Source organism: Tauraco erythrolophus, chromosome 1, assembly GCF_009769465.1.
Source record: "Tauraco erythrolophus isolate bTauEry1 chromosome 1, bTauEry1.pri, whole genome shotgun sequence".
NCBI classification, from domain to species: Eukaryota; Metazoa; Chordata; class Aves; order Musophagiformes; family Musophagidae; genus Tauraco; species Tauraco erythrolophus.
In genome coordinates, this window is record NC_141465.1 from 76,467,669 (window position 1) to 76,738,760 (window position 271,092).

The 271,092-nt window shown below is 41.3% G+C and overlaps 2 protein-coding genes across 4 annotated transcripts; one reads left to right on the top strand and one right to left on the bottom strand.

Moving 5' to 3' along the window:
• The first annotated feature begins 7,050 nt into the window (after positions 1–7,050).
• STK24 (serine/threonine kinase 24) lies at positions 7,051–26,833 on the top strand. The gene is given in 10 exon segments (XM_086611129.1): positions 7,051–7,101; positions 10,041–10,149; positions 10,265–10,422; positions 15,827–16,012; positions 16,265–16,360; positions 16,362–16,411; positions 19,076–19,199; positions 20,111–20,179; positions 24,347–24,483; positions 26,797–26,833. Coding segments are annotated over 10 exon segments (1,002 nt in total). The 5' UTR covers positions 7,051–7,065.
• Positions 26,834–34,869: 8,036 nt separating this feature from the next.
• FARP1 (FERM, ARH/RhoGEF and pleckstrin domain protein 1) lies at positions 34,870–218,119 on the bottom strand. Of its 3 annotated transcripts, XM_086611142.1 has the most exons (28): positions 217,941–218,119; positions 159,249–159,271; positions 151,522–151,541; positions 115,190–115,294; positions 102,399–102,441; positions 101,198–101,276; positions 98,654–98,751; positions 93,844–93,958; positions 90,435–90,582; positions 87,649–87,744; positions 86,984–87,147; positions 85,255–85,323; positions 84,446–84,521; positions 82,036–82,276; positions 67,778–67,968; positions 65,834–65,923; positions 63,475–63,608; positions 53,659–53,740; positions 50,896–51,133; positions 47,135–47,265; positions 44,345–44,413; positions 42,268–42,357; positions 41,058–41,140; positions 40,601–40,713; positions 39,953–40,116; positions 37,363–37,470; positions 36,122–36,273; positions 34,870–34,951 (listed from the first exon to the last, which is right to left on the bottom strand). In XM_086611142.1, the coding sequence occupies exons 1-28, from the start codon at positions 218,117–218,119 to the stop codon at positions 34,870–34,872; spliced, it is 3,183 nt and encodes a 1,060-aa protein (XP_086467268.1). The 3 variants fall into 3 exon arrangements, with proteins under 3 accessions (XP_086467268.1, XP_086467286.1, XP_086467277.1); XM_086611160.1 differs by lacking the exons at positions 151,522–151,541; positions 159,249–159,271 and having other exon boundaries at positions 217,949–218,119; XM_086611151.1 differs by lacking the exons at positions 151,522–151,541; positions 159,249–159,271 and having other exon boundaries at positions 67,778–67,965; positions 84,437–84,521; positions 217,949–218,119.
• Positions 218,120–271,092: the final 52,973 nt, after the last annotated feature.

Genomic DNA, 271,092 nt, shown 5'->3' on the forward strand with positions numbered 1-271,092 from the left:
AGTAAGATTCAATCAATTTAAGAAGCAAAATCAATTTTAGCTCTTCTCTTTAATAGTATGCCAGATGATCTACTTCAGCATGGCTAGATTTTACTTATACATTCTTGAGGCACAGATTATCTTAATCTGTATTTCATAACATCTGCTTTTGCTCCTCTTGCACTCCAAAACCCCCAAGCAGGATATTAATTTCCTACGTTAGGTGGCTAATTCACTGTAGCTGTTGGTGTTTCAGTTCTTTTTCACTTAAGAACACTGGACAGTACTTGAAGACTCTGCTCTAAAACGTGGACCATTAGTTGTGACTGGGTAGGGGAGGAAGAAGGGGGAGGGAGAGGACGATATATCCAGAGGATATCTTCGGTGGCCAACACATCCTGGGTGTCTGTTCTCTCATAAATTGGTTTCTTTTGTTCTTCAAAGCCAACAGTTGTCTTTCCATGCCATCTAACTTCCAGGGCTCTGAAACAAGCGTATTTAGGAAATACTACAGTTTGTTTTTATTTAATGAAATCTATAATGACATAAACAAATAGCATCCCCCTTTATAAAATGATATACCAATCCATACAAGTTTGTGTTGTAGTAGTAGGTGGAAATAGATGGAAGAACATTAGTGGATGAATAGACTGTCAAAAAAAAAGCTCAAGGGAAGGATTTAGCTGCATGACGGAACTCAGTATGCTTCCTAGGAAGTGTTGGAATGACAGTGGCATTTATTCCTTGTAATGAGGTTGGAAAACTTTTTGTTAATCAAATACAGAAGAAAAATAGTAGTACTTACTGACATTTCCTTTAAGAACAAACTATACTGTCTTAGAAAACTGGTGTGACTTGGCATTGAAATATTTTTTTTCTGACTTTGTCTTCTGTGAAGACAGTTCCAAAAGCCTTTGAAAACATTACAGGCTTTCTTGACAGCTGTTAAAAAACATTTGCAATGAAAAAGGCTTGATTATTGACTACTTACGCTAACAGAACTGGGTACCTATGGTGTTCAAATTTTGGAGGAACTGCAGTGTAAATAACTCTCTTTTGTGATCAGTAATTCTATCCTGTCACATCCCTTCTGTCTGTCAAAAGAGTTATTATATGATATTAAGCAATCCAACTGGCATCTGGATAGGCTGTTTGAAGTTCAAGGGTGCGTTGCTTACCTTCTCTGTCCAAGGATTGCGTACAGGAAAGAATGGAACGAAAGCAGATAGTGGTATGCTATTCATTTTGCAGTGTTGACATATGACAGCACTGGATCCAGTTCTGATTAGGTTTAAATTGAACCAATAATATGTAGAGGTAATGAGAAGAAATGACAAGAATTGAGGCTGTGACGTATGTATTCCTTGTCAAAACCATGGATTGACTGAATAACAGTAATAGCCACCTTGTACTGTTACAGAACTCACTTTTGGCAAATGGTATCTCTTCTAATACTAATCTGTGGGTCTAGAAATTGAACAGTGAAATAGCAACTAGAAAGCTTGCAAATCCTGATGAGTTTCAGGGATCTAATGACAATACATAACTCATAGGTGCCTTCTCTCTAAAGCCTAGAATAATAATTTTCTTGTGTGTGTGTTTTTCTCTGTGAAAGGATAAGCTCCAGGGAAAGGACATTTAAAATATTTTGGAGGTCTTGATTCTTCTTGATACCTGTTTTCAGATTTGAGATAGTTGGCAACATGTAGTGGTGTTGTGGGAAGGTTTGAGCTTGTCTAAGAGAAGCAGAAACCACAAATACATAAATGCCATTTCCTGTCATTGCCTCAGTGCATTGTTTATAGCATTGTACAAAACTTAAGATACAGATCAATCAGAAAAAATTATCCATGTGTATAAGCTCACAGATGTCCATGTGAATCAATAAATAATGAGAACTCAAAGCCAGGATGTGCCTATTCTTCATCCTATATAATGAGACAGTGACTACTGTTGTGACTACTGTGTTGAAAGGAGATGGTGAATGAATATAAATGGTGCCTGAAGCTGAACTTGATGATTGTGAGGAAAGGAAAGCATTTTGAAGAATTCAGATAGATGAGCGATCATATTCCTTAAGTAGCGTTTCATTTTGGTTAATCATTTCTTCCTCTTTTTATGAAGGATGTCGGAGTGATAAATGTTTTCAGATTCCTTTTAAACAGGTGGTTTTGTGCGTCTGTCTTCGGTGGGTGGCACAGCTTACTTGGGGGTCGGACCCTCTTGGCATCTTTGGCGTTATGTGATTCTGCCACCTGGTGGCTTGGGCTTCAAAGGCATAGTTAAAAGCACAAGTGTGAAGAAATCCTGAAAAAAAACATAAATCCTTCTTTCCTTCTGAAACAGGGAATTGGTGGGCGAGGTTGCTTAAAGTAATTATAGAAGACAAATTCCATGATCTCTACACATCATGTTTTTGAAGTCAGGCTTCTAAGAATTGGCCTGCAAGTTTTTGATAAGCTTCCTGTTGCTACAGCTGTCAAACTTTCCTGGGTGTTTTTATATATGAAGTGAACAGTAGACAAATCTTCACAGGGAGTGGTAACAACCTGTAGCAGGAATGCATCTTAGAGAGGTTATCCTGCTGCATACACCGTGTATCTCAAGGTTCCTTTAATCTGGTTTCTTATGCTGGAGAACCCATATGAATATTAATACTAAATTTATACCAATATTGAAATAAAAGTCTCTTTTTGTGGCCCATATTACATATATACCAGTTAAACTGAAATTTTTATTAAAAAGTCACACATCGTGTTTTGCAACACATAGGAGTTTTGGAACTAGTTTGTTCTTTTCAGACTGGTTGAGGAGAATTCAGTGCAAGGAACTCTGTTTCTGTCTTTGTTTTTCAGTACTGTAAATTTTTCTACTATTCCAGTGATGGTAAAACTTTTAGTATACAGATCAATTTAAGCTAGTTCTGATTTTGATTAGCAAATCTGTTGTGTTATTTCAATCAAGTATGTAATTTCTAGCTTGTGATAGTTGATTTAAGTTAGAGTGCTTGTAAATATAGATTCTAAGTGGAATTTGGAGGTGGCTTGTCTGCAGAACTAAACAAACCTTTTATACATATTTATAAATACCCTCTATTCTGCTGCTAATTGTGTACCATAAATTTAAGGTGGGAAATTGTCTTCTCGCAGTAGGTGGGGGGATTTTACTTCACTTGGAAACGAATATGTGCTCACTGTACTACTGTTTTCAAATTGCATTAGTTGGCTTCCTTGATTTAAGACTCTTAGTTAAATTCTAAATTACTGTACAGGTCACTTGCTCTTAATTCCGAATCCTTCTGGTCCTTCTCTTTTGTGGCTCTGTTATGTTTTGGTCTGCAACCTCTCCTTCCCTCAAACATTTTCATCAATGCATATTGTGGCTTGATTGCTTTAGGTCAGTCTCTCCTGTATAATATCACAGTGCTAAGAAATGTGTGAGTATCTTCTTAATTAAAAAAAAAAAAATACAATCCCTCTCTAAAGATAGGCCTCTCTATGTTTATTCAGATGTTTTATTAACTTAGTAAGGACTTACAAAGATTTTAATCTTGATTAGTTACTTCTGTATATGTGTCTATACTACTCTGATTTCAGTTAAAATATACTTCTGAGACTCTAGAGGAGTTTTTTGGTGGATGGCCTTTTTTTTTTCAGTGTATAGTCCTTGATTTTACATATTAGGAGAAGTTATTTACCTGCTATAACTGCATTTATCTTGCAAATACTTCCATGGTATAACAATGACATAATTGAGGATAATTCATTAGAGGTACAGCTGCTATTGTAAGGTTTTTGTGTGGTTCCAGACTTAAAATCAGAAGTCAGACTTCAAGAGGAGCAAACTAGTTTGGAAAGGATTTACAGAAACTCTGCCTTTATGTAGAATAGCTTCTTTTAGATTCCAAAGCTGTTCCTTTCCTCAGTTTTATGGCATCAGAGGAAAACCTCTTGTTCCTACTGTGGAAAGGAAATGTTCCATGTGCTCTCATGAATGTGCTCATCTATGTTTATAGGGAAATAATAATCCTAAATTTATAGGGAAATAAATTCAAATAAATGACTCATCGTGGCTTCACTGTATTTGGAAGAAAATTCAATGCTGTGTTGTGACTGATGCTTAAAAGAAGAAAGCTGATCTCACTTCAGATCTTAAAATGGAGCACGGAATGTTGCTAGTCTCGGTACATGTGTAGTATCTTCTTGAAGATTGCATGTGATATGTAACTACTAATCTAGGCTATGGAAGAAAATTTAGTGCTTTCAGTGTTCTTTTTGAGAGGAAAAGTGGGGAATGCATACGGAAGAATGCGAGAAGTACAAGCAAAAAAGAATTTGAGTAGCTTTAAAAAGGAAAGTGACAGTAGGTGTTAAAGAATGTGAAGCATGCCAGAGATACTTGGAAAGGCAGGAAAGGAGGAGGCATGTTACTCTGGTGATGCCAAAGTCAATTGATAGTGCTCTACTTGCCTGTGCTGTTGCTACAAGCATAAAGTAAGTATATATAAGTTACTGTCTCTAAGGTAGAATATGTATTAAGCAATTCATTAAAACTGTCTCGCCAAAAGCATTTCCTTGCCTTTTCTTTTTAAGCCATGTGTGCAGATTTTAAATAAGAAAGCTAAAAAAAAAAAAATTCCAGCAAGAATTAGTTAAAGGTGATAGTAAGATTCACTACAACAGTAATTACATCTGTTCAGATTCTTCATATGAATATGCCAAAGACCCAAAACTTAAAAAGCCCTAGATACCCCATGTAGTTGAGTAATATTTCGGTGGCACGGGGGAGGGGGAACCATAGGGAATTAAAAATCACTTTGAATCTAGGGCTACAGATATAAAGATGCCATAATTGTAATAGATTGCTGTTGCTTAGCTTTGCACTGGGATACGAGACACAGCTATATGTGTTCCCTAACTGCATTTCCATACTTTAATTGTTTTAAAAATGTATTACTACTGAGTTTACTGTGTCCATGGCTTTTATATTGTAAATTCAGAATTGACTCCGAGTGTTGATGATGAAAGTTTCAGGGAGCAAACCAAGAGAAGAATTGAAAGAATAAATGATGATTTAAAAATACCATAATTGCATAATTGTAGTTGTGTAACTATGTTATGTGGTTGTGTCACTACGTAATTAAAATGATATTCTTAATTTTTTAGAAATTTATTTTCTGCTACCTCTAATTTCAACTGGAGAGTTCAGTAGCTAACTTTATGGAGAATTTATCTTTTGACAAATTGAATCTCGTGTAAGCTGTTAGCTCTTTAGATCTACGAGGTAATGGAGATGATAGAAAAGGGAAGATGCATCTCTTACTGACTTCTTGGTGAGGTTGCTTGTTGGCTTTGTTGTTTTTTGTTGTGTGGTTTGTTTTTTTTTTTTTCTATTTTTGTGAGTATCAAGGGATTCGTTTATCCTACCTTATTCTTTCCCACCCCCAGGCATTTCCATTGAAATAAAAACTAGTGATATAGTTGATATGCTTGTGTTTAAATTACTATTAAAATTAAATGTAAATTTTGAAGGCATTCTCCCCCCCACCCCCCCTTCCTGGGAGAGATAGGCTGGAGCACCTCTCCTATGAAGACAGGCTGAGAGAGTTGGGATTTTCAGCCTGGAGAAGAGAAGGCTCTGGGGAGATCTTCTAACAGCCTTCAGTACCTAAAGGAGCCTACAAGAAAGCTGGAGAAGGACTTTTTACAAAGGCATGTAGTGATAGTACAAGAGGTAATAGGTTTAAACTCAAAGAGGGGAGATTTCGATTAGATCTAAGGAGAAAATTCTTCCTTCTGAGGGTGGTGAAGCACTGGAACAGGTTGCCCAGAGAAGTTGTGGATGCCCCATCCCTGGAGGTGTTCAAGGCCAGGTTGGATGAGGCTTTGAGCAACTTGACCTAGGGGAAGGTGTCCCTGCCCATAGCAGGGGAGTTGGAACTAGGTGATCTTTAAGGTCCCTTTCAGCCCAACCATTCTGTGATTCCTATACTATGTATCAAGCTTTCCCTTGAGAATATAGTAGCTTGATTTTTTTTTTATTGCTCTAGTAATCTTAAATAATCTTTATTACTAGTTTGTTTCGTCTTTCTTGAACACAGTTGTCCAAAAATTCTGTACCATATATCAGATACGTAAGCATTAATGGAGAAGACTTACTGGTATTCTTCCTTAAGTCAGAGACAGATGACTGTTGAAGAAATGAAACATGCAGGGAAGCGAAGAATAAATTCAATCTAGACAGGAGTCAGACTTGCTAAAGAAACTACTTTGGAGTATCTGTACAAATAAATATATCAATAAAATCAAGACTGTTTTTCTAAGGAAAGGAAATACATTTTATGTAGTGTATTCTGAATGCTTATAATCAGAGTTTAAAGTTGTACGTTTATTCTGCTCCATTTTCATTGAGTGGCCCTTGTCTGTGTCTGTCTTGTCTCAGAAGATGCTTTTGCAAAATGTACTAAGGAGTTGGATAAGAACAACTAGGTGGGTGGCTTTTGAGAGTTAATATGCTGGTGAACTCAGGCTCACAACACTTGTCCGTTCTAGTCAGCATGAAGCCAAGAAGTTCCTTCTGCTACTTGACTCTTTGGTAGAGATTAAGGAGAATTTTCTTCTTCCCTGGATGCTGTCTATGTTCTAGTAGTATTAGTTAGTATCAGTATTAAAAATAGGTACCATGAAATGAACTTGTGTGTGACATTAAGACTATCCATCATTTGTTTGGAAGTAATGAATTTTTAATTTCTGTGCTCTTACCCACTGGTAAATGTGAAATAGCTTTCCTCTTGTTAATTTAGAGGAACAGAATTAAACTTTCTTGAATACACACAATTGTCTAAATAACTTCTAACAGATTCATTCCTTATCAGATGGGACTAAAATCGTATGTCTTGAAGAATAATCCAAAGATATTTTTGAGAAGTAGCTAACATTAGTGGGGTTTCAAAACTGTAGATTCTTTCTTCAGCAGAAAAGAATGGAACAAGTCCCATTAACTTAATAACTGATTTTTTAAAAAAAAAAAAAAACGCTATACATTTTCTGTTGGTTTTGTTTTACAGGATACAAATTATGGATCATAATGGAATATCTGGGTGGAGGCTCTGCCCTTGATCTAGTAAGTAAATTATATATGATTTTTGTTATTTTACCTCACATAATTATTTTTCTGGAATAAATCTGGAAACTATAATATGTCATTTGGCTATGACAATGTTTACTTCCAGTAAAGGAGAAAAGTATTTGTCAATGCCAGGAAAATGTTATTTTTCCATGAGGCAGGACTGATTATTTGTGTAGATGGAAGGGAACTAAGCAACATAATATTGGAAGCAGGGTATAAACATCTTCGAATTCTAATCTTCAGTCAGCCAGAGTGTGCTAGTGGCTGAAAACAGTTTTTTCTGCCTCTTAATTGTGCCACCACATTTTCATGTATCTTCCCAACCACCACCACCCTCAAGCAAACAAATGAAGGCTTCCCTGTTTGAAGTCTCACTGAAGTCTAAATAGTCAGAAACACAATTTAGGCCGGTATTAAAAAATACATTTCAAAGAAATAGGAGGAGCTGTGGACTCCCACAAGGGTAGAGAGGCCTTACAGAGAGATCTGGATAGACTAGAGAGCTGGGCGATCACCAACTGTATGAAATTTAACAAGTGCTACATTCAGCACGTGGGTTGGAGTGTGGGATGGAGTATCCAGTTTGGAATCGTAATTCAAAAGTCCAGTGCAGATTCTGTTTTCTGTGACTGGATGCTATCCATTTGCTTTAGCTACTAAAAAAACCCCAGACAAAATCACACACCATTGTATATTTATTGTGGATTTTAAAAATACTATTTAGAAATAAAATGGATACTTTAAGTATGTGAAATTGTTGTACCAATTGAAACTGAATGACTGTAGCATAGTTTGCTGTTCTTAACTGGAGCAACTAATAAATGCTTGAGGAAAGAGCGAAAGGAAAAAGGCCAGCGTAGAGGGATTCTTCTGGTGACATCCAGAAGACAGGAGAGAGCAGTAAATGCAGGCTTGCTGCAGTTGTGCTGTGTTTTAGTTGTAATTACCTTTTGGAACCCATTTATACCTTTAGCTTCCACATCTTGTTAGAAGGAGTTCCGTGGCTGTGTAGAAATTGATAATGTTCCCCATAAAGATATGCCGAAAAAAGTTATTTATTGTTGTGAGAGCTTTTTCTCCCTGACAGAAGAGCAGTTAGAAACTGGATTTGCTTTCATAAATTACTTTCTTTGTGCTTCAAACAGGTATAAAAAAGCAGAAAGAAAACAGATATTGTATTTTCTTGTCTTTTTTTTTTTCAATTACACACATTTTTTCTGTATGAAAACCACTTGTTTATTCCCTAAGTCTGTTGCCTAGAAATAGTACAAAGTCTTTGGTCACATCCTGAAATGTTACTGAAGCAGTTGTGCCACAGAACTGAAATAATCATAGAAGTGTATATTAAGCATCTTGTATGTACCTTCGTTCATTCTCAGTTTATGTTTTGCTGCACGTTTTCCTAGTTCTGAAATGCACATTTTGATTCTCAACTGGAATCTGGTAGGACAGCTGGCGCACTTGATAACGTTTTTGTACTCGAGGCAAAGTTGAATGGGAACCTTGAATTCCACGTCCAAACTGCATACATGTCATATTGGCCTGGTGTTTTCTGTACTTGAATGTGCACTGGCTGTTTTGAAAATCAGACCTCACTAGAGAAAGTACATTTAATGCAATTACATACACTCAGAGTTGAAAAACAAGATACAATTTAGATTTGTGGATGAGGTACAAGCACTGATACTCTAAGCCATAATCTGTTTTCACTTAAGTTCCTCCTCACTCATGAGTTAACATCTGACAAAAAGGGTTTCCCCCACTTAGATGTGCTGTATCATGTTGCCAAGTCTTGAACTGGTGCTCGCTGCCTCGCCAGAGCAAAGCCCTGAGAAAGTCTTAATGGGTTTCGGGGAGTGGCAGTATCATGTATATGCCTATTTGTTGATCTCAGAAGAACAGAACGTTCCTTTATAAATGTCAGTTTGTCTAAGATAAATTATTCATCTCTTAGCATTGATATTATCAGGACAAAGTTAGCAAAGCTAAAGAAAAGAAAAAAAGATGGTAAGCAAAGCTACAAAGGTAGAACAAATATGTTGTGTGCATTACCTGAAACCTTACCTCTGTTCCTACCTATTAGCTGAGGATTTCTGGGGGATATAGTATTTTAATTTTTGTCTGAAATGCTTTTTCCTCACAGAGTAATCTTCAGCAATCCAGCTTTGCGATTGTATTTCAGTGGCTGCTATTGTGGACTAAACTAGAATACTGAAATCTTTCCATATTAATTGTTTTCCACAAAGTTTCCGTGTTTCTCCTCAAAATGCCCTTATTGGCTAAGAAGCCTCTCTGGCTAGTGACCTTTATTCTGTCTCTTTAGAGTTAGAGGCGTGCTCACTTTCAGAGTTTACATCAAATGTAGAGAGCTCTGAGATCTTCTACCTCTGCTGTTTCTTCTCATAAGAATTAATTACTCAGAACCTTTAATTCTAATAATTTAGAGAGCTTCACAAAATCCCGTGCAGTATATAGTAATAGGATTTGTGATTGATGTGGTACCTTACATGCCTTAGTTTTTCTCAGACTTTGTGGAGTTGCACGTCTAAGTTCAGTGTAATGTTAATAATAAGATTACAGTGTAGATGCTTTTCAAAGGCAGTGTGCATATCTATGACCTGACCCACAAAGCAAGAACTTGAAACTGTGTCTTTACGGAGCCTTTAACAAATTTGAAAAAGTGTTTTAGATAAATGTAGTATTTCTTGCTTGTTGTTCATAAGAGCACTTAGTTTAGAATGATGTACTTTTTTTTTTAAAAGAATATTCTGGGTTGTATCTCATGTTACAGAGTTAACAGATTGGAAGGTTTGAGGTGTGACAGGAGAAGTAATTTGTTTTTACAGTCACAGTGCTATTTTTGTTCTCTCTGTTTCTCTTTTTGTATATAAATATACACACATATATGCATAAATATTTCTTGTGTCTCCTAGTTAGAACCTGGCTCACTTGATGAAACCCAGATTGCCACAATATTGAGGGAGATACTCAAAGGACTTGATTACTTGCATTCAGAAAAGAAAATCCACAGAGATATTAAAGGTAAATTGTTTTTTATTTGTATTATAATAATATTAGAAGAGATAATGCAATATAAATGAAGACATTTATACTGTCAAATGTCTTAATTTCTGTTTTTTCTGCTTTTTTACTCCAGCTGCTAATGTATTGCTATCTGAACAAGGAGAAGTGAAACTAGCAGATTTTGGAGTAGCAGGACAACTAACCGATACACAAATAAAGAGGAATACTTTTGTGGGAACACCATTTTGGATGGCACCTGAAGTAATAAAGCAATCGGCATATGATTCAAAGGTAAGGTATTTCAAGGCAGTAAGCAAAGTCCCTTTTTTAACTTGAATTACATAGCTACGTTTTGAAGATCAACGTAATAACTTTGGTTGTGTCTAGACAGGTATATGTTTAGATGATACATAGCAGCTAAAAGCTATTGGCAAGGAAAGAAACTTTCCTAATTTGTATCCAAACGTGAAGTTTCCTCGTGTATTAAGCCCATCCAGATGGCAAGAAGCATTACAGTTTTGGCAAGTATATTCTGTCACGTCTTATCCCACTCTATTGATGGGTGCTTTCGATGGTTGTTTAAAAGTAGAATTTTAATATGCTTCCACTTATTTTTAGAAAAAAATAGTCAGCAACACTATCAAAGAGTATGGATTTGATGGATGTGGAAGAGTTGTTACTCATCTGTGGAAGAATGTGCTGCATAGGTCTATGCTACTCTCTTGCTATGCTGTGTTCTTTTTAGATATGCTGTACAGAGAGGTTTTAATGTTTAATATTAGATTTACTATCTATAGATAATTACATTACACAGGGTTTTGATTTAGCAGAGTGATACAGCAGTGTACCAAAATCACAACACAAGCACAATATATCAATTGTAATATACAGTTAGATCACAACAGGAACGTGGTTCCCGTTACTGGTCTCCGTATGCTCACCAGCATGGCACTGGGTGTCTCCAGTTGCCGGGAGGGAATACGTGCACTGAAGCCAGCTCACTGCTCTTTTCAAAGTTATTTTGTCAGTTGCTTGGTTTTTAGACTTCTGTTAGACTGAGCTACGTATATGCCTCCTTGCTGCCCCTCCCTTCACCCTGCCCCGTGCCAGCCTGGCTCAGTAGGACACTGCTCTACTCATTATATCAGGGAGGGCTGTTTGCACAACCCAGTGGCCCACTGGTGGAACTGTGTATCTGAAACAGTTCCCCCCAGTCCTGCTTGTGTTGAGATAATATTGGCTTACTTTATGATAATTAGCAGTCATTCCTTATGTTCTTCCCTGAGCTCGTCTTTCTTGTCCTTCTTCTCACATCCTCTTGTAGGGATTTGTTGATTGGTCACATCTCCATGCAATAAGACAAGTTGGGCATGTTTCTTTCCACCCTCATCTGTGTAAGGAACTCACCAATACTGACTCTGGCCTGGATTGTTCATAGTATTACTGCCTTCCCTATTTGATACCTTTCTGTAGAGAGGCTATTTAAAAATAACTAGCAGAGCTCTGTTGAGCCTCCAGAAGCTTAAATGATCCCCAATTCCCAATTTGAAGGTTGAGTAAGCCAATTTTTGTGGATGTTGATTTTTTTTTTTTTTTTTTTTTTTTTTGGGGTGGCGGTGGTTGGAGTCTTTCTGAGGTTTGGCCTCTGGGAATGATTTTCACCTGGACAAAGCATGATTCAGGTTTTGAATTCCGGCTCTCAGTCTGCAGTGTCATGTGGACATAAAAAGGTCTTGGATATTTGCTTAGTTCCCTAGAAGGCCAGAGATCAGGTTTTGAATGAACTAGAGATACTTATTTGTGTCTGTGAGCATTTTCACACTTAGAGACCAGACTGAATTGTACAGACAATAGTTTTGCTGTTGTGCAACAACAACCACTTGAGAAGTCCTGTTTATTTTAGGATAGTCTTATGCATATGTGAGAACACTGACATTCAAAGTGAACCTCATTTTCCTTCCATAAGCGAGCCGTGCTTGAGAGGTGTTAGGCAGGACTGTCCTCTTCATAGCACACTCCCAGTGAGGTGCAAGCAATTTCCATCACCTAGTCATGCTAGTTTTATTCTTCGCCCTGTCCAGTCCTCTTACATCCCATGTGCTGATGGGTTCCAAATAAGAGCTTGAAAGTGCTCTGTAACACTACCTTGGGCACAGTTCACCACCTTCTTTCACACAGCTCATCTGCTGCTTTCCTCGTTTACTGTATGCCTCACACCAGCTGTTAAATTGTTTATTGCTCCTTTTCTGATGAGATTGATGCTTTGCTCATGCTGACTGCTGAAATAGCACAACTCTGCAAGACAAAGCAAACCTAAGTTATGACATAAAACTACTAACGAGGCTGAAAGAAGGCAGATGGATGCTGAGGTTGGACGTTGCTACTTATTGCTGTAAAGCTTAAGGTCTCCTGTTGATTCAGCACTATCACTTACCTTAATATTGTGGGCAGTTGGTGGATTTCCTGACCATGACTTACACTCTACTACAGTATGTGATTTTTGACATAGAAGCTGTTGAACTTTTAGTATCTATCAGACTTTTGTAAATAATAATTGAGACTGATATATTTGAGAACATAAGATTTTCCAGATGGCTTGTGTGAGCGAGTAAGTTAGTGATAACATTTGCATTTTAATGTGGTCAGTAGCTAATCTGGGAGGTGTACTCGATAGCAAAATTTCAACTTTATTTTTCATTTTCCCTTGTAGTTTATTTTTAAAATTCAAGTAGTCCACAGGGGTGACAAAATCTAGCTGCTAAAGATTTTTATCAACCACAGGGAAAAACAGTGAAATATCAAAACATGACTATAATAGTTACATTAAAGCTACCACCTGTTTTTTGAATTTCTTTTCTTATTTATCTTTTCCCATACCATTTGTTTCCTTCTCTCCAAACAATTTGTTCTTTGATATAATGTCCTTATGGGAACTTTCCTTTCTTTCTGATTTCTGTAAATTTGGCAATAGTTCTTGCTTCTGGTTTTTTGTTTCCTTCCTTCATCTGAAAGTCAGCATCTTTTCTTATCTGCTTCAGTTTTCCTATATCTAGTTCTCTGCCTTTTTTACTATGTAATTTCTAATAGAAAAATAAATATTTAATTTAAAAATGTTTTTCTCTTGAACATAGCCTGTTTTCCTTGACTTACAAGAACTTCAAAATCAGACTAAATTTCACTCAATAGAATGGAAGAGGAAAGGCTCATGGTAGTACTGCAATAAATAGTTGTTACCACTGATTTGCTAATTCTCATCTGAACTTGGAAGACTAATTTTTCAAGATTTGAAACTCTAAAAATTGTAACATATGGTAAAACTCAGTGCTGATATAGTGTCATTGCTTCTTAAGGTCATGCTCCTCCCCATTTGGAGGACTGATTTGTGCCTCTTCTGGAGTTCCGTTGTCACAGACAAGTGCATCCTAGAAATGCCTGGTTGGATACACAGGCAATTGGTACTCGTACCCCTGTTTTGAGATCCTTTCTTATCTGTTTAAGGAGAGGTTACAATTCCAGAGGAGTTTGGGGGTTTTATTCTTGATGTTTCCAACAAGGATGGGCTTCCAAAACCCACCTTGGACTTGAAAGAGTTGAGTGTGCAGCAGTGTTTTTTTGGACTTAATGTTCATTTTTTGTGGAAGAAGGTCACTAGCAGTAGAAAGTTATAAGTATATGAGGGGGGAAAAAAAGGAAGTGTTTTTTATATATGTGTGTGTATGTGGATATCCATGCACACGTACACATAAAAATTTGATTTTTATACTTACATATACACATATTCCATTTGCGACTGGAAGTCTGGCAGAAGAAGATCTATCCATTTACATGGCTTTAACACATTCCTCTTGAGAAACTGAAATTCAGAATAAATCGGAAATAATAATAATGCTCAGTTGTTAACACAAAGACTCCTCTTTGCAGACGACGTTTTTCTTTCATAACCAAGAAAAGCTTTCCTGCTAGAGGGAAGTTTCTCAGAAATATACTCAGACTTGAGGAGAGCTTAGCTAGCAATGCTGTTAGTAAAATAAATAAAACTCAGCTCATGTGCCTATGTAAACCTCTGTGCTCAGTGTGAGATGGCAGTTCTGTAACATGAGTTAACAAAACCATCGTTTCATAAACTCAATGGTATGCTAATTGATTTATTTTCCCCATACTTACTTGCAAAATTAAGTAACTAAGCTCTGAACAATAGAATACTGCCTGAACAAGGAAGAAGGGGCTTGTTTTCAGTTGTGCAGTGTAGCTACGATAGTGGAACGGAGGCATATGTTGCAGCTATCAGCCTGTAGTCCTGTATGAGTTAGTCAAAAATAACCTAGCATGTCAGTTGAGCAGAGACAGATGGATTAGAGGGATGCTAAGGATGGCAATGAGAAACGAAATCTTTACTCTATTCAGTACCTGGAAATACATCCGTTTGCAGCATAGCGAAGTTCCAGGTGCTCGGTTTGGGAGTAAGACCAGACAGCTCACTTCAGATCTTTCCTGCTTTCCTGAGAATGAGTCTTTGTTCTGCTTTCACTTCAAAAGAAACAGAAAAAAACAAAACATAGATATTTTTAATTGATACCTGGTCCTTTGGAGCTGATGTTTCTCTAAATTTTTTTCTTTGACCTTCTGTTTATTCATCTGTTCTTTTGAGTTTTAGGTCTATTATTTCAGCAGAACATAGAGAATTATGATACATTGCTTCCTATTTACTTCACGCAGATTTGGCAATAGGATTTGGATCTAGGGAGACAGTGTTCCCTAGAAAGAGTAGCATGTTTTGATGATGAAACAAATATATTTAAATAATCTTAAATGTAAATAATTAGATTTAAATAATGTTCCCCCCCCACCAATATGTGTATTGTGGCATTCAGTATCAGTGTGAATCCAGCTTGACAATGAAATTAAATGGTAGCTGATCTAGCACTGGTCTCTGCTGCATTACTTGATTTGTCCTTCTAACTTGGCAGTGAGCCTTGGGGTCTGCATTTTGCACGGGCATGACTTAGAGAAGTTTGATTTAGATTAAGCCTTCTTGGCCTATAAGACATAGGCTCACAGGACGTCTGCAAAGCAGATCCGGTAGAAAAATGCTGTCAGTGTTTCAGGAGTTACTTGGACCAAATACTTGACTCGTTGAAATCTTGGATTAAAAAGTTGAATAATACTGTTCTAGACTGCATTCTCCAGTTTGTGAATGAGAACAATATATAAGACAGTGTGAAACCCCAGGAAAATTATATTCTAATATATTAAATTTCTGATGGTTGTACTAGCTGATGCTTGTTGAGGAAAAATCTTGTGCATGTTATAAACATTTTTGTTTATGCCAGTATTTGCGTCTTACCCCATATTTACGTAGTGTACCTGAAACGGTGGAATAAAATGCTAGTTTATAACAAATCTACCATTCCTGTTTGAAAATATTTGTGTTTTCAAGATGACTTACAACTGCTGGTGTAGTAGTATTGATTTAAAAAAGTTTTAAAACTCTAATAAGAACAACAGCTTTATACTGTAGAGTAAAAACAACCAAGGAAGTCTATGTATTTTATGTGGTTAACTGCATAAACCAAACCATGTTAACAAGAACAATTACATATGAATGATTGACAGCAAAGGTTTAAAATCTACCTTTGCAAGTGATGCTGTTTCTTCTCTTTCTTCAACCTAATCTTAAAAGCATTGTTTCTTACAGGCAGATATCTGGTCATTAGGCATAACAGCCATAGAACTTGCAAAAGGAGAGCCACCTCATTCAGAGTTACATCCAATGAAGGTTTTGTTCCTCATTCCCAAGAACAATCCACCAACGCTGGAAGGAAACTTCAGTAAATCCCTCAAAGAATTTGTTGAGGCCTGCTTAAACAAGGACCCAAGCTTTGTGAGTTTCATCTGTTTGTCAGCGTTTAGGAGAGAACTTGGCTGGTTTACATGAATTGCATGCCTAAGTGTAGTTCAGCCTTTCTAGTATGGGGCAACATATTCACCAGCATCTTTCTTTTTATTTTTTGATAGAATATATATTTAAAATCTCATTTGTATCAAGACTGAGATCTAGATTTCTGAGTCTTTTTATAGTGAGTTGCTTAACACTCTCAAATGCAGTAAATTTTTTTTTGTTGTTATTTTTAAGAGACCTACTGCAAAAGAGCTCTTAAAGCACAAATTTATTTTACGAAACTCAAAGAAAACTTCCTACTTGACTGACCTTATTGACAGGCACAAGAGAATGGAAATCTGAACAAAGTCATGACGACTCCAGTTCTGATGACTCTGATACGTAAGTTTGATGAGTTTGTAAAATATCCTTTCTAAGTATAGGAGCCAAGTAGTTAGTTTTAGCACATACATTCCTGTGGTTGTTATTTACAGCTTTTCAGCTTAGCAGCCTTGGTAAACTAATGAAATCCTGATTTCAGTGTTGCAGGGGATTTCATGCAAATAACAGGTACTGAGAACAATTCTTCTGGCCCATTCTATACTACTCTCTCTTTTATGTGGGATCTAGGGTCCTTCCTAGACATAAGGCCAGCTGTTACTCTTGTCCTGCAAGCAGAAGGTAGGCTTCACCCTGCATGGTCAGGTAGCAGTGTGCACATGCACTGTGCTGTGTGTGCGCTTGACCACCTAAGGAGGGGAGCTGTCTCCTGGGTGGCAGGTTGTCCATTGTTTTGGCTACCTGAGTAAACAGGCAGGAAGCATATCCTTGCATGTAAGAGAGGACAATGCTTCTGTGATAATGGAGTTTTGGGATACAAACCATATTATCTAGTTTGTTTTTTGAGATGTGAGTGGGGTTTTCTTTTGCTTTTGTTTTTTTTTTTCTATCCTTACAGGAAGGCTGGGCCATTACAGTGTGATAGTCATGAAATGTCAAATATTTATTGAAAAAGGAGAAGTGTTGTAAATATTTCCAGATTTCTTTCCTTTCCGATTTTACTACTTTTCCATCAAAGTTTGATGGAGCTGTTCAATAGGTTAATGAGTTGATTCCTTAGGAGACCAAGTTACACATAGTTATGGCTCAGTTAAAAAGTTAACTTGTTAGTCTGAAAGTAATTTTGAAAATAGAGGGTATCACCAGATTACTCACTTTTGAAAATCAAGTGACAGGATTACCACAGTTTATTCACAAATGGATTAAAATCCTCGTAATTAAGAAAACAAGAAATTGTTCTCTGCAATTCCAGTCTCTGTGCTAATAGCAAGCATCAGACTGGTTATGATTTCTTGGCTGCCATTACAGCTGTGTCTTTGTCCTGTATATTAACGCTTGATGCCTTCCAGTGATCACAGTTCCAGTACAAACCCGATCTGATTTGGAAGGTAAATTACTAGTCCTAAAACTGATTTCAGATCAGTTACTAACTGATAGTTTGGCATAGGATACTAGTGCAACTAGAGTGGTTATTCAGTGCTTGTGAGACAATTTAATGTTATGTCTAAGCCTGCTTTCACCTCTTCTGCTTCCACAGCAGCCCCTATATTAGCTGAAAAAAGGGTAAGTTTTATTTGGCCTGCTGGAATATTAACTTTCCAGATCAGTAAGTATTTTCGTAGGATCAACTGGCTAGAGCTAATGTATACAAGGAAGGTAGACCTGCCTTTCTCAGTGACAACCAGAAATTCTGTGTGACTTTAAGCAGAATCTTGGAGAATTTCAGTTCTGGGGCCTCCAACGTAAGGAGGACATAGACTTGTTGGAGTGGGTCCAGAGGAGGGCCGCGGAGATGATCTGAGGGCTTGCAGCACCTCTTCTGTGAAGAGAGGCTGAGAGAGCTGGGATTGTTCAGCCTGGAGAAGAGAAGGCTCTTGGGAGACCCTTCTAGCAGCCTTCCAGTACTTAAAGGAGGCCTGCAAGAAAGCTGGAGAGGGACTTTTTACAAAGGCATGTAGTGATAGGATAAGGGGCAATGGATTTAAATTGAAGAGGGCAGATTTAGATTAGATGTAAGGAAGAAATTTTTCCCTCTGAGGGTGATGAGGCACTGGAACAGGTTGCCCAGAGAAGTTGTGGATGCCCCATCATTTGGAAGTGTTCAAGACCAGGTTGGATGAGGCTTTGAGCAATTTGACCTAGGGGAAGGTGTCCCTGCCAAAGGCAGTGGGAGTTGGAACTAGATGATCTTTAAGGTCCCTTCCAACCCAAACCATTCTATGATTTTTACGCTGATCACATGCTTTTGACTTGGTAGGTTGTGCTTCATACTTTTTGAATGATGCCTTTAAATTGATGGTTTTCTTGCAAAACATTCTTAATTCACGGATCAGAAAGAATGAACTTAGAGATAGATATTATGGTAGTGAGAGGAGAAATGTAATGCAGTGACTGATGAGGGTCAGCATAAATATTTTATTCATTTAACTTTACAAGAGTTTTAGAAAGAAGTACTATGCCATCCACAAAAAATGAGGCAAAAGATTGATTTATGGTGATGTAGCTTGTTAAAGCCATACTATAACTGTACTTTTAGCCCATTGTTTTAAGTGGGAAATTTACCTTGCTAGCAGGCTGAGGATGAACGTCTTCCTCAAAGGTATTCTAAGCTAGTGTCTTAGATCTCTTCTAGGCAGAAAAGTGAATTAAGTCTTCAAATTCTTCTCCTTTCCTAATGATTTGAGTTACTCTGTTAAAGCCAGTTTTCAGATAGCAATAAACCACTTCATTTTACTTGTTTATGTAACTTGGGAAAATGTTTTCAATGTATATTTCTTCTCTCTCTTTTTGAAGTTAATTTAATGTTTAGTGAAGCATCTTGGTTTCATTCTTTTAATCTCCCCAAAAGATAAATCATTTTACTTTTGATACTTCCATTTTCATTTCTTGACTTGCACAATAAAATCCTGATTTTGGTCTTGAATGGAGTTTGTGTTTAGCATGCATATTGAATGAATGTGGACAATAAGATGTGGGTAACAAAACTTTTTCTTCCCCTTCTTGAAGTGAACCAGATGGCCAGGCTTCAGGTGGGAGTGATTCAGGAGAGTGGATCTTTACAATAAGAGAAAAAGACCCCAAGAATCTAGAGAATGGAGCAGCCCAACCTTTGATGTTGCAAAGAAATAAGGTGCTCAAAATATTGACTGTATTATACAAAGTGATAATTCTTGCTTTAATAATTTAGTGAGGTGATTCCGTATTTTTCACGAGTCTACTTATTATATACCTTTAAAAGCATAAACTTTCAGAACTTCTGCTAAAATGTATATTTTGCAGTTGCTTTTCAGAAAATGTTTTGAGCGGGTCTTGAAGTTTGGGTATTCTGTAAATGTGTCGTCTTTTCTGTAGTTTATGAAATATGTACCAAAATATTTCTATAGTTAGTGAAATATTACCACTGGGGAAAGACCAGGCAATACTTTACTTTACACAAGGAAGATTTTAAAAATCAACTTAACCAGTACAGTGCAAAGCGAGACTGGGTTTTTTGGGAAGGCATTCTGGTCTTTTAGGAAAAAGTCTACAATGTAGCAAAGAATAGAATGTGTACCTGTCAAGAAAAAAAATCCAGAATAAGGAATGTTTAGGGGCTGCTCCCTTGTATTTTCTGCAGCCTGTGTAGCTGGGGCAAGCGGTTGCTACCCTGGCTCTGAAAATTCTTGGTGTGTGCTCTTATCAGAACTGGAGAAATATAAGAAAAATATTGTATCATATGGGAGGAACCTGGTAATATCAGCACGTCTATGATTTAGTACATGCTCAGTAGGATTGTTTGGTGGTGGGCTTGGGTTTTTTTCCTTAAATTTGAGCTTGCATGTATTTGAGGTGCCACAGCCTCAAATTTTAATTCACCCTCCATTTTCCACAGTGCTTTAGAATAGTCTGTTGTAGAACATTTTACATCACTTGTATATACACAGAAACAGATTTTTCATAAAGTGTAGCATGTTGAACTACTTTTTTCTTTAATTAAAAACAGAATACAATGAGGATGCTTTTTTCAGAAATAAAATTGATCAGAATTTTGTTTCTTTAAAGGAAAAGGATATCCCAAAGAGGCCTCTGTCCCAATGTCTGTCTACAGTTATATCCCCTTTATTTGCAGAGGTAAGTTACTGCTTTAAAACTTAGCAATTCCAGGATTTATGTCTCTGAAAAATAGAAAAATATGATGAATGACACCTAAGGCTTCTACAACTCATTTGGAACTTTGGTACAGTTTTAGCTGTACCCTTTGCTTTCATGCATGTCTGCTTTTGAGATCTTTATTTTACTTCAAAAAGGCCTTTATTTATAAGGGAAGAGCAACCCCAGTTCCTTCAGCCACTTCTCATAAGATTTGTTTTCTAGACCCTTCACCAGCTTTGTTGCTCTTCTCTGGACACACTCCAGCACCTCAATGTCTTTCTTGTAGTGAGGGGCCCAAAACTGAACACAGCATTCCAGGTGTGGCCTCACCAGTGCCGAGTACAGGAGGATGATCACTACCCTTGTCCTGCTGGTCACCCTATTAATGATACAAGCCAGGATGCTGTTGGCCTTCTCAGCCACCTGGGCACACTGCTGGGTCACATTCAGCCAGCTGCAGGCCAATACTCCCATCCCCTTCTCTGCCGGGCAGCTTTCCAGCTGCTCTTCCCCAAGCCTGTATTGTTGCATGGCGTGTTGTGACCCAAGTGCAGGACCAGACACTCAGCCTTTTGAACTCCATACAGTTGGCCTTGGCCCATTGATCCAGCCTGTCCAGATCCAAATCCCTCTGTAGAGCACTATTGTCTACTTCTATCATCTTGTCCTCAAGCTGTGATTTCCTAGTTAGATTAGAAAGAGTCAGTTATTACTGGGAAAAGGCATTTGTGTCGTCCTGTTACCTACACTTTGTATGCAAGATCTCACTCTTTGAGCATCGTAAATGTAATGAAAAGAGAATGCGAGCTGCAGCCAAAGAAGAGTGTAGAAGTCTTCCTGCTGCTGTGATAGTACCTCAGCTGTTGTATGCACACACAGTCATCTTGATTTCCTGCTGTGCCAGCCATGTGCTTCAGATCCTCCAGACCCAAGTTACTCCTTGGAGGGTGCCCTAACATACCTAGAAGCCATTGCTAAACATAGAATTAGAATAATGATTATTTCATCAGAGGAATCTGATGAGACTCAGATTTCTCTTTAAAGAAGAACCTTTCCTCAGTGCTGATGGCAACTCTTGAGCTGTATTTCCTGACACCCATGGAAAGTCTACTTCAGAAAGTCCTGAAAGGCTGCTTCAGTGCTTGGACATCTCAGAAGAACATCACTGCCACTTTGCTCCCTCTGGAACATCTTGCACTACTCAAAATAGTCTTGATTTATTAGTTCTACTTTCTGAGGATGATGCTTATTCTTTGTGACAAAACCCTGTGCTATACTTAACTAGAGTCAAAAGGGTATGCATGCCGTGTTGTATCCCAGAAGGTGGCAGAAAGTTCCCGTTTGTTTAAGCTGAGCTTTCCTCATTGCTGGCAGTAATGGTGTAATGGCAGACTGGTTATAGGTCTGGCGTTCAGAGAGGTCTCTTAAGCTAATTGGATAATTTGTAGAGAAATATATAGAAAAATATTTCACTGTTCATCAGTTCTGTGTAAACAAATCTGAAACTCTTTGGTCCAAAGCACTCATAAGTGCAATCAGCTTCCAACTGGAGTATTTTTTTCATCTTTTTTTTTTTTTTCCTGAGCGATGACTTCAATTCCATCTTTCTTAAGAGGATGCTGCAAAGCAGCTCTTGACAACAGCTGTAGTGATAAATGTGGGGAGACACTTGTAAATGTAGATATCTGACCTGCTGGGGAAAGTCTGGACTCTGAAAGAAGGTCATGTCTTCATTCAGCCTTAGTAGTAACATGACACTTTCTTCCAAGGAAACTCAGACCCTGCTAAGATTTTTGCATGTCCTTTAGTGAGTTCTGAGAAGGAAGGCATTTTACCCAGCCATACTCAGCATTTTATACCAGCTCCTAGTAAGCGAAGCACTGAGACCTTCCCTCTCGGACCTCAGTTCCAGCCTAATCGTGGAATCCTTTCCTTCAGGGAGGAGATGAGAGTGCTCAGGGTACTCTGTTAATAGATTTGACAGGTTGAAAACATTTTCTAACAGCGCTTGCACAAGTGCACCTGCAGTGTATACATATAAGCTATAGGTGTACAAATATCTATACTAAAGTGAGTATGTATAAGCAGCACATCTTGAAACCGAACACCTACAAGTAAATAGTGCATCTTTCTTGGAATACTGCCGTGATTTTTGACTGTTAGCACACTGGTAAGGATATGTGAATGATAGAAGACTTGTGAAAATGAATGACATCTTGATAACTACTGCAAAGACTAACTTCAGGGTGAAAAGTCTTCAGGATGTGAGGGTGTATAATGCAAGTCAAATCCTGACATTGTGAACACTGGTCACTTCTTAAGGAACTTCTTAAGGACTCAGGGGGTACGTTAGTCACTAGGGATGAGGACAAGGCTGAGGTCCTTAATGCCTTCTTTGCCTCAGTCTTTAATAATAAGGTCAGCAGTTCCCAGGTGAGCTGGCCTTCGGTGTCTGAGTGTGGGGAGGGAGAGCAAATCGAAGCTCCTGTGATCCAAGAGGAACGGGTCAAGGATCTGCTCCTTCGGCTGGATGCCCACAAGTCTATGGGGCCTGATGGTATCCACCCGAGAGTCCTGAGAGAGCTGGCGGATGTCATTGCCAAACCCCTGTCCATTATCTTTGGGCAGTCTTGGCTCACTGGGGAAGTTCCGCTGGACTGGAGGCTGGCGGATGTTACCCCCATTTACAAAAAAGGGCGGAAGGAGGATCCGGGGAACTACAGGCCTGTCAGTCTGACCTCGGTGACGGGCAAAGTCATGGAACAGGTTATCTTGAGTGCTATTAATGAGCACATACAGGTTAACCGGGTGATCAGGCCCAGTCAACATGGGTTTATGAAAGGCAGGTCTTGCCAATCAAACCTGATCACCTTCTATGACAGGGTGACCCGCCTGGTTGACGAGGGAAGGGCTGTGGATGTAGTTTTCCTAGACCTCAGTAAAGCCTTTGATACAGTTTCTCATAGTGTTCTGGTTGAGAAACTGGTAACTGCTGGCCTGGATAGGCACACCCTCCTTTGGGTTAAAAACTGGCTGGATGGCCGGGCCCAAAGAGTGGTGGTAAATGGGGCTAAATCCGGCTGGAGGCCGGTCACCAGTGGGGTTCCCCAGGGCTCAGTGCTGGGTCCAGTTCTGTTTAACATCTTTATCAATGACCTGGATGAGGGGATTGAATGTACCCTCAGTAAATTTGCGGACGACACCAAGCTGGGAGGCTGTGTCGATCTGCTCGAGGGTAGGGAGGCCCTTCAGAGGGATTTGAACAGACTGGATCGTTGGGCTGAGGCCAATGGCATGAGCTTTAATAAGGCCAAGTGCAGAGTCCTTCACTTGGGATATAAAAACCCCAAGCATCGCTATAGGCTCGGGGAGGAGTGGCTGGAGAGCTGCCTGGCGGAGAAGGACCTGGGGGTGTTGGTTGACTACCGGCTTGATATGAGCCAGCAGTGTGCCCAGGTGGCCAAAAAGGCCAATGGGATACTGGCGTGTATCAAGAATAGTGTGACCAGCAGGAGCAGGGAAGTGATCCTGCCCCTGTACTCGGCACTGGTGAGGCCGCACCTGGAATATTGTGTCCAGTTTTGGGCCCCTCGCTTTAAGAGAGATATTGAGCTCCTGGAGCGAGTCCAAAGAAGGGCGACTAAACTGGTCAAGGGGCTGGAAAATAAAACTTATGAGGAGCGGCTGAGGGAGTTGGGGCTGTTTAGCCTGGAGAAGAGGAGGCTGAGGGGAGACCTGATTACGGCCTATAAATACTTGAGAAAAGATGGTGGGGAGGTAGGGGAAGGGCTCTTTACATTAGTGACGGGTGATAGAACAAGAGGAAATGGGCATAAGCTTAGTCAGGGGAGATTCAGGTTGGATGTTAGGAAGTATTTCTTCTCTGAAAGGGTTGTCAGCCACTGGAATAGGCTGCCCAGGGAGGTGGTTGAGTCCCCATCCCTGGATGTGTTTAAGAATAGGGTGGATGAGCTACTTGAGGATATGGTTTAATGGGGATTAGGGATGGTTGGACTCGATGATCTCTAAGGTCTTTTCCAACCTAGAAATCTATGAATCTATGAATCTATGACTTTTGCATTATATTGTTTGTAGAAATATTTCATGAATATCTTACTAATCTATCTCGTCCTGTTTTTCTTTCAGTTGAAAGACAAGAGTGAAGTGTGTGGTGGTAATACAGATTCCATAGAAGAACTGAGAAAGGCTATTTATTTAGCTGAAGAGGCTTGTCCAGGCATTGCAGATAACATGGTGTCACACCTTGTGCAGAGGCTTCAGAGGTGATTAAGCCATTTCAATAAGGGTTGCAGAAAATTGCAGATATGATTCTACAAATATTTGACCAGTGTTAAATTGAAAAAAATAATTTCTGTTTGTAATAGAGGAAAAAAACACTTGTGCTTGTGGTTTGTACAATTGTTTGCTACAAACAAAATAGAAAAAACCCCAATTGTATCAGCAGTTCTAACTTCTAGCTTCAGGGGATGGCCCATATGTACATTCATCCTTTTGGTGTGCATAATGCATATCAAATGAGACTGCACAGTCTTTTCCCTTGCAGTTCCTATAAGAAGGATTCATGGTTTTTTTAGTGTCTGGGTGTATGTTGCAGAGGATGTCCTGTGTCACTCTTAATTTCCTTGTTCATTCATTAAAGATAGTCTGCATGGCCTTTTGGTGGTATCTCCAAAGCCAACTTTTTGTATTACTTTAAAAAGGCCAAATTTCACATGAGATTTTTGAACTGCCTCAGTTAGGAATAAATCCTTAACAAACATAACTTACCGTGCTTTTAAATGCTACACAAGAAAAGACCAGGGATATAAATTTTAGAATTACTGCTTGAAGAGGCTTTAAATGCAACCTTGAATCCAGGAGCCCAACAGCTGTTGTAAATTGCTCGATACTAGAGAAAACGTATGGCAGTAGTTAATCATGGACTACTGCCTTGGAAAAGATCACCCTGAGCAGGTGTCTCCCTTATACTGCCTCTAACCACAGCTTGGTAAAGTTTAAGGATTCACCCCTCTAAAGTTAAAGGAGAGGATTGCCAGGCTGACACTTTGTCTTTCTGTAAAAGCCAATGCCTAGAAGTATGCAACAATCATGTTTCTTGCTTTCTGGGCCGTTAAGCATGAAGCCCAGTCAGCAACTCTGGTGCCAAAAGGTCACTCCTTGATGCCAGATGCCCGGATTCTCCTTTTAGTTGATCCTGGCAGGCTTCAAAGAGTTTCTGGAGCTTCCATCTCAGTTTGTTTCCATTAGGAAAACTGACCTCAGTCTTTCATTGGCCCAATATTTCAATGTCAAGTTTCCATCAGCCTGCTACAGGGCCTTCCTGGAACTGGGAACCTCAAAGACTTTTGATGCTGCAGTTGAAGCTGAAAATGACCATGTGGAGACAGGCTTTCCACTGGGCCCTTCTTTTGTGGATGCTGGAGATGATCTTACTTGTTCCTGTCACGACAGCAACAGTCATAATTTTTGTCCTAGGATATAGATTTCAGAACCCTTTATGTACCTATTTAGCACTTTGTTTTCCTTCTGTTCTACTTCCTTGGACTATTGCTGTTTTTCTAGGTCATAATGTCTTATTGTAACAGTGGAGGCAGGCACTTTGCTTTCTTTGAAGGAGAAAAAGAAATATTCATGGAGAATGTTTGTTGATGGGTCATGTTTGAGTGAGCTTTCTTTTATTCCAGGAATGATATTCAGCTAGTATGTGATTGTGACTAGCACTCCTTACAGAAAGCGAGTGAAAGAAATGAATGGCAGGTTCCTCCCCCTAAAAAGGAGTTTGAACCATTCCATAGCTTAGTAGGTATCCCTCATGGATAAAGCTGGTTTTAGAGCTAGCCAGCTTCTGAAAAGATAAGTTTCTTCTTGTTTGACTACTACAAGAAGTATGGCTATGTTACATCGTTAAGTCATTTATTGTATCCACTTGCAATATCCTCTCAATTTGATAGCTAACTACTGAAGATGGCTCTGCAACAACATGTTTCTAAGGAGATGTTCATTCCCCTTATGATTAGTTAAAACTGGATTTCCCAAGTTTGTCTGAATGAATTAGTTGGGACCCTCAGAAGAGCTGCCCAGTAACTTGAGTGAATCCATTTGCCTTCCCTCTCCAGTTTTGATCTCTGATGTTCTATAAAGTTTATGGAAAGCTTAACATGATTAAAATGTCTGCTTCTTTCTTTGGATGATTTAAGAATCTGCTTAGACCAAGAAGTGCAGATTTCCTGCCTCAGTAATATTTTGGAGAGATTACGATGTAAACTTGCCAAGTAGGAAGTTGGAATCACAAAATGTTGCCCCTGGTATACAGAACTTTTCCATCATCATCTGCTTCTCAGTAACACACTTGAGGGTTGTTGCTATTCATTAGGAGAGCAGCAGAATTCTAATGTTATACATGTTTTTCAGCCCGTTGGCTCTTGTCTTTAAAGTGTGACGGCAGTGGTGGGTGTCATTCTGCAAGGAAAAAGGCTGGAACTTCGGTAGCATAAAATGGAGTAACTTTTAGTTGCAGCTTGTTGTAAGACGCTGTTCCAAAGGTCACAACCATGACTGTTTCTTCTCCTCTTCAGATATTCACTAGCTGGAGGAAGTACTTCATCCTACTGACGTACTGTTCCTGACTTAGTTCTAAGACAACGGAGATCCCGTGGTGTCTGCATCGAAGGCGTGGACCCTGATGTTGTTTTGCCCCTCAGTCACTGGAATGTCCTTCGGTGGAAGGACGTTCCTAAATGCGCAAGAGTGAAAATGAAGTCTCTCAGCTGGAGGCAGTCTTTTTCAGCTCCTTAAAGCTATACTTTTTTTAATGATAATGCACATATTCCAGGGAGGTGTCTTTTTGTAAAATCTGAAGTGTATATTTAGGTTTGTGATAGAGAACTTGAAGATATGGAGAAACCTCAGGTATCTTGCTTTAAGAATCCACTGGGAGATGGCGTATGTTTGTTGGAATTGTGTACAGATATGTATATAATGTCTTTTTTAACTGAAAGCCTTTCAACGTGCATAAAGAATCACTGTGTACAAAATGGTAAAGTGCTTCTGTAGATACTGTAGTGGGGTCAATATTTGACAGGCCATAACTGAGTATTGCCTTGCCTTTATTACGTGTAAATTTTGAATTACGTGGTAAGTGAATATTGGTTTGATTTTTGTATGTGAAGGGTTTGCCTTTGAAAGAGTTAATCCTGTACTATGGAACCTTCTATTCGTACCTCAGCAAAGACACAATTTTATTCTGTTTCTTTCTTTTTATCTATGTTCTGAGCGTGACTTTCTGAATATGGTACTGCTTCTGGTTGTTTTAAATTTAGTACACATTGTCTCTCAAGCTTTAGATTTAAATTATTGGTTTTCCTAAAGGATGAGGTCTTTCATCTTTTCAGTTTGAAGTTGTGCCAATGCAAATTTGGAACAATATGTATTGTTCAATTTTAGTAATAGATATTTGTGAAGCTTGTAGTGAAATTCAGATACAGTCTTTTTTTTCCCCACCTAAACACGTTTGAATGCTCACACAAATAAATCTTCATTATCTACATTTACTCTGAAATATCTCATTAAGATGTTGGCTCTGGGGCAGTGACAAATATTTCTTCATCATGTCTTTTTATCATTAAATGAATGTCTTGCAGCATAAAGGAAAAATTATCCATATATTTGATATTTGGCCTTGCTGCCTGAATCTGTGGATCTCTTTACTGAAGGCGATAGAGGTTAGACAGACAGACTGCACACCTGAGCCCGAGTGCTGCATGCTGCGCCCTATTACTTGTCCCCCCAGAAAAAAGTTACTTCTCGAAAACTCTGAATTTTGACATTTCCACTGTTCCTGTAAGTGCTCCTAAATAGCTGACTTCAGGTTTTATAGTTCTTGGAGACAGTAATGTGAGTTACACACAGAGTTGATCGGGTGGCTTTCTCCTCCACCACCCCCACCCCCCGCAGCGCTGCTCTGAGGTTTACCTGGGTTTGTTTCACCAAGGCAGTAGTCAGGTGCTTCTTACTCTGGTAGATAATAGAGCATTTTTTCCTTGTTTTTAATGAAGAAATTGATGATTTTATGATGTTTTGCATGACAGCGAGGTAACTATAAGTATAGTTAGTATAAGAGTTTTGGAACAGAAAGGATTAAAATTTTAAAACCCAGGTTCTCAAACGGTTCTGGAAGCTGGTGAGGTCTCCTTGCAGGACTTCACATTACCATGGTAGCCCTTATTCTATGCATATTAATAGGCTTAATCATTAATTTAATAATTTAACAGTTAGAGGACACTGTCATGCTGACGTAGAGCTACGAAGCTTCTGACCAGGTTGAAACAAGAGTTGAAAGAAGTGAGCGCACTTGTTCTCGTAGCCGTGTTCTTAGACACAAGGTGTTTTCCAGCGTCATGAGGTGCTGGTTTTCCTCTCTAGCTAGGTGAGTTTAAGGCAAATTGAACAAGGCGTAGGTTTGAGCAGTGGTTTATAGCTCCTCTGCGGTCAGTATCCTTAAATGCGCTGTTGCGTGTGCCCTTGAAAGGACAGGCTTATCCTCGGGGAAACAAATTCGGCTCCGTTGTCGCTGAAGGTGCATCTGAATGCAGCGCAAGGGGAAATACACCTCTTGGCATCTCAGTACTAGAACGCTGAGCCGTTCAGTAAGTATGGGCTCTTCCAGCCTACGGAAATAAACAGATGTGTTTGCTTTAAAACAGGAATAGATCAATGGGAGCTTTTCCCCAGTCACCTGTTAATGCAGAGACCTGAAATTAAAGTGAGCTTACTTGGAGATGCACAGCACTCGGAGATCTAGCGGGGAGGCTAAATTCACAGTGCTGGCTGGAATCTCGAGAATTTCTCAATCAGAAAATGAAGTGAAATTCTAAGGTACGCTATTTGTGAACAATCATTTTAAAAGTTATATGTACAATTTTTTTGAGTTGCATTTAAGTTGCCTTCCGTGACTGTGTGTTGAGGAAGTACTTCTCGGAGTAGATTGTGGCAGAATTTCCATTGGTTTAGGAGCTTAAGATGAGTAAGACCTACAGCAAGGGCAATCAGCCAAAAGGCCAGGACATTTAGAAAAAGACAGGACCTCATTTATGGTAGAGATGTGTATTTTTATACGTAGTATATAGATTATTTAAATAGAGACTATCTTAAACTGAGATTCACTGAAAAAAAAATGTGCTGTATCTTGAATGTAAAACTACAATCATTTGCTACTGAAAAGAAGTATCAATGCTTTAAAAATCCGAACTATCTCGGTAACAGGAGAAGAGCTTCATCTGAAAGAAGCACGGCCTCATTTTCTGAAAGACACAGAAGTGTATTGATATTTTTGAGAGGTTGTTTCACGCTAAAAAACATTTCTGTGTTACAATGTTGCACTGATGGTTTTTCTGTGCAGGTAGTACTTCTTCACTCAGCCTTGAGTATACGAAGTGATAAGCTACCCCTATTTATGCAAACATGTAAATTAGCTGAACTGCTTATGTGTCAGGGATTTCAAGACAAGGCAGTGAATGAACTCACTGTTTGAAAAAAAGTAAAATAAAACCAGTCGTTTGAACTGAAGGCTTTGCTTTTTGTAAGTATCAGATGCGTAATCTATTTTTTTAACTTAATTTTCCTTGCAGTCGCACTTTGTAGTTGCTCACCGAAGGGTGGCGGTGCGATGGCTGCAGTACAGGACACTTTGGGCATTGTAACTGAGCAGCTTTTCCTCGGAGACGCCGCCGTTCCATTGCAGCTCTGACCGTTTTGCATGTGTCCACGTGGGTGCGGACTGATGAGCCGGTTACTTACCGCGGAGCGGTTTCACCGCGGTGCTCCGCTGGCACCGGGCAGCACGGCAGGGGGAAGGTCAGAGGGCGCGCTGGGAGCTGCCGTCCTACTTTATCCGCCGTAACTCCTCCATCAGCCTGCGCTTTTAATGTACTTGTGCAAGGTCTCCTTTGGCTCCTGCTGCTTTCTGTGGCGTTCCCCGATATTTTTCAAACAACGTGGCACCCGCCTGTAACAGTTTTATGGAAACGTGGATTTTGCCTTTGAAAACGTCGCCGTTGTTGGAAGACGAGAAGTGCTGAGGAGCACAGGTGTAAGGCAAGGATCAGGACAATCGCCAGTTATTTTTGTAGAAGTTGCTGGGGAGGAGCTCAAGGTGTAGCCCAGCTCTGCCAGCTCGCTCTTTCTAACCGTGTTTTGCAGGCGTGCTGGTGATGGCACGGAGCATGTGCAGTAGGCAAATTGTATGTCAGGGTTTTCTGCCTTCTTCCGAAGCGTGATTACAGAGGACAACTCCAGTGTATCTCTTGTTTTCTGTAATGTTGCTGCCTGTTCATAACCCTGTATTTAAATTTCACTTTTGTCACTCTACACTGACACAATACAACTTGTAAACTACGTGACCTAGAAATAAAGAAGGAAAAGTTTAATGAAACTTTGCCATCGGAGTGGTCAGTAAGATGAGCTCTGGGGGGGCGTCTCCTCCCGGGAAGAGATGCACTTGTGGGTTTCTGTAGCTCAGGTGTTGCCCGCGTGTCAGTAATGGTACGCAGAAAGTTTATAAACTGGTGTTCAGGATTTGGGCAAGAGAAAACTTGTTTAAACTCAAACACCACTTTCTGAGCAAGAACTCTGAGAATATTTTTTTCTGTTGAGGATTTTATTAAGCTTATATCTCACAGATGGCCCAACCATGTGGGAAGTTTAGTTCTTTTCCTGATTGTTTTTTTATCTACCCATACAAGTGATGGATAGTGGCCTGTTTTGGTTAAATAACGTGCAGTTCTGTATTGCAGTTTGTCCTATAGTAAGACAATGTGCCTGTTTACAGATGGCAACGATTTAAAACCTGCTTTGTGTGCCCACCCTGCCAGCCCAGTGAAACTGATGAATTTCTCGCATCGCATGGCATTAGCTTAACCCCAAACATCACGTCCTTAATTACCCATATAACTGAGTGACAAACTGGGTGACAGCTGCACTCCCGCAATTGTAATTTGTTGCTATTTTCTCCCAATTTAAAAAATTCCGTATGTGATGTGCCACACACTGCTGATTATTTTTTTTCTCTGCCAACTCTTCTGTGCTCTTGGGCGAGAGGAGGGGGATGTTTGTGTGCCATAGCAACTGGAGTTGCCCATCTGCACATCCATAATTATGTCTTCTTTTGAGGCAGAAGACCACGTAATTAGTAAAAAGGAAAAATGGTCAAAATCAGACTTTTCAGGTCCTGCTTGTTTCTCTGCTTTGTTCTTGGCTGAGGGAACGGTGGGATGTTTTGCCTCCGAGTTTTCCTTGTGAGCTCGCTTTGGTCAGAGACCTTTATGAGAATTTCTGCAATCACAGTGTGGATTTCCCTACCTGCTAACTTGTCTTTCAGTATGTAATTTTTGGCTGGTTTCAGCCAAATTTACAAAGGAATTGTGTCCAATTAAAGTGTTGTTGTGAAAATAGGTAGGCCTGAGGTATATTAATAAGTATCCATGTCTGTTTTAATGGAAGTTAAGTTAGGCAGCAGAGGAATGCTGACGATGCTCAGTCTCATGGAACAAAAGCTGCAGGAGCCCAGGCTTTGCTGTCCCATTGTGCGTGGCTCACTGTCCTGTGGCAGTGAAGTTCCTGGTTTGCTTCCATTTGCTCATTATTTGAAGCCGGCAGCTGATTATTCATGGCAAGTGACAACAAGAAGAGTAAATCTCTTGGAGTGACCAGTTTGAGCGGTTTTTATCCCCGTGGTGTGTTTAGTCACAGCTGCCAGCCCGGCATGCAGTGACCCTGCCTGTCCCCACACCTCGCTTGATTAGATGGACAGCAGCAAAGAGACGACTGTCAAGACAGTCACTTTTACTCTCTGACCAGATTTGGGTCAATCTGATCAGGTTTTGGTTAACCTTAGGAATAAAGAACTAGAAAAATGCTGACACATGACAGCAGTTTGCCTGGTTCCATGAAAAAGAAAAAAAAAAATTACACTGGTAAAGAAAGAAGAAAAATCTTATTTTAAACCTTTTTTCTGTAGGAAAAATGGATAAGATAATACAAAAAGGTGAAAAAGCTGAATGATGAATTAGGTGGATACTCTGCATCCAAGCCTCGCTGGGTCTCTTTTGTCATGGTAAATAGAACTGTATCTTGATCTTTGCCTTAGATGAAAAATTATTTTTCAAACTTACTTTGTATGAAAATGACACCTAGAAAAGGGGTGATCTGATTTCAGGAATGTAAATAAAAGCCCTTCTTTTGCGAGCGCAGAATAACCTACTGCAGCAGAGAGCTAGAATGGTGATTGTACCCAACAACCCCCAGTGATCTAAAATAAAATTCAATTTCAGCCAAATGACGGGCGTGGCCCTCAATATAACTGCCATTAAAAAAAAATAATATCTTTTCACTGTTACAGATAACAATCGTAAAGGACAATGTAGAGACCTACCTGGTAAGGCTTTGCAGGTATTATTTTACAGCTCAGTGGTAATTTTTTGTGGGGATGCGGTCTGCTGCCCCTCACTGTGCTTCAGAGCAACACCACGTGCTGTTGCTTCTCCAGGCTTGTAGGCTGCTGTGGAGCTGCTGTTAATCTACGCTGCGTTATTTCTGCTTTTCATCACTACAAAAAGATCATCATTCACAGTCCTGGTCAGTCTCCAAGCACTACAGCTCCTGTATGTTGCTGGTTCACGGAGGGTGTTGAAGTCACTTGCTTTGGCCCTACGGAGGAAGGGTCACGGGCTTGGAATGGACAATCCTGTGGGACCTGCACCTGGCAAAAGTTCTACAGATTTTCCTACCGACCTTGTAAGTCTGTCCTTCACCATGTCATACGCGGACAGAGGCGACACCATAGGGTAGGTGTGATTATTATATCCGTACTAACATTCAGGGGCAATAGCCAAGGAAAAGAGCAACTGCAGCAAGTTACCTGGCAGGGCTGTGAAGGTTTCCAGTTGGCTGAAGGAAGTGTGCTGAAATACTTCATTTCCCTTTGTTGGGGTGGCTCGGATTTGGCCATGGGGACTGCTGCTTGTCATGAGGGAGTAGGAGCTCATCCTGTTCTTGCATGGAGAGACGTGTATCATTGTTTGGGGTGGCGGGGGGGAACAGAAGGAAGGCTTTACTGCCTTGAAACAGGAATAGGTACGATACTATTGTGAGGTATTTTATTCCCTTTTGTTGTGAGCAAAGCCATAAGCCATTTCATACATCACACACAGGTAAGCCATTAACAAAGTGAGTAGCTAGACGAAGAAAAAGTAAAGGTAGAAGTGTTCCAGCTTCATTTCCCGAATCCCCCTCTGCCTAGCACTGTTTCCTTAAAGGCCCGTAACAGTGACAGACGTGGTTCCAGCATGTTGAACTTCTGTTAATGGCAGTTTTACATCACCCTTGTGATGAAGTGTTTCTCAAAACATAAGGAAAAGCATCTAAGCACAGTAGGCTTAGTGCTGCCAACCTTCTGAGCGGGCCACCAGCTCATCCAAAATACGTTGTTAGCGAACGTTAAACCCGAGTACATGCAATGGGTATTTCCACTGCTGGCTGTATCTGTCGCTCTCTGAATACTGAGCACTGCGGGGGAGAAGGAGACGCTGGAATTCCAACAAGAACCTGAAAGTCACGCTAGGACGTGTAGCAGGCAGGATGAAAACTTGGGGCTTCAGTAGAACCCCCGGCTTATCTATCGCAAGTTAGTTACCAAACCACTCTACAAATCAATCACAAACAGCTGCGGATCTCGTAGCGTACAGGTTTTCTTTCAAGTTGGTAAAACAAACAGCGGAGCGTCACCACAGCCTTTAATTTCTTCTTGCACATACCATTCACAGTACATTAACAGCCCAAATAATATTGCACTGGATTATTTTAAAAGTTTTTCATCTTGCAAGTAGTATTCACTTTTCAAAGCCAACAGATGAACAATTTGGTCAACTTGCACCAAGAAAATGGTTAGATAAGAATCTTATACTTTATTTATACCACATGGATTTGTAACCCCAAAGGGAAACGAGAATGAGCTGTAAACTGTTTCCTTGTTAAAGATAGAAAATTAGTAATTCCTTGCTGATTAAATGTAGAAAGACTGGGAAAAGAAAAAAAGGAAATCTGAAAGTTATTCCTGTTAGACTGCTTGCTGTATATATAATTATATTCTATACTGTGAAAGTCCATCTACATTTAAAAATCCAGCAGTCTACAGGTTAACACGGTAAAAAAAAATAATATATTTTTATGAAAAGAGAAGAAATAGGGTTTGCCTCAGAGGAGAGAGTTTTCAGATTGTGAAGTCGTCTTTTTTCTTTTTTTTTTTCTTTTTTAGGTGCAATCTTTGAGGCAACAAAATGTCTTTTGGCATTTGGCACTCTAATAAGGACAATATTTTAATACTGGCACAAGCTAAAAACAGCACAGAATGACAAAGTACAAGACATGAAACGAACTGCAGCCACTGGGACGATGGTAAGCTACTTTGAACATATGGAGAACGTAAGCAGTTTTGCTGAGGAATTGTGAAAGTTTCTGCAAAACCATACTTATTATTTTTCTTTTCTTTTACCAAATTTTTAAGTTTTACTAAACTTGGAGGGAGAAAAGAGTTTCAAATGTCCTCTAGAAAATCGGCAGCTGCTGGACAATCAACACGGTGGCTCGTTCAGCCGTCAGTAGGCGTGAGGCTCTTTGTGACTCAGAGCTCGAGTGCGTGAGGCAGAGCTGGTGGCACTTCGGATCACTTCCATCCATCTGTGAGGAGGGACGAGCAGAGGCACAAACAAAAGAATGGTCAGTTCCTAAGGAAAGATCTCCTGAAAGATACAGTCTGCGCCATTAGTTGCGCACAGTTTTATTTTCAGTGCCGACGGGAACGTCTTGCTCAGTATTTTACTCCTAAGCGTATCCTAAGTCAAGAGGCTCTAAATCCAAACGACTGCCAAACACGTGTATGAAAGGAGGTTTTGAGAGGATAAACGGGGGATGGGACTCAAAATTAATGAACTTAGTAGTGGTTTTACTTGTTCTGCAGACATCAAATCTCTCTTTTTGTTTGGATACTCCAAGTGATGAGCAGTTGAGACTCACCACTTTTAATTCTGGAGTGGAAAAACTTAAGTTAGCTGCAGCTCCTACTTCTTTTTCCTGGAACTGAGAAAGGGCTTTTGTGTTTTTTTCCTATGCTACTAATTTATTTAATCACCTCTTGGCCACAATTTGCCTTATTTATAGTTTTAGACTGTCATGGCTAAAACTTAATAATAGCTTTCTTCAATGAAGAGAGCACATGAAGATTTTTGACATGTTAATGCTTCATATAAAAGAGCTAACTTAGTTCCCAGTATGAACAACCTCAAACCACAATTTAGGAGGAATAGTGCCTGTTTCCTGGCTCTCCATCTATCTGAAATTCAGTGGGTGCTATAAAAATTACATGCTGAAGTGGCACAAATATATAGTAAGAACAGCCGCCTCTGTGAAAATTTGAGAATTTTATTTCAGGTGTGGATTTTCCATCCAGTTGTACTAGAGGGAGTGAAGTTATTCTGAAATGCTACTGAAAAGTCCTGTGATCTCTTTACATGCTTCCTGAAGCCTTAGACACAGAGCTCCCGGTGCAGCCAGCCGGATCAATTTTGACTGGATAATTCCTGTACATAACACAGGTTTTTAGTGATTACTAGTACAGCTACCACGTCATCAAAAACCAACTACTTGGTTCTAGCATTACCAGCTTTAAAATTTCTTATAAAATTTCTTAAATTTAATTTTTCCTTTAAAATTTTAAAGGGTTCTTTCTCTAGTTGCGCTGAACCACTTGCCTGTATTAACTGAATCAATTTACTAAACTTTGCATCTGCCTTGTTTGGAAAAAACCTCCTGGAATTCCAGAAACTTCCCTCTCACAGAAGACCAACTTACCTTTCAAACGTGTATTCGCTTTCAGCCCTGAAGTAGTACACGTGGGATTTGAAATGTAGCTTGAACACGTAATCTTTGTGAATGTTTTCAGATTCCGAAGGAATGGTAAGTGAATATCCCAATAAAGGAAGGCTGGCTAAAGGATGATTGTCCTGAAAAGGAACGATGGAAAATGCTGTGAGATCAAGTACCCTGAAGTAAAGAGAGCACATAAGTAAAATGGAGGATGGATACACACTCATTTAAAGGCTATCATCGTGTTCCTGCACGTGCATGGAAAAACACCAGCTTTATACAATGGCCATGAACTTGACCCTCTGGGAGTTTCAGCTTGCCCATCTTTGTACACCCTTCTCCTGTGAATCTGCTGCAGGCTGATCCCATCAGTATTTCCTCATAAGAAAGCTGCCTGAAATCTTGGGCATTCACTGCTTTCAAACTGACCGACACAAAGCTCCACCGTTTGGCATCAGCGGAGCACCATGCGTGTCCACCCTTGGCTTGCGAACACCTACTCCTTTACAAACGTACCGGCCGCCTTGCAGCACTCTTGGCTTTAGTCCTTTCACTTCATGGCATGGTACGTGTGAACAAATAATTTCTTATTCCTGCTAATGTGTAGAATATCCTGCAGTTTATTCTTTTTTTTTATTAGTGCAGAAACTCTCTGGTTAAGGATTTCTATAGCAATGAAAGCACGATGTAGCAATTGGCATTATTTTGTGCTCACGCCCTGCTCAAACACAGAGATTCAAAAGTCCAGCAGGTTCTAGACAGAAAACCCCCTACTTCTGCAGTGGGATGTTTGCTCAGGTGGATTAATCATTGGCCGCTGCGCTCTCGTTTGACTTCAGCGTCAGTGGTGGTGAACAAAGTTTCTAAGTCAGTATTAAGTTTTAAATTGTCATAATCTCAGAATCTGTGCAACGAAAAATATCGTTTCAACTCGCGCCACGACTTCTGAGCAGCAGTGATACCAGTTGTACTTTTAGGGATGACATGTGCTGTGACTGTTGGAAGTTTCAGGAAACAAGCACACGTTCTTCAACCGACAAGCGAGCAGACTGAGAACAGGCTCTGTTCCGCATTGTGGCAGTGTTAAAAAGCTGCGTAGCCGTAAGCAGTGCACTTGCTCCTCTTGCCTACAGCGTTCCCTGACTGATGTCCCCGTGTCTCTCTGCTGTCACTTCAAAAAACCCAAAAGGTCTTCTCCAGCCACACACGCTTGCGCAGTCTGTTACCTGGTGCGATTTATAGAAGAACATGCAGAAGTTGGTGAACACCACCCAAAGCTTCTGCCACCCGTTGCTGTTTTTGAATTTTCGTAGGAGATTTCCAGACAGCTGGTTCTGAAACAGATCAAAAGTAGCCAAATAAAACAGTGAAAGGTACCTGCAAGTTTAATTATCATAAGAAAAATTATCTGGTTTTATGTGACCTTGTTGTATGTGAAAACGTTTTGGTTGAACACATGTATTGTTCTTCTGCCTTCTTCTACTACTTAGTACTACTACTTAGTACTACTACTACTACTAAGTACATGTTACTTCATGTAACATTTTTTTTGCTTGTAGCTGGGTACTTCCAAAAACTTCAAGCTACTACACTTACTGGGTTTTTGTTTTGGTTTTTTCTTTTTAAATTAAGGTGACTTTCAGTAATACATTACTAAACATCAGTCTTGTTAACCTAGTCTGTTCTTTTCAAGTGATACTTAAACAGAATAATGGAAACAGAAAGTCTGACATGAATTTGTGATGCAAAGGAAAATCATGACATACTTTAGAATTGCAGATAGAGATTGAACTCTCGGTACCCAGTGAGTTCTCATGGTAACTTTTCAAAGATTTCAAAAGCAAGGACTGTTAACCTTATTCTTAGCTGGATTTTGGATATTTTAACAAAAAAGGAGGAGGAAGCTGTAACCAAGTACAAGTGTTTAACATCTGGCTGAAGAAACTACTTTTCACAGAGTGAAGACATAAAGTCCAGCATCATTGTGCCTTGCAAAGGAAGGGGAGTTCTCAGTAAATTACCAGTTACTTCCCATCCCTTGCTGACTGTAAGGGCTCTCTCCTGGATCAAAACAGCTGTTTACATCATTCTTGTTATATAATGCAGAAGCTAATCCTCAATCTGTAAAGCTTAATAGTCAAAGTCTGGTGGTCCTGATATATCTTACTACCAATGAAATATTCTTGAAAAATGTTCCATTTTCACCAGTCTTGGATATACATGAAAGCCTTTGCTTTAAATCATCCCCTTCTCTGATATCTGGGCTGCTGCCTCCTTGCCCTAAGTTACAGGCGTACTCCTTAATTTTCTGTTACCTCATTACTCTGGAGGATATCATAAAAGGACAGGCTTTGCATTCGGTACCAGCAGACATATGAAATGGAAACAGGCCGCTGATCACTGATCAGTCCAGCAGGTAGGGAAGTACAGTCACTGACAGAGAGAGGATCTTCTACCACGAGAGAGACAGAAAGGAGGGAGAGACACAAAGAAAATAAACGATAATGCTGAAGTGAGAGCCAACAACAGAACGATGTGAGCATGAGCGTAACCTGCCACGCATGGAACAGCAGTGGAGCTGAAGATGTTTTCACAGAACAACGTATGTCTTCAGGGTGTGTTTGGTCTTCGCTGCAATGAGCTCTCATCTCAGAACAAAAGATTTGCCTAACTAAATGTTTTAATTGTTAGAATTAATCACTGGTTTAAGTTTTGTATCTGTTTTATAATAAGCCCTCTGCTTTAGGGAAGAATATGAGAGCTTGTCCCATGCTGAACTATTCGTCCTTTGCAGGACATAAGGGTATAAAGAGCAGAAAATCCACCTGCACGGGATTGAAATGAAGCTCTACAGTCAGCATTTTCTAGTACAGAATAATTTTCTTTGCCATATTTCCCCAACCAACTCGCCTTCTGTTTAAAAACGAGGCGGTTACACAAAACTATCAATACTGTCTGTCCTTGCACCTCTGCGTTCTGCATCAGCACGTCTTCTCTAGAGCAACGGTGGCCTGATGTCTGAGGGCTGCCTCGTGACTGCAGGTTGACTCAGCTTTCAGATTCCCTTTACCGTTTTCATTGAGCATAAATTTCCATTTGATGAGGACTGTGATAACGTACTCGGAGCTCCCTGGAGCCTCTCTTGGGTGATGGAAGAACACCTAAGCAGGCTTACCACCTCATCCTAAAACCTACACTGAACTAGGAGTCTTTCATTTTAATCTTTGAAAAGCCAGTGTCTGCATCTCGTCTGCTGAGTACAGAATTAACGAACGTGTATCGAATTGACTTAGCTGTGATCGGGGGGTTGGGAAAAGGATTTTATTTTGAGGTGGAAAATGCAAATAAAGAAAAAGCAGATGAGACTGAGCAATGAGACAAGGTTCCAGAAAAGATGGCTAGGTAAAGAAAGTACGTTAGTAATACACGTAATTAAAACTCTGGCTGCAGCAGCTAAAGACAATATCCTTTCAGCTCGAGCAATGACTTAATGCCTCCGTAACCGAAAGCATTAAGACAGTTTGACCTGCTTCGAATTTTAAAGGGCATCGGCATTTTTTTCGGACAGTTAATTCTGTGAAAATTACTGCTCTAACTGATTTTATTTACAAAGATGCACTAAGGGAGCGGATACGTGTGTCTTGACTGATGGTTTATGCCATCATCTGAGGATACAGGAGTCAGTTTAATATGTGTGCCTGAAACTTCCCCAGAAGGAGACAACGGAATAGTGCACTTATTAAGGAGGAGCAAAAAGGAAATTGTCATTCAAGAGCGAGTCTGGAGCTGCAGTTCAGATTGTTCTGAGGCAGATACCTCCACAGCAATACTAAAGTCGATCATTGAAACACTGGTATTTCTGTGCCAGCAGACGTGCACCGTAGTGTTGCCACGGTGTGGTGACTGACGTTCGAGTGAGGTGCGGGATGCACTGAGGTCGTCCTCAGATTCCTGGTCTACAGTAGTTTCATCAGGAGACTCTATGAAATGCAGGGAAAAAGCATCTTTCTTCCTCTATGCAACAACATATATAATTGGAAAAATTAAACAAATCAATTCTGTCCACAATATTGTGAACTAATTTTAAAACACACTTTTTTGAAACAATTTTGTGCAGATGTTAAGTAGATTTATTTTTTTTTTTTTAAATGTGTTTCTGCAAGTGTTAGAATCAAAGACTAACTACCATGCTTTGTTGGTGCTTTTAATACCTTCCAAGGATAGGCACTGCTCAAATCTTGTTAAATACTTCCTGGAATCATTACGCTTAAGTCACTTCTCTATTCAGTGAAACTTTCTGCTAACATCAACAAGAACATTAAAATGGTACACATATAAATATATATATATAAATCAAATGTATCAGTTTGACCTGTGGTCAGCATTTTTCACCACTTTGCTTAGAAGCAATCACCAGTCATACTGACTACAGTGAATAAAACCTACTCTCTAGCAGTTACTTACTATTGTCAGGTGGGCTGCTCGCCAGTAACTCTGGGGCAGGGCCACTGCTTTTCTCTGCCAGGTCTATCGCCATCTGAATGTCCTCAGTCCATTTGTCCATTTCAGCGCGGGTACTAACAATGAAAATTCAGGGTTTATTCACTTTCATACAGGCTGAAAGCAAACTCTAAGAAACAGTCACAAGCTGAGCTTACTTTTAATTTAAATAAATAAATAGAAGATGCTAGGGTTTTTTTCTAACTACTTAGTTTTGGTTCTGACTTGTACAATTGCCACTCTATTTTGTCCCATTCACCTCCCCCCCACCCCCAACTGGCTTTCATAAAAGAATACACCTTTGAAATTGTTGTAGGAGCAAATCCAAACAAAATGATGCCTCTCTGCTTCTCTGTCTGTCCCACTGTGAAAGCTGCAGAGAAATACAGTTTCCATGTGTATATTGTCTCCATCAAATTACCTTGCAGCAACAACGATGGACTGGTGTTGACCTCGTAGTGTTAGACAATGAGGAACCCCCCATTCCTCTTCACTTTCTTCTATCTGAGAGAGAAAAGCCCAAATGCAGTCAGATTGCAGAAAATACACATTTCTTAAGATGAAACAGTGAACTGAACAAGCCCTTACCACTGGGGAAAAGAAAACTAGAGAAATGTTCACAAATAACAATTTCAAGCTAGGTATTGGAAAAAAAATGGTGGCTTACAAGTTGGAAAAACACTAAGTTTGTTCAATAACTGCTAAAACCAAAAGCATGGCTTTGCCTGCTTTGTGACCAAAAAAAAAAAAAAAAAAAAAGGAAAACTGGTATTTTTATTAGAAGAGCGATTCATCACACCAAAGGATCTGTTAAAGGCTGGGAGTGCTCTGGACATTGCAGTGCAACACAGTTCTGTTGTGAACAAGTCCACGCCAAATTGACATCAATAATTGAGAAGGTTCCTAGAAACACTAGATAAAACTTGAAGCTTCACAGGTGTTTAGAGAAATTCAGATATTGTGACAGTGATTATCTAACTCAATACAGAATAGATACAAACCCACAAGAAGTTCCAATGAAAATAATGGGCGGAATGAAAGTGTTTTGAAATTCGCAAAAATATTTTCAAAACCATCTAAGAAGAGGAGGTAACTAGGTGCTATCGGTTCGAATTGGCTGTTTTCCAGAAGAACTGCAACAAGAGCTCCAAATGACATGTTGCTGCCAGTTTCCCACTACTTTGGCTTTCAGGTACAGTGTTGAAAACTTTAGGAAATTTTTTTTACAGAAATTAGATTGTCGCTACTGTTTACTTGCCTTGCACAGTGTGTCTATAAGCAACTGGTGATGAATTACTTGTAAGAATCGTGGTTAAATTTATGGTTGAAAAAAAATAAAGAACCTATCTCACAAGAAGTTTGCATTATGAGGAAGCTGCCCCCCCCAATGCCTTTTTGACCCCCTCACTTTTGCTGTATAATCACCTTTTTGTAGAAGGCTGCACGAACACATGCCGAACCCAACACAGCCTCACCAGGCACTGCAGAACGTAACCACGGCTTCTCTGAACCAAAGAAGAGCCCTCTGCTGCTGCTGCTGCTTTCAATCCAGCAGAAATTAATCCAGCAATTAAGATGGGACCACAAATGGCCCTTTAAGCATGAATCCCTTAAGTTCTCACAATACTTACTGTCATGCCGTACAGCGGAAGATGCCCATGAACTTTAAACTGATTTGATGCTGTCAGGCCTCTACTTGTGTACAACAAAATATCGTTAAACTAAAAAACAAGAATAAGCATTATTAGGATGATGTCAGCATGTATGCATGTAGAAAAAAAAAATCAGAATGGTAAATACGGGAAAGCTAGCCAGTACTGGCTGACTACTTATACGGCAGTCCTAATACATGAATCCAAAATAACGGCTTCCACAATATTCCAGTACCTAGTATTAGCAATTGTTATTTTCCCTGCCTTGCTTCCCAGCTAGATGCAGACATGTTCCCACAATTTTCCACTGGATATTTTCCAATGACTTCTAATATTCCTTTTATGATCTCTGGGTCAGAACTAACAAGCCACAACAGCAGTGAAACCAAGTAGTATGTTTCACACTCTGCCACACTTTGAAGCTCTGGAAGGTAAGTGTGTTTCACCAATACGTTCTTCTGATTGGCGTGGGGAGATGAGGAAGCACGCCCGAGAGAGGCGTGTCCAACTCCACTCTTCCGAAGTAAGTGGCTATCTATTACTCTCCATATTCATAAGGAAGCTGGGAGACCTGGTTTAAGGTAGGTGACTTTAGGTTAGAAACATCAAGGTGAAGAGACTGAGTATCTCAATGTTTGAGGCTTCCTGCATGTAACAGCAGTTGTCAAAAGCAGGTCCAACGACTCCCTGCATTTTGTTGAGTGCATTAATACAAATGGCATGTTTTCCCTGTGCCACCTGGGTCAAAGGATGTTTTTCCTCAAACCGGACAGTTGCATCAAGAAAATCATACTCTGTGGTGTGTAGAGAGAGAGCTCTCCCAAAGACATCTACAGCCTAACAGCAATAATTGACGAAGCTCTGTGGATCGGCCACTAGAGGGGGATTTAATTTTGCCAATGATTACACGTGTATTCGGAGTCCCAGAATAGCAACTTGGGATTTCACCTCCAAAAAGGTTCTGTTGCTCGCGACAGACCAAAGACTCCTTTGACAGTGCAAGCAACTGACTTGAGAGTCTAGTCTCAATTTATCAATGTTTTATAAAGGTATAATACCGAGGTATCATCTTGGAACAAGAACTGTGGTATGCAAAAAATTCATTAGTCTTCCTCTTTAGTGCCTTTAAAGGCAGAGGATAATCCTAGCCAGGTAGATTTAGAGGATTTATTTCTGGCTCATTTGAAAGATTAAATGTCAAACATCTTGTAAAATCTAGTACACTCGCAAGCTTTTCTACACACCCACTGTCTTCACCTTTTGCATACAAGAAGCCAAGGAAGTATTTTCCTGCCACGCTGCACTGACTCTTTAAATGTTCTGCCCCATAAGACCAGACTAGGAAATCTATGCACTCTGTTGGGCACTCCAGTGCCCCGGCACCGAGGGCTGAGCAGCAGCAGGATGGGGGCCCGGGAGCAAGTCAGCTGGCCAGGAAGAGAAGAGAGGAGAAACCATCTGGTCAGCTCTTGTGGATCAGAGACTGAGTGAGATGGCTGCAACCTGAAAATGCTGTGAGTGATGGGAGGAGGGGATAACCTTTCCTCATGCAAGAGCTACAAAACGTATCTCCAGGTGGAGGCAAATCCAACAACATGCTGGGCACTCATGGGCTGAAACTGGATGGTTTGTGGAGAAACTTGGTTCTGTAACTTGTCCTGAGAGCATTATGTGGATTATCGTTCGTATCGCCAAGAGTTACTCTATCTTTCTTTTCTGGACATGATCACTAACCCTGGTGCACATTTTCATTTTATAATGACTCTGCTTTTATTTAACACAATGTTGATGGGAGATATTATTTTATCATGATATTCACAGTGTAATATAAAAATAAGGAAGTTCTATCTTTGTAAGAAGCAGTTAGAAAGAGAATATTGGGTTTGGACAGAAACGTAGGTTCTAAACAACCAGCTATATAGGTGATGTGTTATATTAACTTAAATAAGACTGCTCAAAAATACCTACTGTAATTCACAATTCATGTCTAACAGTTTGCCTAATAGTTGCTTATAGTTACATTTACTAGATAAAGAAAAACTGTCTTCTTGCTTACCAGGAAGAACATCCGTTGCTGTAAACCTTTTCCAGACAACTTACTAAGACTGCCCAGTCTAATGAACTCCTGTGGGAAACAAATACAAAACAAGTATGTATCTTCTGCAAAAATGACGATTTTTTATTATGCAAAAATAAATATGACTACTTGGTCACAGGACTGACCTGACTATCAGTCACCAAGACTTTTATTATTTTATTAAATATGTTAAAATTATTACTTATAATTTCTTACCATTCATAACTGTCTTTAGGATAAACTCTTTTATAGCCTTTCATTCCTTTTAAGAAAATTCAGCTAAGGAAAATTTTCTCTACTTAACATTGATTTCTTCAGACAACTCCCTCACTCATTGGTTTTGAATGCGTATTTTTCACGTTACAAATGATGTAAAAACTAACAGTGAGTTGGCCTGCATGTTATTGGTTAACCACTGGTAAGCTCCTGCTGTGCCTATGGTGGCATACATAGCTCTTTGTGGAGATGCAGAATCAGTTACACGAATCAAAGTCACCATCAGCAGCAGAAAGAGGGACATTTGTCTGTCAGTGTGAGTCCGTCCTAGTCATGTAAAGAGTCTAGTACCTTCTATTCGTATAACACAGTACATTAATTCAGATCAAACTGTTGAAGAAGGTTTAGGGATGCAATTCTAGGAAAAGCAGCACATCTGAAGCTCTCAAAATGCTGGATTTCCTGGGCTTACTGTGAACTATACCATAACTCACCCTTCCACTTATCTGAAACCCATGAAAATATCCGTTTTCAGTCACTCCCTCCAGCTTCTGCCAAGAGGTTTATGTTTACTTATTGCAGTCTTTCAAAGGTGATTCTACTCATAATTGTGCATGTAAGAGGCACATAAAGCATCAGAATCACCTGCAGCTTAGCAATAAACTGTCTGCTGAAGATTAATCTGTTTGGAGAGACATTCTGGTCTCCTCAGGGTTGCTGTGGTGTGTCCAGTCCCCCTACCTGCACTGCACAGGGACTAAGGGGTGGAAAAAGTGGCTAGACGTGGTAAGCTCATGTTACCAGAGGGGCCACTGGAAACTGTTGTTGGCCACCAAGGAATACTAGTCATAATTACTATTTCTATGGTACCACCTGATGGTCACCAGCAGGCTTAGCGCAACCACGGCAAGTGCTGTGCGAACACACGAATCAAAAGCTGCAGGTCATTGCAATCTGCAAGCACAGCTGATGATGACATGTTTTAATACCCAATACAGGGACCAGCTCGGTGGCAGCAGAGACCCCAGTCTGGGACAACATAAAGAGGACGGTGACCTACAGCCTCCTTTAGGACAGCTGAATCACTGGCCTAATGTGAGACTTCTCCTCTGAGACTGGAGTTCAACCACCTTTGTGACAGCACTGTGCTGGGGCAGGGACATCTGCCTTTTTCTTGAACTTCCTAGGAGAGGAAGACTGCTCTGTCTTTAAACAGAACAGGGTAGCAGAAACAACCAATGACAGCATTTAATTTCATGTGATAGAGAGATGCATGGGCTGTGAAATGTCCTGAGGGGCTTGCCAAGGAAGTGAATGGTCTGTGGATCACTGGAAGGAGGCATGAGTGGTGACAGCTGCTTGGGAGACAGGGAACAGGCAAAGTGAGGAAGCCGTGAACCGCCACAAACCAAGAAATACCCATGCTCAGTGCTGCCTTCCCAATGGCACATCGACTTCAAACCCCTTTTTGTTGATGTTTGAATCTTTGAAAGAACTAGACCCTAGGGAGCCCGGCAAGCTGCCTCTCTGCCACGACCCCGCTGTGGCAGTAGAACAGACAGGGTCCGGCAAGTGGACCCCAAGCTGCGGCTCTTGCGGAGCGGTGGTCTGGCCAGCCTGCAGGAGCACGTCAGGGCTGGACAGCTGGGCTGCAAGGCAAGTTCAAGCACTGCTGTATTTGTAGTTCAATGCAAAAATTATCTTTTTTTTTTTTTTCCAAGCTGATTCCCTGAAATGCATAAGGGGCGAGAACAGTCTAGCAATGCATTTTCCCCAACATTTTGGTTGCCGCAAGTACTGTTTTTGTGTATTACATGCAAAAGTCAGGGGAGTGGGGAGGAAATTACCTCAACAACAGACTACTCTCAAGTTTGCATGCACAGATACGCGCACACAGAAGAGTAAAAAAGGCTACAAATACTACACTGAGGCTCATTTATTCTGAAATAAGCCTCTGTTTTGACAAGTAAGAAAGAGATGTTGGTATTTTATAACACAATTAAAAGTGTTTACTTAAGGTAACACTGTCTCAAAAATTATTGCCTGACATTACATGTAGACTAAAGGGACTGCTCATCCCCAGGGGCATGAGTTTCAAAGCTAGGCATCGTGAAAGGGCTGAAGGTCCTCCAGCACGAATGTCTTATTTTCCTTTAATCTGCTATGCTCTAGCATTGAGGGTTGAAAAAAAAAAAAAAGCAACAAGAAATGAGGAAATGTGCAATTGCTTGAGCTCTGAACACTGTGATAAATATTACATTTTTACCACCTCTGTTGTAATAGATGTTTGGAATTGCCTACAACCGTCCGAATCTATACATAAAATAAACCTAATAAAAGCAGTAAAAAGATAATGAAGATGATTGCTTCTTTGTTCTTTAAAGGCTGCTGTTTTCTATGGTATTATTATGTTTACATTTGATAGTTTTTTGTGAGAGAAAAAGGGTCATATGAGGAAAGGCAATTTCACAGTTGCTCGTAAGAAATAGGTTTCTAAAACATACCTCATGGTTTGGAATTGTATCGGACCTTGATCGCGACTCTGCCACTTACCCTTCCTGGGATCACCAGATTGTCTATGCCTATCAAATCTTTCTTGAGTTCATGCAGCTTCTGGAAGTTCTCCATCTTTATCATGTTGCCATGGACCTGGGCCACCATTTCAGAAATCTCAGCCAAAGCAGCTAGATGGACAAAATCATAAAAAGCTTATTAAAAACTTAAAAGAATGTTCAAAATGAAAGATAGACTTTGTTTGCAGCTCCCAGCTCAAGAACATCACCTTCCTTATGTTACCCTTTTCCCTCATGGTACAAACCCACAGGAGCAGACTAAAAACCACACCAGCTCTGGCCATCATCTTACTGAGGATGGAGCATTGTAATAAAGCGACAGTCTATTTCCTCAAGCAAAAGTTTACTCTATTTTAGCCACAGAACCTTTGTAGGAATACTTCAGTCAATTCAGATCACCAATGAATGGGTTCTCCTGAAGGATTTAATTTCTTACATCTCCAATTAACCTAAGGATCTTCTATACGCTTGAAAAAAATGCAATATTTCTACAGTCTGCAACACACTGGGTCAGCTCCATATTTGAAAACACGAAGAAACAGCATTGTCATTTTCTCTGTCTTCTCGTATGATAAATCCAGTAACCCTGGGGTTTGTTTTCAGTCCCAGCAATGAGAACAGCTGGAAGGGCTGCCTGTCACTGAGTCACATCACGGCTCTACTTCATTCTCTCCAAAGACACTACCAACAAAGAGTGACCTAACACCTAAGAGTCATTTTCCTAAGGAAAATCTCCATTGTCCAAGGGGACGTCTGCAGTGTGAAGAAGGATCAGGTGGGCTGCAGGAAGAAGCAGGCACTAAGAAGACCCACTCTGCAGCAGCAGAAGCCAAACCAAGTGCAGGTTCACTGCAGATTTGCTTCCCATGTTTTGTCCTCTTGCTGTGCCGACAATGCAGTAAGTCAACTCAGAATAGACCAGCTCATGGACTGGCTCCCTGTGCCATCATGTATGTGAGCACCAACCTTGATACAGGATAGGCAATCTCTCAATGGGCCAAACACACTGATTGGCTGTCTTTAGTGCTAGAAAAGCAGTTACAGTCATTTGTGTTAAAAAAATATAGTCAAAGAACCGTAATAGTGGTTCTTCCTTCTTACATCATTGCTCAGTGCTAGCTCATCCACCTGTTAGTGGGAAACCTGTACTCTCTGCTGGGATTCACATCCGCATCTCTCTTTTTTTTTTTTTTGCTTCCTTTACACTCTGACCTTTAATGAAAATCTGCAAACACCTTAGTAAGAGACCGATCCCAGAGTGATGGTGTCCATGAGTCACACTGTCCTTCTCATGCTCTCTTATTTTCACCCCTGAATCCTGTGTTTGTATCCATTTCAGTGGAGCAGGAATCAAACCTTGATGGCTGCTGCACTCTCTGGAGACGTGGGAATGGACACATCATCCTCATCATCTAGCACTGGCTAAAAGAAATGAAGGCACTACTCACTGCATTCCTTGAGGTCATTCAGGCAGTAGCTACGTTTAGACAAACATCGGTGTCACACAGCACTTCAGTGTCACAGACCTCTGTGGCATTTCCTATCACTACAGATCAAGTTCCCTCTGCATTTTGTGCGTTGCCTGCTGTGGGTCTCATTGCACGGCATCGGAACTGGAACATAGCCAGCTAACACCTTACAGCTGGGAGCAGTCATGCCAAGCATGGCTCTCTACTCAAGTCATTCTGTGGTTCTGCACTGAGTGCTAACTGTATGGATAACATAGTTATCTTTAAATGTAGATAGCTTGCAACAGGGGTGGGGGATGGGGGTAAGGAAAGAGGAAAAAGAAAAATCATCAAAAAGAAATAGCAGGTGGTGAGGTCGGACTACAGGAGGAAAATTTCTTCACATTTGGAAAAAAAACGTTGGCAGCTTTGAGTTCCTGAAACAAACCATGGAAATGATAATAGAACAAACTGTATGTCTGGAAAAAAAACATATAAAGATAAATAACGCCTAAAGACATAACAACAGCAGCCATCGTAGGTCAGATCAAGGCCTCACCTGAGCCAATATTCTGTGTTCCTAGTGGATCTCTAGGGAAAGCTAGGAACAAGACCAGCACATAGGGTATGCTCCCTGTGCTCTGTCTCAACCTCCCAACTGTTTTCAGTTCAAGAGACTTCCTGAACTGCATGTCATTTCTGTGTGTTTAATTAAACTCCCAGCAGATTTCTCTTCCAAGTACTCGTTTAGACTGGCATAATGCCTATACGGAGCAGATCATCTTGAGTGCCATCATGCGGCATGTACAGGACAACCATGTGATCAGGCCCAGTCAGCCTACGCTTATGAAAGGCAGGTCCTGCTTGACTAACGCGATCTCCTTCTGTGGCAAGGTGACCTGCTCAGCACATGAGGGAAAGGCTGTGGATGTTGTTTACCTAGACTTTAGTGAAGCCTTTGACACTGTTTCCCACAGCACTCTCCTGGAATAAACGGTCTGCTCGTGGCTTGGATAGGCATACCCTTCGCTAGGTAAAAAACAGGCTTGATGGCCAGGCCCGAGGAGTTGTGGTGAATGGAGTTAAATCCAGTTGGCAGCCAGTCACAAGTGGTGTTCACCAGGGCTCAGTACTGGGGCCAGTTCTGTTCAATATCTTTATCAATGATCTGGATGAGGGGATCAAGTGCACCCTCAGTAAGTTTGCAGATGACACCAAGTTAGGCAGGATCTGCTTGAGAGCAGGAGCACTGATCTGCTTGAGGGCAGGAAGGCTCTACAGCAGGATCTGGACAGGCTGGATCAATGAGGCCAATTATTTGAGGTTCAGCAAGGCCAAGTGTTGGGTCCTGCACTTTGGTCACCACAACCCCATGCAACGCTACAGGCTTGGGAAAGAGTGGCTGGAAAGCTTCCCGGCAGAAAAGGACCTGAAGGTGTTGGTCTGCAGCTGGCTGAATATGAGCCAGCAGTGTGCCCAGGTGGCCAAAAGGCCAACAGCATCCTGGCTTGTATCAGAGATAGTGTGGCCAGCAGGGCTGGGGGGAGTGATCGTCCCCCTGTACTCAGCACTGCTGAGGCCGCGCCTTGAATATTGTGTTTGGTTTTGGGCCCCTCACTACAAGAAAGACATTGAGGCGCTGTAGCGCGTCCAAAGAACGGCAACCAAGCTGGTGAAGGGTCTAGAGCACAAGTCCTGTGAGGAGCAGCTGAGGGAAGTGGAGTTGTTTAGCCTAGAGAAAGGGAGGCTGGCGGGAGACCTTATCACTCTCTACAACGACCTGAAAGGAGGTTGTAATGAAGTGGGTGTTGGTCTTTTCTTTCAAGTAACAATCGATAGGACAAGAGGAAACCATAGGACAAGAGGGAACGCCCTGAAGTTGCACCAGGGGAGGTTTAGATTGGATATTAGGAAAAACTTCTTCACCAAAAGGGATGTCAAGCATTGGAACAAGCTGCCCAGGGAAGTGGTTGAGTCACCATCCCTGAAGGTATTTAAAAGTTGTGTAGACGTGGTGCTTAGGGATATGGTTTAGGGGTGGACTTGGCAGTGTTAGGCTAACGGTTAGACTCAATGACCTTAAGAGTGGTTCTTTCTAACCTAAATGATTCTACAATTCTACAAGAGCAATCTTAATCCTACCATTTCTGGTCTTCTGAGTGCTGGATTTTGCAAATCAACCCTCTTTCAATGTAGGCTTAAAAAAGAGAACTTTTTTGTCTAGCCATGCATCTCTAATAGATCTGGATGCCATTCCCCAGCTCCAGGAATTGGTGTCTTTTCTCTTACTTACCTCTTGAATCCCTGAAGTCGATGTGGCTTGGTGGGTAGTGTTTGCAAAGCCTCTCCATTATCTGCTTGTAGTGCATAAGCCTGTGTAAAGGTCTGAGAAGGAAGGTATTGAGAGGCAAGTAGCAGACTTTCTGTAGCTCAAAATCCCTGCAAAAGGTCTCCAGCTTGCGAGAGTTCTTGATCCCGTTCTCCAACTCCATTAAAATCTCATTGTGCTTCCACAGGTGAGTTGTCAGTTGCTTATATGCACAAAGAAAAGAGCATGTGGTAGAGCTATTAACAATCACTGTGAGACATGACTCAGCCCAAACCCATTCCAATAAAATATCCAATTAGCACAGCAGTTGAGATTTTGCAAACAAAATCACTGTGCAACACAATGGTTCTGATATTCACTTGAAAAGGAGAAACGGCATTACTCTTTTGAAGTACACACACCTGGCCACTCTGCCTTCCCTGCAAAACAAGAGTACCTGAGTAAACAAAACTAAATCTCCTATCAGCAAGAAATCCACAGGCAAGATGACATGGACATAAGTCATGCAAGTGTAGGTGTTACAGAGAGAGAGCTAAGAAACAAAATGGGATTTTTGTAGGAGGATGAAGGGATTTAGTTGCCCTAGTTCCCTTAGGTGCTTTTGGGGAACTGAGATGCAGGCAACTAGACTTGTAGCTTTTCCTCCCCTATTATTCATGAGAAGTTGCATCGCCTGGGAATCCAAGCAAATACAAAAATAGAGGAGTTGTCCAACACAAATGGGTACGTTAGAGTTCTTCATCCTTGGCTTACGTCCTCTTCTCCTTAGTGCAGTCTCTAAGATGATCCCACTGGCAGCAGGGGAGTTACGCACCAGCAAGTGAATGAGGTTTGCATGAAACACGTAACTTCATTTAGGTCTCAGTATCACGGACACCCACAAGTCCCATTTAAAACAATTCAGCAGTATTTTTTTTGAACAATTAACACAGGGACTTCATTTGTGTTTTGCAAAAGGTAAACTTGTTTTTCAAGGATGCACAGAGCTTCTCTGAGCAGCCATATAAAGTCTCCCAGTACCTTGTAGAATATTAACCAGCAACAAAAAGAAATTGAATGTGTACACTGAACAGACTTGACAAGACAGTTTGGCTTAATCTAAAGCTTGTGCATTTTGACACATTTCCAAGCAACTCCATCTCTCCTGTGATTTGTGACATCTTTACCAGAAACATATCTTCCCTACAGCCAAGTCGCTTCGTCCATACACTACAAATTCATTTTACAAGCCTGTAACTCAGGCAAAGACACAGCAGACCCTCTGGACTACTACAGAGGGTTGTCCATTAATTACTTGCTCTAACTTCTTTCCTATGTTAATTAAACAACAATGTCACTTTTCAGGTTTTTTAACAGGTCTCATGATAAAAACATAGAGTTTTAACTAACTTCATTGCTTCCTCTGCAGTTCTTTAAGTCAAGCTGGGTTTTACTTCTTTCCTCCACACATCTGTTTTTATCAGTGGCAGCAGATCGCAAAGCAAAGGAAGCAAATCCTCTAACGGGAAAGGGAGAATGGCAAAGGTGAAAGCACGCCGACGGGTCTAAGTTACAGTGAGCACTGTACACTGCCTTGGACTAGTGCCGCAGAAGGACTTGCAGACAGTGAAGAACAGGCAGTTTAATATTGCAAGGCACCAAGAAGAAGAAGCAGAGTCTGTCAGACGCTGAGATTCCCAAAACTGTTTGTGAAGAGGTGCATACTTTTTGAGAGGAGGGATGGAGGTAGAAAAGTCCCCCCGCGTTTCTTCCAATGCCTCTGAGTTATGTCTTGAGGGGAAAAAGCAGTTCCTGTTAAGTACATTGCAGAAAGGGTAAGGCTGCCTTCCTGGTGACAGAGCTGTCTGTTGGGGACTGTAAATCAAGATTTCTACATTCTCTCTTTCTGATTTGCTGTATAATCACTTGCATGTCACTTAACCTCTCTTCTTCTCTCTCTGTCCTTATGAAAGATAAGCCTAGCCCTAACTAACGTCTCAGGAGAGCTATAAAGATTAAAGTGCCCTTTCCTCCAGCCAAGGACTCAAGGCTTCTCCATTTACTAACTGCGGAATGCCAAAGTGGCAATCACCAGGGAAAGATTTATTGGATAGTTTTGAAAGTGCTTTGAGATCCACATGCCGAAGGTGCAGTGCGGTGTTTTGCCACACACTGACCTGGATGCATAGCAACATTAATAAGATGAGCTACACCTAGGTTTGCACTTCATACATGTATTTTTGGTTTTAGCTTTAAAGGGATCAAAGGCAATTATTTGCATTTGTTCCAAAACATTTCACCTAACTTGGTACCATAGTGCATAAACGTAACGCTTCCCAAATCAAGTCAATATCCAAGTTTATGGTCACTACTCCTGCAATATCTTAACACCTACATTTGCATGCACAAGTAGGCACACTCGGCGTTTGAATAGTCTATTCAGCCATACAAATTCTGATGTTTTGCCTTACTTGAAAGAAAAAAGAACTGGAAATGAAATGTTCCTGAACTTCTGTGTTTGTTTGGAGACGGGATTGAGGAAAGGGGTTGTACAATTTAAGATCAGCTACCAATTCTGAAATCTCAGGGCTCACCAAACACTTGGTACTTCATCAAAGGAAACCTTTATAGCATAAGCTGTGATTACAATTGGCAAAAAAACAGCTCAAGAGTCAACATCATATGAAAATGAAAAGCATGGTAATTCTAATCTGTGTCAAGGCTTAATAGTTATAGGATCATTCCTACCTTCATACTCTGAATGTTCTTCAGCATAACATCTCCGATTCTTTGGTAATCTCCTTTAACGTGAGCATTAGAGCGGCCTTCCCTGTCAGCAACAGAAACATCACACACTTCAGTCATGCAATAAAACGGCATAATCACTTATAAGCACAGAAAGGAACTCAAAAGCTCATTTCTTTTAAATTCCTGACCCCCGTACTCCTTCACTCAGGAGTCTGTGAGGAATCTTCCAGGTACGGCACACCCTTCACCCAGCTTGGTTTGCACTCCTAACAACAGAGAGCAGGCACTTAGCAGAAGGATTAGACCTTTAAAGAAAATTGCTAGCATTTTTAAACACACCAGAGAAGGCTGGAAATGGCCTGAGAAAAAGGAAGACATCAAAATCCCATGGCAATATGTAAGCTTAGAGCAGAAGGACAATTCTGTTCAGAAACAAGAACTGCACCCCAGCACAGGACCCACAGGTGTTCCTCCTCTGAAAAGCTTTCTGCTTGTGCAAGGGACAGTGGGACAGAAAAAAAAAATCCATCCAGTGTCTGGGTTTGACTCATAAGTGTAACATATTGGCAGGGAACTTACTTTCAATGTGTCACTATTAAAAATGCAAACTGCTCCCTCCCACCCAGCCAGCTGCGCTTGGGTGGGTGCTCCATTTGGGAGAAATCCAGCTCCTGATGAAAAAGATACTCCTGCTTCTAAACCCATGTGCGAGACAGACAGGGATACCACACTCTGACTGAATCCAAGCATATCTTTTAGAAAATGCAGCAGGAAAAATCATGACTATAAGAACCTAACTGTTACAGATCTGTTCCAACAAAGTTAGGTTTTCAAAAGCAAATCACTAGGGGGGGTGTGAGGAGAAGCAGTGTCCCCTTCTCCTTTCCAACTTGTAATACTGAATCCAAGTTTCCCGCAGCGTGGTGTTTTATGTGCTGCCCTCAATTTTTAAAATTCAGTTCAACTCCCACATCTGAATATTGGGAGACAGATCCAATCCTGGTGTAAGCAACTGCAATTCAGCCAAAGAAATGCACTACCTTGGAAGAGGACAGAAATATAACCAAGCTCTAAATGAAGCCAAGGATAACAGGACCTTTGTTTTGTGTTACCGGTAAATGGATATATTGTTCTTCACTCACTTGCAGTAGTTCATACTCCCAAGAAAACCCTGTGTGCAGTGAAGGAATAAGTGGACAACCAGGTGGTAAATCTCTGCATTCTTTAGTACCAGCAATTCAGCCAGAGAGGTCCCACACTCACCAAATCACAGAGGATGCAGCTGTTCTTAGGAATATACTTTGACTAGTAAGACGCATGGAATCTTATTTTTTTTTTTTAAATCCATATTATTACATGAATAGATGCATATTCAGACATATATTTTGTTTTGTAAAGCTAAACATGGTTATGCTCATGCTTGATAATCTCTCTGCTGCTTTTCTGACTGGGAAATGTGGAGGGCACAGCTTATAAATACTACACAGTAATATCTCCTATTTTATCCTTCAAGAAAGAGACTCAGCAGATAAACAGGGATTGCTCCATGTTCATTTGAACAATATCCAGTTTCACAGGCTGTCTTTAATTATTTCCTGTTAAGTCTCCCAGGCGCCCACATGCCTATTTAAGCAAGAAAAATACATTTCTTGACAAGATTTTTAATGTTTTTTTTGAACCCAAAGGTTACACTGGAGTAGGAAGCTGGGTTGTGTCAATGGTAACTTTAATTAGCATCGCTCATTTTGCAAAAGCACTTCATTATGTAAACACTGGCATAGTCAAAACATGCCCAAGAAATGGTCTGTATTGCCAGGAGCAGCAGAGGTATGTATGGACGTTACAAGACTACAGTCTCTACGTTACCTAAGCATAAAAATCCAACTTCTCTCTCCAGAAAGCCTCTGCCTGTCAAGTCATCTCTCCTCTATGCTGTTCCCTGTCTTTCCCTTCCCCCACGTCCTATCCATCCAGCAGCTCTCCTCACTGAGATTTCCTCCGAGAAGTTGCAAATAAAACTTTCCAGACACTAAAGCTCTGCTCAGAGTGGTGCATATGAAAGTGCCCCCGACTGAAAACCACAACCATTTGAAGCTCAAGGCAGTAGCACCGCACTGGCAGGAAGCAGGGGAAAGTCACCCTCCACCAGTGCAGCCAGCATGCAGCATCCCATCCCAAATGGTTCACGTTGCGCTGCTGCACACAATCCCAGAAACGTCAAAGCCAGATGAATTTGTGCTGCTTCCAGTAATGACGTGGTATTTGATAAATATCTCTAGAAGAATTCTTGCTTTATTTGTTATTCTCTAACTCTCTGGCATTGCCTGGATCCTTTTTTATGTCTCTACATTTGAGTTAATCTAACAAACTTCAGACATTTGGTACCTTTCTGATTTACTGCCAAGATAAATATTCAGCACATCATTACACACTGCTTTTTCTAAATAGAAATTGCTTTTCTGATCTTAGAGCTACATAAAGGTCAGCTGGAATACTTACTGAAAATTTCTTACCTACTAGCTAGCTACTTGAAAGCTGACCTCAAGCCTACCAAAGTCATAGTGAGTGCTTCCACTGGCTTTGTGAACTTCAGCTAATATTTACTGCAGTTGTTTGTTGAACAGTCAGGTCCTTATTTCCTAGAAGTTGACCCCGTGGCCTCTCTTCAGCATAGCCACCACTGACTGCTTGCACAGCATCTCATCACATCAGTCACTTGAAAGCATCAGGAACATTCCCCTCCATTGGCTTTGGCCACAAACTTTTTTTTTTTTCTTAAACAGTTTGAGGTCTTTCAAATCTTACTCTGCATCTTGGCAGAGTGACAAAGAGTGAGAGAAGGGGATTACCCAAAAGCGACAGCCTCTCTCCAGCTGGTGGCTGAACAGTGAAGAGCTGAAGCGTACCAGAGCCCTCAGCCCAGGCCAACAGAGACAACCTGCGCTGCCTGCAGATGTGTACTGCTGGAAGAAATAAAACCCCCCAAAAATCCTGAAACGTGATGGCTGGGTATTGCTCCTTGTTCCAGCCATTCTCCCTTCTTTGCTTATTTATTTCCACGCAAATGCTGCATCTTGCAACAGAGACATTTTCCCAGTGGGGATGGTGCCTATGCATGTAGGCTGTGACGTGGAGCAGAGACGCAGGGAAAGCTGAAGCCAGGCATGGGGGAACACAATGGCTTTACATCTGCCTCCTAAACCTCATCCTCCACTCCACCCCAGCTCTCTCCTGGGACTCCACAGTAACTCCTGCACTACACTGCCCTCTTCCCCACCCCCTCAACATCCAAATCCAAGTAAATAATAAGAAAAGAAACCCCAAGAAAAGAGCATCCAAATATACAGAATATTAAAATAAAAACCAAACATCCAACCCATCAGATGGTGTCTTACTGCTTCAACAGTCCAAAGCACAGCAGCAGAGAGGAGAGCTCTCCCTGCGGTGTATGTTTTGAATAACAACACTCAGCTTGCCGGGGGGGGGAGAAGCTGCTCATTTGTTGTGCATCGATGGCTAAATTGTTCTTCTTACTCCTTGTTTTCACGGGTCACTGTTTGAACATGGTATCTATCTGCCAGTGACAAGGGACAGAGCTCAAGGACTAGGTCCTTACAGATTTTCATCAGGAGCTGATTTATGACCCCCAGCTCCACAGAAGATGTAGGAGCTGACTTCCTATACACACAATGTGCTCTCGCTCCACTGACATTGTGTGGGGAGGTCTAAAGCCACTGAAAATCATGCTGAATAGTGGTGCTATTATTCTATAATAAGCTTGTTTCCCATTGTTCTTCAAACAGTTCCTTTGTTTTTACAGTAATGCAAGTGCACAACTGCAAGCAAAGACGAGACTGACTTTTATACCTGATAAGAAACTCAGACACTACCTTATGTATTACTAAAAATGGCCACCAGCTCGACTTAGGGGACTATGCAAGCAGCTAAGTTAGATTTTTGAATTACATGAACTTCTTAGTCTACATCATTGAAAAACGAATGAAAAGAAATCTGAAGTCAGCCCATACAATCCTCAATCATCCAGGAATGGCAGTAGAAAGAATAGAAATTTGATGGGGATGGCAGGAGTGCAAAGAAGGTGAGAAAGACACCTCAACAGAGATTTTTTTTTCATGCAGGTGAATAAAAAGCTTTGATTGCAGCCCTTCAATTGCAGAAAAAAAAAATTAAATTGCAGCAAATTATATTTACAGTGTATGACCTTCTGTTACACGCTCAGGATAAGCGTCTCCCTCCTGGATACTATAGCTAGTCTTTGAGCACTTAGACACTTTAGACTTTTTAAGAGTATTATTAACTAAAGTTATACTATTAAAGAAATACTTTAAACGTTCCCCATTATGACTGTCTTTTAAATAAGAGGAACATTTTGTAACTCAAAAAGAAGAGTCAATAAAAGCAAAACACCCTCTTCGTTGCTCACACCCTGCTATTACACAGTGCCTCTTATTGCCCTGCCCATTTCAGATGATGCTGCAGCCGTCCTTTCAGCAGTAAGTGGTGCATGAAACTCTGCTCAGAGCCTAAGGTATGTACTGCTGAAGCCACCAGAACTTCCCAGAGTCCCACCAAGCCTTCGGGGAGCCTGCACACATTGAAAGACTTTGGGCTGGCTATCCCTGTTGTGGGAGAAATCCATTCTACAGCAAGCATGCACCAGTAATGCTTTTAAGGGTATGAGATCAGAGCAAGTGACTGCATCACCTGGAAACATACTGAAAACACAGCGACATTTCATACCTTGTCATGGTACCTCCACGGATGCGATCCTGCTTGCATCTCGCCTGGGAGAGCTGAGATGCATGTAATGTGGCTCTGGGTATGACTAACAGATCCTGGACAAGCTATTTCTCTTCCACCATTTCAAATTCATTTGAGTGTAGCATGGCTCTAATCCCTAGAAGTACTCAAAAGTGACTTCAGCAATGCAAACTGTCCTCTCAGAAGTGAGCGCAATGCAGTGGCACCAAGCCCTGATCAATGTCTTTGTCTCAGGAATCCACACTGTGACTCTGAGGTTTATACTACAATACATCATTTCTGTACACAGGACCAAGACACTTTCAAAACTGTGCTCATCCCTCTTCACTAGGCACGCAGAACCAGCTGAATAGTCAGCACTCCTGCATTTGAGAAGGTAACAAGGATTGCTGCCTTGTTTATGTACACTGTTTGTTAGGCTGTTCTTCCTGACCACAAGCACTACTTCCCAAACGAAAAATGGTTAATAAATCAACATTTAGCTCATCTTCCTACACCTCCCTGAGAGCTTTTTATTACAGGTTTTCAAACTGGTTTCCATGAATCCTGACAGAGCCTTCTCCTTTCATATGCAAAGATCTAAGAGGGTTTTTTTTTTTTTGCAAACTACCAGCCGCACGTTTCTCAGCCACATCTGGTAGTACTGAATAGCAGCTTTCCTCAGAAATGCCTGCGAACTGGGCGTCAGATTACTGGCTTCCCTGGGAGAAGACAAGTCTGATGGCATTTCCGGAAAGTACATAGCCGTAGCCCTCTTTTCTTCCTAGCGCATGGATAAGGCCCAAAATGCGGATTCACATGACCTGATAGGGCTTCCTATGGTAGAAATGGCTACCCTGGCTTCCCTGGCATTGGTCTCTGCAGTGCTTAGCAGTTGAACAAGGGAGGAAATTTATGGTTCTCCATTTGCCACCTTCTGTCAGAATTTACAGAAACCAGTCTGGAAACTTGTAATACAAACATGTAAAGGGGTGTGGGAAGATGAGCTCAACTTTTTTGGCTGGAAAATGGTGTTTGTGGCCCAAATGAAGAGCATATTAAACAGCTTAGAGAAATGAAGGAGCAAAATCTGACTGACTTCTCAGATTCAACTGGTCAGATGTTAATGGAGCGTGTCATGCTCTGCCTGCACTACCCACACCTCTTCCTCCTTGCCATAAAAATCTCTCAGGCCCTGGGAAAAAAGAGCCAGCTTTCAGTCACTGAGATAGGCCTCCCATATGTCGTCCCAGCAGAAAGGCTTGGGAACTCCTGGCCTTGCACTCAAAGCCTTGCTGAGGAGCAACCTGAATGAGTCCTGCTAGCCAGAACCAGGATCTAGGTGCCTGACTGCCAGATGCACTTCTCCTAGCCCTTGCTAACAGGACAGCACTGCTGCCTCGCCCATCTCAGGCAGCTTCTTGCTGTTTTTCCCCTCCTCCTCCCCTGCTGCAGGAGAGGGCAGAGCCCCATGCCTGCCTGCCTGCCTCCACTAAAGGTCACCCTTCCTCTCCTCAAACCACAGGGCCTCTAGTGGAGTATTTCCACTTGGTCCCAGGAACATGGTCAGTCTCAAACATAGGGCTCAAGCACAGTCAGGGCAAACGATAGGATTCACGAGCTGCTTCACTGACCCAGCAACAGCACAGGCAGAGCAGAAACATCAACCAGAGCATGGTATGACTGATCTTAGGATGCTGTGCAACAAAACCACCAGGAACATGTTCAGTTTCACGGCCAGAAAGAACCTCTGGCTGTGAAGAATTCAGCAACTTCTGATATTCTGCAGTTGGCTATTGGTGTCAGCATCGATTCACGTCTTGTTAAAAACTTTCTCACTGTGCACTAGACACTGAGATCGGCTGCTCTTAGGAAATGCAATGCTAAAGAGAATAATGGGTGAATTGCGTAAAGAAACAAATCAGAACTGCCAGAATCTATAACTGGGTCAAAAGGATACTAGCCCTTAAAATGTTCAGCAGCAAACAGTCTGCCTCTGATGGCAGATTCAAACAGTTCAGAAGCCTTCAAGCAAGCCAGAAATGCTTTTAATAATGTGCACAATCTGAGCTTCTTTGAGCCAAATGCTAAGTCTATAGATGTTTTAACAAATTAAAAGCACAGAGCCATCTAACAATTGTTATGCGTGATCCTCCCCTAGCCTTGCTCTCCTCACAGCTCTTTCGCAAAGCATCAGCTTCAACGTGATCCAAGTCCTCAGAGACCAGGGAATGGCTTCCCGTAAGAGCTTCCAAGACGCAGCACAAAGGTTTGAAACAATCCTTAGACAAACACACTGATGTCTAGGCAGAGGGAGCAGGCACTTTAAGTTGATAAAACCCAGCACCCTACTCACAAGGGGAACCCAGATGACTGGCTGCGGGAGGCTCTTCCTCTCCGACAAGCTCCCACAACACACCTGGGTATCTCGGGGCTTCCAGTAGCTTGATGAAGTCCACAACCCTTTCATTCACAGGTCCTTTTTTCGTAAGATATGCCACCCTCTGATGAATGCAGAATATGCTCATGTCTCCGGACAAGTGTCCCACCTCCCTCCCCCTCTCCCTCCACATGGAAATTGGAAAGAGCTGGCACAGAGAAGCCAGAATTAAATGAGTTGGCTGGAACCCTGCCCGCACCTGCCTGCGGCATTGCCACCGGCTCAGCCAGGCCCTCAGGAGCTACGTGGCTGATGCAGTGGCTCTGTGCTGCGTCAGTGAACAGAACCCTGCTGGCTGCAAACCGCCCGGAGCCAAAGACATAGGTACCATCGTGACAATATGGACACTGAGCTAGGTGACCTTGACCCCACTGATGAAGAAATTCCCTACCGCATTGCCACCAGCTCTTCCTTCTACAGGCTGAGGGGCTCTTTATTTTTGTCACTCGTTGTTTAATTAAACAGTAGTCTCTATAGGATAGTTTATTGCTCGCAGCTTATCTCGGCATCTGTGGCATCATATAAAACCAGCAATACCTCCAAAATAACACCTGCCAGCACATCCACCTCCCTTCCTAAGGTACGTATTCAAATCTTCCACAACGTTAAAAACGAACACCACCTACAACAGTGGTATTACGTTAGGTAAACCCACGCTGTTGGTTGCAAACTGGATGCAGACCAGGGGCAGGAACATGACTGCACTTCTGTCAAATGAATGAGAGCAGCCAACAGAGAATTCCCGGTGGCTTTATGCTAACTGTGGAAGGACATGCAAGAGCTGAGCTGACAAAGTCAAAATGAGGTGCCCAGCTGGGACACAGTTACCTCCGCAGAGTATTTTCCAACAAATCTGGATTGCAAAGTAACTTTGTAGCAGATCAGCACTTTATATCACAGAGTAACTGCAGTTTAAATATGATATTAGGAGGCTTAAACTAAGGTTTACCACTCTCTGAAACCATAGCCTTAGGACACATGGAAAAGCTGGAAAATAAAAAGCTTACTCATCTCTAAAAGAAGCAAACTGAAAAGGAGAAAGAAAATAAAACCATGGAAAGTCTAAAAGCCTAAATATTCTTTTAATATATCTCACCCTACTTAATACAATGCCACCTTTCCACAGCAGGCTGTTATTGCAGCATCATCCAATTTTTTAAAAACATCACACCTAAAGAGGAGGTTGGCATCCATCTGTATTGCCGCCAGTAACCAGAAGGATATAGGGGGAATCTCTGTTTCAACATGTGCTCCAGGAATCAGCACCCAGCAAGCTCACTAGATTACACTGGTGTGATAGAGAGCATAACTTGGCCATTTACTAACTATAAATTTTCCTTTTCTCACCATTCACCCTTAACCCCAACCAGTTGGGGATTAATCTCAACTACTGTTAATCCTACACCATGGTTGGAGAAACAATCACTATTTTGTGACATTTGAAAGAGTCTTCTTGCAGCACATGTTCCTTACTGGAAAGTAGTAAGGACACCAGCAAAAATCCTGGCTGGATTAAAGCAGCACCGGCTCAATGAAAAAAGGGAGATACAGGCAGTTACTGTGCAGCATATTGCCTTAGGAGTAACCTTATGTCAACCATCAGCCACAGAGTCCTGGATAAGGATGTCAGCTCTAAGAGGCAGTATCACATTCCTCTCTCCCCAGAAAATACCTGCTAATTCTGGAACTGTGCAGGGTGGGTTTGGAGAGCACTAGTCTGCAATGTGTTGTGCCCTCATTCCATGACCGTGCTTATCACATCACAAGAGCTAAACTCACACACTCTAAGACTGTGTTTTGTTTTTGTTTTGATTAATTAAAGAGGCATTCAACTGATTAGCACTCATCATGTCTGCCTGATCTGCTTTCACATGATTTTCCACTGTCACTTTTCTAACCAAGAAAGAAAAGCTGGGCTCCCAGCTCAGAAGATAAACTACGAAAAAATGCCTACACAGAGCAAGACAATCTAGTCCAGACAAGTCTAATCACAGCAAGGAGAAAGCTTCTGTGTGCTGCCTCTGCTCAGATATCAGTGGTCAAATGAACTGAGTTGAGAGTCCTGCCAGGGAAGAACTGTGAAACAGCTATGAAGTGAGTAAAACTGCCATGTTTTACTGTCAGTATTATGCTAAGGATAGATAATTTTTAAGCCCAGTGTCCTCTCCTAACACTCTGTCAATTTGTAGAGTGCACTGTAGACACTGAGAGTGTCAAAGCTGCTGTGCTGCAGAATAGAAAGCTGGTCTTTGAAATCCCCTCCATCCTACACCTATTTGACAGAAAAAGGACATGGTCCTTCACCACTCCCTCTTTATTACTGATAAGACTTGCTTGCAACATGATTTTTGGAAGAGCCACCATATAGAAACACTGACATTTCGCAAGAGAAAGCTTCATCCAGAATTATGATCTTATTTGCATATGACTGTACCCGAGATATCTGAACAACAGTTTGTTGAGTAAACACACACAAACCCAGTCTCTTAATAACCAACATCTGTGACTTTCACAAATGAATCACTGCAATAGATCACAAAGAGTTAGCAAAAAGGGAATGTAAAAACGCTAAGCTACATGAAATAAGACGGCTAAATAATGAACAACAATCTTACCACAGAGCAAGTCTCTGCTCAATTTCCTTGAGAAAACCAGTGTGAAATTTGTGCAAAGGTTCGAAGTTGGAGAAAATGAGAGTTTTCAGTGTTTCAGTCATGCAATCCTCTTTACCCACAGCACTCTGAAACCACTAAAAAGAAAAAAGAAGCAAAACTATCAGGGGGGTGGAATGCAGGAGGTATGATCATTTGCTTTATTTATACACCTAACCCAAATACACCTGACACAGTAAGGATCTTATTTAGCTGGCACTAGGAATACAGCTCAGGCTACCCCTGACACTCCTACATGTTGAGCTGGTGCTCTTTCAGTTGTCTGGCCCTGCCTAGTTAAAAAAGAACCTCCCTTCCCCCTTGCCGTCACTGATCAAATCCTGAAAATTCTTCTCGAGCCCAAACTCGTTGGTCAGTACAAACTGAATTTGCAAATGCCGTAGGTGCAAGAGAAAGAGCATCGCAACACTCGCAACACTTGCAAGTGTTCCAGTAAAAACAAAAAATGCGCTCTGCGCTTCCTTTTGAGGAGTTCTGTCTGAAATCCCTTTGACAGGAGTTGGTACAGTAAGCACTCAGGCCCATGTTGTGGGCTGTGCGTGGACAGAGAACATTACGCACTCTGCAAAGTGAACAAGTAGAAGGACAGTACTTTGCACTTCCAAGACAAGCTGCTAGTAGCAGAAGATAGGAGTGTCGGTGCCAAACACTGTTAGAACTGCAATAGGCTTCTGCTCAGTTTTGCTCTGTATTCTTTTTATTTCACTCTAATAGACAAAGGGGTGATGTAAAGCCATAGGACTCGGGGGCTTACCAAGGTGGCACAGACCATTATCTTCAACATGATAACACTACTTCCTCCTCGGTGCCCTGGGGGGGTTCCAGTTATCTATGGCTGACTTCCAGCAGTGGCCTAGAAGGCTGTTGGGACCCTAGAAGGCTGTTACAGCAGTCTTGATTGACACTTCATCTGCTGGAGCTGACCCAGACCTGGGATAAAGAGATTCATCTCTCAAGCTTCCCCCTCCCCCCTTTCTCTCTGCACTGAGCAGAGCTAATGTTGAAGAACTACACACCTACCAAGCCTTGGAATTCATGCATGACACTCGTTCTTTCTACCTTTTCCAATGACGCTGGCTACTTGTTCACTCCCAGGGGCCTCCTGCGCCAGACATCTGTGGGGCACAACTGATGGGCCTGATTATCAGCTTAGAGCCTCTTGGTGACACAGCAAATTCAAATTTCCCTACCACAAGAATAAAGGCTAGGGTGGGATATGCAGTTTGGCTCTGAAGAGATAAAACTTTCTGTTTCTACAGCCACTGGGTGAAATAGAAGATGAAAAGCTGTTGAGACTGCAGCAATGACCATGGTCCCACAGAACCTGGTCTCTTCCCTCATTGACCTGGCTTCTCCAGAAAGCCAGGGTAAGCAGGCAGTTGTGCCACAGCACCTTGCTGCCTGTAACAACCATGCTGCTCCAGCCTACATTGGCTACGTCCAAGCTGGCATCAATCAACTGCGTCTGCCATGTGGGCTCCTGGATCAGACGAGAAGCTGGGGAGAAGGTGTCTCGTTCCCAGCTGGTATCAACAGGCTCTTCTCTGCAGCATGTCCTCCTTACCACAACACTCAGTGCAGGAGGTGGCAATGCACCTCACAGAGTTTCTTGCACTGGGTGATTAAAGAGCTGGGAGGTCTGGAGTGGCAGCCCTGCTGAAATACCATGACAGGTTTTGGATCCAGTGCCCTTTCACAGATGATTGTTATTTAAGGCCAAATCTTGCACACATTACTCCTGGAAGATAAACAAGGCTGTCGGTGTGTGTGCAAAGAAGGCACATACTTGCCTTGGTAATTTTAACAATCACACTCTGATCAGATGCTGTAAATTAATGACTTGTTTAACAGACAGTTTCACTTTCTGAAAAATCAGAATCATTCAAATAGGTACTCCACAATATTTCATGTTAAATGGAGGGCATTTAATCCAGGAGAAAACATTTATATGTCCCCTTAGGGACCTAGTTGAGTTTTAAGACAAGTCATTGAAAACCCACAGGCATTTTTAGTAATTACAACCACAAAGTCTGAGAGCAAGAAAAAATAACTGAACTGTGTCCCAAGTTCCTCAACCTGATACAGTTTTGTAGTGCATGTTACTAACCACAGTACAAATCTCTACTTTCTGCTTTCTGTGTTACTTCCTCCCTAGAGCTGTACTCCTGTGCACTGCAGAGAATACCTACAGTGCAGAATATAAAAGTAGCATGGAACAGCAAAGATGTTAAATGAAGCAGATGAAATACTACTGCTGACTAGAGCTTCACATGTTTCATGAGTAATGCTCAAGTAAACATACCGATGTGATGACTTCAAGGTCCTTCAGGTATGTTCGTTCTGTGGTCGCTACTTCTTTAGCAATGAAGTAAGCTTTCTCAGTTGGGAATCTCTGCAAATTGCAAACACATTAGGTTTTCATCTGCTTTTATGGAGTTGCTTTCTGTAGGAAAAAACTGCAGACAACAATCACCAAGAGAGTTACAAACTAGTGCGACCCTTGCTTGTGGTTACTGTGACTCATGCTTGAACGTTCCTAAGCCCTGAAGCCCTGCAAACAATCCTTCCTTGCAAACACAAGAGAACAAGCACTCTCTATGGGTTCTTGAGAGACTTTTTTTCTGCCAAGATGATTGCTATAGCTTTGGGGTGCTGATGTTCCTTTCAACTCGTTCCACACATCTAGAGCAGAACAGATTTTGAGGTTGACAAAGATATTCTTTGCAGGCTAGATAACCATTTAAATCAAATTTGACAAATGTCAAAATTGAAAAAATGACAAAAATTAGTGTCTGATTATTATAAGTTTCATTGTCAGGGTAAGAACTCACAGTAAAAATACTCTCAAAAAACCTCAAATCCATAAGATCTTCCCAGTGCAGCTGGGCAACCTAGCAGTTGGAGAGGGGAGGGATTTTAGGGTACACTACAAATTTAAAATTTCAGGAAAAAAACCACAAATTCTCCTGTGTTATCCAAGAGGCAAAAGTGGTTTTGACCTCTTAATTCTGAAGAGCCAAAGGATCCCAACTGATCTTGCTCTGTGTTGTTCAGGAAAAAAAAGGAAGAGCAAAACATCGATAGATCTTATGCTTCTGCATTTCCTCCCTGAAGATCAAAGAGGATGCACTAGAAAGGGATACAAGGGGAGACTGCATGGACATTTCCTGGTCAGTATACAACCCCATAGGAACCATGACAAGCTATAGCAGTTGCTGGCTGCTATAACTTGGACCGACACAGAGAATCACGAGTCTATTAAGTGATTCTTGGCTTTTCTTCTCAAATTTCTCTCACAGATCTTGCTAACTATGCAGTGTGAAAAGAGACCTTCCTTACACATGTTCCCACTTCCCAGCAAAGCCATCTGAGTTCATACCTTCTTTCTCCTGAGGCGCTCCAAGCTCAGGAGAAAAAGCAGGCAACAGAAGGACAAGAGCAACCCCTTCTCACCCTGCAGCACAGGAGGGACGAGCCAGCAGACACCCAGAAAATCCTGGCTCAGAGAGAATCACTTCTGCCTTCAAAAAGCAGTTTTGGATGTGATGCTCCCTTATGGCTTTGCTGCAACGATGGGGCTGAGCCAAACATTCCCAGCTGAATGCTGCAGGCTGTGGCTCAAAGACAGTGTTTTCTACTCCCGCAACTAAATGCTCCCAGTGGTGCTCCCAGCAGAGATAGACTGGAGAGCCTGGGTTGGACAATCCTGCACAGACTCAATGTTGTTCCTCTTCCTTTTGTCACCCGGAAATTTTCCCTCTAATAATACATTGGAGTTGACTGTTTTGTTACAACAAACTATCAAACTCCACTCCTTTATAGGAGACTGTCAAAACAAGCTCTTAAGGTTGCAACCAGCAGCACTGACCCAGAATTATCCCACACTAACCTTAGGGACAGAGCTACCCATCTTGTCTCTGCTGCTTAAAGAGGAGCTGGGTCCCCTAACTCCTGCACCTCTGTTTAGGAGGATGAATTCAAGGCACTGAGCCCCTCAACTGCTGAGCAGCAGTTCTATGGTTCTGTCCTGACCCACTCCAAGCTGTGTTTAGCCTCAGGAGCACAGGGATGCTCTTGGACACACCATGACTGAGGACAGCAGATATCCAGTGACTCAGCTCAAGTTATCTGTGTGGATCTATGATGAGGAAGTTGCAGGAGGTCTAGATATTAGTCACTTTGAAAAACAGCAGCAGCTGCAACACAACACAGAGAAGAAAGCCAAGGCCAACTCTCTCTGCCTTACCTTTCTTTTGACCTCTTCCTCGTCATCAGTCCTGATGCATGATGGGTCATTCAGCAAAGGGCTGATCAAGGGAGATGACTGCTTGGCATCAGGGCTCAAGTTTGGAGATAAAGACATATTTGCCACTGATGGTCCTCCTTGGGAATTGATGGAAAGCTCTGAAAGGTGAGGGCTGCCAGTCAGAGAACCTGCTAAAAAAAACGGTAAAAGAGAAATCAGTCAAGATAGGCTCTCTCTATAAAGTACCAAAAAGAGTTGCAACCTTAAGTTGCAGCGTGTGAAATTACACTACAAGACACAGTCATGAGGGTCCTCAAACTAGTCCAAATGGACTTGAAGTCAGAGGAACTGCATCCACCTGTGTTAACCAAGTGGGTGGAGTGTTCTTTTAGCTGATAAAACTGGCTGAAATAAGTGTCTCTGTAGGGAAGGGATCAAGGTATCCATGAATTTACTGCTAAACGTCAAATTAATGTCAAATTTTTCACCATTGTAATCCACTCTATGAAAGAGGATAAATACAACAATAAGGGAGTCACCCTAGGAGCGCCATTCTTTCTAGCAAAGAACTTCAAAGACTGAAATCAGTACTTCATAGGGAGCTACAGGAAAAATTTATCTATTGCAAGTCTAGAGAAATAGAAACGATGACTTTCTACAGCAGTGTTGCTGCTAAGACCAGTCAGATCTAACATGAAGGGAGAAAACTACTAGTTCCCCAATTTCTACATACAACACAAGTATGTATATTATACCTTGTAGGTCTTTCCATGCTCCTCTGATTGTTTGGGATGGAAATGCTAGCATTACATTTACATAAGAAAAGCAATACTTTTAACGGACAAAGCATGACAACTTCAGATTATCACAGATATAAAGTCTCATTTAATTTTGGATTAAAAATATTAAAGAATTAGACAATTAATTACACTTCCATGGATTCATATACACTGCATTAAATATCACTCAAATTAGCATTTTGTCTTCTGGGAGGCAGCCAGCCTACTGACTGCACAAAGGACAGAGTTTGCCAAAAATGCCCAGTGTTCTCCCAGTTACCCTCTCTTCCAAACCTCTGAAAATCTAAACCTGTTTTAGAAGACGGATCTGTCATGTGGAAGAACATTTACAGTCTGTACTGTTTTGGCATCATACATTAAATCCAAACAAAAAAATGTGACAAGCTCTTGATTACCACAGCTAATAGGCTATCTAGGATTAAATGTAAAACACATACATTGCCATATATAATTAAAGTCAAATACATTTTACTATCATCTGTTTATGTCCTCCCTAGATTATGATAGGTAAGTGTTCCTGTTGCTACAACACAGCTGAGATACTCCAGTAAACAGAGGCACCAATAAATATAATTAGGCCAGTAGTAAAACCTATTTATTTTCTGGAAGCACTCAAGATTTATTGCTAGAATATGAATGTTTTCCAGTTCCAACTCAGTTCATATTTATATGTCATCCCTTTGAAAAGAGAAGGAAAAAAACAATACAGTTATCAGTTTACGTAATCATGACAGTTATGTAGCCTATTATAAATCAGTCAAAGCAGTATTTGTCTGAAATAAAGGTCTGTATTATTACAGCTAGCAAGAAAGGATTTACCAACAGTTTCACACTAAATCAATGTTCAGTGAAATTTGAGAAAATGCCACAGCTTGTTACACAAATGTCAATTTTATTGACACTAGCACACAACTGTATACAGTGTTTTCAAAAGAAATGGAATTCATCATTGAGAAATAGTGAAACAGATTAATAGCAAGGTTGTAAGGTTAGAAGTACTTAACTCTACATTACAAAAGACATAAGAAAAGTGGAAACAAAGAAATTCTGGCACTATGCCTGTCATACGACAGCGAATAAATGATTTGCACCTCTGTGAGAAGTTCACAGGCATTATAGTCTAGAAGTTAAATAGCACCTATCTGTGATAGATAGATAGAGATATCTCGACATATCTACCTACCTATTTATAATCCTAGATTTAACTTCTGATGTACTGGAATTTTCACCAGTACAACTGAAGTATTTCAAACTACAAAATATCAAATGGACAATGAATTAAAAAGATGTCCTAATCTACACTTGGAAGACACGACTTAGGAAAAGCATTACAGAAAGTATCACAAAAAAATGTGCCTGGTGGCTCACAGCATTGCATGTACACCCCATTGATTAAAGACTTGCACATCAATACATCACTGACATTCTCAAAGTTATTTTGCAGCAAGTTGAAATGTCACATCCTCCTTTTTGGTATCAATGTGGACATGAGCAGTGACCAGATCCAACCACCACCACCTACAAGCAAGAGCTCAGTTAGACCCCATCCGTCCATATGCTGAACAAGTGAAAATTAAAGGTAGGTATAAGAAAGCAGCTATATTACAAAAGGGCCTCGAAGCACTGTTATGCTAACACATTCTGGGGCCTAATTACAACCAACATGGCCATAAAGATCACACATTGGATGTTGTTCTGGTAAAGGTGGGAAACAAACTCGCTCTGCTGTGAGAAAGTCAGTAAGTCATGAAGAAACGAAAACGGAAAGTCTTCTCTCCCCCATCGCCAATCAATCAGGACATGTGTCATGCTGATGGGTCATGGCAATGCTGCAACCTTCTGTTTTTCAGGAAGATGAGGAACAAATAGCCTGCATTAACCAAATAGTCTTTTCTCAGCATTTCATCTGACCTTCTGCCACAGAAGAGTATACTCACACAGGCTCTACTCACCAACTACATACTGCAGGCTGTAAACAGAAGCAGAAGAGAGACGACCAATCTTATTTACAAAGTACTGAAATTCCTCACATTTTACCCTAAAGGATTCATTGATTGACAGGCAATTATTAGCATGCCAGTTGCCAGATATCAAGTAGTACTGCACAGCACATCAGAGGCCTAAAAGGTTTCTGCCTGGTAACATGGAATTGTCTTTGCTTGTACTTCAAGTGATTTTTATTTAGATTCAGACTTGGGTGATCTTTCAAATATAATGAAGCCAACTACATACACACAAATCAACAGACAAGTACAAAAGGATGTTTACCTATGGATTGCCTGAGCACATACTAAAATGATATCCTCGGTGGAGTAGGCAGGAATTAAGCATGCGCTTCAATTCTTTTCTGAGTTTAGTGTTTTAAGAAGAGAAACGAACACTGGTTGATGACAGTGGCAAATACTGAGAATGCACTTTACCACAGTACGCCAGATTAGCCCATCAGCGCCAAAATACCTGGAGTGGGTCTTAGTGCCACTGAGCTACTTTACTCTCTAGACAGAGGAAAGGTGCTGCAGTAAGGAAGGTGACAGAAAAAGTAAACCTTGATTGAAACTTAACTTGAAAAAAAAATCTGTGAAACAACAATAGTGTTTTACATGGCCACAGGACATGAAACTATGGGTTATTCTCCCAGCTTTACACGTCTCATATCATTTCTCATCAACATACACATGCCACATGCTGAGTAAAATGAAGCCAGCAGTTAAAAGCAAATACTGAACAGCTACACCTCCATGAAAACACGTATCACAGTTGCCTGCTGCAATGGCATGGTGGGAATGCACCGGAGCAGTGGCAAGCCATGGGTGCCCAGTTGGAGAGGGGGAGGCTGTGCTCTGCGCTTGGCTGGCTGGCTGTGACCCATCCCACCAGCAGGATCTGCTTTACTCTAGGCTCTTGCCATGCACAGATGTTAACCTATAGGGATTGTTGCTGAGGTTGGTGCCTATGGAGACTTGAGTTGGCTGAGATACGCTGCTTTAAAACATGTCCAGTACCAGGGAAAAAACAGTTCAAATCAGTCGATGAAGAAAGTCCCTCCCAGAGGCCAATTCAAATCACAGGTGAACTGAACTGCCTGCTGCCTCTGTTGGCTACATAGACAGTATAACATGACCTGAAATCCCTAGTTAGAGACTTTAACCTAACATGGGAGGGCTCCCCTCTTTGTCAGGAAGATAAACGGAACTCAATGTAGCCTGAAGATACTCCTCTACACCTTTTCTCCTGGAACTGCTGAGTAACAAACTCAAGACATTTAGTGTTCTGCATCTGCTTCAAAAGAAACAGTTCCCATCCCTGTACACTGTGTTTTAACAGTAAGGAAGGGTACAGTAGTGATAAGATGCTCCTGGGCATGTTCCTCCTCTGTGGAGTACCAAGTAGTGAAAATGACTCAATTATGGAAACTGAGAGGAAACATCAACCACTACTGAAGGTGACCGAAATTCTGCTGGAAAATTTCATGTACAGCTACAGTGCTCACTCTAATTCAGTTGTTAAGGGTTATATTGTTCTCAAGGTTTATAGATTTATTATTAGAAATTAAAATGTCTTAAGAGCCAGAAAAGTGCCTTTTTCAATACTTGGAACATTGCAGGGCTTATTCTCTCTGCAGTCAGAGGAAGCTTGTGACATTCACATCCCGGTTACTCTGCTTTAAGGACAGATGAATGTTTTCTAAACTCCAGGCTGATAGATGAAACCCAAGCTGTTGCCCCTTTGTCCTTTGCATTACTGAGCGTATCACTTATGAAGGCTCTTTAATACGAGAGTATATGACAGAGCTGCTGTGACCACACAGTTAAGTCTAGCTTAATTTTCCATAGCCATAGTGGTTGCATATCTCTAACTGCCACTTAAAAGTTTTGTTCAGAGAAAAACACACAATACAAAATGACATGGGGGACAGATAGCACCAGATGAAGTGGCAGGAGTTTTCATATGCACTTCACTGATGACTGAAGTACCTTAAATTGGAGAAGAGTTTAATAAGGGTTTTCATCCCTTCTCTCCCCGGCTGTGAACCAGGCCTAGTCACGCTGCTGAGCTAAAAGAGATAGAGGATGGAGATTCTGCTCTGCTCTCCCTTAATGCAAGAACAAACCCCCACTGACTCCCATGAAAGCTCGCAGGGGACCAGTTCACCAGGCTGCACTCCTCTTCCTCCTTAAACAAAACAAGCTGGAGTGCTGGATACAGTTTGTTAGAATTAAAGATGCTGAAAAGTAGTTATACATCAACCATAACTATGTACAAACATCTCTGAATGCAGTACTAAAGAATTTGTGGAGGAACAGGAAGAAAAAACAACTCCAGAAGAGATCCGATGTCACACATAACCAATAACTGCCTGGCTTGAAGAGGAACATGACAGGTTGATGAGGGAGGTTCACTTTGACTTCAAGGCTTCAAAACGCGAGCCCATAGCAGGAGTGGCAGTAAGTGGCAGGGATGTGGGAGAATGGTGCACCTTCTCAATGAACCAATTTCCTCATATTTAGGACAAAGCATCAGCCAGCAAATGGACAGAACAATTAAACCAGTGACAGTTTTACAGCAAAATACCAGTTAGAATGAGTAAAAGCCTTCAGTACAGGTAAAACTAAAAATAATAATAAAAAAAATTAATTCCATGCATACACAGTTAAATGGCTTGACATGCTTATAGTCTCATCAAGCTTAGTGTTGGTTTAGTAGCCAGCAACCTCTCCAGTTGGTAAAGGTCCATGCTTTATTGGTATACTGCAGTATTAGACAGCGGTGAGTGTGAAATCAGACAGTAACTGCTGCTGGCCTACATCAGGGTATATTCATATCTTAAGAACAAAGAGTGAACATTACAGTCTGGGAAGAATACAAGGTCAGTGGGCATCAGTCCTTTGTCGAGCCTTGATCTTTCCAGACAGAAATAGAGCAACGTATAGAAGGATTCCCTGCTGTACCCGGTATTTGGGTGGGTCTGCTTTTGTTTGTTTGCCTTTAAACCAACACGAGACAGTGCCACAATGGAACTGAAAATGTTCAGCCCCCATGTAAGCTTATGCCACAGATACTGTCCATTTCAACAAGACATCTCCCCGAGACTGCAGTGATCCTGTTTACGAGCTACGGCAGGCGGACTTGATCATCGTTAGGTGCAGCCTTCATTAGGAAATGAAGGGCAAACCGATCTTGCTCAATGGGGCCCAAATGCCCTGGAAAACAGACCATCTTCCCCACTCCCTCTACTCTTCTGCTCTTCAACATGGTGTGGTTTCTCAACTTGAGACTCACGGGGGTTTTCTCCAATTCTGCATTGAGTGCTCTATGAGACAGGATCACTGTAATACGAGGAATTAGCTACTCCCAATACAAATAGGTATTTCTGCAGTAAAAGGACATAGAGACAGTGCTCCAAACAATGCAAGGAACAGAAGATACACCATGCTTTGAGGATAGACAGAACATTGAAAAGGCTTTTTCTCCCAGAGAGGTACATGCTGACAAAACAGTGCATACAATGAAACAAAAAATGTTTTTCTTTAAACGGTATTAAACAAATGACAAAAATGAGAATGAAGTCCCCAGCATTTTCAATTTTAAAAATTAATTTTGACTACTGAGATTTACTAAAAAAAAAATCTATGCATGTGCACACACAGAAATCAGCAAAGGGCTGGATAGGTGAAACACTGCCAAGCTTATGCACTTTTGTTAGTGGGTCCAGATGAGTTTTTAGGAAAGGGGGAAAAATAAGGATTCAGCTAACCGAAGATTTTTAAGTGCTTCATGGAAAAGTAACAGGCTCTAACATTCACTGAACTAAAGAGAGACCTACCTCTGATCTTGCTGTAAAACATCAAAGGCAAAAACCTGTTTTCTTCTCAAAACAGGATTTGCAGCATTTTAAAGAAAGCATCTAATCTAATTTTAACAAGCTTGAAAGCTCTTGAATTGGAAAGCATTGATTCTCCTTCAACCTTCCATGTTCAGTCAGTGATAGCTGTATCATTACTGGCTTTAGAGTTAATTTCTACCAGTAGGAACTGTGGATTTTTATGGTTCTCAGAGGCCAAAACCTTACAAAAAAATAATCAATAAAAATTACACCTTAAAATGCGCAAACTAAGCATCTATCATCATGTCATGCAAATTTACGATTCTAAGGTCTTTACCCCCTATCCTGTAATAACCCTACCATTATTTACACTCATACTTGTGAAAAACATGCCTGTGAATACACAACTCAGCCAGGCACACAGGCTTTCCAGATCTCGTAACATCTAAAAGAAAGCGCTCACTGCTTTTAACAACAAACAACATAAACCAACCTTAATCTACATGTTCTTTATAGACCACAGAATTAGAATAGAAGACAAAATACTCTAAAGAACTGCTACATGTCACCCAAACTAGGCTCTTTATTCATATGATGCCTTTGATTCTTAAGTAGAAGTTCTGTATTTTAAAACATCAATGGCACCACACAGCCAAACCGTAAGGAGGAATGCAGAAGATGCCTTTGTTCAGGATCCACATGTTGCACAAGAATTATTTCCCTATAAGTAAGTAGATAAGATTTGTGCCCTTGTCTAGGCATATTTCAGCAATTATAGAAATGACCGAAATAGAAGAGGAAAGATTTTGTTAATTTTTGTATTAAGTAATTGTACATAATTTGTATTATGTATTATTATAATTGTAGGTTTAAATGTCCTTCCTTTCCAGAACCTGACAGCAGGGGCAAAAATTTTTCCTAACATAGCTTGACTGAAACCAGAGCCTGCTGCTACCCACATTTGAGAAAAGCTACACATCAGTCTAATCTTTGAGACCTCCTGATGTTAACACTGTGCATCAGCCACTTACAATCAGAAAGCTCCAAATCACCAGCAAGTAGGAGACACCAACAACCAGCTGGGTTTCTGACAAACAGACTGTTTTCCTACCACTTGTGTCTGACAGCAGCTAACAAAAGAAAGGTGTATATATTAAAAATTGTTCCAGAAGATTCAATTTCCCTCGTATATTTAGGATCTCTCTTACTTGGTATGGAGAAGAGGATTGATCCCCTAAATGAAAAGGAAAGAGATGCACTCAAATGTACAGAAGCTGCCTTGAGAAACCACACCATTCAAAGAGAGAAGCATTATTGGAAGACTAAAAGGGACTTTGGCTTCCTTCACTTCATATATGCCTGAACGCAGAACCCCTTTCCTTCACATTCGCTGCCCTTTCCAGTCGGTAACAACCAAGCTACTGAATGAGGTGGATCTCCAGTGGTCCACATCCTTGTGCACAAAGGTAAGTGACACCCAACTCCCTCACACGTGTTTGGAAGTCAGGAAAAACGTGGATTGTTTATTTGCTTTTCATCATTAGAAGTTAAATTGCAGCAATTAAAATTTCATTCTAAAGTCACCTCTGACAGCAGTCTAACGCCTCATTATGACAAATGAGGCTAGTTAAACAAACATGGTATTTGACACAATTTATAGGTCAGACATCCTTTCTTCCGTTGAAGAACTGTTCCAGAAATAGTCACAATTCATGCTAATTGCACATAAATCACACTGATGAGATCTGAATCACTGATTTTCAGTATTCAAAATAAGGTCTGCTTCATCAATTCAACTGATCAACACCATCCTTGCTCTCCGAGTATCCTATGAAACTAGTGGGGTTTAAATGCTCAGGAAAGGAGTGGAAAGCATGCTACGCTAAAGGGAACTGTAAATAAATAAGGCTAGACACTTTTAGAGTGCTTAAGATATTTCCTATTCTTCCCTTTTCCTTTGTCTTCCCAACCCTAGAGGCCCCGATGTGTGCGTGTTTATCGTGGCACAGTGAAGAAAGAGAGGAGCTATAAACAGGTTTTAGATCTGCCTAACTCGCTTTCCATTTGACTTTCTCTGGTCACCACCAAGTAATTGCATGTACAGATAGACCAGAGAGGAGCTTCTGGCATGAATGCTACTGCTTCAGAATGAATACAGCTGCTTCAACTAATAAAAGCTGCTCCACAAACATCTGTGCAAACAGAAACCAGCCCTACAAATATTCAAGGGGGAAAAACCAGGTCTTAAAGCAGTCTGGTCTAATAATACTAGCCCCATTTAGTGAACTAATTCACAAACCATTATTTTTTACCCTTTGCTGAATTCTAAGGATTACGTTCAGTATTGCTGATGCTGCTCTGTAGAGAAAATTCTGTCTAATCTTGCATGCCCTTTAATCTTCAAGTAAACTAGTAGATTTAATTTTTCAAATTATTAACATGCAACTCTCACTATGCTCATCCATCTACTTTATAACTCAGCTTCATATAGCTCACATAAGGTACATGCAAATACAGCAAACTTAAAAATTTTCAGTTACACGTTGACATTTTTCAGCTACAGAAACTTCTAGTTTTTCTTTGATATAATTTGCATTTAGCGTGCACTACAATGGGAGGGTACATGTCAGGCAGGCCTGTGAGCTATGGGTGATTCAAGATAACTGCAGCACTAGGTGCAAATCATCCTCTGAGAACACCCCTCTGTCATTCATGAGGAGTATGTTTGCTAGGAGATATGGACGTAAACCGAAAACAGTGCAGTCTAGGCCATTCAGATACAAATTATTCAAAACTCCATACCTGCAATATCCTACATAGGTCCTGGCTCTTACATCAACTTGCCACTATTCGACTTTCCTTCATCTAGCTAAATTTATTCCCAAATTTTATATCCCTGGTCACTGAGGAAAACTAGATTCTAGGAAAGGCTGATACGAAAAAAAAACCCAACCTCCAGAAGAAGGTTCCAACAGGACACAGTAAGTTTGAGCTGCTGCTGAGCTGGACAAAACTTAAAATTGTCTGATATGACTATTCTCATTCACTGTAGCAGATGACTGAACGTGGTCAAGTACTTAGAATGGTAAAGGAAGAATCAGGGTGCCTTTTATCCATAGACTAACTACATCTGCACGTTATTTTGGGACAAACCCCTAAACTGCTTTTGCAACTAGTCTCCACAGTCATCCAACTACGTGGACAGAGTTGGTTCAGCACAATGATAAGCCATCTGGACAGCCCAACAAGAGGCTTCCTTCACATCCTCTGGAAGGACAGGAGATAGGTGGCTGAGGACTACTCATTTGGAGTAGACGTAGCTGCTTGGTCCTGCTGGGATTCAGCTCCATCATTTGTAGCAACTCTCTAAGGATATCTGGGCGCTTCATGGGATTTAAAAGTTAATTCTTGTGAACAAAAAGTTTAGAACGGTGAATCAAAAGTACCATCAGCCACGCTCTGAAATCTACTGGAATTGGTGGGAGAATGAATCTTTTACTTTGTCTGTAGCTACCTCTGTCAGACTTGAGACATGGGTATTCTTAGACTGCTGCCATTGACCAGGGTACACAGATTAATCAATGCTCGCAACGACTAACTTGAGCTGACAGACGTCTCTTCCCTTGTGTGCTTTGTGAACGACAACAACAAGAACTCCCCCATCTCATCTCATCTCATCTCATCCCATCCGCAGCCTTGACCAAAGGTTTCTGTTCTTTCCTCCAAGGTCTTTCTGTATTTGTCCTGCAGAAACAAACTCCCAGATGAATTCTGAGGGACCTGATCCTATGTGAAAATGTCAATTCAAAACTGCTCTCTCACTTACCATTCTTGGCAAGTGCCCAGATATGAACCACATCTCTGGAGGAGGAATTTGGCCCACAGACTGTTTTTAATTAAATGCTTGTCTACTGATATTAAACTGAACTTCAGTGGCGTAAGAATGCTGCAAAAATGATTCATCCTAAATGAAATTATTTCCTATGTAATTTTAAAACTTGATTTCTTCAAATTGGAAGAATTCTACATGTGTTACAACAACAAATACTTAAACATTTAAAATTGAAAAAATGCTAGATGAAAGAAAATAGTCCAAGAGAAATCCTCATATTTCATTTCTGAGAATAATATTCAAAAGGGAAAAGAAAAAGCTGTTGAGATACTTTATTAGCAACTAAGCTAACTCCAGCTACCAGCAGGTCTGTTCTTGTAAAATCATAAATCCATTATCTTTGTAGGCATATGAGAGAAGAAATCGGGCCTGAAAACAGTATTTGAGAGGATGCAAAATAGTACATACCACTTATAAAACTCTATATTCACTTAAATCCAAACAATATGAAATCCATTCCCTTAAGTAGCAGAAACGACTGCAAATCCTTTTGTTGAAAATCCATCACTTGAACTCTAATTTTACTGGCTAACAAAGCAATTAATTCATTTGTCCAGATTGCTGTTACTCTACCGTATAATATAACTACTGGTATTTTTGCTGCACAGGCAGCAAAAAAATCAAAATGAAACTCATGCACCCACTCCCCATGCTCACACTATCTGCTAATGCAGGCTTCAACTAGCTATATTTCATCTTAAATATTGAGAAGTTCAAGGCAATTATTTTACAGCTATTCTAAATCCAAAACACAAACCACCTCCTTTTAGAATAATATACAAGCAAGCTTTTCCCTAATTATCAATCTTGCTGTTTCTAGGTTCATGCTTTCAACTACAGGAACAAACAAGAGCATTCCTTGTCACCAAAATATCACTGTCTAAAGAGATGATTTAAATCATTCCTGTTCAAAAATAAGGTATCTAATCTTTAAGAAAGCCAACACACTAAAGAGCATGAGCAGGTTAAAACTTATGTTTACATGAAGATATATTTTACTGCAAAAAAGTAAAGTATATAACAAGACATGTCTAACTACTGTATGTATCTTTTTAAATATCCTTCACACAGATTAAACTCTTGTTAAAATGTGCATAGACCAAGGCATTAGAAAATTTAAAAACACTTCTTACTTTATTATTTTTGTAAAAACAATCTTGAAATTTTTATACTGTCTAGATTTACAAAGTTCTGTGACCTGTTCATCAGTATTTATGTGGGCGGATTCATCATTGCTGCATGCATGTACTGCATGATGCGGATCACTGCAAGTGACCTCCGGTTCAGACAATGCAGTTCATCACTTAAAAGTCTCAAATTTAGTTCCCTTCCCCCACAAGAAAAATATATAAAAGTTAAAATTAAGGCCAGTGTTAAAGAGCACATCTTGTCTCCCAGTTCTAACTGCAGGAGGCTTTCCATACAGGAGACCTTTCATCTGGATTTTCTCAATTGGAGAAACTACAATCAGATTTGATCGGTACACAGCCTTAATTCTCAATACTCGTAGCCTGTGAAAGGAAGTTTACAAAGAATTAATCTCTCTGTCCTTCTGCACACGTGCCAAAATCTCGCTACTCTATGTACAGTGCAGAAGACAATCAGCCTGGACCACAGCTAGTCCCAATCATTCTCTGTGTCAAGGGATGAAAAATTCATGAGGTGACACTATTAAAACAATAGCCAGCAACAGACTAATTGGATACAGATAAAGACTTTTCATGATCAAAGTCAAAAATAAAATCAAACAGCCACCATCTCCAACCCGCCCCCCACCAAAAATCACCCACAACAGAACTTTGATGTCTCTATGAATAATTCCACTGAAAGAATAAGAGGAAAAAAAAAATCTCTTGCAATTAATTTTTATACCACACTGATAGAGGATAGAAAGGATTGCCTTGCAAGTAATACTCATACCACTCTTCATTAGAGCTCTTTCAATGTAAGTTTTTTTTTTACTTAAATTGTATCTTTCATCTTGTTCTTTCTTGCCCAAGGAAAAGTTTGGAGTTTCAAAACCTCCATCATCAAATCAGCCTGATGAACCCACTGAAGAAAAAGCCACTACTGTCACTTTTCCTGTATACATGCCTAATTTGTATCCTCAGTTAAGATTATAAAATGGGTTATGAAGATGAGTAGACCAAACACATTCTTGCTATGAAAAGATTTTCCAGCATATTTCAAGATTTCAGCAAGTCTTGCTCTTGAATATCAAGCTGCCTGCATTTGGCCGTAAGTTTAATTTTTTTTTTTTCCCCTAACTCTGTTGAGGCACTCTTAAGTTGCTCTCCTTACATGGGAGAGAAAAAAATAATTGTAATAGACATACAAAAGAGCACAAAGTACCTACTTAATTTCATTTTCGTTTTTGTCAAAATAACTAGTCAAGTGTCAAAGAAGCTACAATATACACCTGAAATAGACTTCATACAAAGAACAGGTGAGCGTATAAAGTCTTACAAAGGTACCTAAATCAGTCATAATTTTCCTCTCCTCTTGCCTTTCAGAGGAGATGTGTTACTGTTAAGCTTCACTGAGACTTATCCTCATTATTGTATTTCTAGCATCCCTTCCCTCTGGCTGGTCAGTCCAACGACAACATTTGAAATAGTCCATGCACTGAAATGATCACCAGCCACTCTTCACAAGCCCCAGGAGATGCAATCACTCTAATGAGCAATCACAGTATCCACTGGTCTCATACGCCCTGGTCCCTAGCAACTGAAGACCTGCACACCATCTTCATCACTGAGGCCAACAGACACATCCTCCTCTACCTCCTCATCAAGCTGAAGGCTTCCAAAGGAGTACTTATTTCTAGGCATGGGAGAGGAACTCAGTACAATGGGATTTCCAAACACCAGAGGGTGAGTGAAGGGGTTAATGATTTCCGAGTCGGAATCGCTAGATTCTGTCCCACTGCTGGTGGAGCCCTCCATCATCTGGATTGCAGCCATGTGATCCATCACACCACTGGCATGCAGCGACTGCATGACAGGGCTCTGCTTTGACTGTGCCCCAGCTGGCATACCATTGGCCATCATTTTGCCTTCTGGAGAAGACATCTTAGCCACGCTGTCTCCTTTACAGTATCTCTCTGACCTATACTCCTGGCCAGGGGTTGAGGATATCTGGCTCAGGATAAATGGATCTGTAACTGATTTATTGCAGAGATTTGGGATTTTCTCTGCATGAGGCCGTTGAGAACCTGGAGAATATCTGCCATACCCATGGCAGCTACTGGCATGGCTGTCCTCCTCCCCAGTCCTCACTCTACAGTCATGCCCATTTTCTGAGACATAACCCTGAGAGCCAGTTCTACTCAGACTCATGTTAGGGCTTGACCCTTTGCTACTGGGAGGCAGTGGAGTGGCCAGTGGACTACGACTCCCTGACCCTCTAAACATTTCATCAACCAGTGAGCTGTGCCTTGGCATCCTGGGGCTTCCCCCAGTATAGAAGGAGAGATTAGCTGGGTTATCATCAAGGTACTCTTCAGAGAGATACTGGGAAGACTTTATAGAGGCCGAGGAATCCCTGTATCTAGTTCTATTGCGATTTTCATCTCTATAGTGAATATAGGCACCACTGGTCAAATCACCCTCATAATTGTCATTTGTTTGGGAATATGACCGGGTTATTTGTCCTCTGAGGAGATCATACTCGCTATCTACATCACTGCAGTCAATGAAAGGAATGGAGGTGCTGCTGCCATGAGCAGCCCTGGAAGCTGGACCTGTGCTTGGTTGCTGTGACTGAGGTCTGTTCTGCTGCATCCTGTCCTTAGCAGCCTCCTCTTCTTCCTCCACTGTTGACACCACTGCTCCATCCACCTTTCTGCCTTCCTTTGGGCTCTTCTTCACAGAAGGACTCTTGTGCTGTCCAGTGTCTTCTGTTGAAGCCTTCAATTCCTTCTCTTGCCGGCAGCTCTGCACTGCTGCAGCATCATTGTCGTCTCCATAGGCAAAGCTAGAGCTCTGGAAAGATAAAGGAGGGAAGGCAAGGGGGAGACAAAGCGGGAGGGAGGGGTGGGAGGAGAGAGGTTTGGGAGGGAAGGGAGCCAGAGGGAAAAGGCTATGTGTAATTATGCACCAGAATTTTGCACTGCATCTTGTAGTAACACAGGAGTCTGTTGAAAGCAGAAGAGGCAACCCAAGCTTCAGAATGAATTAGAAGAAGAAAAAGAGGTCTCTGATCTTAAGAGCAGAAAAATACATTAGCTAAGCAAGGAAAGAGAAGGCAGACAGAATGTGGTGATATGTAAAAAGGGGTATTTGAGGTTTTTCAATGCCCTGAGGCATCCACCAACACTAAGAAGTTAACCTGTTCGAACTACTCTGAGAAGCTGGAGGGACGAAAAAGATAAATGCCTAAGATAAATTTTGCACAGCCTACTTACATACACTAAAAAAGCCATGTGTGAGCTTTTGAACACATTAAATCCCTGGAGCATACCTGCCACTAATTCCTGGGCTGGCTTTTCTGCATAGAGAAATATGTCACATCTGCCCAGTAGTCATGTTTTATCTACCCGAGCTTGTCTTAGCAATATTAAAATGTTAAAAGATATTTGAAATGGGCTGCATTTGTAGTAGAATTCTCTGAGGTTCTTTGACTTGTAGGAATGACAGTGACTGTGAATATCACAAGCAAGCAATGCAAGAAAGGTGAAGATGTGGCTAGTGTACTTTAATACATAAATCTAGAAGCTTGCTCCTGCCATTTAAGCTCTACCTAATGTAAGGTTATGTGATTAAAGGTTTACCTCCACAAACACGGATGAGCACAAAGAAACACTGGCAGGTGGAGGAACTCCAATAACTTAGTCAAGGAAATGAAGCTCTCTGACCTGGCTCCCCTGAGGGCTGTCCCAGTAGAGCCACCAGCCCAAGGTCTGGGTGTGTCAGGGATGCCAGCAACTGGAGAGACCAGGGCACGTGCATATTGGTTGGGTGGGTAGGTCAATAATGCAATTGCTAGCAAACGTTAAACTGGACTAGTTGTCAAGTAGGGTAAGAGAGTTGGGAACCTAGTACTGGAGCAGCCACAAGTCAGGCCAGACACTGGAAAGACCATGAGGCCTGGGGGTCAATTACTGGTAATGTTGTAAGTCTGGACCAGCTTTTGGAGAGACACCTTCGCATGTGCATGTGTCTGTGCGTGAGGTAACCAGGAACCAAGGGATCCAGCTGTCAGTCACTGGGTAGACTGGGTGTTTAAGATGAATTACTGGAGGAGTCCATAGTGTGTGCGTGTAGATCTGAGTACTGGCAATCTGAGTAGGGCTGTGAGCCTTGGGGGCTTGTATGTCCAGATGCCAGCCACTGGGAGACCTGGGGACTCAGACGCCCACTACTGGATAGGCTGTCTAAGACCAGTTGCAGGAGGGATCCATATTGTATATATGTATACATATTTTCCACTAATGAACTTTCATCCTGATCAGCCGAAGAGTGGAACAGGGAGAGGCCACTGGCACTGTTCGTGCTTGTGGGAGTGCTCTTTTCTGTTTATGTTTACCTGTGTAGCTGGCTGTGTGTATATACGTATATATATTGCATATGTGTATTTATGTGGGTGCCTATAGTGAACACATGCTCAGCCTTACTAGCTGGACCTAGGAACATGCAGCTGCTGCAACCTTGCCACTATTGGGCTATTGGATTTGCAAACAGGGGAGCTGAAGATGAATACATTAGCTATCTACCAGAGATAATGGCTTAAAAGTCCAGAGATGTAATTTTTCTGAGGAAATAATTCTTCTCCTCCTTGGTTAATACAGTCAAATGCCTTGTCATGGGCAACCAAGACTCCCCAGTGAAGAAAAAGAATTAAACTTTTCCCAGATGCAATAACCAGCTATAATCTAGGACCCCAGCAGTAACACTGTGGATTGTAGTTTTTCAGATGGTCATTAGTACAGCTCAGACGAGCTCACTATTTATTTAATGCCTGGTATATCTGGAAGGAACTCTGTTCCGCAGTGGAAATGAAGCTGTTCCACTTGCAGAACCTAAAACTTATGGCACCCAGGGCTCCCAGTTAAATGGAAAGTGAGCAGAAAACAATGATCCTAGAGTTTCAAAACAGCAATCAGTGAGAAATGTTCAAAAGGCATGATCCAGGGTTTCATCAACATCACTGACTTGTTTTGGCACCTCTGTATGCTGTTCTGAAGGCTGTGTGGTCAGATTCCTGATGGAATGAATCTTGCTGTGTTTCCTGGAGATAAAAGGAATATCACAGTAAGAAGCTGTTTCAGCTTTTTCTACTAAAAGGAATCAAGAGACATGCCTCCTTTAAAACAAAACCTTTGAATAGCAGCTTTCATGAGTTTGCCCCAAAACAGATGAACATTCCTTCTTCCTGTAAAATTTAAATGTGCTATGTGTTGCAAACACACCATTGTAAGAAAAGGGAGAGGCACTGAAGCAAAAATGGTCTATCACCAGAACATGAGTCATAAGCAATAAACTGTTATCATGGGCTCTGTGACATTTTGGGCATTACTTTCAGTTCACCACAAGCAAGACGAGTTCAGACAGAACTGGCTCTAGCAAGCTGGAAGCCTTCACTGGCGACCTCTCCCTTGAGGTTGGCTATACCTATTCCTGTTCTTTTCAGTTTTATTGTGAGGTGAATATGCCTGTTCACATACATTAACCACATCCCACCAAAAAGGGTGCAAATCAATATGGGAGGAAGTTACCTGTGATGGTAAGACACTGCTGAAAAGAAGATTGAAGACTATTGATTTTGAGTAAACTATAGGTTATGTCAACTTCTGCCAAAACATTCAGGACTAAGAGGATATTATACAAATGATAAACTGTCAAACTAGCAAAGAAGGAATTTTTCACTTGGACTAATGCCAAGATTTTAGAACATAACTAACTGGAAATCATGAATTTTCTTTGCTTAAAAGTATTGGGATAGTTAATTTGTTTCCTCTCACCTTTCAAATTGCACTTTTTTGTGCCCTCCTTCTTTCACATAGTCAAGAACTTGCTTCTGAGTCCGACCGCTGGAAGAAAACCACAGTTAAAATATTAATCTGAGATACTGAATTTGCCACATTTAATATAATGTATCTCCTGGTCATCATAAACATGTATGTGGCCTGCATATGAAGTCACAGCAACCAGAAAAGTATTTGTCACCATTGGTAAAAACTCACGTAAGATCATAAGTGGACCTGGTCAGGTACACACGGATTTTGATCATTTTGCCCGTTACTTATGTCTTAGCTATGGAGCTACTTTTTAATGTCTTTTCGGAACTGCTTAAATTCAGTTGTGTGGCCTTTATAGGGTACTACATTACCAGAAGTCATCACCATAGAAAGTTGAGCAAGGGTTAAGTTTTCCTCTCATGAGCAAAGAACATTCCTGAACCCTTTTGAGAGTCAAATACCAGCCTTACCTGGTATCAGTAAACCCTAGAGCCACGATGAAAACCACTGAAATTATTCCTTGACTCAGTTGCCAATATGATACACATCAACTAAACATACACACATTTTCTGCAGAGATTTAGGCTGGAAACCTTCATTTTGCTATAGCCCATGAAAAAGTAGTGAGAAGGCCCAGCACTTCCCAGTGTGCAAAGATATAAACTCCAAAGGAAACCAAGAGCAGTAAAGGAAATCCACACCTCAAGAATGTTCAATACAGATCCAAATTCTTCCCGTTTATTACAGGCTTTAAACTAACTGAATTACCACAAGGCGTGGAAAAAGTTACTGAATGGACATAGCACAGATCACAGAGAGTGGAGGATGTAGCTAAAACCTGCTCTCCAAACCAGGAGGTAAGTTAAATGCACCTACAGTCTTCTATTTACTCACGCAGAAACTTAACAATTATAGCTTGTTTACCCTAACATAGGTCCTTCCATCTTAATTAACTTACTTTGCAGATAGGAGACAAAGTGGGAAGAGAGAATGGCCATATCTACTATGCTCTTGTGCAAGGAAACTAGAGTGTATGGTTTATTTCAGCAGAGGGTTTTTGGCTGTTCAGCTTATATCAGCTTCGCAAACAAAATAAACTGTATGAATAAAAGGATTTCCCTCCTGGCATACACAGTGTGACATCTACAACAAGGCTTCTGCCAGTGAAAGAAAACAAAAAAAAATAACCCAACTATTAAAAACCTTTTTACAGCTCTATAAATATTACAGGTAGACTTGGTCTTAGGTCATAGGTGGTCATCTCACAAACTCTTTGCAAGCATAAAGGTCTCAGCATGAAGACAAGCCATTGGTTTTAGCTGCTTAGAGATGGGCTTACCACAGGGACATGCAATGAAAATATAAATGTCCATTCTGATACATAGGAAAGATCTCATCCTAGAAGCACAGGATACAGAGAGTGCAAAAAAAAATTGCTAGCTAGTGTTGCTTAGATCACAGCTGAATTTTCTTATGTGAAACCTGGTGGAACCTAGGTCCTTTATATCTTACTTCCTGAAAGCTACTTTGCAACAGCTTCTACAAAATGAATGCAGGCTTTTTCAGTGTTCTTTGCACTGTTCTGGCTGAGAAGATGCAATGAAAAATATAAAGGAGTAAACTACAAGGTAAAAAAGGGGAGCTGAAAACAACAGGTTTAATCCTAGATCATAATGAATGTGATTTTGAAATGGAGAGGCAACAAAGGTAGAAAGAAGAATGCAGACATTACCTGAACCTAAATGATGAACCTCTAGAAAAAAGAACAGGTTTAGGCTTTGGTTTAGGTTCCTCAAAAAGCCTGAAAAAGGCATGATGTTCCACACAGATCTTCCAGAAAGACTTGCAAAAATCTCGACTGGCCATAAGGAATTCCAAGGTGTCCTGGAACGAACTCTGAAAATTGAGATGGCATTTGCAATGTAAGCAAGCAAGCAAGCAATACACACCACAGAGATGCACTGGCAAAGCAGGCATTATGCTACAAAAAAAAGTGCTTTCCCCACTCATCAGCTTTCAGGTTTAACAGGTTCCACTTTGAGACATCACTGATCTGCCTGGCAATATCAGAGCTATTACTCAAACTTCCTTTCATTGACAAATATGACAAGAGACAAAGCAGTGGTCTTAACATTAACACATGAAGAGGTGGCTTACACACTCTAACTTGTTGAGTTGAGAACCATTGATATACTACCAGAGTCACAGCCAGAAGACTCTGTGACGTTCAGTTTACATGTCCAGGTTGATGAATGCAGTAACACACCAAGTGTGAATATATGCAATTAATCAAAAAACAGTCTTCTTGAGGTGATAAAAAAACAGACGTTTGATCTGTGATTAGAAATTCACTAAATAACCTTCTGTTGACTTCATGAATTCCTGCAAAGGACTTACATTCACATCAGGCCGTAGTTTGATAAGAAATCGTTTCCTCTTGAAGCTCAGCTTTCGAACCTTAGCCCAGTTGAAGGCATTGATCTTGGTGTGACCCTACAGAGAACAAAGCCAGCAGAGTTTACGCATTCCAGATCTAAATGGAGAAATCTAAACCACTACAGAAAGCTTGTCATAAACTAAACCATCTATTCACTACACCTGAAATTATGATATTTCTTATCATTCATCCTCTGATAATGCGAACCATAATAAGCACCTGGTGCTGTGATTGAAGGCAGGTACTTATGGTTAAACTCTTGCATATTTATAGGACTGGGTATACCGAGCTGATGCGAAAGTACCCAAGCTAGTATCACTGCAGAAAACAGGGTGGCCAAAACAGCTTTTGCCCAGATGATGTTACCTTGTTCCACTACGCAGACTCTGATTTTCAGTGGATTAAGTCACCTCCCAGAGGTGCCTCTGCCTCCTTCTCTTTCTACTAGCTACAGAGAACGCAAGGAATCCAGACACCTAACACAGTCACCTCACTTAGGTGGGGTAGATTTCTTTCCTCTTCGTCTGTCTACAGGGCAAAATAAACATCCCTTTAAATATCACTTAACTGGGGGGGAAAAAAACAGTGACTGAAAGTTTTGTATGGGAAGTGCAAAATACTGGGAGTATTTTGACCTTTCATGGAAAGTAACAGAAGTAAAAGGAACCTTGAATAAATCACGTCTCTGAAGAGACAAAATGCTTTTCCCCCAAAAAAGCAACTAAAAACCAGAAGCAAACAGGAAGCCTGAGAGAAATTATCTTCAAAATACTACAGTTCCCAGCCACTGCATCATTAGCCCCTACTCCCCAGAAGTCTTGTTCTTAATCTGTTAGAATGTATCAGAGGTATTACTTTAAAATATTCGTTACAGCAGTTTGTTCATTAAAGATTTCAATACAAACCTGTGCCTACAGCACAGTAAAGAAATTTCAGAGAGCTACTACAGGACTGCTAAATGCAGAAACCCACGTTGACTTGGGCGTCATCACCAGACAGATGTAGGAGTAATGACAGTGTGATGATCTCTGCTAAGTCAACCTGCTGTCTGCGAATCACATAATTCATGTCCCTTAGTACACTCAGCAGCACTGACACTCATTTCTAAATAAATGGCAGGCTTTAAAATAAGTCTGAGTATTGCTTATGCCATTGTGAGTGAACCTTTCTTTTCCTTGAGGTCATTCTAATGAGGTCTTCGTATTTCAATTGCTCTCAGTTATATCCAAAATAAAAAGATGAGCTGAAGGCTCTTGCTCTATGAAGTGCGTGAAGGAAGCCCCAAGTCTAATGCCAGATGTCAATTGCTGGGCAGACTCCAACAGCTCAGAGCCTGACTTCCTTTTCAGCATCCAGTCTCAGAGCTTAATCCAGCAAAATTTCCAAGCTTTTCTGAAAGTTCAAAAAAATCCTGTTTTGAAAGTCCCAGACACATTAGGACAGGAAGAGATGACCGAGTTTGAGCTTTACAAATCAGGCCTTGGGCCTTCAACCAGCAGCTACATCTTCACGGAAGGATCTCAGCTGTCTGCCGGGACTTGGTGAGGTCCATACTGTTTTGTGTGGACACGTACTTTCAGCTGTAAGACAGTCTTAATTTATAAGGCTTTGCAATCCATTAATTCAGTTGATGAAAATATTGTGGGGGAGCAGGGGAAGGGCCTGAACATATAATTCTTTGACTTATATGCATTTCTAACAACAACCTGTTCTCACACTTCAACCTATGCTTCAGTTTTGGGGGTTTACTAGCAATTCGTTTAGCTGATCAGGATTTTTAAATTTTTTTAAATTGAGATGTCAGAGCATTTGGGTCAGACATATTTCTGGGTTGGTTTGTTGCTGGTTTTCTTTATAAAAGGACTCAAAGTACTTTATAAGGTTGGAAACGCTAGTATTTTAGCTATGGTCAAACAGTTAAATTGTTTTTTTTTTTGACAACTGTAAAAATAGACATTTTGAAGAACAGTTTACTTACTGTTTTTAACACAAAGTGAGGTAAGTAGCATTTTGGATGCCTGTAGACATAAGTTAATCTGAAGCGAAAGTAGTTTACACCAGCTGACTGCCTATACCTTCACAACTGTAAAAGCCTGATTTGTTATTTACCTAAGGGGAACTGCAGAAGAAGAATTTGATTAATTTACTAATGATGCTTCATGAACATTTACCAGGCTGACTGAAGTAGGAGAGCAGAGTTAAAAAAATCTAAGGAAAATACTTTGGATCTTCTAGGGAAAGAAGTAAGACTGATGGATTCAGCAAAGGTAGAATGGCCAATGCTGGTCAAGAAAATTGTAAGAACTCTGACTAACACTACGGAGAGCTTACATTCACTGCCTGCGTCTTTCTCCATGTACTGCAGTTGCCTGTTGTTTTATTCGTCCCTGCTTCACACCTATTTAGTATGCACCATGCCTGCAAAACCTACCTGCTCCTATATGTAAGGAGCTTTCAGCATGACCAACTTGCAAATTGTGAGCTGTGGATCAGTTTGCATCTTGAACAGCACATTGTGGCTGCAGATGGAGTTCTACCTTGTGCATGCAAATAAGGTAAGAGTACCTGGAAGTGAAGGACCTAATACAGCTATAAAAGGTTTAAGGTCATTGGTAGAAAAAATTTGTAAGTTCCTGAATTTTCCCAACCAAATTCTTTTAGACATGGCTGAGGTCCTAAATTCTTATCGCTGTAAGAAATCTCTCTGCTTTACAAAGTACAAAGTCATGTGCTGAGCAGCTCTAACCTGAAACACCAGAATGCCTGTGTTGGCAACAGCCAGGTTGATTTTTGTCCCTTCCCTGTCCTTGGCTGGATGCAAGCGTATTCCATACATCTCCAGCCGACGGGCAATCTCCAAAAGCTGGAAGTCAGACTCTGCTGGTGTCTGTCCCCTTGAGACAGAAAACAGAGAAGACACAAAAATTATTCACAACTTTTAATAGAGATCAACAGGTCCTTCAGGGAACAAAGAGACATTTGATCAGAGACTGAATCCTGACAGAGGTATAATATCCATAAGGTTTATCTACATCTCCGGGCTTGTATCAGCTAGAACGATAACTTTATATTATATTACATATTATATTTATATTAAACCAATACCAAAGAATCCACGGATTTTACTGTCTATTACGATTGGAAGACTGAAATTTCTAAGGCACCAGAAATAGCTAGACTTTGAACAATTAATTTTAACAGAATTCACTGCCTTGCTTTGTATTTTCCATTAGAAAAACATACTATACACCTAAAAATCATAAATAGGAGTGTATAAGGATGTTGTTCCGTTGAAAAAGTGAATGCAATACCAAAACGAAGCAAAACAGAAGACATGAAATCCTTAACATAAATGTTGTGAGCCCACAAGCAAGCACTAAATTAATCATGAATAAACTATGCAAAAGTTTTTATTATTACTGCTGTAGAACTTCCTATCACTCATATCTAATTCCATGTAGCTCAAAAAGAAACTGTTCAAGTCTTGAAGTGTTATCAGCAAAAAAATATCTTTCTGTGCCTTATTTGTAACTCTTTTCATAGAATCACAGAACGGTTAGGGTTGGAAGGGATCTCAAAGATCATCTAGTTCCAATCCCCCTGCCATGGGCAGGGACACCCTCCACTACACCAGGTTGCCCAAAGCTTCATCCAACCTGGCCTTGAACACTTCCAGGGATGGGGCATCCACAACTTCTCTGCGCAACCTGTTCCAGTGCCTCACCACCCTGAAGGAAGAATTTCTTCCTTATAGCTAATGCAAATCTGCCCTCTTTCAGTTTAAATCCATTGCCCATTGTCCTATCACCCCATACTCTTGTAAAAAGTCCCTCTCCAGCTTTCCTGTAAGCCCCCTTTAAGTACTGGAAGGCTGCTATAAGATCACCCCGGAGCCTTCTCTTCTGCAGGCTGAACAACCTCAACTGTCTCAGCCTGTCTTCATAGCAGAGGTGCTCCAGCTTTCGGATCACCTTCGTGGCCCTCCTCTGGACTCACTCCAACAGCTCTATGTCCTTCTTGTGCTGCGGGCTCCAGAGCTGAACACAATATTCCAGGGGGGGGTCTCACGACAGCAGAGTAGAGGGGCAGAATCACCTCGTTCGACCTGCTGGCCACACTTCTTTGGATACAGCCCAGGATACAGTTGGCTTTCTGGGCTGCAAGCACACATTGCTGGCTCGTGTTGAGCTTCTCATCGACCAGCACCCCCAAGTCCTTCTCCTCCAGGCTACTCTTAATCCATTTTCCACCCAGCCTGTACTTGTGTGTGGGATTGCTTGGACCAATGTGCAGGATCTTTCAGTTGGCCTTGTTGAACTTCATGAGGTTCTCATAGGCCCACTTCTCAAGCCTGCCAAGGTCCCTCTGGATGGCGTCCTTTCCCTCCAGCGTGTCCACAACACCACACAGCTTGGTGTCGTCGGCAAACTTGCTGAGGGTGCACTCGATCCCACTGTCCATGTCACCGACAAAGATGTTAAACAGCACCGGCCCGAGTACTAAACTCTAAGGAATGTCACTTATCACTGGTCTCCATTTGGACATCAAGCTGTTTACCGCAACTCTTTTGACTGTGATCGTCCATCCAATTCCTTATCCACTGAGTGGTCCATCCGTCAAAATCATGCCTCTCCAATTTAGAGACAAGGATGTTGTACGGGATAGTGTCAAATGCTTTGGACAAGTTCAGGTAGATGACATCAGTTTCTCTTCTCTTATCTACCAATACTGTAACCTCATCATAGAAGGCCACCAAATCTGTCAGGTACTATTTGCCCTCAGTGAAGCCATGCTGGCTGTCAGCAATCACCTCCTTATTTTCCTTGTGCCTTACCGTAGTTGCCAGGAGGATCTGCTCCATGATCTTGGTGGACACAGAAGTGAGACTGACTGGCTTGTAGTTCCCCAGGTCTTCCTTTTTTCCCTTTTTAAAAATGGAGGCTATATTCCCCCTTTTCCAGATGGTGGGAACTTCACTGGACTGCCACCATTTCTCAAATATGATGGATAATGGTTTAGCAACTTCATTTGTCAGTTCCCTTAAGAGCCATGGATGCATCTCATCAGGTCCCATGGACTTGTCCACCTTCAGGTTCCTTAGATGGTCTTGAATCTGATTTTCTCCTACAGTGGGCAGTTCTTCATTCTCCCAGTTCCTTCCTTTGCTTTCTGTGACTCGGGTGGTGCAGCTAGAACACTTGCCAGTGAAGACTGAGGAAGAAAAGTCGTTGAGTACTTCAGTCAGGTCTCCTGTTTCCTTCTGGAGAGGGCCCACATTTTCCTTAGTCCTACTTTTATCACCAACATTATCTATAGTCGTTTTTCTTGTTTCCCTTGATGTCCCTGGCCAGATTTAACTCTATCAGGGCTTTAGATTTCCTAACTTGATCTCTGGTTGCTTGGACAATTTCTCTGTATTTCTCCCAGGCTACCTGTCCTTGCTTCCATCCTCTGTAGGCTTCCCTTTTGTGTTTGAGTTTGTCCAGGAGCTCCTTGTTCATCCATGCAGGCCTCCTGGCATTTTTGCCTGACTTCCTCTTTTTTGGGATGAATCACTCTTGAGCTTGGATGAGGTGATCCTTGAATATTAACAGGGTGTCTTTGGTGTCTTCTTCCCTCCAGGGTGTTATTCCATCTTCTTACTACTAGTCTTTCCTTCAGGCCTTAAGATACCAATTTGCATCATCATCTTGATTCCTATTCCCCCAAATCCCTAGTGCTTTTCCTAAAACTGTCATTAAACTCCTCTTCATCCATCTCTAAATACAGCATGCAAAGGTGAAAAAGCAACACTCAATGTCCTTGAAATCAAAAAAACTGCTGTCAGAAGTGCCTGACTGATCAGTCATCATTTGCAATCATACCTGCATGCACAAAATCGGCACTGAAGCATTTTGTATGAAATAGACTGTAAAATAATGGCATGCTTGAATGAATATCAAAATCAATTGCTCTTTAAATATCTTGTTATGATGACAGGAGAAAGGCAGGAGTAACCTTCATGACATTCATAGGCTTGAACATTCTTTGAGAAGTAACCTTTGAGGAACTCAAGAGGTACATTTCTCTCTTGTACTTATGATCTAGCATGTATCTACAGTTAGAACTACAACAAAGGAAAAAAAGGCCAATAACAAGGATAAAAAAAGTCTTACATGTGATTACGGTGAAATTCCATGATTTTGTCTTCTAGTGCTTCTTGCTGAGGTATATACTTGTTCTTCGCTAAGTGTTCACGATCTATGGTTTCATCAAAATCCCCAATCTCAGCTATGGAGAATTTTAAGAAAAGTCTATTAAAACATTGTATTAAATCTGAATTATTCGGGCAATCTGAAAGGTGCAGACAGCTGGTAAGAGGGTAGAGAAGCAAACATAGTTTCTCGCAAGCTGTGTCATAGTTTTACAATTCAGATTCCCACTGCGTTATCTTTCACACACTCCTCCCTTTTCATCTGTGTTAGTATCTGATATGTGAGAAGAAGTGCAAGGATTCCTCCCTCCACCACAACCAAGTAAGTAGCTGTTGGATGTCAACTGAACAAATGAAGTCATCACAGTGCTCCCTTGACTTGTGTGTGGGATAATGGGTGGGATGTGACAGGGAGGACAGCACTAACCCAGCAGAACTCATCCGTTTCCCTCACACGCATGGTGGTGCTCAGGTGTCTTTCCCCAGAGCAGCCAAGTACAAGCTTCCTCCCCCGGCCCATGCCTCACAGCATAATCTTCGGAGGAAAAATCTGGAGAGAGATGGTTTTGTTTGCTTGTTTCAATGCAGGCATGTATTCCACCTCACGAGGTTATGAAACATTTGTCTTCCTGTTAATTTTGCAGCAGTTTGAGACACATTCTGTCTCCCTCCTCCTCAAAGTTGCTCCCATCTGCTGCAGTTATTCAATACCACGTGTGCAACAGTATGTCACACCCACCTTCCACTTCGCAGCCCATTCAGTGAGATTTCCTTTTTTTTTTTTTTTTTTTGGGGGGGGAGGGGGGAGGGGCAGGCAATCTATGTGTGGGTGCCAGATTACTATCTTGTTGCCTGCTATTCTTGGAATGCCTCTGAAAATCTTGCTATTAGCATTTTCACTGAACAGCGTAGCAAACTCTGCCTGCAAATTTGCTGGAGTAATAACAATAACACTACAACAAAGGCTGCTACCTTAATAATGTCAGTGAAATTAAGATGCAGCACTCTCAAATTAAATCCCCAAAAAATGGTGGCATTTAGACATGTTGCTGCACAGTTGACCTCGGACATCACAAACCCAAGCTCAGATCCTTGCCTCATCCTCATCTCAGTTCTGCCCAGGTAAACGATCCCTTAATCCAGTTCTGTCCAAAAGAAGCTGGTTTAGAATAAAGAAGGGTTTCAGATGATGTTTAAAACACCGCGGGTGATTTCCGAAAAAGGTTTGCCTGGGATCAGATGTACCTGCAAATGCGGAGGGGGACTGTAGGCAGGAACATGAGGACCAAAGCACCTACGAATGACAGAGCAGTAAGCTTTCAACCCAAATTGCCTGCAGCCACACGTTGACTTTTTATAATTTGGAGGTCAGAGGTAGAAAAGAGTTGATAACTGAGACTGTCTGATTTCCACGCCCTCCCTCATCCCATCTGCTCTGAATAATTCCTTGAGACAGCAGAAACACTACAGAATCTTTGAGAATTCTCCTTTGTAAAATGTCCCTTTTGTCACCATCTCAGAAACAGCTCCCTCAATCCCTCAAAGAGCATCACAAATCTTTAGGTCCATTTTTAACCCTTGCTCAAATGACAGGCAAGTTTCTCTTCTTCAGTGAAGCCATAAGCCCACCTAGGTTTGCAACGCCTCAAATAACACAGGCATGGATTCTTTAAAATGCAGTTCATTTCCTGTACGTCCTTTTACACGGATGGACCTAAACTACCTTCTGTAGGTCTCTCTTCAGAGCCGAGAGCACAGAAGACTCTTATTTCACTTCTACTTGATTTCTATAATGTTCTCTGCATTTGTCAATGGCAAATCTATGAACAAAATTGTCCTCCTGGCTTTCAAGTTACTTCTGAATTTGTTCTCTCTGACTTCATACTCAACAGCTTTTCCTTCTCTCTTTAGCCCTCCTTTTCCACCTTAAATGCCCTTCTAGTAGCACTCCCTCTAGAATGAGAGGGAGTTATATTTTGAATATCGTCAGCCTCGCGTATAACTCTTCTTCAAAATCTTCTCATGTGTTTTAGCCAGATTGATTTCCACTGATGCTCTCTTTTATCTTGCAAGTGCGTTACACCACGCTGTACTCTGTCCGCATTAGCACTTCTGATATGTCTAATGCTTTGTATTTCAGCTCTTTTCCTTTAATCAGTCCATCTTCTTACTTCACACACTCACTGCATCATTTGTGGTATCAAAGTGTCTTCTCACTTCTAACACTTTCTACAATGCTTTTCAGGTATTTTTTAAACAGAATGTTTCAAATATGAATTTCTTTCTGTAATATACATGCTAATTTAACAGAAACCTATTTTCTGTCATTATTATTTAATATAAACAGTCTATAACACTGACATAAGCTTGTATATATAAGAGTCTCCTGGAATCAGATATCCCCCATGGAAACTGCTCGTAGGCACCGCATTGATAAGACATACAATACCTAACCTCTTGCATTCTCTATCTTTCCACTTTCATATCATTACTCTTATCAGCTGTCTAGTTTTATTTTTGTTGCAGAAAAATATGCAATATATTTTAGCTACTGCATAGTAAGCCAGAGAGAAAATAAATACAAAAGACAGTCATGTGAGTAAGATGCAGCTATAAATCAGATAAGATTTTCACAGAAAAATGTTCACGAGGCACAACATCCCTCCATCCAAAATGGCAGTTCAGATTCTGTAAATACTGTCTCACTTCTGCATGATGAATCTCTCACCTCTCTCCTTCTGACACGACAGAAAAACTCGATTTTCAGTACAGAAGTATCTTACCTTACTCTCCCATAAGGAGATTACTACTTGATTCCAAAAATCCCAGTTCATAATCACTCTGCATTGTTAGCTCACAAGTGAAGGGGACAAAGAAAGATTTCAAATGCATCATGAGCATTTCCAGCAACTGAGGAAAATTATTTAATCCAATTGTATAACACATCTCAGCAGCGTAAAAGCAACAGTGAGGATTTGCCATTTTTGTACACTTTGATATGAATGCTTCTTGCCGGCCTTCCTCGGTGTGTCGGGGGAAGAGCCAGGTGTATAAAGGAGGAATTCTGAAAAAATACTGAATTGAGTAACTCAGTTGAGTTTTACTGTGGGGAGAAGGGAAAAGGACAGCTTGTAAAGATGAAAGGACATCCTGTGTTTTACCCTCTTATGCTGTTGCTTTAGGAAAACAAGCTAGCAGTTGCACTGTGAGCAGTTCAGACACCAGAGCTGTAGATGGTTCAGTGAAGAACTTAATTGAGTTATCAATAGGAGATGAGTAAGACACGAAACAGGATCTAAGTAGAAATCATAAGGGAAATAATTCGTATAAAGTATAAGAGCTCAGGAGAGGATGACCATGAAGCAATACCTCAAATGAAGAGACACACACGCATTAGACTGTCCTCTCCCTAAAATCTTTCTTTGGTGCACAGACATTTAGTAGGACAACTCATCCTCCCAGAATGCAGTGTAACAAACAATACTCAACTTCCCCCAGACGATCAAGGATTTTTTTTTCCTGAGATGAAAGGAAGTTAGAACCAGCTTAACTGACCAAAGAGCTACAGTTGGTGTGCTGGACGGCATAACAGGAGAAACTAAAAGAGACAAAAAGCTTGCTCCCCAAGGATTTATTTTTTTCAGGTCTCTGCTGCAAAAATACTCAGTTTTAAAATGACATGAGGAATACAGAATTTCACAGAGGCTCCTCTACAGCTTCTCACTGCTCCTCAGTCAACACTGGGCAATGATAACCATAGCAAATACAAGGCCATGCAATATCTGCCTTTCCAACAGCAACTGATGAGAAACTGCCCTAACACTCAAAAAGACTTTGATGAAGGATCATGAGATTTATCTGTTCATCACTAAAGAGCTTTGAACCTCTTTGTTGACTGCAGTTTCCATACAACTGCATTTCAGTGGAAATACACAAAGCTGAATTGTACAATGACCATTCAAAACAATGGTCTATCATGACCATTATACATGCTACTAAGTGTTTTTTCCGAATGTTAATCTCAAGACAAGTATTCATAAAGTCTTGAAATGGAAAACATACACTGCCTTTCAGGTGATCTGGAAGCTAAAAGAAGCTTTGATGTGATGAACAAAGTTAATGTATGATTTTACTGAACAGTCTTATGGTGCATATTTTGCAATTAAAAAAAAAAGCTTAAAATCTGTTGCTGATTTTTTCTTCCCTATCAGTTTCCTCTTAGGACTGTGACTCAGTATAGCATTCTAAGCATGTTTATTTACTACATTCTCTAGACAGCACACAGACCTCCAGGAATTCGAATGCTCGGCTGACATAGAATCATGGAATGGTTAGGGTTGGAAGGGACCTCAAAGATCACCTAGTTCCAACGCCCCTGCCATGGGCAGGGACATCTTCCACCAGACCAGGTTGCTCAAAGTCTCATCCAACCTGGCCTTGAACACCTCCAGGGATGATAAAATGTATAATGAAACAGGAATTCAGGAGAAAAATTCAACCTGTTTGCCACCGCCTGCAAAGTTTGCTTTTTAAATGATCTTAGGCAGACCATCAAATGCAATGCTTTAAAACTGCAAATCCAGTGTCCAGCAGCTCTTCTTTATTAGAAAGAGTAAATTATCTATATTTGAATGCCATTATACAGAAATACAATAAATTGTTCATATGGCTTAAACCTCTCCCTACGGCAGCTATTAACAGGTAACCTAGCAAAGCATGTCCGACCAATCATCCTGTTTATCCTCCTGGAAAGAATTAAAAAGGGAACTTACACTGTACTATGTGTGAGATTAAGAGGGCAGTGCTGGTATCATTACAGGTTAGCCTTCCCTGTGCCAGGTCCTGCTTCACTTGCAATGCAAATAGGTACCTGCAAAACAAAAACAAACAAAGAGTTACACAAAACATGAGGGAAAGAGGGGAAAGTATTTCAACACCAACTCCGCTTTTGGCTGCATGCTCCTTTCACTTTTTTGGAATCTACAGAAGTGATCTGAATTTCCTAAGTTTAGAGGCTAAATAAAACATAACAGATACTGTATTATGGTCACTAGAGTCCTACATGGTCGCTGCTTTGCAGAAGTGAGATATCTCTCTTTTTCTCTCCCCCTTCCTCTCCTTGAACCAGAGCAATGAGATCTGGAAGCGATACAACAGTGGAAGCAAATGTGACAGCTATTAAGTGCTCAGCAACCACACAGCAAGCAGCACTAGATAATGGAGCTGCTTGTAACTACGAAGAAATGCAGATAAACCAGTGATTTAGAGTTATCAGTTCTTGTAGAACACAAGGAGAACGCTAAACTTCCTCCTTAGCACTCGTGCAAACGAGGAGTAAGATCTCAATCGCACAACTCTAGCTAGTTCTGACACTTTCATGGCCCCATTACTCGCACCGCCCGTGCACCAGCCATTTTTGACATCACCTCCAAACCATCTCAGCCACATAGGGTAATTCTACATCAACAGTTTAAGTGCAGAAACAACATAGGTCCATGACATTATTTCAACATTTAAATTTCTTCTAGCTTCAATGGGAATTGAAATTGCTTAGTTCCACTCAGCATCACATTCTTCCCTGGAAAAAAATCAGGTAGCAGTGGGCATTTCTGCTACAATTGTATGAAACCTGAACTGGTTAGACACCTTAACAAGCCTTCAAAATAAAAACCTGCAGGTCCTCTGGAGAACTTATACTAGGATCTCAATTCTAGGATCTCAATAGTTTTTAATAAGACTAGATTTTAATAGGTTCAGTGAAAAACTCTCAATTGAACAGTGAGTTTCTGAATGAAGAGATGTAGGTAAATTAAATGAAAAAGGCAAGCTGATTTGAGGAGTATGGAAACATACACAGCACATGAAATAATACATTGATCTAAATAATGTCCTTTTGAAACCTGCAGGCATCTGCTTACCCATACAAAATAAACCCTAGCAGAAGAATACAGCGCAAAACTGTTGCATTCCTCGCTTCTTCAAGTGATGAAGCTGTTCCCTGTGGATATGCTTTCACATCCTACACACTGCCGTGTACATATATTCAAGTTCCCTAGCATACACATTTAAAATCTAACTAAAAGAGTCATTGGGATTCAGAGACATGTCTCCAGATGCAGAAAGAGATCACCAAAAATCAATTTACAGTTCACATACTAAGCAACTGATATGCAGAATATCTATGCGGAAACAGAAATGTTTCATTAGTAACATCATGTTGTGAGTTTTCATTTATCCCTTTATTGTTTTTATTAAGTCTTTCAATTTAATATTCGTTCTTCCTACCCCACTTTTCTACTTTTCTCTGTCCAGACTAGCAAGAGATATCAATAATTTCTTTTTTTTCGATTCCATTGCTCTATTACCAAAATAAAACAAGACAGAGGTGAACACAGAGCATCACAAAGGTGGACTTGTTCTTTATAAAGCAAGTCATAAGGACACAAGAGCTCTTTGTAAAACAGGGCTTAATCTTGTGGGAAGATTGAAAATAAAAACTAATAGTGAAAATACTGAACCAAAATGGAAAAATGTAATTTAAAAATAGTAGCATTGTAGATCAGAAAGAGTTGAAAAGTTGCAGTGAAGAAATAACGCAACAAAACAATGTTTATGACCATAAAGAAAGGACCAGTTAATGAGGTAGAACCTTAATGGTCCCTCATATACATATTTAATCACAGAGAAATATGACTCCTTATGCCAATGTAGTGTGAAATTCAGACTTAAAATAAGTTTTCGAAATGCACTAAGAAGAAACACACCTTTAAGGTACTCTTTCTCCATATCTGTGTATCTTTCTCTACCTTCCTTTTACTTTTCATTTTAATTCCTCTCTTTTTCATTTCTCCATCTCTGAAGTCACACTTCCACCTGTGCAAACCTTTGTCCTTTGCATTGGCTATACGAATAGGGTCCCCCAGCTGCTGCAACTTGGCAATTCACGCAAAACAACTCTCTCCCCCACGGCACCAACATACGCCTTAGTCAGGTCACCTCCAACACCACTGCCAAATGCTCTTGGAGAACACTGTTGCCGAACTGCCTTCTCTTGGGGTGAGCAAGGCTCTCTCAGGGCCCCAAATCCAAGCAGGCAAAGGACTCCTGCACTTTGCAGAACCTCTCAGCACAGTCTGTAACTGAATCTTAGGGCCTATTTTTCAGGTGCATTCAAGGTTGGGGCAAATAACATCAAGCTAATACTAAGAGGCAGCCACTGATCCTCATCCAATCATCTCAAATTCCATGTTCTTCCCTCTGTTCACCAGAGACCGAATTAAAACAAACAAAAAAAAGAATGTAATGCAGCTACTAACCTTGTCAATTCCTCCTGCAGCTGAGCGTGGTCAGGTGGGAAGAATTTTACGACGAATTTTACAACAATGTGCTTTGGTCCTAGGGGAAAAGTCAAAGGAAGTTAGTGAACATCAGTAACATGCTGGCCAAATTTTATTACGCAGAATGATGTACAAAGGATGATTCATGGAACCTTGCAGTGCATACATACGTACATACATGCTACCCTCCTGTCCTTGGTTAGTTTTCAGGTCATTCAGAGATTGCACAATAAAATTGACGCACAATAAAACTGACGCACAATAAAAGAGCATAAATTGGTCAAGGGATACCCTGCCAAAACTGAGTCTGTTTTCAGTAATTACATCAGTTGACCCAATAAAATGGATTATGCGTATCTCTCTCTCTTTCTTCAGAACAGGAGGGAGATAAAATATACTCTATTTTTCAAGTCCACTACCAAATTACTATTTCTATTCTAACAGCAGCACATTTTTTCTGACTCTTACAACTACGACCAGTGACAATAGGACTGATGCATCTCTTGTGAGGGAGAGAGGTGCCAGAGCATACACTCAGGCTAATATGACCAGAGTGGCACCAAGGAAAACTTAATCTCAATGGCAAAGCTCAATAAACGACAAACTTTGCTGATGTTTGACAAAGAAACAAAATCACCCAAACCTTACCTGTTCACTTCTACTCTTCCTAGAGCTGACAGCTATTTACAATTTCCTGTCCTTTCCCACCACAACTTTCCCAGACAGCCCTATCACAACCGTTTTCTCCTCTTGGTCTCAGACAGTTCCAAGGCCTGCAGCAATGTCCCACACAGTTGTAATATATTTGCTAGCTCCTTCCCAGTAATAACATCCTCCTGTTCTTTTTCTTTTATCCTGATTACTGCTACCTTTCAGCAATGTAGGCTTCCTTTAATCCTTCCTTTACCGCACTGTTTTTTCTCTATAAAATTCTTCCCTCCATTGCCACCACTGCCTCTTCTAGTGACTGACTAAATCTCAGCCTCTTACTGGGTCAGCCCCTTCATACGTTCATGTGACAATTTCACATCATGCCTTTTAATGACAGATGAGAAATAAAAAGTAATCCAAACAAAATTCAGTGAAGAAAGCTGAGAAGATAAGATCCCAACTGACAGAGTCCTGATTTATTCAAGTACTCTCAGACTGACAAAACAAATGACAACAAGGAAGTACTTACTTCTAATCTGTTTCATAACAGGCTTCAAAAGATCAAGCCACACCTGAAAACAAAAGAAGGTGGTGTTATCATCTCTGAACAAACTACTGCTCGCAGAGGAGCATTTTTCATTGCACTGCTTAGATTATCGGTTACTTATTTAACTTTTCCAGTGTGGTCATCATGCTCTCCCTAATTATGAGTAATGAGTTTTCTCCCCAAAACTCTGGAAAGATGCTCAGGAAACAGCACTGTTAACAGGTTGTCACTGTGGCACAGCTTTTGAAACGGTACAAATGAGCAGAGCTGGGAAACAGCGAGGAAATCTCCTCTCCCTTACGTGTCTCAGATACCAACAATCAGCGTGTTTAGCCAGGAACCATTTGTTTTGTGGAAATAACAATTGAAACAAAGAGTTCATAAAAAGACAATCCTATACTGTCATTATGGTCCTCAATGCAATTAATCTTAAGAAAGGCAAATTGAAGGGGCTGGTGCTTGCCTTTGAGCTGGGAACGCTGGGCAAACAGAGAAACCAAAGCAACCTCCTGGTTTTGCGGACCCAACAGGAGTCCCACTGGGAGGGCTGGGCATAAATGTGGAGCTCCCTTGCTTGGCCCCATGGAGATACAGGACTCTCACCACCACCACCACCTGGGAGAGGAATGTTCCCACAGCTCGAAGGCGTGAGGCAGACACAACGCAAAGCTTGGGCAGGAGGAAGCTTACTTTATAGCTGTGTAACATTTTCTCTTTTCTATAAACCTCGGAAGCTCAGGCCAAGGCTTTCTTAATTGGGGGCAGTGTGACTTCTGCATATAGATCACTTCCATCTGTTTTTTAACAACCCGTTTTTCGGGACGGCGTGTTGATCTCTCCTTCAGCTTTCAAAAGGGAAGCAGAGGGTGGAAACATAGTTTTCAGAGCCTAAACCCTTGTTCTTTAGTCTCAGTGAGAAAAGCCTGGGCGAAGTGTTACGGTAAGCTGAGAGGCAATCACGCAGAAGGTAAAAGTCGAATGACTTGAAGGGCCTGGAGAAGTACAACAGCTGACAGTCCTCAGCCAGTGACTACCTATGCCCAAGATTTGTATTTTGTTATCTCACTAAATTGCCCAGAGCCTCCCTTGGAGACATCTGGAATTTGTGGAGGAACATCCTACAATCGTCACAAAGGTTAAAGCCATTAAAAAACAAATTAACTGAGCCTACCTCTGGAAAAAGAATATGCGTTGAAATGAATACACCTTTGACCTTTAATAATTTTGGATTATGCAGAGACTGAGACACTCAAAATAACCATCTTAGAAAATCACCTGAGAAGCCAGACAGGAACAGGCCTGTATTGCTGCTCTAACTGCTGCAATGCTGTTTGCTATTTTCATCATTACTAATATGAGTGCTTCCAATTAGCAAAGACCTCACATTCTGCCCTTTCACATTCACTAATGTTTCTCAATTGAATTCTTTTTATGTTTCTCAGCCTATGAAACTAACTTTTTTTTGAGGGCGGAGGGGGAGATAGCTAAAGAAACTTGGCTGTCCAAGAATAGGAACACAGCGTTTATCACACATTAAACTGGTTCTACACTTTTTGGCATTTCAGTAAAACTGTTTTGTTTCAGAAAGTTGGCATGTACATAATCTGCAATGAAGGTCAGGGACTTCGCAAAGTTTAGTGGAAAAAAAAAAATCTTGAATATGAAACAGCCAGTTTACAAGAATATGGGAGGAAAGTATTTTACTTGACACACACACAAAATCTTCTCTCTCTTCCCAGAGGGAGTTTCTGATACAGCATGAGCACACTAGTGCATCATTCCTTTCTCCACTTTCCCAACCATCCTACAAGCAAGTTACAACACCCTTGACTAGACTGCTGCGTACCAGAAATGTGTGTATTGAACATGTGCAGGGAGAAAGGTGGGGCAAAACAAAGACCTCACCGCTATTATCTAACCCAAGCAATCGAAACATAGGCATCATGCAACTCCACGCTATATCTAAACACAGTCAATCTGAGACTGGTTTATAAACTGGAAATGAAAAATAATGTCAGGATTCAATTAAGATTCATGTTTCCAGCTTTCTCCAGAACTACAAAGGCTAGATTATTTATTTTTTAAACAAAGTCTGGCATTCCACAATAGCGACTGTGTTGCGGCCGAGGACGGGGAAGCAAGACGCATCAATATGATGAGTAAAAAGGCTTCAGCTTTATTCTGTGATACTGCTCTTTTTATAGCATAGCTCGGTTCTGTGCACGCTTTCATGCGCTGTACTTAGCAAGCTAATTGGTCTAACACTACTGTTCACGCGACAAGCACGAGTATGATACACACCGTGATTGGATACAGATTTCTATATTTGTTACAATATTTTAATATTTTTGCAGTTAGTATGTTTTGCTCAGAATCTTGTTTTTCATAGTTTCATCCTTCTTGTTTTTTTCCCAGGGACAGTGTGTTTTTCACAGCTTCAACCTACCTTCTTATCTCAAGGACAGTGTTCTTTTTATATTCGCTGATACACATTCCTTACTGTTAACACTTGGGCTGCAACATCTCCCCCTCTTTTTTCAAAAACGGCGTGCGCTATAGCTGACAAGCGTTGGGTCATACATTGCATTAAGCATGGTCCAAAAAGCAAGAGAAAGCCTAACAACAAAAGAGGCCCCAAGCACGTTTTGATGAGATCTCTTACCCAACCATCTATTCCCCAGGAAGTCAACCATCCATTGATGCCATCTACCTCTTTCAAGGCATGTAGTTTGTCCTTTAGTTGTTTAAGTTTTCTATGCACTGACTCTCCTGGACCTGTTAAATTCATACAACACATTCCTTCGATCTCTTCGCAACCATGCCCATGGGCTAAAAGCAAATAGTCAATCGCTGCTCTGTTTTGCAATACTGCATGATTGACACTTTCTACATCTTTCGTTAATTCATCTAGAATGCTGGATGTTAAGTTTATCTCGTCACGAGCCCAACAACCTAGTTGTTTTGCTAAGGTGAGCGCTTTTGCTGCTGCTAAACCTGGGAAAAGTGTGGAGGCAGCTACTCGTCCAAATTCACTCCAAAATGTGGGATTGCCTACACTGCTACAGTCTAGATCATGTAGGCTTCTTTTTCTCCTGGTGTGATTTTCACTCCATTTTCTTAATAGGGATATATTGGGATGGAATAAGGCTAGCTGGCCTAAATAACAAGGACCTCCTTCTGGTTGTTTTGGAATGCCATTCCATGCTCTGTCTCTACAAATTAAGAAAATTCCTTCGGGCAACCTTTGAGGTTCAGTAATGTTGCTGCCATTGCAGCTCGAGTATAGAAAGCGAATTACCGATGCGCTGTCAAGATTAGAATCTAAGGTCGCCCATAGTTTCCTGTTTTTATTCAAGTTGTTTGGGTCTAATGGCAAAAATGAAAACTATCCTCCTATTTTCCCAGCGGTAGTGTTTGCATGCATACTACCAAGCAAGTCTAGTTCTTCTGGATCAGACTGGAGGGAAGCATTAAGTGCATGAATAAGCCGGCATTGTACTGCTCCGTCATACTGTTGAGGGGTCGCTCTATAGATCGTTGTGGTATTGAAGTTGCTATATGTTAGGTTAGTGGTGTTTACTAGCCCTCTAAAGGCTGCCACTTTCCATGTTGGTACTCCTATGAGACAGGTACGGAATGGGCTTCCAATACCACCCAGGGCTAGGCAGATTGATGACTGGTTTGTTTTGTTAGCAATGGTTACCCAAATGTTGTCTCTCGGGCTGATGGAGTTGATTCCATAGGTCATTTGGCACCAAACTAAGATTCCTGTTACTATAGGTATTGTCTTACCAATAAACTCCTCCATCCTTGTCATGATGTCTACACTGCTTCTGATATCTGGTACCCATCACTTGTGTCTTTTGTGCTACTTCTACAACAGTCAGTAGTTTTTGTAACCTAAAGGCTGCGTGTGCTAATATAGCTTCTTCTGCACTTTCAAAACAACGCAGTTAACCTTTGTCGTGAAGCGTTCTCTATTCTAAGCCAAGCAGCAAGCGCCTGGTATGGGTTAATATCTAAAGCGCGTCTACAATCTGCACAGCCTTGCACTGCGTCACGTTGCGATTCATGACATATGCGACTACAACCTCCACACTCTATAGTTATAGCCTGTAAATTTCTACATCTACACCTACAGTGCGTTAGCGGGTATAATTTTGCAGCTTTGCGCGTGCGTATCAGACTACGGATAAAGGCAAAATCTATCTCGTCTGGATCAGAGTCGTCTAATACGTTCTTTGGAAGATTTAGCACTTCTTCTATTCTTCTGCAGAAAGGTCCGAGTCTTTGGGAACTCCTGGATTGCCTCCGCCTTCGCCTTTCAGTTCGCGTGTTGGGGGACATCTCCCCCTCTTTTTTCAAAATGGCAGCGAGTCGCTTTACATCTTGATGGCACCGTTCAATAATAGCCTGACCCGTACTGTTGTACGGAACACCTTTTCTATGTTCAATTCCCCAATCTGCCAAAAATGCAGCACATGCTGTTCCTGCGAATGCAGGAGCATTGTCTGTTTTGATGACTTGTGGTAAGCCAAGGGCAGCAAATGCTGAAAGCCAATGTTGTTTTACACATCGGTGACGTGGATATGGCGCAGTGGACCAAAGGTGGGAAACTCAGTTACATCAGTTTGCCACACTCCTCTTGGTTGCAATCCTCGAGGGTTGGTGCCTTGCAGCGACGATGGCACGGGCTTGTGCTCGCGACAGTGCAAACTCTTTCTGAAGAGGTCGAGCAGATTGGTGAAAAAATTTGTGTGATCGATCAGTGACAGCGTTGCCCCCTTTTTTTTTTCTTGCACGAATAAAACTCTGTGTAGGAGACTGGCAATTTCAGTTACTAGCATATTGTTTTGGTACAGCCTTGCAAAAGCAGTTTCTAGTATACTACTTCCCTTTCCGAGGGCCTTACTATTTCCACTATACCCAAGATTTCGCTGAGCAGGAGGGTGTCAATCGGCAGGGTCGTTGTGGAGAAGGGAGGCAGGCACGGCACCTTCAGGGCGTCCCCTGTTTATCTACACAGTGTGCTCTGCAGCCTCCCTCAGCTCCGCTCTGAGCCATCTCTTTTCACCCTTAGCAGAGTCTACGACAAAGGTACTGACACGGCGTTGCCGCACGCGTGGCCAGTGCGTGCAACAAGGCTGCCCAGTATGTGCTCTGCCGGCTAACAGCGGTTTTTGCGAATCGCAACATGTTGTTCAATAACAATCCTCCCAGCTTCTCTTTTCAAAGTTACGTGCTTACAACTAAGTCCAGTTAGTAATTCTTTGTCATTAATTTGGTACCAGTTAATTCTTTTCCTTCCAGTAGCTACGGGTGGAATCCATACACTTTCCGATCGGAGAAAAGACACAAAGCATATATACAAGCAACTTTCACACACATAATATACCTAACAATGAGAAACATAAGAACAGTTGATATATTAACATGAAATCTTCTATTACAAGTCTGTCCATTTGAACCATTCTCTTCATTCGGTGTTTCTGTGATCTCTGCTTGCTCTGCTAATTCCTGGATCTACCCCTCTCTATCTGTAGTTTCAAAAGTCCTGGTTGGCTTTACGTTTCTTGCTGGTAACCAGTATGGACCTGTGGGAAGAACACAAACATACCCTCTTCCCCATGTAAGCAGAGGCGCAGGGCCATCCCATGAGTTGAGTCCAGCTTCTTATAACATGCTGTTGATTTTTCTGCAAAAATGGCACTGGGTTTAAAATTGTGATCCACAGCCATAGTATGTTGCCTAGAAGCAGACAAATTAAGAAAATTTAAAACATATGTGGCTTTGTCCAAGGATTCTTGCGGGGAAATATACGGAAGACTGCCCCTTTTTGTTTATCAAACATCTGTTTTAACGTTAAATGAGTTTGTTCAATAACAGCTTGTCCCATAGGTGAATGAGGGATACTGGTAGTGTGAGTCACTCTCCAATCCTGTAAAAAGGCACCATACTGGATCACTGTCTGTCCCAATTTTCTTTGGTACTCCCATGGTTTTCTTCAGTGTGAGCAGTAGCAACAACAAGGGCAGAAAACATATCAACAGTTACATGCACATATTTAGATCGATTAGACAATTGAATATAAGTAATATCAGTTTGCCATAATTCATTGGCACATAAACCTGTCGGATTTACTCCTGCTGGAGTATTTGAAGGCACAATACATTGACGGTCAGGGTAGGCACGTACAATTTGCTAAGCTTGATTTACTGTCTGACCTGACAGAGAGCATCATCTACTACCAATTGACAAACTGTAGGATTATTCATCATTTCTTGAAGCAGTACAATCCAATGATATTGTTGCGTGGGTCGTTCATTGTTAAGCACTGGAACTGAAAAGGCAAATCTAGGACAATCGTTAGGGTGCAAATAAATAAAAAAGTAAAAAGGTGAAATAACCCAATCTTCTAAATCAATTGCCATCAAATGCTAACATTCTGGAATCATAGTAGGATTTGGTACACCCGGTTGTAATGCACCCATTGGTGAAATGATTGTATTAATAGCTCTTAAATCTTTTAACATAAATCTCCATTTTCCTGATTTCTTTGGGGTAACAAATATTGGAGGGAATTATATGTCCTAATTTGAGCTGTTCATTGACTAATTTTTGAGCTCAGTCCAGTCGCTCACCTTTTAGTGGCCACTGATCGACCCAGACCAGCTTGCCAGCTTGAGTCAGGGCTGGACATCAGTGACGTGCTAAAAATTTGAGGTTAGCCTCACATTCCACTGATTCAACAAATCCCGACCTCATAATGTACATGGGACATCAAAAACATATGGTTTCAAAACAGCTTGTTTGTTACCTGGGCCTACTACTAACAAGGTCTGTGCACTCTGCTGTGGGATCTGTGTTCCACCTACTCCGATCACAGCTGCCAGGGCTTGTATCAGGCCGAGAGGGTGGCCAGTCAGGATTTTTCATTATAGATACATCAGCCCCTGTGTCAACTAGGCCAGAAAAGCCTCCCCATTAATGATTACTGTTAAAGGAGGCTGTGCAGCTGTGACTGTCTGTGTCCAAAATTCTTTTGTGATAGCAGAGTGACCTTTATTGTTGTTGTACACGCAGCTTTTATAGATTATTACTCTGGCCACGATGTGTCCATGCGGCTCTCACCCAACTGTGATTGATTACAAACAATAGTGCACGCACCTATTTTAATTTTACTATTGGCTATGCCTAAAAAGGAGCTATTTTTTACTTGCTAAACTAAACATCATTTTCTCACACACTCTATATCAACTTCCCAAACTCCTCATGTCAACTTCTCACACTCCCTGCACCAGCTGTTCACACTCCCTTTTCTTTCTCATTCTCTTTATCGGTGTTTCCCAACTTCAGAAAAGAGCACAGGCTTAAATCATCAAGGTCAAACCTCAACTGTAGCTGTGTGTATGATGCCACAACAACTCCCCCCTTTTTTGTTTTTCTGTGATCATTACTTGATTAACCGTACTCTGTACCGTCTGCTGGGAGCGTGACAATAGGCAGGGGGTGATTATTGCTATGCATAAAAGAACTACTAGCAATATAATGTCTGCTTTATTAAAGATTTTAACCATCCTGTCAATTAAGAGCATTGATAAAGCAGAAGCTGTAGCATTAATTTGTTTTGCAAGCTAACAACCCAACTTATTCAGTGTAGTTAACACCTGTGCCACTCCAACTCCTGGTGCAAATATTGAAGCTGCAATGATTTTAGCTGGTTCCCAAAATTTTGCTTTATAGTGTTTCGAGCCCACATTGTGACACGCCTTTACTAAATCTGCAATCATTTTTGCCCGATTTTTGATAAGATCAAGAGCTTGTTGGCAGTCTGTGTTAGCATTTTCAATGGCCAACTGGAATACCAACACATCTGCAGTAGCCGGATTTTCTGTTTATCTCTGAACTGCCATTTGTAGCTGATCAAAGAAATGCTCATAAGGTTCCTGTGCTCCCTGCCGAATGGAAGCAAAGGAAGCCTCCCCTGTCCCAAAAATCAGGGACACGTCTTAATGCTCTCGTAGCCAATTCAGTCAGTTGTTGGAAAGCCACTTGCTGTAACCCTGCCTGTGCCTAATTTTGACATGAGTGACATTTTATTCATCCTAAAATATTTATAGCTCTCGATTTAAGAGATTTAACACCTATAACACTTTAGCTATTGTTTCATTGGGAGATTTCCCCATCATTCTTCTTTCTTGTTTCAAAAGCATATTCTCCAAAGTACCATGTGCGTATTCTATGATTGGTTGCCCAGTAGGATTGTAAGAAATACCAGCAACATGCTCAATACTTTATGATGACAAAAATACATATGTCTGATAAGAAGTGTATGCCAAAGTTCCTGCGAGCGTAAACCACGAAGATTAACACCATTCACTGGTGGCACGATCATATTTTGACAGGTACTACACAATTGTACAATTGAGCGGGCTTACTCTCTCGTTATACCAAATTGTCACCTAATAGCATTCTGATGGTAGCAGTCATGCAAGATGTTTGCCTGCATGAGCGAGTTTGGTACCAGAGCTGCACTCGTGAGAGGCTCAGCTCGCCTGTTCCCTTCTGCTATAGGCCCTGGAAGCGTGGTGTGCGCTCGCAGATGTACAATGGAATGTGCATGTTTACGGTTTTGCAACACTGATATTAACTGTTGAAATTGCTGGAACAAAAGAGGATTAGTTATTTCCCGCGATGCCGATCGAGACGATCCAAGTTACGATGTGCTCTCTCTTGGTACAACCTGGGCCACAGGCAGCGGCCGGGCGGGGGGGGGGGGGGGGGGGGGGTCAGCCCTCCCTCGCCTCAGCCGGGCGGGGTGGCGATGACGACCCAGCAGCCCTGTGCCGCCCCCCCCTTGTTGTTGTTGCTCTTGTTGTTGTTGCCGCAGCTCCGGCCGCTCGCGCTCCGTAACCGCCGCCGCCCCCTCCCGCCGAGGGACCATCAGCCGCGAACGAACCGGCGCAGCGGGGCCCGCAGCGCGTCTCCGTCCTTTCCAGCCGCGGTTCGTTCCCGCACACGAGCGGCAGCGCCGAGGCAAACGTTGCCCGCGGCCCCGGCCGGCAGCAGCAGCGGCGTTCCCGGGGCGCCGCCGGGCGCGGTGGGCGGCGCGGCGCGGGGGTGCCGGTGTACCGACTGCGTTGGAAGAGGGGGAAAGAAATAAGTCTGTCTTTCGTTCGGGGCCCTGGATCAAAAGATTCGATGATGACTTTTCCAGGCCGGCAGCATCCTCACAGGTGGCTGCACGCCAAAGTTTAACGTCTATAGTGTCCCAAGTCCTTGTCAGGCCTCCGGTACATGGGCTGATACCCAAACCAGGAGTACCGGGAGTTTTATCAAGTTAGAACTGTTAGTAGTGCTGGTTTCTCTAGCACTTTGTCCCAGTCGCTTACCTCCTCCTGTTGAGGCAGTTGTTGCTTTTTTTTTTTTTTTTTTTTTTTTTTTTTTTTTTTTTTTCTTTTTTTGTTTTTTTGTTTTTTTGTTTTTCAGTCGCTTACTTCTTTTGCATACCCCCCTGCAATCAGGGGCCAATATCTTTTTCCAAGTTTTAGTCCACGCTCCTCTAAGAAGCTTTTCAACAACGACAATGCAACGTCCCGTTCCATCATCTCATTCCCAGGCTGTCATTGAAGCATTCCCCATCCCGATCCAGACCTTGGTCTGCCTGACTCACCGGTCAGTCCGTAGCGCTACGATTCCGCCTCTCTCGGGTCGTCCGCCTCTCGGGCTATTCCGCCTCTCTCGGGCTATCCGCCTCTCTCGGGCTATCCGCCTCTCTTGGGCGCCGGGATGGCCGTCCTCTCTCTCGTCCGCGTTGTGGTCGTTGAAAACCCTCTTGATCACGTCGGGGTCACCAGATGTTGCGGCCGAGGACGGGGAAGCAAGACGCATCAATATGATGAGTAAAAAGGCTTCAGCTTTATTCTGTGATACTGCTCTTTTTATAGCATAGCTCGGTTCTGTGCACGCTTTCATGCGCTGTACTTAGCAAGCTAATTGGTCTAACACTACTGTTCACGCGACAAGCACGAGTATGATACACACCGTGATTGGATACAGATTTCTATATTTGTTACAATATTTTAATATTTTTGCAGTTAGTATGTTTTGCTCAGAATCTTGTTTTTCATAGTTTCATCCTTCTTGTTTTTTTCCCAGGGACAGTGTGTTTTTCACAGCTTCAACCTACCTTCTTATCTCAAGGACAGTGTTCTTTTTATATTCGCTGATACACATTCCTTACTGTTAACACTTGGGCTGCAACACGACTGGATTTCAGCAGCTGGAGAACTGGGGAAAGACATCGAGTGTGATGAAACTCCGTGAAACACCAGGCTTAGCAACAGTGCCTCGTTTCTCCTTGTCCCAGCAGGAAGCACAGCCTTCAGACCCTCCATGTTCATCTCCCATGCAGATCTTGTCTGCTACAAGCATGGCATGCTTGAATGTATACAGCTGCCAGGCATCTTGACATACAACTGTCAATATGTCAGGTATGAGGTCTGGAGCCTTGCACATTGAAACAAATACAGCTGAACTGTTAATATATGACTTCACATTTATATGATTACAAATAACACTCTAAATATTTATTTTTCCTTTTACATCGTACTCTACATTGGAAAAGCAACTCATTCTCTTCAGATGATATGAATATAAACTATGCATGTGTGTTTTATTTCGCAGACACACCATTAACTGACTTTTTTTTTATTTGCACAATGCTTAAGTTCTGCATTACAGCTGTTACGAAGCTCAGAAAGTTTTAAATCCCACAGGAACATTCGCCTCAACTGCACCATATAAACTGGTTACTATAATTTAAGTGTAACTATTACTCTCAGAGCGCTGCTCCACACTGAAACAATGATTCATAATCAAACTCCTGCTTCAGAATTTCTGTTAGTCGCTCTTAGATGGTCGAAAGTGTTACTCCTACTGAATCTCACCACTCTTGGAGCACAGCTGACCACATGTGGGCAAGATTTAGGGATCTCCCCCTTTTTCAGAAGCAAAGATTAGCACAACCAGCAGGAACACAGACTCGTGCTCTCAGATTCTGGGCTAATGTTTGTTGCAAAACCTTCCTTTTGCAAGAGTGAGTTACCATGCTCAACGCATGAAGGCATTTTCCTTCAGGTCAATCTGGCAATAGTGCTAGGGGCTTTTCTCCACCTTCCTTTTCATCAGAGCCCTGGCTCCCCCACTGTGATAGTCTGGACATATTTCCAGCCAGTCAATTCCTGCCACTGCAAGCGCCTCAGGCACTGGCAGCACCTAAATCTCTCCTGTGTTCTGCCTCAAGCAAATAAACTATTTTGTTTTCACAAGACTGAAAACTGTTAGTTTCCTTCAGGTCTCTGAGCAAAACACAGAGGGTCATCTATCTGAAACTTAATGACCTGTGAAGTAGAGCAGGTTGATCAAATGACCTTCACTATTTTCTAGAAAACTAAAAAGCAACGGTATATACACAAGATGTTAGGATTTGTTTCAGCTTTACATACACACATCCATCAGGAATGTCAGTACGTCACTATTAACTTGGCTACATGGACTCTCTGCTGTAACAGTACTGTACAGCTGCACTGTTTTGAAGACTTTACGTTAAGCTCTCAAGTTACCTAAAGCATTAGCCAAGGGTACCCGGCAGAATACAAAACTTTCTAGTAAACTGTATTTCATGTCAATCCAGCAGCTAACCGTGAAGCAGATCACTTTTAAAGATCAATGTCCATTTTTAAAAATTTCCTCTTTAATTATAGTTAGCCTAAAACATTACAACTACTAGTGTTTGGTCTTAGTGTCTATAAGCCTGCGCTAAGGCATGACGACAGATTACTGTCACAGCAAATGAAACCCCTTTTGTTTCTTTTGTTGAGAAATATTGCTCCCTACAGAACTTTCATATAGATGGAAAGATTTCTAATTTTTTTCTAATTGCCTGAAGTCATCTTCTTTAGGTCAGCCAGGCTACTGGTGCAGAATTCACCGAACAGGCAAGAAATCCAGTATACACCAGAATGTACTGGTCAAACAATCCCGATAACTAGTACACATGCCAGTAGGTCACACAGTAAGCTTAAAGTAAAACAAACTTCAGAAAAAGAGTCATTAGAGACTGAGAAGTCATTAGCCTTTGGCTTTCTCTGCCACATGATACTGTTTCTACCCTACAAGTATTAGTGTAATGCCTGAATGTTTCCGGCAGCTGTTCTCAAGAGTCCAAAGTGTCAAGACCGGGACACCTGCCTGTGCCACACAGCTCCCCAGACAGGATTTTCATCAATTTATTAGGGTTTTTTTGTTCCTGATTTCTTTTCTGTTAACCTCTTTATATTTTATCTACCCATTTGCTTGCCCCACAATGTTTTTCATGGAACTATGTCCCAATCATTGAATCTTCTTTGTCTGCTGAGAAAGATTTTACCATTCCCACACTCCAAATGAAGCAGGATGGTAAAATCAGAGTTGAGACTCTGCAACAGTCCAGCCTTTGGCTTCTCTACTGCAACCGATAAAAATAAAATGCTTTTCTAACGTGTGCGTGAATTGATTGCTACTTTCAACACAGATTAAATCTGACAGGAGTAATCAGGTTTTAAAAACATTTCTTCAACTCCAGCAGGTGAGAAAGTTTTTCAAGAGAGGTTTGTGTTTTTTTTTATTTTGGAGATTGACGATCAAACATACCTTATAAGTAAGGAGCAGAAGGAAAGAATAACGGTGTGCGTGTAGATGAAAATCAGCTGAAAATTAATCCTTTTACATACCATCATCTTTTTATGATCTGGAAACTCAAGGCCAAAATAGTCGCCTTCAACAAGGTTCAGGTGGTTGCAAACAGCGTCATGCAGAACTTTCCCCGGAGCTCTTTGCTGTAAGAAGACAAGAAAGCCTAGGGTTACTGCTTTTAATTAGTGGCAGAAAAAATTACTATGCTAAGAAATTGTCCAGGAAACAACACCATCAAAATAGTTTACAAAATCAGTGGATATTGCAACCATGTCCACAGGGCAGTTGACAATAATTACACTAGTTTTAAAGCTACAGAAAACATCCATCCATCCATCCCTGGTCAGCAGCTCAGAATCCATCTTTAGTGCTTTTTTTTTTTTTGAGGGAAAAATACCATGAAATAGAAGAAGTGGGGGACTTGGGATATGTTTTCTTATGTCTGTCAAGGCTAATTTCTACTGTGAATTTCGCAAGACAGCTATTTCATCCCATGGCCCTTCAAGCCATGTCAGGTGGTGCTATGTACATCTGTGTATAACACACTGTAAAAAAAAAAAACAAAACATTCATTGACAGACCTGTCACACAAAACACAAGGGTCCCAGGGTTTGCTGGACACGGTGTGATATGTGACAAGCTCAAGGCCCAGGTTCTGACTTCATACAGGCATATCCCAAGCCTCTTGTTGTGAGGCACTGAGGCTGGTCTATGCCACCCCAACAGAGTTGTTGAATAATTCAGAGGAGTCAAGAGGAAACGTTTCCTTCTGTTTATAAAGACCAGATGTTCTAGCCCGAGTCGTCGCTTTGCCGATTGTAACAATTCTTCTCATCAGCACATCAGTTAAATCCACACCTGCAGCAAATACTGTAAATAACAGCTTACCAGCAAGTTTTCAGCAAAAACCACTATTTCTGTATAAAAAGGCCAATCACTGAAATCAAATATTTTTGTTCCTTGGACAAATGCACCTATTTTAACTCAAGAGGCCCTAAAACACAAATCTCCACTCACTTCAGAACAAATAATAATCCATTAAACTACACAAACTCCACCGTTACAAGAGACCCATCACACTCCAGACAAGTGCCCTCGCGCTCAAGCTACGGATTGGCCCTTTCCCTGTCTGCCCAGTAAATAATTACTAGACCAAAATAAAGCAACAGTAACCAAGCGAAGAAAACAAAACCCATTAGAGGCGGGCAGTCCAGCCGATCTGGCCCAAACTTCAGCCTGAGGCCAGGTCCTGGCATCTCCAGACAGTACCCGTAACCAACGGGCCACTTGCGAGTGGGCAGCTGCTCAATCCCACCTCCTCCCAGATGCGTCACTGTGCAGTTTGGTCTGTTTCACTGGGATACCAAAAAACAAATCCTCAGGTATTTTTCCACCTAAGGCAACGCCTGGTTTCCAGCCACAACTTTAAGTACAAAGCATCTTTCCAAAGGCAACTTATCTAACATTGTCTAACACGAATTGCGAAAAGTAAATACCCAGTAGTGAGCTTTACACCAGAGAAATTAAAAGGATGACGTGGTTCTAGGGAAAGCACAGGACGTATATGTCACCACAGCAGCACTGTCACCCTGGTGATGCAGGGCACGACGACCGAACCCTTCAAGGCTGGCTGGTTTTGAAAGTCGGAAAGGAAAAGCCAAGCTCACCTTCCCAGGAACCTGCTGAGCAGGTTTTTGCCCAATGTACTTCTGGTGCTTCTAAGAGACCTAGGCCACCAGGAAGCAATGTTCACTTAGATTGTTTTATTGACTGTTTGTTAATGTTAGCTACAGTAAACATTAGCCTCATGAATACTGTCAGAAAACACACCAAGAACAATTGCAGATAGAAGGACTAATTTCTCTAAGCATGCATCTCAGCCAACCTTGCAGTAACTAAAATAATTCATACCAAAATGCCAAATAAGAGGATACAAAGAGGGCAAGGAAAAAAAGACATCTGTTTTTCTTTTTATCTGAGGTAATGCCATAAAGAGCACTTTTTATCTGAGGTAATGCCATCCGAAACAAATCTCAAGTGCAAATATATTTTAATATACTTACTTAATTTTCTCCAGCTTCATTAAGCCAAAAGCGTCCCCAGTGATCTCCGCCCAGCCTGTGCTGGCCATCACACCTCATGTGTTGGTTCTAACAGAAAGCTTCCCACATTTTCCACTCCATCTATCGCTGTATGTAGGCACATTCAAACACACATCGTCTCTTAATGAAAGGGCCTCCCAGTAAGTGCGTTTTGTTGGAGGCAATAATATTAGAAAGACTTTAGGCCTAGCGTAATACCAATATTAGTGCACTGCTCTAAAAATACACCTACAAATGATTTAGAAACTTCAGGCAAACGCTCCAGCTCCCAGACTAGTCTCAGACCTCTCAGTTTGGCTGAGGCTGCTAGAGAGCAGAGTGTTTAGCAGCCACCTGCACAGCAAAAGGCAAAGGATACTTGCTTTCATCCTCATGAGCAACCAGTAAAATGGAAACGTGCCTGTGCATATGCATGTATATGTCTTACTGAAGTACCTGATGGATTCCTGTCTAACAAAGACCAAACCTCCTCATTCCCACCACAAAAAAACAGGAGCCTTTGGGAGCGAGGAGATTTTTGACCAACAGGAAAAAAGACAGAGAGCTCACCTGCAGTACCACACCGCCCAAGGTTAGCTGAGGAGAGCAAGTCTGTCTGATCTCAGACCATGAGTAAAAGGAACTGGTTAAAACCTGCTGAGTGTTTTCATAAAGTTTTTTTTTTTAATGTGTATTTAGACGATGGAACGGCATTCTTGTAGCATTTATGTCACTTGGCATTTTCTCTGGAGTATGCCTCGGTAACATGAAATGCTTCTTACTTGAGTATTTGTAAATAAGATTATTATTCTAAACTCATCTTAGCTTTGATCAGTCTGCCTCAAAATAAAATCTGACAGTTTATTCAAGGGAAACACTGTGCCTATAAAACCTGCTGAGATTTAGAGCCTGATGACACTCGGGTCTTGCAGGACCAGAAAGAGAAGCACAACATCCACAAAAGCAGGAACTCTCTGGTCTCACCAAGATGTTGATTCAGTGCAGTTCCATGACATCCCTACTAAAAAATTTAAACACAATAAATTAAAGTCTCAGTCTGCTGGGTATGGAAGCAAACCAGCAGCCACTCAGGTCACAGCAAACATGAGCTGACAGCAGAAGCGTTCAGGAATGAGTGCACCACATGGATGACATCATCTGTAGCCAACAGTCGTGTCTGGCTTGAACGTGGTTACAAGGCCTACGGGACAACACGAGATTTCCCTAGAACTTGGAAGATGTTTTCCAACCTCAGGCGGCAGGCAGAAGGCAAGCCTCCCGAGGTCCTGTCTCATGGCCCTGCAGCTGCACCATGTCTCGTGAGCCACAGCTCAAACACCTTCCCTGCTCCATGGGTCTGACCCCTGGGGGCCCAGGAGCCCTCCAAAACAGCTACGCACGCATGTAAGGTTGCGGGGTGGGGAAAGACTGCACTACAGTCTATGCCATAGGAGGGCCTTTCCCTGCCACAGTAAGAAAGCACAGACCCATTACATGACCATCATGAAAGCCTCACACACGTGGATGAGGAAAGGTCACTGATGTGGCCAAAAGGGGAGGACATAGGAAAGGAGAGCCAGGAGACCTATCTCCTGCTCTCCCTGAGCATCACTGAATGAGAGCTCGCACCAGGGAGGGAAAAAACTCACCTGAAGGTGAAGATCAAAGGAGAAGGGTGAAGCACAAGAGTGGTACAGTGACGTGGAAGCTGCCACGATGAAGGCTGGTGGCAAGACAAGACCCTCAGATCATTTGCTACCACAGACACCACACTGTAAGGTAGTGAGGGAAAGGAAATAGGAGGGGACAGTATACTGGTGGAATACAACTGGAAGAAGGTCACATGCAAGACTCAGGAGCTGGGAAGCAGCTGGGGCAGGTGGCAGTTCCCTGCTCCTGTTTCTGTTGGTGGCCAGACTCTTGTATAATCAATGAAAAGATATTGCAGCTCCATGGGGCAATTCTTCCTACCCCAAAACAGCCCTCTGAGCACACTGGCAATGAACTTCTCCTTACTAACACAGTCGTACTATTTTTATCTTGCTGACAAGGAGCCCAGACACCTGTGTTACAGGGTTCATTTTAAATGAGATGAATCCCAGCCGCAGGGAATTACTATTATTCTCAAGGTTGTATTTAGTTACAATAAAATAACATTACAAATTTATTGCAGTGAAAAGAAGCTCACTGCTTTCCAGCTACACATCCTTATTGCTTAATGCATTTTGAACTGGCCTTTCATTAGGCTCTGTGAAATCACATTTTAAAAGTCACTTTACATTTTCAGGGAATGTCAGGCCACTAAGTTCTAAATTATGAATAATGTGCATCACCACATTTAGCTGCAAGCTATGAAGGTACCCAGTCAAAAGTAGCCTGCTTTACGCACTGTGCATTCAACATTTCCTGTTTGCTCATTACTTCAGTCCTACTCAATTCACCCTCCCTGTACTCCCATCAAAATCCAAGACAGTAAGTTGCTTATGATCTTCCAGTAGTGAATATTTTAATAGGTTCAACAATTCTTTAATGATCTAGTGACCGCCAATCATTAAGTCTCCCTCTACATACTTGTTTAGACCATTCTTTGGCACAGACTGCAATATGGATTTTTTTTTAAAAAAAAAAAGAAAAGAAAGTGCATTGCAGTATCTGGAAGACATCCAAGACTTCAAAAGAAGAGGGTTTGGAAATATTCCCTTACTCCCCAGTTAATTTAGCAATTATTTCACTAACCATCTAGCAAAAAAAAAAAAAAAAGGTGTCTATTTAGGAACAAAGAGTGATTTTACTGTTTTTTAATCTGTCTAGCCAACTAATCTCAGATCTCAGACTGAATAGGTCTTTAATTGAAAGGTTTTTGTTTGTTTGTTTGTTTTTACATTACTGAGCAGTAAAATCAGGTTTAAAAAAAAAAAAAAAACAAAATTAAAAAAGCACTTTCTCTGGAACATCTGAAAAATCTAAGTCCCATCAATGTTTTGGTCAAAGTAAGATAGCTTCATGTGGCAGCACAGACTATTCTGTTTTCCTTTTCTTCCTCAAAACTGCTACAAATGGATCAGAAAAACAGGTTGCTTTGTTGTGGTTTTTTAGTTTTTTTGTTGTTGTTGTTGTTGGTTTTTTTTTAAATTACACTTGTTTGTGCATTAGTAACAGCTGATAAGGACAGAAAATAACTCCTTTATATTCATCTAAAAGAAAAAGGTACACTCATCATTCACATCTGCCACAATATAAAGGCAGACATTTCTTCCACTACTGCCTTGCTCCTGTCATGTTTTTAGTGCTCAAAGATGAAATGTGCCAATTTGGTCAAGCTGAATATTTGACAGATACTTAAATATTATATTGCACAAAGTTTAAATACAAAGTTTAGAATTGTATTTGTTCTTTTACAGGAAATCACCCTGAAAACCTCTTGTACTTCAGATCCATCTGATTCCCAAATTATTTTCATACTCCAGTGTAACAACTGTATTGAAATGATAGTGAAAACTTCACCCAGTATTTTCATGACTATTTCTGAAGCCATATACAGTCATAATCAATACTGAAAATAAAAACCACACATTCTGAACAGCATGGATTTTCTCAGTTACTCAAAGCTGTTAAGAATTATGTATGTACCTACAGCTCTAAAAGGAGGAGGAAAAAAAAAAACAACAAAAAGTGTTCAAGATAAGCAAACAGTATAAAAATAACCTCAAAGATGAGACTGAGCAACAGGGTTCTTAAACAAATAACCCTGCTAGAAATTTTTACTTCAAAGGAGGTTTGAAAACTACTCACAAGAGAACAATGCTGTCAGCATCCGAAGACAAATTTCATATTTTAAACAGTTCTCCTTTCTGGCGTAAAATGAAATGCATAATTCATATTTAGGAAAAGTGTATTGCTTGAAGGGTGGGATTAAAAACAATAAGCCCTGGTCTGAGTGTTGTTGCTCTGGACCCAACACTGTCAAGACACTTGGAGGTCCTCTGCCCTTTTTCTCCTCTCTTGCCTTTCACAGTGTAGGTGTTAATCCTATAGGGAGGATTAGATGACTGTAAAAATAGCTTTAGACTATATAGATAGCTCTTATACCTGGGCTTACTAGTTTCTACTTTGCTGTTCAGCTTAGACTGGGTAGTTAGGAAGCATTGGAAGAAGAGTGATTCGTCACCCCTCCATACCAGGTCAAACCAAAGAAGAGAAGTGACACCTTTAAACAGAGCAGCCATACACTCCCACCACTACTTCTAAGCGTGCAGATCCCCACTCTGTACCTACAGTCACCAGGTATCCACCCCATTAGGAGGGAAGGTGTAGAAGAGGCAAATTTTCATGATAACCTAAAGGCACTTCATTCCTTTTAAGATATTTTCCATTTGAATGTAGTTGAAGGCTCCACTCCTGGCACGTAATCCACATGCTTTTGCTCAGACTGTGCACGTACCATCAAAGGCAGGATCGAGGCCAAATGCAGTAACAGAATAAGCCTCTCATACTGCCTTAAAACAGGCGATTGATCATCTGCTGTGTGCATATAATAAGACTATTTAGTGTTGCTTTCTTTCAAGATTTTAATGGATTGCTTTCCCACTTTACACTCACCACATAAGCCGTATTCCCTTTAACGCCCATGCTTGCCTTCCATAGTCTCTGATGTACAGTTTTACCCTTCAGTCAACTTTGCTGGTGCTGGCATCTTTTTTAAACAGTGTGATTGTAAGACATGGTGCTTTTTACTTCAGGCGTGTTTTACTTCAAATATCTGCCCTTAAAAAAGCACACCGGCAAAGTTAAACTTTTTCCTCCACTTATCAGCTATGACAAACAAGACAACTTCAAAATTGCTATTTTAGGTATGTGATTGCTAACCAAAAATCAACACAGCAAACAATTATTGAGGTAAAAATACAAAGAGAAGGATTTTAATAACCATCTTTCTTGCTTGCATTTCTAGCACCTCTCCAAAAGAAACTTGCAATTTTCTACATTTGAACATACACAGATTTGTTATTGTAACCATGCTCTTGGATTTCTGATCACGACAAACTGGCTTAGGTCAAAATATTTTCTAAAATAGGCAAAAGCAGAAGGATTACTCTGACTAGAGTTTAAACTCTTTTCCAATGTCCCAAATCAAATTAACTAGAAATAACCAACAGTAAAATTCAGGTGAAAATTAAATACTTATCAGGAAAAGAAATAACTAAATAATCCTCTTTCATAGTTAAGTAGTGTGGAAGGAAAAAGATTGTCTAGAAAAGATAATGTAAAGTATTATGATTAGGATATTTTCAGTAGTGCTTGGTTAAACTTCTTCTTACAGCACAGTCAGACTAATACAAAATTCAGCTTCAGCAAATCCTCAGGTAACTGTACATCTCCATAATTACAGTACGGTAAAGCTACTGGAATTGGAGGCTCTGCTTGGTCTCTTTTCACTTGTCTCATAAAATCACAGCTTTATAACTTAATGGGCAAATACCACCCACACTGTATTATATATGCCATTTCAACGTGCAAGTCAGGAAACAAAAAAAAAAGAAGAGGTGGGCTGGGCATTTTCAGAACTGAGCCTTTCATACCACAGACCAACCTGTCATCTTCAGGTGTAATGATCCAATCATTTGATTTCTTTGTAGTTCTTACAAACACAAACTGATATAAATACAGATTTTATTTCCCACCTTGAAATTGCTCTGATTTCTACTTGACAAGAAGGCTGTTATTGCAGAGTCAGCAGCAACCACCAGAAAGCTAGTGCAGCCCTTTTTAAAAATGAAGAAAGAGGCAGATTCTTGCAGCCCAGAGAATTTCCTCCTTGAGTAGCTGTAGGGACAAAATCCCACAGGAGAATTTATTTCACACATCCATCCCACTGTCATCGATGCCAAAGGAAATCTGGAACTTCTCATCAGCTAAACACCACAAACCCTACAGACCAAAAAACATTCAGCCTTTGGTTGCTGTAGTCTAAGTACACATCTGTTTATTACAAAACGTTATTCATGGTGAAAAGCATTAACAAAACACTCCATGATTAGTTTCCCAGTTCACTGGTTCCTTTAGCTGTATTTACAGCATTTTAACTAGCTGACATAAAGTACAACTGACTTTGTCTGAACTTTTCCGTACTGATTTAAAAAAAAAAACTGCATTTGACACATATGCTCCCAAAAATCACTTTATCAACTCAAAAGGGAGGCTCTGATCCCCTCTGCTAATGAATTCATCTGAAAAACTTCATTGTTGTCTGCCTAACCATCCTCTAAGAAATTGTCCCGATGGGGACAACGCTTGCCTTCACATGAAATGCGAACGCTGATTTCGGTAGCTCCCAAAACACCCTAACGCCAAAAACCACCAAACTGCAACAACAGGTCTCTGCACAAACTACTCAATCCTCCTGAAAAAAACTCAAACCTTGTTTCTTCTAGTACAACCATTACTGCTAACTTCCTTCAGATAGGCGTAAAACATTTGTGGGAAATCAGTAGTGGCAGAGCGAGTCTTTTAAGTACCTGTTGAAGGCTGCAAAATTTTACACACCAACTTCCAGTGGGAGACTCTTGCCAGAGCCACTGCTACTAAACCAAAATTACTTTCCTTGCACATCATTTCAAATGCACATTGTGGACAAGAAAAATGAGGCATTAAAAGAAAAATGAAAAAAACTTACTACTAATATGTCATCTTACTCCCTAAATTAGCTTTTGCAACTGCTGAGTCATCTCTGCCTAATTTTACTAGCAAAACTACAAAGTGGTTTGTGGCTGTTCTTTATCCCGTTAGCAAGGCAAACTTCCACTGCTGGAAGAGACTATTTTCCTTTCTGAAGAGTATCATCAGCACAACGTATTCCAGCTTCAGAGCCTTGGCACTGAATGGTGATGACTTGCAAGAACCAGAGCCAGTCCGTCATGAATTTCGGATCTGAGAGCAAGTTGCAGGGCAGATGCATAAAACAGGGCTCTCCTCATGACCTGAAACAAACTACTTTGAAAATCAGCATGTAAGAAATACGGAAGGCAACAATACTTCTGTGCTACATGGCTTTTCTAAAACCAGCTGCACGCTAAAAAAGCTTCCCTGGAAAGCTACGTTTCACTAAGAGATGCAAGAAGGGAAGGAGTCACCCCAAAGCCATCACAACTATGACACCAAAACCCTTAGTGGAGACCCAGGGACGGCAGCAGGCACCTCTCTGACAAAGATTACCTCTGAACTATCAATGTTGAATTGACAGCCAGGAGGGTCCCTTTCTGGCACAAGCTGCACCTCCACCATTGGCCTCTGCCCGCAGAGACGCGCCTGCTACAGGCACGGCATCCTGCAGTGCAGGGATGCCCACAGCACAAGCCCAGCATGCGCACCGCGGGCACGGGCTTTGGAAAACACACCACAAGACTCGTTTTCAGAAACTAGATGAGAGCTTGATGAGAAGCTGATAGAACCTCATTTTTCAGAATGTTTTCTTTATGGAAAGCTCTTTTACTGAAGCTCAACTTTAGAAGCAAATTCATACCTGTCAAATAAATGTTGATATTACTTTCCCTCACTGCAAGCAAAAAACTGAATGAGTTTAACCCCAGCCTCAGCGCTATTTAGTGGCACACTGTGCTCCTTGTTTCTTGGGAAGAGCTGCAACTGAGGCTCAGAACACTCATTAAAAATACCTCAGATTGAATTTCATAGCCCACAACTTTTGAAAAGGAATATAATGGCACCATTCAGTGCTCTCAGTGTAATTCAGCAGCATAGCAGCCAGCGTGCCATTGGGGATGGAAACCCCAATCTCTGTGACACCCTCCACCCTTTGCCTCCCACTTTACCACTCTTCTCTGTTTCAACCACCTTCTCGAGTTTTCTTTTTTTAACATTAAGTAGCGCTTGAGAAGAAAATAAAATCATTCTATTATTCAGACCACTTTCTTCTCTGTTCTGTTTTCTTTGCCTGCTCATTTTTCCTCATTTTGTTTAGCCATAAGCAAACACTTTACAAGAACGAAGGAGTAGGCAATTCTAAAGTCATCAAATGTGAAAAGAGAACCTTTATATGAAGACTGGAAACATGAGAATATGGACTGTTATGATTATATGGGAGATATTAACTACAAAATCAGATTGAGATGCAAAGTGGTTATTAACTATTTTTATTTGGATACATTTTAGTTTAGCCATCATTCTAGTAAAACCCTTGGAATAAATGCAAGAACTCTTAGGCCCAGAAAAATGAAAAACGAGAGATGTTCAGGCAAAAATATTAAATCGTAAATCTAAAGCAAAATCAGGAAAAAGCATTTGATCAGCTCTGCATTAATCTCAACATCACTATTAACCTGAGCAAGAGCTGACACCATCCAAGATTGTACGTATTTTACTTTTTACTTTACTAAGGGAAGGAAAGCACATTTTAACAATAGGATATAAAACTTTTCGTGACTGGATTGCTAACTTGAAAGAACCCGCTTAGATGAAGCCTTCAGCCTGTGGCTGCTGCTAACCTATAACGCATTCACATTACACCCTACTCTTGCCTTCAGCCAGGCCACTGCTCCAGCTAGATCTAGCGCTCCCACAGCCACAATGCGAGGCAGGGTAAGGAAGGCAACCTTGCAGGAAATCTAAAGAATTAAGAGTTTCTGTAGGATCCACTTGGTACCAACCTGTCCTGCAAAACTGACACGAACTAGTTAAGGAAAAGCTTGGCTGTAGCATTCTACAATTACTCCAGATTGAATGTGAAGTAATTCTGAATTTTATGTGTGAAACAAACAGAGATGGTCCTGAGTTCATTCCTAACGAGTAAAATTCATACCCACAAAATGTTTTTGAGTAAACAAAAATCTTTAAGCGCAAAACATAAGTTTCAAAAGCTATGTCATCTTTAGATACCTGAAAGGCAGAAGTTTTGGGTTGTTTTTGCCAGTCAGGTTCCCAATACAGAAGAGTCTCTTGTCTGGTCATGCAAGATCTATTACCAACCTGACACACTCAAACAGCTTGGTAAGCTTTGTACCATGGATGTATAGGAAACGTATTCAACATTTCTCTAAGCAGCCTCAAAAGACCTTAAGACTGAATACACTGGGAGTCTGAACTGTCTTTTAAACATGCAAAGAAAGACGCAGGAGAAAAAGTGAGAGTCGTCTATGCACTTACGGGATTTGCAAGGGAAGGTACGAGCTCCGTAATTCGCGCATCACTGTAAAGTGCTACGTTTGGTGGGACACAAACCAGAGCGGAAAGAAGAACGGGGGAATTGGTGTAGTGAGTGTTACAATAACAGCTGCTTCTACTGACAGATTTCAGAGGTACCTCATGATGATGTAGTCAAGTCACACTTTCAGAGAAAGATAAAAAATAACCATCTCTCTTTCTAACACAGCTACGCAGTTTTTCAGAATGATCCTCAGGAGTTTTTCTGCTCATTCTTTGCAGCCTGCCTGCAACTTGTAGCATCTTCTAACACAGCAGATGCTTTGAAAAATCCACCCATGAGTCATCTCAGGTCTTTGAAAGCTGAAACTGGCTCTGGGTTGTAAAAATCCGATGAACAGTTATGTTAGCAAACAACACATAACTGCAACAATCATCGGGGAGCACAAAGAAGTGGTGCCAGTGTGCACTGGAGAAACAGTGACTTGGCCTCCAGTCACTTCAAAATCCAAAGCTGCTGGGATTGACCCATATGTTGAATCTAGCATTAAACAGCAAAGCAGCACAGACAGAGCAGAGACCTGCTTATTTGTGACAAACCAGGGAAAGAAGGGATTTGTGCTTGTATCTGCAGGGCAGGGGGAGGTGGAGGGGGAAGAAAGGCCAGCAGGACTTCTAAGCTGCACGTGATTTTGCCTGTTAACGGCACGTGGTACCATCTGGGCAAAAAGTCTCTTATCTATCTTCAGAGTGCTTCCTCCTGATGATGAGCAAGGCTTTACTCTTACCTGTGTTGAACTTGGGACACTCAACTTTCACCTGATTTCCCACCCCTTTTTCTCCATGCGCGTACGCTGTGCTTGTGTGTGGGTGCATATATACGTGTGTGTGCCTTACAGAATTGCCTGTGCCTGCAGCTAACGTGCAGCACTTCAGAGGAAAATAGCTTACACCCTTCTGCTTCACTGCTCATTTGGCCATACAAAACGGTCAAGCTAAGGAGATTCCTAAGAGATCTGCTTTCTGTCACTCAGATAGAGGCCTTAAATATCAAAGGAAAGCAACACCGTGTTATCATCACAAGCACATTAACACAGTCTCTGAAACACAACTTTCATGGCTTCTATTTTGTTTTAATGTGCAATACTCTTTTATGCCCTGTCTAAAAACACATGTTGTACAGACTTAGTAATGGTGATTTGGGTTTTGGACAGAATTGTTAAAATAAATCCTTAGGCACAGCAGAATTACAAAGGAAAATGAGCCACTCAACTGTTTTTTCTTAAGGCCAGAGTACAGCAGTGCCGTATTAGATACCACTTTGATACAGATGAGCTTTATCAGCAACAACAGGCTTCGTGGGAAACAAGCATTCTTTGTTCAGAGTACGTCAAAGAGAAGTCTTTGGGGATGCGCTATCACAAGTCAAACATCAGGCTGACACAATGCGACTTTTTTGACCACAGTTTCAGTCTTGAGTTGAATTCCTCCAGAAAGAGAGTTTTAATTCATTTAACCTTCAGGTTAATGTGTGTAACTGGAAAAGGATTTGATTTTATCTAATTTTCCTGATTTTTCTTAGTGTTGAAAACCAAGTCCTTATGTACCTAAAGATGGCATGCATCTCATTTTAAATTTACATTTACAAATATTCTTTATTTAATGTTAATATTTAGGTAATTTTCAGATTCCTGGGCTATGCAAGAGCAATACTTTTATTTACAACATAACAACATAATTGGATGCTACAAGTGATTATTACCAAGATGCTATTTGAGTATATCAATAAAGACTGCCACGGAATAATGATCTGTCAGGGTTTAAGTAACTTGTCTGAAACAAACTTCTCCATCTTCTGCTTTTTATTTTAAGAGTAAATCTAAATAAATCCCACCTAACTCTAAGCACTTAACTGAGGTACCTAAGACAGAAGAACAATTTTCCTACATTCCTGTCTGATCAACAAAGGGGAAATAAGTGCTTTCAGACTACCAGTCAGTCAACCTAAAACGTAAATCATCTTAGAGATGGCCTCTACTCCTCCACTCTTTTATAAACCTAATTACAGCTGGCATAAATGTCTTATTGAAATACGGTTTTATATGGACATATATTCTCCACAATATTTAAGTTTAAAAAGGAAAAAAAATTGAACTAAGAATCCTTTAGAAAATAAAGAGGTTCATGCTTATTTAAAACAGAGTTTTGGCTCCTACAAGAAGACATTTCAGAAAATGATCAAAATTAAAGCACAGTGTTCTCACTTCTTCCTCAGATGAGCTTCAAACTCCCCAACAGAAAGCAAAGGGAGATAAAACTAAGCAAATCCACAAGTAAGAAGAGTGCACCACTTGCTGAAGGTGCCTCCAGATGGACACAGCCAGTGGAAGGATGGCTGCACCTGTTAACAGACAGAATTCAACACCATCAGCTGTTGTGTACCTGAAAGCAACTATCCTTTCCTGGCCAGGCACATAAGCAGAAAAGGCAATGGGCTTCTACAAAGCAGAAAGGGCTCACCTGCCCAGCACTGCACTGAAAAAGATGACATTGTTCTTTTCTAGGAGTTTTAACAGAATATAGAAACTTTATAATAAAGCTCAGGTATCAACAGCCCCTCTGTTAAATGTGCATTGTTTAAAAGACCATGAATATCAGGAGACAAAAGCCAGCAGAACATTGCTTAGATTTACTACTGAACATCTATTGTACTAATAAGCTCATCAAAATGTTGCTCCAGATTTGTTTTTTTCCAAATTGAAAAATACTTTTGTACCTATTGTGAGACCAATAAATGTCCTTCATCTTTGCGTATTTATAAAACGTTTAGGTTATTCACGTTCTCACCAGCCCTCAACTGAAGTTCTGGGCCAGCACATACACATACTTTAGATATCTCCACAAAAACACTGCCTTTGCTACCAGCTTCAGAAATTATCTTTCTTCATCATAATTTACTTAGATAAGTCAGACTACCCTGTCAGACTCAGAATAAATCTCTATAGGGAAAGAACTTCTGCGTACAGAAGACCACAATGGGACTGAACCACGATTACTACTTGCATACTTCTTGTACTGGTCTTTTACTCATTTTTAATCACAATGTCTCCTAACGCTCAACAAAGAACATGCGATTGAAACAGGGAGACCTGTAACCCTGATGTGGCATCAAGGAGCCAATATTATCAGCTCTTGATTTTTTAGACTGTGAATATTTCTTAAATTGTTGGTACCAAACAGCTTGAGACATCCTGTCTGCTCTCGAATACCAAACAAGGTCTTGGCCAGCAGAACGACATATCTTTCTCATCCTGCAACGCCTATGTGGTGCCATGCAGCACACAATTTGCTCCAAGAACAAAGTGAGGTTTACTCAGTGACAGCACGATATAGAGACTAGATCAACAATGGGTTTAGTGCGTGGCTCTCACCTATGGGACAATCATACCCGGACACAGTCTTTGCCTTGGAGAGGACTAGTACTTGCTGTTAAGAAAGCAGCAAATGCCAGCAGCCAATGCCTCCTGTTGCTCCCACGTGCTGGTAAGTGCCTACAGCCACAAGCTGGCCCTACTTTCTCTATGTAGCCTACAGGGAAAGGGAAAAGGGCTGAAAACAAATATGTGATCCAAAACAAGAATTCAGTCCCCTCTCAGATAATTCCTTCCACCCAATGTATCACAACCACAACCAGACTGTGAACAATTAAGGCCAGGAACAGGTGAGTTACGATCATCGCTGTCAGAAACCATTCATTCAGAGGGCACACGATTCCTTCTCCAGTAGAAGGTAACGTGATTTCCCAGAATCAAAACAGGGTGGTCTCCACCTCTAGTTACATGCTAACTAGGAGACATGTTTTCATGTTATTAACTAGGATGAGTATTTTCCCCCATGACCCACAGAGCCTTGCTTGGGTTGAGATTCATCCCTTTTTAACTGCAATTAAGCATCCAGCTGCCCTGGACTTCCTTCATGGCAAAAGGAAAGAAAAGGTACTTCCAGAGAACCCCCGAGGCCGACCAAAACTGCATAGACAACCTCAGCCTTCATCTCATTGCTACTTTGCTTCTCCCTCTGGATTATGTGATCATTAATATGGTGGTGTGCTCATTTCTTGTTATCATTAACATTCATGAGGTATTTTGACTACTGTGTGTTAGGAAACAGATAAGCGCTTACACAAAAGATATTACGCGTATTTGCTGACATCATCAGCTTATTTTAAACAGTCTCCCGAAACTGAATTCAAATAACCAAACTACTCAAGACAAACATTTCCCAATAAAAACCGTAATTCATACCCATTAAGCAGCTCTCACCACCAGCTATTTCAGGATATCCTAACACTAAATCAAATATTTAAGGAAGGGCTTACATTTCTTTTGGAGTGATGCTGAATATCTCTGGATATGTGCCCTTGCTGGAGATTTATAATTAAGGTTAGCATTACACTGAGTAATTTTAGAAGCCTGAGAAATAACAAAATCCGTTGAGGTCATTTCTCTGACATCACATGCGGATCCAATACTGAACATAAAAATTCCACAGACCACATGTTTGCCAATGTGCAAAAAGCCATTCATCCTGAAAGCAGTGGAGACATGAACTTGCCCCATCAATCGCACTTCAACAAAAGCATGACCAACTCTCTTCCAATCCCAATAATCATGAACAAGAGAGGACACTATTAAAATCCTTTTCATTTCTCATAACTGCTGGCAACAACGTCCCCAAATGTTCCTAAATACGCTTTTAACTAAGGCAACGGTGCACTAAATCAACAGATTTCTGTCAGAGCTGAGCTGTGGAGTGAGCAGTGGGATCGTGCAGAGTGCTCCCGCAGCTGCAGCGGTGGCCACGGCGGAATTCAACTCACCCAACTTCAGCTATGTACAAGTTATGTGTTTAGTCTAAGCTCATCGTCCGGGTTGTCTCTCTGCAGTCAGACAAGAGAGAAGTATCGTGAGAGAAAATTCGTCCCATCTGGAGACATATGATCACACACCCGGAGTGAATTGCTCACTGGGGGCATCTCTCATTCCACCAACAACTGGAGGAGCCTTTCTTACTCCCTGTGAATCTGATGTTCAAACAACTAAAATCAGGTGAGATCAATCTTACTCTAAAACTGTGGCACAGGTACGACTGTATGGTCTGGCACACTTTTTGCTCGCAATTTTTCCACATACCTGAGATACAATACGCATGGTATTTTCTTTTGAGGGAAGAGGAGAGAATAGAAGATACATTCTTATAAACCTGTGTACTTGTTTTAAGCATGATAATGGTCTTGAAAGGGCTTAAAAAAGACAACAGCAGACAAAGCAGAAATAGAGTAGCATTGAGAATATATTATGAGAAGGACAGGTCCCCTAAGCTGAGCTACAGTGCAGGCTATAAGTAATGGCAAAATCCTCTGTTTTCTGAATGCGTTGCCCAACACTTATGAACCAGAACTACAAGCAAAATGTAAGTCCTATGTTTTCTCACAGTAAAAATAATAAATTCCATTCAATATCATGTTGTACCCTCAGTAAATTTGCGGACGACACCAAGCTGGGAGGCTGTGTCGATCTGCTTGAGGGTAGGGAGGCCCTTCAGAGGGATTTGAACAGACTGGATCGTTGGGCTGAGACCAATGGCATGAGCTTTAATAAGGCCAAGTGCAGAGTCCTTCACTTGGGGTGTAAAAACCCCAAGCATCGCTAGAGGCTCGGGGAGGAGTGGCTGGAGAGCTGCCTGGCGGAGAAGGACCTGGGGGTGTTGGTTGACTACCGGCTTGATATGAGCCAGCAGTGTGCCCAGGTGGCCAAAAAGGCCAATGGGATACTGGCGTGTATCAAGACTAGTGTGACCAGCAGGAGCAGGGAAGTGATCCTGCCCCTGTACTCGGCACTGGTGAGGCCGCACCTGGAATATTGTGTCCAGTTTTGGGCCCCTCGCTTTAAGAGAGATATTGAGCTCCTGGAGCGAGTCCAAAGAAGGGCGACCAAACTGGTCAAGGGGCTGGAAAATAAAACTTATGAGGAGCGGCTGAGGGAGTTGGGGCTGTTTAGCCTGGAAAAGAGGAGGCTGAGGGGAGACCTGATTACGGCCTATAAATACTTGAGAAAAGATGGTGGGGAGGTAGGGGAAGGGCTCTTTACATTAGTGACGGGTGATAGAACAAGAGGAAATGGGCATAAGCTTAGTCAGGGGAGATTCAGGTTGGATGTTAGGAAGTATTTCTTCTCTGAAAGGGTTGTCAGCCACTGGAATAGGCTGCCCAGGGAGGTGGTTGAGTCCCCATCCCTGGATGTGTTTAAGAATAGGGTGGATGAGCTACTTGAGGATATGGTTTAATGGGGATTAGGGATGGTTGGACTCGATGATCTCTAAGGTCTTTTCCAACCTAGAAATCTATGAATGAATGAATGAATCTATGAATGAGACTTACACTGAAAAGTTAAATTTACTCCAGTAAATTTGTTACCTAAACACAAACATTAAACAGTTTTCTGCATCTAGAGCATTGATGAATGGAAACTCAACAACACAATATTCAGTAGCACTATCCCAATCAAAAGAAGGACTTCCATCTTCTTTTAGACTTCAAGTGCCGGCTTCACGGAGATTCAGAGCCCAACGGTAGCCTATTGAATAAGGATTGAATTTTGACTTAGCAGACCCATCTCGTAAGGTGCTGACCACCTATGCTGAGTGCCCCCCAGCCCTGCAGACACGTGGCACTGCTCTTCAGAAACTGAGCAGCTTGCAAGGCCAGCCAACTGCAATGGCTCACAGTATTTCCCAGAGCACATATGGCCCCATAAGCAAAATCTTGCCAGCAGAAAACTGCTCAGCAATGGTTTTCAAGAACAATAAACAAACTCAAACAGGAAAAATGTAAATAAAGCACTTTATGTGTAGGCTGCTGCAAAAGGTCTCAAAATAGATGCCAAATAGGGGAACAACGTGTCTGTCTAATAGCCATACTTTTCTAGTCATGAAGAACTGGCATTATCAATTAAAAGAAACGGGTAAGTAACTGATGTATTCAGTCTCTGATTCCAGTATTCCCACACTGATAGATCAATAAGTGATTTGGGAAAATATACCTTCTAACAGCCATTAGATAGCTATGTATTTATATAGTTATATTGAATATACATGTATGCATGGTTTTCTCCTTCACCACTTGGGAGTAACAGACTGAAAATTACACATGGCACATACAATGCATGCAGTTATACAAGAGGCGATTTATAGCACTGTTTTAAAGAGTGTATTTGCCAAAGGCAAAAATCTGCTTACTGTTATTTCCAGCAATAGTATACTTTACTAAACAGCCAGTCTTGTGTAAAAAAAAAATAATAAAATCAGCATAAAACATACACTAACCTTTCATGTTGCTGCTAAGTGGTTTGTGAAATCTGTTTTTGTGATTACATTTAAGATGTTTTGTGCAGTCACTGTTAGCCAAGTATCCTATGCGGAGGCAGGAGGGATCTCTAAAGTATTCACAGTAGGCTCAAAATGCTATGTTCTAGATCACAGCTCCAAGCATCACAGAAGTCCATACGCCATAAATAAAGAGATAAATAAATAAAATCAAGCAAACAAACAAGGCTTTGCTTTCTTTGTTGAGAATGTCTGAAGCTGCCCAAAGTTGTTAACAAAATAGTCTAAATATTCAGAATCCTACAGCAGTATGTCTTTAACAAAACTGCACCTCTAACCTCTAAATATTCATAGAAATAACACTCTAATAACGTAATAACACAGTTGCATACTAGGGTACCAAGAACCATGCTTTGGAAAGAAAAACCTCACTCTCTAAGTTTTCACTAGGTGTCATAAACTAAGAGATTTGGTCCTGCAGCTAGAGCAATCAAGGTAATACTCTGCATACATGATATACCTGTTTCCAACGGCTTTTACACAGAAACAATGGGCACTATTCATACAGAACCATAAGCCACTGCTACACCACCAAGTATTACATTTTCAAACTGTTAACCACCTAAGGACTAAAGAAAAACTGATTCAACCAAAATTTTGTGCTCAAATTCAGCTTTCGGTATTTACTATTCTGTTTTACTTTTCTGAGGACTATCACTTCTCATATGAAAAAACCCCAGAACTACAGACATTGGTCCCTTACCACCATGCACCTTGAACTAGAAACTCTTGATGCCTTCACAATATCTTCTAACTCAAGAGCACCACTATGCCTGAATTACCTTTGTGAGTACTGTTTTCACTAAACAGTGGGTTCTTTGCACTCAGAAACATGTTCTTGTCTCTGTCTTTTTTTTAAATGCCATGATTGTGCTGGTCACTACATGGCTGGTTTTTAAACGCGTGGTTTCTGGTCACAAAGACAAGAGGTCACCTTGTTCGTAACTGTAAAGCTAACCTACGGTAACCGTTGCAACCCCAGCTACTGCCCTTCCAACGCATGGGCACCCAGGAGGCAGCGCATGCTTGTGTGCACCGGTCAAGCTGGGGAAAGCCTGACGCGTTTGTAAATGGTTGTCCTACTTCTGATGTGTGTACATATGTGTTTTATCTGCAGTCAGTGTCATTACAGAAAGGCACACACTACCACAGCCAAGCACATTTCAAAATCATGGAGAAATAAAGAGCAGCAGCAGCTTCTCCCATCCCATAACCCTTTATTCATGTTAGAAGTTCATGTCCTGTAGAAAAAAAATTAATCTCTGATTGTGCCAAGACTGAAACGATAAATATTACATTCCTTCAGCCTTGGAAGCATATCTTCTTGCTTTCTTGACATTTGTTTACATCATTAAAACAAACAAGTAACAAAAACTCCAACCTTTTAGCCACATATCATAACAGAGAGAACAACAAAAGCAACAGATGCTCTGAGTTGAATCCCAGTTTGCCTAGCATTTTCACCTCAGAAGTCTGAATGTCTGCAACAACAAAAATAAAGCAACCTACTGCAGATCCCCCAAAAGGTGAACAGAAGTCCAGGCAGGAGCTCTAATGAGGAACACAAGCCAAATTTACAGCGGTCAGTTTCTGAGCTACCTTTGTTTCTTCCCTCTCACAAAAAGGCGAAGCCTAAAAGCAGACCCTGCCACACGAGTGGCAACAAGCCTCCTAACTAATCCCAGGTGCAGGGACTTACACAGGTGATAAATTATTTCAGGTGCTGCTGGGTTACCAGTGGTGTGGTCACCTTGCCATCCTTTCCCAATAGGGCTGGCAGAGCCTCAACAGCAGAAGCACCTGAAACTCCTTTCCCTACAAGGTCTAGTGACTCATATATGACCACGGCAGCATGAAAGTAACGACATTCCTTCACTGAAGGTGGAGGGGAGAAGAGAAAAGGTTAAGTGTAAGCACATTTCAGAGAAGACCTGTGCTGAATAACAGCAGAACGCTGAACACCAACCAAACTCTATTTGGGGCGGGAGGCAAATTGAACAAAATAAAAACAAGCACTCACAGTATATTTTAATATTCCTTGGTTTGCCACTTAATCTTAAAAGTAGTAAGTCTTTTCTCAAACAGACTGATGCCTAAAAAAGTAAATAAATCACAGAATCATAGAATGGTTAGGGTTGGAAGGGATCTCAAAGATCATCTAGTTCCAACCCCCCTGCCATGGGCAGGGAAACCCTCCACTACACCAGGTTGCCCAAAGCCTCATCCAACCTGGCCTTGAACACTTCCAGGGATGGGGCATCCACAACTTCTCTGGGAAACCTGTTCCAGTGCCTCACCACCCTCTGAAGGAAAAATTTCTTCCTTATATCTAATCTAAAACTCCCCTCTTTCAGTTTAAAGCCATTGCCCCTTGTCCTATCACTACATGCCCTTGGAAAAAGTCCCTCTCCAGCTTTCCTGTAGGCCCCCTTTAGGTACTGGAAGGCTGCTATAAGATCATCCCGGAGCCTTCTCTTCTCCAGGCTGAACAGCCCCAACTCTCTCAGCCTGTCTTCACAGCAGAGGTGCTCCAGCCCTCGGATCATCTTCATGGCCCTCCTCTGGACTCGCTCCAGCAGCTCCATGTCCTTCTTGTGCTGGGGACTCCAGAGCTGAACACAGTATTCCAGGGGGGAGTCTCACAAGAGGAGAGTAGAGGGGCAGAATCACCTCCCTCAACCTGCTGGCCACGCTGCTTTTGATGCAGCCCAGGATACGGTTGGCTTTCTGGGCTGCCAACGCACATTGCCGGCTCATGTTGAGCTTCTCATCCACCAGCACTCCCAAGTCCTTCTCCTCAGGGCTGCTTTCAATCCATTCTCTGCCCAGCCTGTACTTGTGCTTGGGATTGCCGTGACCCATGTGCAGGACCTTGCACTTGGCCTTGTTGAACTTCATTGTTGAACTGTTGTTCTCACAGACTCACCTCTCCAGCCTGTCAAGGTCCCCCTGGATGGCATCCCTTCTCTCTGATGCGTCAACCACACCACACAGCTTGGTGTCGTCGGCAAACTTGCTGAGGGTGCACTCGATCCTACTGTCCATGTCTCCAACTAAGATGTTAAATAATACCTGCCCGACTAGTAGTTCCTTTCCCTGAGGAACATCACTTGTCACAATCAACTCCTTATGCTTTTTTGAACGAAATTTCCAGACTGCTATTACCATCCTCTATGCGCAATTCAAAATAGAAGCAATTCTCCCAAAAGTAAAACAAATTCTTAGAGAAATAATTCAAAATACGGTAGCCAGTGAGACCAAGATACCTAACTGAACATGTTTTTGACAAAGGAAGCAGTACTCTTCCATAAATGCAGGTGAAATCCAGCAGGTCTGATCACATACTACTGTTCCCACATACAGTCATAATTATCCAGAAAACTAAAAAACATCACCCCACCACTATTACTTTAGTTCAAGTTTTTTGTAAAAACAACGAATCAGTTCCAGAAAATCTGGTACTGTGAACTGTCATGCAATTAACCCAGGTATAGTCAAAACACATCAGACTGGTGAGCATGGAATAATGTCCATTTGTGTATTTAAATGATGCATTATCTGCACAAGAGATGATTCACTAAGACCTTGCAGTTGCCATTTAGGAAAGCAGTAACACAAGCAGCAACTGGCCAACTTCCTTCATCTTACCATTCAAAACTTGTGATTTGAAAGTCTTTCTCTATAGACATCTTATCTGCCAGCCGCTAGCAATCATGATCCTTTAGGAACCAGATTATCAAAATATATTTTATTAACGGACAACAAATAGCCATGGAAAAGGTATCTCACTTAAAGGTATCACCCTCCTTGATCAAAGTTGAATATGAGGAACACAGGTGAAACCCTGAGATGGAGGCAGAAGCTTCCGTAGAGCTAACCTACCAGAAACCTGCTTTAATTGCATCAAACAAGCCCAGGACACTGACTGAAATTCCAAATGAAATCTTTTTAGGCAACTGAGGTGGAGGTCTTCAGCTCAACCAGCATTCCAATCACCACTGAAAGCCCCAAAACATCAACTTAATTTTCTTATTTTTAGTATTCAAGTTTGAAATGTGTGTTCTCAAAGTAAGATCGAAATGTGAAATAATATAATCTGCAACGATTAGCTGGTAAAGTCTCCAGAGAAGCCCCATTCTGCCTGAATGTTTACAACATTTCCACTACAACCATACATCACCAGATAAACTAGTTACATACTAGGCTAGACTACACCACCTGGGAGGTAAGCGCTATATCTTCCCCACTTTATTCTCATACTGCCATGAAATCACTTTACATATTAACTTCTACTTAATCTTCAGGATGAACTGTTAATCAAAAGCATATGCATACTTTTGATTACACTGCTTCCTAGGGGCACCATAACTTTATCTCATTCTAGACTATATTACTTTTATTGTAACTCATGAGTCAACATTTGAATATTGTATTTAAATGTGCAATATCCCTAAAATTTGCTTATATCAAAGATGTGACGGAAAGACAGGCCACTGTTCTCAGGATGGTTTAGAAGCTTAAGATAGCTTGAGGCTATTCTGATTTAGTGCAATTTTTCTTGTAGTTTGCAATGATGAAGACAATGTTGACCATTCCTGAACAAAAGTTAGCTGTCAGGAAAGAGAGCAAAAGCAGAAATAAAACTCAAGGAACTTCACATCATACATACACATCACTCACATCAGCTGAAGCATGCTGTTAATACAAGAACAAATGGGTGTTAACCCGGCTATGAATATGTTTAGACTAGAAATTAGAAGAAATTTTATAACTGGTTAATTAGTGAGGTCCTGGAAATGTTTTCCATAGTGAATATACAGGGCAGTAAACGTAAGTATATGTAAGACAGAGTCAAAATAAATTTTGGATGGGATTATATAACATGGCTGCTTGTAATAAGAGAGGACTGTGCTCAGTAACCCAGAAAATCAAGTCCCATCCTATATTCCCAAAGACAACCTAAAGGAACCAAGTAATGTCATCTTGTGATTTTGTCATGAGCATGGAATTTTTCTTCTTTAAGCCTCCATTACTAGGGCTGATGGGAGAATCTGTTTTACATTTAAAAAGTGAATAAATACTGAAGTGTTAGCCTGGGGTTCGAGGAGAAACACTTTTAAAATATGAACTCTGCAAGCTCAAAAACCAGAAGGCAAATAAAAAGAACAAAACATCTGTTACTTCTTAAAATCTCATGGTTTCTAAGCCACTGGAGGCAGAGGGAGGCTGATTCATGATTTCTGAATGCTTAGGTTGACAATTCAAAGCAGCAAAGTGTGAAGGAGTCCAAAACTACAGCACACAAAAGCCCTAAGATGGCTAAAAATGGAAGAGTGTAGATGCCTAATTTAAACATTCAACTTTCAAATGAGACTTCTTGAACTTCACTGCTGCTGCTGCTTTTGAGCAGCAAGCAGCTATGAGCTTTGACCACAGCCCTCTGGTTGCTCAAGAGCTTGCTCTCAGCCTGTTGTTGTGGCCACAATGTTTTTTGTTTTTCAGCCGCTTTGAGGTCTTCTCCCTTGGTTTTGTCCTGATTCATTGCCAGCCACAGTTCCTCCTCCTCTAGAAGTTAATCGTCTCTGAGCAAAAGTCAATGGATCTATTAAGAAGGACTATGTAAAATTATGCTGATATATGAGGCAAACCACAGACTCCATCCTGCTACTATTGGTCTCATAAAACCCCAGCTAATTTTAAGAACTACAGCACTTTTCAAGTTTAGGATGGCTTCTTCATCTCAGTTTTTAAAAGACGACTTACCTCTCAAACATTTACACATATTGTTTCTGCCTATCTACCCTCAAATGATACCAATGTACTGCAGTAATATTATCTTGTAATATAATAATTGTATATATAATATAATAATTGTAATATTATGTTACAATTTTAACATTACTTTCTACTATTCCCAGCAGACTCCTGAGAGCTATTTATTCAACCTTCAACGCAGCATCAAATGCAAATATTTGGTAAAGGTAACGAGGATGACTGAGCGTTCTCATTTGTTTTTCCAGATGTGGGCAGACACAAGTTTCAAGCACAAATGGTGGGTCGCCAAAGAACTCCTTTCCCCCACAAGCCGTCCTGCCCGCAGTGTTTCCACAGCTGCTGTAGCAATCTGGTCTCATCTCTTCACATTTCCCTGATATTTTTCCAGCTTTGACTGTCTCTTTATAACATCTGCTACATCAGAGAAGTAGGAATCTCTTCCTAGGGTACAATATAAGGACACAGTAAGATCTTACCACCACTTTGACGGCCTGAACAAAGTGCAGCTACAAGTGAGAAAAAAACGAAACAAAACAAAACCAAAACCAAAACCGATAAAAATGAGCCACACACTCTGCTACACTAACAGCAGCAAGCCCTGCATTATTTACAGAGCAAAAGCACTTCAACAGTTGATTAGATCCTTGATGGGAAGATCAAACCTAGAAACCTCTCACTCTCTCTTGTGACAAACAATTGCATTTTGGTTTGAATTTCATGCAATAAATATAGGTGCCACGCTGTAGGCTTTGCACTCAAATTATATCTGATGAGTTTGACGGCACTTTGGACTCGTATTACAGTGGGTTAGCAAGCATCCCATTACTGTCCAAGGAGAATGTTTGTTTAAATAAGAAGAGCGTGTCAGGTACTGGCACCAAGCATGGGAACACATTCTTGTATGCTCCAGAACGAAAATTTTGGGAAGATATTTCAGGCAGCTTTGTTAAACAGGGGGCATTAGAAAATTCCTTTAAAAATGTACTACATAAAAGATAACACTTCAATATGTCAATAGTAAAAGAATAAGCTTGTTTTACACTTGTTTTCTTTTTTAAAGCTGCCAAGTCATACCCAAACTCTTCCACCTTTTCCACCTTTACCCTACCTTATGTTAATGGGCAATACGAGTCAGGAGGTAACAAATATCAACCTCTAAACCTCTTCGCAAATACACTCCACCGGGGCACAGATCTGGGCTTTGGTCTTCTCCATCCCAACACCAAGTACACTTCATATCAAATTCAAGTTTAGTCAGAAAATACAGCCATGACCTCTGGAGCAGACAGGTGAACTCATGACTGCAACTGAAGTATTTTCATCAGCAAAGTCCAAAGCCAAGCCCCCTCAGCCTGCTCTCCTTGAGGCCACAAAAACACAGATGAGCATCTAAAACTCTCTCGGCTCTTTCTGTTGGCTGGGTTCAGAGTCCCCACTCAGTGCAAGGAATGACACTTAACTAAAGCACTCTGCTCTTGCTGGTCAACGTTTCACATGGCTAACTGTGTTCATCCCTCTCCAGGTGCCTAATGCTCAGCAAAGCAAAGCCAAAACTTCACAATGAATCTATAACACAAAGTTGTTCCCTAAAGAAGCAGTAATGATCAGTGTCACATCCGTGAATAGAAAGATTTATGGATTTATTTTCACCTTTCAGCTCCCCTCTGTACTTTAGAAGATAATTACAAAAGCAGAAAACAAGACTATTTTTAAAGTTCTTGTTAGTTGGCATTTGCTGCTCACTGCTTGTATATTAGGGAAAGGCGGCCATTAGGACACAGTCTGAGCCATTTGTTTTCCTGTAGGACACAGTCTGAGCCACCCGTTTCCCTCAAGCACTGTGGCTGCTATAGTAGAATTGCTGCTTTGGGCCCTTGGAAGCCATTCCTGGCCTTGAATTTGCATGAAAAGGTTAAATATTTTAGAAGTAACAAAACAACTGTTCTATGAGTAATAGTTTTATACTATCCCAAAGGCCATGATTTTGTTTATAATTACTCAGGAATAACTTTTTCATAACATAAACTCTCTTACTTGAGCACATCTCTACAGCTGCATTAGCCTGTTGTGTCTGCAATCCAGAAAATGAGAATTGAAATTCCTTTTCATATTTTTTTAAACATTGTTTCTGAATGCACAGTTGGAAAAAAATTACACAAGCATAACCCTGTCTGTCCTCTTTCCAATCTGAAAAGCAAACTACAATACAGCTAGCAGAAGAAAAATCTGCTAACATCTTCAAGAAGTCCTTAATCTATAATTAATGCCAACAACCTTTAAAGTCTGTAATTCTTGCATCTCACATTCATATTTTAAAGGTACAGTAGTTCTGAGTAATGCTGGGTATGGAGACAGTTTAAAAATTAACGAAATAGCATTACATTTAACAGATAGCAATATAAATAGCATTGATGTTTACAAGGTAGGAACTCAATTTTTCTCCAAAATTTAGAAAAAAATTGTTAAGCACCACTTGTTAAAGTCACAACCTCTAACCTTTTATTTTTATTTTGTCTGCTTATCTATGATCATAATAGTTTGCATGCTAGTGTTCCTCAATCCACTACAGGCATTGGATGATGCTGTGAATTAATTTTTCTCCATCAAACCTAATATCCAACAATACATTGATGTGTTGTGAATTTTTAAAGACATACAATGACTTTCTGAGTCATGACCACTCACTTTAAAAAGATGTAGTGACATTTCAAAAGCCACCAGTTAAGCGCATTTCAATAAATATTCAGTTCATCATTGGCTACTCTTTCTGTAACTAGTGCCTGCAGCTCATGAAACTGCTGCTTTGCTAATGAAACCATCACTCTTTCTCCACCTCATTGTCTTTCTCATGAACTCTGTTTTCTTGGAATTATGTTCTGTATGTAAAATCTCTGCAAAGAGCCCAGTCCAAAAGTCCTTCCATAAAATAATCTTTTTGTCTCCATTTAAATCTGTTTACTTCTAATGAAGACACTCAGATTTACTTCCAATGCTTGCAGGAAGTTCTTAGAAGATTGTCCTACTGCTGACCACAGGACTCTCTTGCCATCAGTTAAGAGAGGGCATACACTTCAGCTCTGCTATGGAGAGGGATACTCAAATCCCAGCAAAATATAGCTTCCTCACTGAGGTAAGACACGTAGAATCATAGAAAGGTTAGAGTTGGAAGGGACCTCAAAGATCATCTAGTTTCAACCCCCCTGCCATGGGCAGGGAAACCCTCCACTACACCAGGTTGCCCAAAGCCTCATCCAACCTGGCCTTGAACACCTCCAGGGATGGGGCAGCCACAACTTCTCTGGGCAACCTGTTCCAGTGCCTCACCACCCTCAATGTAAAAAATTTCTTCCTTATATCTAATCTAAAACTCCCCTCTTTCAGTTTAAAGCCATTGCCCCTCGTCCTATCACTACATGCCCTTGGAAAAAGTCCCTCTCCAGCTTTCCTGTAGGTCCCCTTTAAGTACTGGAAGGCTGCTATGGGATCACCCCGGAGCCTTCTCTTCTCCAGGCTGAACAATCCCAACTCTCTCAGCCTGTCTTCAGAGGAGAGGTGCTCCAGCCCTCAGATCATCTTCGTGGCCCTCCTCTGGACTCGCTCCAGCAGCTCCATGTCCTTCTTGTGCCGGGGACTCCAGAGCTGAACACAGTATTCCGGGGGGGGTCTCACAAGAGCTGAGTAGAGGGGCAGAATCACCTCCCTCGACCTGCTGGCCACGCTGCTTTTGATGCAGCCCAGAATACGGTTGGCTTTTTGGGCTGCCAGCACACACTACCAGCTCATGTTGAGCTTCTCATCAACCAGCACTCCCAAGTCCTTCTCCTCAGGGCTGCTCTCAATCCATTCTCCGCCCAGCCTGTACTTGTGCTTGGGATTGCCATGACCCATGTGCAGGACCTTGCACTTGGCCTTGTTGAACTTCATGAGGTTCTCACAGGCCCAGAAGAAGAAAAGCACTATATTCCAATAGAAGAAGAGATGTCAAAATTGTTGTAGCATTTGTTGTTGAAACAACAGTACTGGAAAAAACAACCTGCCAGCAGCAGGAAGATTTTTTAGGCTTTACAATACTCCATGAACAAAAATTTGAAGATGGCAACTCTTCGTAGCCACTATCACTGAAGGAGATTTGAGACAGATGAAAAGACTCAAGTGCTAGCATTTCAATTTGGATTCGGTTTGGATACAGTGATGCTTGCAAGCAAAGGCATAATTGGCAGGTGTACATGCCACAAAGCCTCCAAATGCTCTTACATTTATTTGGATAACTTATTTTAAGTAGTCAGCACGTAAAAAAGATGCTACATGACATAGCAGTAGGTAATGCCATCTATGGTTGGGTTTGTCAGGCACTTTCCATTATTAAACACTGGTTTCAGTTACTTTTAAAGTTTTACTAGCTCATGTTCCACACTAAGCAGATTTTCTTAGGAAAGTTTCAACCACAGCAGTTTAGGCAAACTACTAAAAATGAGAAAACTGAAACATTCACTGTTTCCTCATCTTAACCAGTCTTGCAAGTACTTCTTTGCAAAGGTTCAGCTGGTATCATGCTTCCGACAAAGGGCTTAAAATCTAGACAAGGAATAGCCTAAGGTCAGAACCATTGCAGGAAGAAGTATACTGTTTTGAGTCAGTCTAATTTATGACATAATACGACTCTATCAGAACCTGGAATAAGGCTGCAGCCTTAATCCTACCATGTGCTTATGTTTGAAGGCTCAACAACAGGAACATTCTTTTAGACGTTTTTGTTCAACTATTTTAGATTTATTTTTTTTTAAAAAATCGTTTTGTGAAAGCTCCACCCCAGTGAACCAAAATGCTTCACAAGAACCAACACAAACACACAACCACCCCTCCCACCAGAAAACATCCAAAAGATTGATTGAGAGCTGAAGACAGTGAACAGAGTGAAAATTATTATCATATGATCATTTTCCTTTTGACTCCAACATTGTCTTCTGGAAGGACTTAATGATTTCAGCTTCTTATAGTCTGAAACTAATGCAGGATTTAGCTTTCTGACTGTGGAATCTACTGCAGCATCAGATATTTTGGCAGTAGAAAGGAGCACACACTGAAATTATTTTAAAGCTGTCATTTGCATATATCAAAACAAGCATGCAAAATCAAACTGAGATATTGTTTAAAACCACCTAGGAGATCCCCACATTTCAAGCTCGCTCTCTCCCCACAATTACACTGCTGTATCCCATTAAAAGTCATCTCAATCACAGAGAAACTTGCTAGTAATTTCCAACAGGGACTGCATTTTTTTGGTGTATCATCTCTCAAATGCCCAGGACAGCTGTGCTGGGATGCCCAACACCTGAACATCCCTCCACCTATGACAACTGAAGATCTTTGTGTATGACAGGCACCCCGAAATTGCCCCTAACACCAGAAAAGGGTGAGAGTCAAAAACTTCCTTACACAGTCTGAATACAGAGAGAGAGTAGTGACAATAATTTCTTTAGCAATATGTGAACAAGAGACCAAAACTAACTTTAGCTGTACCGCAATTTTAGAGCCAGGAGGTTTTCCCTGTTTTCCCTTCGTCTGTATCCCCCAGCTCTGAAGGCACATGCGCTGCCAGCTCCAAGGCTAGCCCAAAGTCTTGAGGCTTGCCTACCCTGGGGAAAAGCACATTTCATAAAGCGAGTCTTCCTGAGGGTTCACCTTCATTCAAATCTTCCCAAACCTTCTGCTTCTCTGAAGAATAGCAAGAATATTAATTAAAGTGTTCTTTTCCTGTTAGATTACATCCTGCCCTCACAGAACTTGTAGAAATGTTAATGCTCTTTGGGTAGGATTAAACTGTCTAGTCTCTTCTTCAGAGGTAAACTTAACAAAATAAGTGTCTGCCTGCTGCTTAACCAAGAAGAAACAATCTGTCAGGAGGAAAACGTTGCTTTCCCTTTGGCAAAATGACATTCAACTCTGAAGGTGAAGCCTTTTCCTGTGCTGAAATAGATCTCAAATATTGGCACTTGACAAACATGCTCTATCAAAGCAAACGAAGAGCATTACTGCATGTGGTTCATTGTTAACTCTTCTTTGAGAGCAAGTGGTGATCAGAACTTTGCAATAAAACCAAGAGACAGAAAACATGATCCCCAGTGTTGGCCTCTGGGCAAAATCATGGCACACACAACTTGACAGAATCAAAGCCTGGCAAAAAAGGAAGAGTTTCTGATATGGACCTCAAGATTTGCTCTGTTCCTACACCCATGCTGGTGGCAGCACCTGAGGAAGAGCTGGATTCGTGGCTGTCAAGGTTTAGCCCAGCCAGCAGCTAAGCTACCACATGGTTGCTTGCTCACTCCTCCTCCCTGGTGGCGTGGATTGCAGAAAAACATAAGGCCTGAGGGACAAGACAAAAACAGGGAGGGATCACCCACAAACCATGGCCTCGGGCAAAACGGACTCAGCTTGGGGACAAAACAATTTAATTCATTAACAGTTACTTGAGAGGATAACAAGAAAACAAGACCAGATCTTCAAAGCATCTTCACAGCACCCATCCCGGCTGCGCTGCTGGGGGATGGGGAATGGGGGTTGCCAGTCAGTTCAACACACGCTGTTTCTGCTGCTCCTTCCTCAAGAGGGAGGACTCCTCACACTCTTCCTCTGCTCCAATGTGGGGCGCCCTCCCCGCCAGGAAACAGTCCACAAACTTCTCCAATTTGAGTCCTTCCCACAGGATGCAATCCTTACCCATCAGATTGGTCCAGCGTTGTTTTTTCCCACAGAGTCATGGCTCCTTAAGCTGCAGCCACCCACTCTTCCCATGGGCTGCAGACGCATCTGTGCTCCATGATCAATCTCATCAATGTCCTTTCCTGCAGGAGACAGTCCTCTACAAACTCCTTTGCGTGCAGGCATCTCTGCTCCAGTGTGGGGTTCTCCAAAAGCTGCGAGTGGATCTCTGCTCCACCATTAACCTCCATGGGCTGCAGGGGGGCCGCTGCCGTCTCACCACGGGCTGTGGAGGAACCTCAGCTCCGGCACACCTTCTCCTGCTCCATCTTCACTGACCTTGGTGTCCGTGTAGCCGTTTCCCTCAGGTCTCACTCCTCTCTCCGCTGCAGCTGTGCCGGGCTCAATGAACCTCGGCAGTCCTGGCAGGATGAACTCTGCCCGGCGGGCACCCTGGCAGAGAGGCACTTTGGAGCTCTCCAAGCCATGCCGCTGCGGCCATCTCCAGTTAACTGGAAGTGCTCCAGCATCACCCCAGCCCCACCTCCTCCCTCCTCTCTTCACTGCAGGTCCCATCTGGTTCGGGTTCCTTTGTTCCCTTCTTAAATATGGCATTCGCAGAGGCACTGACTGACTCGGCCCTGGCCCTGGCCAGAGGGGAGGGGGCGAGGGTCTGACCTGACCAGAGACTGGTCTGACCAGTTTTGGAGCTGGGGAAGCTTTTTGTATCTCCTTACAGGGACCATCTCTGCGGCCCCTCCCCTGCTACCCAAACCCCACCACACAGACCCAGCACAGTGGCCATTATTAGCATCGAGCATCTGCTCCAGGCCGCCTGCACGCACAGCGTCCATCCCTGGTGCACTCAAGTGGGTTTGATGGACACGGGCGCCGCTTGTAACAAGCAAGCTTTCTTGAAATGAGTTGGCCCTTTTAAACATGTCACACCGATTTCTTTCTGCTGAATCTTCCATCTTCTGGTAGGGTGACCCCAGCTGGTAGGTAAATCCCCACCCAGCCACTTGCACCTGAAAACAAGAAGAGATTCCTTCTTTTCCTTCTTAGACTGGTACTTGGAGATGAAGATATACAGTGCCAACATGCAGAGTTATACAATTGGTTTATGTACAATGCTCCACCTGCCTTTTGGAGCAAAGAACAATCTCCAGAAATCTGCAGTATCTTTTATTTGTTGGACACACATCTGTAGTTCTCTTGCATCAAAACTTTTAAGCATAAGCAAGACACAGGCCTATTAAGTCTCACATTCATAGCATGAAACTTGCATTTAGCCTCCCACAGCCCTCCAAGCTGTAATTTTTACACACTGGCAAAACTATTACTTCCCTTCCGATACACATGGCTGTCATTTGGGCTGTGGCTTCTTGGCAAGGCCTTCACTGGAAGAGACACTTTCTGAGCAGCATATTATCTGTTGCCATGTAGAGCTTCTTTTCTGTCCCTGCCTCACCTCGTGACTCTCTGATATGGTTTCTCTCAAACTACATTTTATGCAAGTTCATCAGTCTGAAGTGAGACTTCTGTGGAGCCTAGAAAAATAATTACAAGCACTCACTCATACTTCGGCTGTGTTTGAAGCGCTACTTCCAAAGTACGGTAATACTATTTTCATCATACAAAAGCACCTGGATATTCAGTCACGAAAATTCATAAAATTTCTGCAGCATTACATGGTAATGCGCAAAAATACGTATGTATTTTCTAATAAAGACCCTACTCTTAACTGGATTCACAAGTCATCTTTCCTCTCTTGTCTACACTCAAAAAAAAAGGGGAAAAAAAAAAGAAGTCTGCAAAATCAAAAAGATATCTGCAAAATCAATACAAATTCTGCTGATATAGACTGTAAATTGCTAATTAAACTGAGGATTGTTATCTTCTTTTCCTATTGTATAGCAACCACGAACAGCATAGTATCTGCTTCCGCTTCTGTAAATTCATCAGGAAAGCTGCCACACACGAGAAACAAAATTCTTGTGTTGAACAGCTTTGTCATCTCTATTCTACAATTACAGGAGGAGGGAAACTGGCAAAGAGCCACATTTTATGATTCTTTGGGCAGTGAGCCCTTAAGTGTGCACGAGCAAGCTTTGCAATGTTCAGAACTGCCACCAAGGAAGCATGTTTCTTTCCTTTCCCTTTTAAGCATTCACAGGGTCCCACCATGTCAAGGACAGAATGAGACACAAGAAGAAACATCTCCTATTCATCTTTATCAATGTCACATGAATCTTTCTAATGATAAATTTAACATAGTGAATGAGATAAACATCTTATTCCTCACTCAGTTGTCAAGAGAAAAAAATTACGGTTACTGTTAAATACCCCACTGAGACGTATGGAGATCACTTAGTGCAAAGAAGCTAATATGCCATGTTGCGCATGTCAGAAACAAAGATGATTGACTGTGAACATTTCGGAGTCTGGAGTATGCTAGACTTCTCTTCCCCCTAAAAGCACTCAGTATTCTGTGTGGTAAAGTAAAACATGCATAAATATTTAACACAAACTTTGTGAATGGCACATCAGAAACACTGAAAACTCATCTTCCTTTTGCTATAGAAAAAAAGAAAGAAGTAACATGTTCTAGAAAGTCACCTGAGCTAATTTCCTTGTAGTCTACCCCTTAAAAATAAAAGAATTATGATACGTCAAAAAGAAAATTTGGAGTTCAGCAGATGAACCACTTTTTTCTGCATGCTATCTGAAAAAACACATCAAAATGCACTATTCTGTTTAGGAGCCAAAAACCCCTGCTGCTGGCACCTCTGTTTTCCCCTTCCTATCTTGCCACCTGATCTCATTAGAGAGGCTCATTAGAGAACCTTCCTCCAGGTTCCCCGGTGGAGACTGGGAAGAGAGACACAAACTCAAGGAAATTCTCCTTTATTATGGCTTAAACACGCTTAAGATTAAGATTGTTTAAGGGGTTGTTTTGAAACCTACAAAATAAAAATCAGAAAGTAAGAACGAAGGTGTGATTTAAATAGAGTATTTTTAGCAAATGTAGATGTATACTTTTCAGAATTTAAAGCAGACAAGGCTTTCTCAGATAAGCTCCAGGGACAAAAAGGAAAGAGAATATCTTACATCTGCTGAAAATATTTTCCCTCTCTGTGCTTTGATCAGTCTATCGTCCTCCCATGCCACCTAGCAACTTTTTTTCCTCTTAATCAAGCCAAGCCCAGTTCCACCTCCCCAGCTGAGGGCAGGCACTGCCATTCTCCAAATCACGTATCTCTGGGCACATCTCTTCTCTGAAACAGCATACATATGTCAGCTTTGCACCCACTGTTGTTTTTTTTTCCTGCTGGGTTCTGCGCTATTCTTTCGGAACAGGTAAATCAGCTTTTTCCTCAGCTCCTCAACACCTTCAGCTCTTCTGAAACAGCAGAGACAACGCATCAGATCTTCTGCCCCAGCTGAAACCTTTGCATCCCCTTTGGTAAAGTGTACGCTAAGAATTTCCCTTTCCCCTTCAGCTGGCTGGAGCAAAGGCAGAGCAGTCTCAGTTAAATAAGCACTCTGCACCTAACGTGGTGCGGTGTGACCAGCAGCTCCAACTCAAGGACAAGTTAAACTTCTCACAACAGCAAGTTAGCAGAGATCAAAAGGGATGATAAAGAACTTAACTTTGCCACTCTAGTGCTTGCTCACTAAAGGTCCTAAGAAGTTACTGAATTATTTGAGAACAAAAAAAAGGCCCTTTACATTTGAAGGTGGTGAATGGCCTCATTTCCAATGCTGTTAATTCAACACCCCTAAATCAGCATCTCAGAGAAATGTATTTATTAACCAGAAAACAAGGTTTCACAGATTTTACTTTCTCAACTAAGTATTATACCCACTGTGGAGGATTAAAGGTATGTAGCCTTATTACTCTTTCTTTTTCCACCCCAAAAGCTCTTGCAATTCATTAGATTCTTTATAACTTAATTTTAAAACATAGTATCTCTTAATTTTGTTGCATCTTTTTTCCATCGTGGTTTTACTACACGTTCTTTCCAGCTTCTGTACCATATTTCTGAATGGCTTTGTATTTTATGTTACTCCTTTCCTCCTTCGCTGCCGCCTGTTTTTCCACGGGCTGTGTACCCCTACCTACACCACCTCGTCTGCCCCTTTCTACGTGTTCCCTGTAAGAGGGTTCCCTGTGCAGATCCACCAGAACGAGACCCCCTCACCTCTCCTCTCTCCCTCGCATCTCGGCAGGCACAAGCCTGATCCATTCGCGACGGCTGAGAAGCAAAAGGCGGATACTGCAGGCAACCTAATGGCTATGCCTACTAAACAGGCAGCTGCCAGGCAGGATGTTTATCTCTCTCAAAAGCAGCTCCTTGCACATTCCCAGATGGCGTGGGTGTCTGGAGGAGTAAGGGAAAGGTGGAAAAGTACGGTTTCGATAAACACGGGCTGAAACTTTTGGAAAAACCTGAAGGCTGAGGCATTACTGGGCCAATCGATGGACTGCAGCTTCTGGGCAAGGACACAATATGGCAACAGAGAGACGCAGTAAAAGCAAGCCATGATACTCCACAAATCCCTGACCACCTGAGACTCCAGCTGTGGCCCTCACGGACCTTTCTCCTTTTAGGTTCACAACAGCTCCATTTGCTCTCTCCCACTCGGCCACCACCAACTCATCCAACATCACATCAGCCTTCCAGATGCCTTCTCCAGCTTTCTGAAGGGATGCAAAAACCAAGGGCCTAACGGCAGCCTAGGTCAGGAGGGCTCTGAGGAAAGCCAGTGTGACCTCTGCAAGGGCACCACACTGTTCCTGGCAGTGATCTCCTCCACTTTTCTCCTTCTCGCTTTTCCCAATACACTCACATCCAGGCAAACAGGAACACATACTGTCTTCCTCACACCATAGTTGCACAGCATGAGAAGTACTAGGACATCTATAAAAACAGAGGAGTAAATTCCTATTTATCCACCATCCAAGGGAGTAAAAGGAGAAGTCAAGTCTTTCCTCCTCATTTAAAGGAATCACTGAGAGGATCCCCTCTGGTGAGCCCTATCCCACTCTGCCAACTCTCACCCTTTTAAACATATGTCCTGGCGATTTTCTTCAAACTCCACATGTCCAAGACACTGATATTTCATTCAGAAAAAGAACAGAGTCTAGCTTTCAGTTTCATGTGAAAGATGAAAAGCCCAATCCATATACAACCTAAAAATCTCCAAAAAACCACAGACAAACCAGAAATTACTCATCCCACTTTTTACATTTTTTAATCTTATTTTCTCATGTTTGAATATAGCAATATCATGTCCTTGTACAGACCACGTGGACTCTATCTCATATGGCCTATGACTTGCACGTACTTGCTCAGAAGTTTCTTTCCACCAGTGCTCAATCACCCAATGCTCCCCACAGGCTCTCTGAAGAAAGGTCACTCTTCCCACGTTTGCTTTAACTCACTCTAGATTTGCCTTCTGAAAGGGATGAGGGTAATAAAGCATGACATACTAAGCTCTTTCCTATACGACTCCCTTCCCCAACTGAATTTCATGTTCTTCATCTGTAAACAGATGTCTCTCTCTTCCACTTTGGGTAAGATCTTACATTTTGATAAAAGGGAACAGGAAGCTATCACATGGTGAAGCAGAAGAGAGTTTCTACCCCAGCCTTTCTCAAACACCCATTGAACCTAAATGTTTTAGAACTTTCCCCGATTGCTGTTCCCCATACAACACAAATTAGGTGCAGGTCAGCAGACTGTCAAAAGTCATGCAGGAGGGGAGATTACTGGTCACCCTACATTAACTGCACCAGCCCTGAAACTTTCCAATGCAACTCAATCTGAATTGACTTTCTAGATTAAAAACAGTTTCATCATGTCCTCTAGCACTTGACTGAGATTTATGCAGAGGCAGAGCAGGATAACACCCTATAGAGTGACACCTTACTAGATTCAAATTTCGATAAACCCTGTTCACATCAGCTAGGCTCAAGCAGCCCAGGAGCTGTGCTGCACAGCTGAGACACAACAGCAGTACTGTGTATTACAGTTCTTCATCTCCTGCCCACATTTTATACTGCAGTCATTTGATTAATCTTTTGATTTCACAATGGAATTTTAAAATATGTGGTGGACATGCACAGTACTTTATTACATACCACCTATAAGACTCCACAAAATATACTGTATAATATAACATTATGAATCTCCATTATCTGCAATGGCAAAGTAGTTCCTGCACTAACTCACTGAACATACACTGATTTTGATCCAACAAAGAAAAGAAGTTAAATAGCCAGGCCAAAGGAAAACTGGGAAGCCTAAACAACACATCATAAAACCAACGATTACCAAGTCAAACAGCCACTGCCAAGAAAAGGCTGGGAGGGGAGGGTGGCAGGATTCGTTCTTTCTTTTTTTTTTTTCTTTTTAAACAAGGAAAGTAAAAAAAAAAAAAAAAAAACCCTGCTTAGAAAACCGACACCTACTTGCAAACGCTGCTTCAAAGCTTTTAGCACAATCTCCCAGGGCAGAACAATAGCGGCTCTGTGCTCATAACCAGCTCAGGCTGTTCCAGGCAGGAAGAGGGTGCCCTCGCCTTTTACAGCAAATGTATTTCTCTCTGATGCTTGGGTTTATGAAATCTGGTTGAAGCTCTTGAAAATTCACAGCCTCTGGAGCAGGACAATGGGCAGCAAGTAGGTACTCCAGTGACAGAGGCTGTATTTAGATGTTTTAAGCAAATTTGCCTATCCCAGTCCTGCTCGGTTTCTGCAGTACTCAGGGTGGAAAAGAGGCAGAACCACATTTAGAGATAAGGCTGCATTTCAAAGCACCCCTTGTTCCTCCAGAGTCCTTACAATGCCTGCAAGCAAGCAAAAAGACAACTGTGGACAACAGGTACTCTTTATCTTGCTAGGTAAGAGGAAAGCAGGGATCTGGCATGAGAGCTGTCTACCTGTTAAAAAAAGAAAAAAAATAGCCGTCTGCTGCCAGGTCTATTAAAAAAAAAAAATCTTAAAAGTAGGCCAGTTACAGAGGGTTGGCTTACTCTGTTCAGGGAGCTGCCACATATTGCTCTCCACAGGTTGCCCCAAGGAGGCCTGACCTAAATAAGAATCTATCAGATGCCCCAAGATCGGCATTGATCCATTCAGGGCTCTAAACATCACTCGAGCTCTGGGCTCATCTCAGCAACAAAAGTTAAAAACGTCAAATGTTCTTCTGTGAAAACTCTCTCTCTCAACAGGAAAATAAAGACAGCAGGGACAACAGCTACGGCAAAGAGCTGAAAGCATTTCTTGCAGCGAGCCAGGTGAGCTGCTGTGCTTCTGCTCCGTTTTAGGGCATGACCGGAGAGGTGCTTGTTGCCTCACCTGCAGCCGTCTCTATCGCACATCAAACTCATGCAAGCATCCCTGCTGTGCACCCTGACAGATACGGTCCCATCCCAGGACTCCTGGTGGAAAAAGCCCAGGGAGAAGACTGCAGGAGTCCATAGTGCCACAGCTCCATCCCTGCATGTCTGAGCAGCTGTGAGCAGAGGGCAGAGGAAAGCGAGCCACTGGCTAGATGAACTTTCCTGGCATAAAGGCATTTGGTATCACTGTTTCAGTCTGGCATGCTGTGTAACATACATAAAAGTTCGCCACATGATCATTTCAATCAAAAGGGTGTTTTATGTTCTCACCCAGAGAAATGTCTTGTTTCTGTGTATTCCCTTCACACCCAGAATGATTAACTGCCTGCAGTAAAGTGCCTAGGCTTTAATTCTGATGCTGGTGTGGTTTTTTTAGATACCTGGTGACTTCTGGTAGTCTTACAGAGCACAGTAACGTTCTTCCATTTCTTAAAGGGGATTTTGGGAAAACAAAACAAAGCTGTTTATGTCACTTGTAGCAGTTGCAAACAACCACCCTGTTTGCTAGGCTCTTCAAATCTCAGAGCATCATGGTTAAAGTATTCCACTGTATTGGAAATGCAGCTTTCTCTACATAAACTCATGCAAGTCTTTTCCCCCAGAGTAGCGGATAATCTTAGTGCTGTAAAAGACTTACAGGACTGTTTCTGTACTGCAGTGTAAAGAGAACTGATGAGAGAAACGCACATTCCGAAGATTTCAATGCAAGTTTTGCATTACTGTACAAGAACTGTAACAGTTAATCCGTAAGGTCTGTGACTTGCATATTAAAATGGAAAAAAATGCTGACAGCACAGAAACATCATCAAAATCCTTCCTCCCAAATCTAAAACGCTCACGGGAACAGAAGATCTATGTCAAGTAAGTTATTCTAGACACATACTTCTACATCTTGCAATGTAAGTGGAGATTATGGTGTGATACTCTCTATGGTAAGTGCTCCATAAGGGATATAAGTTTTAGCTACCATTTGTAGAAAGTGTAAATGATAAAAAAAACCCAAAACAACCCACAAACCACAAAAGGAAAAAAAACCCAGAAATAACGGTTCACCAGAAATATTCTGGAGTTACTTTTACATAAAAATCTTGAAATCTTATTTTACTGTACAGGTAATGAAATCCACTTAGTTTGTCAGTAAATTTAAAACATTCATTTGCTCCTGACTTACACCCATGCTGGCTACTCTCCATTGGGATGCTCCTTGCTTCCATATTTGAGAAAGAGCAACTGGCACAAAGAGAAGTGATTCAGTTAAAACCTTATTGGAGGGCGGGAGGGGAAGGGAACAAAAAAAAACAAACAACAAAACCCAACAGATTGGGCTTTCTGCCAAATGCCTCTGGCTTCTCAGGACAACTAAGCAAACAGCCCTATTTCTGCTAGGACACCTGCAAGAGCAGAAATGTCATCAAATCCATAAACAGTTACTGACCTGCCAGAACAAATGTCATAAAACAAAATTAAGGCCCATCATCCAGTTAAAAGGATTTCTGAGAGCGATTTACAATGGCAATCTATACACGTGTACCCCGGGCAGTACGTGATTAGCAGCGCTCTGTCACAGCTGATCTGGCATCTTGCAGCTCTCACTGTGCCTAGAACTTCACAGGGCAGGGAGCACATCCGTGGAGTGAACAACCTGCGCTCCCCTGTTAGTAAATACCAATTCCCATTCCAAACTCCAACTTCAAAGTACTGCTTACATCTCCTTGGAAAGAAAAGCTGAGTGATTTTCCTTCAACTGTAGTCATCTGTGGTGAATTTCACTATCAGTATGTCAACGTGTAATTACAATCATCCATCTATGAAAGCTGGGGGATGGAATGGGAAAAAGGATATGTCTTTATTTCTCAGGCATTAAGGAGAGAATTGGGGATTTTCCAAGAATCCAGAAACTGGAGAACAAGAGTGATGGAAAACTTCTGGCTGTCATTTCTTCTGATAGGCATCCGGATCCACAAATACATATACATGTGTGTGGGACACCATGGCTTTAAACGACAACAGGGAATTGCCAGATCAAGCTGACTTTCACTTCTGAACACAACGGCTCTCGCATCACCAGAGGCATATCAAGTGACACGTCTGGACTCCATTTCTTGGTCTATTCACCCAGGCAAGATCAGCTACTGGATAAACAAACATCACAGAGATGTTTATCTCGAGGACTGGACTACCTCACCGCTTCAATGAAAAATCAGTTGCCCAAAAACACCAGCAGTTTAGGAAGCGAAATTTCCCTCTTGCCCTAGATTTAGGAGAACCATATTGTTGGCGAAGAGCGGCCCCTCACCAAAGGCTGGTATCTCGCATTTAACCAGCCCAGAAGCCTGTAAAGGAAACCACAAGTAGCTAGTAATCAGCTCGTAAGCAGCAAAAAACCCCAAAGGCCTCAAGCCAGAGAAGATTTCCAGAGGAAGTGATTACCCAGACATTCACAAGACATGTAGTCCATCTTCACAGCAGAAGCTGCAAAATAAAGGCTACAAGGTCGAAGCGAAGGAAATGAAAACAAATGAAAACAGTTTAGAACAGAAGTGCTAGAAAAAATGTGAGATACAAGTTGGCCAAGTATTAATATTTTTTAAGGCGATAAAGATAATACTGCAAATTTATCAACGGAGAATAAAATCATCATATTTCAAAAAGTCTTTTCTCTCAGCATGAAAAAATAATCTACATGGCCCATCAAGCAAACGGAGTCATACAGACTTCTCCAGACCGACTGGATAATCTATACAAAACCTGAAATTGATCTGATCCCATTCAGCTCTAGACAAAAAGGGGAAAAGCTGAAACGGGCAGCTGAAAACACCTGTATCTTGAATTGAAGAAGTTCAAACTGAGCACCATGTCAAATCCAAAGAAATACAATCATCAAAACAGAGGGTTTTGTTGTCTAATAGTGACAACAAATGTAAATAAACTCTGTAAAAGCAGAGCAGATGACTTTAACAGTTCGCCACATGTAAACTTCCCTAGCATCAAGGGCAAAGGAAGGAGAACACATGCAACAATTAAATTTCCCCTTACACTATCACCCAGCAGCTTGTGATTTCTCTTTTCACCCAAATCAGAACTCTTCTAGGAGAGAATGTGGAGGCGTCATTAAAGCAGAAAGGTCAGTGCTACTGGTAGAAATGAGGGCAGAAGGAAAAGCAAATCTCAGAAGCAGATAAGAAGCGATGATTTTAAATGGGTGGCATTCTCACTGCCATCTCATCTGAAATAACTGTTTGCCCACAATTCAGTAATATCCAAAAAACTATTTCTTGGAGGGGTGGTACGGGGCCTCATCCATACACATTGCTTCCTTGACATCTTGCACATCCAATCTACTCTGTGTATAAATTAAGAAGGTGTTTTGTCTGCTGATCTGGGAAAAATAGTGCAGCCTTTCAATTAGGGCTCTTTTTATCCCTGTGCAGCACAGCCAGTAATAACAGCAATTTTTAAATAATTGGGATTTATATAGACTCCACAAAGTGCTTAGCCCTTTGAAGAACAAAGTTGACTCACCAAGTCACACTGACTATGAAAAATAAGAAGTAGCTTAAGAGAATCTGAACTTGCAATTTTTAGTAATGCTTGCTGAAGCTGCCATAGGACAGCCTTTTCAGCACTGCAGTTGGGTTTTACATATGTAAAGCTACACAATTCCAAAGGGAGACAAAACTCCAGGTGTCCAATAGCATCTTCTTTCAATTCCCCAACTTTATTTCCTAATGTGGAGTCTACCAAGAACCAAGTAAAACATCCTTGAAAAAGAACACAGAAATTTGGTTCTTATACAAGAGCTGAGGTATGTGAGAGATCAAAAGGAAATCTCTTGGTGTAAAACATGATTTGCAGACGGTGTCACCAAGGTATATTTAAGTAATTACTTCTTCTGTGCAGTTTGGATACACAGAACACGAACCTCTTACCAAAAAAGTGTTCCACAGTAACTAGACACACAAACTTCCTTTACAAACTACGAGTTGGAAGGTGAGTGGGGGAGAGGAAACAACTTCAAAACAGAAGTGGAAGAGGTGACGAGATTCTTCACTTCCCTCCAAAAGAAATAAAAGTAGCTGTAGTGAAGGGGTGGTGGTAGTGGATTATTAAAACAAGGTACATAGTGATGGGAAAAGGTGAAAAAAACACTGCCGATTAAAACCAGGCACTTTGCAAAGGGCATGCAGCTCTTTTCTTCTACCACAACCATTTGAAGCAGTTATGCTATGAGGAGAATGTTTTCCGCATCCCATTCCTGTTCTCACAAGCTCTGGGCAGTTCAGCAAACACTTACCTGCTCCAGGTAAACATAAAATAAAACTGATAAAGGGTTTGTTTGCTTTTTGCTCTGACCAGCAGCATCAATTACCTGTGAAGCACTAAAATAGTTGGGGCACCCCTGTTTACTTTTCCATGTTAATTAGCAGTAGAGGTCAACACAAGAAATCTTTCATTAAAGATACAAAAACATGTGATCTGACCCACTCTGGATGTAGGTCTCCATATGCTTTCATTGGTGACAAAAATCAATCTCTCCCTTCACATGCTTGCATGGCTCATCGCCATCCTCCCCAGGCCAAAACTCACAAACAGAGCAGACCAAAGCCCACCCTGACCTCCCACGGAATGGAGCAGCTCATACCAGCTCCCCACTGCCGCTGGCACCTGCACCCATGGAGCCATTCGGTGCACCAGGGCAGGGCACCAGCCTCACTAAAAGAGACCTCAGGGGCAGGAAAGGCAGAGAGGAATTAGGTTTTAGCCCAATCAATTCTGATTGATAGGAGTAGCAATCAATTTACAGAATGAGCCCGCTGGTAATTGACTTGTGTAAATGAAGGGGAGAGAGGGGAAAGAAAACCCAGCAGGGAACAAGAGTAGCTCAAACACGCTGTGGCACCAAGCACTGCATCAGTTGCAAGCAATCATCAGTTGCTTGAATTTATATGGCAGGCTTTCATCCAGAGGCATGATCTGTAGGAGAAAGAGGAAGTAGTTGGGTTTTTTTTTAACTTAGACCAAGGGATATAGCTGAGGAGGATGATGGGAGAGCAAGCCATGGCTTACCCAGTCAGTGGGGTGGCTGCAACAGCAGGGGCTGAGCAGCAGCTGTGAGCAGTCATGCTGGCAGGCCTCAGAGGGGTGTTAAACATCAGGAGAACTGTGGCCTCACTCAGTTTTCATGGATAGATATGAAAACAAAGCTAACATTCCCTCAAGTCAACGCCTCAGATCTCAAACAAAAAAAGTCCTTCTTAAACAGTCGTCTTGCAGACCACCATAAGCATGCTGTTTCAGTTTTAACAAAGTAGTTTAGCCCATGGGCAACAGGACGATGCACCTACACACTGTTGAGAAGCATCAAAGCCCAGCAAAACTGTGCCTGGAACTATACACCCATCAGCTTCTGGAAACTCAGGGCTGCAAGAGTGTTAAAAATGCCAGCTATTCTCAGGCATGACTCACCCATCAGTAATGCAAGGAGCTGGGCTCATTTGTGCTCCAGATCTCCTGGGGAGCAGGATCCTGGCACATTCCAGCGACCTTTCCTCTCCCCTCACAAGGTCAGAGCTGGCACGCCGAACCAAGGTGCATGCCTGAAACCATGCAGTCCCTGGGCCTGCTTTTCCAGTCCCCAGAACAGCAGGTATTTTCACCTGTTCATGTAAATCCCCACCTGGTCTGCAGTAGAGGAGGCACGTGGACTCCTTTACCTCCTCCCCTGGGCAGGGATCTCCATGCACAAGCTACCCTAGGTGCTTGTTTTCTCAAGCACACCTCTCTGTGAGGCTGAAAACTGTTCTCACAAATGTAATTGTCTGGCCTACCAACAAAGAGGAAGATGCTTTTAAACTTCAAAGATTTATCAGCTATACTTAACCATTCTGATCACTGGGACAAAGTCATAACTCTGTGGCTGTGATGCTGTGCCACAGCAAAGTCATTTTTGGAAGGGACCAAGCATGTGAGACGGAGAGAGATTTAGATAGTGCTTACAAAACATACACATCCACATCATGTCTTGAATCTTCCAGCAAGACTGCAAGTCCAAAGAGTAACGTCCGATGTTTTTTAAACTTTACCAGGCGACTACCGCACTTGGAGATGGAAGAAATATGAATCATATTTTACCTAATGACCATGTGATGAATAGACTCACATGTTATCGTTAATCAGTGGAACCTTCATTAGGTCTTTGGACAATTTTTAGCAGCAGAGCAATCCTGAAATTAACTGATAAATTTTGATCCACACTGATGTGCCAGCTTACTGCTCTGTCACTTTCATAGTATTACTAAGGTACAGCCTACTTCACTGTTGTAAATTTACAGTCACATATTATTCTTTGATAGAGTAATCTTTAGACTTATTCTAAGAACATTTTATTCGTGACTGAAATGAAAGTAAGCAGCTGAGCTAGCAGAAAATAAATCAGACCAACTGTATGAAGTGATCCAGTGGCTGAGCTCAAATGAAAGTTCTGCCTTCCACTTAAAACAACATAAGGGATGGTAAAAATCACTTGTAAATGTGCAGCAGAGCAGAAATTATCTAAATGCCAACTACGTGAGATTACCTGTACTACCATAGTTATTTTCTGCTGAACAGTGTTCGCCTGAGCAGTTTTTACTGTTGCAGACCACTCTGGCATTGCTCTGACAAAACCCTCTCAAGATGCATGGGAATTCAACTCACCAGAAACATCTGAGAGGCTCTGCACGCTGTGTGCATGGATCTAATACACTCATTTCTACGGAACCTATGATCTCTTTTGGCTTCTCACAGCTGCAAAAATACCTGCAGATATATTCAACCAAGCATATACCAAAGTAATGCCCTCCTCCAGAGTCTGAGGTAAATTGAATACTCTGAGGCTGTTTTGTCAAGGAGCTACAGTACAGCATTACCAAAACACCAAGTAGCGTAGCTGCTGCTAGCCAACAGACCACTTGGTCAAAACCAAAGCAGTTGGGAGTTATGTCCACTTAACAGTGATAGCTGTGTGACTGAAGTAAGAGCAGCCAAAGTAGGTGGCAAGACACTGCTACAGGGAGTAGGACCTAGCATGCAAGTGAGAAGAAAACTAGAAGTCCTGCTGGCCCCCTCAACAATAAGGAAACAGAGACAGAACAGCAGCTAGAGGGGAGTAGAGCTTCAAATTTAACAGAAACCTACAAGAAGAGAAGGAAGATGGCAGTTCACCATCATCTTTGAAATCTATCAATATCTAACAATTCCACTCCATGAAACTTCATAAATCTGAACTGCTGTTTTACAGTATGTTAAGTATATTATTATACTGTGGTGTTAGAGCTGTTGTGCTAAATACAATTTATAGAAGGGTCGGGAGCTCTTTTGAAACCATCAGATCATTAGGTTATGGTACATGAATTAAGCAGGTGTTCGGCATCAGGTACAGTGCTTTCTGGAAAGTTCAGCAATATATTTGAAAGGAACACTTAACTTGCCTTCACGGCAATGCTGTACTACTTTTAAAGAATCAAGTAATTAGCAACTCTGTAAACAGAAGGGTATCCATGAGCGTTCAACATCAAAAGCACTACATCAATTTGCAATTAAAAGGCGAGATCCTGTGCTCTCTCTGATCCCATTTGGAGTCAGTGGAAAGAATGGCACATAACACTTTTCAGGGTCAGATCCACAGGAAGATGCATTCATTTGACTTCTGTTACCACTTCACTTGGAAAATACTTTAACCTCGGAAATGATGAAAGCAAAAACAATACTGAATTCATTGCAGAACTCATTTTCAGGAAGAGTGTTCTGGGAACATAAAGTGAAGTGCCACAAAAAAAGCTCCTCCACATTTCCAACATGCTGCTGTAAACTGCAAGTTCTTGTGGAAATCAAGGGAAATCTTGAAAGCTCTTTAGAAACTATGAAGATTCCCTGGTGAAGCTCCTATGGGTCAAACATAAATTATGTACCTTATTATTGACATGAGTCTATTATTAATTCTGTCCACAACATCCCATATGCTCCATCCCATATGCTCACTTCTCTCAACTTTCGCTTTACGCTTTTCACTCTTCTTCATGTAGAATGCACTCACCTTGCCTAAGTCTCCTGAAAGACCATTTTTACCACAGTATCCATACAAAAAGAGAGTGAAAGACATATATTTTAAATTTCTTAATAAGCTAAAAATTTACACCAGAAAGTCAGGGCCCTTCCTCTCTGTTCTGAGTACATATTTAATATCTGACCTACTTTAACTATGGTTAAAATCAGACTGCAAAGTCTTACATGGCCTTATCTATTTTGGGAGGTGCTTGGCACACCTTTCTGCACTATAAAAGGCAAGAAAAAATATATGAGCGTGTTGCATACCAACTCAGATCCTGATGTTGTAGAATACCACCAGGAATACTTCTTCAATGACTTTAGCAAGTACATGCAGTTGGAGAAAAACTCAAAACCAGCAAAGCACCTGTTCAGCCTCTACAACCTCATGAGACAGCAAAAGGAAGGAGCCAGGATGGTGCAGGTCAGTGGGTTCTTCATTACACCTCTCCAAAGCGCAGAGAGGAACAAACCAGACAGCAGGAGTTGTATTTTAGAAGACTTTCTCTGACAATTGGGGTATGTCATGTATTCCAAAAGCAAAGGAATTTTTGCTTTTCTAGCTTTTCAAAGACTGAAATTGCCATAAACGGAACCCAGTAACACCTTGACTCTGAAGAGATTTGTCCTGTTTCGATAGTTAGTATTCTACCTCTTGCTTCAAAGACCTCAGAGACGGCAGAACAACTTGTGACGCTTGCAGCCGGCCGTGGAACTGCTAGGTTTGGATTCATACCTTAGAGGCTCAGGACTGGCATAACTAAGTCTTCAGATTTATATTCAGCTCTACATTGAAATTCAGTTGCAAACCCAGAATGTGAAATGACCTATGCAGAGTGTAGAGATCTCTTATTCCTTACAGTCTTCACCTTTACACCAGCGGTTTTTGCTTGCATGGAAAACATTAATACTCAAAAAAACTTACAGAACAAGCCAGTGACATCAATAATTTCTGTTATCGACAGAATGTTTGTCCCCTCTCCTTCATCCCAGTTTTGATGCCAATCTAACTCGTTGGGATCTTGCACATCAGGTTGCCTGGCAGAGCTAATGGAAAAAAACCCACAACTTATCTCCCATTGTGTAAACCTCAGTGATTCTCCTCAGCTTCTCGTAAGAACATCTGGAAAGCAACACCATCCAAGAGGATTGCTAGAGGGTTGGAGGGCATGAGAAGGGAAAAATCCTTCTGAATATTTGTGCTATATTTAAACTTCAGACCAAAACTTACACTTGGAGTGAATGTCTCTCTGCTGTAGGAATGCAAAATTCCAAGCACTGAACAAGGATGTGCTAAGCTTTTCACAACATATCCCGAAGCAATGGCATTACTGCACACTTGTAAAAGTGGTGAGTACAGTGCCTCTGTCTTCCGTTGCAATTGTTGCAGGGACAGAAAACCAAGCAAAAGGAAATTTCAACAGTGCACTGGGGGAAAAAAATCTCAATTTTCAACATAGAAAGTTTATCTGTTTTGCAGAAATACCTCCTACAAAGGTGCAAGGGGGAGCAGAGAGGATGGAGTAAAATCAGAGCAACTCAGACAAAATTTCAGAAGAAAGTGTTTTAGTTTGTAATTCAAAATTTACATAAAATTGGAGCAGTATCAGAATCAATTGTCAGTGAAGGCAATGAGAGCTACTGACACTTAACTAAGTTGTGGAAAGAACATCCAGGACATGCGCTTATATTCATTTTACTGTTTGGGTCCATAAATCTAGGCAACTCTCTTTTGAAAAACAAACTGGCTTCATTTTCTTAGTACCATCTGACCTCAACAAGTTATTTGTGCCAGGTGCTGTTTCCCTGCCCCAGCCTAGCAGGAGCAAAGGTGTAGTTCACGCTCTGTACAAAGGAACACGTAGGAGAGGTCAAGACAGATACAGGAGGACTGCACAGAAAGCTAGCTTTTCGGGGAAGCATATTCCCAAGATGAGTAGTTCATGTAATTGATATCCTTGTGGGGACTAGTCACCACATCTAAATCCAGTAATATCAAAATTAAGTCATCACCAGTAAAGAGCTTCTTAGTCTGAACTGCCAGTACTACACAGAGCATTTGAGACTAACAGCGGCCTGTTCACATAAAAGACAAGAGAAGTTGATGTAGCTTATTAGTGAACTAAATAAGCAGGAGCTACACTGACCTTCAGGATTAGGGACCCTGCAGGAGTCAACCAGTAAACTTACCACTGGAGTTAATTGCCTTTTTATTTTCCTGTATGATTGGCAGACAGTGACTTTAGTCATCGCCAATTCAAGATAAAGAAATGTCAATGTGACACCTACGTGATACCTCAGCTAACTAAGGTACCAGAAGAGAGGTACCACTGGGAACACAAAGGTGTGGGCTGGTGTACTCTACTGAGGAGGAGAAATAATTTACAGAGTTCCCTGCTGCCACAGTCATAGTGCTACTGCTATTTTCACACCTAACTAGGCTACACTACACTCTCAGATGCAGCACAGACATGCTCTTGTTCATAGCAAGACAACTATCCTTACAGTAATGCAAAAAGTATTAAACAATGACAGACATCCTACATTCACCAGAACTCACGCTGTAGAGAGTGAAAACAGCAGATTCTTCTGTTTTCCTTTGCCTCTGTGTTTTTCCAGTGTCTCAAGTGGTGGCTAATCTGTAGCACTGAGGTCAGAGAGCTTAATGTGCAAGTTCATAAGTAAAGGCAATGTTTCTAAAACACACAACAGATCAAGGGAGAATTCCAGCATAAAGATGTACAGTTCAAAACACCACACTTTCTTCTTCCTTTACTACTTTTTACATCAGCAAACAATCATTACAAAATTATGGTTACATCTTATACTCGTACGCTAATTATGGCCCATTATTAATTTAGATATTCATGCTCTTCCTAATTTACACGATTTTACTCTTACCCAAAGTCATAAACATCTGATTTCCTTCCAAATAAAAAGCCTGGTTGCTATAATATGCCTAGTGATGTCTACAGAGTCACTCATGCACCTCCCTCTGTTGGACTTAAGCTTGTCTGGTTCTACTGAAAATAGAAAATGGAGACAGTAGAAAAGTCTATTTTGCAGGTATTCTGGTCAAGGTGGAAAGGTTTTACTGGACAGAAAGGTTGGGCCTCATGCTAAATTTCTGGGGCTTAGAGCAGTGTTCAGGAATTTGTTTTCAAAGGAGCTCTACACGTTTTCTCACCTTGAAACATAAAGTGTCATGTAAGATACATCTTGCTGGCTTAGTTCACTTCTACAGCTGGTCAAATAAGCCCTTTCAGTGGTTTTAAGATTTCACTTTTCCAGTATAAATAAAGTTGGCTACAAGGTTGCTTTTCTCCAGTCACTAGGTGTCCTGCACACAAAAATAATATTTTTCATCTCACATCCAGTTATAATGGCACATAAACGTTCATCAACGTCAGTTACATCGTACAGAGCTTGTACAATGGTATCTAACTTCTACTGGAGTTTTTTTTCGGTCAACTGTATCTTTCAGAGCATTCCTAGGTGAGGCAGTCTTGCTTTCTGCTGTATTTCTTTTTGGGAGAGTTTTAATTAAAACTTGCCTTCTACCCCTTACTCCATTAATGTATATGATATCATAATGCAAAATCTACTAACAATAAATGACAAAACCTTCCATTTGTTTTCTGTATATAACAATAAGAGTGAAACCACAATTGCTATTGCTGATTATGACTGTAATAACAAGATGCAATGATTTAAGTTGGTTGTATTGTTTTCATTCTTAAAAAGTCACACCGTTGACCAACTTATCACAGAGATAACTAAATTACCATATTTATTTCCATATTTAGTGATCTAAGTAATGGAACCCATAGCTGGCTTTCATGCAGCTTAGAAGTTTAAGGAAAGGACTCACCTATACGTGGAAGTTTAGCCCGCATTAAGATTGGCCTGAGTTTAAAACACATTAGTTATGAGTAACGAGTCAAAAACAGTAGAATTCCTAAAATGTCAACAGGTTAATAGGAGCCACAAAAAAAGCAATGCAAGATAGGTATCTGTTATTTTATTAGAGTAAAAGTTTTCCTCTGAAGTTAACTTCTCCAGATTCAGAGGTTTATGAATGATGAAGGTGAACATGCCCTTGCAATCCTCCTTGACCACAGCTTTAAAAACAGTGTACCAGAGTGGAGGTATCCCATTCTGCTTCAGAGGTGGTCTTAACTTGGACCTTTGCACAGACAGCCTAATGCATTGACATCTCAGACAGTGGAAGAAAAATATGTGTAACTCATAAACTGCTTCTGTCGCAAAGTCACAGGGGAGGCACCAATGAAATACAACCTTCTCCCTACCTCCCCTGGCAACGTAGTAAAAGTTAAACAAAGCAAAAATGTCAGCAATTTAGTGTCAAGCAATTTGGAAACTACCTGAATCAGGCAGACAGACATTCGGAATCGCTGTACTAAAACATATGCTTCCCCTCACCCTTAGACTTAAGTGCCCATATTGCTGCATGCAATTGTTTCTTTTGTTAACAAGCTGCATGGGCCTTAAGAGACTGCCATGATACCAAAAACTTCGTAGCAAGGTGTGGTCTGACAGGATGCTGATACGCATACTGTACTGGGAGCAGGAGACAGCAGTTTACCAAATCATTTTTTGATGAAAAAAATAACCTGGCCACAAAAAGTTATCCAAAACCAACAGTCAGAAACAGATTTTAGAGGGACAATCACCATCTGCTTCCAGCCAATATGGTCAACAATAAATTCAGCTACTTTTAAAGCATTTTTATTTTCTTTCGAGGTGATGTATTTGACTTCTTTTGCTCCTCCAGTTTATCTTCTCTGAAAGTCGGACAAAAAAGAGCTGGTAGAAAGCCCCTGCATACATAGAAGAATAGACATGAGAAGAAATACCATCAAGGAGGCTTCAGCTGCCAATATTCCTTAGCTGCCAAGCTTTCACCTGAGTACCTTCCTTTATCGCTCCTCTGCATGGTGAGCAGATGGATTCACAATTTAAGTATCTGGTGGTATCACAAATCAGCGAACCTCAGCTTGACTGAAGTCCTGGAAGCAAGAAACCAATTAATTGTTTTAAGCTTGCAGAAGCCAGACAACCTAGAGGAGTTCTGCCAAGCAAAGATGGAAGAGAATTTATAGATGTGATTGTGAACTCCTGATAGACCGACACTGGTTAGAAAAGGTCTGGTTCATTTCAGAGTGATGGGAACAGGTTTCCAACAGCATAAGGAAAAAATGTGATGGACAGCTGGAATAACATTCAATTTCAGCTTCTTTCTACAGGTGTCTCAAATTCTCATTTTCACCTCTGATCTTGCTGTTGAGTAATCCCTGTGCAACATCTAGGATAGGTCCACCTGCTGCTCATACTTCAGCTGCACCCCAGCACTTTCTCTCCTTGAGGGCAGTATAATGCTTCACACTGTGTTGTTTCCTCTGTTACCACAACCCAAACATCACTTCAAGCTTTGTCTCCTAGATGACCTCCTGTTTTCCACAGTGAGCTTTTTTAATCTCTTCCCTTTATACACTCTTGCAGCTCTTTTCGGAAACGTCTGCAAATTAACCAGCTATCTTCTTCAATGCTGTGCACTAAAACCAGCCACAATGTTCCAGTGGTATTTCTCTAATGCCAAACGCAGATGTAATACACTTTCGCAAGACCTGTCTGGCATTTTCCTGGTGAGGGACCCATGGAGCGCACATGAAGTGTCATGATGGAAGAATCACGCATGGAGCTTCTGCTCATCTGACTATCAACCATGATTCTGCATCATGTCACACTGGCTTGTTGTTTTCTACAGACTTGTAATGGTGAAGGTAACTTAGCACAGAAGCAACACAGCAGTAAAAAGCCTGCAGGGAGCCTGCAAGCAGGGTTTTTTTCCAAGTATTTGTCTGAAGTGTACTAACACTAGGATTGAGTAAGTAAACTTTCAAGTTGAGCAATGAACCGTCATCTCTTTCCCTTCTCCCACTACACAGGTACGCTCACAGTCTCATACTGCACCCATTTACAATGACATTTACCAGCCTCCCTGTTTAAGCACTATACTGCAGTCATACGTGGAACGAGATAGCCAGTTGCTGTGAAACGTTGGGCCAACCCCACATTTTCTGTGTGATGCTAGGGATGACTGACAAACTGGCAGAGAAAGCTAAAGATAAAGCCAGTTTGATTATTTACAGATTCCCAAACTCAAACCTGATAAGAGTCCGTAATGATTTACAGCCAGCTGCTGAGCAGACTCACAGCGGTCCGTAGTTCGCAAGGACAGAAAACACAGGGCTTCTTCATCGGGAGATCAGAGCAGCAACACCTACCACGCACTCAGCGTCCAGTGACTCGTGCAGAGGCAGAACCCCAAGTCCTCCATCAGTGGAGCTGGCTAATTACAGCTCTTTTCAATTATCTGTGCTTATGCAGTCCTTGCCTCTTTCCTGTCAAGGAGATGAATTTGCTAACGTCAAGGGCCCAAAATACCCTTTTCTATCTTTTCCATTGTTTCATTTCATTCTGTTGTCTATTAGCTTCCCCTTTATCAAAGTCAAGAAATACAAAAGAGTTTTGAAAAGAAAAAGCGAGCAGACAGAGCAATAATTTATGTAATTCTAGCATCAATAAACAAAAAGCCCCCTGTTTATACATTTCAAACCTTTTCTGTGGTAAAAGTTCTTCCTGGGATTTCTTCTGCACCTTCCCAACAGGTGACTTAACTAGTACCTGCAGAAAGCATGCTGTTGAGTAAAATTCACATACAGATAGTCCCCAACACTACCAAGTCTCATCTGGAGCGGTTTAATCGTACTGCTTCTCAAGGAGAAGACATTAAAGGAGAGACTCCACCTTTTGCAGATGTAATTTCATACCCATCATCAAAACAGCTATTTTGAAAACCTACTCTTACAAGCTACAAATCTCTTGCAAGTTTACGCATCTTACGCAGAGACAAGAGACATGAAATTCTGTGCATTAACAGGATGAAAAAGCAGCTTCACAGCAGTCATTACTTATAGGTACTAACAGATACAGTTCACAAAAAAAGTAAGAACATTAATATTACAGAGGCTTGGTTTCTCCCTGTATATTAAAAGCATACATCATGGGTATGCTGCAACATTATTTTAAAATGTTTAAGGCCCCATTGCCAAACTGTTTCTCTGCCTAGAAATTCAGTCCAGGAAGAAAGCCTGAAAAATCTTTGCTTACTATTTGCAGAAGTAAAAAGATTTCCTTGTAACATATCTATAAAACTGATTTGTGCCTGTGGACAAATGCCTCTAACCCTGTACCATAACCCTCTACGTCTAATCATGGTGCTGGTTTGCTCTATGAACTGTTCCCCTGACAAGATGAGCATCCAGTTTAAACGGCGGTGGCACAGCTCCTGAAGAATGCTAGAATGGATGCCCTCTTTCTATGGAGAAGTTAATGGGAAGAGGTATTGAAAAATAAACTATATTGGAATAGCTCCACTCTCCCTGTAGACATGCTGATCTGAAATAAAAGTCACTTTATTCTGAAAATAATTATTTCCCTTACAAAGCTCAGTGGTAAACCTGGCCTTGAAAGAACTGACTCTCTTTTTAGCTCATAACACAAAGAGCCACAGAATACGAACTTTGTGCAAATAACTTGCTCAAAGAAAACTAAAAAGTTGCTTGCCTTGGTAGACACGCAAAGAAAAAAAAAAGTCCGTTTTTTATCAAAATGTTAACTCGGACTGTAATTTGTCTTTTTACAACTAATGAGCAACTCAATCCTTTCAAGACTGATTTCGATATGGTGGGCTTCTGAACAACAGCTGTTAAGTAGCCCCTTTCTGCACCTTGCTGGAACACAAGCGTGTGGGGGACCAGGAGACAGGCCCCTGTTTGCCTCTCCTAGGACAGGCAGCCGGAGAACCACTAAGGTTTAGAACTCAGCAAGTGCTGGAAAAAAGCTAAGTAGAAGCAGTTTACTGGCAACAAATTGCTGAAACCCTTGGGAAAAAAAAAAAGTAAATTGTGGCTTCCTAAGCACAGTTCATTCCTTGGGAGTCCTGTGAGGTTGCTCAGCAACATACCACAATTACGGTGGGTCAAGTCCTCCGGACATAATCTAGCCTATTGACTTTAATTCAACTACCTCTGGCATAAGGTACTGCCAACTGTGAGCAAGGAGGAAACAGAAGCAATGCAGACTAGAGAGCTCTCAGAAGATGTTGGGAGGAAAGCTCACACGGTTTCCAAATGTTTTACCCAAATTATTCTGATCTGCTCAATTCAAAATACGTGTTCTACAACCATTCTTTGAAAGAAATAATTCAGCAACAAATTTTAATTTTATAGGAAATCAAGAACCTAAGTCCACTGATGCAGAGAGACATTTTTTGAGGTCAAACCATTTTCCAGTACTGAGAGTCCTGATACAGATAACTCTCAAAAAACCCAACACCTAATCTTGATGAAGAATTCTCAACCAAAATACTTTCCAGCCTATCAAGCATAGCTGTTCATGACGACCTTGACCAAAAGGTCACCCTTCCCTCTTGTGCACAACGTGACCCTTCCAAAACCCATTCAGCTAATATATCATTGGGAAACTTCACTGTAAGCCACAGTTCGAATCTATCACACATGACTCTCTAACCTTTCAGAAGGACAGAGCTGCTTTGAGATGTATATATATGCTTTTTTTTTTAGGGAAGGACAGCTATAAATAGTAGATGAGACCTTGGGATGGCATAAAGTTCCACTGAGTATTTGGCTGTACATAAAACACACACAGCAGCTTTCTGACCCAGGCTGCAGCATGCATGGCACAAGCAGCAGAGTCAACAATCCTTCTGCATGAGCATCCCTGGCAAAGTCCCGAAAATGCTAGCTTTACTACAAAAAAGGGAGATCATATGGGCTGGAGGAAAAGAAATTTCTTCAGAAAACATTTCCTTTTTCAGAGGAACTGCAGTATGGCTCTTAAGCCCAGGCTTATAAGGAATATTAGTCCACCCACTGAAACCCAAGTATTGTTGGGGGCTGGGGTGGGGGGTGTTCCTCCTCAGAGAAACACTTAAACCCATTGTTTTTATTAAAAATTCACTTTCAACTACTTACACAAATTTTTTCTAAAATACCTTTCTTTGGGATGAAATCTAGGTTTGAAGTTCTCTATTTAAATCACTGAGAAGAACAATGATCACAGGGAAAACAAACCCACCACCTTATTGCATTAAACAAAGCATGTAGTTGTGGATTTAGGGTTTTTGATGGATGCAGGTTTAAAACTGATGGCCTGAAAGCTGGAATAATCCTAGACCCTAGTATTTCACACAGGCATACGTAATAAAGATGCTCAACATGGTCCCTTGGACCCTTCCCATGGGCAATGCACCCCAGCCTGCTTATCGACAGCAGCACGCTGCCATATGGCTGCTCCCTACCAAACCTCAGCTAATTACTGAATGACATTCAGTTTCCTTAACAGAGGTGTTTTTAGAAGAAACCAGCAGAAGCCATAGAGAAAACTTTTCAGTACAAACTCATAGCAGGATGCACAGAGACACAACTGTAAATACACATACGTGTAATTGCAAACACACACCTATTTCAGCCTTAGCCCTCAGGGAAGAACCACAAACATGTAAAATGTGAGCTTTGAAGCACAAATCAAATGAGGAAAGCAGCATTTTGTTTGGGTCATTACTAATACAGGCATCTAAATTTCTAAACTAGTTTCTCCGAGGGGCTAGCTTGTGGTTTGAAGTACATTCCTTTCAAAATGTAGCCATGGTCTTTCTGTGAAGGCTAATGATAATTTTATCTCTTCTGAGCCTTGCAGTAATAAATGTTGACAGCCCCAGATGCCAGGTCCTTGGTGAGAGCATCTGTTTGTTTATTCAGGATTAAGTTAAACTACTTAGCCGCCATTACAGTAAATCCACCTCTCCTACAGACCTTATTAAGAGAACTGAAGAAAATAATGAAAAACCACATACTGTTGTGAGATCAATCGCATTCACAAGGCTGAGAAATCTCTGACAATTTATTCTTGGCGCGGAGGGGTGAGGAATAGATCGCACCAAACATCAAGTGCTGCTTGAGCAACAGAGTCCCCCAAAAAAGAAGAAGCAGCATGAGCTGTTCTTTGTCTTGATTTCATAACATCACACCTTGATACTGCAGCAGACTTTCAAATGCGGGACTGTAAAGTTTGATCCTGCAGTCTTTATCCAACAAGAAATGGGTTTAGATATCTAAATAATTATGCTCTGGTATATGAAAAAAGGATTGGATGCCTGCCTTTTTTTTTTTTTCCTGAGGCAATTCACAGTAGACCTTTACCACTTTTCAATATTTGAAATGTAAAGACTTTTAGATTTAATTTCCTCTTCATTAAGGGCATGAAGGAATGTTGTGCTCTTACTGACAGCAATGCAATTCGAGACTCCAAATTACCAGACCTGTAACACAGATGCCTTCGCTTCACACTGCCAAAATATTATCATGTATCATATAAAGATCTAAAGCTGCCAGTGTGTCAACATGCATGGGGTATATATCAAGAAGTCAAATAGCAAAGAATATATTTGAAAAGGGGCTTTTCAATGCACGCTGCACTCCAATCTATTTATTTTTTTTAAAAAGTCTGAAGATGGCAGAGTTAGCTTCCATTTTGCCATTTAAGGTTGATGTAAGATTGGCCTTTAATTACTATAAGATGGTGAAAAAGCATGAGAGCTCCTGCTCACCAGTTGTTTCTGCAGCACAAGCAGAAAACAGTCTCTGGCTACACCTCAGAGTATCGGGGGCGGGTAGGCGAGATGTCCTGGTTTCAGCTGGGACAGAGTTAATTTTCTTCTTAATAGCTATAAGAGCACTCTGTTTTGGATTTAGTATGGGATTTGTTGCGAGAAGAATGTTGATAATATACTGATATTTTCAGCTGTTGCTAAGAAATCAAGGACTTCTCAATTTCCCATTTTTCGCTAGTGTGCAGGTGCATAAGAATCTGGGAGGGAGCACAGGCAGAGCAACTGACCTGAACTGGCCAAAGGGATATTCCATATCATATGACATCTTGCTCAGCATATAAAGCTAGGGGAAGAAGAAGGAAGTGGGGTACATTTGAAGTCATGGCATTTGTCTTCCCAAGTAACCATTAAGCGTGGTGGAGCCCTGCTTTCCTGGAGATGGCTGAACACCTGCCTGCCCATGCGAAGCAGTGAATTAATTCCTTGTTTTGCTTTGCTTGCGTGGCTTTTGCTTTACCCGTTAAACTGTCTTTACCTCAAACCACGAGTTTTCTGGCTTTTACTCTTCTGATTCTCTCCCCCATCCCACTGGGGGGTAGCGAGCAAGCAGCTGTGTGGGGTTTAGTTGCCAGCTGGAGTTAAACCACAACACTAGAGTGTCTTCATGCTACTGGGTCGGAGTGATTTTAATTGTACAAATGGGATTTTGGAGGCTTTTATTCTCACGAATAAGCAATGGACGCTTTATAGATACAGTAGTGCAGGCTGCAGGATTAAGAGAATTTGAGTTTGATAAGACTGCAGCCTAGGACCTGCTTGAGGTACCCAAGGACCCCTGACTGCATGGGTACCTCTCTGGATTACTGTCATTGCTCTTTCCTGCCTTGTGCCACCAGTGTTTCTCCAACCTGAGCTGGAGCTGATGTGGGAGGGGTGGCCGACTGGCTCACAGCAGTTGTCATTAACACCAAATACCCAGCAAGAGGTGGGCGGCAAGGCCGCCGGAGGCTGCATCTCTGTGGTTGGGAACTCATCCTCAGCTCTTTGCATCAAAGAAGCGAAGCTGCTACGCTGGCACCGCTGGGCAAACAGCTAAAAACCTCCTGGGCTGCACGGAGACTGAGCAAGCTTTGTGCATCCCGAGGCAGAAGCTGCATCAGCCCAGTGTGATCGGTCCCCAGAGGAAGGGCTCTGCAGTGGGAAAAGCCGTAGGAAGCGGGCTGAGGACGGGCTGCCAGGAGACGCTCTGAGGTCAGGGTGGCAAATAAGCAGCTTCCTCTCAGCAAGATGCTGCGCAGCGCTTCCCCCGCAAGTTCACGGAGCAAAAGACGATCGCAAGCAGGAAAAACATATGACATTTAGTAACATAAATTGACAAGTTCTCAATAGGAATGAAACTATTTTTTCCACTTTGTTTCTTTATATAAACAGTATTTGATTTTTAACGTGCAAAAGACTGACAGTGCACAAAGCATAAAACAGATAGTGATCTCCGTAAACCAGGATGGCTGTTATCAGATTGGCAACATAAGAGACCATTGTTTGAGCTAAAATTATCTCTCATGGTATTGCGATATGCTCCACCGAAGGACACTGTGTCCCACTGCAAAGACGCTGCCTACACAGACATCCACTACAGAGGCCAGGAGACAAAGGTCCAGGAGAAGCAGAGACTGGACCACTCAACAGGTTTATGGAGCCAGGTTGACTCGTTCTCAAGAGGTGTATTTGTACTCCAAACATGTAGCAAATGTTCAGGAGAAAGAGAGAGAAATACTGAATACTTCTGGATTTGATTATGCTCATGGAGCACAGGCTGTTGACACCCTCCGATGTTCAAAGAAGACAGCATTTTTTATATCAACACCAAGTATGGCCTTGAAAGCTTGAAGCACCTTTAGCCCTTATCACAACAGGTAAATGAGCACCAGTGAGCATGCTACCCACTATCCTTCTGATTTTCACAGTACTACTCATTTTTCTACTCAACTAGAAACATGAAGGACAAGGAAGCTGGTTAGTGCTTCCTGCATACAGGGGCCAATCATGTCTACAGTCTTTTTCTTTTCCGCAACACCATTCATGACTTTTCCTGTAGGCTTCAGAAAACTGTTGGTACTTGTCTCACATACAAATGTTTTTGAATGGCACGTGTCTTCCTTGATGCTTTCATTGTTGGAATATCTTGATACATACCCATCAACAGGAGTCTGGAGTACCCAAGTAAAGTTGTAATACACAAGGTCTGCAATTTCAGGAGCAAACCAAAAGCTTAAGCAACTTCCTTTTGGTGATTTTGCCTTTGGAGGAAGAACACTGGAAATTATTTAGGACCTTCTGTTTTTAAATTACAATTTAAAAAGCATATAATATCTTTGAAAGAAATCTAACCTGATCTGAAAACAACTCGTAAAAAACTTATGACTCCTCAAGTATAACCTGAAAGAGAATTGCTGCTTATCCCACACATCGATAGCTGGGACCTGGAAGCGACAGAAAATACATCAAAGAAAACCAAGTCAAATATGGTTTGCAATACAGTACTGGTAAACTGCACTATACCACCAATGTCTAGGCTGAGAGCCAGCAGTGGGCAGTGGACAGGGCAGAGATAGGGTCACTGACAGGTGAGGAAAGCAAAAAGGGGATGGAAAGAACAAGATGAGCTGAAATGATGAGAACATCAGAACAGGATGAGAAGAAACCTGGAAATCTGAACTTGCTGCTAAAGTCATGCTGCTCCTGTGGGGATGTCAAGATGGAGGTAAGGGACTGCTGCCTGTGGAAATAGAAGCTACGGCTCACATGATAATTATAATAATTAAAACCAGAAGGATTCCAGGCATAGCTAAAATTTACTAAACAAATCTTAGGCGCTATAAAGTAGGTGTTCTTTATGTAGGGATCTTAGGCATGCATTATGCCCTACAGAGAGATGTAAGGCAGACAGCGATATACAGAGCGTCTTTTCTCATGGCAATTTAATGGGTATGCACATTATTGGCAGCCAAAATGGTCATTGTTACTATTTCCATAGACTGAACAATGAGGAAGACAGAAAGGTTTGCAACGAGGTGGTCACTCGTCACCACCTCTTTTTCATTACCTATTTTGCGTTATGTCACACCACAATATTTAAATATACAGTATTATGGCACATTATACTTTTTGTTACACAGAGTCCCTGGAGTTTTGGCAATAGAAAACTGAACAAGGGATATGAATAAGTAGTTAATGAAGATTCAAGTGTCTTGCCATGTAGGAAGTAACTTGTTTAATGAGGACAATCAGAGTTTTTTCTAAAATAACAACACTTTGACTAGCCGCAGACAGTAGTGCTTATGGAAGTCACTGATTTTGTTTAATTGGCTTTATTTAAGATCCACACAGCATTAATTTTTCCACACATGAAATGCAAGTTTTTTACTCACAGAAGTTTAAGTCTGCTATCAATGATCTCTGTGTTTACTGCGGCACATCTTCAGTAATTAAGTCTCTTAAAATTTTCTTTGTTCTTCTGCTAGGGATGGAAAGCCAGTGAATGAGTTTTCATTCGAAAGGTGTGGGGGAGGTGAGTAGTGGAGGAGAAATACAACTTTTTCCTGAAGGTGAGGGAGGAGGATTACACAGAAATGGCTTGGGAGAAAGTCAGACATTGACTCAGAGTAATTTAAGGGAACCGGAACATGGCTCCTGGCACTGAAAGGACTGTGGCATAACAGAAAACAACCTCAATCCCTCTGACTCCCACCATGCATCAAAGAAGGAAAACGGTAACAGCTTCTTCGTCAGTGCTTGAGAGATCTAGCAGTAAGAAACGGCTGGAAGCAGTCAGTGGTGAGGCTGCAGAGAGCACACCAAGGAGCAGCCAGGTCCACTGTCCCCTGTCCCCCCGCGAGCTGCGCACAGCAGCCTTGGCAGGGGCAGGGGGCACCGCACAGAAGAGCAGGGTGTATCCCTGGGCTTTGTGCTGCGTTTTGCTCATGAAACCCTTCTTGCTTCCCTGTCAGCACGAAACATCAGCAGCCTGGTTTGAAAAGGACTCATGGTCTCCCGGTGGTGCCAGGGAGCAGCGTTGCTCAGCGGCCCCCCTGGGCTGGGGCACTGGGAGCAGCGAGGGCTCCCCGTGGGGCAGCAGGGCACGGTCCGGCAGCCGGCGCCTGTCTTACCGCCTCGGCCAGGAGCCAGGCAGCCGGAGGTCACCCACAAAGGTGGGTGGGTGGTTTTTTTTTAAATTAAAAGTAATTTGTATTTATTTCAGAACTATGGGACAACCTGCTCACCAGGCCCTGATTCAGCAAAACTCATCCCTAATGCCAAGAGGCCTCTGCATTTTATGGAGCTACTAACGTGGTCGTATTTATGCACATGCGTTAGCACATGCAGCACACAAGCACTTAAGAAAGTCTGTGATATCAATACTATACTACATAACTATTTAAATATGTAGTAAAATAAGTCTCGAGAATGTAAGGAAACACTGTAGATGAAATACGCCTCCTTCCTGTCAAAGGTAACAATTTTTAATGACTAATTTAGGACAATGCATTTAAAAGATGCAGTTTGATGCATAAACAGAACATACTTACAGACAGCTCAACTTTTAACTGTTCAACATCTTTTCTCAGTCACCAGCAAGTCAAAGGACAAACTTTCATGACTGTTAATGATGAGAAAAACTACCGCATGCTGTCCTGCCTCAAGACGTCCGCTCCACCAGCTGGCCACGAACCAAGAGGAAATTCCAGATCGGGAGGCAATTATTTATATATCTGTCTCCTTCCAAATCCCCATCCCCAAACCCTTAAATTTGCTTCTGACTAAGTGGAAATTATTCCTGCCTGGAACACTTTAAACACTGCTGTATCTTTACCCTAAGGTCAGCAGCACTAGTTTTTGCTTCAACCAGACTTGTGAGATTTTTGTCCATGTTACAAGCAAATTTAGCTTTATTGTGTTTGACAGAAAACAGCTCTCCAGTTTTGGGGTGTGTGTTTTTTTAAGCACATCATCACACTTAAACCAGCACATTCCTGCCTACTACAACCTGATGTTGCAAGTTTAATTAAAATTCTTTCACATTTAAAAAGACATTTTTGTTATTAAACATTGAAAAAACCAAATTGACAAGTACAAGAAAATGCCATTTTTACTTTAGGCTCTGGCTCAGTTCTCCAAGAGAAAAGGATCTCACCAAGCATTCACTATCACATTTTTCCCCTCAAGTCTTTCTGTGGATAAACAACAACAAAACTCACATAATCTACTGACTAGATCTTATACTTTTGGACTGAAATAAATGCTCCTTCTTGTGTAATGGATTAAGAAAGACTGAAAAAAAAAAAAATCAATCTCCTCTTAATTCGTTTCCCTTGCTGATAGAGAACAATTCTTCATTTCATGCAGAAAATGTTTCTCCAAGTGATCCAACTTCAGATCAGAACAAAGTATCATCTTTTCATACAGCTCTTGAGAAAGGCTTCAGTATGTGCAGTAACATTTGAAACAAATGATACTTATCCAACAGTGGGTATGTTCCAACATAGGTTTTAAAAAAATCTAATTGGGCTTTTCATTTGAAAATACTTCTTTTTCGACTGGTGGTTTTGCAGAATAGAAACATCTCTTAAGCCTACAGGCATTCAAATGCAATTAAGTGACCTATACAGCACATCAGGACTCCGGTAAGTCACTGCCATAATACTTAACTATTGCAGTTGAATCCCTGAGGAGCTCTAACACACAACAAGCAGACAAGAGAGGCCTCTTACAAAGCATGCAGTCTATCTTACTTGCATTGAGCAAAGCTCCCAGAGTGGAGAGATGAAGCCACAGATCAGTCAGGCAGATATTAAGTGAATCTAAATAATCGAGAGCTGTGACCCGAGTGGGAGATAACAGGTGAACAGTGACAGACTACTTTGAATTAGCATTTTCAAAGGATGGGCTACAGAGGATGAAAGTTGTCCCCTCTGCTCATCCCAGCGAAGCAGTGTGAATGCTTACAGGGCAAACTGACAAGGATGAATGACTTCCTGAGGTTGGAGACGTGGCCCATCAACAAAAGAACTTGCCCAAAGGACAGCAAGGGTCAGACCTGGCAGCAGCTGTAGGGAGCTGGGAGATGATGGACATGAGGCAGGAGGTAACAGAAACACGAACTTTAAAATAACACCCTGGATCTGACAAGGAAGCTCTTGGAGAGGCCAGGGACAGAGCACGCTTCACAGCTACTCAGTGACACCAGTCACCTCAAGTAACGAACTATTTCTATGAAAAAGGTAGGTGTAGTGGTTTTGTTTAATTATTTGAGGCAAACACATGTGTAGAGTCATATATTTAGGACAATCCACAGACTGTGACAATTGTAATTTTCCCATGTTTCTATATGCTTTCACCACAGGGTAGGACCCGTGAGCAGATTCTTTCACAGACCAGAGCTTTGCTCTTAATACATGCAGAAGTGTCACTGCAAATTTCATCCTCCTCCCTGAAACCATCCAACCTAGTGGGCACGATCTGTGCCTCATTTACTGTGTCTGCAGCTGGTAAACCTATTCAACCAACTCTCTGTGCTAGAAAAATTATCATGGTAACCCAAACAGTTTTGTCTTGGAGCACCATTGCCCTTCTTTTTTGTTCAGTGGGAAACAACTCAGTGGTGCTCCCATTTGTCTCAATGGTGCTTCAGTATTCAGCTGTCAGTCTACGCAGGCAAAGGTCTTTCCAGTTTTTCCAGATGGGACCTACTGTCTTAGAACAAGTCAAAATCTAAAGCTAGACAAGTACAAAGGATTTAAAGGAAATAGAACAAATTTGCAATATATATATCATTTGAGGATTCACTTTCAATGAACTGAGTCAAGACAGATTTAAATACAGACAGAATAAGGTCCCTACAGAGAGACTGCATTATGCAGGATTTTAAACAGAATGGAAGAAAAGCGAATAAATGGACAGGAATAAGCAAAACGGTGAGAACGAGACTAAAGAAAGCCTGCAAGGAGGCTTGGGGAAAAAGGATGGTAAACTGGTAACAGAACCTGCTAACTGTATTTTTATTTTTTGTCCAATCTCTGAAAATTAAATGTTCTGTAAGACAAGGCAGCAGATGCAGAAAGGAGTTACTGATGACTTGCTCCTTCTCATCTACCATGCTAACATTTGGTTCTCCTAAAACCAACCAAACAAAAAAACCGCTCACACTAAGAAAAACATTTAGGACACGCGACGTCTTTTTCCTTGTCAGGAATGAGTTGTAATATCCTTAGAAAGCTGCCTTTAAACATTCCCTAATTGAGAGCAATTTGCTCAGTTTTGTCACCCTGTCCTCTGGTAGAATAAGTCACATGCAAACAAGAACATAATGCTGAGTAATCAAAGGGTTTAGGGTTGTTGTATGCAATCCCTTCCTTTCAATGATAATCTATGCCTTTTGATTTTATCTCTATGTTCTGTTTATTTCTGTATCACTTCCTGATACACTATAGGCTACCTCTTCCTCTTTTCGTGACTAGGTGTAACAAAAGCAGCTGCTGGAAGCCTATTATCTAATTATCTCATTAGATCCTGCAAGGGCTGTGGTGCTCATATAAGCAGATCACACGTTTTGGCCTCTCAGATTGCTATTTCTTATCTAGCACACAAAACATATTGTCATGCATTCTCTAAACGTGCTGGGTGTTTAAGTGAGTTGTCAGAAAAGCCTTTGCTTTGTCACTGTCATCGCTTGGGTTGTTCTCAGCCAGATGTATCTCCCAGTTTAGCAAGAGCTGCAGGGTTACAGTGCCTCACCAGATCAGGGCCAGGATGCAGCCCTGTATCTCAGCAGCTCTTCCACGTGCTGGTGGTGACTGACGACACTAGGATGAAGTTGCCAGTTTCCAACGTTGGAGCTGACAAGGCACGTCCGTTTCTACTAGTGGTTACTTGCTCTTGTGTCTTTAGCTTAGGTTCTTACTCTGAGCCTGAAGAGTCTGAATATATCTGGATCATCATCAAATTACTTTGGATTACTGACTATTTTGAAAGGCACATCTGAATTTGGCCACCGAACATCTATCAGAAGACAGAAGAATTATGAGGCACAGGAAAACTACACCCAGCACACAGTGGTGGTGCTCCTGCATGCATGGACAGAAAACAGAGAAGCTCTCCATAATATAGTCATCCCAGGGAGCTCTGCCCCTGAAACGCCGACAACACAGGCAGCACAAATACAACACTCCAGTTCAAAACCTCATGGTCATTACCAGATCAACTTGCTCTCCCATTGCTCTGCTAACTCCATCCTGCTTTGCCATGCTGATATGCTTTGAATTACTAAACTAGATGAAGTTGGCCAGCTATGTAAGGTAGCTGAAAGAAAGTCTATCATCTCTAAACTCTATGAAAGTGCCAGGTCCTGGATTTTTTTGAAAGCTAATCCAGAAATAGTTTGAAATACTCTGAATGCATTCTATCAGCTCTTTTAAAGCTCTAACCAGCAATCTATATTCTCTCCAGAAGGAAGAACTAAGGAACGGTAAGAGTTTTTTTTCAAAAATAATACAATGTGCCATTATTTTCTCCCTTCCGTGCATCTCATCTACTCTCCAATGCAAAAGAATAAGCTTCAAACAAATCTATTCAACCTTCACATTCATGTTGATTCCATTCTTAATTTTCAGAAATATTTAGAAAATACTTGTGAAACATCTCAATACAACATCTGAACTAAACAGATCCTTGTTCCAGACAATAAAACTGACACTTTCTGACTATACTTCTCATGAAACAGAGGCTATTCTTAACTATTGTACTATATATAAACTAACCTATATTTCAGCACAGCCTTTGTGTCCCATCTGCCTGCTTGTAATAGGCTAGAAGAGAAGCGCACAGTTGAAAGCATGATCAAGTATGGCAAATCCTATCAACAGTCAATCCATTCCAATGCCCTGCCTCTGATGTGACCCTGCAGAGGAGAGCGAAGTTTTTAGTCACCTCCCAGCTAGTTATGATCTACTGAGCTTTGGGTCTGAGAGAACACAGATTTCTTCTTGGTCTCCTTAACAAAACTACTTCAGGCCCGGGTTCATTCTGATTAAATGTTCATTTTTATTACAATTACCTTAGCATACATAGATAGCTATTGATATGGTAAAAAATTACCTAGCTCTTGAAAAATGAGCAGAAATATTCGATTCCTTATCTTCCTGTAGCAGTAAATGTTGAAATAGAAAAAACACAATTAATTTTGTCAGCTGAGCTTTTGATTATCTAAAGGATTGTTTAAAGCCTAAAAGGGTGCGTAAAGATTTGAATAATGGCATTAAATATAAGTAGTGGCTATTGATAGCTTCAAAACTTCTTGCTTATATTGCACTGCTATGCTCGCTGCCTCTCCCGCTTCAGAGCAACAGAAACCAGTATTAAAGAACTGGAAAGGTGTAAGATATATAAGATGTATTTGATAACGAAATGCAATTCACTTCTAGATATTTTTTTTTTCCAGCTTTGAGAGTAGCAGTGGCCTTCAAATAAGAATTTTGGTCCAAATTAGGTAATTTAGTAATTAGTAATTTAGTAATTAGGTAAATGCATCAACAGAAATTCAGTGTGATGGATTTGATGCCTATCAAATATTGGAAATATACAAGGCCCCTTTACTTTGTGAAGCAAAGCAATGATGATATGCTTAGACTCTTAATTAGCGAGGAAACGTCAAATTAAGACGATTAAACTTTCATACTTGTCATCCCTGTTTCTCCTTATTTTTGTCTTAAGTGCTAATGTTTACAGCCTATATACATTGCTAACATGAAATCACGCTTTGTGGCAAATGCACTGCTACTATCAGTACATACTTAGCACTTGTTTCTCAGCATGTCTTTAAATATCATTTTCTGCTTGTGCACCTGCAAGTCAGTACGCATATCTATTATTGTATGGAACTGCCAATGTATTTGCACATAGCTGTATTAATCCACTTGCAGCAATATTTATCTGACAAAAATGTGAAAAATGTTTTTGTAAGTTCTGTATGTAATCAAGCAGCCCAGGAAATACTAATACACTCAGCATATTCAATTTCCTTTAAAAAATAAAGTTGGTGTCCCGGTAAGTTCATCAATGAACTCTCAAATAGACATTTAAACATAAGTTTCAGTTAAGTGAGTTTTCACGAGTAAACGATGGGAGAAATTCTATTATTAATACATACGGAATTTTTTAACACCTGCTGGTAAGGAAAGTGTTTTCAAAGTGGCACAAGGCAAAAATCAAAAAGCCCAGCCTCATCCCCTCGGGCTAAACCTTCTACATCGAAAAAAAAAAAAAATAATTTGTGGAGCAGAAGTACATCTGACATAGGAGTGCACAAAACAACAGTTTTCAAATGGACATTCTAATTTAACACTTTGTCTCATCTTTCCCTGCCTTCCCTTTCCTGCCTGGTGTCTTCATTGCAGTGTGGCTGTACCTGAAAATAATGGTCAGGAACAAGTTTCATGGCAAGGAATGGGTTTCTCTGGGCTTAATGCCATGAACGGGGTAGAACTGAAAGCACAGCAGGCTGTATTTTTAAAATAGGAGAAAGAAGGAACAAAAATAAGAAAGCAAAAAATAACATTTTCTGCTCTTCTCCTTACTCTGTTCCACAGCTGAGCTCTTCATCCACACCAGCAATGAGGATCTTGGCCTCTTCCCTCACCATGCAGCTGCCTGCCCTTCATCTCCACTGGTTGCTGCCAACCCATTGACTACAGCAGGACAGGAGACCACAGCATACGGACACAGAAGTGGTGCTCTATCCAAAACACAGCACCACGACAGCTGCTTGACCCTGTCACATCCCATGCATAACCCCACTCCAAACTACACTGTTCAGCGCCTGTGCTTCCCTTCCTTTCCTCTGGAAATGCAAGCAGCCCCTTCCAGGGCAGGCAGCTGCTTTTCTGCTACCCAAAGTTCTCCGAGCTTAACCCCATAACTTTCTCCTTTCAGCTCTTGCTGCTCTCCCAGGCAGGTCGATTAGCAAGCCCTAGGCCCAGCAGAAGGACAGTTAGATGTTCTACTGGAGAAGACAACAAGGAAATGAGGAGGAGAGATCTTCCAAGCAGAGCTATCTTTCAGCGATAGCTCACTCAACTAGTTGGGCTATGCAATGACAGAACAAACTCTCAGCACTGAAAGCATAAGCAGCCAAACCCACGTCTCCCAGGCCCTCGGAGTCCATTAGCACTAATTCTCAAGTTCCAACATTGCAGATTAGCTTCACCAACTTCATATACACGGCTGAAATTCTCTGGCTGGCAAAGCAATTCAGGGAAGTGATTCAGTTAAAACAACAGCCTGGCAAAAGAAGAAAAAAAAAATAAAAAGAAGGGGAATTATTATTGAGATGAATTAAATCCTGATTTTCTTTACTGCTGAAACATCTTTGCTGGCACAACAGAATAGGTAGCGACTGTAGGAATTGGCACATCAAAAACATAACTCCTAATATACTGTTGCTACCAAAAATTAGAAGCTTTTCCAACACGACAAGCTTACAAAGGACAGAACTTTACTGTAGACAGATCTGTACAGCAGATTGATTTGTTAATGTTTTATAGAATCTCTGTTTGTACATTAGGTACATGTAAAGGTCACTTAGGATAAATATCCCACACGTGACTGCAGAAATAAGCAATAAAATAAAAGAACTAAAAAAACTCCAAACGCTTGAAACCATACATGCTTTGAATTTTACTAATGCATTTCAGTGATAGAACAGGGTAATGGAGAATCAACCGTAGGTCAAAAAACATGACCTCATTTTCTGCATTCCAGCTGACTACTGCGTGTTCTCTAAGTTTCCGTTACAAATTATCCAGCCCTTCTTCGAGTTGAATGAATACACAAGCCGACTTAAGGCTTATAAGCAGGGGTTTTCATTTGGATTCTGAAAACTGAAGAGGTAATCAGCTTTAAAGAAGAGAAACCGAAACCTAGTTTTGTCTTGATTTTCTAGTTTGTTGTAACCAAAATCTTCAGGGTTTGTTCTTTGAGAAATGACTTCTGTAAAGTAAAACAAAATTTACCAAACCAGATTGAAACACAGACTGTCTACCTGTCACCGGAGTTTCTCTACAAGCTTCTTTGTACTTCAGAAGACAATGCACACATGCTTTAAACAGGAGAAAGAGACAGAAGAATGAAATGTAACATTCTAGTCCTGTGTTGTTTTTTGTTTATGAGCATTCATATAACTAGAAAGCAGTACAAAGCCCAAGACAGTCTTCTGGAGATTTAAAACTGAACAGATTTTGCTGGTAACACAGCTTATGAAGTAGAGTATCACAGCTGACAGGCATTTCAACAAAACTCACGCCCTATATTTTACAATGAGCGCAATTGCAGAGGCCATGTGATGATTCTTAGTGCTAATCCTCCCTTTGTAGGAGCACGTGGAACTTATTTGTTTTTCCATGTAGAGGAAACATTCTTCCTTTAACAAGTGTTACAGCTATTCATTATCTAGACACTGAGCTTCTCAAGAAGTGTTTAAATACCGAAGAAAAGAAGGTAAAGCAAACTCCTTTTGAAAAATTAAAATCTCTGCTTTACTTCAGTATATAAATACTTTAAGTTAAGTCATTAAAACCAGAGAATTGTCTTTTGGCAGTAAACTATTGGCACAACCTTTGCTAGGAAACTTTTTTTTTTTTTTTTTTAAATCATCACTAGGTGTGGTATCTTTGAGAGCTGACTTCAAGAGCTCAGCTCAGAGCTTTTTTTCCACGATCGCATTACCATTCATAACTAAAATTCTGATTCTCATTTCTTCCCTTGTTCCCAGTCCCAGTTTCCCAGTCATAACTTCATTTATATAGGGGCTAAGGAGAAACAAAGCCCAACTTGTTTCTAAAGGATTTTGAGATCATTTATTTTGTAGGTGCAAATTCTCCATATAAAAGCTTGTGTGCCACGTCCAAGAACTTTCTTCCAACATGAAGAACAAGCTATATGTTTTGCAGACTTCCAGGAATATGAATAGTGTCCATACAATAGCTTCCCTTGTTAAAGGCAAGCAGTTTTCAGAGCAATAAAACTAATGCCCTACAGACTTCTTGCTACATACTCACACACTCTCCTCACCACAGGAACATGGAGTCCTCGTCCATAATCTCCATGCATCCCACCCCAACTGTGATAATCCACAGCCCATGTTTCACAACCTAAATACTTCTAGTTTCCCCCCAGCCACAGCAACCTCAGCTCTCGCTCATGTTCTCTCACCACCCGATGAGTGAGAAGCAGCACTGAGTCTGTGGCTCAACTGGTTTCCCAACAAAACACACACACAACACACCTGCTGAGCTTATCTTACATCTTTTCCCTTGCATGGGGTAGTCATTTGTGTTTCTCTCCTCTACCAAACCAAGGCTACTAATGAAACTTGCCAGAGCTTAACAGCATTGAGATCTCACTTTTTTCACCAAATCAGGATAGCTGATCATTGGCTTCAAAAAGCTCAGTGGAAGACAGATGGATAGATACAGCCACCCTATAAACTTCAGTTCCTCAGGAAACCAGGCTAAAAATAGCTGATCTCAAAAACTCAGGGAACAAATTGAACTCAAATTAACATAAATACCAACTGGAATGTTAAAACATGTTGGCTCTTAAATATTATCTTTTAAAAAATGGTGTCTCAAAGGGTCAAAACTAAAACAGTATTTATACACAGCAACAGAAGAGCATTAATTGACTTACAAGGTCCACAACCAGAACAGGTTACAGTCTAGAGTGACATCAGTGCAGATGAATGCAGGATGCAATAAACGACATGACTGAGCAGAGACGTTTAGCATGTCTGCTGCTCATTCCACAGATCATTAGCTTGTCAGAGTGGGTACAGAAAACATCCAGACTTCAATTCCCTTTAAACAAAAGTGAGTACTTTCTTGGGTTTTATCACTTGGTTCCTAGATTTCCAAAAGGTTTTAATTTTTTTTTAGTCCAAAATGTTAGAACCTATTAGCTTCAACTATAACAAATTTTGGCCTAAATCCTTCAAAGAGTTATGCACATGGCTGAATTTATACTGAAACAAAGCATTTCACAGGCAAAGATAATCTCAGAGTTAATATTTGCCAAACTTGGGGCTTGAGTTTTTTATTGACACTGGATGACTCCAAATAAGATTCATAGTGTTGGGAATACCAAACATATCTTACCTAAACTGTTTCTTCATGGTGATGTCTCATGGCAAAATTAGTACCTACTGCTTCCCAAACATCCTCATTTCATCTCCTCTACTAGGATAATTTCAGACAAACTATTCCTAGAATCCAGATGCCAAAACTTAACTTTCCTTTCCTTCTCTCTTCTCTTAAGACTGAAATTGAGTAAGCCTATGCAAAGTTCTTAGAATCTCTTCCTTCAGGCACCTCTGGAATTCTGTTGCTATGTCCCATTGAAACAAAATAATAAGCATATTGGTCTAATTCCAATGAAACACTAATAATCCTAACTTTCTACCAAGATCGTCATTAAAAAGGATATTAAACAGTATTGGTCCCAGTGTCAAGTAGTGATTTGTCTCTAGTTGAACTTTGTGCTGCTGATCTTTGAGCACTTTTGAGCACCAGCTGTTCAGATAGGTTTCAGTCCTTTCAGTCCACCCTACCATCTACTTAGCTAACTTGCACCTCATCAGTTTGTCTATGAGAATGTTACAGGAGACAGTATCAAAAGCTTTGCTAAAGTTGAGATAACCAACATCCGCCACTCTCACCTCATTCACCACGTCAGTTATCTCACTGTAGAAGGCTATCAGGTTGGTCAAGCCTAATTTCTCCTTTATAAATCCATGCTGACTACTCTGAATCATTTTCTTATCCTTCACTTGTTCACAATGGTTTCCAGAATTACTTGTTCCATCACCTTCCCAGGGATCAAGATCGATAGGAAATCAGGACTTTAAATACTTACGTCTACCTTAGTCATTCACATCCAGCTATCAGACAGACCAATACAAATTCAAGTCAGACCTGGGGTGTTTTGGATTAGCTCAAGTTTGATTCTGACTCAATAAATGTAGTGTTTCCCAAATTTTTTCCTTGTAAAACTTCCCATCTACTCAAATATCTAGATAACCAAGAGTGAGAATTGCACACAAGCAAAAATATAATATTACTGTCTAAGACTTCCTGGATTCAGAGAACAACGTTATGGGGGACTGAGAAGAATTCTATTTCATATTGGAAGTAGGCTCCCTTGATAATAAATACGCCTTTTCTCATCTTTTTCGGTCTCAAGTCAACTGAATGTCAACTTATTATCTAGAGTTAATTTTCACAGGTTAGATGGTGAAAGCAGGATCAACCCAACTTCACTGAGGGAGGTGGAAAAAAAAAGCAGTAAAGAAGAAATTTTGTAGTTCTGCTATACTCCCCCATTAAGGTCAAGTCGCAATGAAAATTGAAGAGAGCTTGGTTTGCAACATCTTCAGCAAAGGAAGCACTGCAGTGCCTTTGTACTTGTTGGAAAGGAACTGTAACAATAACTCAAGTGATCGCGTCCTGGAGAACTGCAACACTGAATTCCTCGAAAGAGAACAATTTACAGAGGAAAAGACAAAACCACACTGTCCATGAGAAAGAAAAAAAGTTACTTAAGTGACTTGGAACAGCATTTGGCACAGCTCAAGCAATAGAAAGCAGCAAAGAAACTGTATAACGTTGAAGATGACACTAGAGTAAACTGTACATTTTTAGTCAACACATTCAACACGTGAGAAAATCTTTATTAAACTATAAGCCACGGAAACATGTGTTTTGATTTAGTTTGTGGTGCAGCACACTATCATGAAAGACCAATGCCTGTATTTTCGCCTGGGGAAAGGAGTGCTGTTTCTAACATTGCTGCTACAATCAGAGAATTACAAAATAACTTAGTTTGGATGGACTATCTGTTTCAGCCTCCCTCCCACATCAAAGCAAGCCCAACTTCAAAGTTAGATAAAATGTCAAAGTTTGGTCAGGTTCCTTAGGCCCGCTTCAACCAAAGCTTCCAGTATCTCCTCCAAGGATGGAGACAGCACAGCCTCTCTGGATAATCTGTTCTAGCGTTTGACCAGCTTCATGGGTAAAAAGCCTTTTCTCTGTCACAGTGATGTATTGCTGGCTCACGTTCAAGTTGTCCACCAGAAACCCCAGGGCCTTTTCTGCAAGACTGCTTTCCAGTCAATCTGTCCACAGTTTGTGCTAGTGTACAGGGTTATTCCTCCCAGGGGCAGGACTTTGCCTTTGCTGAACTTCATGAGGTTCCTTTTGACCCATTTCTTCAGCCTGTCAAGGTCCACCTAAACGGCAGCACAAGCAACTGGTGTATTAACCACTACTCCCAATTTTGAATCAGCTCCAGGCTTTTAACGGGTGCATTCTGCCCCATCATCCACGTCATTAAAAAGGATATTAAACAGTATTGGTCCCAGTGTCAAGTAGTGATTTGTCTCTAGTTGAACTTTGTGCTGCTGATCTTTGAGCACTTTTGAGCACCAGCTGTTCAGATAGGTTTCAGTCCTTTCAGTCCACCCTACCATCTACTTAGCTAACTTGCACCTCATCAGTTTGTCTATGAGAATGTTACAGGAGACAGTATCAAAAGCTTTGCTAAAGTTGAGATAACCAACATCCGCCACTCTCACCTCATTCACCACGTCAGTTATCTCACTGTAGAAGGCTATCAGGTTGGTCAAGCCTAATTTCTCCTTTATAAATCCATGCTGACTACTCTGAATCATTTTCTTATCCTTCACTTGTTCACAATGGTTTCCAGAATTACTTGTTCCATCACCTTCCCAGGGATCAAGACGAAGCTGATCAGCCTGTAGCAGCCCAGATCTTCCTTCTTACCCTTCTCAAAGACAGGAGAGACATTTGCCTTTTTCCAGTCCTAAAGAGCCTTCCTTGATCACCACAACCTGTCAAGAGTGGCCTTGCAAAAATACTGGCCAGATCCTTCAGCACCCATTCGTGCATGCCATCAAGTCCCATGGGCTCGTGTATGTCCAGCTTGTTTAAATGTTCTCTAACTTGATTCTCCTCCAATGAGGGTAAATCTTCCTTGCGCCAGATTTTTCTGCTGGTCTTAGGGGCCTCATGGACTTCCCAAAGGCAAGTCTTAACACCAGTGAAGACTGAAAGGAAGAAGTCATTGAGTTCTTCAGCCTTCCCCATGTCTATTGCAACCAAGTCTCCATTCTCATTCAGCAGTATGCCCGTATTTTCCCTAGTCTTCCATTGCTGCTGATGTTACCTGAAGAACTTCTTATTGCTTCTTAAGTACCTTGACAGATTCCAGGTGGGCTTTGTCTTTCTTAACCCCATCCCTGCACACTTGGACTACATCTCTCTATTCCTTCTGGGTCTGCTGCATCTATCCCTGCTTCTGACTCTTGTATGCTTCCTTTTTTTTATGCCTGAGTTTACTCAGGAGCAACTTGTTCATCCATGCAGGCTTCCTGGCACCTTTGCTTGATTTGCTGTATACTGGGATGGATTGCTCCCAATCAAGAGATCCTGATTCTTTCTCAAAAAAAGCAACCAGGATGTCCTCCGAGCACAAGAATCATAGAATGGTTTGGGTTGGACGGGACCTTAAAGATCATCTAGTTCCAACTCCCCCACAATGGGTAGGGACACCTTCCACTAGATCAGGTTTCTCAAAGCCTCATCCAACCTGGCCTTGAACACTTCCAGGAATGGGGCATCCACAACTTCTCTGGGCAACCTGTTTCAGTGCCACACCACCCTCAGAGGGAAGAATGGTCAATCCTAATGTGAGGGAAATGAAAGAAAGGTCCTACTACTTCAAAGACATTAAAAATACAATGTTTGTTTTCTACTGTACAACTGGATTTTTGGAAATACTATTCAGATTTAGAAGTTACCCAGTGATTGTTTAAGGCAAAATTTGCTCTAGCAGCAGGAAACAAGAACTACATATTCCCTTCTCTCAGTTACTTAATTTGGTTTTAGGGATGTGGTGTTCTTAGTGGTGGTGTTTTAAATGCTGCACAAGCCTTGAATACCTTCCTAGAGCTGCCGTCCTGAGAAAACTGAGATGCTAGTGTAAAGCCTGACCAGCTGAGTCAAGAGAAAAGCTGAGAGTTTGTGCTTGTGGGTGTGGGATCTCACACAGTTCTCTATCTGCTAAAAAAAGGAAGAATAATAATTCCTTGCACCACTTCAGTGACATAAGGATACATGAGCTTGTGCTAATGCGAAACAGCACAGTCAACCATTTATCCAAAATGTGTGCCCTCCATTCACAAATTTCAACTCTCTGCTCTAGAGCATTGTGACACCAGAAGTTTTTTAAAAAAAAAAAAAAAAAAAAGGTTAACAGGCACAGCAAAGCTTTTTTTTCTAGCTCACAACTCAGAACTGGTATGTCAGCACAATCAAGAAAATAACAGAACAAAATGTGTTTAAAATTCAGTAAAGCCACTGTATTTAGGTTATGTTTGTTGAGAACTAGGAAGATGAACAAAAACATGATTAAGATGATGCACAGCACCTCATAACTTAATCGAATTTCTGTGACTTCATGAACCATTTTTGCTGAAAAAATTCAGAAACTAATTCAGGGTCAGGCAAACACCGTTAATGAAAAGCACTGTGCATATTTTAAAAACCCAGTACAGTAACAAGTGAATTAAAATGGTATCATTGTGTGGAAATATTATGAAACTTCAATAACAAGTAGAACAAACGTCTCATTTATACCACCATAGATCATCACTCTATGCAGGCAGTCTTTTTTTGTAGAAGTTGATCATCTTTGCTCTAGCTTACATCACCAAGCAAGGGACTGATGAAAAAAAAAAAACAAACAACCCCTGGCAGAACGTACTAGGACTGTGATCTACTTGCCTAACAGGTACCAGTGTAAACTGTTCCTGTGTAACCAGGATAGCTTTCCCCTGCTGACCACTTCCAAAGCGGACACGATTCTGAATTCGGTAGCAGTAACCTGAATTACTTCTCACCCGTCATGCAGAAGGAGAAGAGTCAGCCCAGTAACGACTCCTCCTTTCACACGTAAGAGGCAGAAGGATGCCATCACTTTTGGGACCCTTGACAAGGTAGTCAAGGCACCTGAGAAAGGTGGAAAATCTTCATATGAATATTCTGTATGCGCTGCAATGTAAGTTTTTCAATTTATAACTGTCACACGTGCATTGCCAGGAAGGTCAGAGAAAGTTTAAAAGCTTGAAGAAGAAAGATTTTTATGAACATAAGAACTATCGACATGATTCTTAAGTCTTTTCAACTGGATGTTTAAACTCTTGGGTTTGGCAAATCTCAGAATATTTCTGCAAATGCTTTTTTTTTTTTTTTTAACTTGTAAGTTGAAGAAGCAACAACAAACTCCACGTTTTTTTAGTTACTGCGATTTCCATTTTTCTTTTCCTGTTTCCTCCTGCATGTGACTTCAATATTTGAATGGTTTTAATGAATCTTCAGTCCCAATCCCACAAGCTGCTCTGTGAGTGGCTATACAGAATCCCACTGGCATCTGCCTGGCCAAATCAGCTGCAGAACATGATCTTTGCTTAAATGATACTCAGATGCATTTCCTTAGAGGGAAGTTCCTCAAGTTGTTAACATGCACTTGAAGGATAAATACTTCTTGAGGTTTTCTTTTTCTTTCTTTCTCATTTTAAGCAGTGCAAGCGAGGTGAACCTCTGCAAAAATATACCGTACAATATAGGCACAGATCAGGGCAAATGAGGGAACTAAATCCTTCAAACAGTATGACAAGGGAAAGCGATGAAAGACTATACTGCTGACATGTCCACAGTTAAGAGTTTATTACTGTTATCATACAATCCTTACAAACAAAAACTAAGTTTGATTGCTCATGATTATTCTAAGTCAATTGTTAGAGGTGGAAGTCCTAAACATGGCCTAAAATTCATGCCAAAGTCAGAAGAAAAGTAAGGTGGCTTCACCGATAAAACATTTGATCATTAAGTGGGCCTTTTGTTGGGTCTTTTTTAAAAGCAAGGACTGTATGCCTGCAGTTGCAGTTTACTTGGAGTTGAATATGTGAAAGTTTCCTTTCCTACAGCATTTAGCTGGCAGGCTCAGCAAATAAGAAATCCAATGTGCTATTGAGTTGCTGCCGTTACCAATGTGGTGTTTAGTACAGACGGCTTGCTGAAAAGCTGGCAAGCCTCTGTACAAGAACCGCGTCAGCCTTGAGTCCTGCTCGTGGTGAAACCAGAGACATACAAGCCTTTACATTGTCTCTCTAACCAGTAATTGAATTCCTTCTGCTTCATGGACTATGAGGTACTCAGTATTAGCTGGGATTTTCTAGAGAGCTTTGACTCTGAGATGAATTTACTTGTCTCTATTCCTGACAGCCATTCAAATCCCACTACACGTACTAACTGCTGGGTTCAGAAGACGAATCACTCTGAACATCCATTACAACACATTTCATTATCATCACCAAAAGATATAATGGTAAAGGAGGAGAATTTCACTACGAAGTATTACTTTCTCCATGCAGCTTTGAGAGACAGTGTGGTGGAGGCACACTGGTAACTATAAATACACAGTAATAGTTACAACACACCCACTTTCATTTAATAACTTTTTTCATCTTTTTTTTCCTTTATTTATGAGTTGGTAATCTACATTTTATAATCTCTTTTGTTGAGGGCTGAGAAACTGAAGAGCCTTATACCATGGGAAAATAATCCATTATCAGGCATAACCTTCCAGTAGCTTCCTGTCGTAACATTTTGTCCAGACACTGACTACATTGGCTGGCTGAAGTTCCTACATTTAACAGGGCAGAAAGGAAAACAAAACAAATACAATCAAAAATATCTAGTTAGAATATTGGGATAGGTTTGTATCAAGTAGGATAAAGATTACTTGTGTACTTTGAAATATGAAGAGCTCTTTCTGATGACAAACTGTAAGCGCTTCAATTTAGTTCGTATTTTTAAAGTAAATCCTACAGGAAATGACATTCTGGCCTTCAGGCACTATACTGAGTTCATCTAATTAATAGGCTAAATTGATTTTTCTTCTTAAAGGACGCTTGATTTTATTGATTTGAAAGAAAAAAGTGACATTGCTGATAGCATTAGTAGGGTGAGATTTTTAACTTGGGGAGAGAAACACAACACAGTGGTGTACTGGACAGAGCAGAACTTTTTTATTGCTGTGTTAAATGCTTTTCTACTTAGATGATACATCTGCTAAACATTTTTCTGAAATTAGAATCTCTTCTAAATCACAGTGGTAGCAGGAAAAAGACTGACTCCAACAACAACACGAGGATTCTGAACTGCTCCATTCATGTTTTGTTTCCTGGATAGGTGCATTGAAATGAAGTGTTTATGTAATAGCCACTGGAAAAAAAAATCAGAAAAGCCCTTTCTGCTTTGATAGTTAGTTTCATGACCAGAAACAAAATTAGACTTAGCTAATAAGAAATAGGCCATTTAGCTTTTAATTGGTGTGCAAACAATTAATGCCTTTTACACAGAGCTGCCTAGGATTGTTCCTCAGTTTCATGAACATACATTTCTTCCCAGCCTGCTCTCCCTTCCCAAAGTAGATGGATTCGCTAGAAAACCATAAGAATACAGAAGCTTTCACAGATATCTATTAAAGAATACTTGTATTTGCTTTTCATACTTACAGAATTGTATCTACATTTGAAGTCTAACAACTGACTGTGGGAACCCTCCCCTGCCCCACCCCCAATACATATTTTATAAGTTGGGAGAAAAACAAAACTGACTGCTGCAAATAACCTAATTTGGCTCTCTATATGTTCTATGCTGTACTGCATTTCCAGGCAGTGGTTTAGTATGCCCTGCATACACTCTTTCATGCATAAAATGGGAAGATAGAATGCAGTGGCATTCCTGCAGAGACCAGAAAAATCAAAGAGAACCTCAGGAATTACTGAAAACTTATTTATTTATTTAAACTCTTATGTATGCTCTCCAAGAAGTCACTGCATTAAATATTATAGCAGAAAGAGAAGACAGTTACAGAATCTCTTCAGACAGCGTACAACTTCACAGAACTTGTTGTTCGAGTTTTAGCCAGGAGTGACACTGCAGCTTTGGGAGGGGCAGGGGAAGGAAGGACTGGACACAAGGAAGGAGCTCCTTGCTTGTGACCATCCCACTGAATCAGCAGGGCACGCCAGGACCACGCTTCCCATTCAATACCACTGATCTCCTGGAGAACAGGACTGAAGCCCACGGTCAGACAAGGTGCTGCAGTAGCCTCCATTTCCATGCTCAGATTGGCTTTCTGACTTTTCTCCATCCCTTGTGCCCTACATCAGCCTCAGCTTCAGTTCACTACATGCACGGTAACCAATACAGCTCTCCTGACTGTGGACCTCCTGCACACAAGGCGATATCAGGAAAATACAAACAACTCCTCTATGCTCTTTTGTATCTCTCAGTTTTCAGGGCTACTGTCAACAGCTGCATTACACCGTGGTGGAGGCCTGAGGGATGCCAGCCAAGGCTTGCGCCTCTCAATTTAATGATTTCTGTGGAAGGAGTGGCTGTATCCTGGCAGCTATCTTCTGTATCTGCGCTTCCACCCAGGAGAGTTAAGCCTCAGCCATGCCCTGTTCTTCATGGAGACAATGCTCAGGGAAGCCCACCATCAGCACAAGGGTGAGTCACTGGGGTTCGGCCACTCCCTGAAGTGCAAATAAATTAAACCTCAAAACAAACAATTTCTCTGTCAGTTGTATTTCTCTCCATTGCCACAATATATAGAGAGGCATTTACTACCAAAATAACAGAGTTATTCTTAATTTTAAGTTTCTTCCAACGTACTTTCTCTGTTTAATCTTATTTGCTGTGGCATAAGCAAGCACCACCACCATTCCCAAACTGCTTCTGGGGAAATTATCTAATTCAAGAAAGAAAGAAACAGGAGGAGATGAATGACCAACAAAGATACTGATTGCATTCAAACACAGTGATTTGCAGAAGGAAAACCAAATAAATCAAATATAGGTCTCAAGTTTTCGGTGAGATTACAGACAGTCTGATGGGTATTCTCAAAACCATTCGTATGGCTTTATCAACATGTATCCTGTACGCACATAGCGGGGAAAAAAGTCATCCTAGTGTTTCCATATCAAAACAATCATATAGCTTCCTTTCTCTTTACTTTTTATGAAATAAAACTGCAAGACTTTTCCTCCTCTTTGTATATTGACTCAAGATAGAAGAGAATATTCTGATTGAGACTGATCTGGGAAACACATTTCAACAGAGATGCTGCCCCTCAGACACAAGGGATTACAGAAATATTCCTCATGCATATATTAGTCACTAGATAAAAAGAATTTGTAAAATCAATATACTGAAAAAAGAAACCAACAGAACACTTTCTAAAACAGATATTTTCTAATCCTCTAGCTATGCATACTCTTATTTATTAAAATGCTGAACTATCTGCATGTATTCAAATTCACTGCCTGCATACTTCTTTGCAAACAAACTATGAAATTACTTACTAACACTTCAGAAACTTTTGATTCCAGGCATGTTGTCATCTTGAAAAAGGCAGGCTGTGTTTAGAGACTGCTACTAAAATTAATACATAGTAAACAGTGAATTCCCAGTACAAGCCTTCAAGAGGGAATCAAGACCAGTTTCAATGCAACCTCTGGAAAAAAAAAAAAACAACCACACACAAAAAAAACCCACAAAACCCTGATGTATCCATCATTCTAAATCCCTCCTTGTCCAAAGATCAAAAACTGCTCATGGTTAGGAAGTGTACCACCCATGTCCTACCAAAGGCAACCTCCTGAACAGGTACTTCTAGTGGCAGAGAGGCAGAGATTTCAGGAGTCACTACTACCCACTCCGTGCAAGTGCTTGTTTAGTTACAGCACGAAGGACTGAGTTTTACAGCTAAGACTAACCTCATGGGGATATGCCTCACTGGGGCTTAATATAACCCTAAAGAATCTGCCAGTGGACTTTTTACTTGCCTTTACAATCTGCCAAGTTTGTCGCTTTCTCCAGTTTTTGCTATGAAATTCTCTCAATCTGCACAAAAATCAAGGGTTTAGATAAAAATCCCTTCAATTTTCCCTTTAACCTTCAATCTTAGTGAAATAGAGTAGAGGAGGTAATTACAGAAAGTTGCATTTTAAGTGAGCTTCCTCTTGAAAGGAGCAACCCAGTTTGAAGAAAATCGACTGGGCGGCAGTTTAAAGTTCTTCACATCTAACAGAAGTTAACTTAAAGCTTTTTACTTTCTTTGCTGCATGTAAAGTGCAGTTCAGGACTAAGCCCATTTCCTCCTTGAGCCAACCATTTTGAATATTCATTGGAGGAGACAATGGAAAATAAAGGGTACAACCCTGCTGAGTATGAATTTGCAGCTTAGTAACAGGCTTTACAAGTTATCTAGAAAGTCTCCACTCTCTCTAAAGAGGCTGCCTAAATGTCATCTGGATATTTTGTGACTTTTCATTGTTGGTGAAAGGGGAACCACAGGACAAAACAGCAATATGTTATTAGATTTTCATATTCAGTGAGATTTTAAAATGAGTCAGATCTAAAAATTGTATATAGTACATCTTACTTAAGACACTCTAGTTACAATATTTTGTGTAATTGTATTCCTTGATCCTGGTCATGCCTGAAATCCTGGACAGAAATGAGAGAAACACAAGCTGAGTTTTCGACCATACAATATGCTATATTTCCCAACTGCATTTCCTGACTTTTCCCATCCTGCAGTTGCATTCTGCTGGCTTTTCACATCCAATGGATAATAAAAGACATAACCACAACCACCTGGTTACATATTCAAATTAATTCAATCCAGATATAAATAGCCTCAATGTAAAAACATGAATTCACAAACTGATGAGAATTCAGTATCTTAGTTCACTGCTGGGATTAATTTCTTTTCAACAGACTGGTTGTCTAGAGAATACCCGTAATGCAGTAAATGAAAACATGTGTGTTACTGCCAGCAGTGAGAATTCATGAAATTGTAAATGATGGATATTCAAAAACCAGAACGGTGGTGGGAAACCAATGGTTTGGCAGTCACTGGAGTAGGAATGATAAAGCTAAAGATTCCTGTTTACGGCTGTATTTTCCTCTCACTTAAAAAATGAAATAAACATTGTCTCATATGGAGCTTAATCAGTGGGATATTTCCAGATAGAAATGCTTCAAAACCAGAAGATTCAGATTTTTGCCTGTTTGCAAAAAATGGGCAGTGGATAAACCATAAGGAAAAATATTTGCCTATCCCTTTAATATAAAGAATATATATATATCTCAGTGTTTAGAACATAAATGTTTTTGACACTTAAAAATGATGGAAGAAGTCTGAGTATTTTATATTACCCTGCTCTACAGATATCTCAAAAGAATGATATTTGAACTTCCTTAATACTTTTAACAGTAAATTATTCAGGTAGCGGGATACAGGATGCTTTATAAACACTTAACTTTGAATAGCTCATCTGACAGGAGCTGACGACAGCTGATAATAATACCAAGTTATACAAATAATTTGTCTTGGCTTTGCATTTTTGGTTCTCTTCTCTCATAAGGCATTTAAGTATGATCTCTATTCCCATGATCACACATGCATGTTTGTGTCACAGTGCACCTGCCATTCAAGAATTTAGGTGTGTGAATGCCAGCAGGTATCAAAGTGAAACAGAAGACTCTGACTACAGACAGAGAACACAAAACAGCACAATAGCTGCTGGTGCCAGCTATGGTTCTGCTTGCATTCAAAACAGCAACTACTGCCTGGTTTAGTAGTTCAAGGCTAATGCGACAAAAATAATCAATGAAGTTAGCAACCCAGCATTTCTGACTTACTAAAACCATTAATTGGAGCATTTGCAACAAAAATCTTGGACCTAGGCTACTTTAGACTCTAGGAAAAGAATTTGTGCAGTGAAGGGGCACTTATGTCCCTACATAGCACTATGTTCTTACTGGCTGGGGGAAAAAAAAGAAAACCAAAAAAAACCCATAAAGGCACATTAAACAGAGTGGGTCTGAGTAAATGTTATGATTAATCAGGGACAGTTTATTGAATAAAAGCATCCCAAACAAATGGCACATGAGATAAAGCCAAGCTTAGAATGGCTCTAGGGGGACAAAGTCCTAACCAAGCCTAAATATCTATCTATCAGATGGTTTGCAGCTTATGAAGCCTCATCCCGCGGTATTACACTAGTGCTTCCAGGTATCTTTAGCTGTTAGAAATGAATGTTAATCTTTGGCAAGGAACTCTGCTAAAACTTCCATAATTTCTCATATTAGAGAAAATGGTTATTTTGTCATTACTGCACTCAGTCCCAAGAAACCACTTCTTTTTCACAGTTCTAGTACAAAACTCTCATGTCACCCCTCAAATCACATCCCTTAAACTCTCTTCTTTTGCAAAGGATGAATGGAAGTAGAGAGAGAACAATTCTCTCTTCTCTGTATAGATAACAAATCTGAAGATTAAGCAGGAACTTTCTATCCCTGTCTGTAGCTACTGTGTCTAACACCACAAGTCAGTGTATTCCAGGAGTTGTACAATTTGCATTACTGATTAACTCCAAAATGCAAATACTAATTTCCAATACTAATACGTATATGTTAAAAGACATTTTGTAAAATTTATCTTTTATAATGGCCAGAACACTGAAAGCTGTGCTAGTTTAATTGTCAACCTTTTTTCGAAGCAGTTTAAAATTGCAAAATCTAACATAAATTTCTCAATTACTTACATCAAGCCCTATAACAAAATCACAACTCAAAAGTAAAAATCAAAAGACACCTCTAAGACACACAAGTCTGTAAAGACTTCTGGCAGTAATTCTGTTTTGTTTCAAAACACATGCATGGCATCCAGTCCGCCGAGTTTCACATAGGAACTGGCTCATGTGTCAAAGATTTCTATACAGTTGATGATAGGTGCCTCTGAAGCTTTCTTGATAAGAGATCCTATATCTTTATGTTCCACATGTGGCAGGAGTTCAAATGCAGTTTCATCCCTTAACTCCTGGCACAGAGGAGTGGATTGCTGAGAATCCACCAGCTAAATAGTAAAAATAACCTAACACATTCAGTGCGATTTCCTGGCCAACATTATGGCCTTCATGCCCCAAAGTGACAAGTGTGTATGTGGGGCCCTGCAGAGCAATTGTCATTACAGCCATCAATGACCTAGAAACCACGAGGGTGACTGAGAGCTGGTACAGGTTGCCCAGAGAGGCTGTGGAGTCTCTGTCCTTGGAGATTTCCAAAAGCTGTCTGGACATGGCCCTGGGCAACCGTTTCTGGGTGGCCCTGCTTGAGCTGGGGGTTTGGATCAGATGACCTCCAGCAGTCTCTTCCAACCTCAGCCAGTCTGTGATCCTGTAATGTCATATACTAATACACACATACTCTCTCACTTTCTCTTTAAATGGTGTATTAACAAAACACTACTGTTTGACTGATAAAAAAAAAAAATACCTAATTTCTGCTCAGTGATCTGGAATTTGAAAGAGATTACCTAACTGTAGGAGAGAAATGAGACATTTTAATAATCACCAGGTTCATTTTGCCTATTAACGGTATTCTTTTAATGCAACCCATAGAGTTAAGATTTGTTGCAGAAGTCTATAACAGAGCTACCTCCCTCTCAAAAACAAGCAATGCTTTTAGCTCCTGTACCCAGTAACGAGTGCCTCTTCAGGTTTGCGAGTTCCTCTACCCCTGTGCAAAAGTGGACAAAACGGACTAAGGATAAGATTCTTCTCTCTGTTCTTGAGCTTTTCCCATGTGGTTAGCAAGAGTTTGAGACAAACTGGCAACACATTCCTGCTCCGCTTCAAGTAGCTGCCCTGTTGTGAGACAGTGCCGCTGCACAAAAGAACAGACGGAACTGGGATTCCAGCTTAATTTCCTTTTTCAGCTGGAGACATTAGAAGTCTGAAAACACACACAGTGAAAAACAGTAGAGAGACAGACATTTAAGTGCTCTCAACACTTGGACCAGAAGTAAAAACGAGCAACTAAAGCTTCCTATTTTCTTCCTCCAAATGAAGAGGTATTTTTAAAAAAAAAAAAAGTTAACCGCTCCTTATACCCAATTCTTCAATGTATGACATTCTATAAAATGTTCTTCTTATCATAGATTACAAACAGATTGCTTAGTAAGAAAATAGCTGCTCAGATTTTGTAATTAAAATATGCTAGTTTTCTGAGAAGTAAAACTGAAAAACTGCTAGAGATTTTTAAAAAATTGAATATACAATCAATATCCTGCTGAACAAGATACAGAGGTCTTTGTGATGCATTACCTGTTTCTCAGAGCACTGAATGCCTGTGTTTTGAATATCTCCTCTGCTACTGCAGATGTTTTCTTACAGCTGGGGTTTCCACCCTTATGTTTATGTTAACATCAGATTAGCATTGCGATGTATTCATCCCTCCCTCCTTTCCTCTCTTTCACACATATAAGGCTTTGAAGCCTCAAGCAGTTGTGAGTCTAAAAACAAGAGCTGAAATTCCTTCAACTTGCTAAGAGAAACCTGAGCTGTATCCTTCCCCTGAAAATGCACCATAAACTCCCAACTTTTGCCCACAGAGCTCTACTAGTAGCTGAAGTGGGTCTGCAAGCCGGAAAATAAATCTGCAAGCAAAGACTACACAGTATGCTTGACAAAGAGTCATAGCTACTTTCAGACTTTCAATTAGTAGTTACATCTACATTGTACACATAAAGTATTCCCATATTTTTCATTACTTCTGGTGTGACTGTGCTTGCTACTAATGAAAGTTAAGGAAAAACAAGACTTCAGATGGATGTACAACACAGCTCACCCATCTCTGTATGGTTCTGCTATTTTGAGGCAGGTCGGTTATTTGCATCAAACGGTGCCAGATAATCTTTGATCTTGTGAACAGGATGAACAGTGACTGAGATAGCACTAAAACAAGCACCTATTATAATAACCTGTCATTTTAAACCAGAGCCGTAACCAGTTCATTTAGGGGTCAAAAATATTTTTTTTTTAATTAACACATCTGATTCACAGTGAATTAGCACAAAAGTATCAGAGCTTATTTTAATTTTGCCAGTTTGGGAAAGGAGAGTAAACTGACACTAGCATTCGAGCTTTTTTCCCAACTCTACCTAAGAGGTCAATCAAAAGAAAATTAGGGGAAAGTAATTACGAGCAATATTTCCTGCCTTTTGAAAGGTCAGTCCATACCAGATGGATATTTAGTCATCTTCATAAATGGCGACCTGGGTCTTGGATACAGAGGCTTAGTATTACTACATATTCAATGAACTGTATTATCTGAATGCCTATCTGTAATGGTTGAATCTCCATGACATGTTTGTTTCAAACACCTTTTGAGTACACAAAACTCCATCAACAAAAATCCATATAGGCCTCTGCACTTCTTGTTAATATCATTTTAATTTTCAGTACTCATGAAAAACCTGGGACAAGGTCTGTCCCAAAACACAGTGGAAGTCACTGAACAGCATCTATGAATACAGAGCCCAGATCTGGTTTGTCCTTTGAGTCTATATAAACCAGCAGGATTCCTTCATTACATTACTGAAAATATCTCCCTGGCCACCAAGTTCAGTGCTTAAACGAGGAGCTTCACTTTGTGCATCAATGGAGCATCCATGCAGTGTTTCTTGGGAGAGTTCATTCAAGGAAGCGTATAGGGAAGAACAGGCTGTAAATTAAGGACCTGAGGTTTGGTTTGTTTCAAATATTTGTACCTCAGCACATTTGGTCATCCACCTCCAAAATAGATCTCTATTTCCATGGTAATTGGTTGTGCCTTAAAGCTATTTTAATCTGCTTGCTTTTTGGAAATGGATGATTGACTGGATAGTAGCTCATCTTGTTTCAAAACCTGGCATAATGAAACGGTGAGCACTGTTTTAGTGCTCTGTCTTTTCTGAACTTGCCAATTATAATGTGAATTCCTTTCTTTTCAATTATCTTTCTTAGTAACCCACACTGACACTTTGACTTGAACTGTACTCATTAGGACAAGAAAGGACAGGAAAACAATCTCCAAACTCCAGATTTTGTAGAACTGTCACATCGCTATTTCAACCAGTGAGACATCACCACTTTGTGTGCTGTTTCAAGCAGGACAAACACTGGTGTAGTTACTTTACTTATTTGCAACCCTTAAGCAAGCAGATTCTATAAGCTACTCCAAACCATGGAGGCTCTTGGGTGGTTATTACTCATACTAAAGTCAACCCGTTACAACTTTCCAGTTGGTGGCCTGGGCAGACTTGAAATGTGTGCTTTCTGCTTTATTATTTTGGTTAACAGCCCACCCAGTTAAAATACTGCAAGAGTCTGTGCCTTCCCTTTTCCCCAGCAAGCTCAGCAGGCGCTCGGCCAACTCCTCTTTTTCAGTTCTGAGGGAGAACAAGAACATCCTGCTGCAGCAGCCAGCTGGCTACCTTCTCCTGTCAAGGACTCAATATACTTCCATAAAGTATTCAGCTGTTGCTGGATGAGAGAGAGTGCTCTACAGTGCCTTCTTCAAACAGTCTTCCTCCTTGACTAGCACAGACTGAATGGATGAAAGAACCATATGCAAAGGAACAGGAATGAGGGTACGAACACAGCCTTCATTCTTTGCATAATCAAAAGTCACCTAATTCATCTGAACCTTCAAGCTAAACATTTTCTCTCCAGGACAAAGGCTCACCAGAAGAAAGTTCATGCAAACTTGAAAAACTTTCAAGCTACTTACAAGTTTTATTGACTTCTCATCATACTTAGCTCAAGCTTGGCTCAATAAAAGTTTTCTTGTACCAAGGATGAAAATGTTTCCACTATTTTAAAAAGAATGCAAGAAAACCAAAGATTTTGAGCCTTCGTTTTAAACAGGAACATTCCATTTCAATATCTTTATCTCGAACACTGCATCACTGAGAAACTGAAAAAGTGTAGAAGAATAAGCAGGACTAGCCTTGCCAATTCTAACCTTATTTTCTCCATGAAACACAAATTCAGTCAGGACTGGAATTTCTGTTGCCGTGGCAGCAGGAAGCCTACCTTTCCGGTAATTTGGAATTACCTTGTTGGTCATTTCAGCCGGATGCTGGAAAACTTGCTCCAACTGCTCATGCCTCACTTCCCTGCCCTTCTGGAGAAGGCAGCCTATGCTACAAGAGCCAGGCAGTCCCATCCTACATCTCTCCCCAGGGATCAGCACTCATACGGTAAGCAATACTTGGCATCCTATGGCAGCTCTTCCCTGGGCAGCTGGCAAGAGGCTGAAATAGAGGCAGGAGCCTAGGAAATGAGCAGCTGAGCCCTGGAACAGGCAAAAGGAGACGGGAGAGCAACAGGGCTCCTGCATCAGTGTGAAGACCGGGGCAGCAGAGAGAGGCAACGAGCAGATGTGAAGCCAAATAGGAGATGAACTCTCTCAAGCAGCTGAGGCAGGCAGTTCCTGGAGAGGACTGAAATCCCTCCAACTTTCTACATTCTGAGAACTCAAAACATTAAACTTCCTCTCAGACAAACAGGTTCCAAAATCAAAATAAACCCAAACCATAATTCTCTTCTTTATCACTTGTGTTTTCAGAAGTTTGGTTTTCTTTTTAAACTGCTGCAGCTTGCGATGTTTGAAAGTATGGAGCTGGCATAAGCTGATTTGCATCACCTTGCTGTTAAGTTTACCACTTAGGTTTCATTTTGGAAGTCACATATCCATTGTTTTGGGATATCTGTAATGGGCTGTACTGATTTGGTTATCTGGGGTTTTTTTATTGAAGGTATTTTCTTCACTCAAACATGTTTTAGACCATTGTAATTTGGATTCAATACATTATTTAAAAGATCATTTTTCCAACACCTATATTGATACTGCGAAAATAAAATCAGTCTCTCTCTGCCACTATAGAACACGGAGAAAAAGGAACAGGCAGTTTTGCTATGGCTGCACATACAACTTTACACCTCTATACGTGACTGTGCCTTAGCACAATAATTGGCCCATTTTTGTGATGCAGTTGAAAAAGAATAGCTCAAACCTTACAAAGCAGAGATTAGGGGAACAGCTGATGAAAGCAATATGTCAGTTTGAAGGAGGTAAAAGAAGGAGATTCTTTACATAAGCAGCAGCAAATTGCTAGAACTTCTGCCACTGAAGATTGTAAAGGTAGGAGACATCAGCAGGTTCAAGAGGGACTTTGGATGCTGGGGAATAAGGCAGAGGCGCCAGCTCATGTGCCAGTGTGATGACAAAATGTCAAGCCAGAAGGACTGCCAGCCTTACTCAGTAGAGTATTTATGTTTCCATGAAATGATTTTATCAGAGAGGGTCAGGGTATACAGAAACAACATAAGAAGAAAATGAAGTCAACAGGCTTACTATCTGGCATGCTAGAAGAGTTGCCTCATCTTCAGCTGTACCCCAGGGCTACTCTTACAGTTGTAAATAAAGGAGGATGAGGGAGCAACCTCAACTCCAAAAAGACTAGAAATGTATGTACCAACTTGCAGGTCAGGACAAGTTCTCACTCAAAGCCAGACTTGTCTCAGAGACATCTCCTTGGAATAGCCTAAAACACAGCCAGAAACTCAGCTAACAACTAAGGAGTGTAGAAAATCAAAGGCCTAGTGCTCCAGCTCACGCTCTGGTCCTCTTAGCTACCAGTGTAAGAATGCAAAAGAAATCTGCTCCTGGACTGAAGCCTGAAAGCAAAGGCAAAGGCATTCCCTCTGCAGAGAGGGCTCCACTTGTTGCTGCAGTGCTCTTCACAGCCAGAATACTGTGTACAATTGTGACAGAAGAGGAGGAGTGAAAAACAGCTTATATGCTGAGGTAACAGGACTGAATACATACCCAAGCACTTCATGTCCTAGTGCAGTGGTTTTCAGTCTATGACAACAAGCACTCAGGAATCCATGGACCATTTCTACAAGAACCAGGTTCATTGATGTGGTATCGCCTTCTACACATGTGACCTTTTCAAAGGAATCTGCAACATCACTAGACAGCCTTGCGGGGCCTTCAAATGCCCCCGGATGAAAACAACAGTAATTGGTAACTTCTGTTTCACCTGGGAAATATCAATGTGAAGATCTGATGGCTAAGAAGGACAAATGAATTACCTGTGAATGGTGCTAAGATGTCTGTGGGAGAGGAGGACAAGTTATTTATCTTCAGGAATAATCATAATTCATAGTCAAATTAGCCAGGCATCTCCTGTTAACTGAGCATCTCCTGTTAAGACATCTTGCTAATTTCAAATAGAAAATCTAAATGTTAACGCCCAACCTACAAAAGGTTCAAAGTGTTATTTTAGTTATTTAATCTTTTCATGCTACTTTACTGTCAGGTGAACGAGTTCCATTTTGTCAAAAATTTCTATTTTCAAGTAATTATTTAACAGGCAATGACTAGTGAATTAATTCTGAGTGCTGAAGGAGTTAACTTTCAGTTTAAGTCTCAGTAAAATACTATCACAGAGGCTGAAGAATTGAGTTCTGCTTTTTTTCTTCCCTCACAGCATCCTAAACAGAAGGAGCTCAAAAGGAAAAAAAAAAAAACACAACACCAAACCCAAACTACACACAACCAATTCACTTCACAGCTATACATATATGGGACATCAATCATTTCAGTGCAACTAGCAACAACAGTGTTAACTGACCCCTCAACGATTTGTTCCCTCAGCCCAAGAAAATGCTGAACTGTTTCCTCAGTAACCTTTTGTCACTTCTCCTGGCTAAATTGTGCATATGTGATCTTCCCTGCAATGAAAGGTAAGCACTAGAGATTTGAAATGCTCTACAGAGAAGTGACCTTTCCACTGAAAGGCATATATCGCTTCAAAGTTATTTGTTTCACGAACAGATACAAAAAGAAATGGCAATGGCCAGACTCAGCTTACATTAGTGGAACAAAAAGATTATCTGCTCCTAATTCTAGTTCTGTAACAAGAGCAATCCAGTTTGACTTGATAGAAAAAAAGTCTGAAAACTTAGCTCTTCCACAGCTGGTGTGAATCCAGAAGGTTTTAATGAGATTTTCAGGAGGTGGGGTGGTAGGGTGGGATGGGGCAGAAGGGAGTGTTGATGCAGTTATGAAAGTCCACCCTGTTCACAAAGCCTGCTCTCCTGCAGCTTCGTATTTCTACCTTGCTCTTCCTGAGACTGCCAAAATCATAGTTGAGCATGTTGTGACACAATCAGCCATTCGAAGCGTCTGCTTTCCACTTGAATTTTATTTTTAGAATCTTCCATAGTCTTTCAAAGCACACACATCCAAAGTTAGACTTTGAGATGAAGTAAAAAACTAAGAACATCTGAAGGGTTTGATGAACTCTAGAACATAAGCAAGCTTATGACATGTTTCTCACGTATAAAATGACTACCGCCTCGTTTCTTTTATAAGCCCACAGATATGGCTGCAAATGCCCATTTGCCACACACAAACCTGAAGCTTTCTACCTCAGAATTGCCAGTCGCAGGCTTAAAAGTGACAGATCTTCAACTGGTAACTCTAAACGTCAACTAAGGCTCCTCAAAGAAAAAAGATCCTAAAATGTAGTAGCCCTGAATCCTTACAGTTAGTGCTTCTCAGAGATCTTGAGTAATCTGCTCACTGCTGGCCCTGCCTTGAGAGAAGAGCTGGACCAGACTACCTCCAGAGGTCCCTTCCAATCTGTATCATGCTATGAAGCCGTATTCAAGTGTTTTCGTGAAAAGCATCTTCTTTTGCCAGCCACCACTGTTTATTCCTAAGTGCACAAGTGTTTCTGAATTACTCTGGAACATCTAAGAGCATAAAACACCAGGCTACATTTATTTCTGGTTGCAGCATTAACCCATGTGAATCCAACACGAGAAACTACTTGATAAGGTCCTTTTATAAGACCTGTGAGATATCTTTTTATACAAGGTTTGACAAAGTATTCTCTTTCACATCAGTTTACATGTATTAACTTACTTAATTCTGCAAAATCCCTTTTATTTCATAGAATCATAGAATTCCTAGGTTGGAAAAGACCTTAGAGATCATCCAGTCCAACCGTCCCTAATCCCCCATTAAACCATGTCCCTAAGCAGTACATCCACCCTTTTCTTAAACACATTCAGGGATGGGGACTCAACCACCTCCCTGGGCAGCCTATTCCAGTGGCTGACAACCCTTTCAGAGAAGAAATTCTTTCTAACATCCAACCTGAACCTCCCCTGACTAAGCTTATAACCATTTCCTCTTGTTCTATCACCCATCACTAATGTAAAGAGCCCTTCCCCTACCTCCCCACCATCCCTTCTCAAGTATTTGTAGGCCGTAATCATTCAATTCTGTTCATCAAAATTGTGGTACTTGAGATTAATTTTTATAGGCAACACTCTCAGAGGAGTGATCCACTCTCCGGATCACATCATCACATACTGTAACCCAGCTTATTTCCAGTAACTCTAGTCAACCTAAGACAACACACAGTGGCTGAGGATCTGGCTTATCCCTGCCAATAATCAGAAAGGGAAGGTGCTCCCCTAATTTAGAGTCACTCCGGTTCCAGCATCAGCTGCTCTGCCCAAATGTGCTCCTTGGAAAAGACGAGAAAGAGAGCTCTGTAACAAAGTATTATGAGGAGCTATACAACTTGTCTGGATGGATGTTTTCTAAGAAAGGACAAAACTGAGAAGTTAGATGGGGGTGTGATGACAGCACGGAATAAAACTGAGCATCTGCACCAGGTGACGAAGCAATGAAATGTGAAGAGTCATTTAAGAGCAAAAGATATCCCCCTTTTTGCACAAAGCACTAGACTCTGACTACTAAGTAACATCTACACACAAATACTGACCACTACCTACCAAATGAAGATTTTTACAAATAAATTCAGCAAGAATCATGGGAAGATATTATGGCATGAGAACAGGACCAGAATTATAAAAGCAAGGCAAACTGAAGAAAAAAAGAAGAAAAGATTCCAAGTTCAATCAGAGAACCAGGTGAGCAGGTAACAGTGAAAGAAATGAGGAGAAAAACTGCCTGCTGCTGTGCGCTGCATGAATATTTGCATCTGCCAACAGGCCATCAAAAAGCAAATTGGCACTAAGTCATTACTCACCATTTGCTATTTATATTCTGGCAGCATTATGTTTGTGCAATTTCTATCAGTCAAAGTCTCCTTTTGGGGATGGGGATAAGAAAAGGAGATACTGTAACCTACTTATGCTATTGCTGTTTGTATTCCCTGAGTTGTCTGGTGCTTGATGTGTGCCTCATGCCTCACTTTTTATTTGAAAAAATTGACATATTTATCCAAGAATAATTTTAAAATATGTACAAAGGCTTTGCAGACATTTTCAGCCGTGCATTTTATGTGATTTATGCATTGGCATGCAAAAGGCAGCATTTAATTGTGCGTGCATATTGTAATCACAGCCTTGCCAAGGCACCTTATTGGAGCAGTGGAGACAAGTTTCCAGGTAAGCAGCCTATTACCAAGTCTTTCTGAAGGCTTTTAAACCTGAGAACTGATGGAGCCCCTTTAGATTGTAGCAAGATTAGACAAAGACATACTGCTTTAACCACTTCATCCTAGTTGTAGGTTTTTTAGTTTATTTTAAGCTGGTCAAATTTTACCTTAAACCCACAAATTAACTTAGGTAAAATTTGGATAGATCGTCCCACTTGCAGAGTTTAGATATGGATGAGAATCTGACTATGCCATTGCAGAAAGTGTCCCCAGTTCTGCAATGCAGATACAGCCTTTAAAACCAATGAGCGCTTGCTGCCCCATACAGCTCAACGTGTGACTTGTAATACAACGACCTGATATTGCATTGAGGGAGAAGACCATTATCAGATTGAAGTCAGTTGAAGGCCTAGGAGATACACCCAGGACTGCCACACTATTTCTGCACGGCTATCTCCTGTTTCTTTGGAGAATACCAATAGCAAGGAATTGAATCAGCAGTTGCAAAGGAGCTGTGGAGAGGCAAAGAGGACAAGGAGGATAAGCAACATAAGGTGGCATGTTCTAGTGCCAAGCAAGGAAGGAAGAGATACCAGTGAGAAAACCATGGAAGTGCTAAAACATGAACTGATATAAATTCTTAAGCATTTCAAGGGTTGGAGGAGTTCCTAACGTTTATTCTCTCTCCCACCTCTGCAGCTGCGTACTTCCACAGCATCTTTAGCCAAGTTGAATCACTGCTAAACATGGTCCTGCTCCTTCCCTTCCCTCCCCTATGTTGCACTCACATCAGCATCTATCAGATTTTGTAGTAAGCTCCCGGTTGTTAACTAAACTGGTGAAAACCAAAGCTTTTCATGCAAGGTTGCTCCCATGGGCTGCCTTACCACAGAGTCAGACAAGCATCCTTGCCAGAACAGCAGAGCAGATGCGAATGCCACCTCCAGTAGCTGCTAAGGCTGTGGCTCCACTGGCTGAGCAACCCAGGCATTCTGCAGAAGCAGGGAGGAAGAGAGGGCTTGTGGCAGATTAAGGTTTGAGGAAAGAAGCACAGGTGATGACCCCTGACAAACAAACGGAGATGAATCCCAGTGCAAAAAGAGAAAATTAACATCCCAAGCTACAAGGCAAAGCAAGGTTGGACTCAGAGCAAGGAATCCATAGGAGGCAAACAAACCTGGAGAGAGGCATTTCAACAGGTTGTGTTATCACCAGGCAAAAATCGTTTACACGTGACCATATTCAACTGAAAATGAACTGAAAGGGAAACAAACGGACAATTTATAAAATGCTGCTATTATCATGTACTGCTTAAGCCTTTGTTTACACAGATAGCTTTCCATTCTGTTCAAAATAATGGAGGAAAGCAACTGCACAGGGATTCCACAATAAAGGTTCCTTCATCTCTCAAACAGGTGAAAGAACAAGTTACAGTGAGATATGCTTTTACTTGCAATTTAAGTCACTGAAATTCACAGTACTCTGAATGGCCATTCATCATGCTGTGTGACATAATCACATACCAGTAGTGCTTTGCATCTGAGCCCAAGTTTTCTGATCTTTTGCTCAGTGCAGCAACATAAACCAGATGTGCTTTGAAATGCCTGAAGTCTAACATGAGATTGTGCTCCTGGCAAAGCATCACACTTATGCTGCGTTTCTTTAGCTGTGGACAACACACACTTATTTAATCGATCACACTTCAGGAGGAGGAGAAGGAAGGCAGTTTTTTTCCTCCCAGAAGCTTATCCTGCTCATGTATTATGTCCCTCCAGCACATACGGCCAGAAGCAGAGACGAGTGTTTATCATATAGAGATTAAGGAAAGTAACTTAAGCTTGACCACCTTGTGCTGACAACGAATGGGCTTAAGAAGATCATGGCATGCATGTGCACCGCGGCAGCACAGCACCGATGCACTGTTCCTCCACAGCACACTTTTCTTTTGTTACAACTGCTCCTTGTTACAACTAGGACAGAAAAAAGCAGCACTGCCAGCAGGTATAATTTATCTACCCCAGCACACCGGAGCTAGACAGTGTTGCTGCACAGCTGCACGGTGCAGGGAAGACTCACATAACACTTTGGCATCATTGGGAACTAAAAGGAAACAAAGGAATTTCTACGGACCAAGTTAGGTGCCTAGATGATAAATGAAGTCTAAGCTATTGTCCTATGCTCCCCTTACAGGGATAGACAAGCACCTCCAGAGAGCAATTAACCTCATCCTAAAATACATGTTTGAGAGAGGCGCGATGAACAGCCTGTTAAAGGCACCATGTTTTCACTCTAGCTATGAAGGAAAGATTGATAAGCTGAGGCTTTGACATCTAGTTTTAAAATCTTTAAAGCCAGAAGAGACAAATCTCAGTCTTGGGGCGAAGGAAGGAAGCACACAACAGGCAGTTCAGCTCCCCTCCTGCCTCTGAGCAGAGGCAGAACATCCCTCCCATTGCCCCTGAAAGAGGAAAAGGGGGTCCTAGCAACATAAACCTCCACTTCTGCCACTAACGACCCACTCACTCACACTTTGAAGAAGGGAAAGACGGCAATCACCTCCCACTGCTCCCTGGACAGCTGCCACATCCAAACGGTGGCCAAGAGGAGCACTCCACAGCTGGGAGGGAGCCCCCGCTCCCCTCCCAGAGCATCAATCCAGCCTCCCCAGTACTGTGCGAATCAACTTACAGGCACAGACATGGTTACCCACATTAATGGAGTGATTTCACTGACCTCTTCAGCTAGGGCAGCATCCACAGCTGCCTGTCCTGTGCCAGCTCTGTCCTCTGCTTTGTGCCGGCTCACGCCTTGGTGCGTGACTCTGTGAGTCCACTGACCCGAGAGAGGTGAAAAGGCATTGTTTGAGAAGCTTTCCCTGATTACAAGTTAGGCTAATTCATCCAAGAAAATTACATTCATTTCCCACTTATCTTCAAATACATCAATCCAGTCTGCAAATGGGCTGGATCTGTTGGCACTTAAAATTATATTCCCACTTACTCTGTTCATTCTACAGAACATCACAACAAAGAAATCAGCAGTTTAAACAGCCTGCTGCCTCGGGTTACAGAAGTTTGCTTATGGATTATTCTCTCTTCCGTTTTGAAAAGCACATAAATTATTAACACTAGTCACTTAAATTCCCTCTCTTTCAACAAGGACGCTCTAATCATCCGTCAACAAAAATCACAGTTTACTAGGTATCTACTAATAATCTGCTGAGAAAAATGCAACTGATGCGTTTCAGAATTATAGAAAAAAAATGCTTTTCTTCTTGTAATTTCAGAAGATCCAGCCGGGCTGGTGCTACAATTAGTGAATATTTAAATGCTTGATATTCATTGGAAATAGTCTGACAATGATAGCCAAATAATTTCAGGCATGAGAAGAAAAGAAAGTCTCAGACTGATGAATAACTGACATTTGACCTGCTGTTCACTTCCTAAACTGGAAAAAAAATGCAATTCATACTGAATTGGAGATGAAGCTGGCTAAGAAAGCATAAAACACTGTTTCATGTTTCTGCATTGCCTTACTGTCTAATTCTCTTTTTATAAAATTGTTTTGTTCAGTGGTTATAATATGCATATTGAGGACAACAGTGACTACCTAGGACAAAGCAATTACCGTAACCTATAAATGTCACAGAAAATAATTTAAACATTTATAAAACCGTGGCTGAAATTTCTAATTTAAGAGTAGCACAAATTTATAACAAAGGACATGTAATCTTTCTTGTTAGGTATCAAGACTTCCTAATAGTAAGCTTTTTCTAGCATGGTTACACTGGCCTGAAGTTAGTGGAGAGTACACTTAACAGAAGGCATTTTTCCCACAAAGGGAATATGAACAACCATTATATGGGCGCAAGAACAAACACAATCAGCCAAACAAAAAAAACAAAACCAAACACTCCCAGAACATTAGCCTTAAGACACAGTGCCCCAGCAAGATTATGAAGTCCTTCTCTGTGAAAATTTGGGACTTGAGGCACAGAAATTCCCTGCCAAGGCACTACAGCCGAACTTCAATGGAAGAGAAATAGTTGTAGACCAAGACCATTTGGTCTTTATTCTCTTTATTCTCAGATAACCTAAAGAAGCCTTTCTCTTTTGAGAGAAAAGCAAATTAAAATGAAATGTTTACAACCGATGTTTACTAAGGATTATACCCTCACCCTGCTTTCTATTAAGAGATTCCTGTTGCTTAAGAAACCAGGTGTTAATCCCTCAAAGCAGATGACATTTTCCAAGCCTGCATTTTCACAAAGCTTGAACACATTCAGAGGGAAATAAAGTTTACATAAGACACAAAACAGATGTTTAATAAACTTGAGTAATCTGACAGGCAAGCATGTTTTGGTCTTTCCAAAAGGCAGCCACAAAGAGGCAGCAACTATTTTCTTCCAGACACAACAAAGAGGATTTTGGTTTGAGTTTAATTAAACAGTCCAGATCCTAACCATAAGGAGAATCCTGACCTCCTGTGATATACTTTGATCTCACCTTTGATGCTAATGGGAAGGAAACAACTCTGACTTTCTATTTAGCATCTGTGGTATCACTCCAGTCATATCAGCATCATTCATCCAGAGAGCAGGATGTGATCAGCGACGGACATCATGTCAGTCACGGTTAAACCTGGTCTGAGTCACCAAATCATCCCAGCAGCCTAACATGAGAATCAGTCATGTCTTCAGCATTACCTAGAAAGGAACGACACTCTTTTCTGTCTAGGAGTAGTTTTAAAGCAGATTACTTCTGAAACCACTGTAAAAGTAGATATAATATGAACAGCATAAAGACTAAACATTAAAGGGTTTTCTTCCCCAGAAGAAGTAGATGCAATCATCCGCTATTTTTACCGTTCCTTAAAAACTGTATTTCTTTTTCACTTAAACTGGTTTGAATCTACAGGGGAGACCATATTAAAACAAACATTAGAAAATCTGTAAGTTTACTATGGTTTTATGAAATCAATCCCATTCTCTTCCAATTAACTTAGATGAGATTGGTAGAAATAAAATCAGAGTAAAATCAAGCAGAACTGTACACCTCCAGCCTCTCATGTATAGTACACAACTTCTATTGGGCAGTGTTGGGTTCTGCAAACTTCTCAGTAGAGGCATCAACCTTTGAAAACACCCAAGATCTAGCTATATATGATTACCGTTATGCGTACAAAGGTGCAAAAACATTCTTCCTCCTTCACATTATTCATTTTAGCTAAAGCTGCTGTCCTCTTACTTAGCAGAAAGGGACTGTATTTGCTCATTTTATCACATAGTCCTATCCCAGCCAAACACTAGCCGAAACAAACTCGTGTATTTTGGACCTCTGGGGTCTTCAGTTACCATATGCAACTAATTTTTCAGTAAATACAGCCAAACTGGAAATCAGAAACAAAATGCAAGAGACAAAAATCTGCTCCACGCTTGCATGCAACCCCTTCATAAAGCAAACACCATGACTAACAGAATGATCATTAACTTTCAACTAGTGGCCTAATCACCTATAACTGCAGCTGAAGCCAGTTCTTGTCTGTCCCAGATTCTCAGACTCAAACTAAAGGTACAGAAATTCAGTCAGAAAAAGCCGAATAACTTAAAAGAGGGAAGGATATTCTGCAAGCAGAATGTAAGATTTTTCTTATGTACCCTTCCTTTTACAATGCTGCATTTGCAAAGATTAATGAAAAGGCCTTCATTGTGGGCTTCTATTTTTCAAGTCTCCCATACAAACTCTCTCCATATACTTTATGGTTTTTTTTCCTGGCAAAAAATATCATTTACAGGCCCGTACGAAGCCATATGGATATCTCTCTCTTCTTTTTTTTTTTTTTTCCCTCCTCCCCCCTGCACCTTTCTTCTTTTTGCCTTCTGAGAAGCTAACACAACGAGCTGGAAACAGTGTGGTTATACAGCACTACAACACTATTACCAAAAGTCAGTAAAAATCAACTTTCCTTTAGAGGGACAAATGACACCAGACTTACTTCATTTTTAAACAGCCTGAAGAGCAATAGCACTGGGCAGGAACGGAAGTAGTCATGTTTTTCTCTTATTTTGTCATATACAAAACTGACATAAAAATCAGAAGGATTTTGCTTTAACCAAAACAAGTCATTTGCTTATGATGGGAGAAGGGGAATTGCCCAAGTGCAAGGGTATTGAATCTTGTCTCCTAGAAGATAATTTAAAAAAAAAAAAAAAAAACAAAACACAACACCACCACCAAAAAAAGGCCAAACCGAACCAAAAGCAAACCCAAGAAAAAATAGCACAGAGAGAAGATTTTTTTTTTCCAGTTTCAGCTAATGGGGAGGCTGAACCTATAACAAAAGAAATTGTAGGAATAGCAGGGAAGGAGGACGAGACAGATGGACAGTCCCAACTACTTCACTACTTCGCCCAAACTCAGGAAGAAGTAGCACCAGTATCCATTTCTATTTTTACATGGAGTTCACGAGCAAATAATAAAACTGGCATGGCTTAAACTTCATACTGTTCTACAAAACACAATACAAGCAGCAACAAAACTACTCAAAGTTTGGCCTATTTGCTAATAGAGGAAAGAACATCCAGCAAAATTCCTGAAACTGCAGGAAACACAAAACCTTCTCAGTTTATGTTTATCATATTTGGAAGGTTGTTTTCGTAATCATGGCAGCTCAAGTTTTGAGAAAGCATAACTCAGACCTTCAGTCATGTAAAAAGCCTCTAATTCTGCACTGAAAAGCAAGCCCACAGATGTGCTTTGGCATGTATGTTTAACATCCTCTGCCTACAGCCACACTTGCTGCTCCTGATATATTCTGTTGAAATGGTGTCACTGACTTTCTGTGTATACTATAGCAACCTGGCTAAAACCAGAGAGCTTGTAAAACGGGAACATGGGTTTTCCAATGTGAATACACATCTCAATTTAGATGTATTAAAAGTTTTTCAGTTTTGTGAGATGGGAGTAAAAAAATAATGCCTTTTAGAGCAGACTGAAAACTATGTGTATTGTTCCATTCGACTAGGCATACCTTGAAGACTTCAGGCTTTAGAATCTAAACTCTAAGAGGCTTTATAATCTAAGCATCCTGCAAATTTCACCACAATATTTTACTTGAAAACCAAGTGGACTCTCCTTGAATAGATGTGTTTATGAAATAAAAGCCTCAGAAAATAATCATAGTGAAGTCATATGAACAGAGAGGTTTTTTAAATCCAGGTTTTCCTGAAGTTTAAAAACAAACAGTAATGTAGACATCTTCTAATACTGAAGATCAAAAACATACTGTTTTCTCAAACTCCCAGAAGCAAAGCTGGAGTTATACATGTACACTGCGTTCACCCATTACTTATGTTTGCTTCTAAACAATTAATAAAAGGGACCTGATCTCAAAATAATTCCTACTAAGTGTTTGTTAAATAGGATTATTAACTGTTACAAATTGCAAGTCATTTCCAAAGCATGGCGAAATAGTAGCTGCAGGAAGAAAAAGTTGTCTCTGGGATAATAGGGATATTTGTACCACGTAAGACAAACAACACAAGTTTCATTAGGATTTGATAAATTAAACTAGAACTACACTTTTGAACAGCGATGATTATCTAAAGACTGCTAATTGTAGTCTTGTTTCCTATGGATATTTGATTAGCATTCCGAAGGGCACAAAAACATAACACGTTGCTACATACACAGGCGTTTCACTTGATGACAGTTCAGTTCACAAGTATCTGTCCAGAGAATTTACTTTCTACAAGATAATCTGAGACTGAGAATGCAGTTTAGTCGGGACACAAACAGCAGCAGAGCGCAGACCAAAAAGCATGTGCATGTACACACATGAAACAACCAACCAAAACCTTATAAACAGGTAAAACTTTTTTTTTTTTAACATGAGGACTTTGCTTATTCAAATTCCTTCATCTTTAATAGAGGGATAACATTTTTTCAGTGACCATAAGCAGTTTCACAGAGCACTATATGTGTAAGATCTATCTATCTTGCTGGTAACCCTCCCATTTCACAGAAGGGAAAACTGAGCCAATGAAGGCATGGAAGTTACCATAGTGACATAAAGTGCAAGTAAGAAAGGATGAAATTGGAACTCAGGTTTCCAGTTTCCTATTCACTGAGCCATGAGCACTTTGAAAAATATACATTCCAGTACACATTCGTAACAGCAAGAGTGTTCAATAACCTTACATGTTAATTACCTAAGCATGGCACGTTAAAATCATTAATGGTTACTAACAGCTAGATAGTGTAAAATAGCATTGGTCTTTGTACCAAAACTAATTCAAACTAGTTCTTCTGATTGCACACAAAAGCAGCAGTAACTCTCTTTCCTTACTTGGCAAATACAAACCTAGATTAATTTCAATAGGCACTGGATGTATAGAGAAACTTTAGATGAGAGTACTGTGATTTTTTTCCTTGCACTCAGTGCATATGAGCACTTTATGTCATTAAGAGTGACATAAATTAGTGAAAACTTTGAGGATTTCAAATTACCATCCTAAGGACTTGCCAGAGGAAAAGGAAACGTATCTGTATTGATCTACAGTTTACTGGATCAAGAACAAAACAGCACCAAGGAAATACACAGATTTTTCAGAAAGTAGAGAAAATCACTGATGTAGTACTTGAAGAAAAAAAAAACCACCAAGGACCTTCACCTCTTATGAAGCTGTTCAAACAGAAACAGAATAATAACTGTAATTTACAGTTCGCTTCACTGTTTAATGTTATTCTATTACACCATCATCTATTTAATGCTGATACAACAGCCATTTTCTCCGCAACATGAATTCATTAGCCAAAAAATCAGAGTTGAAATAAAAAGAGAACTGGTTTGAAAACATGCCTTTTCAGAAATGCCTGAATAATCTTTAGCCACCCCAACCTCCACAGCCTTACCGGAACGTCAAAAGTTTCTTGCGTGTCATCCAGCATCTGAATTTTGATGGAGATGAGTTTTCCTGGAGGTGTCATAGGTGGTTTCTGTCCATGCTCCAAGGTACTGATCCCAGCATTTTCCTGAGCTCCTAACCGGGATCCTGCTGTTGGTCTCTGCTCTGTTTCACCCATGTTTAAAGAAACGCGTTTCTTGTATCTGATAAAAGAAAAAGGGCAAAAACGACTATATCACTTTTTTATAAGACTTGTTGCACATAAGCATTATGGTATGGATACTTACAGCTAATAAACCATATGACCATTAACACAAAGTAATAACTATTATCCTTTTTTTTTAATGTATCATATGAAGACAAGAAAACCACATAAACTTAATACTTTCCAAAATACACAGGCTAATGACCTCCTGGGGATAAGGCTAATAGACTGGCTACAGTACTGCACAATGGGAAAGTATTCCTTCTCTCCTGGAAAAGGAAACAAGATCACATTGGAAACAGAGCATGACACAACGCAGATTTCAATGAATTATACTAATTTGTATGTATTCATGAATCAGGCTGTTAGCAGCCACAGCCAAGGCTCCCAGAGAGAAGGGAGGAAGGTGAGGAGAGTAGGTGGGACACTTGCTGAGCATCTTTCCCTCCTGGACATATCAGCATTTTTTCCTTTGGTCCTTCCAGCCCTCCCTGGCCTTTTGCAGCTGCTGCCTTGCTTAAGGGTCTGCAAAGCAGGAAGACCAAAGGGGTACAAGATGACCCCAATTACATGGCCTAAATATTTAGTTTACTTTGGGGACCACAGCTACTCTAGGACCTGGAGCCTGGCCTGATCCTACTGACGAGCCAAGGACTATGAGGACGTGCTACTGGGAAGCCCAAAAGAAGCTAGAACAAAAACATTGTTTGGCAAAAACAAGGGAAATCTCATTTCCCACAGAGCCCTGTAAGCAGGAGGGGAACACCAAGGAACACACCTTCCTCACTGTGCTAGAGGAAGGCTACAGCTGCACCAGCTCGCCAGCACCGCTCACTAAATGTGGATGTCTGCTTTGCATGCATGGAAAGTAATCTCAGAAACTGGCTTGCTAATTTTGTTTCCATGCAGCTTTCACACCACATCACACAGCACATTTCTGCTAAATAATTATACTATCCTAAAAAGGGCACAGAGCTACAACAGTGATTCAGTGTGATTTTTTCATTAACTGGCACAACTTTGAACCTTCTTTTTTAATTCAAGGACCACTAGTTTTACTTGTCAAATGTTACATATCATACCAGAATTTTATTTCACTTTTTTCCCCCCGACACTCTATCTGGATTTCTGATGAAACCTGCTGCTACTGTTTATTTAACTTTCTTGGTAATTGCATTTCCATTCTGCATGACTTCTGTATGCTGATCAACGATCATTAAAAAAAAAAACACAACCAAAAACATGTAGCAGCACCCAGAACAAATGGAAATATAACTTTCCAGCTGAACAGAGGCACAAGAAGAGTACTGCCAATCATTGCCTGACTTTTACTCTGAGGTTACAATTACTGAAAAGCCTATGGGAAAAACAGGAAACACAAGATAGCCTGTGTATTAGTGAATGCATCACCAGTTCTACAGTATGCTATAAAGAACAGGGTCAAGTAATAAGACACCAGTTCCCTCCAGAAGGACAGAATAAAAACAGTCCTGTCTTCAGCAGGATATACTATTTACTACACATAACTCTTCCATATCGTGACTCATCTGTTCCCATAGATTTTTTTTTTTTTTTTTTTTTTTTTTTTTTTACACAGCAAGTAGCTTGGAGTAAAAGATTTTTAAACAGTACTTTGATTAAAAGAAGTGTTAGCTGAGAAGAAAGGGAATGAAAAATTTAAAAATTAGGGATTGCACACTTCTACATATCAGGTCAACAGGCACAAGTAAAGGAGAACAAAAAACCGCAGGCAAACTTTTCCAATGAATCAGCACTATTCTACCCATCAAGATTGGAGAGATACTAGTGAAACCTACCCAAATGAATGCTAAACACTATCAGAGAGGCAAATTTTTCCTCAATTAGCATCATAATCTAAAAATGTAAAAGGTAATGTAAATGTAAAATGTAAATTTATTTTATTCTTTAAAATTAATTAAATTAAATCTTTTCATGAGACAAGAAGTGTCCATAAGAAAGCTGCAGCTGGAGGCAGGAATTCCAGAAGAAAATAAATCAATCTGTGTAGCTAGACTCGGGGCCTACTTACAAATAAATCTGATTTTCTTGCATGTGAAGTACACAGGAACATTGAAAAAAAGGTAACACATACACCCTGTCTGGAAGTTCCACTACACGCAAAGATACTAGTCTATGTCCTTATTAATTCAAAAGCTGTTTTAAGAGCTCTTCTGAAGCCACCATGTACCACAGACAGCACCAACATAGCAGAAAGGACCTCTACAATTGCTTTGTTACTATTGTATTTTTTGGCTGGCTACCGACATTTAAAGTGGATGAAGAAGAAATCTGTTCTTTCCATTAAATCCTAAACATAGGAATCAATCCAGTCAGTTCAAGTGATACAGTTAAATAATCAACGTAAGGAAACATTACAGAGCTTGAAACTTTACTATAAATGACAAGATGATGTAGTGGCCCACACACACATTCACACAGGCCTATAAACTTAGTGAAACAAGGAAAAAAGACCCAAATTTAGGAGCCAAAAAAATCATGGTAGAAAAGTACAAGCCAAACCACTCCATATATACAGCTGAGAGGTTTTCTGTTATTAACAGTTAGTAATATAGAAACTCTTGTAATACAGATATATTTTGAACCATTCAGTTATATACGCACACTTCCCTTTGGAAGCAAAGATCTAAGTAGCCTTGGCCACCATGATCACATGCACCTGCTACTTACAAAATTAAAAGCAGATCTTTCCTTTTTTAATCTGTATGTATATTTAAACATCAGCATACTGCACTGGACATTATTTAAGATTTTTCCTGTCTGACGCTAGTCTCATTCACTACGGTGCTGGCGTACTATCTTTATTATGCCTTTATGTAAGGCACCTTAAAAATTACTACAATTACCCTCTCTAAAATAATACAGCGCATCGTTCAAGCTGCATTCCTTTCTCTAAATCACTTTGATCTAGAAGAGAGTGAACTAAGGTCACAGAATGCAACAGAAGAGTATTAAGCAAACATTGAGCAAACCTGGGAGGATTAGGATATCTATCATCTGTCATGATGAGAAGAAGGATCAAGTTTGGACAGAGGATGGAGAATTTTAAAGACACTCTAGTAGAAAGACGACAGTGATGAACTGGGAGGGTATTAGTAGAGAAGAAAAAGCAGTGGCCACCAGATTCCAACACATGCGGCCCTAAGCAAAACATAAGCGGAGGTAGACAACCCATAGAGGACCACAGATATTGGAAAATAAAAAGGACTCATCTGAACTCTGAAAATTATGAGTTTCTGCCTGCTCTTTTTGACAGCTGGTAAAACCCAGGGCCAAAATCACATGTATCATTTCTGCTGCAGATTTGCTGGGTGTCAGTGCCCTTCTCAGAAGTGCTGTAGAACCCGCAAAGATGGAGAACAACCGCTGCAGGGAGCCAACCTGCATCCTAACCTGCCCGAGGGGGGAAGTTACCCCAGACAGCAGAGCTGCTGGCAGAGGAGCCTTGGCCCCTCCTGCTCCTTCCCAGCATCCACCCATGCAGTCCTGCCTGAAGCTGTCCACATACTCTCACCTGCCCTCAACCCATCACTGAGCCAATGCACCTCTCTAACCCAAAAGAAAACAATTCAGGGTTTTGTTCTTTGCTTGGTTGGCAAGTTATATCAGTTCTTGGCAGGCTGGCCAAGCCAAGGCCAGGGCGAGGGAAGCCCAGCCAGCTGCTGGCAGGCCACTGGACTGTCTCAAGCCATCTCACCTAACTCTACCTAAAACACCTGTAAGGCACAAAAAGCTGGAACTGCCATTAGACAGATTAGTAAATGTGGTTTTGTCCTAATCACACATTAACAATCCTTTTACACAGATATTAAATGATCAGATGAAAATTTTAAGTTCTGCATATACTTATGCATTAGCTGGACAAAGGCCATCATGATGTTGTTCAGCATAAAGCCATTTTAGTTCACCATGTTCAAAACAGGTGCATTTTATAGCATCAGAAATGTTCAGGCCAATTAAAATTTCCATGTATTTTTCTTTGGCAGGATGAAAAACCAAACTGACTTAGTCAAATGGGAGCTAGAAGTATGGATAGCACTTTTTTTATTTTGCGGGGGGCAGGGGGCTGGGAATAAAGGGTCACAAAAATTACAAAATGTTGAGGAAAAGCGAAGCAATAAGCTGCTGTTAGAAACATGAGCAGAGCTCATGCTGAAATAGATGCTAATCTGATCTGTTAACTGCTCTGCTCTCCTAGATCAGGCAATAAGGTTTGGGCATTTGATGCAAGAGGTCCCTGAAGCTTGAAGGCTCCTGTTATTGGGGGAGAATGGTACCAGGTATCCAGGCCTTTTCCACTTCTTCTGCTTTGCTTAAACGCATTTTCACAGCATGAAACAGAAGGCTGCACAACGGCTCACTATTCTCCCGTTAAAGGTGAGGAAGCCTGAGGCAGAGTGGGATGGTGTGACTGGGCTGTAAAGTCCTCGAGCAGAGCAGCCACAGGGATCAGCCTCGTTCCAGGCAAACAACAATAACCAAAATTTGTTTCTTGAGCAGGAGTCCCCACATACCATACGAGATCGCTGTGTGGGAGTACCCAGAGGTGACACATTTATCTTTTTTACAAAACAAAACAAATACATTTTGTAAGAAGGACAAGTCTGCAGCAGAGAAGAGGACATTTTTTTTGAAAGCTTTGACGTCACCATTATCTTATAAGTCTTTGGCCATCTCTCATGAAAGAATATCAAAGATTTCTTGCAAAATCTTCTCTTTAAAGTCTGATTTTCTTACGAAACTACCAAAACCCACAAACAGCTGCCTCATCCTTCCAGTACCTAAAGGGGGCTTACCGGAAAGCTGGAGAGGGACTTTTTACAAGAATATGTAGTGATAAGACAAGGGGCAAAGGCTTTAAATTGAAAGAGGGCAGATTTAGATTAGATCTAAGGAAGAAATTTTTCACTTAGAGGATGGTGAGACACTGGAACAGGTTGCCCAGAGAAGTTGTGGATGCCCCATCCCTGGAAGTGTTCAAGCCCAAGTTGGATGAGGCCTTGGGCAACCTCGTGTAGTGGAGGGTGTCCCTGCCCATGGCAGGGTGGGTGGAACTAAATGATCTTTGAGGTCCCTTCCAACCCAAACCATTCTATGATTCTATGATTAACACAGCGTTTGTGCTTCACATTATCCTACACAGAACCTCATACAGTCTTGAAATTACACAAAGGTCCTTATAAAGCAAAACATATGTTGGAAACCTGACATAAAACCAGAAAATTTTCATTACCACTCAGTGGATAAGGAATTGGCTGGATGGTCGCACTCAAAGAGTTGCGGTCAACGTCTCAAGGTCCAAGTCGAGGCCAGTGATGAATGGTGTTCCTCAGGGGTCAGTATTGGGGCCAGTGCTGTTGGGGTAATCCCAAGCACAAGTACAGGCTGAGCAGAGAATGGATTGAGAGCAGCCCTGAGGAGAAAGACTTGGGGGTGTTGGTTGATGAGAAGCTCAACATGAGCCGGCAATGTGAGCTGGCAGCCCAGAAAGCCAACCATATCCTGGGCTGCATCAAAAGAAACATGGCCAGCAGGTTGAGGGAGGGGATTCTGCCCCTCTACTCTGCTCTCATGAGACCCCACCTGGAGTACTGCGTTCAGTTCTGGGGTCCCCAACACAAGAAGGACATGGAGCTGCTGGAGCGGGTCCAGAGGAGGGCCACAAAGATGATCATAGGAGTGGTGCTCCAGACCTCTGAAGACAAGCTGAGAGACTTGGGGTTGTTCAGCCTCGAAAAGAGAAGGCTCCAGGAAGACCTTCGAGCAGCCTTCCAGTACCTAAAGGGGGCCTACGAGAAAGCTGGAGAGAGACTTTTTACAAGGTCACATAGTGATAGGACAAGAGGTAACAGGTTTAAACTGAAAGAAGGTAGATTTCGATTAGATCTACGGAAGACATTCTTCTCTCTGATGGTGGTGAAGTACTTGAACAAGTTGCCCAGAGAAGTTGTGGATGCCCCATCATTGGAAGTGTTCAAGGCCAGGTTGGAAGAGGCTTTGAGCAATCTGATCTAGTGGCAGGTGTCCCTGCCCATGGCAAGGGGGTTGGAACTAGATGATCTTTAAGGTCTCTTCCAACCCAAACCATTTTAGGATTCAGCTAATGGATCAGCATTTTTGTGGAAGCAAAGAAATGTGACATCAAAAGTTCTTATTAGAAAAATAGCTCAAGCCTGAAGGGCCGTAGTACAGATACAGGTGCTGTGTGTCTGCTTCTCTGCTTGCACTCAGCAGACTAAGCTGTGCTATTCAGTTTCTAATGGAAACATTGCAAGAGAAGGTGTTTCTTCTCCAGGTTTCTGGATTCCTGTTCAGAGTCCTGTCTGCCCTTTCTGTTCACATCCACAATATTCAGATAGAGAAGGAAGTATTATAAAAAGCCAACTCTTCTGTACTATTGGGCTGTCTTCCGAGATTAAAAAAAAAGGAAACGTAAATGATGGTTGCTTCGTGAAGTCAGAACTAGGGAGACTCTAGGTGAGGTATGGTCAAGAACATCAGCACTAGAGGTTCATGTCTAGTCCTCTGTACAGTCAGCAGAGAACAGGATGGAGGGAGAGCTCCTTAACTGGGCTTAATTTCTAAACACGGATTTATTTTTTTCTTTTTCCTGTCACTAGAGACACAGAAAATTAACCTCTTAAAACCTGCCTACCCAAGAAAATACCACCATGGCTGTCTACTTTTTGCAAGTCTCAGAACTGGACACTTCAGCATTCTGCAAACTTCAGTAAGTAAGTAAGCAGTAAGAAATGCCCTCGATTAAGGCAGAGTATCCATAATAAAATAAAATTAATCACTTGTCATGAAAATAAAGATACGTCTACAAAGTTTTCCATCTTGGTTAAATTCTGAAAACCTCTAAGTCATGCTCTCTTATCTCTTGATCAGTTTTCTATGGTATGGTCATGTAGATGGACAAAGTTCTCAGATTTGTGAAGCAATCCAGTATAGAGTTGTTAACATCAAACTAGCTAGAACATGAAACCAATGTCAAATTCAGGGACCTAAGCAGTAAGAAACAGAGTTTTACAAACTCAAACTATTCAGTACACTGATAATGTAGCCTGAAATACAGAATAATGAACATTTATGCACGGACAGGACAAAAAAATCCACCTCTTGCAAGCCTATCAGTACAGCATTCAGAACACCCGCATTCATTACTGCTTCTACCTGCAGGGCCATTCAGATTCCAACTGGAGCTCATTTATCTTCATTGCATTCAGGTCCTAAAGCTGTTTGCAATTCTGTGGTGCTAGCAGCTGTCCCAGATTCCAAGTCTCCTGCCAGATGTCAGCAAAGAGCAGTCCCATCCCACACAAATCTGATGTATGCTATCTTTTTTCCTTAACACACACCTGTCAGTAGATCTATCAACAACTGAAGTAATAGATTTCTGTATGCTTTTGCAATTGCCTCTGTGAAAAATCCTCATCCCTTATGCATAAATACAGATTGTTCTGTGAATCGAGCCAGTCTAGTCTACAAATATGTCTTTTTTTAAACTCACAAAACTAAAACTACTTTTGATGATTGTCAATGATATTAAATGTGACAGTAAACATATTGATGCACAGTGTGCTATGTTTTCTGGACAACCTTGCATTAGACTTATTGCAGGCAAAGAGCATTTCTTTTTCTTCCCTGTATCTCACATAAGCAAGCAAAGCCATTGTATATATGTAATCGTATACACTTAATTGCTAACTAAGTGAAGCCTTCATATGCTCACCCTCTCAAAGGAACCCCTCGAAAAAGTCTTCATACAAGTCATGCTTGAGACTGGTTGTGACCATTTTCCAACCTCTAGGGACTTCGCTACACCTTCACGGCACCCCTGTACCATGATCAATGCTAGTTACTTGAATCAGGAATGCCAATATCCTATTCAAACCAACACAGCCAATTTTAAAGTTTTTTTCTTCGGGTTTTAAATCAGTCAACTTGAAGGTGCTGTACAAACAGGTAATTCTGGCTATTCCTAAAAGGAAAATTAGTGTCTCATCTCCTAAGCCAAGGGGATGATTAGCTCCAATTGCTCAGTTAGTGACTCTCCCCCAACAACTGTTTTCCCTTCAAATTCAAAGGCACAGTGAGCAAAATGGGGAGCTCCTGGAGCCATGAATCCCTTAATAGCCCGGAGGGAGATATTTCTAAGTAAATGCTTTGTTTGTTATTAGACACACTAAAATTCGAATTAAATATTGCCCACTTGCTTTGCACTAATTGTATCACCATTTAACTATCATAAATGTGGTTATAACTTACTTGTACCTGAAGTTCAACCCAGTATTTTTCTTTGAAAACACTTTCCTGCCACTTTACTTTCCCAATTGAACAAACTTCAACTTTTCTACAAAATTTCTGCTTTATCTTGGGGCGGGGGTAGGATATTTCTTCTTTACTGTGAAACTCACAACCTGCTTTCTGAGATGTTTTCCAATCTGTTGTCAAAACTGCCTGCATAAGAAATAGACGCTTAGGAAGAAGTTGCAAGCTACTGGTATCATATACTTATATTCGATTTCATTGACATCCCTTCCATTTTGCATAACCGGTTTGCACCAATTCTGTCACTAAAACCTATGAAAAAGTAAAAGTCAATATGCTTGCACAAGTGACAAAATGCAATTAAAAAAAAATCCATAGTGAAAAAAGGATTAGGAGTAAAGAGTGCATGAAATACATGTTGAAGTCACCCAGCTAGTCCTTTACTGGCAATAAAATGTGTTGCAGAAGTGACAAAGTACGTGTTATCATTTTACAAAGACCTAAAGCATTTTAAAGTTGAGATATAAAAGCATCATCATGTGGGCAAAAAGCTATTTCACATTATGGACAGAAAAATTGTGGAAGTTTTATTGCCACATGGTAAACGCTAGGAACATATATAGAGAGTTTAAGAAAACCTCTCTTTCTTGTGTTTCCAGCCAGCACAGAGCTTTTTGATCAACTAGGTCATCACCTGAGCCTGCAGTTTGTCACTGGAAAACATAAGCAAAGTGGGTAAGAACTTAAAACACTTTGGTGATTCAATAGTAGTACAGATCACTCCTGAAGCCATTAAAAGCATTTTCCAAAACCCTTTCATGCCATCACTCTGCATAAATAAAGCTGTTGCACCAGCTGGAGCGCTCTGGGCTCATTCACCCATACAACACCTCATGTAAAAGCCAAGGAGAATGTGCTTATAGTAGAAGAAAGTAATCTAATTTACTTCCAGATTTAACAGAACTCTGAAAGGGATCCAGCAACTCATACCCAGCCTCAAGCATAACGTAGACGTTGTCCATGAAATAGAAACATGTCAAAAGAATAAATAACACACTACATTAATACTACTGTTCAGCAGTTGGGGGAAAATCTGATACAGTCCTGGTTTTGAGATATAAAACAGTTCAGGGGAAATACTATTTCTCTGAACCAAGTATGAGTATATAGTAGAGGTATTCACGCCACCTAAATGCAAGCTGGCTCCTCTGGAGAGTCATTAAGCACCAGAGCCCAATTCGGGTGTTCGGTGGCCCTTCAGAGGAGCTTCTCTCTTCCTTGAGCATGTGGACCCTTAGCAGAAGACCAAAATGCAGCGGTCAGCGTTCCAAGACCTCGTTCTCCCTCCTGTTGAGAGAGATCAGTTACGATTTGTTGCATTGATGGTGTGTTGCACGAGCACGGAGCAGCAGCTCATGAGCTCGCCACCACGCACGCTGCGCTGCACGAAAGGAGCACCCTTATGGCCCAGTGGCTCGAAACCGCTGAGAACAACAACATCAGTGCTCGGCGTTACTCACCCAGGGAAGATGCCCATCCAAACATGTTAAGTTGAAGCCATAATGGCCTTGACTAGCTTCCTTTTTGCCCAAAGCTTGTGATCAGACTCCCACAAAATTATCACATAGGTCTTCCACCAGGAAAAACATATTTATGGTCACAGTTGTATGCTCAGTATACAACTCACTATAAAACCAGAAAAAAATTCCTGCAGGCTTTAAATATTTAAACATCTGTTCCCAAAAGAGACTTTTTATGAGTTTGTAAAACTGCTTGATATAATTGAAAATACAATGATTTTTTTTTAATTAAGTCTTTCACCAGAAGCCTTTATTATCCTTGACCAAGGAAATACCACACTTGGTAATGACACAGTTTCCAGTAAGAAATGCCTGTACTATCAAGAAAAAAAATTGCTTTATGTAATGCTGTTTAGAAAACAACTTAATAGATTCCTTGGCATCCTGGTGGAGATATAACAGGTCATGAGGCGTGACTGTAAAAAATCCAGATTCAAATATCCAATAGCGTTTCAAAATTATGCCTTTTTTCTTCCTCTAAAAATGATTTTTAAATTCATAGCAAAATTTTCAGACTTGCTTAGGTTTCTATCTCATTTCTCTTTGTGCGAATACTTGAACCACTAAAAGATCCCTGGAGAAACTCTACCTGTGCAGAACAGCACAGTCTAGATAGACACTGTCTGGCCCTGTTTGTCTGATGACAGCTCTCCCCATATTTTACGACACAGAACTTCTCTGTCTTTAGGTCATTGACAACACTGCATTTAATCTGTGAACAGCTATCAGAGATACTGTCAGACAGATACAGATACACTGCTGCCACAGGTAAGGCCTCATTTTATGTCTGGCTAAAATACAAGTATTGTGGATGCTGCATGAGGACAGACTAGGGATGGCTTTCGTAGAAGACAGATTTAGATCGAAAAAGCTCTATTAGCTGCTGTTGCATCTGCAAAAATAAACTGCTTTTCCCACTGTAACTTACTTCATAATGAAAACTGGCATAAGTTACTCCAAAGCAAAGCACTGCAAGCTTTAGAAGCTGTACCTAGAAAAGGGCCTGCCTATTCAACCACCCCATCATCGCTTCATCAACAAACCTGTTTCAGTGCAGATTACATCTCTGCGGCTTCTGTTACATTTCAAAACTAATTACTCACCTGCTTAGAAGTGTGAAAAAGCATTATCTGTGGAATCTGTACTTTTTACTATTGAAGGGGACAGTGGAAAGCATCATCCCCTTGTTCTCTTCTCGTCCTTGCTGTGTTTCCAAGGAGAGAAAGCAGAAACACTGCCAAAGCGGCCACCTATCTGCAACAATCTCAAAATACCATTGAAAATATTTTTACAATCCGAGCAGGCCGAGGAGGTGTAAGACTCAGATCCTTCTTTATAATGAAGACATCAAGAGGCAGAATTTGTCAATGAAAGATCAAGCAGAGAGAGAGACATGGCAAATAACACATTTCAAATCATTCAAAGTGAACACTGCCTGAAAGATTTTGTTGAGCCTTCTCACTAAATACAAGGCGCCTCATAAAGCAGCATGGCAGAGCACAGTGCTGTGCCAGGTAAACAGGGAGACTGGGTATTAGATGGCTCTTCCCTTGGAGAACATCCTATGCTACTCATATTCCTTTCTTGGCTCCTGACACTCAAGTAACTTGAGATTATGCTGAACATGGAGAGCAGCTTTTATACCTCTATTTGACAGTAGTATACAGGATACCCACGGCAGGCAAAGACCTCTAAAGAGTAAACAACTAGTATCTCCCAGAGTTGTTCCTTGCTGAGCACACTCAAACTTCACACGCTTTCCCAATGGCCATCCAGTATCTTCCCACAGAGAGGACAAGCACACACCAGGCTGGGAACAGAGAAGTCCAAGATGCCTTTCATTTCCATGGCTGCCCAGACCGGAGCAGATTCCAGCCCTGGAGAGGAGGGGAATAAGCCCATCTTTCCTATGCTGGCCATGGAGGGGCTGCTGGCACCCAGGCAGCAAGGAATCAGAAGGCGTGCAGCATGTGGAGCACAGCAGGGACAAGCACCAGATCCAAGAGAGGTGAAGGAGCAGACTGGCACAAGGGCCCCAAAACAGGAGGGAGAGAGCGAAATGGGCAGGGAAGGGAGCCAGGGATTCCAAGGCAGCACACAAAACAAGGCAGGAAAGGGAAAAAGGCGACCGACTGCAGGTGAGAGAAAAATTGGACAAGCATGGGGAAGGGGGGCTGGGACAGGCAAGGTGTCTGGTCTCTGACAGTAAGTCTGGAAGGGAGGAGAAACCACATGCAAAAGATAAGAGAATAAGACTCCAAGAACTGAAGACAGGCCCCAAAAAAATGCAAAAGGATTGTCAGGAAGGTCAAGACAAATGAGAGAGAGGAAAAAAAGTGCTCTTTGACAGAGGACTAAGTCCATTTCCTTCCAGAGCTGGGAGCTGAAGTCAACAGCGCTGTCCCAGACGTGCGTAGCAACTCGGGGCCTCCCTCGCTCGTGCTGCGGAGCCGTGCGGAGGAGCCACTGCCACGCACATCACTCACCCAGTCCCCGAAACCTCCAGTGAAAGTGTAAATTTTACAGCTGCCATGGGAGCTTTCATTTTCAAACAGAACAGATGTTCATTTTTTTCTTTAAATAAAAGAAAATGGCAAACCTTACAGGAAGAGTAAAGAACAAGGAATTGTTTGCGCTACAGCACGTGATCAAACTGTAAAGTTACTCCTTCTTATTCTTGCACACTCTAATACTCACTGATTTCCCTCCTTGGCACTGCCGAAGACCACTCTGCCTCTTTCGTCATGCAGCGGAGCACAGTCAGTTACGGGGAAGGTGCTCAGGATTTGTTTCTTCCCCACTCTGTTCTATCCTTAAGGCTTATTAACTACTCATACTCTGATGTTAAGCCAGAATTAACAACTATCTGTGCTTTCTGTATAGCAGGCCGATTTACTCTCTCAAAAAGTACTTACTCTCACTTCACAACACCCTTGTGAGAGAAGGAGGCATCACATTATCCTTACTTCCTATACTGGGGAATTACAGACAGAAAACCCATGTCCTCAAGACACATATATACAGGCTCCACTGGAAGTCTGGACTCTAAGTCCTTTTATTGATCTAGGTCAAACAGACTGAAGTTCAAAGCAAACCCACAGATTCTGTATTTCCAAAGTGAGAAACTTATGGCCAAATAATTCTTCAAGTATTTCACACCCCGCAGGTTTCTTTACACATGATTACAGATCCTTTCACTACAGGCTGCACCCAGAAGCATGAGGCTTTCTGAAAGTCAGCTCATGGATCTCAAGTTTTACCGAGGCTTTAACCATTCTCTAGGTCTTTAAGTCACTTCCTAACAACGCAGGGAACTCTGTCAAGAATTGAATCCAGTTCCTTAAAACCAGGAGCCATCAGATCTCTTCAATCACGTTCCACTTGCAACATCTGCAAAAGGTGAGGAATGAGACCTTTCCCACAGACAGTGTAACACACAAGAGTGTGTTGCTGTAGGAGGAAAACTACTATATCCAACAAACAAGAGGAAGATTGTGAAAGGGAGAAAAACGTGACTAAACAATTAAGGATTATGTCATAATTCACAAAAAGGGGAGAATTACAGCTTTTCACTGTGGATTTTTGCTTTGCAACATTAATCGTGTTCTTAAAACAGAACCTAATCTATAAGTACATTTGAAATCTTAAGACACTGTGACTTCGTGAGTGAACATTAAAGAAAGCAAATAACATGACTGAGTACCTTGAGAGTCCAGAAAACAGTACCCTTAATTTTCATACCTCCTGAATACGAATACTGTGATTCCTATAAGGTTCATGAGTGAAGCATCTGCCTTCATATAACACCTCATTACCCAGACAAAACAAACAGCATACAATTTGATGCTTTTAGCGCTGCTTTCACCTCGCCCCCAACTACTCTACTCCTGTAGATGCACACGGCAACCCGAGAGCTCCTCCGTACACACACTCCCTATCTCGGCTTCTAGCCATCCGCCACCCCCAGATACACACAGACGCACCAGTCTCTGCATCTTTCGACGGAGGAGGTGAGCACTCACGCAAAGCTCTGGACATATTTCAGGCGGATGCACACACGGAAACATTCCCATGTGGAGAGTGCTGGTGCGCAGTGAGTGGAGCAAGGAAGTGGCTGGAAGGGTCGGAGGGAGCAAAAGCGGATGTAAAATGACAGTGTCTGAAACACAAGTGTTGGATAGATGGGAATGGAAAGAGATGCTCACCTACTGTGCGCTGATGTAATATTATGCAGGTTGATTTATTTTATGTAAATTCATGCATAGAATATTTCCAGGAGTTTAAATCATTACAGCAGAAGGAAGGCCACTTAAAGAATATGTAAACATCTGCCAGGTATGGAAAATTTTCCCCTTTAGCATCAGATAGGATTATATTTTCATAGCATCACTACCATGGCCTCACTCTGCAATCTGGGCTGGCCTGCGTGAAGCAGTCTGCACTTGTCCCCAGGGAGCACAAGACCGAACGCAGATGGTAGTCATCCTCTCATCCCTGGGGGCCTCTAGGAACTCCTTCAGCTTCAGTTTGAATTAGGAAATTGAAAAATTACTAAATGTGAAAACACTGCATTGCTACCCCTTATAGCCAGGAAGCCTTGTATTTTGCAGAAATCCCAGTGTGTCTCCTTCAAAAGGATGGCAAGCTGTCTCCGCTCCAAGAGGAACAGAGCAGTTCTTCAGAACAATGACAAAACAGCCACCCTGACCTGCCCGTGCCCCTGCCCCTGCCCTATACTGGTGATGAACAGGTCAAGACAGGTCCCTGCCTCTGCAGAAGGCTAAGAAAGCACGTTTCCCTCATCTGTGCTTGGAGACTGCTTTTCTTCTGCTCTCCAGCTGCCAAAGTCAGTCACATAAATACAGCAGAATATCCCACAGAGGAGCAGGAAAGCGTAGGCACATGTTGCGGTTACTGAGTGCAATGCAGCACGCAAGCAGCAGAAACGGCTTCATAGCAAAACATCAAAAAGTCAACTGTCAGGCTGTATCTGACCCTTCTACTCCTGGATAAGGTTTAATTTCTTCTGAATAGCAGTTCCTCCCTTAAATTGTCCTAAACACATTCATACCGTCCAATCAGACAAGAAGAGAGTAATCATTCACAGTCCAATCTATGCTGTACCACCTTCTTCCTAAATATACAAATTTTGTCCAATACAGTATATGGAAAAAGAAGCCATAACTCTGATCAGTTCAGAAACATGGGAAAATCTGAAAGTACTCACAACCAGTAAATAAGCCAAAAAGTGAAGGAAATAGCAACACTCTGCAGCCATTCACTAACATATTTGCACCCTGACATCACATCAGCCCTTCTCCATTTAGTCCCCACAGAGAAAGGTTAAGGCACCCTGACCACAAAAGCAGCAGCAACAAAAGGAGAAAGAAAAGGCCCGGTACCAGTAGCAACACATACAAACCAATAAACTTACAGCAGCTTCTCTTGGGCAGTCAAAGCCTTGGTCATGAAAAATGGATTGGCAGAACCAACACCTTGTTTGCTGTACAATCTGCTAAGGGATCACACAGGACTTTTTTCGCCCTTTGCAATTCAACCTGGAATGCTTTCCCTTTGCTCCAAAACCTGTCACCAAAAGATACGAGTTGGTGAGTCTGCCGTGGGGTTATTCACTTGCTTTCCAGCATAAATAGGCATGCTGCGAGCCTCAGGAGTTGCACACTGAATACAGGCGCTGTAATGTAGTATCTTCCCTCTTAGCTTTTGGCCCACCAATTCAACAGGAAGCAATGCAGGAAATCCAAGGCATCGGTGTGATTCCAATCCATGCCCTTCCTGTCTGGGAAGAGATCTGAAAGCATCCGGAACTCCTGCTAACAGAAAAAGTCAACACCTGTGTTGAAGGCGAGGCGGGGGGAGGGAAATTCAACTACCCAACCCAAAGCTAAACATAGCTTAGCTGGTACACAGCAGAAGAGACTGTATTAACCGCCAAGCAGCGTTCCACCTCCATTTTTCTGACATACATAGACAAACAACTCTGCAGTCAGGAGGTAGCGAAGCCATGCCCAAGCAAACTTTAAGCAAGGCAGCCAAGGTTGTGTAGCTGTTGTGCTGTCTCAGTGAGGACACCGAGAAGGGGAAGCAGTGGTCACCTCGTTTGGCTCCCCTAGCTCCTTGCTGCTGCAGCCCAAGCACCACTGTGAACACAGCAGTACTTTAAAACTTGTCCTGCTACAGTTACAGCCACGATCCTTAACCTGTTTGCAACATCCTAGTTGTGGGGTTGCAGGACAGAGTTATCCACTCATCAAAGTGGCCAGCCTGACTCTGGAAGAGAAGTCTGTTCAGGCAGCAGCACAGGCTGCAAAAAGCACATCATAGTGTATTCAGTACGCTTCCCCTGCTGAGCACAAGGCTACGTCAAGGTTAGAATTTTCAAAGGTATCCCCAGGATGGTCCCTTACACAGCCTGGACTATTGCACAGGCTTGTAATAAGCTACAGTCTACTAGAGCAGCACTACTCAAGTGTTAAGAGACAGGAGCAGGAGGTAATAGCCTTGGCACACAACCAGGAAAGTCACTCCCCAATGTATCAGATACTAGATGAACTTTCCTCTTTCAAACAAAGCATCAAACAAATGTGCTTGACCTGTCAGTCAGTAAATCTATAATAACAAAAACATACAAACAAAAAAGGAAATTCCTATTAGAGAGCTGGGAAAGGGAGAGAAGGGACAAGAATATTCTTTCCTGTATCTATTTTTAGGCTACGTAAGGCTGTCTGAAACCATGGCAATGAACCTGCTATAAATCCCCTCACCAGCTCGATGTTTTGTTTCCTTATAGACAAGGATAAATGAGCTTGTACTACCGATTAAATGGTCTGAACCAGAAATGAATCATCTAGCAGGCTACTGGAAATGCATTTGTCAGTTATGAAAACTACTAGTTAATAGAGGTAGGGGTGGCTGATCAGAGTTAACTGCTCAACAATCAGCCTGATACCCAGTAAGAAATCCTTTACAGCTCTAATAAACAGCACTGAAGAGGTGCCAGCCTCCACACAGCAACTCTCCACCACCGTCTGCTTCTGGGTGTATTTTGACATCAACAGTTGCACCCTCAGCGCCCAGATTCATCCTTCAGGCTGGGCCTCCCATGATCTGGTCACGGAGGTCCATGTCCCTGGCTCAGCATTACCCTTCCTCTGTGCCAGAGGCCCAGCTGTTTGCCAGGTTGCTCTCTGAGATGGTCCTGTGCTGGGGTCCAGGCTCAAAGGAAAAGATGACCTGGCAGCGCTAGGACAGTAGGTAAGTAGGTATCAGGCACCTGAACACTGCAATCACTTACCCAATGGCTTTGGCTAACTGTACCCAAAGTTTCCAAGGAGTCTGCAAGCCTTCCTACACCAAGGGAGAGTTTCTGAAAAAGAATAGTGAGTTTTCGCTTACTGAAGCACAAACATTATTGCATGAAATGCATAGGGGGAAAAAAAGTCTGATGAAGTTTTTGTACCTGCTATACAGCTACACTTAATATAATTGCCAAAGAAAGAAAAGATGTCAGGGTTCACAACTCTTTCAGGGGTGACAGGGAACACTCCCTAAGTCTCTCCTCAGAATTGTAAGAAAGAACTTGGGTTTGTATTCTGCTTGGTTTAAAAGGAGAAAATACCACCTTCACATTTACCTTACTCCATGACTTATACATGGGGCTATCCCACGCTATTTGATATTCTGTGAAAAATGAGAGCAATCACCTGGTAAAACTGTGGCTCAAAGATATTTGATTCATATACGCACAATTTTTCTAGTGTTTCTTTTTAATAAGAAGATAAGGGAGAGAAGGAAAGTAGCAGATTCTTTTAAATTTTTTTTTAATGTATACTCTCTTGGCTTAAGAATAAACAACAAAACAAGAAAGTAGAAAAAAATCACTTTAGTTCTTTTGCCATTTAAATGAGACTAAAATCTATACACTGTGAAAATTTAGAGGTTTCAATGTAAGCATCAACAATTTAAAATAAATATTTCAGAGCTAATAACTTCCATTAACACCTTTACATTTGCTGCTGAAACAGCTCATTCCATATTCTTACGTGGTTGAAGGTATCAAATTCATCCTGATTTTTAATCCTCTGCCATGCACGCTAGATTGGCTGCCAGTCTGTGCTGCTTTGGAGGACTGAAACATCCTACAAAGCTCAGCTCTGCCTTCATGACAGCTTTGCTTGGTATGTGGAGGAGGAAGACAGAAAACATACCTATCTCAAGACAGTTAATTAGACACCCAGCTCTGTAAAGATCGACATCCCAATTATATTTTGATTCTACATGCTACAAAGTTTTTTACACTTGCATGTATCAGAAAGAAGGGGGAAGGAACATCTGTAAGTCTATAAAACTGTTAGTCAGCAACATTAAAGGAAAAAAAATCCCAAATGCATAAAGGCAAGAATGCTGAAAATGTTACAAAATGCGAGATTTCTTCTCTGCACGGACCACAGAGGACAGGTAGTCTCTTTCGCTCAGCGTGGTTACAGTGCACACATCAGCCAGGCAGTATCAGCTTCCCGGCATTGCTAAGCAACACCACGCCACATTACCGCGATTGATTCAAGGGAGGGAAGTTGATTCAGAAGCCACTGAAAAAGGCAGAAGCTAGATAAAAATGGTTGCGCAAACTTCACACTCACAAGCCAGGATCCTGCGCAGTCGGAGAGAAAAGCAATTAAGGAAAACTGTGGGACACACACACACAAACTGAAGCAGAATAAAAAGTATGCACATACAGAAAGACAGAAGAAAGGGGAAAATGAAAGCAGGTAAGAGAAGAAGAAAACAGCACTGCTGTCCTTCCTCAGGTATTCTGAGACTAGAACAATTAATTACACCTTTCCTCCCTGGGAGAAAAAACAGAAAAACAGACAGACAGCCATTAGAGACACGGGAGCGTTAAGTCTGATCCACATCGAAGACAGAGCTTGCACGCAATTGAGGATTTTTGTTAAAAATACTAAAGACCAATGGCAGGAATGAATATGAAATGCTGAATTTTGAAATCCTTCAGAATCAAAATGTACGTTAACCCTTCTGAACAATAAACACTTTTCCCTTCACTCTGATCCTAAATTCTATGAATGTCTTATGCACTTGAAGAGTTGCATTAAAATCTTGCTATGCATGTCATCCAAATAGAACAGTACACATTAATATACTAAATAAATCCACTATCTATGCAAAAACTTGAAAAAAGCTCATCCATATAAGTTTATTTTAATTGAAAATGAGATTTGTTCTGAGTGATAAGGACTGGCAACAACTACATTCAATTACACCTCCCATGCAAATAATTCACGCAATAAAAGCAAATTTAGATATATGTAATTATTACCATGGCTTCTGGACCTGCTTAAGTCAGCATAAACCAGGACTGAGGCAGGCAGCGGTGCTCCCTCATGGCCACAATTCCTGCCTTCCAGCAGCCTCCTCCTTTCCAGCTCCTGTTTCACACATAGGAAGCACTCAGGGAAACAACACAGGAGAAGGAAGGTCTGCCTGCCTAGTCATCAGGGCCAAGGGACTACAGAGGCACATTGGCCACCACTCTCCTGAAACTCAGGAAAATGCAAGGTTTGTATGGGAAGAAGACTATCAAAAACACAGGATCATTAGATAAAGCTTTAGGACCAACAGCAGGCTATCAGAATTAGGTGCTATTCACCCAGGAATTTTAAAGGCACTCCAACATACAACCACTGAGTTGTTAACCATGCTGCCTAGCTTCCCTCTAAGACAAACAACAACAAGACGTAACAAGTTGAGGATGTGCTGCCAATTTTAATGAAAAGGCTCCAGGGAACTGCAGGCTGGTGGCTATAAGCTCAGCCCTACACTGAGGAAACTGATAAAAACTGTAAGAACAGAATTAGCAGGTATGCAAATAAATATGATATAGTAGTGGAGTGCCATCATGGCATGGCCTGTTTTACAACAAACTTACCATGACATATATGGATAAGTGTGGGAGGTATGATATATAGTGTGTGGTTGGAACTCTAACAAATCTTTGTGTCTCTCACCACAGGCTTTTAAAGAAATTGAACCGTCATGGGATAAGACGGAAGGTCTTCTAGTTAGATGAGAAGAAACAGCACACAAATAAATAGCCGGTTTTCACAACAGCACTGATTTTGCATTTGTGTTACTCATTATTTATGTGGAAAATGGAGCAAGCAGCAGGATGATAAAGTTCATCGGTGGTTACAGAATCAGGAGAACTAACTGTGATGCGCTGCAGATAGATTTGTCAGGTATTTATACACACACAACAGAAAGTAATAGCCAATATGGTGAATGGAAATCCTGGGGCCACTGCAATTTAACTAAAGCGAGGAACCACTCACTCATAGACAGCAAACTTTAGTGACAGCTGGGAGAGCAAAGAGAACATCATGAGTAAGCAGGTCAAGGATATCCAACGCAACAGAGAATGCCACTATGCCACTGCAAATCCTTGGTGCAGCCTAGAGCTACCGCTGTGAGAAACCCTCCCTGGAGAAGGACATAGCAGAATGAGAAAAGGTTCAAAGAAGGGTGACAATGATGGGAGGTCTGGAGCAGCTTTAACCTAAGGAGAACTATATAAACTAGTGCTTTTAGAGTAGAAGGGGAGATGGATGTGATGACAGACATAAAACCATGAATGGTATTACAGAGAAAGCAAATAGGAAATCATGTCTCAGAATAAACAAATTAAGCAGTATAAAATAAGTTTATCAGGCAGCTTGTTTAAAAACAAGAGGAAAAGGAGGTACTTTTTCCATACTACAATTAATTGCAGAAGCCATTGTCACAGGATGTTGTGAAGGCAAAAATTTAAAACAGATTAACACACGATTAGATGTATTCATAAAAGAAAGTCTGTCAAGGACTGTTAAACAAATGTGCAGACATGACTTCCCTACGCTCAAAGTCCTTGAACTGCAGCCTGCCAAAAGCTGGGAGGGATCGCTGTCTTTCCCAACACTTTTTCCCCTAAGTATTACTACTGGCCATTATTAGAAGTAAGATGCTGGGCTAAACCAGATCTCTGTCCGGAAACATAAAGGCTGTATCCCATGTTTACAGGCCCAGGAATCTTCAGCAACATGTGCAGTGCTGGGAAGCCTCATCTTTTGATGTCCATCTCCTAAAGCACTACCTCCCCCATTCTGTTCTTGAGGGTTCCACCCAGGCTGTGCAGGAACATCCATAAGCAGCACCTGCTGAATCCACAAGACAGACAAAGATTTGCTTCCTGTTGGAGAGCTGCACTTGATTAAGCATGTTCCTGTTGCATGAATACAGCTCTGCTACATGTTTCTAGACTGAGTTAGATGTGGCCAAGCTGGAATTTCGCCTACATTAAACGATTGGATTTACCTCCTTCTGTTTTTGTGCCTTGGTACTAAAATCCTCATTAGAGCTGAGTTACACAAGAGCAGCTCCTCTCCCCCACTTTAGGGGGCTGAGCTCAATTATGGTGCTGTGCTAGTGACTTTGAAAGTCATTTGAGAAGTTGCATGGTTTCTGAAAGGCAGTAGCAGAAAGGGATGAGGGAGATAAGAAGAAAGAGGCCACTCTACTTTTGCAGGGATTCAGATGCTGATCAGCAAGGGAAGGCACTACAGACAGCATTAAAGCTTGTTCTGCCTTCATGTCCCCTGCCACTAAACAGGTCTCCTCCCACGAACCTCCAAAAATGGCTGGCAGGCAAACTATAAATCTAGGAGACGTCAAGAAAATGGCTTCTTGATGAGATTTAGGAGGCAGTAACAGATTTATGCGGCCACTTATAAGGCGACATACATGTCCACTTGCAAAGCCTTACCACCACATTATAAATACAATCATATTTTGTGCCTAGCAGCTAAGTTGTTGGATTTCTTACCCGTTGTTAAACACATGCTTGAAGTGCCTTAAAGAACGTATATAAACTTTGGTTGCCTTTCAGAAACACTAAGTGAGCTTCCAGTGAGTAGAGAATTTGCATTTCTCAGCATCACCTATTTTTAGCTCAAGTACCTAGAAAATATTTAGACCTTAGGTATGTTATTTCTTCTGGGAGAAACTGATAGAGCTGAAACCCAGAGAAAATCCTTCCCTTGGGATGTAGGAACCAGTCATGTGGAAACTTTCAACTTGAAATCTCTTTCCAGACAGTAGCCTGCTCAACAAGCTCTCTCTTGCCTCATGCATTCTCTCTCTGCTTTCACATACCACGTCTTAGACTTCTCTGTGGTGTTCCGCATGCAGGCATACATAGTTTCACCAAAAAAAAAGCCACACCAACCAATAAACCAATCTGTTCTAACACTGCATGGGGCTCAACTGCCATTTCAGCTGCCCCGTAACTTCTACAGTGGGTGGTGGCTTTCCTGTTCTGCACAAATCACTGAAAGCCACAGAGGCTGGAGGAAATCACCTTTATCCACTGTCTGGGCTCTCAGCTGCATAGTGCTGATCACACAAACCTCCACAAAAACCCGCAGCTGGTTCCTACTGGGTCCGATGGTAGACTTGCAGCAGAACAGTTGCCCACATTTTCCTTCCTGCGCCAAAGATAACACTAATAATAACTCTTAGCATGGCATGAAATACATTCAAGCAGCTCGTTAAACAACACGACTCAGTCACTGACGTGCCTTATGCTGTTGCATGAAGAGGTCAATTCTTCCTCAGGATATTAGCACCACTTGTCAGATGGCAGTAAGTCTGTTAGTACTTATTTTATCATTTTCTTGGGCTTACTTGTCTCAGCTCAGTAATTATCCCACAAATTTCAATACGGGCACTAAGATAACTGATTCAGTGACTCACCCCTACTTCTCCACTGCGATTTCAAAACAGCATCACTTGTCTCACCAAAGCGCAACTCCATCCACAGCATCAACTTCACATAACTGCTGCCCTACCTCGTGGTAACACTGTGTTCCCACAACACTCTGCCTTATCTACAATTTCTGCAAAACCATAGAAGCATTTGGACTATAGCTCTAGTCTAGTTTTTGGTACCTCACTTCTCTTTGCATGTCTCTGAGCTCCCACTAATTCTGAGATAATTTCTTAAACAAAAACACTATTGCTTTGTTTTCAAATAGACAGATTGAGACATGTCTCCATAAATGTTTCACTAGTACTACTCTGTTAACTTACCAGTGCTAGACACAGACCAGAATTTATGACTCCAGATCATTTCATAGCAGGTAACTTATTATTCTGAGGCCACTTTTATCCAACCAGTCCAACTGGACAGATATTGGCCATTAGAAGTCCTGACCTGTACTTTCCTGTGAACACCCAGAATCACGCTGATTCTGTCATGGGATCCACCATTAGGCACTTTTATGGCGAGTACAATCAGATCTCATTGGTATGGTCAACTGTTTAGTCCAAATAGAAGAGATTCGAAAACTATCTTACAAAACAAAGAGAATGTCAGATTTTCCCTCTCAGGCCAGAGGTCAGTATTACCTTGTTCCATGCTCTTCTGCCTTCGACACTAACTCTTCCCCTTTTGTACTAAACATATAGTCAAAAAAACAGCCTTAACAACTTCCTCTGTATTACAGACCCTTTGAAGTCAGTCTTAAGATATACTTGTCCGCCCTGGTTTTTTTCAGCCCCTCAAATTCCTCTCATGTTTCCAATTTCAGCAGCTTATGATCCTGGTATTCTTCAAACAAACCCTATGAAGGAATGGAAACAATGCTGCACCAAGCTTCACAGCTTTCTGCAAGACCTCCTCACCAGCAGGAAACTTTGCCATAATAGTTCATACTTTGCCCAATATCAGACATATTCTTGACACGTTGTTTTTAATTTACTACTGCCTGGAGGGGTATTTTGGGCATACTGCACCCCCTGCCCCTATTTGTTTCTATATACAGCCTCTAGACTTTGCTTCTCTAAACTGCTAGGTGCTCCAGATATCTTATCTACAAGGTGTCTCTGCAATCACCAAGCCTCTTCTGTATTCAAGTTCAATTTGCAAGCCAAACTGCTGTAGCAAAGAATATTTTCCAGGGAAATTTGCTAAACCCTTTTGGTAATAGCAATATAACATTATCATAAAAAGACGTGATTTTTAATATGCTTCTTTATGTTGTTCAGGAACCATTCAGAGTCAAGGAGTTAGACAATGAAGCCAACCACAAGCAGTGTTCCAACTGCTCAGCACAAGCCTCTGTGTTTGGTCTCAAGACCATTGTTAAGGGGGAAAAAAAGAAAAATCTTTCTGAGACTATTGTCTCACCTAAACAAAAGGGTATTTAACTGTTCCATCATTTACCCAAATAGAAAGCTATTGTCATTCCAGTTGGCTTTGGGAGGGTCCGTGACTACCCATAAATCAAAGATGTACATTCTGGGAGCCGCTGCCACTAGTATGACCATCCTTTCCGGATCCAGCTGCAGAAAGAGCAAGTGCTTAAGTTTTCATATTGTTAAAGGAGGTCAGCAGACATACCTATGCAAAGCAGCCGATTTCTGGTATCGAGCAATATCCAAGTAGTATCCACATAAAAACTAAAAAAGTCTCAGTAATGTAAAGTTAAGGCTTAGATGTAACCACAATGGCAGCAGCTGGGGGAAGGGAGAAGAAGAGCATGAAAAACCACTGCGAAGCCCCATCATGTCACCAAGAACGTTTCTTTATTCTCTGACTTCACTAAGAACTGAAGGCAAAACAGCCTTGGACTACAAACAAAAACGGAGCCTGAAGACTGGACCGTGCTCCCGACCACTCTGAAAAGGAAAATTCAAGTATAGCCCTTTTCAACTATTTCAAGCATATATGAGATTGTTTGAGTTTGTTTTCAGCCTTGCCTCTGCTGAAGAAGTCTCTAATGTTACAGGGTAACCTAGCTCTAGACTCCAGGCATCCTTTGGTCAGGCTCGCAGAAGCCTCCCTAGTCTCTGCAAAGGAAAACAGAGTTCAGTAGCATGAAGGGATCTGCTGTTGCTTATGTAAATGACATTTTGCTGTAACAGGTTTTTAAACAAACTGTCTGCTCCCTTCCTCAAAAAGTTGAGGTTATCACAGCAAGGAGACAAGTAGAAAATAAACATGCCCACAGAAGTATAGGGTTTCCAGGAATTGTGCTGGGGAGGATCTACTTCTAGGTTATTTTATTCTCTCCTCAACACGTGAATTGGCAGGAAATTCAAGTTCACATGTGTAGGGGACAGAAATCTCATCTGAATACACTACCAGCCATACACAAAGTACTCTGCAGGGGAAAGCGAGGTGAAAATCTCTCAAAACACAGACAAGTGTATCGAAAGTACATCTGAGGCTTATACATCCCATAACCATTGTAAGTCTCTTGCAACTGAAAATATTCTGTTCTATTCTAACTTCCAGACTAGGACTAGCAGCAGTAGCATCACAGCCCTTGTTTGGAAAGAACTGGTTATTTTTCTGAAACAAAGCACAAATAATAACAAAAAAACCCACCTTTCTATGCATCTGTCCTTCGACATTTAAGAAAGATAAAGTTATGTTGTAGTCTGCACCTTGGCAATGTTCCTTTTTGACCCACCTCTGTGGCTGAATACATGCTCTACTAGAACATGAAACTTGGAGAAGTGAAAAAAAAAGATGGAATAAGACTATTTTTGAAGTATTTTTAGATAAATTTTATGGTCCAAATGAAAGAAAGATAAAACAGATGGCTTAAGTCACTACTGGAAAGTAAACACATTAGTAAGCACAAAACCTTGCATTAAAATTACTTTTGTCATTTTCCTCTAGAAGTTCATTGCTATCAGTATTAGTTGATACATTTCAAAGATTCATTTGCAGTTAAATATAGTTTTTACATTTACTTTGGTACCTGTTTTCCTGTAACCAGCAGGCTACACAATATTTGCACACATTTCTAAGTGTTATATAGCCCTCCTTATACTTATTGCATTACATCTTTTGCCTTAGAAATTAGCAGTGGATTTGTTTCTTTATACTGAGATGCCAATTTTACTATGGCTTTCAATGCACTACATTTGGAAGGAACTAAACTGAAACCACTAAGATGTCTTAAAAGTCACCCTAAAATTCCATCAGAAAACGGAAAAAAACTTTACCACAAACAAGACTGCTATTTAAAACAGAATGATTTATTATACAATGGAAAGATTTAAGATTTGTGACCATAATTAATTTTTCAATTCACTAATAGTCAAATTTACTGAAATATCAAGAAATTCTGAAAAACGCTAAGCCTGTGAGATACCTAGTTTGCATGATGCCTTCAGTTAGATACCCAGAGTTCTTTGTGTGCTTCAAGTTTTAATGAACATAATCCTAATTTTCTTCCATCTGATTATTTCGTTCACAGATTAAAAGGGACAAAGGAAGAAGAAAAAGCTTTCCTACTTTCTGAGCTCCCAGATGAGTTCTCAGTCCTGAGTTTATTCAAAAGAAAATATTCTCTCTGCATCTGATAGCTAAATTGAAAGCAAATACATAATGCGAAAGCTTTTCTGCTTCTCGGAAAACGCAAAGTATTTATACTGGTAAAAATGTAAAAAGCAGAACTTTATCCAATTTAAACACATAAAATAGAGAACTAAAAAAATTAAAGGGAATCTCCCCTTCTGTTGTCTTATATATTTTAAGTTACTGTACACAATGGGTACCGTAAGTGACCATACAAAAGGTGCAACTTTTGACCTACTTAATTTGAGAAGTGACTGATACAAAGTGTTTTATTGAAGTGAAACTAACAGGTGCAGGTAAAGCCTCCCCAGAAGTGGAAATTCCGGCTGAAATTTAATTTGCCAGTTTTATTCTGAAGAGGAAGTTTTTAAAAAAAGGACGGTTACATAATTTTTTTTTATCCACCCTGGTGTTACCCTGCTCAGTGTCCACAGCTTTGCTACGTCGCCAGCTCAGTATCAAACATTACAGCCAACTCACATTACTGATTTTAAGTTAACGTTTCCAAGTTGCTGCTTCCAAACTGAAACAACTCTATTCCAAATCCTGGTGAAACACTAGCAGACTGCTGCCAGCACTCAGGATCTGACCTCTCATTACTATTTAAAGAAAATGCTTTCAAGAAGTTCAAAACTTTCTTTGCCAGCTTCTCAGTGCTTTCACAGCTCCCGGTTTTGGTTCTGTCCGAACTCGTGCTGCTGCAGCAGGGACGGCACAGCAGCCTCCGGGTCGTCCCAGCAGAGCCCACAGACTTTCACGGGGCTCCAAGGAAGCACAAGCAGAGACATGGCATGCAGCAGCCATAAAACTAGTGCTCTGCTTCAACCAGGCCACAGAATAAGGGTCATAAATGAATGTTTTGTGCTACAGAAGATTCTCAACTCATCTATGCAAAAACAGCCCATAAGAATTCTGGAATGCTTTAGAAAGAGAGATGCTTTAGAAAGAGAGATGTTTCCCCCCAAGATTTTGGAAAGAAATCTTAATGGCTTCCATGTTTCTACATCTGGTTGTTTTGTAAGGTTATGCAAGTGAAAATATGGCTCAATTTCTCTTTTCCTACCAGTAGAAGCTGAATTTCAAGTTGCATGCAGGTAAAGAACACCAATCTTTCTGGCTCACTGTGCAGACAAGGATGCTCTCAGCGAGATGATTATCCAGGAACCAAGCACAGAAGAAGTAGGTGTTGGAAGAGAGCCTGTTTACCTAAAGAGAGGCATGGAAGCCCTTCCTCCCCTCCAAGAAATGCCACCTGGAATATTTCTGCCTTAAAAAAATGTGATGTTTCTGCACAAATCAAGAGAAGGTTGTCCAGAGGCAACTGATGGCAACTTTTCAAGTACTTAGAAAACAGTACCAAAGAGATGATGACTGTGGTACCAACACAAAGTGTTAACCGCTAGGGTAACACTTCAGAGGAGGTACAAGCAACCCTTGGAACATGTGCAAGCAGCCCAGTTGCACACAGCAACTCATATGTAGAATAAAAGGTTCACATCAGAACCAGGACCTGAAGTGCTGACTATGCTAAAATAAACTCTAAATACAAATCAGCCTATTTTCTAGCCTTGCAATAATTTTTATAAGCTCTACTTGCTGTTACAGACTACAGAAATAGAACTCTCTTTGCTCAGTAGCTGTACCACAATACTGAAAAGCTACCAACACAATCTTTGCACAGGGGACTACCAGTGGAAAAAAAAAAAAAAAAGTAAAGAAAAAGGCCACATGCAATGCTATATGCTGGTGTCTAGCAAGCTTCAATTCTCCCTTTCTTCCAGTGAAATTTCCCCAGATCACCTCTGGCATGCTTGGGAAAATCTCACTATTCCCAGCCTGTGCAACACAGCAAGGTCAGCAGGAACATCCCATGGACAGAGGATAAACTGTTCCTACCCTTCCGTTATCAGCTCTGCTCAAGGCCAAACCCTGCAGTTCCACCATTCGCATTATCTCCTGGGTTTGCTCTGATGGATCCTGGGTTTCATCCCCGTTTAGCAAGCCTACACAGTTTTTCCTGTATCATTGCCTCAGAAAGCTCACCTTCTAAGTGAATTACACTTCTTTGTTCACCAAGTCAAGTTTAATTCAAACTGCTAGAAAAAACACTGAGGTTGTTACTAAACAAAGCAGACACTCAGCCATGAACCTGACATTTTCATCCTTCTTGCAATAAAGTATGAGTCATGCAACTACTAGGACTAGTTAGTGGTCAGTTAGGGAATACTAACTATGTGTACAATTTGGGCAGCTTATGGCTCGGTTCTCCTCTGTCTGAAGTGCCTAAGATGGGGAAACAGATAAACAACAACTACCTATGAAGTTGTTACATCTTGTAAGTTAAGGAAAAAATGTACAGGTATGATTACTCAATCCTTTTAAAGTCTTTTCCTCCCCTATTAGTAAATTCTAAGCATGAAGAACCAGCAGAACAGCCAAATGCAATATTGCTTTAAGGGAAACAAATAGTATGTTATCACAGCCCTCAGCTTGCAAAGCGACTCCGACTTTCTCCATGTTCTGCAAAAATAAGATATCCTTTAGGCAGCTGTCTCAATGGATTCATTCAGCGAAAATCCTTCGAAGTTGCATACATCAAACAAAAAAAAAAAAAGTGGCTGTCTTAGTCAGTAAGGAATACGTACTGCCAGGCAGCAGAGAACCTCTATTAATGAACGTAAGGCATAGTGGCACTTCATCGAATTCCTGTAGCAAAGTCAGGCTGGCTTGAAGCATCTTAGAATGACCAGAAGTGTATAAATGAACTTCTTCTTAAAGAAAGTTTTTAAAACAAGGGTAACACTTTAAAGCTTTCATAGTTTAACACACTTCTAACATCCTGTGGCACAGAATCCACGCTCCACTAACATTTTTGGTATTTTACTCCTCTTTTTTTGTCTATAGCATACCCAAGAAACTCCAAACTACACTTCCGCTATCATTCTTCAGCTCAAAAACAAACATACTAACCAAAATAGGTTATCATGCCTTACTAAGACAGATAAAATGACTAAGTATATGGTAACAAAAGGGAACCTTGAGGGTATTAGTCACTAACTGCTTTAGCTCTGCATTAAAAAAAAAAAGAGTAGTCACATTTCAAGAAAACAAATGTATAGAATATTTTATATAATATGGGAGATAGCAGTTAGAGAAGAACTATTAAAATTCAGAAGCAGAGAGACTGATAGATCTACTGGTCCAGTAACTAGGTTACTCACGATCTTTCTGGAAAGCCAATTGCCATGAAGACAAACTTCTGCACAGTGAGGCCTCCTGAAGGGCTCCGTCCTGCAGGTAACTCTTTGTGCTAGAACTGGACGACTTGGAGCAGAACAAAAGCTTCCCAGGGAACCAAGGAGACTGCTACAGCAGAGCAGCAAGGAAACGAACTGTTTGCAGGATAATAAAATGTAGGAGCACATAAGGGATGTGGTCTGCCAGCTGAGTGGGAAGTTTAAAGATTTAGGAAGAACTAGAGCAGTTTTACACAGGCCAGTTTACCAGCAGGAAAAACCCCCAACAGTAAGATCGTAAACTATGGATTAGATTTTTTTTTTTTTTCTTTTAATGGAAACAGTGTTATTTAAGACATCTGAAAGAAGCCTGAACAAAACTATCAGTCCTTATAGGGAGCACCGTTGAATCAGATTATGGATACAGAAAAGACAATTTAGAACCGTTGCCAAGATTCCTACAAACCCTGGCTCAAGCCTGTAGTTACCTAAAACTTCAGTCAATCACTGAAAATACAGCTCTGCAGGCAATGGAAACAACAAGAACCTCATCCTACAAATCACTGCACAAAAACCGAGGCAGGTAATACCATGGGTAATTATCAGTCAGAATATAAGGCCCTGTCCATTACAGAGTAAAAGATATGTGTTTACTGTTCAAGATGCCTCATCTGTTAAGTGACAGAAAAAGATATTGACTTGCAAATCCGTGCAGAAAAAAAAAAAAACAACACACACCTAGATGGATTTCTCTTGGTGGAAAAATGACTGAATAAAATAAATAAGTAAATAAAGGGACATTAATAGATGGATTCTCTTAACGCTTGATAGCTGTCTCACAATCAGTGCGTGTTTCTTCAAGTTTTTCTTTCTTAATCATATGGTACAGAACAAAGCGTGCATAGAACTTAGACGACAAAGCACAGAATTTAAAAACTGTTTTGAATTTGAATCTTGTGATGATCACAAAGAAAATCTTTAGCTAACTATTCTGCCACAGGGGAGAAGGGAAAAAAGCCTCTAACAAATCCATCAAGATAACTGTCCAATACCAGGCTTTCCATTTGCAGTCTTTCTAAATCATACTGATCGTATACAAGATCTGTTGCAGCATTCGATGGCTTCATGCCAAAAAAATTTTAGTTTTATTGGGCCATCAAAACCCCAGATGAGCCTCCAAAGATTTGCATTCCTTCCTTACTGTTAAGAAAGCTGTAGGACTAATGGAAAAAGAATATTACTCAAAACTTACATACTTACACTTTTGTTGAAGACATAAATGAACAGCTAACAAGTTCCAGGACTCTATACCAGCAACATTTTTGGCTATAAGCTTACTGAAACTTTATGAAACATAAACAGTGTGTCCTTCCATCACATTTACCTTATCAATGGAAGAGATAAATGCAAATATTATGGATAAATAGTATAGAATGATGTCACAGATAGCAACTGCATTAAAAAAGGGGTCAGGAAATAAAAACATGCATAGATTCAAGAAAGAAAAACAAGCAAGCATTGTACAAATAATCACTATAGCCACGTTTGGAGAACACCAAGTAATTCTTACTCCCTGAAAAACTGATAAAAGTAGCATCAGTAACATTCCACTTTCATTAAAGGAATGACTTAGATTGCAGACTCTCTGCTCCTTATTTCAAGAAGAAGACACATGTGCATTAATTTCTAGTTATTAAATACATTTCCCTAATCTCAGCCTTGCAACAGCGACAGTATTGTTGGGTTTATTTTTTCTCACAAAGTGTTGTTAACACTAAGACAAGAGGAATAGTTCTTCCCAGGACTGCCAAAAGCAGCACACACAATGTGCAGAAATTTACGTCATGTTTTTCTTTCACCCTGAAAGAAATTCAGCCTTATTAGTGAATGAAAATAAAACATACATACTGCTAAAACACAAGACTATACGCATATGGGAATTTCGAGGAGGGGAAAGAAGAGGGAAATAAAGGGTAGACAAAAGAAACAGGCATAAAGAAATGGGTTCTTCCATATAACATGATAAGACAAGAGGGCAATGGCTTTAAACTGGAAGAGAGTAGATTTCAATTAGATATAAGGAAGAAATTTTTCACTCAGAGGGTGGTGAGGCACTGGAACAGGTTGCCCAGAGAAGTTGTGGATGCCCCATCCCTGGAAGTGTTCAAGGCCAAGCTGGATGAGGCTTTGGGCAACCTGGTGTAGTGGAGGGTTTCCCGGCCCATGGCAGAGGGGTTGAAACTAGATGATCTTTGAGGTCCCTTCCAACCTAAACCGTTCTATGATTCTACAAACTAATAGCACATTGGGTAAGGATAATCCTCTGCAATGCCCCATGCATTCAAAGATCAAGACTTCTGCTTTTTGACTATCCTTATCAAATCTTATTCCCTGATAAAACAGCCTGAAGCTGCCCCATAGCACGCACACTCTCAAGCTTGCGGGTTAAGGACCCTAGCTCTGCACAGTGACACTGCATCAGGCACCACCAACACAGCCCTCAAAGATAAGCAGTGTAACAGCACACTAAAACAAGAAGTACAAAGAACAAGCAAGGAGCCAAGAGCTTCTAGAGGCTATTCTGTCTATTCCAAAATACCAGGAACATGGAGTTAACACAACTGTATTCACTGTACTAACATTCAAAGGACTCATTTCACCTACATTGCTGTATGATTGAACTCAAAAAGCAGAGCTCCTCACTCTCTCGATGCTTTAAGAGCATCAGTGGGGGACAAGCCTGGCCCCACTGAAAGCACCCAGCCAAGAGGGAGCCCCTGTGTTTCTATGTCCAGTTACAGAGGAACCACTCCAGCCACTGCAGCAGGTATTAAAAAATCTTTCTTTTCCAAATGCAGAACTACATATACATAAGGTAAAGCTCTCAAAACAAGCACCCGGATCACTGCTATTCCTCCCTGCAGTCCCCCGCAGCATGAGGAATTTGATTAAAGTTCCTCAACAGGAGAGCACTAAATAAACACTGTAAATTAAACAAAACTATGCTGATTATCTAGTTGCAATTACTTCCAATTGATTTGAGTCTTTATTGTCCCCTCAAGCTTTAAACTTCATAGATAAAAAAAAAAGAGCAGGCCTTACTGGAGGAATACCAAAGAAGGAGTTATGAAACTTTCCTTAAACACATTCAAAAGTAACCAGACTAGCTTGTCCTCCTGACAAGATTCCAATTAAATTTAGCCTGGAAATCTAATGAAAAAAAATAGGCTCTTCCAAAATTTGTCATAAACAAGTTAGTTAATGCTTAGAATAAACTCAATCATCAGTTAATAGACACTCCTACAAATTATAAATTGCTGCAGCGTATTTTATTTCACAAAAGTCAGACGCTGCCAAAAGACTTTAGGAAACTTTTACCCAGCTGATACTGTACAATCCAGCTCTCAGGCATTCCAGCCTTTTCCAAGTAGAGCCAAACTGTCACTTGATTGCAACAGGAAACATATGGACAAGAGTGTAGTGGGGTTGCTTACTGTAATTCAAATATTCTATGGGGGAAAAAAAAAAGCAGCAGATATTCTTATTCCACTCCTGGGAACTCCTCTGCAGAAAAATCCTGGAGTTACTTGCAGATTTTCAAACATCCTCTTAGGTCCTGTCATATATTATCAGGTTGGTTTTATAATTAATTTTCAGATATTAATTTCATTAGGCTCAGTCTACTTGCAAGGGCCAGACCCATTGTTCTGATTCATTTTCTCTTCCATGTCTCCAAATCACATTTTCTTTGCCAAGCTGGAACTGTTCTCAGATCACCATTCTCTAAAATTCATTCTGCTGCGAGTTTAACCCAGAATTGCCACAGATACAAGGCTTTAAAACTTCTAGAAGCATTTTACATTTTCCTGTAGACATTTTTTAGATGTATAGCTACCGTTTTCCCTTCACAGCACACATCTAAGCTTCAGTTCCAATCATAGGTTACTTTTAAATGCAAAGAACTTTGTTCGGGTTGGAGGGGGCATTTTGTTTAGACAAAAGCAGGCAGAAAAGTAGAATATTATAGACTTTTCTCAGGATTTTTTCTATTGAATTATGTTTACACTAAAATGAAAATTCTTTGAGCTTTCTTGAAGGACAGACATCATCTTATTCTGCAGCTATGAATATCCTCATAGCATACTGCTTTTGCAGAGAATCCAAATCCAGAGATGAAGGGGCATAATGAGCTCTCCCTGTTATTTTCTTACACGACACTCAGAGGGAAAACATAGTTCTGTTGCTTACATCCATCTATCGTGGCACACACTTGAACAGCTCACCATCTCCACAGCTAACTACTTCAGCTTTAATTAGATTATTCTTTTTCTGTGTATTAGCTGTTCTTATCACATCACCTATTTTCCACTTTAAGTATTTTAAATAACAACATAAATTATGTATTTTCAAACATTACTCTCACTTTTAAGGAACGGAATTTTGAACAAAAATTTGGTAGTTTTATTTACTGCCCAATTAAATTTTACCAACAGATCTAAGGGAGTCAAAGCACTCCTAGCAAATACTTGATTAAGAACAATACTGCATTGAGTTCTAATGCTTTCACGAACACGTCTGAATTTTCTTGACTATACAGATTGTTGGGTTTGTTTGTTTGTTTGTTTCAAATCAGAGGAAAACAAACGGTCTACAACTTGGTTCCAGAAAAAAAAAAAAAAGGCAAGCAGCTTCTGAAATCCATCTTCTCATCATATGTACAAACACATACATACATCACAACGGTGACCAAATTTTTCAGTCATATGCTTGTAGCATGCCATTATTAGTCCCTAGCTCTCCGCCGTCACGTACTTTCTCTTTATTCAAGGGGACAGGAATGGCTTCCCGGTGTTGGGTTTTCTCAAGCAGAGAGCTACCATCAAGCGTCATTTGCTCATCCATTCCTTCAAATGATCCTTGAAGCGTTATTACAACCAGAAACTGCTCCAACGATTTCTCTGGTGCTTTAGTGTGCAGTCACTGCACACAGAATTAAGGGAGAAATGCTCACGTTCAAGGTATTGCCTGATTGATAACTTCATGGCTCACAATCTGAAATAGTTCTTAGTTTGCACTTTAAAAGCTAGGCAACTGGAGGTACACTTCGCAGAGATATCCTGCTCTTACACCATCGCTTTGGTACCTCATTGGATAAAAGTACACTGCCTCATGGCTACAGGAAGCATTTCCAGATAACTGTGGGAAATTGCACTTGGTGTGTCAATGCGGCCAAGGTTTCTGATAAAGATTTTACTTTCTGGACAGGCTTCATTAGTGCTAGGTTTGTTTCCTCCCTACTAAGAGCCACTATGTAAACGTGCTCACGTCTGGTGACCAACAGAGCTAATAAAAATCGGTTTCTACCCAACTGATACTCTTCCCTCAGCCCTGCACAGTGAAAAACCAGCTGCTGCACGGCTTGCTCCACCACGCACCTCCTATCCCGCCAGCCTTCCCGACCCCGCTCTCGACACTCCTATTTACTCTCCGCTAACGAGATGGCGCACGAGGCTGCCGCTGCTTTGAGCGGCACCTATGTGACTGCCCAGCCAACACACGTGCCGGCCGGGCAGCTGATGGGCAACGCAGATGACCTCCAGCAACAGCTGCGGTGATTTGTGTCACTCCTCCACTTAGCATTTAGTTTTTAATTAAGTTTCACTGTTTGTCTAATATGGTTGAAGTCGCCCAACAGTTTACAGACGAATAGACAGAGAACAGCCAGAAACAAAGAGGCAGCGTTACCACTCAAGACTTAATAGCAAATAATATGAGAAAGATTTGAGATGGAAAAACCTGCCCCATAAAATTACCAACAGCAACTTCTCTCCTACGATCTATTTAGAAATTCTTCTCTTAGAAGTTCACCTCTAACTCACTCGTTTTAGGCAAATGGATCCTATATCCTTGGAATTGTGCCATTTGTGACTTTTCTCAAAATTCAGATATTATTACTAAATGCAGAGCTGTGAGCAGCACTTAACTAGACGGCCTTTTAAAACCTTTTTTACGTTCAAATGGCAGAGTCACTTGCCCTTCTCTCCACTGCAATACTATCACACCATCTGCTTTGTCTTTATTTATTTATTTATTTGTTATTGAGGCACTTTGAGGATATTTGCTGCTAGCTTCAGGTTCGATATTTATTGACTGCACATTCTAGGTTTCTTCTCCTTTTTGCTTGTTTTATATTTCTTTTCAGTTTCTAGTTTTTTATTTTTCATAGTACTGAAAACTATGCTCAACGTTTCAAAGGACACGGGGAAAAAATGGCACTCTGCACCAAAATACTAAACAATTTTATTTTCCACATTAAACCAGTTAATTCAGGGAAGCTGTAAAAAAATAGCTAATGAGCAACACAGGTTACCATGGCACAACCATACAGGTGATCTTCCTACATGGACATACCGATGCCTCTGTTTAAAAAGCAACAGAACTACTGGATGTTTAATACATTAAAAGGTAAACATTAACGGTTTCAGGTCTTACAAACACAATGCTAAACAGAGAGTTTCAGGAGAAATTTCCACAAAGATGAGATAGGAGCTGAGGTCTTTAAATAAAAAGACTGAAAATTACCTCCAAGGAGGCTAATTTTACAGGTTCATGCAAAAAAAGTTTAACTTCTATAATGTACCAAGACTACTTGGAACATAAAGTTGTATGAACTCTTAATTCTCCAAGAAGTACAACAACTGAATCCCCCCTTCCTCATTCTCCCTTTAACATTTTTTATATTGTTAAGGACCTGAATACTAACCACTCCCAGGAAAATGAGAAACTCTTGAGAAAAAAAAAAAAAACACACCACGACTTCTGCAGATCCTTTCTTTCACAAGAGCTTTACCTTCCTTTTCAGCCTTGGTGTTTGAGAAAATAACCTCAGGCAGGACAAACCAAACAAACCACACTTCTCCTTAATCTGAAAAAGACACTACTATATATGCCACAGCAAGAGCTGGCCAGAGCCTTCTGAGTTGTAATCACTGTTACTGCAATCATAAGACATAACAAAATGAAGACAAATCGAATTCATTTCACTTTGATGGCAAGCCATAAGCAGCAGCAAACTCCAGGATAATTCGAGAAACAAGAGAGAGATGAATGGAAGATCATAAAAAAATCCCCAACCCCCGAATGACACCTCGTTCTCGCTTCCCATAATTGTAGGAAGGACAGGGTGGCCAGGGAAATGCTCTAAGTCCGTCTGATACCTGCTGTGTTCCCAGAGCCTCTGAATGATGGGAAGCCCTGTTCCAACCAAATAGTGATATCACCATGTCTTTTCTTTTCCTCTTAAAAGAGGTTTATTTTTAAGATTTATTTTCACTTACTCACTAATGCAAGGGAAAACACCTCTTATATAAGCAGCATGAAAGTCTGCTCGGCATTCCTGCCTCGCTTTGCGCAAGACTGTTTCAAACCCACTTCAAAACAGAAAAAGGCAACTACCAAAGACATACTTGCCATTTCATATAATTTAATCGTAACCTTCCCCTCCCCTGAACTCTCAGGCCAAAATCAATGCCAGCCAAACAGGAAGTCTAATTATTCTAACATGTGCAACCGAAGCGATAGGGAGTTTCACAGCAAAACTGATAGGGAGAGACATAAAAGACTAATGAGCAGCCTGCTGGTGCTCCATTGCTGGGCTAGCAAAGGTCCCTGCAGAACACCTTTGGTATTGTTCAGTGGGGAGATGGAGGCTGAGACATGTCCAAAAGTAATACTCAGAGATGGAAGAAATGAACACACAACGTCTGCAGCTGAAGTGCTTAACCCAGGCACAGAAAAAAAATTATTTGAGAGCATGTAAACAACAGAAAAATGCACAATGCAGAGCAGAAAGAGACAATTAAATGTACACAGGTTACTGAGCAGCTAGACCCTTTGTGCCACATTTGCTGTTTGAATAAATTGACGAATGTCATCTTGACCTGTGCCTGTGGTGCAGGTAACTGAAAATAAGGGTTCGTGATTAAGGAGACGCAGTCGCCCGTATCATTAGTGACCAGCGATCAAACAACTGGTCCGGCAATAATCCGGAGTGAAAGACCCAGAAAGGCCAACAGTGGCCAGCAGAAGCAGCAGCCCCAGACCAGAGAAGGAAGCAGCCAACAACATAAACTCTTGCCAGTTACTGCTAGGTTTTCTAGCTTAACAGCAAGTCATCTTTCGACCTACAAAAATGCGTGCTCCTACCTAGCAATGTTTTGTACAAGACAACCCAGGTACCCAAGCAGCTTGTTGCAGAGGCAGCGATCCCATTTCCTCTGTGTATACAGAGCACATTACCTGCACTCAGAACTGTTTCAAGCAGGGATGGCTTGTTACTAACGTCTCCATTCAGGAAGTCACAGCTTTTCCTCAAAGCTGTCCATATGATACATTTCCAGCCGCAGAATTTCTGTAATACCTTGTGTATGGTACAAATAGATGCTTTGGGGAGACCTATAACTTGGGGGAAGTTCCCCTTTGTTTGCACAGCTTATCCCTTTCAGATGTTAACAAACTCAATGAGGGAAAGAGCTTGAAAGGGTGATGTAGAGAGTAGAATCACATGTTAAATTGGAGTGTAATAGTCCCTTAAGGTACTTTCATTATGGCAAATCCAGTTACCCTGCAAGGTCCAAATCATTACTTTGGCTGCTCAAGTCAGCATATTTGGAACCAAACTGGGACTGAAATCATCGTTAACATTACTACTCATTTTGAGACATCTCATACCATGGGACAGCAGCCTCCAGTACTGATGCCAAGGTAGCAAAAATACTGATTTTAATGGCAAGCAGCAGAGCACTGCACAGGCAAGGCACCACCAGTAAGGAAACCAGCAACATAGCCTCAGAGACACGGTTTCCCGCCTTTCAGTGGGCCTGACCACTACACCTCATTTATAACCTGGTAAAGAAAACAAAGTCTGGAAATGCCATCCCTGCCTTATTCTAAAATACCACTAAAGCCCATGCAAGTATTCCTCATGACTAGTAACAAACGTGTATTGTACAGAAATCTTCTACTGCAAACCTCAGTATCCAGATTTCATGGCTTGAGAAAGTTCTTTCCTCCTTTTTATATGGTGACACAAAACCAGATTTTACTGTACAAGCTTTACTGTGTAACATTCAAAGGCACATGACAAAAATCACAGTTCCCTCCGAGATCAACAGAAATCAGAACCTTAGCACCTCCATGAACTTCACCAACAAGGCTTCATTTTATTTGAGAGCCAACTAACAGAGCCACCATTCTTTTTGTAAGTCCTTTTTGACCACCAAACACTAAAAATCATTTCCCCCATTTACATTTCCAGACTAAAAGAAAAAATAAAAATAAATTTAGTTGCATACCCTGTTTTCTAAATCCCCCAACAGGCACATCACATTTTAATTTCTCATAATATTTAATCAAGTCCACTTCCTTACAGACAAGGCTAGAAAGCTCATCATGCTGCAATTGATTACAAACAAGATATTGCTCACATCTGATACAGACTGACCTAATTGTCTGATTCGCCTACATTTCTGCAGGCGAAATTTACTGACATTTCACACAAACTCAAAGCTGAAATTCAAAGCTGACTGAGCCTGATGACCTTCTCCTCTACCTCTGTAATTAGTCTTCTGTGCCTTTACAACCAGAAAAGCAAGTCACCCCTTTACTAATACAGCAGGCCATCCATAAACTATCAGCTTTATAATCTACTCAGCACCCACCAGTCAGAAAAGTGCACCAAAAAAAAAAAAAAAAAAAAAAAACGAAAATACACAAACTACAACCTTACAAAGTCATGAAATTAAGTCTGGAAAGGCCTTTTTAAAATAAACATGCCAATTTCTAAAAGAAGAAACAGAAAAAAACAGGACAAGGCTGGTGGACTCAAATTCAATAAACAGCATTTTTATCATGCTTTTCTAAAAAAGACAATATAAAATAAGGACACTGGCATAGACAAGCACCATGAAAACACGGGGGGCGGACAGGACGGGACGGGACCAAAACAAAAGAGAAACCAAACCCAGGAAGTTTAGTCCCTATCACTAACATCACCACACAGTATGAAAAATATAACGCAAATACATTGATTCTGCACTAGAATGCAATCAAGATTAATAATACAGAGGTTTAACCCCAGAAAACATCCACCAGAACTTCATTATGCATATAATCAGGTTTTGCAACCCAACCCTACAGTTGCAAAAAATACTTCCTTATGAGTCAAGTCAACTCTACTGATGTGAAGTTCTGGATCTCCAAGGCAGTCAGGGAGATGCAGATTTGCATTCCCCCAAGCAAAACAGAGGGGAGGATGAGGTCAGAGCACTGACCTGCACTTCGAATTCCAGTCTCGGGAAAGAGGGACGGATGACCGTTAAAAACCAGCACAGACACAACGTCGTTCTCTGGATAGTTTCCCACCTTGGAAAACCTGAGGGGACACACTCAGCTGACGACATGCACATGATTCTTTAGCCCACTGGCAGCCTTGAAATCTCTCTGCCCACCAGCCAACTTTTCACTACACACACTGTGAAAACAATATGGTCCCACAAACCACGTTCCCCAGCTTCCTGCACTAACAGATCCCAGTTTGGGAGTCACTGCACCAGTCAGTCCATTTTAGAAACCCAGGCCCAAGAGCAAGCCAAAGACTTAATGCAAAGCGATTTCAAACCAGAGAAGCATTTCTTTCGCATAGCTCCATCACGAAGCATACATAGTCTAAAAGCTGCCAGCGCTGGCAGGCTCGCATTCATCAGTGTCAAGAATTTTTATATTTTTTTAAAAAGAGATACTAATTTTCATCACATATGAATTTCTCAAGTGGAAGTTTGGATTTTTTCCTAAGTCAAACTAACCTAAAATCAGTAGGGAAATTCTACTGGATAGCAATATAAATTCAGAATTCTCCATATGAATTTTAATGCAGAAATATACATCTCCTAAAGGAAGTCTTTCTCTTTTCTTTTTCAAACCATCACATTTACATAGCATTTTTCCCTTTGGTCATTTATCACCCACAATTTTCTTTCAGAAAGTTTGGTTACAAGTAGCATGTTTTAAGATATTGACTACAAAATGACTAATGACCTGTGTCATCCTGCAGGGGTGGTGTGGAGATTTCCAATTTGAATATCAACTATTAAATAAAAGTCAGGCTTTGGTATTACACATTCAATCTCTTACCAACTTTTGACATTTCGAAGTTTCACTTTACTCTGTGTTAAACATTCTGCTCACTTTCCTAGTTTATTTGGCTTGTTCAAGAAAACAGAATGTAGCAGAAAAAAAAAAAAAAAAACTAACCACAATTTAATTGGCTACACACAAGATACTGCAAAAAACGAGCAGACAAATACAGCTTTCTAACCCCTTTCCGTGATGACCACAGTTGATCCTACCACCAACGATCCCTTCCACAGCCACATTTGAAGTTAAGTCTGTGGGCATAAAAGAATTTACAGTGCGTTTGGGCTGATATATTGACATCTAAGCTTTCAAAAATCCTCGTCATAGTTCAGTGTATTACATATAAGCCCTCACTTTTGCTAGCCACAGAGAAAAGAGACTCTACCCAACCCTAGAGCAAAACCACACCCAAGAGAACGAAGCTCTGAATTAGAAAGGAAAAACATTAAGCGGGATCCCTAGGCCGGAGAGTTGTTAAACTTCACCCAGCACCAGACACTTGCGATACAGCGGGAGGCCAGGGCAAAGGGGAAGGCAAGCTCTCACCTGGCAGCATTAACAGCCTGGTCCCTACACACACACGGCGTCCCAGCCAGGGGCACGCCAGGGTAACTACCAGGCCCAGGATGCAGCGCCGCAGGCACAGCGCATGCGGCTCCCGTCCGCTCACGTCAGCCCGCGCAGAGTTTCGACACCCCGGCAGGGCGGACACGTGAGGCACGGCTAAGAGGATTTTGTGCTTTCTTGGTATGCGGGACCATTTGTAAAAGGCTCAGATCCACTAATTAGCTAGATACCGCAATTCTAATTCATAAACATCTGTAAGTAGGGGAAGAGGATATCTTAATTCAAGAGAATGTTTGGGGCTTTTCTTAGCTGGACTCCTTCAGAATTTTATTTTTGATGGCTTGATTCCAACATCAGCTGCTTGCTGTAAATACATATTGGACGCAATACAAGGAGCAAGAGTCAAAGCATTTGAGAAATACAAATACTAAAACAGCTGAGCGATACTGTTCCTTTAGAGCAATCATCTTTCCACTCTCCAGGGAAAAATCTCTTTGAAGCAAACCCTGGTAAGAAGGCTGTGACCAAAAAAGATACGCTATGCATTTCATTTATTTCATGCCAGCAATCAAGCAAATCTGGTAACTTTAAAACAAACACTCCACAGAGTTTGCATCTACTTTAAAAAAAAGGAAAAAAAAAAAAAAAGAAGAGCAGCTGAATCACAAAAGATAAGGCCTACTACACATCAGCTCCCAATCGGAAAATAAACTTCTGTTTACTCAAAACTTTCCCCGGCGGTTCATGCCTGTTTGAGGCCGAAAAGCGGGAATCACTCGGGTTTGGAAAGCAGCGAACCTTCCAGCTCGGGCATAGACGAGGCGATGGCAGAGGCGTCGAGGGAACCAGGAGGCCAGAGCCACCTCGGCGAACCCCTGGGTGCGAAGGCGGAGAGAGCGCGGGGAGGCGGGGAACCCGGCGGGGCGGCACCGGCCGGGGGCGAGCGGGGAGCCCGCACCCGCCGCTCCCCGGCCCGGCCCGCCCCGTCCCTCCGTCCCCGGGGCCGAGGCAGGGAGGGAGGCGCGCTGCCCTCGCACGCCCCCACGGAGCGGCACCTCCCCGCCGGCGGCCGGCCTGGGCTAAACCTTTCCTCCGGCCAACGAGGACGTCCGTCCCTCCAACTCCGCCCGTCACCGAACGTCCCCTCGGGTTCAGGGCTCCCGCCCCGCCGCAGGGACGCCCCGGGCGTCCCACTCGCCACCGGGCAACAAGCCGGGGGGACGCCTCGCCCCCGAGGGTCGGGTCGCAGCCCGGGGGCGAAACAAAAGGGACTGAGTTGAGGTGCCGCCCTCGCCGCCGCCCGGACTGCGCCCGGCCGCGGTGGCCTGGGTAAAGCGGGGGAGGGAAGGCGCTCGGCGCGGTGCCTCCCCGCGGCTTATCCGCGGTAATGGGATTAAGCGGGGCTGTGCGGCGCCCGCCGGGTGTCCGCCGGGCAGCGCGGCCCCGCGGCTGTCACCGCCCGGGAAGGGGGCGGCGGTGCCGGGGACGGCGCGGGCGTCGCTCCCGGCCGCCGGCTCCCTCACACCCTCGCCGCCCCGCGGGCGGGTCCCGCCGCCTGCCCCGCAGCCCTCGCCGCGGTGCCCGGCGGGGCAGGCGCCACCCGCCGCCGCTCCCGCCCGGCCCCATTGTTCGCCGTGCCGCCCTTACCGTGCGCGGGGCTGGGGCTGCGCGGGCTCCCGTGGGCTCTCCTCGCTGCGGCTGGTGCAGGGGCAGTCGCGCTTGGCCGCCGGAGGTCCGAGCCATTAAAAGCTCCGCGGGGAGGAGAAGAAGGCGGCGGCAGGAGTGGTGGCGGCGGAGGCGGGGGGAGGAGGACAGCGAGGGGCTCGCAGGAGAAGGGTCGCCATGTCCGGCTTCGCAGCGAGGGGAGCCCACCGGGCCGGGCTCTGAGGAGAAAGGGGGCAGGCGGCGACGGAAGGGGGGAGTCCTGCTGCCGCCTGCAGACCGCGGGAGCGGGAACTGGACGCCGCTCTCCGCGCTGCCGCGGCTGCACCTCCCCTAACCCTGCCCCCTCCCGGAGGGGGAGCCGCCGGCGGCAGGAGGCGGCCGAGAGCCCCCTCCAGCGTTCACGGGCGGCGGCGGCGGCTCGCCATGGCCGCTCGCCTCAGCGCTGCCGGCGGCCGAGCGAGCGCGGTGCCCGCCTCGGCGGTGCCGCCCGGCCGCAGGTACCCGGGCAGCCCGTCGGAGGAAGGGGAGGAGGAGGAGCAGCGACCACCGCCCTGCGCCAGTGCGGTGCCGGGGGGGGGCTCCGGATACACTCCCTTCTCCTCCTCCCGGGCACCAGAAGGAGCGGGCAGCGCCCAAGGGGCCGCGGCGTGAGGGAAGGGTTAAACCGGGCTGAGCCCGGGGCTGGGGGGCGGAGGGCGGCTGTGAGAGGAGCGCGGCTCCGAGGGGCGAGGCGGCCCGGGAGGGTGGCGGGGCCTCCCTTCCCCCCTGGAGCCGCCGCCCCAGGGCGAGGGGGAGCGGAGGCTCTGCCCGATCGCTGACGCCTTCTGTGGGTTTTGGGGACCGTCCGACGTAGGCGCCCCCCGGGGCAGGGCTACCCCGCGGGCAGGTTGTCCGCTGCTGTCCTTGGAGCGGGAGTTGGTTCGCCCGCCGGCAGCCGAGAGGCTGTTAAAGTAGGTGGCCCGTTCTGGAGGAGCTAAAATGATGCCTCAAGGGGTTTGTGCAGACCCATTAACACCCCAGCTTTTCTGCTTTAGGAGGAGGCTTCAGGAATCAGGGCAGAACAGATCAATGCTTGATTTACCAGGAGGTATCCTTCCACGATCCTCATACTCCAAGCGCTTGCCTGAGACGCCAGAGAAACCAAAGAACTAGGTGTATGGGTAGTGTATTCACATTTGTGGTTAATGGTTAGTAACGTGTATTTTATTCTTCGTTAGACAACCACAGATCACAGCGCTGTAAAATTGATCGAGTAGTAGCAATCTGGGCTTCATGAGCTCTCTCTAAAAAGAGTCTCCACTCCCGTATGTGAGTAGGAAGGAGACCACCAGGCAAAGGCTGGGGCTGGGGGTTTGCCTTTCCCAGAGACCCTGTCCATTACCTTAGGGAAGGTTTGGAGCTGTAGCAAAAAGGCTGTCGCACCTGGGACCAGCATAGTTGTCTGCATACAGCAGCTCTTAAAAGACCACTACCATTTGAGTAACTTAAGTGTTAGGGTGTGCTTTTCTTTGGGCCTTTTCCAGTCTTTTTACCCATTGTCTTTTCAGGAAGAAGTCTGGGTGGCGCACACAAATGAGTGATGCAGGGGAGACCATCCAGCTCTGAAGCTCTCTCAGTGACGCTGGGGGGAGCAGTAAACTAGGTGTGTATTTATAAAGTAACCCTTCTGAGCACCTAGCATTTAAAGACTGTTCGAGGACCCCGACCACTATCTCTAGTTTTTAATCACTGACGGAAAGAGAAATGAAATGTGAATGCTATAAATATTTTTTTGTCTAAGCCTTGGCCTTGCTTAATCCCCAAAAGAAATTCCGCTGCTGTCAACAGCAATGCCTCTATGCACGAACACCTCACTACAAATGCCTCAATGCATATGCCAACCAACCTTGTGAGATGAAGAGAACTTCATTTCTTTGGTCAGCCCTGGAACCTTAACTGAAGTACATACGTTACTGACTGAAAGGCTGGAAATTGCCTTTAGCTGTCAATACTTGATAAGATAGTAATTATTGCTATTTTCCCCCAGACTTTTTTCACGCAAAATGCATGGTCTGTCTGTAGCAGATCAAGAAGAAAGATTACATTCTTGTTCTGACAATATAGAATAGAATAGAATAGAATAATTTCGGTTGGAAGGGACTTATAATGACCATCTAGTCCAACTGCCTGACCTGTGGTTAAAAACACTGACATAATAAAAAAGATCCCCTTCTTCCAAATACTTACTTTGTCAGTAGCTTTAATTCTTACTTAAGGTGCAGTTAGGGTATGAGCAGCACTGCAAGGCTCTATCATAGCATTTAGAATTTCCTGGTGCTTTTTATGTACACTTCAGATCACTAATGCCTCATTCACACCTAACAAAAGAGTTGTTGTAATCTACATCGAATGAGTGAGGTCATGTTCAATGCCTTCCAAGTTTGAGTGACCTTGAAACATTTCTCGGTACTGAACAGAAGTAACAGGTTGCCCTGCAGCTACTGATCTACTGATCATTTATTACACAGCTCCAAAAAGTAACAGTGAAATACTGTAGTGAGTGGTGCAAGTGTACTTACTGAAGCATCAGAGATGGTAAGATGTTGGTCGTTTCTCCAGGAGCCACAGATGAGTTTGCATGTGTTTGTTTATTTAACACTTCGATTCTTGAATCTTCTGAAGGTGCCAAGGACAGCTAGGGACCAACATATAAAAAAAAGTTCCTTACTGTCTCTTGCTGTTTATCTAGTCAGTCGTAAAGTCATCTTTGACTCATCCACATTCCCATTGATGATCTCTACAATTCTTAAGCAGCAATTTTTCTCTAAAATGGATTTCTCTCTTGTAAATTACACAAGGCAGCAACTTGCACTCTTCTGATGTGATCGCTAAGAAGAGCACTCATCTCTGCTATTCGTTTCCTGTAGTACGTAGGGTTACATTTCTTCCCTGTTGGATGAGAGGTGGAATTTATTCGGACATCAAATAAACAGGAGAAATTGAAAGAAACAGCATTTGTTTCTGAAAAGTCACTGAAATAGAATAATGGTTCTAGGTAGTTTACGTTTCTAAAAGAAAATAGATAATCTTTGTCTGCATCCACTGACAAAGAAGAGAAGAGCCGGAACTGGGTTTCAGATTAAGCAAGACCAAGCTGGTGTGATCATTCATTTCTGCCTTAACTGATAGCAGAGGACCCAAAGGAAAGGAAGGGAAGGAGAGAAATATGTTAAAAGGATTCTGTCATCTTGAGAGACTGCCTCTCTGTGCCTTCTGCCTTTTTCCCTGTTAGGAAAGAAATAGCCACAGCTGCGATGGAATGCAAATACGAATCTCTGGAAAGCCTTCACTTTTTACGACTGTCATATGCTGGGATTATTTGTGGTTATTTTTTCATTGACAATTTCTCACATTTGTTGTGAGGTTCTAAAAGGTCTGGATGGACGCAGGCAGTTATGGCAGAGTACCTGCGAATTCACATTTTCACCTGCCGTGGGGTAACTTGTTTGCCTATCCATGTGCTTTGTCAGACTAAATCATTGAACTCAAAACCCAAGTATGTGGATTAAGTCCTTTGGTCTGGTTTACACTAAGGTCAGAGCTGATTCTCAAACGGTCTTTCTTTCCGGCTGTAAAATCTATGCCTCTTTTGTAAACTACTTTAAAATATGTGTTCAGTTCAAACGTTTTTCTGTGTTTCATTAAGGCGAGAAGCTGAGATGCTGCACTAATCGAAATCTGTGTATTTCAGCTATGTCTTTTGTCTAGTAATTCTTTTTCATAAAACATTCCATGCATGTTTTCCCTGGAGCCTGAAATTTTGCTTCAAAGACCCTTTCAGCAAATACTTTCGTGCTAGTTTTATCAGTGTGTTCTTGAATAAATGTGGTTTGGGGCTCAGTCTTGCAAACCTAAAGCATTTGATTAGTCAGTTTTAGGCTCTCTCACGTATGACTTTATGTTAACTTGTGTTAACTCATATCTTTTTGCTAATTTCATTGCAAGAGCATAACAGAATTATCCATTCATTTCTTTCAGGATCATTTCACCATCATTTTAATTAGGCATTCCGTAGCATACACGCTTCCCACCATTTCGGTGGCTTTTGTTTGCAGTATATTTTTATGCATGTCTTCCCATTCCCAAAAATATTACTACAGTCATCAGTTGTTAAGATTATCATACCACTAGCTCTTCTGCTAAGGTTACTAATGTTGAACTGACATGTCTTCTTGCTTCTACATCAGCATGCAATGTCAAACTATAGCTAGAAGCAGTGGTAATTAACAATTTTCAGAATAGTGTATAATACTAGCAGTAGACCATGTCTTAACTTTTGAGGGAAGAAAAAACAAAGAAAAAAACAAATAAATGTTTAGCCAGTGAGCAAAGGAATCCACTTCCATTCTCAGACTTCAGGAATTTCATTTGAAAGAAATACTCAAACATTGAAAAGAAGCCATTTAAGCACTTAGAGCCAGCTAATTACCAGATTTTTTTTTACTACCTGCTCAAAGTGTATAATATAATGAATTAAAAGAGAGCCTTTTAATGGTACATGCGAAAATTTTCTAAATCCTTAAAAATTTATACGAAGAGAGCTTTTGCATGTCAAGCTGTTAGAACAAGTCCCTCTTCCTAACGTCAGTACTGATACCATACAACATCACCTCTGTTATGTGTCATCATATTTACCTTGTGTTCTCCACAGTGTTTGTTTCAGGATTAATGCATTTGTCACGTTAGCTGCATATCTGTGCTAAGATGATCACCAGTGCAACAGTTAATGGATGAATCATCCCTGAAGCTTCAGAGCAAGAAAGTTCACTTGAAATTCATGAACAATGTATACTCCTCAAAACTACATAGATTGTGTCTGCTTATACTTGCTTCATGCTTGCTTTTTCCCTTCTGCACATCCAAGGAGGAAAAAAAAGGCTCATTTTTAAAATGACACTGAGGATTCCAAAGTATTCATTAATGGACAAAATTGTCAACTACTGCAATGTAAATAAAAACATTAATTTTTATTTAATTTTTTATTATATTTTAAAAAACATTCATTATAGTTAGCTATAAAGTAATCATTTATCAAATTACAAATATCTGAACCTTCAAGAAGATAAAAGCCAAGAAAAAATACAGAGGTTTGTAAAAAAAAAAAATAAATCTAACATTCTTTAACATTCTTTTGCTATTCATGTTCAGGTTTCCTCTCCTACAATCCATTTTCATCTTTTCTCCCAAAAGAAGGGAAAAAGAACACTGGATATCAGGACAAAATATGTATTCCATGCCAGTATATCCATCAGAAACAGTGTACCTCTTCTGTCATGGTGAGGAGAGAGAAGAATTGATAATGGAAAGTTAAAATATTTGCAGATATGAAAAGATTTCACATATTGAGTAACAAATAATACTAAAAAAGAGCTGCCTTCTTCGTCAAGTGCCATCGAGCCCGCCATGCAAGATGCAGTGTGTTGGGCAGGAATGAAAGCTCCTAATCTCCCTGTTGGATGTGGCTTTTAGAAAACAACCAACCAACCACGTTAATCTTTCAATACTACTTAGGAGAAGAAAATCAAATGTGTTGTTTCAAATGTGTTCTAGACGTCAGAGTTTAGGGTAGAACTCCCAGCAACATAGTTCATTCTCTTCCAGTACTTTTCTCATTTTGGACAGAGCGAACTGGTTATCTGTTAAAAAAAAAAAAAAGAGAAAGAAAAAAGGCAATACTTTCCAGGAGGAAACAGCACAACTAAATGAATTAAATTATTTTGATACCATTTAACACTGTGATGAAGAAGAATCATTTAAGTATCTGGACTGATATAAGCAAATATGCTTCTAAAACAAAGGAGAAAAATGCTGTTTCTGCAGCCCCTCAGAATTTAGACGAGTAAACACAGCTGAAAAGAGTCCCCTTGCAAATGTAAAAATCAGAAGAATATCGAAATTAAATGTGGCTTTTAGCATTATCAGACTTAAAGATTCCCATGAAAATAATCACCCTCTTGCTCCCCTCTCCCTCCCAACACCCTGCCAATATTTTTGCTGAGAGCTTCTGCAAGGGAATTCATCTGGAACATATCAGCATGTGTGAATAAATCCTTCTGGGATAATACCCACATTAAAGTGGTGGTGGGGGAACCTTATCTAGCACTCTGTCGCATTCAGGATCTCCCATGGGTCCTTTCTAACTTCATGCTGGATGACAGACATTTTATTTTTACAATGGCTAGTTACAACAGATGGCTTAATTACTGTTTTGGGTTTGTGTGGCAAAGCTTTGGTAGTCGGAGGGGCTACAGGCGTGGTTTCTGTGAGATGCTGCTGGAAGCTTCTCCCATGTCTGATAGAGCCAGTACCAGCCAGCTCCAAGGTGGACCTGCCTCTGGCCAAGGCCGAGCCCATCAGCGATGATGGTAGTGCCTCTGGGATAACATGTTTAAGAAGGGGGAAAAGTTACTGCACAGCAGGAAAACTGCAGCCAGAGAGAGGAGAGGACTGAGAATATGTGAGAGCAACGACTCTGCAGACACCAAGGTCAGTGAAGAAGGAGGGGGAGGAGGTGCTCCAGGCACTGGAGCAGGGATTCCCCTGCAGCCCATGGTGAAGACCATGGTGAGGGAGGATGTCCCTGCAGCCCATGGAGGTTAACAGCAGAGCAGAGATTCACCTGCAGCCCATGGAGGACCCCACGCTGGAGCAGGTAGATGTCTGAAGGAGGCTGTGACCCTGTGGGGAGCCCATACTGCAGCAGGCTCCTGGCAGGACCTGTGGACCCATGGAGAGAGGAGCCCACACTGGAGCAGGTTTGCTGGCCAGGACTTGTGACCCTGTGGAGACCCACTCTGGAGCAGTCTCTTCCTGAAGGACTGCATCCTGTGGAAAGGACACATGTAACGGATCCACGCTGGAGCAATTGGTGAAGAAATGTAGCCCATGGGGAGGACTCACATTGGAGAAGTTCGTGGAGGACTGTCTCCCGTGGGAAGAGACCCCACGCTGGAGCAGGGGAAGAGTGTGAGGAGTTCTCCTCTGAGGAGGAAGGAGCAGCAGAAATGACATGTGACAAACTGACTGCAACCCCCATTCCCCGTCCCCCTGTGCTGCTGGTGGGGAGGAGGTAGAGAATTTGGGAGTATAGATAAGTCTGGGAAGAATGGAAGGCGTTTTGAAATTTTGTTTTCTTTCTCGTTATCCTGCTCTGATTTGATTGGCAATAAATAAATTTCCCCAAGACTAGTCTGTTTTGCCCATGACAATAATTGGTGAGTGATCCCTCCCTGTCCTTGTCTCGACCCATGAGCCTTTCTTTCATTATATTTTCTCTCCCCTGTGCAGCTGAGGAGGAGGGTGATAGAGCGACTTTGGTGGGCACCTGCCATCCAGCCAGGGTCAACCCACCGCATCTCCATTGGCATATTCTTCTGTTTTAGTTTTTAGAACATCTAAATCTGCCTGGAGGGAGCAACTGTAAAACCTGTCAAAGGAAACATCAATTCATCATATGATTTTGCTATTTCAGAACGCAGCCTCTGAAATCAGCCCATTCCTAAATGTCAGACTAGAAGCTGGGTCTTCTAAGGGTGGTAATTTATTTGATTCTCATATGAGAAACACAGCAGGGTGAAGAGAAACAAGACCATCTATTTTCTATCCAAGTTTAGTATCGTTAATGAAATTCCTTCTTCAAAAGGGATCTGTAAAACTTTCTGTTCAGAAAGTGAGAGGTATTCAATAATTTACAGAAATATTTCACTGTAGAAAGCTTAGCAATATCTGCATAATTTATGTTTAATAAAATCAAATAATCAAATGATTAGAGACTTGAAAAACGTGTTTTCCTGCTTGTTTTCCTCAGAAATAAAACTCCAGGGAATGAAAACAAAATTACTGCTCAAAAAAAAATTCAGACTAAAAAAAAAAATCAAGCATCATTTCCACTTTACTGATGAGAAAAATCATCTACAGTGACATAGTCTACTTTCTGCTATAAGCTGCTTCCAGATCAGGAAGGAAAATGTTCCTTTAAGGTCAGGTAGATTAAGCCCACACTTTTTCTCCCATCAGCTCCCATCAACTTGCCGACGATGATACGCAGAACAGTTGGTCGTGTTCTTCCCCCTGTAAACGCGTTAGCTGGTTTATCCTTGTCAAAGATTTATTTATTTAACCTGTTCCACATCTGTAGCAACTTGGGCTCTGCCTGGGAGTTTTAAGTGTGAAGTGAGGAATGCTCTCCCGTTTCCTACGTTCTCATGCTGAAAGATGGACAGGGAACAGCTTTTGTTTAGTCTCTTAATTTTCTGAGATGCAGGGTATAGGTGAAGGTGGTCTGAGTTTTTCCCACGCCCAGGTTTTTCCACCTAATATAATCATCATTTATTACCACTGCTTCCAATTAGGTAATTTTTCCACTCTACTTAAGAAAAAAAATAAATTCCTTATATCTGTTGTCACTAGTGTTTTTTCTGTTTCCTCAGTTAGTGGTCTGCGTGTTGTGTGTGTCTGCATTCCCTTCAGCATTATAGTGTTCCATAGGCTTTCAGTTTATGGTACAATTTTCCACTTCTTAAGTATTTTAAATGTGAGATTCACTGTTTGCTCTGACAGTGAAACCACTTGTTTCTGGTTTATCAGTAATCTCTAGGATACATTTGTCCTTTAAAAATATCATAATTTTTCCATTACCAAAAAGAAAAATAATCTTATTTTTTAAATATTAGATTTCAAAATGTGCATGAACTTAATACATAGCTGGATTGAGTTCACTCTGCTGAAATAGGACAGGCTTAACCAGAACAGTTTCTAGGAAATGTTTTAAAGCACCAGGAGTTTTAATAATAGTCTGTACTAAATTTAACCAGTTCTTTATTATAAAGATGCCTATCATCTTGTGCTTTTAAATTCTGAAATGCCTTCTTTTCTTTGTTATTTCCAGTTGCTTCAGCACCGCCTGTTCCACCTGTTTAGTTTGTTCCCTTCGCAGACTCCCTACAGTTGTTGACAACGCTGGGTATTGCCCATCTGCGCTGCACCGTGTCCCCCTCTGGCATTGGGGAGGAAATCTTAATCCCTGTTCCCTGCTGTAATCTCTCCTTCTAAGAGGCAGATCAGTAGCAAAGGAGCTGCACTTCTCGTAAAACTGCCCGAATATTAAAATGGTTTAATCTTCTACTAGGGAAAGCCAGAGAGTCTCCCCGCGTGCCTTACTTTCCACTGTACTTTGATCCTTTGTGCAAGTTACTAAAATTCAGTATTTCAGATTTGCCACCTCTGAATACCTGGAAAATCCATTAGCTCCATCAAAAGGGTGCAGACAAAAAAGGCTAGAGCATGTTATTATGTTTTTATTTGATTATCTATTTCTCCTTTGTCTTTTGTTTAGAATCCGCATAACACTCAACAGTGTCAAGATAAGAAAACATTTTTTCCTTCTCAGGCCCCAGACCAAGCGTCTACACGAATATTAGCACTGAGATTCGTTTTTATACGAAGTGATTCCTATTCTAGTCGATCCTATATGACCTGGGTGAAGCACTCATATCTCACTCACAAAGTCCTGCACAAACGTTGTGAAGAGATTCTGATCTGTGTAAGCAAAATGGGGGTGGGGGGAAAGCAAGGAGAGGAACGCTGTAATGAAGGATGCGTACAACTGGCCCTGCGAAGCCTGATCGGAGAAACGGGTGTCTAACAGGAGACACAGTGAGGGAGCCTGAGGGAAAGAATACAAGAAATGGGACAATGTAGAGTGGTCCTTTCCCTAGCCTACCCTCCCAGCTTCTGACAGACGACGATTTATGGACTTCTTGAGCAAGATGTTTCCTCAGGAGCACCTTGCGTATTAACCATTCATAAACCCGCTCTTAAAGAATTGGTCCAATTCTTGTTTTGACTTCCAGACACATCCATTAGTTTAATGCTTTAACTGCAGCGCATGAAAAAGTATTTCTTGTTGGT

Bases quoted from the DNA above. Each gene is read 5' to 3' on its own strand.
- FARP1 (XM_086611142.1), bottom strand. From the start codon at position 218,119: ATGGGTGAAACAGAGCAGAGACCAACAGCAGGATCCCGGTTAGGAGCT. The intron at 159,272-217,940 runs GTGGAGGTTGGG...TGACCTTGTGAG, and splicing joins TTTGACGTTCCGGTAAGGCT to GGGAGAGGAAAGGTCGCTGG. The intron at 102,442-115,189 runs GTATGTAAAAGG...TTTTGTTTTCAG, and splicing joins CAGATCATAAAAAGATGATG to GTGTGGCTTGATCTTTTGAA.